Here is a 223283-nt window from a genome sequence, read left to right as displayed (position 1 = left end):
CTGGTGTCCCAGGTTGAGGCAGTGGCCAGAAGTGCCTTCTATCAGCTTCGGCTGATACGCCAGCTGCGTCCGTTTCTTGAGGTGAACGACCTCAAAACAGGTTAGGGGCGGGGGGGGGGGCGGATTTCTCAAGAGGTGATTGGTTGGCCGGGGAAAGGGTGAGGAAATGGCGGCTGCACTCCGCTCCACGAGCTGGGCTTGCAGGCAACTTGGCTTGTGCTTTTGCAACGGTGTGTTCTGGCAGCCCGTCCTCCCGGCTGGCTGAGTCCTCCTCCCCCCCCCGCCATGTTAAAGGGCTGGAAGGGCCCATTGAAATGCCCCCGCGGCTGTTGCCGCCAACCGGCAGCCCGCCCTCCCAGCTGAGGGCCCAAACGGCCCAGGAACATGCCCCCGCGGCTGCCGCTGGCAAACAACTGCCCGCCCTCCCAGCTGCCGAGACCTTTTCTGCCCGTGGCCACGTCCTTTGTTCGACTGCATGAGCAACGTAGAGGAGGAGAGAGGCGCTCGCTTGCAGAGCTGCTCACTCCTTAAAGCCTCTTTCTGTCCTGGCGCTTTGGCCGCAAAGGACGGCTATTGCGAGTCTATCTGCAAGCGAGCGCCTCTCTCCTTCTCTGCGTTGCTCATGCAATCGATTAACGGACGTGGCCTCGGGCACAAGTGATCTGGCATGGGTGAGGAGGTCTCGGCAGCTGGGGGGGCGGGCGGTTGGCGGCGGCAGCCGCGGGGGCATTTTCATGGGCCTTTTTGGCCCTTAAACGTGGGGCTTGGGGTTTCTTGTGCAAATTTCAGCTTGGAGGGCGGGCGGCCATTCGGCGGCGGTGGCCGAGGGGCCATTTAAATGAGCCGCTTTGGTCTGCCCTTACAATCAACACGGTCTGTCCTTAAATTTTGGTAAAGAGGGCCGCCCGTGTCTGGGCGGCCGTCTCTTTTTCGGCAGTACTGAGCATGCGCTCCGTGCATGCTCAGAACAGCCGGAAAAGACACGGGCGCACGGGATCACGCTGAAGCCTTTTATTATATAGGATATCCTGCTCTTCCTCCAAGGAGCCCAGAGCGGTGGACTACATACTTGAGTTTCTCTTTCACAACAACCCTGCAAGGTAGGTTAGGCTGAGAGAGAGAAGCGACTGGCCCAGAGTCACATCCAGCAAGTCTCATGGCTGAATGGGGATTCGAACTCGGGTCTCCCCGTCCCGAGTCCAGCACTCCAACCGCTACACCGTGCTGGCTCTTTTACCAATCAGCACCTGGGTTATGCACTGGGCAGCTAGAGGGGAAGGAAGCCCAGGTCAGTAGGCAGAGGGAAATTGGAGTGGGGCAGCCCAGGGAAATCCATGCGGGCCCAAGGCTGAGTGGTTCAGAGCCGCTTCCGGTCTGTGCCCCTTGGCAAGAAAGAAAGAACAGAGAGCAAAAGCCCGGTCAACTTCCCAGTGGCCCGTCAGCTGCCACTATCGAGGCTCAACTTTGCAAACCTTGGCGGAAAGAGAAGATCCGTGTGTGCCGCTGATCCTGGGTGTGTTGAAGCCGTGTCGGGTTCATGGTTCGAGATCAGCCTTCAACTGGTGGCAGCCTACCTTGCAGGAGTGGCGTGCTCCCCAAGTGGGATCAGAGCAATCTCTCGACTGAAGGTAGATCCCCGGGGAACATCATTATTAACGTCCCCCCACCTCTGGTCTGCCACAACCCGGAAAATGAGTAAATAAATGTATTCAAGACTGCTAAAAAGGGGAAGAACTGATATTGCAGTAATTCGAGGAAAGACGCAGGACAGCAGGGGAGGTGAAAGGGAGCAGGCCAAGAGACCCTGAAGGAATCAGGGAATCAGGGAATAAAGGAGTCTCCCCCAGCAAATTGGAGAACATGTAGAGCGGGAAGAGGGCACTGGCATTCAGGACCGGTGTCCACCCCAAGACAACACTTCCCCCCCAACAAGGGTGCAAAGAAACAGAATAGTTTAGAAGAGATGAGGAGAGGGAAAAAGAGAGAAAGGGGAGCCCCTGGTGGCAAAGAAGAAGTCACAGAACAGAACAGAACAGCCAAAGGAGTGCAAAAACCTCAATGGTTAGAAACTCATGTCATCCCTGGCCAAATACACTTGTAGCAGGGAAGTTAGGACCAGGAGAAGTGAGAGGAGCAGTTAGAAGGGGCACGGTTGGCAGAGCTGAGAGAGGGAGAAAGTGGAGTGCAGGGACCCTCTGCCCAGACCCACGGCCGCCTTCAAGACCCCAACACAGGGTCTGGCGAGCAGTGGTCTGGAGCACAGAGGGGCGCAGTTTGAGACACAGCTGGGACAGCAGAGAGGTCTTTGGGGACAGGGCTCGAGTGGCAGGAACACAGGAGCAGGAGCAGGAGCAGGAGCAGGAGGAGGACCCTCTGCCCAGACCCACGGCCGCCTCCAAGACCCCAACACAGGGTCTGGCGAGCAGTGGTCTGGAGCACAGAGGGGCGCAGTTTGAGACACAGCTGGGACAGCAGAGAGGTCTTTGAGGACAGGGCTCAAGTGGGAGGAACACAGGAGCAGGAGGAGGAGGAGGAGGACCCTCTGCCCAGACCCACGGCCGCCTCCAAGACCCCAACACAGGGTCTGGCGAGCAGTGGTCTGGAGCACAGAGGGGCGCAGTTTGAGACACAGGTGGGACAGCAGAGAGGTCTTTGAGGACAGGGCTCGAGTGGCAGGAACACAGGAGCAGGAGCAGGAGCAGGAGCAGGAGGAGGACCCTCTGCCCAGACCCACGGCCGCCTCCAAGACCCCAACACAGGGTCTGGCGAGCAGTGGTCTGGAGCACAGAGGGGCGCAGTTTGAGACACAGCTGGGACAGCAGAGAGGTCTTTGAGGACAGGGCTCAAGTGGGAGGAACACAGGAGCAGGAGGAGGAGGAGGAGGACCCTCTGCCCAGACCCACGGCCGCCTCCAAGACCCCAACACAGGGTCTGGCGAGCAGTGGTCTGGAGCACAGAGGGGCGCAGTTTGAGACACAGCTGGGACAGCAGAGAGGTCTTTGAGGACAGGGCTCGAGTGGCAGGAACACAGGAGCAGGAGGAGGAGGAGGAGGACCCTCTGCCCAGACCCACGGCCGCCTCCAAGACCCCAACACAGGGTCTGGCGAGCAGTGGTCTGGAGCACAGAGGGGCGCAGTTTGAGACACAGCTGGGACAGCAGAGAGGTCTTTGAGGACAGGGCTCAAGTGGGAGGAACACAGGAGCAGGAGGAGGAGGAGGAGGACCCTCTGCCCAGACCCACGGCCGCCTCCAAGACCCCAACACAGGGTCTGGCGAGCAGTGGTCTGGAGCACAGAGGGGCGCAGTTTGAGACACAGCTGGGACAGCAGAGAGGTCTTTGAGGACAGGGCTCAAGTGGGAGGAACACAGGAGCAGGAGGAGGAGGAGGAGGACCCTCTGCCCAGACCCACGGCCGCCTCCAAGACCCCAACACAGGGTCTGGCGAGCAGTGGTCTGGAGCACAGAGGGGCGCAGTTTGAGACACAGCTGGGAGAGCAGAGAGGTCTTTGAGGACAGGGCTCAAGTGGGAGGAACACAGGAGCAGGAGGAGGAGGAGGAGGACCCTCTGCCCAGACCCACGGCCGCCTCCAAGACCCCAACACAGGGTCTGGCGAGCAGTGGTCTGGAGCACAGAGGGGCGCAGTTTGAGACACAGCTGGGACAGCAGAGAGGTCTTTGGGGACAGGGCTCGAGTGGCAGGAACACAGGAGCAGGAGCAGGAGCAGGAGCAGGAGGAGGAGGAGGACCCTCTGCCCAGACCCACGGCCGCCTCCAAGACCCCAACACAGGGTCTGGCGAGCAGTGGTCTGGAGCACAGAGGGGCGCAGTTTGAGACACAGCTGGGACAGCAGAGAGGTCTTTGAGGACAGGGCTCAAGTGGGAGGAACACAGGAGCAGGAGGAGGAGGAGGAGGACCCTCTGCCCAGACCCACGGCCGCCTCCAAGACCCCAACACAGGGTCTGGCGAGCAGTGGTCTGGAGCACAGAGGGGCGCAGTTTGAGACACAGCTGGGACAGCAGAGAGGTCTTTGGGGACAGGGCTCGAGTGGCAGGAACACAGGAGCAGGAGCAGGAGCAGGAGCAGGAGCAGGAGGAGGACCCTCTGCCCAGACCCACGGCCGCCTCCAAGACCCCAACACAGGGTCTGGCGAGCAGTGGTCTGGAGCACAGAGGGGCGCAGTTTGAGACACAGCTGGGACAGCAGAGAGGTCTTTGGGGACAGGGCTCGAGTGGCAGGAACACAGGAGCAGGAGGAGGAGGAGGAGGACCCTCTGCCCAGACCCACAGCCGCCTCCAAGACCCCAACACAGGGTCTGGCGAGCAGTGGTCTGGAGCACAGAGGGGCGCAGTTTGAGACACAGCTGGGACAGCAGAGAGGTCTTTGAGGACAGGGCTCAAGTGGGAGGAACACAGGAGCAGGAGGAGGAGGAGGAGGACCCTCTGCCCAGACCCACGGCCGCCTCCAAGACCCCAACACAGGGTCTGGCGAGCAGTGGTCTGGAGCACAGAGGGGCGCAGTTTGAGACACAGCTGGGACAGCAGAGAGGTCTTTGAGGACAGGGCTCAAGTGGGAGGAACACAGGAGCAGGAGGAGGAGGAGGAGGACCCTCTGCCCAGACCCACGGCCGCCTCCAAGACCCCAACACAGGGTCTGGCGAGCAGTGGTCTGGAGCACAGAGGGGCGCAGTTTGAGACACAGCTGGGAGAGCAGAGAGGTCTTTGAGGACAGGGCTCAAGTGGGAGGAACACAGGAGCAGGAGGAGGAGGAGGAGGACCCTCTGCCCAGACCCACGGCCGCCTCCAAGACCCCAACACAGGGTCTGGCGAGCAGTGGTCTGGAGCACAGAGGGGCGCAGTTTGAGACACAGCTGGGAGAGCAGAGAGGTCTTTGAGGACAGGGCTCGAGTGGCAGGAACACAGGAGCAGGAGGAGGAGGAGGAGGACCCTCTGCCCAGACCCACGGCCGCCTCCAAGACCCCAACACAGGGTCTGGCGAGCAGTGGTCTGGAGCACAGAGGGGCGCAGTTTGAGACACAGCTGGGACAGCAGAGAGGTCTTTGAGGACAGGGCTCAAGTGGGAGGAACACAGGAGCAGGAGGAGGAGGAGGAGGACCCTCTGCCCAGACCCACGGCCGCCTCCAAGACCCCAACACAGGGTCTGGCGAGCAGTGGTCTGGAGCACAGAGGGGCGCAGTTTGAGACACAGCTGGGACAGCAGAGAGGTCTTTGGGGACAGGGCTCGAGTGGCAGGAACACAGGAGCAGGAGGAGGAGGAGGAGGACCCTCTGCCCAGACCCACGGCCGCCTCCAAGACCCCAACACAGGGTCTGGCGAGCAGTGGTCTGGAGCACAGAGGGGCGCAGTTTGAGACACAGCTGGGACAGCAGAGAGGTCTTTGAGGACAGGGCTCAAGTGGGAGGAACACAGGAGCAGGAGGAGGAGGAGGAGGACCCTCTGCCCAGACCCACGGCCGCCTCCAAGACCCCAACACAGGGTCTGGCGAGCAGTGGTCTGGAGCACAGAGGGGCGCAGTTTGAGACACAGCTGGGACAGCAGAGAGGTCTTTGAGGACAGGGCTCAAGTGGGAGGAACACAGGAGCAGGAGGAGGAGGAGGAGGACCCTCTGCCCAGACCCACGGCCGCCTCCAAGACCCCAACACAGGGTCTGGCGAGCAGTGGTCTGGAGCACAGAGGGGCGCAGTTTGAGACACAGCTGGGAGAGCAGAGAGGTCTTTGAGGACAGGGCTCAAGTGGGAGGAACACAGGAGCAGGAGGAGGAGGAGGAGGACCCTCTGCCCAGACCCACGGCCGCCTCCAAGACCCCAACACAGGGTCTGGCGAGCAGTGGTCTGGAGCACAGAGGGGCGCAGTTTGAGACACAGCTGGGACAGCAGAGAGGTCTTTGGGGACAGGGCTCGAGTGGCAGGAACACAGGAGCAGGAGCAGGAGCAGGAGCAGGAGCAGGAGGAGGACCCTCTGCCCAGACCCACGGCCGCCTCCAAGACCCCAACACAGGGTCTGGCGAGCAGTGGTCTGGAGCACAGAGGGGCGCAGTTTGAGACACAGCTGGGACAGCAGAGAGGTCTTTGAGGACAGGGCTCAAGTGGGAGGAACACAGGAGCAGGAGGAGGAGGAGGAGGACCCTCTGCCCAGACCCACGGCCGCCTCCAAGACCCCAACACAGGGTCTGGCGAGCAGTGGTCTGGAGCACAGAGGGGCGCAGTTTGAGACACAGCTGGGACAGCAGAGAGGTCTTTGGGGACAGGGCTCGAGTGGCAGGAACACAGGAGCAGGAGCAGGAGCAGGAGCAGGAGGAGGACCCTCTGCCCAGACCCACGGCCGCCTCCAAGACCCCAACACAGGGTCTGGCGAGCAGTGGTCTGGAGCACAGAGGGGCGCAGTTTGAGACACAGCTGGGACAGCAGAGAGGTCTTTGGGGACAGGGCTCGAGTGGCAGGAACACAGGAGCAGGAGGAGGAGGAGGAGGACCCTCTGCCCAGACCCACAGCCGCCTCCAAGACCCCAACACAGGGTCTGGCGAGCAGTGGTCTGGAGCACAGAGGGGCGCAGTTTGAGACACAGCTGGGACAGCAGAGAGGTCTTTGAGGACAGGGCTCAAGTGGGAGGAACACAGGAGCAGGAGGAGGAGGAGGAGGACCCTCTGCCCAGACCCACGGCCGCCTCCAAGACCCCAACACAGGGTCTGGCGAGCAGTGGTCTGGAGCACAGAGGGGCGCAGTTTGAGACACAGCTGGGACAGCAGAGAGGTCTTTGAGGACAGGGCTCAAGTGGGAGGAACACAGGAGCAGGAGGAGGAGGAGGAGGACCCTCTGCCCAGACCCACGGCCGCCTCCAAGACCCCAACACAGGGTCTGGCGAGCAGTGGTCTGGAGCACAGAGGGGCGCAGTTTGAGACACAGCTGGGACAGCAGAGAGGTCTTTGAGGACAGGGCTCAAGTGGGAGGAACACAGGAGCAGGAGGAGGAGGAGGAGGACCCTCTGCCCAGACCCACGGCCGCCTCCAAGACCCCAACACAGGGTCTGGCGAGCAGTGGTCTGGAGCATAGAGGGGCGCATTTTGTGACACAGCTGGGACAGCAGAGAGGTCTTTGAGGACAGGGCTCAAGTGGGAGGAACACAGGAGCAGGAGGAGGAGGAGGAGGACCCTCTGCCCAGACCCACGGCCGCCTCCAAGACCCCAACACAGGGTCTGGCAAGCAGTGGTCTGGAGCATAGAGGGGCGCATTTTGTGACACCGCTGAGACAGAAGAGAGGTCTTTGGGGACAGGGCTCGGGTGGCAGGGACACAAGAGAAGGAGCAGGAGGTGGAGGAGGAGCAGGAGGAGGACCCTCTGCCCAGACCCACGGCCGCCTCCAAGACCCCAACACAGGGTCTGGCGAGCAGTGGTCTGGAGCACAGAGGGGCGCAGTTTGAGGCACAGCTGGGACAGCAGAGAGGTCTTTGAGGACAGGGCTCAAGTGGGAGGAACACAGGAGCAGGAGGAGGAGGAGGAGGACCCTCTGCCCAGACCCACGGCCGCCTCCAAGACCCCAACACAGGGTCTGGCGAGCAGTGGTCTGGAGCACAGAGGGGCGCAGTTTGAGACACAGCTGGGACAGCAGAGAGGTCTTTGGGGACAGGGCTCGAGTGGCAGGAACACAGGAGCAGGAGCAGGAGCAGGAGCAGGAGGAGGACCCTCTGCCCAGACCCACGGCCGCCTCCAAGACCCCAACACAGGGTCTGGCGAGCAGTGGTCTGGAGCACAGAGGGGCGCAGTTTGAGACACAGCTGGGACAGCAGAGAGGTCTTTGGGGACAGGGCTCGAGTGGCAGGAACACAGGAGCAGGAGGAGGAGGAGGAGGACCCTCTGCCCAGACCCACAGCCGCCTCCAAGACCCCAACACAGGGTCTGGCGAGCAGTGGTCTGGAGCACAGAGGGGCGCAGTTTGAGACACAGCTGGGACAGCAGAGAGGTCTTTGAGGACAGGGCTCAAGTGGGAGGAACACAGGAGCAGGAGGAGGAGGAGGAGGACCCTCTGCCCAGACCCACGGCCGCCTCCAAGACCCCAACACAGGGTCTGGCGAGCAGTGGTCTGGAGCACAGAGGGGCGCAGTTTGAGACACAGCTGGGACAGCAGAGAGGTCTTTGAGGACAGGGCTCAAGTGGGAGGAACACAGGAGCAGGAGGAGGAGGAGGAGGACCCTCTGCCCAGACCCACGGCCGCCTCCAAGACCCCAACACAGGGTCTGGCGAGCAGTGGTCTGGAGCACAGAGGGGCGCAGTTTGAGACACAGCTGGGAGAGCAGAGAGGTCTTTGAGGACAGGGCTCGAGTGGCAGGAACACAGGAGCAGGAGGAGGAGGAGGAGGACCCTCTGCCCAGACCCACGGCCGCCTCCAAGACCCCAACACAGGGTCTGGCGAGCAGTGGTCTGGAGCACAGAGGGGCGCAGTTTGAGACACAGCTGGGACAGCAGAGAGGTCTTTGAGGACAGGGCTCAAGTGGGAGGAACACAGGAGCAGGAGGAGGAGGAGGAGGACCCTCTGCCCAGACCCACGGCCGCCTCCAAGACCCCAACACAGGGTCTGGCGAGCAGTGGTCTGGAGCACAGAGGGGCGCAGTTTGAGACACAGCTGGGAGAGCAGAGAGGTCTTTGAGGACAGGGCTCAAGTGGGAGGAACACAGGAGCAGGAGGAGGAGGAGGAGGACCCTCTGCCCAGACCCACGGCCGCCTCCAAGACCCCAACACAGGGTCTGGCAAGCAGTGGTCTGGAGCATAGAGGGGCGCATTTTGTGACACAGCTGGGACAGCAGAGAGGTCTTTGAGGACAGGGCTCAAGTGGGAGGAACACAGGAGCAGGAGGAGGAGGAGGAGGACCCTCTGCCCAGACCCACGGCCGCCTCCAAGACCCCAACACAGGGTCTGGCAAGCAGTGGTCTGGAGCATAGAGGGGCGCATTTTGTGACACCGCTGAGACAGAAGAGAGGTCTTTGGGGACAGGGCTCGGGTGGCAGGGACACAAGAGAAGGAGCAGGAGCAGGAGCAGGAGGAGGACCCTCTGCCCAGACCCACGGCCGCCTCCAAAACCCTAATACATCATATGGCAGGCAGTGGACAGGAGCACTGAGGAGGGAGAAGTGACAGGAGCAGTGACAGGAGCAGTGGAAAGGGGCGGTTTCAAAGACATGGTTGTACAGTTGACAGGAGGGGGGGAAGTTGCCTTGGGAAGGTGTCAAAGTATCGTGAAATATGTATGGTAAACAAACTCCACGTGCCCATCTCCCCTTTATTTAAGCCGGGGTACCTGGGCGTGGTAAGGTTTAATAAAAATATCGAATACAGGAAAAAAGAGTTTGTGTTTGCTGTTTGTGGATTCGCCGTGGGTGCAAAGAAATACAAGTAGGCTGTGTGAAAACACGGCTGGGGAAGGGGCGATCGACCCCACAACAGTTTCCAGACGGGGGCTGCATTGGCAACCCAGAGGGCAACAGCCATCACGCGCCAGATTCCCCAGGAGCCGGCGAGGAAGGCTTGGCCCCGGAAAGGAGACGTCTGTTGGGAAGGGGGGAAACCCTCAGCCCCCCGGGAGGCGAGTTTGGGGATCACAGGACGGTTCAAGGACGCTTCACGGTAACCCCAGGGACGCCCCGGTGGCTCCCGGAAGCTCCCAAGAGGGAGGAGCAGGGAAAGTGGCCTTGAGGCCCACAAGCAGTTGAGCCTCGGAGCCGCTGCCCGCGGGGAGGGAGTGTGGAGCGGGCAGAGAGGCTCGCCCGAGAAACAGTCGTGATAAGGGGCAGCCAGAGAGGTCAACACCACCTGCACTCTAAAAAAGAGGTGCACAAAAGAGAGGGGAGAAGGTCTTGGCGCTCGTGAGCACCCACGAAGCACCAGCAGTAGGACGAGTAGTAGAAACCCCACAGCACCCAGAGAGCACAAGGGAGCTTATGGGAAAAATAACCCCCTAAAGGGAAAGAAAGCATGAGAAAAAACACTGAGAGGGCGCACTTCCTGCGCCGAGGGGAGGTGAAGGGGAGCGGGCCAAGAGACCCCGAAGGAAACAGAGAATCAGGGAATCGGGGAATCGGGGAATCAGGGAATAAAGGAGTCTCCCCCAGCAAATTGGAGAACATGTAGAGCGGGAAGAGGGCACTGGCCTTCGGGACCGGTGTCCACCCCAAGACAACACCTCTCCCCCAACAAGGGTGCAAAGAAACAGAATAGTTTAGAAGAGATGAGGAGAGGAAAAGAGAGAGAAAGGGGAGCCCCTAGTGGCAAAGAAGAAGTCACAGAACAGAACAGCCAAAGGAGTGCAAAAACCTTAATGGTTAGAAACTCATGTCATCCCTGGCCAAATACACTTGTAGCAGGGAGGTTAGGACCAGGAGAAGTGAGAGGAGCAGTTAGAAGGGGCACGGTTGGCAGAGCTGAGAGAGGGAGAAAGTGGAGTGCAGGGACCCTCTGCCCAGACCCACGGCCGCCTTCAAGACCCCAACACAGGGTCTGGCGAGCAGTGGTCTGGAGCACAGAGGGGCGCAGTTTGAGACACAGCTGGGACAGCAGAGAGGTCTTTGGGGACAGGGCTCGAGTGGCAGGAACACAGGAGCAGGAGCAGGAGCAGGAGGAGGAGGAGGAGGAGGACCCTCTGCCCAGACCCACGGCCGCCTTCAAGACCCCAAAACAGGGTCTGGCGAGCAGTGGTCTGGAGCACAGAGGGGCGCAGTTTGAGACACAGCTGGGACAGCAGAGAGGTCTTTGAGGACAGGGCTCGAGTGGCAGGAACACAGGAGCAGGAGCAGGAGGAGGAGGACCCTCTGCCCAGACCCACGGCCGCCTTCAAGACCCCAAAACAGGGTCTGGCGAGCAGTGGTCTGGAGCACAGAGGGGCGCAGTTTGAGACACAGCTGGGACAGCAGAGAGGTCTTTGAGGACAGGGCTCGAGTGGCAGGAACACAGGAGCAGGAGCAGGAGGAGGAGGACCCTCTGCCCAGACCCACGGCCGCCTCCAAGACCCCAACACAGGGTCTGGCGGGCAGCGGTCTGGAGCACAGAGGGGCGCAGTTTGGGACACAGCCGGGACAGCAGAGAGGTCTTTGGGGACAGGGCTCGAATGGCAGGGACACAGGAGCAGGAGCACCCTAACCCTAATCGGACTAACGCCAAGTTAAGCTCGAGAGGGAGCTGTCCCATTGGGAAACGAAGTACACGCACCTGAAGACCGAGTACAGAGAGAGAGTCGGAGAGGCAGAGGGTCTCGCCATCCAGCGGGAAGAGCTCTCCGAGCAGATGGAATACGCAGAGTCACGAGAAGAATTGAAACAATTGCGTAAGAGAGATGAGGAAATGCACCGCCAGCAAGTGGAGTGGAGCAGGAAGCTTGAGCACCTCCGCAAACACAAGTCGATTGCGGAGCAAGTCCTCCGCTCCCGAAAGCAATGCCTCCATCACTACAAAGGGCTCGGAGAGCAGAGGCCGGCAACGGCGCTGAAAACAGCGCGGGCGAGAGTCGAGAAGGAGAAGGAGAAGGAGAAGGAGAAGGAGTTCGAGTGGGGAGCACCAGGAGTAGCGCCAGTGGCGCCAGTAGCCCAGAGCACCCCACGGCACGCCGCCCCGTTGTCGGCGGCGACGGTGGCGGCGGAGACGGCGGGGGCAGACGAAGGAGACACCGCCGCCGGCACGGCGGCGGCAGCGGTGATGGAGGCGATGGCGGAACTAAGTTCCGGCACAGAAGTGATCGCCGGACCGAAAGGAAGTGACAATGGAGGAGAATCGACCGTCAAGTCTCCCCCGCAGGCAGAGACGGTAGGAGACACGTCGGCAGATGGGACGGATCTAGCGACAAGTCCCGCTTCGTCGGCTTCCGTCCCAATCCCGCCGGGACAGCCGCAGCCCATCAGCGGGAGCACAGACCCGTCACAAGAGATGGGGGCGGCGCTGGATCAGGATCCCGACCCGGATCCCGGCCCCGGCCCGAGTTTTGAAAGCGGTCCCAGACCGGGATCTCACGCCGGGCCAGAGCCTGACCCGGGCCCCGATCTCGACCTGAGCATAAACCGAGATCCCCCCAATGATGCTGGCGGTGGTGGTGACGTCAGCGGAGGGGAATCGCCACGGGAGAATGAAAACGCTGCACCTCTGAGGTCGAATTTGGAGGGAGCAGAGAATGACTCGGCCGCAGCAGCCGAGGGGAGTCCGGGGAGCACCCCCTCGGACTCGCAGACTGAAGGAGCAGCTCTGCCACAAGAGAAGACTCCGACAGTGTCAATGGCAACGTTGTACACCTTGCGACACCCCTCGCTCTTCTCCACAGAGGAGGAGAAGGAGGCGGCGGCGGCGGCGGCGACAGAGGTGACGGCGGAATTGGCGACAATGGAAATAGCGGAGGCGGCAGCAGCAGTAGCAGAAGGAGAACTGTCGCAGCAACAACAGCAGCGGCAGCAGCCAACGCTGCCACAGTAAAGGACTCCATGGAAGAGAAGGAGGAACATGGGCGCCGAGACTCGAGCACTCTTCGAGTCTTCACACTCGCCACGTGGAATGTGGGAGACTTGAGCGAGACATTGCCCAGTCGGGAGCTCCTTTGGTCGGAACTGAGCACGGTCGTGAGTCGTTCGGGGCTGATCGCGATCCAGTTCGAGGGACTGGCCGCCAGTCGCCAGATGAGGCATCTTCGGAGCCGCTGGTCACCGATCGGCCCCTCTTACTGGTCGCTCGAGGCCCCGCCGCTGCCGCTGCGGCGGCACGGACCCGGAGAGAGCGCCGGGAAAAGGAGAGGAGTAGCCCTGCTCCTCAACGCCCGCGACGGGTGGAAAGTACACGGCCACTTAGAAGGCCGCCGTGGAGGGTCTGTGTCGTACGAGAAGCGCCGCAGGACCCTCGGAGCGACCCGGCAGAACAGCGGCGCCTGTGGACAGAGTTGAGAAAGTGCACGGCCTCGCTGAAGAGAGCCCCCGTCGTCCTGGGAAGCCTGGGTTTCCGGACGACCCCAGCGGACGAGCTGAGCCTCGAAGAAAGCGGCGGCGGCGGCGGTAGCACCGGCAGTGGCACCGGCAGGAACACAGCAGGCCGGGTGCGAGAGGGCGCGCGCGCGAGAGAGAGAGGGACTGAGAGACCGCTCACGCGGAAAGAGATGAGATCGCAAAGCCTCCTCACAAAAGCCAGCAGTCTCCAAGATGCAGCAGGCTCGTTGAGAGCGGAGCTGGATTTCCAGCCAGCACAGATGGCAGAGCCCCTGAAAAGACTGCTGGGAGTGGCGACCCGGGTGCCCTTCTACATGGAGGTCGACCCGGACCGACGCCAGTTGAGGCGATCAGACAGGCTATACGTACCAGCGGAGTGGACAGTCTTCAGCACCAAGATCACCTGGACGCCCCACTCGTTGCACGCCATCTCGGCCGCCAGCGTCTGTTGGCTCTGCCCACAGACACAGCGACGAGGGAGTTGGGAGGTGACGGGAAAAGCGGAGATGGCACAAAAGAACGCACCGCCAACACCGCTCGATGGAGGAGAAAGAGAAGCCCAGAGGGGCGAGCGAGCAGACAGAGAGGGCGCCCACGACTGGAAGCTGCACCCTCGCTGGCTTCAGAGGGACGACTGGAAGGCCAACCTGAAAAGAATCCTCGCCCCGAGGAAAGTCCTCCTTCTGGAGGCTCGAGACTAACACGACCGTCTTCACGGATCGGTCAGAAAACAGCTGCCCTTAGAAGAGAGACACCTCTCCCCAGTGGAAGACTGGTGGGAGGAGACGAAACAACAGATAGTTGGCCATGCCAAAGCATGGGCCAGCAGAGACAGGAAAGTAGCGGTGTCACAGATGAATCGAGGTGCGAACCGCACGAAGCAGGGGACGAGCGAGCCCCGGCTCCCGCCAGCGGACCGTCCTCACGAGCGAAGCCGAGACCCAGCAGGACCGACGGAAGAGATGGAGGGGGGAGACGAGCACAGAGCAGAGTGCAGCACGAATATTTGTGGACAGCATTAGAAGAGAGAGGGGTGCCATTAGCAACCGTAGAAGCAGTGAAGACCCTCTACCGAGGGGCAACCGTGACACCATACGTGAACGGCCGGTACGGCCGCCCAGTGCCGGTGACAGCCGGAGTACGACAAGGCTGTCCGTTGAGCCCGCTGTTGTACGTCTTGGCCCTAGACCCCGTACTTTGGAGAGTCATCACCGACGCGAAACTGCAGGGCTACACTCTGCCAGGCACGGCAGGAGTAGACCTGCGCGCGTTGGCCAACGCAGACGATGTGACGATCGTGGTGGCGGCCAGCGAAGCCGGGAGCGGAGTAGAGCCCGCCAGTGAGAGAGTCCTCGCCATCTGGAAGGATTTCGAGGAAGTCTCCGGCTCTCGAGTGAACCTGGAGAAGAGCAAGCGAGTAATACTGAAGAGAGGCCGCTTGAAAGTGACGGCAGTCCCCACGACGGAACAACAGGAGGAGGAAGAAGAAGAGACGATGGAAACAGAGGAGCCGAAGGGCTCGGAGAAAGAACCCGAGACAGCGTCACGGAAAGAAGAGACGATACGGATCCTGGGGATCCGCTACGGGCCCGAGCAGCATGCATGGCGCACCAACTGGAAGGAGTGGGCGGCAGAGACGGTGCAGAAGTTGGAGCGATGGAAAGACTGGGGCCTAGATGTTTACAAGAGGGCGCTCTTTATCACCACATATATACAACCAGCGGCAGAGAGCCTCGCAGAGATCTATCCGCCCCCGAGAGAGCTACTTCACACGATAGAAGAGCAGATACTACGGTTCGTTCTGACGGGCAGGGCGAGCGCCCCGCTGCCCCCGGGAGCTACAGAGCGCATCGCGACTCTCCCGAAACAACAAGGCGGACTGGCGATGCCCAAGCTGACCGTCATTTATGCGGTCAGCTTCATGGTCCATAACTGGGGCTCATGGCGCTGGGAGATGCAGCTAGAGGCCTTGGGAGTGACGAGTTGCCCAGAGGGCCTCCACTTGTGGGCCGCTCAAGTGTTCCAAGCAGCATGGAGAACAACAGAGTGGGGAGAGGCATGGATGGCAGGGGAATCCAGGATGGACGTTGCAGCTGCTGTTGTTGCAGCCGCCGTCGCCGAATGACCCGTTGATTCGTTTCTGACAGAGGCGACGAGAAGACTAGAGGAGTGGCGAATGGCCGTCGAGGATCTAGACTGCCCCGAGTGGCGACCAGGAGAAGGGAAGCCGTTGCCGGGGAGGACCTGGCTGAACGCACAACAAGTGAAGAACGGACTTCTGAGTGTATTGAGGAAGCGTCTGTGGCAAGCGATCATGGAGGAGTTCTATTGGAGAGGGGACTCCACAGAGGGACAGCAGACCACAGGGTCCAGCTTGACGGGAGAACGAGCCCGATCGTTGTTGCAACGGAGAGAAGAGAGGGTGAGAGACTTTCTGGAGAGAGAGGAAGTCCAGTTGCCGGCCCCGCGTCCGATCCCAGAGATGATCTTCAAAAAGTACCCGAGAAAAACACACCCGAACCTTCCCTACTGCCTCTGGGAGACCCGATGGAAGTTCTTCCACGGGTCAGCACTGCCCACAGAGAAGAAGCGGGAAATGGAGGTCGAGCAACAACATCCGAAAGCTCGAATAGAACATTGCAGACTATGCAACCAAAGGGTACAATATGGGAGACTACTGGAGAAACACGTCCTCGTGAAGTGTGCTGTATCTGTTAACATCAGAAATGAAGTAGCAGGAGCCCTACACTGGCTGCACTTGTGGGCAGATTCACCCAGAGCCCCGAACGAAGTAGAGTTGGCGGTCGGAGGCGTCGACAAAGAATCCAGAAAACAAGAGAGAGCATTCTTGGGACCTCTGCGACCTGTTCAAACAGAAGACGTTGCTCAAAGCAAAGACAAAGTACCTCAGCATTTTTTATTGACAGACCAAGTAGTCCAAGTAGTCTTCATGCAAATTCTGGACGTGCTGAGAAACTATTGGCAGTATGGGTTGCCACGACCAGCGAGTGACCCATATCTGAGCACAGAGACGGCAATGGAAGTGGTTGGACGTATTCAACAAATGGCAGCAAAAGAGAAACACTTTGTGAACGAGAAATCATGGAAAAAGAGAAGGGAATGGTTGGAAAGTCTCCAGAAAGTGAGCGATTATATGATCGAGACGGCAAGAAACTTTACCTGAACACGGATTATTGAGAAAAGCACAATAAGGTTTGAATTTTGCATCTCCTTTCTTAGAAAAGGGGGCTGACAGAAACAAGCGAATACCTGAAAGTGAGTCTGTGTTTATTGATTGTGAGTCAAATGAGAGTGAAAAGAACCTCAGGTGGGCTGTGTGAAGACACGGCTGGGGAAGGGGCGCTTCACCCCACACTGGTTTACAGACGGGGGCTGCATTGGTAACCCAAAGAGGTAACAATCGCGGTACACTAGGATCACAGGAGCTGACAAGGAGGGCTTGGCCCTCAAAGAGGGGACATTAGTTGATGTGGGGGGGAGAACCCCCGGCCCCCGGGAAGTGAATCCAGCGACTACAAGACAGCTCAAGGACGCGGGGAGGGAGTGCGGAGCGGGCAGGAAGGCCCGTCCGAGAAGCAGCCACGATAAGGGGCAGTCAAAAAGAGTAAACACCACCTGCACTCCGAAGAGGGGTGCTCAACAAGGTGGGGAGATGGTTCTGAGACTCGAGGGTATCCCCGAAACCCTGACAAAAGGGCGGGTGGTTGAGTCCCACGGCACCCGGGGTGCGCCTGGGAGCCCGCCTGGGAGCTCACCGGAGGAGCGTCTCCAGTGTGCAGGAGAGGAGAAGATACTAAAGAGGTGCACTAAAAACTTCTGAGGTGTGAATTCTCATTCTATCATAGCAAATGAGATTTTTTTCAATTAAACAACTCTCATGACCCCACTTTCACTTTTTCACACTTTCCTTTACTATGAATAATATGAGGAAGTAATCAATTTAGCACACTTCACCTTATGAAGACAAACCTCATACAAATAAATTCACCATAATTCACCCCTCTGCCCAATCACTCTTAAATTGGGGATGGGTGGTAGCCTCCAGCCATCAGGCACTATCTACCAGCCCACCCCACTCCTTTGGGGCAGATCCACTTTCTGCCCCCAATCTGCCCCAAAGACACCCAAACTTCAAAAATTCTCAAAAAATCAGCCCTCTGCCCAATCCCCCTGAAATTGGTGTGGTAGCCTCCACCCATGAGGCACTACCACCCCACCCCACAATTTTGGGGCAGATCCACTTTCTGCCCCCAAACTGCCCCAAAGTCACCAAAACTTCAAAAATTCTCAAAAAATCACCCCTTTGTCCAAACCCCCTGAAATTGGGGTGGTAGCCTGCACCCATTAGGCACTACCACCCTACCCCACTATTCTGCCCCAGCCCCCACTTTCTGCCCCAATATGCCCCAATCTGCCCCAAAGAGATGAAATTTTCAGAAATTTACCAAAAATCAGCCCTTTGCCCAATCCCCCTGAAATTGGGGTGGTAGCCTGCACCCATTAGGCACTACCACCCCACCCCACTCCTTTTGCCCAAATCCCATGCTATGCCCCTGAACTGCCCCAAAGTCACTAAAACTTTAAAAAATCGCCAAAAATCAACCATGAACCGAATCACCCGAATTTTTTGTGCCCGAAATTCGGGTGATTCGGCTCGTGCCCGAAAAAATTCGGGGGGCATCCGGGGTGATTCGGTTCGGCCCCGAATCACCCGAAATTGTTCATTTCGGGCACAGATCGTTCTGTGCCCGAAATTTTTTGCACATCCCTAGTGGGAACCCAACGTGGGAGGAGAGGGTGGAAAGAGAGTTTCCATTGGTTCCAGTTCATGCAGCCTTTCCAATATCAGAATCTAGTGCCAGTAATATATCCCGTCCCCTCCCCCTGTACCCTGGCTCTCCTACCGCACCATTGCCCAGAGAATCCGACCCACCTGATCCTGGTTTACCCCTCCCTCCCCTACCTGAGGCCGAGGCCAAAGGTATTGATAGTAGGACCACACTCCCCTTCACTTTAGACGGGAGAGGGGTGGAATGTAACACTTCCCTGTTGAGTGGAGGAGGGACGGTAGGTAGAAAACTGTGATGTGGTCCCCAAGAAACTCTTGGGCAATAGACTTTACTTTCGTTAGATTGTATTATCGATGCAATTATTCTGATGTTCATTGGTCTCTCTATTGTCTCTTGCGCACGACGCTATCACACAGGTGACTCTTGTTTAAAAGTTTGTTTCATTTTTGCTTGAATTTCCCCCCCATATTTTCTCGATTTCATTGATATCTAGAAAAGATTTTATACTGATAATATAGACATTTCCTTTTTCTAAACATACCTTTTTCTTTATGGCCGTCCCTTTCAATTTCCTTACTTGGAATGTTCGGGGGCTATGTACGCCCTCCAGGAGAAGGGAAATTCTTCATTTTTTGTCTTATTTACCTTATCATGTTTATGTGTTACAAGAAACGCACTTTAAGGACGAGAGTCACCGGTGTGCGGCACAGAGGCAATGGACTATGGGTCCATCCTTTTGGTCCCACGATGGGAGTGGAACTGCGGGTTTAGCTGTCCTTTTTAAAGATCGGCCGGACCTGAATATTGAAACTTTCGTGGAAATGGTGCAAGGTCGCTTGTTATATATTGATTTTACCCTCTCTGGCAATTTAGTTTTAGACTCCACAGCCCGGAAGCCCAGTCTCTCTTTTCGCCTGTGTGCGATTTATGCTCACGTTAACGTGACACAAAGGTAATCCCTCTGGGCTAAGCTCAAGGATATGACTAACACTAGAAGATACGTTATTGTGACGGGCGATTTCAATAACAGAGCCCGCCCGGACGACAGGAGACACTTTAGGCACGGGCGGCCGATTCTCAGCCCCAATACCGCCCTAACAACGGAGGAGAAATGTTTGCAATTATTTTTATCGGAAACTCTGGAGCTGCGTGATAAAGCACTAGAGGTTCCGAATTCCTTGGATTTTTTCCCCATCGCTCACAAATCAATTTTTGATGCTACCTACCATGACAGTTTCGATTTTGATACAAAATTCACGTATTTTCATCCATGGACGGCTAGCCGTCTTGACAGATTTTGGGTGCCGCCTTCCTTTAACGTGTATGGCTGCAGATTGACTTTGACCCCGTGGTCTGACCATGCTCTGGTGGGTTTTGTCTGTAATTATAATGATATCACGCCACGGGGAAGACCGTTATGGCGGTTGTGCCCAAAACAATTGAATGATGATCATCTGAGGAAAATACTGCTATTAGAGTTGAACCTGCAAGTCCAACTATTCATGTGCGATGATGGAGACGTTGTGGGGGCGTGGGAGCGACTGAAAAAAAGATTACGCTATAGAATGAGGATTTCCACACAGCGGGCGTATCGAAGAAATATCAAGGACTATCAGGCTGCTATAGCCCGCCTTCTGTATATAACGGACTCAATGAATAAGGGAGTTTCTTTTGATGTTGATCTGCGCAAGCGTTGTCTGGAGACTATTAAATGTTTCCAGAACAATCTGCGCCAACAACGTTTGGCAAATAAGACTTATAGGGCGAAGGGCCCCATAAACGAAAAGGAGGACTGGGCTCGGCAAAAGACACCCAGGTCGCATTTGTTCTTTCAGGGACTAAAGGAGAGGGAAGGCGGCGCCGTACATTCGAAACCTGAAGACATGTTGCGCATCATGACGGCTTTCTATAAAGACTTATACACCCAAAAAGACATCTCAGTAGCAGACATAAAGGTCTATCTCGGCAGTGTCGGTGGCCGGGAGTCCATGAGTACGCACTCCCCCTTGACGGGAGAAGAGCGACGGGCCCTGACGAGACCGTTAACCCCGGAGGAGGTGCAGAAAGTCATCGCCAATGGTAAGGGAATGTTGGCTCCGGGCCCAGATGGCCTGCCGTGGTGCTTTTATAAAGATTTTGCTGATTTAGTCGTACCGGTGTTGGTGAAACTTTTTAATTTTTGTTTGGAGGCCGGATGCCTGGGCCAATCCTTTGGAGACGGTCTTCTGATTTTCTTTCCGAAAAAAGGCGACACCACCATGCCGGCTAATTGGAGGCCCATCACGTTGACTAACGTCGATTATTGGATTTTGGCGAAGGTGCTGAACGACAGATTGGCATCAGTGGCGTACAAGCTGATTCATAGCTTTCAGACGAGTGCAGTGCCTGGACGAAAAATGATCGACTCCCTCTGTCTGTTGAGAGAATGTTTTAGTCTGTTACAGAAAGAAAGTTGGAGAGGCCACCTGTTAATGGTTGACCAAGTGAAAGCCTTTGACAGGATCCATCACGATTTTCTGTGGAATGTGTTGGAAGTCAAGGGCGTTCCTTCTAGGTTCATCGGCTGGATTCGGTTGCTGTACACTAGAGCGACGGCGACACTGCAGGTGAACGGGTGGAGGGGCCGCCCGATAGCTCTCCGATCGGGGGTGCAGCAGGGCTGCCCTCTCAGCCCTCTGCTTTATGTTTTCGGCCTGGACCCCGTCCTAGTCCGCATGCAGAGAGAACCAAGACTGAGAGGCCTCAATGTAGCGTTTTCTGCGCTGGAACGGCACGTCTCCGATGACACTACGCAAAAAACAACGCCTCCCGCCACGCTCCCCAAACAGAAAGTACGGAAGGTAAAATTCGTGGCCCATGCCGACGATGTGATGCTCTTGTTGTCCAGTGAAGAAGAAGCTGGTATTGCGATCAATCTCTTTACAGAGTACGGCAAGGTCTCTGGATCGGAGCTGAACTGGACCAAGAGCTACTTCGTCAGGATGGATCACGACACGCGACGCCTCTGTCGCTGCGCCATATCGACACGTGAGAACCCACCGCAGGGAGAAGGGGATGTACCTTGTGAATGGGAAGATGCCATCTGCATCCTGGGCGTAGAATTCGGTATCAAACGATTCGTCTGGGTTAAGAACTGGTCAAAGTGGGAGAACAACGTGGCAAAGAAAATCGCCCGCTGGAGAAATTGGAATCTTGATATGTATCAGAGGGCGCTGTATGTGAGGACGTATTTGATCCCTATGGTTGCTAACCTGGCGGTTGTGTATCCCCCACCTGAAGATCTGCTGAGGAGAGTGATGGGGCAGGTCTTTGGTCTGCTGTGGAGAGCTCGGTGCTTCCCGCTGCCCAGGGCAGAGGCCTATCGACCAATAGAGATGGGGGGAATGGCCCTACCGGCCCTACAGTCTCTTTTCTTGGCCAGATTCGTGTCCTACAATTTCGGCACTTGGGCCCAGTTCGCTGTCCATGGAAAAGGAAGCACTCTTCAGAAAACATGGACATCGCTTTTTGCCTCGGCATGGAGGGCGTCCACTTGGGGAACCGCCTGGTGGGAGAAGGGGAGTTTCGTTGGAAACGTGACCATGGCAATTAAAGCGGCTCTGCCCGGACTTTATGGAAAACCTCCCGGCGCAGATCAAGAGGGCCAAGGTAAAACCCACCGCTATTCAGGAACCCAGGTCGGTCAGGGAGTCGGCCAGGGCGATATATGAAGAGATTCTTCGAGAGGGGCCGTATAAACAGGCCGAGAAACGTCACAGGCAGAGAACTAGGGTTTCCCAGTACTTACAGTCCCGCGATGAACCCATTGAACTCTTTAAGGAGAAGGGGATCCCCTTTCGACTGTGGGAAACAAGATGGAGGGTGTACCATCAAGTGTTCCCTTTGAACGCAAGTAAATATTGGTTGTCACTTGATCAGAGGTACTGCCCACGAATCTCTTGCCAACAGGAAGCTTGTGCTTTAGGCGTTGAGTACCCTGAGACCCTGGCCCATTTTTTGACAGAATGTGTGGTGGCGAAGGGAGTATGGGCGGGGATGGGGCGTGCCCTGCAGTGGCCCAAACTGTGTGGTCAACACTGGGAAGAGATAGCATCGGGAGCGGCCGGAACCCCCCCTGTACCGGGTCCTCTTAGAAGGGAGACTAGGAAGCGTGACACCTCAGGTAATATCAATCGGCTGAGGTGGAGGGTTCCAAAATGTGTTTTGTGGATAGTGAACCTCTATGTGATATATGCTTTATTTGTACATAGAAATCTAGAGGGGAAGCGGGATAAGGAGATCCATGTACATAGGACTGTAACTTTTGCACTGTCACTGTTTCATGGGTTTGTTCGGAAGGAGAAGAGTATCTTGTCGAAAGGCAAGTGGGAGCAAAGGTGGAAATGGACCATAGAGGTGGACTCCCCAATTACATGAGAACTGTTCTCTTCTTCTTCAGGTTTATTCAGCTTTTGAGTCTGACATCTGTTATGCTTTACATTCAAAAAAATCTGTATCAATGTAAACCTGAATGGTATATTTGTACTTTGCAATTTTGAATCGTAATGTAATTTTGTAGTAGTTTGTAATTTTAATAAAGCAAAATCGTGTCTAGCAAAAAAATCCCTAGCCCTAGCCCTAGCCCTGACCCTGACCCTGACCCTGACCGTTCCTGCTGCTGCTGCGGGGGGCAGAAAATTGCCGCCAGGGTGTCCCGCCTGAGAGGTGCGAGCTTGTGTTTTGAGTCCTCTTGAAGGCCTCCCTAGCAGAAGCTTTGAACAGGAGTGTCAGGACGAGAGGCTTGAGTATAGCACGTCCCTCAGAGAGGAATGCGGAAACCGCCTGTGGTGGCAATGGTGGCGGTGTTTGAAGGTACTGGTACCCCGGCGGCGGGGGTGTGCGAGCCAGGTGCTTGTTCCCTGCAAGGGGGTCGGTGAGTTTTGGAGCTCGTTCCCCGCAAGGGGGTCCGCAAGTAACGGTGCTTGTTCCCCGCAAGGGGGTCTGCGAGTGTTTGAAGGTACTGGTACCCCGGCAGCAGGGGTGTGCGAGTATTGGTGCTCGTTCCCCGCAAGGGGGTGAAGGTGATCCGAGAGGGTTGCCGGCGAAGTCCGTTCCTGCTGCTGCTGCTGCTGCTGCTGCTGCTGCTGCTGGGGCAGAAAGCTGCCACCAGGGTGTCCCGCCCGAGGGGTGCGAGCTTGTGTTTTAAGTCCACTTGAAGGCCTCCCTTGCAAAAGCTTTGAATGGGATTCCCACTAGTGGGAGATTCCTCTTGCTCGTTCCAGTTCTCTGTACCTCGGAAAGAGGGTATGTTCTGTGTTCTTGAAGAGTGAGCGAGGTGGCGAAACCCAGGGGGTTCCACAGTTGTGGAAGATTGCTCTCCAATCGAGGAGGGGAAGAAACCCTAAGAGCAGTGGGGTCGAGGCCGGAGAGTTTGGACGAGAGGCTTGAGTGCAGCACGTCCCTCAGAGAGGAATGTGGCAACCGGAAACTGCCTGTGGTGAGCTCGTTCCCCACAAGGGGGTCCGCAAGTAACGGTGCTTGTTCCCCGCAAGGGGGTCTGCGAGTTTTGGAGTTCGTTCCCCTTTAAGGGGGCCTCAGCGATCCGAGCAGGATTGCTAACTACGCCTCTCGCAGGTGGAGGCGTGCTGAGCTGACGAACCTCATTCTACCAACAGCAGGTGGCTATGAAACACTTGAATACCTGGAACAGACGGCGTGTCTTTTGACTATTGGTTCTGTATTGGCGAAAAGGATCTCAAGCAGGCTGTGTGGAGACACGGCTGGGGAAGGGGCGCTTCGCCCCACACAGTTTCCAGACAGGGGCTGCACTTGCAACCCAAAGAGCACCAGTCACTGTGCGTCAGGCTCACAGGAGCTGGTGAGGAGGGCTTGGCCCTAGGGAGAGGGCGTTTGTTGGGGGGGGGACCCTCGACCCCCCGGGAGGTGAGTCTGGGGGCTACAGGGAAGCCCATAGGCATTTCACGGACGCCCCGGGGACGCCCTGGTGGCTCCCGGAGGCCCCCAAGAGAGAGGTGCAGAGAAGATGGCCTTGAGGCATGCAAGGAGCTGAGAATCGGAGCCGCTGCCCGCGGGGAGGGAGTGCGGAGCGGGCAGAGAAGCTCGAAGGTAAACACCACCTGCACTCCAAGGAGGGGCGCACAGCAGAGAAGAGAGATGGCTCTGGGACTCGAGGGCACCCCTGAACCCCTGGGAAAGGGGCAAACAGTTGAGCTCCACAGCACCCTGGGCATGCCCGGGAGCCCACTGGGAGATTGGTTTCACTGGATAACAGAGGAGGCAGCAATGATGGGGCACGGTCTCTGCGCTGGGGGCACGGCGGAGAGATGGAAGAACGCGAGTCACGTGCCCTCGAGGACCCTCGAGAGGCACGGAGAGGGCAGGGGCGGGAATTGGAGAGCCTCCCCTGAAACTGGCGGTCATGTAGAGTGGGAAGGGGGCACTGGCCTTCGGGACTGGTGTCCACCCCGAGCAACACCTCGCCCCTGACAAGGGTGAGAGGCTCAGGAAGGGAACAGAGAGGTCCAGAGGGGAGCCCCCGGCGGTGAAGAGGAGGCACTGTGCAAGGAAGAGACGTCCAAACCCACTGCCCAGGCCTCACGCCACTTCTGAACTAAAACACCTGTCACGAGGGGCAGGGGGCCAGGAGCAGTGAGGGGAGCAGTTGTAGGGGCACGGTTTCAGGGGACGGGAGAGAGAGGGAGTGGAAGGGAGAGCTTGAGCCCTCCGCCCAGACCCCCAGCCGCCTCACAACCCTAATGCATATCACGCTGGGCATCGGCCTGGAGCAGTGAGGGGCACAGTTTCAGAGACAGGAGCTGCAGAGGAGCAATCTTAGGGGCAGGGTTTGAGGCGCACAGTCACGGGGGGGGGGAATGAGTTGCCTTGGGAAGGTGTCAATGTGTTGTGTATAATGTTCAGTAAACTTTACCCCACGCGCCCATCTCCCCTTTATTTAAGACGGGGCACCTGGGCGCAGTAAGGATTAATAAAACAATTGAATACCAGAGAGAGAGGACGCGTCTCTCGGAGCTGCAGAGACGGACGGTACTCAGGAGCAAGTATGCTGGAATAGAGAAAGGACTTTCAGGATGGACTTCGCGGAACACGGACCACAGGACTCGGAATGCCAGACACCCATGGAGACAGATTTGCCCTGTAGAACGGACCCTTTGGACAGAAGATGGACCTCGGAGGACGGAATTTGGGACATGGATCATCGGAGTTTTGACCGGTTTCCTCGGCCCGCCCCGCCGGAGCAGTGGCCATGGAACCCCGGCCTCCGAGCAGGAGCGCCGGGGGAAGGAGAGTGGAGCCAGGAGCAGAAGGAGCAGCAGCAGCAGCAGCACCAGGAGCCAGACCAGGAGTCAGTACCCCACCGAGGAGTGGGGGGATCGGGCCAGGGCACAGCCTCCGCCGGCCCGTCCTGGGCGCCCCCGACCCTGGGGGAGCGCCAAGAGATCCGGGAGGCACTTGGGTCACGCGGTTTTGGAGCCGGCCCATATAGGGCAGCGAGGCGCTGTCCGCCCCCGAGGGTGGCATGGCGAGCAGGAGTGCGAGATGCAGAGTGGCGGATGAGGAGGAAGACGAGGACGAGTGTATGGAGCCCCCGCAGGCTTGGCGCAGCGAGCGAAGGCCGAGCCTTTCGGCTACAGCCACAGTGGCGCCTGCCGGCCATCCCGGAGTTGGCCGGCGGAGCGGCAGCCAGGGAAGGAGACGAGGAAGGAGTCACAGCGGCAACAGCAGCAGCAGCAGCAGCAGCAGCAGCCGAGTGCCTGCCACAGAGTTCCCGGGAGCCCCTTCGCCGCAGGAGCCGCTGCGGAGGGAAACAGTTTCGCCTAGTCGAGAGCCCGAGGCGCCCAGGGGCAGCGGGATCACCGGCCAGGGAGAGGGAGGACAGCGCCCTTCAGCGGCGTCGCGGACGTCCTCCCCGGAACAGTTCTGCCCAGCCCGAGACCGAATCCGGAAAGACGACTTTGACGAGTTGGTCTTCGTGGAGCTCTTCCAGCAACTGGAGGGCAACTGGAGGACCAAGATGGCACAGTACCAGCAGGAGGGTTTCCCGGTGAGCCAGCTCCAGACCCGTTTGACAGCCAGTCCGGTCCGGGTGGACGGAGGCATCCAGGCGACCTGGACAGCCGGCTTCTGGGTGGACTGGCTGCGAGACCAGCAGCGTTTCCTGCGGTTCCGATGGGAACTCAGGCAAGGAATGAGACCCGCGGCCGCCTCTTGGACAGTCATTGAGGATGGGACCACGAGAGCTTCGTGCGACAGTCACATGTGAGGAGAGTTGAGGAATCTGTCCCATGTTCACAGTTTCACCCTGTATTCTAGGGGGATGTATTTCGGAAGAAAGCTGTACAGTATGAGTATTTGAATGAGTTTGTGCACTGTCACAGGATTAGCTCACTGTTTTGTGCACCGTTGTTATGCCTTAGGAGTAGTTGGTGGCACTTTGCATTCACCGGGTGGAAGGGGGGTGAACACTAGTGATGTGCGGTTCGGTCCGGATCCGGACCGGTTCGTCCCGAACCGGTCCGGATCCGGCGGCTCGATCCCGGACCGAATCGGGCCCTTCCGGGACCGAGCCGGACCGAATTCGAGCCGGTTCGGGAATGAAATTGAGTCTCACTCAGTGCCTCTTTAAAGTTGCAAGTGTGTCCTCCATTTTGTGTCTCCTTCCCGAAACTTTTGCTCCTCCTTGCATCCGTTTTGTGATGCTATTTCCAGGCATTGTATTGGCTGCGCTATTGATCCTTGATTGGCCAGAATGAGTCCTTTGGTCTGGTAGGCTGCTTGGCTGTTGCACTGTTGAGAGCTGGCACCCTGTTGGCCGTGGGGGGAGTGCAAAGGTGGGGGCTCCCAAAGGAGGGAATTTCAAACCTATATAAACCCAAGCCTCTTCTCTGGAAACTTCTCTTGGCTGCAGTTGTGGGATCATCTCTGAGACCTGCTTGCCCTTTGCTGGCTGCTCTGGTGTCTCTGTGAGTCCTGACTGTGTCCTGTGTCTCTCTGTGTGTGCTCTGTCTAATCCTTTGTCCACCTGCCCTTTGTGACTCTCTGTGTGTCTCCTCTCTCTGTCTGTCTCTTGTCTGTATACTGTGTGTTACTTCACTTTACTTTCTTCTTAATTTCCCCCAATTTTCCCTGTTCCTTGTCTGTCTGCTTCCCCCCCCCCTTTCCCTTCTCATCCTTTGGGCCTACCCTCCCCCTCCCCCACTCCCACCCACTGCATCCTCATTGCTTTAAAACTTCTTCCATTAATTATTGCTCTTTGTCCTGCCTTGTTTTTGTCCAACTTTTTGATTTTCACATTGCATTGCATTGGTTTCATTTATATATTGCTTGCTGGTTTTGCTTAAATTGTACCATTTTGTTTGTTTCTGCTGACTGCTGCTGCCCTGCGAGTTGGTTCCCTGAATCCCTCCCCCCCACCCCCAGAGGATTCTGTTGTTGTTTCTTGTTGTCCCATATAATCAGTTTTGGTTCCCTGCTCCCAACTTGCCCCTCCAAGTCCAACCACACCCCACCCCAACCCCACCCCATCCAGCCTTCTCCCAAGTTTGCTGCTGCCAAACAGAGTCCAGTTTTCTTTGCTTGGTTCCACTTATTCATTTGCTATTATTAATTTGCAGCAATTGTGGTTTCATTGTCTCTGTTCACTTAGTGGCCCCCCTCAGAGTCTGTGTTTGGTTCCCCCTCCCCACACCCCCACCCCCAAGTTTTTTCTGCTGGTTAGAGTCTTTCTTTTCATTTTTTTTTTAAACTTCTGGCTTGTGTTCTCTTGATATATATTGCTTTATATATTTTGCTCCCCTCCTCCTCCTCCTCCCCCCCCCTGCCTGCCCCCCCTCCCTCCTCCCAGACCCTAGCCCAGGCCCAGCTCCTCCCCCAACCACCCCATCCAGCCTAATCGCTGCTGCTGCCCGAGTTGTTCCAGTTTCTCCTTTGCTGTTTGTTGTTGCCCCCTCCCCTTCCCCCCAACACCCCTCTGCCACACACTAGCCCCCAACCACACACACCCTCTCTGCTCCCCCCACCGCAACCCTTTTTTCTCCTTGCCCCTGACTCTCTCCACTTACCCCAGGCCCCCTGCCACACACTAGCCCCCAACCACACACACCCTCTCTGCTCCCCCCACCCCACCTCTTTTTCTCCTTGCCCCTGACTCTCTCCACTTACCCCAGGCCCCCTGCCACACACTAGCCCCCAACCACACACACCCTCTCTGCTCCCCCCACCCCACCTCTTTTTCTCCTTGCCCCCGACTCTCTCCACTTACCCCAGGCCCCCTGCCACACACTAGCCCCCAACCACACACACCCTCTCTGCTCCCCCCACCCCACCTCTTTTTATCCTTGCCCCTGACTCTCTCCACTTACACCAGGCCCCTGCCACACACTAGCCCCCAACCACACACACCCTCTCTGCTCCCCCCACCCCACCTCTTTTTCTCCTTGCCCCCGACTCTCTCCACTTACCCCAGGCCCCCTGCCACACACTAGCCCCCAACCACACACACCCTCTCTGCTCCCCCCACCCCACCTCTTTTTCTCCTTGCCCCCGACTCTCTCCACTTACCCCAGGCCCCCTGCCACACACTAGCCCCCAACCACACACACCCTCTCTGCTCCCCCCACCCCACCTCTTTTTCTCCTTGCCCCCGACTCTCTCCACTTACCCCAGGCCCCCTGCCACACACTAGCCCCCAACCACACACACCCTCTCTGCTCCCCCCACCCCACCTCTTTTTCTCCTTGCCCCCGACTCTCTCCACTTACCCCAGGCCCCCTGCCACACACTAGCCCCCAACCACACACACCCTCTCTGCTCCCCCCACCTCTTTGGACCGCTGCTACTGCTGTGTCCTCCCCCCACACCTGAATCCCCCCTCCCTGCTGTGCTGCACTTCTCCTCTCTCCTCTTTCTCTCTATCATCTCTCTTTCTCCTCTCTCTCTCTTTCTTTTCTCTCTCTCTCCTCTCTTTCTCTTTGTCCCTGCCCCCCCCTCTTTTCTCTCTCTCTTAGTCTTTTCTCTCTCTGCTCCCCTTCACTTTCCACCTCCTCTCCCACAGCTGCAGCCGCACACAGTAGCCTACCCACCTGGCGGCTGCCATCGGGGTTTTTTTGCTTTTTATAGTTTTTGGTTGATTTTGTCTCTGCTTGGGGGTGAGTTGAGCGACACAAATAGTGTTGTCTCCTCACTTCTGCCCCTCCATCGTTGTTGAACTACCCCGGTTGCCTGTGTGCCTCGTGCGGCCGCCCTGCTGTGTCTCAGCCCAGGGTGGCTGGCTGGCGGCGGCGAATCCGTGACCAGCAGTGAGCAGCAGGAGAAGGACCGGAAGAAGAGGGGTTAGTGCGTGTGCGATTGTGCACCTTTTGTTGCCCCTTTCTCTCCCTAGCTGGCGGTTTTAAATAGGGACACCCCTATTCTGAAATGCATTTGGGTGTGGGGAGGAGGGAGGGAACCTTGGAGAGGAGATGTACTGTTGTAAAACTTGTGTCTTCATGCCCATGCCCAATAAAGAAATTGCTGCTGTGTGTTGCGTTGCATTGCATGCGTCTTGCAGGTGGTTTTTGAACAGGTGCCTTCCAGAGTGCTTCCTTGCCTCTGGGGCAGTCTGAGTGGGGTCCAGGGTTCTGATGAGATGCTGCCACTACATGCTGGGCCCATGCCATGCCAGAGTGCTTCCTTGCCTCTGGGGCAGTCTGAGTGGGGTCCTGGCTGGGCTCTGATGCTGCCACTACATGCTGGGCCCATGCCATGCCAGAGTGCTTCCTTGCCTCTGGGGCAGTCTGAGTGGGGTCCTGGCTGGGCTCTGATGCTGCCACTACATGCTGGGCCAATACACACGTATGATGATGATCATGATGTTCAATCCATGAGGCTGCCATCAAGTGTTTGCTGCTGCTTGCTTGCCATGGCATTGGGCGGGCAGAGTCACAGAGTGGGTGGGTTCAACCTCTGTGTTGGTGTGACTGGGTTCTGGTTTTGGTTGTTTGCAATTTAGAGTCACTAAATAGGCTGCATTGAGTTTGATGCTCCCCCCACAGGAGCATTACTTGAGAACCACCCCCCAGAACCCACACTTTGTGTTCAAGTTCACTAAATAAGGGTTTCCTCCTTTGATCTGCAGGTTCCCAAGCGTTGACTGCATCCCTCCCCCACCCCCGGTAGGTGCTGTGCCCTCCCCCCATCCACTCTCCCCCCCCCAAAAAGTTAAAAACTTGCCACCCACACCACAACTACTCCACCCAACTGCCCGTGCCACCCTCCCACACCGGGGTTCCACCCTTTAACCCCCTATTTTTCTAAAAAAAACCCTCCCAGACCCATCTTCCCAATTGGCTTGGTGGTTGACTCCCAAATTCAAAAAGGACACCCTCCCCCTCACTTCGATTGGCTCCCCCCCCCATATCAAAAAGTCTTCCTTTCCCCCCAATTGGCTTCCTTTTTTGAAAACAAACTTCCCCCCCGCCTCCTCCAAATCAGCTGCCTTTTTTTTTTGGCCCCTAAGCCCCTCCAAATTATTTTTTTGACCCTGTCTGGCCTTCCTCCTAAAGTCTCCCTCCTTCTGACCTAGCAGCATGTCTGAGCGCCGTGTGGCGGGCAGGGCTCGCTCAAGGCTGGCAGGCAGAGGTGGGAGAGGCCAGGTGCGGGGTGCGCCTGCGGCACGGGGAGGGAGAGGACGCGGGGAGCCTGAGGACACCCCAGTTCTCCCCATTGGATAATTCTTTGCTCCGGCCCCATCTTTGGTGCGCAGGATTCAGTTCCCCACGCCTGCTGCCGCCAATCGCGGCAGAGGCAGAGGCACCGTTAGGGCTGTGGCGGGTCCCTCCTCGCCGGCGGCACCAGGTGCTGCTGAGCTACCGCCAGTTGTTGAGGTGGAGGAGACTGTGGAGTTGGAAGAGCAGGTAGAGGGCGGTGAGGACCGTGCGGCTGGCAGCGATGCAGCCAGGTTCTCCCTCCCTCTGGGGCCCCTTCCCCCTATCCTTTCGCCGCTCAGTGGGGCCCCCCCTCGTGAAGCCCGACACTCTGGTGGGGAGCGGTCTGGCGAGGTGGTGGAGGAGAGGCCTGCCTCTCCGATGCCAGTTGAGCCGGGCCCTTCCTCCGCTGTGGAGGGCGGAAGGGGCGGGTTGGGTGGCAGCAGTGGGCAGGCAGCGGCGGCCACCCCCCCCTAGGACTGCAGCCACCCTGCGAGAAACGGCCTAGGACGGCGCCCAGGGCGCAGGAGGCCAAGGGCAGTGGTGCATGGGTGCATTTTGAGGTCCCTCAAGATGACCCATTCCACGCCCGCTGTGTCCACTGCAGGATGCTTGTCAGCCGTGGAAGGGACCCTGCGCACCTGGGTACGACGCCTATGTGGAGACACCTAGAGCGTCACCACCCAGGTCTCAGGGGACAGGCTGGCAGCGCTAGTGCGCCTTGTGCATCTGCCACTAGGGCGGGCAGCGGCAGTGTGCCAGCCAGCAGGCAGGCTACACTGCCCGTCCAGCGGTGGACGCAGTCCTCGGGCAGCCAGCGTATTGTTCGCGTGGACCATCATCACCTCACCCGCCTCATAGGGGAGATGATTTCCACCGATGACCAGCCGTTTCAGGTGGTCGAGAACAACGGCTTCCGCCGGATTCTCCAATACCTGGCTCCCGAATATGTCATCCCCTCAAGGACCACGTTCAGCCGGAACGTGGTCCCCTCCCTGTACTGCCGGTGCAGGGAGCTCGTGTCGGCCGAGCTGCGTGCAGCTCCGGCCGGGACAAGCGTGCATTTCACGACTGACCTCTGGACCAGTGTCAGTGGGATGCACGCTTCTTTCCTGGCCCTCACTGCCCACTGGTGGGGACCGGAGAGTGAGGGGACCTCCGCGGGCGATGCTTCCGGGTCCGGCGCAGCTCCCGCTGCACTACGGCACAGGTGGGCTGTCCTGCACGTGGAGACGATGGACACGAGGCACACCGCGGAGGAGGTGGCGGCCGTACTCGACCGCCAGATAGAGGAGTGGATTGGCGGGTGTCCACACCTCTCCCGCGGCTTCATTGTCACCGACAATGGAGCCAACGTTACCGCCGCTGTCGAGACAGTCATGGACTGTGTGAACATACGGTGTATGGCACACACGCTCCATCTGACCATCAGGGACGCCCTTGGCCTTAAGGAGCTGAAGGCGTCCCAGGAGAAGGGGGCCCGCCCCATCCCAGCTGCTGTTGCTGCCACGGCCACGCTTGTGGATAAGTCCCGCAAGCTGGCCACCCACTTCCACTGCAGCGAGAAGTCCAGGAGACTGCTTCGCCAGAAGCAGGATGACCTTGGCCTTCCTCGCCATCTCATCCCTACGGATGTGGAGACGCGGTGGAACTCCACCTTCCTCCTGTTCCAGCGCCTGTTGGAGCAGGAGAGAGCCCTTGTCGCCCTGGCGAGGGACGAGTCCTTGGATGTCTGCGACTTCTCGAACGCAGAGTGGAAGCAGATGTCCGAGGCGGTGTCGGCACTCGGGCCCTTCCAGCTTGCCACGAAGGGCTTGTGTGGCGACACCACTCCCTTGAGCCAGGCGCTGCCCACAGCTGTTGGTCTCGAGAAGCTGATGGGTGGACTCCATATCTCTCTGACCACGCCAGAGGGTCGTGCTCTGGCTGGGAGGCTGAGGTCTGGGGTTGACAAGCGGCTCGTTGATGTGCTGGGAGACAGGGAGGAGTATGTCCTCGCTTGTCTCTGTCACCCAGCCCTCAAGGGCAATGCCGTGAGTGCCGACGACTTGCCCAGGTGGAAGGGCATCCTGGTCGAGAAGGTTAGGGAGGAGGAGGCCGCTAGGGCCCGCAGAGACCAGGGTGTTGGTAGTGGTGCGGGGGCAGCCCTCGCGGCCCAACCCGCACCCAGCAGCAGCATGGGTGGCCAGCCGGCGTCAGCTTCCCCTTCCCCTCCCTCTTCCCAGTCCAGCAGCGCGGCATCCCAGGCGGCGCCATCGCAGCAGCCATTTGCTACCGACTCGAGATCCGCCCAGTGGTTTCAGCGGTTCTGCTATGGTGCCATGCCTGGTATGCGGGAGGCTCGACCTGCCAGGCCCCCCTCCAGTGCTGAGCAATGCGTTGCGCAGTACTTGGAGGAGCCTGTGGAGGGAGACGGCGTGGACTGCGCACAGTTCTGGGCAAGCCGCCGCCAAGTCTGGCCGGACCTGGCGGTGGTGGCTGTGCGCCTCCTCTCCTGCCCCCCAACCAGTGTCCAGAGCGAGCGGGTGTTTTCACGTGCCGGGGACGTGGTGACACCCTCTCGCTCCCGCTTGGACCCTGGTCTGGTGGAGCAGCTGGTCTTCCTTAAGGTGAACCTCCCCCTGTTGGGCTACCCCAAGCTGGAGTTTGAGCCGGGCGAGTGATTACCGTGGGTTGCCCCATGGTTGGTCACCTGCCTGGCTCGACCTCTGTGCTTATCCCTACCCTCCCCCCTTCCACCTCTAGCTGAGCTGACGTGACAGATGCTGAGCCGTGCCAGCCAGTCGCAGCGTGTAGTGTGCCCACACAGAGATGCAGTTGTAGTAGTAGTTGTAGTGCTGCGACTGGCCAGATGTTTACAATGCCCACGCCCACCTAAAAAGAAACCCAATGCTGACCAGCACAGGCCCTTTATCTATCCACCTGTCAGCATTTGGGGACCTGGCGTGGGCACGGCACACACCCCCAAAGTAGCACAGCCCACGGAGTACTAGACTTAGCGGCAGCGGCGGGTATACGTTCTAAAATGCAGTGTAGATATGTAAATACTGTATGTAAATAAACATGTAAATAATTTTTTCTTTAAAAACCCCATGTCAAAATCAAGCCTCAAAATTATGCAAAAGAAAGAAAAAAAGGTGACAGAGGGAGAACAAAATGATGAATGCCAAATGAATTGATTTTATTGAAAATGTTACCAGAAATCATGTGTGGGGGGCTTGGTTTACATGGAGAAAATGATTGGGTGATTTTTTCAAATGAAACGAATGAATTATTATCATCTTATGTTCATCTTGATTGTGGTCACTGTTGATGTTGGCTGATGGCAAAAAACCCAAAACCATCAGAATAGCAATGAACTGGCTGCCAACACAACATATTGATTGATAACTGTGCAGGGGGGGAATTGGGTCTGTGTGTGTGTGTGTGTGGTGCAGGCGCAGTCTGTCTCTTCCTGTTGTGTGTCTGTCTGTCTGTCTGTCTGTCTGTGTGAATGGATGCCTAGCACTGTCTCTGTGTGTGGATGCTTTCTGTGTGTAGTGTGGTGTGTGTCTGTCTACATGTTTTTTTTCCTCCCCCCCCATGCCTCCCTCCATCCTTCCCCTCTCATCCTCTCCCCTTCCTCTTCACCACCTTCCATCCTCCCTCCCTTCCAGCCCACCACCGCCTCACCTGCCCCCAACCCCGGTCTGGCAGATGATGAGAGTCTGGTCTCTCCCACCGAAGCACACACGTGAGCACGTGTGTGCACAAATATGTGGCTGACCAACTCTGAGCTGGACCCTCCCCCCTTCAATCCCCTCTACATCCCTCTCCCCCTCCCCTTTCCTCCCCACTGCCTCCCTGCCTCCCTCCCTGCCTCCCTCCCCCCTCCTAGCTAGCAGCGCACACATACACACACAAAACACCTGTGGTGGCAAACACCACCAGCACACATGCACTCACACTGGTGCCACCACCTCTGCCTTGGGCCTCTGTGTCCTTGAGCAGATATGTGGTGGTGGACCAGAGAAGCATTTCTTTCCAGCAAGGCAAAAGGCATGCACTCACTGCACACACACACACACACACACGAAGAGGTGAAAAGACGAGAAGAGGCAACTTCTAGAACCAGCAGCAGCAGGTGAGTGTCGTGTAATTGTGTTGCTTCCCAAGGCCACTGCCCATGCTCAATGCTCAGTCTGCTGAAACTAAAGAACTAGCTACAATCACCCTTCCTCACACGCAGCTCAGCTCAGCTCAGCTGAGCTGCACAGCACACTGACTAACTAGACACTACAGCTGGTGGTAGAAAAAACAGAAGTCTAGATTCTAGAAGATGTCCTGGTGGATTTTAAACTTTCAAATCTGTGTTAGGATTGCCTCGCCTCCTCCTCCTCCTGCCTGTAATTGTGCCCTCTCCCCTTGCAGTTGCGCCGTCGTGATGGGTTGGTGATGTGCGTGCGCCGTCTACTTAGCTCTCTCCTCCTCATGTTGGCTGGGCTTGCCAGGCACTGGCTGGCAGCAGCTGTTGGCTGTGTGCTAGGCTCAGGCTGTGGCACGCGTGACTGGACTGGGAATGTTATTGTAGCGGCAACACTGGTTGTGGTGGTAGCAGTAGTAGCTGTTGCTGTTGCTGGGCTGGTGGCTGCTGGCCTGCGCTGACTCTGCGCACTTGGTCTGGTCTGGTAATTTGGATGCAGATGTAGGGTGTGTGTGCATCATCCATGGGGAGCAGCAGAGCAGAGCAGAGCAGGTTGGCTGGCTTCTGTCTGTCGGGCCTAGTCAGTGGCAGGCACTGAGTGAGGCGGTGGTTTCTTTGGGCGTCACATCACCCATCATGCAGAGCGGCAGGTCTGCTGCTCTGCTGCTCCGCCTCCTGCTTCTTCTCTGTGTGTGCTGCTCTTGTGCTTAGTGTGCTGCTCCGCTGCTGCTGCTGTGCTGGCAGGCAGCACAGCAGTGGCCTTTTTGTTAGATCAGAGAGTGGGTGTTGTCTCTCTGAGTGTCCTCCTCTTACTTGCTTGGATAGGAGTGGCGGTAGTAGGTAGGCATTAAGATGGACTGACTAGGTGTTACGTGTTAGGGCGCCCAGAGAGAGGGGCCAAAAAGATGGGGTGGCAATTGTTGGGTTGCTCCTAGTATTATTGGTGAATTTTTCAAGAAAATTTTTTTTCCATTGGCTAGAATGGGGGTTTGGGGCTGCCCCAGACCCGCCTCTGTGGGGTGGCAGCACCGCCAAAGTGCGTCCGGGGCCATGGCAAAAATGCCCTCAGTCCCTCCCAGCAATCCCCGTAGAGATAGGAGTGATGGTTCTGTTGTTTTTCTGAGGTGTTCTGAGTGAGTGTGGATTCTGTGATAGCAAATGAGAGTGGATTCATGGTGTCTCATTGGAAATCTCATTAGCTATCATAGAATCTACACTCAGAACACCTCATAAAAACAACAGAACCATCACTCCTATCTCTACGGGGATTGCAGGGAGGGACTGAGGGCATTTTTGCCATGGCCCCGGACCCACTTTGGGGGTGCTGCCACCCCACAGAGGCGGGTCTGGGACAGCCCCAAACCCCCATTCTAGCCAATGGAAAAAAATTTTTCTTCAAAAATTCACCAATAATACTAGGAGCAACCAATTGCCTTGGGATTTTTGGGGTGGAGGACACCCATGGGTGGCTACCACCCACCCCAGCTTTTTTGCCCCTAAGGGCTCCACATTGTGAGTTATGGGCAAGAATTAATTTTTTAAAAAAATTTGTAAAAAATCAGAGGAAGGTCCAATCGACTTGAAATTTGGGTGGCAGGTAGAACACAATGTCCCCTTCAAAACCAGCCACTTTTTGTGATCCGAACCGGTTCGGTTTGGATCCGAACCGGTTCGAAACCGAACCGGACCGGGGGGGTGGTCCGGCAAAACCAAAACCGAACCTCCCCGGTCCGGTCCGGACCCGATTCGGACCCGAACCGAACCGGGAGAACCGGTTTTATGCACATCCCTAGTGAACACTTGTGTCGAAGAGAAAAGGTATTCAGTACATTGTAGCAGTCAAGAGGTCTTTCATGTAAGAGACAAGTCGTGTTGTAGCAACAAAAAGTTGTGTTTGAAGAATACTTGTTTCCCCACAGAGGAGAGTTCAGTAAACTTTACCCCACGCGCCCATCTCCCCTTTGTCTGTAACGGGGCACCTGGGCGCGGTAAGGATTAAAAAGAACAATTGAATACCTGAAACAGACTGGGTGTCTTTTGACTGTTGGTTCTGTATTGGTGAAAAGGATCTCAAGTAGGCTGTGTGGAGACACGGCTGGGGAAGGGGCGCTCTGCCCCACACAGTTTCCAGACAGGGGCTGCACGTGCAACCCAAAGGGCACCAGTCACCGTGTGTGTCAGGCTCACAGGAGCCGGTGAGGAGGGCTTGGCCCTAGGGAGAGGGCGTTTGTTGGGGGGGGGAACCCTCGACCCCCCGGGAGGTGAGTCTGGGGGCTACAGGGAAGCCCATGGGCATTTCGTGGACACCCCGGGGACGCCCCGGCGACTCTCGGAAGATCCCAAGAGGGAGGTACAGGGAAGATGGCCTTGAGGCCCGCAAAGAGCTGAGAGTCGGAGCCGCTGCCCGCGGGGAGGGAGTGTGGAGCGGGCAGAGAAGCTCGTCCGTGAAACGGTTGTGATAAGGGGCGGTCGAAGGTAAACACCACCTGCACTCCAAGGAGGGGCGCACAGCAGAGAAGGGAGACGGCTCTAGGACTCGAGGGCACCCCTGAACCCCCGGGAAAGGGGCGAACAGTTGAGTCCCACAGCACCCCAGACATGCTCGGGAGCTCACTGGGAGATTGGTTTCACTGGGGAAAAAGTGGAAGCAACACTGATGGGGCGCAGTCTCTGCGCTGGGGACATGGAGGAGGGACAGGAGAACGCGAGTCACGTGACCTCGAGGACCCTCGAGGGGAGCGGAGAGGGCAGGGGCGGGAATTAGAGAGACTTTCCTGAACCTTGCACTCATGTAGGGCGAGAAGGGGGCACTGGCCTTCGGGACTGGCGTCCACCACTGGATAACAACTCGTCCCTGGCAAGGCTGAGGAGCTCAAGAAGGGAACAGAGATGTCCAGAAGGATGAGGATGAGGAGAGGAGACAGGGGACCCCCCGGCGGTGAAGAGGAGGCACTGTGTAGGGAAGAGACATCCAAACCCACTGCCCAGGCCTCACGCCACTTCTGAACTGAAACACCTGTCAAGAAGGGCAGGGGCCAGGAGCAGTGAGGGGAGCAGTTTTAGGGGCACGGCTTCAGGACACGAGAGAGAGAGAGAGAGAGAGAGAGAGAGTGGAAGGGAGAGCTTGAGCCCTCCGCCCAGACCCCCAGCCGCCTCCCAACCCTAATGCATATCACGCTGGGCATCGGCCTGGAGCAGTGAGGGGCACAGTTTCAGAGACAGGAGCTGCAGGGGAGCAGTCTTAGGGGCAGGGTTTGAGGCGCACAGTCACGGGGGGGGGGATGAGTTGCCGGGGGGGGTGTCGGTGTGTTGTGTGTAATGTTCAGTAAACGCACCCCTTTATTTAAGAAGGGGCACATGGGCACGGTAAGGATTAATAAAACACTTGAACCCTCTGCCCAGACCCCCAGCTGCCTCCCAACCCTGACCCTGACCCTGACCCTGACCCTGACCCTGACCCTGGCCCTAGCCCTAGCCCTGACCCTGACCCTGACCCTGACCCTAACCCTGACCCTGACCCTATCCCTATCCCTGGCCCTGGCCCTGGCCCTGACCCTTGCTCCTCCCTGAAGCAGCTGCGTTTGTTTAGAGCTCCTGGAGGAATTACCCCAAAATGACAGTGTTGCCCCTTTGGGGGGCCTTTCCGGACTTCTAATGGATCAGAAGTGAGAGGAGACGTCATCTAGAGTAGAAGGAGACCACCCCTGCGCCTCTAGCTCAAGGGGGGCACCTCCTTCAGAATCATCTTTGTTGGGGCCTACGCATGATGCTGAGAAAACAAGGCCTGTAAGTAATATGGAGCTAGATTTTCAGGGGACTGCCTCATCTTCGTTAAATAATTCAGAAACTGTTAGCCCTAGAACTTCAGGGGTGGCACCGATAGTTCTTCCAGAGCTTTGAGCACAAGATGTTCACCAAAGGATAGAGGGGACCCAGTGGGAAGAACCCCAAAACAGCAATGAAAGTGAAGCCCTTCTTTCCCCAAGATTCCCTGTGCAGCCCAGGATGGGAAAACAAACAAAAGAAAATCTGATGCAATCCGTAGTGGATGCTGCAAGTAAACTTTTTTTGATACTTGATGCTGTTCCCCCATCACCCAAGGGAGCTGCCAACATCGATATTGGGGGTGGATGCGACAAAATAACTGAGCCATCAAGGAAAATGTCTCTCAGGGGACCAAACCCACTTGTTAGGACTCAGAGTTTGGAATTATTCACAGAGGAAGGAAGGGACGGGTCCCCAATTAAGAGCCCAGGCCAAATGGCCCGTTACCAAGCCCAAGATTTGGGGGTGAAGAAGACCAGAGACCACAATTGTCAGGGAAAATGCTAAAGTCTCTATCTGTAGGCCACTTAAGTGATGATGCAATCATTGCTGCATTAAATCCAAGAGCCGGCCATTCCCTTCCTTTGCCAGTAGATGGCAGTACTTCACAAGCAGTAGAAGTGACTATTGAAACAACCAGCAATATCCAACTAGATGATGATGAATCTAGCTGGTCAGACATACGATCCCTAGAGGATGACAGTAACTCTGGCCTTTTCTCTTCGGATGAGGAGGAACTGGAAAGGGACGCTGAAAAGGAAAAAGTAGAATCAACACCATTACAGGAGGAACAGCATTCATTTACCAAAGATAAAGTCAGAGTGGAAGATTTTCTGAGTAACCCTGCCTATTTAGAATCAGAAGCTTTGCAAGTAATGAAGCAGGAAGGGAAGTACTCTACCTCTGAATGGCAGGAACGTCTACAAAAAGATGTCAAAGAGGTGGCAAATATCCTCTTAACAGCAGACTTGCGTCCAATAGAATTGTTTGAATTCTGGGCCTATTTGTTAGCCCATATAACTTTACCTAAGCTAAATATTGCTATGACTACCTGGAAAAAGAAAAGCACTGTTGAACAATGGAACAGGCTGGAAAAAGATCATGACCTGATTTTTCAATGGTTAATGGGAGCAGAAATCAAATCAGAGCACAAGGTAGCTGTGGCAGTAGCAACGAGCTCAATTATCTTGACCAAAATGATGACTTATAAAATCACCAACTTGCGGAAGTCTACTAAGAAACCCCTCCAATTTCCAGAGTGGCTAAATGAAATAAATCTATTGAAAAAGATTCAGGGACTAAATCATTTTTTACAAGAAAAATCTTCCTCTGGAATTGCAGGCAGCCTATGTGTGGCTCCTTTTTCTACTGGGATAGAAGGAAATGACCTCCCAATGTCAATTAACCAGTGTGTGGATTGGTTGTACACGATTACCACCTATTTAAAACAACGTTTAAGGAAAAAGAAGGAAGCTTTTTCACAACTCCGCGATGTCCATCTTAAAGAGAGACTTGAGGGGAGGAAAGTAACCAAAGAACCTACAGAGGGAGTGATTCCTGCTGTCCCACCCTCTCAAAGTGAGCCAACCACGACCCTCCAAGGGAACCAGAAGGAACTTAGCCACCATATAACAGCACATGATGGTGGGGAGTAACTTTATCCTGACCACAGAGGGAATACAGCCAAGAAGGCTCGGATAGAACCAACGCCTGAGCCTATAGAAGGATCAAAATCGGCGGCAGACACCAGCACAACCGAGCTGTTTTCCCCGAACCCCCTTCCAAGGGCTCTGGATCAGGAAGGAATAGACATTATTGTACCTGCTCACCAGCATCCCCAAAGTGCACCAGAGACCCCGACCGTAGCAACAGGAAGACAGGGGAATCAAGTACCACCAAAGAGATATGAAGTAGAAGGCGCAAGGCCTAAGACTCTCATAACAGCCACGAAACAGAGTGCAACCTCCGTGCCTCCTTCTGGGATTACATCAAAAAGGAAAATTGATTTAATGCCTTTACCCTCCACTCCTGAGCAAGGAGGGACTAACCGACAAGAGCAGCCCGTGATCCTACTGAATAAGGGTCAACAGGAAGAACCAACCATGGCAGTGAGGGAGACTTTGGCGCCTCGTTCCTTTGCCTCAGTAGCGAATCCAGACAAGAATAGACGCCCTAATGTGATGAGGAAAGGGAAAGGGACAATGGCGATGACAGGGGATGGACTTTCTGACCCACAGGTCCAGTTTGAAATTGAGGATGAGGTAATGGCAGCAATACCTGATGCCATTTCCGAGGAAGAAGATCCTAAGAAAAGGTTAGTCATCAGGATGAGATGTGTAGGAAATGACGAAAGTAAAGCGACTAGGGACTATGTAATTAAGAAAGTAATTTTGGAAGCCATGGATTTTCCAATCCCATGGTTGAGGGCAGTTATACAATTAGACACATCCAACGAAATCGATATCTGCCTGAAGCACCAAGTGGCATATCACCGTTACTGGTCCAATTGTAGAATTGTGGAGAAGACGATGCCAAACCTCTTATCGGGCTTCCAGCTTGTCCCGTTGTTTAAGGCCGATACACGGGTCTTAACTATCACCTTCAGAACAACTGTGGTCCCAGCGGAGGATGTCTCCCTCTGGCTGGGAAGACACGTGAAGGTCCTGATGGAACCACATGAAAGGAAGGACCAATACGGAATTTGGACTGGAGAGTATCGGAGCATTGTATCGCTTCGCACTGACCCTCAGACGGGAGCAATTCAACATCTCCCGAAGTATTTCTTCCTTGATTCTGATAGGGCTAGCCTGAGATATAGTGGTCAACCACCTGCCTGCTACCATTGTGGGGCGTATGACCATCTCAGAAGAAATTGCCACACCTCCCTTAGTTCTAAGTGTGGGGTACGTGGCCACAGTACGGTCAATTGCCATAAGAGCATCCGCTGCAATCTCTGCCTGGGGATAGGGCACACCTATTTTTGGTGTCCCGAAGCCCACTATAATAAAATAAATCAGGAAAGGGCAGCCAAAGCGGCGAAAGTGGCAGAAACAGGCAAGGTACGGGCACAGCGGCAGGAGCAGAAGCAAGAAATGCTGCACAACAGACAGAGGAGAAGGAGTGACGATTTGCACATGGAACAGACTACAGTACGTGCTTCATCACCAACCGCAGAACGACCGGTCACTAGTCCTGAAAGGAATGAGGCAGAGGATCCCGGTGAGACATCTTGGGTACAAGTGTCCTCCCGTAAGCACGGGAATAAAAAGCACTCGGGGGGAGGGAAGCAGGATTTGCTTATGACCCATTTACAAGGGAACCAACCGGGTTCCCTGGCAACCGCTGCAAAGGGATTAACAGATTTGAAATTTTAAACAATTTTCAGCAGCCTTTAGACGAAGAACTTGTTGAAATTACAAACGACCCAGCGGTGAAAGAGAACAGAGAACAGAGGATCTCTTCACCTCCTAAAGGACAAAGGAGGCAAAGGAAACGCGAAAAGCCACCCTTACGCGCAGATTCGCGGACACTGGAAGATCGGAGTATTCAGGAGGTTTTGGAAAAGGTAGAAGCTGACCTAATAGTAGAAAGAGACAGACAGGGGAAAATGTGGGGAATTCGTAACTATCATAAAGATAGAGTGGAGTATCTGGAAAAGGAAAAGGAAAAATTGTGTGATGTAATTCAGGAGAAGGGTCTGACACAGCGTGACAATGACAACGAGTCCCCTGAGGTAGGAGAACTAGATAAACTGATTGCAGAGCTCAGGGAGGCGATGAAAGAGTATAAATCTATAGATACTAAATACTGTCGCCAGCTGAGCATAGTCGCCAACCTCGTTGAGGATAGGGAGGGACTAAGAAAGGCCCTGGGCGAGCAAAATGCAGGTGATAGTTCTAACCATGTCACTATACTGGGGGATGATGAATGTAATGTACCACGGGCAAACCTCTCAGAAAAAGAAATTCCGGTCATAGATCTCTGCAAGGAAACCACTGAAAGTGAAATTCCCATGGAACCTATGGTAATAGTGGGTAAGGAAGTTTCAGACAAGTTTACAGTGGCAGTGCAGGACCAAATGGAAGTTGGGGTGTACCCAGCGTGGGGTGACCAGGTGGAGAAAGAACTCCCTTTGGTACCAGAACAGGCAGTTGACCAAGAATCAGAGCCTAGTTTAGACCAGGCCCCACCCTCCCTCATCCCGGCCTCCCCCACCCCGGTTCTCCCCGAGGAACCTCACCCACCTGATCCTACCCAGAAACAACCCCCCTTACTCGGGGCAGAGCCCGAAGGCTCAACTTGTAAGGCTACACTCCCCACCAACCTCGATGGGAGAGGGGTAGAAAGTACAACCTTCCCCTTAAAAGGAAGAGATGTAGAAAGTACCACTTAGGATATGTACATTCTTTTACACTTTGTGTATAATGTATAGTATCTACACTTTTTGTCTGATAATGAAGATTATGTGTTTCCTGTTACCACCCCTGCCGTTCTTTCCCGTCGACCTCCTATCGGTGGCACATTTGTAAAAACGTGGAATTTTTCATTACCTTTAAATTTGTATTTTCACTATTTTAGTTCCATAGAGAACAGTTGCTTTTTTCACATTTCGGCCCCTTTTTCTCTTATATTGACTCATAGCTTCACTTTTATCGGTTTTGTATATATACCCAACTTGATGTTCTCTTCTTTCATTAAAATTTATTTCTTTTATGGCTGCACCTTTTAATTTATTAACCTGGAACGTTCATGGCCTATGTATGGCCAGCAGGCATCGTGAAATTCTCCATTTTTTGTCCTATTCAAATTATCACGTATGTGTTTTACAAGAAACACATTTTGCAAATGAGAGTCACCGATGGGCGGCTCAAAGGCAGTGGACCATGGGCCCATCTTTCTGCTCCCATGATGGCAGTGGGAATGCGGGCCTGGCTGTTCTTTTTAAAGAGCGTTCTGACCTGAGAGTGGAGACAGTGGTTGAAATTGTACAGGGTCTCTTGATGTATGTAGACTTTACTTTCGCTTGTGAAAGGAGCATTGGCTCCAACACCCGTGCGTTAAATCTCTCCTTTCGTTTGTGTGCGATCTACGCCCCGGTTAAAGTTGCTCAAAGGAAGTCCCTTTGGGCTAAACTTAAAAATGTCACCAACACAAAACGTAACCTCTTGATAATTGGCGACTTTAACAATCGTGCGCAGCCAAACAATAGGAGACACTATACGCACGGGCAACCGATCTCTACACCTAGCTCGCCTCTGACGGAGGAGGAAAGCGACTTGCAGCGTTTCTTATCTGAAACTTTGGGCTTAAGGGATAAGGCCCTTGAGGCCCCGAATTCTCTAAATTTTTTCCCAATCTCGCACAAGGTTTTTTTTTATTCTACATATCAAACAAGATTCAATTCTGAGACGAAATTCACTTTTTACCATCCCAGAATAGTCAGTCGTCTGGATAGACTGTGGGCCCCGGCCTCTTTACAAGTATACGGCTGCAAGTTGACTCTCACCCCCTGGTCAGACCATGCAATGGTGGGCTTTGTTTGTAACTATGGAGACGTCCAACCACGCGGACGCCCCTTATGGAGGTTACATCGAAAACTTCTGAGCAACGAACAATTGAGGGATGTTCTGTTTTTGGAATTAGATTTGCAAGTAAAAATTTTCATGAGTGAGGATAGAGACGTGTTAGGGGGAAGGGAGAGATTGAAAAAAAGGATCCGCAACAGGATGCGGATTGTTATGCAACGAGCTCACAAGAAGGAAATAAGGGACTACCAAAAGGCAGTAGCCCGCCTGTTGTATATGAGGATTCTAGAATGTCAGGGGTGCAATCCTTGGTGGAAGATGACAACTCGGGGCTATTTACTACTGATGAAGAGGATGCCGAGGAAGAAAAGGAGGAATCTTTACCCCCACAAGAGATGCAACCTTCAACTGAGGAAGCTGCCATGAAAACTGATGACCTTACGCAGAACCTTGCATACTTACACTCAGAAGCTTTGGACGTTGTGAAACAAGGAGGTAGATATACTCTTTCTGAATGGCAAGGTTTTTTGAATACAGACATTAAAGCTGTATCAAGCATCTTATTAACAACTGAACTGAAGTCCATAGAATTATTTGAATTCTGGGCCTTCCTGTTAGCCCACATGACTGTACCAAAATTAAATGTAGCTTCCACAACATGGAAGAAAAAGGGACCTACTGAACAATGGAGGAGGTTAGGCAAAGACCACAACTTGATCCTTTGTTGGCTTCTGGGCAAGGAGGTCAAGTCGGAACATAAGGTGGCGGTAGCAGTGGCGACAAGCCTAACTATTTTGGATAAAATGATGACTGGGAAAGTACCACAGTTAAGGAAGACTGGAGAATCTCTCTTATTTCCAGAGTGGTTAAGTGAATCAAATTTGCTGAAGGAGATTCAAGAACTAACTCATCTTCTACAAACCAAATCTACTGAAGGTGACGCGGGCCAACAATGCATGGCACCTTTTTCAAATGGGATTAAAGAAAGTGACTCTCCCATGTCACTTATTCAATGTACGGACTGGCTTTACACAATTACTACCTTTTTGAAACAACGTATAAGGATGAAAAAGAATACAATTAAACATTTTAAAGATCTACAAGGAAAAGAAACAATAATGGGGTCGGAGGAAAGAAACTCTATGGAAGCAGCAACCTCTGTTGAAACCATCCCTAAAGCAAAGTTACATAAAGATCCTTTGGAAAACCAAAATGAGTCTTACCAACAGAATCCAGCACAGAGTTAGGGTTAGAGAAGAAATTGAACCTGATTCTACAGGAAATGTAGCAAAAAAGGCACGAAGAGGGTCAGCATCTGTATCTAGTGGATGTGAAAAGTCTAAGGAGGATTTTCGTGTACAAGTCAATGCATCTCAAACCTCCAAAGTGAGTGGGCGACATCTGGAGGAAATGCAAGCTCCTGAGGCATCTCGGAAACAACATGATATCATACCAGTAAGTAGGCATAACATAGAAGATGGACATGAGGAAGTTTCAGGGGTAGAAAGATATGAGGCAGAAGGTGCTAGACCTAAAAGCACCCCAACAATTAAGACGATCCCAAAGGCAACTTTGGCAGCTTCAAAGACATCAATAAAAAGGAGAGCTGTGTCGGCGACATCATCTTCTATTTCCAAACAAGCTGAAACCAGACAACTTGAGAAGGCCTTAACTGTGGAAAAGGCTACACTACAGGACAAGACAAATATCGTGGCAAAGGAGGCGGAAACTCCTCGCTCTTTTGCCTCTGTGGCAGATTAAAAAAAAAAAAGGGCGCTCTTATACGTCAAAAAAAGGAAAGGGTGTACCAGGAGTGCTGGGAGATGGCCTCTCTGATCCACAAGCTCAATTTGAAATAGAAGATGAGGTTATGGCCACAATACCTGATGCCATTACGGAAGATGAGGATCCAAAAAAGCATCTAGTAATCAGGATGCGCTATGTTGGAGGGGATGAGAATAAAGCGACTAGAGATTACATCATTAAAAAGGTAATCATGGAGGCTATGGACTTTCCAATCTCGTGGTTATGGGCCGTCATCCAACTTGACGTGTCCAACGAGATTGACGTGTGTTTGAGGCACCAAGTGGCCTATCATAGGTTTTGGTCAAATTGCAGGGTGGTTAATGAACTTTTCCCGAACCTTCTGACAGGGTTCCAACTGGTCCCCCTGTTTAAAGCAGACACATGTGTTCTGACTATTACCTTCAGGACAACGGTGGTACCGGTGGAGGATGTGGCTATCTGGCTTGAGAGACACGTGAAGGTCCTGATGGGGCCTCACGAGAGGAAGGATCCGTATGGCATTTGGACCGGCGAGTATAGGTGTATCGTATCGTTCCGTACAGACCCACAATCTGGACTGGTGCAACATCTGCCAAAATATTTTTTCCTTGGCTCAGACAGAGCAAGTTTGAAATACAGCGGGCAACCGCCAGCTTGTTACCACTGTGGGGCATACGATCACTTGAGAAGAAACTGTCACACGTCGCTCTGTTCAAAATGTGGAGTGCGAGGACACAGCACAGTGAATTGCCATAAGAGTATAAGGTGCAATTTGTGCCTGGGGATCGGCCACACATACTTTTGGTGTCCCGAGGCCCATTACAATAAAACTAATAAAGCAAGGGCGGCCAAAACAGCTAAGGTCGCAGAGTCGGGTAAGCTGCGGGCGCAAAGACAAGAACAAAGGCAAGATTTGTGACTGGAGAGGCAACGGAAGCTGACTGGAGAGACAGGTCTGGAGTCAGCAGGGAGAATATCTCCGGTACGCAAGGTGGAACAACAAGTAATGAGAGGCGGAGGTCATGATGGTGCAGACCCTGATGGCACGGCCTGGACAGAAGTACCTACCCGAAAGGTTGGGAATAAAAAGCACTCGGCGGGGTGGGAAGCAGGATTTACTTGTGCCTCGAGATCATGGGGGTCAATTGAAGACCCTGAGTCGTGATATGAATAGGTTTGATGTTTTGGAGCATATGCAACACCAGGCAAGTGAGGAGAGGGAAGGAATTATGGAAGAACCTGGACCTATGAGTTCGTCAGAGCCTGCATCTCCTAAAGAGCAAAGGAGCAATAAGAGACAGGTGAAGAGTAATTTTCGTGGAGATTTGTCACCACGAATGTCATCGGGCGAACATCAGCGCGACCGGGTGAGTGGACTACAGGCACCAGAGGATCAGAGTTTTCGTGAAGTTCTGAGAAAGGTGGAAGACCAACTGGTGGTGGAGAGTGATAGACAAGGTGAAATTTGGGGAGTTCGAAACTATCATAAAGATAGGTTAAAGTATTTGGAAAAGGAAAAACAAAAACTATGTGATGTGATCCAAACGAAGGGACTTTCCGAGGGTTTGTCTGATGGTAAAAGCTTTGAGGTGGAACAATTGGATAAGCTGCTGGAGGAGATTAGGAAGGAGGCAGCAGGTTTTAAGGCTGCTGATATTAAGTATTGCCGACAGTTAAGTATAGTGGCAAATCTAAGGGAGGACAGAGAAGGTCTGAGGACTCTTTTGGAAGGGGGGCTGACTGACAGTGAACTTGTAAAAGTTGTGGAACGTGTAGAAAGTGAGAGTACTTCTCTAAGGGGAAAAGAAACAGAAAAGGAGGTTATTGTGATAGATCTATCTGCTGAACAGATGATGCATGAAACCTCAAAAGAAACCATAGTATCAGAGGAAATAGTAGTAGTTGATCAGTTAAATACTTCAGTAATAGGATTGCAGGAAACGGCTAGAAGTCAAACCTGGGAAGAACGGGTAGAAAATGAATTCCCACTTGAATGTGCTCAAGATGCTGCAATGGCAGTAGAGCCTAGTGTCAGCAACCCATCCCACTCCACCTCCCCAAACCCTAGTTCTCCTATCCCATTTTTGCCCAAGGAACCCCACCCACCTGACCCTGACCCAACCCCACCACCCCATCCTGAGGCTGAGGCCGAAGGCTATAAATGTAGGACTACACTCCCTGTCGATATTGATAGGAGAGGGGTAGAAGGTAACACCATCCCACAGAGCGGGGGAGGAATAGAAGGTGGAAGTTCGAAATAGTGTATTAAATGCTGCTGTGGTTAAAATTGTTTTATTTTATGAAGCTTTGTATTGATATCAATGGGTCTTTGTTGCTTATCATGCTTTCTGTATTCTTATCTCTTGAAGGTGCCAAATTGATGGTTCTCGTTCACTCTATGCCCTGTTATTCAAGGTTGTTATGTTTCGGTTACAAAGAAGTGTTCTTTATTGACCTTATGTGTTATAACCCTTTATATCATTTTCTTTATGGCTGTCCCTTTTAATTTACTTACTTGGAATGTTCACGGTCTACGCACGGCATCCAGGAGACCTGACATTCTAGAATTTTTGTCAAATTTAAACTACCATGTTTGTGTTCTACAGGAGACGCATTTTGAGAACGAGAGCCACCGTTGGGCAGCCCAGAGACAATGGACTATGGGCCCGTCCTTTTGGTCCTATGACGGGAGCGGAAATGCTGGGTTGGCCGTCCTTTTTAAAGATCGGCCTGATATAAGAGTTGATACTGTTGTGGAGATGGTACAGGGCTGTCTGATGTATGTTGATTTTACTTTTCTTAATGATCATGTTTGTGGTGACAATGCCCGTGCGTTGAGTCTTTCCTTCCGTTTGTGTGCTATTTATGCCCCAATCAAAGTGGCCCAGAGGAAACCCCTCTGGGCAAAACTTAAAGACATCACTAATACTAGGCGGTATGTCATTGTGGCGGGTGACTTTAACAACAGGGCTCAACCAGACAACAGGAGATTTTTTACGCACGGGCGACCAATTTTTCAACCTACTCCTGCTTTGACTGGAGAGAAAAAGGATTTACAGAAATTCTTGTCAGAAACTTTAGGGTTGAGTGATAAAGCACTTGAGCTTTCAAATTCTTTAGATTTCTCCCCCATCTCATACAAATCAATCTTTGCGGCTACATTCCAGAATAAGTTCAGTTCTGGAACGAAATTTACATACTTCCATCCGAGGACGGTTAGCCGTCTGGACAGATTGTGGGCACCACCCTCCTTTAACGTGTATGGATGTAAATTGATGCTAACTCCGTGGTCCAACCCTGACCCTCACCCTGACCCTCACCCTCACCCTCACCCTCACCCTAAAATGGCTACACTTTGGTTTCTTAGCTAATTTGGGAGAGGTATATCACTATCTTGGCTTGGCTCCTTCATTTCAGTGATCTGGAGACAGTGAGGGGAACGGTGAGGGGAGAGCAATGGAAAACCTCATCGTATCTTGGTCAGTGCCTGTCCATTCCTAACACAAAGAGAAGGATGAGATTGGGTTAGCGGTACGGGCACATGATGTGGCAGTGGCTGTGCAGGAAGAGACCTTTGTGTCCTGAAGGCTCAAGGAAGGAGGGGGGGAGGATTCACACATCTGCGAGTACCGCCTACTCTTGCCAATTCTGTAGGTTTTGCGTTTCCTCCAAACTAATTTGAACCAAGCACCGTGTCGGCTTGAATTATTCATGAGCTCAAGAGCTTTGACAAGAGCTTTTCTGGGGAAGAGAGAGAGAGAGAGTTTGTGTGTTATTGTGAGAGAGAAAGAGTTGATGTAAGATGCCAGCCACAGAGCATCCAGAGTTTAACATTACTGGGATAAGCACTTGGTTAGGAAGGGGCAATACACTTGCCCACTCACCCAGTCACATTCTTGAGCTTCCCAAGACCTCTCAGGCCTTTCCTTAGTTCTCATAAGCTTTGTGGGGTCGGGCGGGGGGCAGGGGGAGATGGATAGCTGCTATAATTATAATGCAACACTGTTGCCTTAGATCTGCAAGCACAGGATGCAGTTCATTTGCTTAGGTTCAGTCAGTGCTTGAATACCTGCCAGCCATGTATCGTGCCCTGCATTTCAGGATGGAAGAAAGGTGGGAGACAACTGTAATTAAGATAGATAACACTCCTGTTATATTAAAAGGCAAGGCATGTCAGTAGTAGAATAACCATACTTTATTTCAAAAAAGATTAATGACCTAGGGTCAGGGGGGTCAGGCTTACGTCATAGGCGTAGGCCCCTAGACCCCGTGTTTCATCCGTGTGGTAGGCATTAGGGATGTGCAAAAAATTTCGGGCACAGAACGATCTGTGCCCGAAACGAACAATTTCGGGTGATTCGGGGCCAAACCGAATCACCCCCGATGTCCCCCGAATTTTTTCGGGCACGAGCCGAATCACCCGAATTTCAGGCACAAAAAATTCAGGTGATTCGGTTCATGGTTGATTTTTGGCGATTTTTTAAAGTTTTAGTGACTTTGGGGCAGTTCGGGGGCATAGCATGGGATCTGGGCAAAAGGAGTGGGGTGGGGTGGTAGTGCATAATGGGTGCAGACTACCACCCCAATTTCAGGGGGATTGGGCAAAGGGCTGATTTTTGGTAAATTTCTGAAAATTTCATGTCTTTGGGGCAGATTGGGGCATATTGGGGCAGAAAGTGGGGCCTGGGGCAGAATATTGGGGTGGGGTGGTAGTGCCTAATGGGTGCAGGCTACCACCCCAATTTCAGGGGGTTTGGACAAAGGGGTGATTTTTTGAGAATTTTTAAAGTTTTGGTGACTTTGGGGCAATTTGGGGAAAGAAAGTGGATCTGCCCCAAAAGAGTGGGGTGGAGTGGTAGTTCCTAATGGGTGGAGGCTACCACACCAATTTCAGGGGGATTGGGCAGAGGGCTGATTTTTTGAGAATTTTTGAAGTTTGGGTGTCTTTGGGGCAGATTGGGGGCAGAAAGTGGATCTGCCCCAAAGGAGTGGGGTGGGCTGGTAGATAGTGCCTAATGGCTGGAGGCTACCACCCATCCCCAATTTAAGAGTGATTGGGCAGAGGGGGGAATTTTGGTGAATTTATTTTTATGAGGTTTGTCTTCATAAGGTGAAGTGTGCTAAATTGATTACTTCCTCATATTATTCATAGTAAAGGAAAGTGTGAAAAAGTGAAAGTGGGGTCATGAGAGTTGTTTAATTGAAAAAAATCTCATTTGCTATGATAGAATGAGAATTCACACCTCAGAAGTTTTTCCTGAGGTTAGGGTTAACCTAACCCTAGGGTTAACCCCACATAACTTTGAATCATATATGTGAATGGTATGTGTTAAAAAATAATTAATTCTTCAATTAGCAGGTAGGCTTTATGTTTTTTATTTTAACATGGGAAAATCAGACGATTACAAGCCTGTAGATATTTGTAGATGGTCCAAGCCAATTTCTTAAAATAGTATAATCCCCAACATTCTTGATTCTGTAGAAATAAAAAGAAGAAGTCTTAGCTACTAGTATGCTAGTAATTCTAAAATAATAATGTATTAGTAATGTTAAGATAAGTCTCTCTTACATGGTCTTGTAGTAATTGAATGACGGCTTTGCAGACAAATTGAGACATCTCTGTCTTGCTCATCAATGGTATATGTTTTGTAAGAAGAGATCCGAAGATTATTAGGGTCAAAATTCTCCCTAAATTAATCTTATTATCTGCAAATTCTTCAGTCATCACGCTGATGAAAAATCTCTGGGCATCATGTATATTTTGCAAATCTATATTTTTCAGTGCCAGAGAAATATCATGTTCCAATTTTGACACAATCTCCTGTAGACTCAGAGGAATAATGCCATGTTCCATGTATTCTGTGATGATGCTGTAAATATGAGTTTCGGTTAGTTGCTCCATGAGCCAAAAATTTCAGAGTTCCTGATACGCTGGCAAGCAGGCCTCTGATATAATCTGTGCTTTCCTGCAGGCTTTGAGGATGCCGCAACCAACAGTTCTACACAGCCCCCAATGGCTGGTGATGAGGACTTCATTCCATTAATCACAAACGATGATCCAATTTTCAATCCTAATTTGGTCATTGTTAAAGCGGAAACATACACCCCCTCACCATGCCCTAGAAAGGCTACTGAGAGAAAAAAACCTTCATCTTCTGCTGCTGCAGCTACTGCTGCTACAGAGATAGGTACATTTTTAACCTTAAATACACAAAATGATATGTAATGCTGTGTTACACTGTGCAACACGGCTTTATTTTAATTTTTATTGTAGTGAACATTGATGATGATGGTGATGATGATGACATCTCTCCACCTCCAAAACGATTCAAGAGGGCAAAACCAGAGATCCAACCACCTATTCCACCCGTGATCATAAAACTTGGAAAGACAACACAAGAGATGCAACACTTTGGTACTAATTTAGGTAAAAATTCAATCATACATACATTGAACATATTATGTGTTGTTGTTGTGAGCTGTGTAACAAAGCAATGGTGTGTTTTAAATTGTAGTGAGGACTGTGGGCAGCACCCAAGCAGCTCCAAAACAAGCCAGGAAAGGTATTAGCCGTTATTTACCATGTGTACATATACAGACTTTTTAAAATGTTTTATGTTTTATTCAGGGGTCGGTGGGGGGGTTGATTTTAATAATATTTATTCTGTATGGTAGCTGATATATTGTCTCTAACATATGATAAAGAATTAGTAAGCAATTTTAATGAGTATTATACAGGGGTGTGTGGGGGTGTGTGTTGACCATTTGTATAGTCATTGCCTGTTTTTACTGATAGGTCAATCCTCACGGATGAAATCACTCCAAATGCATAACAATGATGATGATGATGATGATGATGATGATGGAACATCACCCCCACAACCAAAGCGGGGGAACACGTCAAAGCTCAAGGCTTCTGAACGTGTTGCAAGTCTGCGCGGCTATGCAGAGTGGGTCGCGATGATTGCAGATTGCTATGAGATGATGGATAATAAGCTCAAAGCTGTTGCTAAATGTAAAGTGGCGTTGGACAAATATTGTAATGGATTAGTGGGTGAGCTATCTGGATTGGGTGAACTGCAGGACATTAATTAAAAAGAGTGCAAGTATTCACGATGTGTTAATGTTATACAAACGGGTAGAGGTGGGGGCAGGAAACCAATACCCCCCAGGTTAAGAAGCCGATATCTATATAGACGCATTAAAATGATTAAAAAGTGGCAAAAGGCCATGTCTAAACACTCAAATAAAAGGGCAAATGTTTCACAACACCCTCCTGTACAAGCAGAAGCAGTAGAAGCTCCTGCTGATGCTGGTCTCCAACAACACCCTCCTGTACAAGCAGAAGCAGTAGAAGCTCCTGCTGATGCTGGTCTCCAACAACACCCTCCTGTACAAGCAGAAGCAGTAGAAGCTCCTGCTGATGCTGGTCTCCAACAACACCCTCCTGTATCACCCCGGGCCGAAAACCCCCCACATAATGCGTACGTGGAAAGTGTACGCAGGTTGGAAAGAAACATCCCTGAATGCAGAGCATTAATGATCGGTGAGGAGTTCAGGTTTGTGAATTTAGATCAAATACCATCCTACCAGGAGGCTGTGAGGGTTTTATTTGAGGGTATTCAACAAATCTTTGATGAAATTAACAGGCGGGTTAATCCAGAGGATTTTGTCCAGCTTCGCCTAGAAGGTGGGGAGTTAGCAAATGCACTGTACTCGGTTAGAAGAAATAGAGATGCTCTGAATGTTGAGGACTTTTTAACACACATAAGTAACTTACTGCAAAGCAATGCAGAAATATTAGGAGATGTTACTCTGTGCTTGGTGGTTTTAATAATTAGACCACCAGGAGGAGGAGTGGCCAGATCTATAAAGTCTATACCCTACAGTAAGATTATAGCCAAAAAACGGTGCCATCTGCTAGATATAAATATTTTGAATGCCAAGCTCTGTTTTGCGGGAGGGTTAATCGGTGTTTTGAAAGCAGGATCTCTCACAGATGCAGAAATACTGACTGAAGCCAGAAAGCTCCATCATGAATTAGGGTGGTCAGATCAGAAGGAGGTCTGCCTCTCTGACATATCAGCAGTAGAGGCACACCTAAAAATAAACATTCAAATTTTACAATGGAATAAAAAAAAATGGTTGGGATTTTTTTAAAACCCCTGAACAGAGCTACAGTGAAACACACTTCATGCTATTACACAATGAACATTTCTATGGTATAACATGTATAAAGGCTTTCTTGGGTGCTTAAAACTTTTGCGACTTGTGTCACATACCATTTTCTCACTCACACAACTGCATGAAATTATGTAGGTTCTGTCTGAGTGAAGATTGCAGACACCACATAGATAAAATTAATAGATGTCCTAACTGTAAGTTCCAGTGTAGATTTACAGCATGCTTAGATAGGCACAAAAGTTTGGCTCTGGAGGGGAGGGTAGAATGTACATTAAGAACATATTGTAAGAGGTGTCTACAGTTTGTCAAATCAGATCATGAAGATGAGAGGGACTGTCTGGGAAAACAATGCAGAGTGTGCTGGACATTTATGAAAGACTTAGAGGGCCACCAATGCTATCTCAGCCGGGTTAAAGATTTAACAGTATCAGATAAATATTTTTTTTTTTTTTGATATTGAGACTAATCAAGAATCTGGCACCCATAAGGCTGTTTACCTATACGCCCGTGCTTTCAAGGGTGAAACAGTCAAAGCGTTTACGGAAGACGAAGAGCGGACCCTGTGGAGATGGGAGGGTCATAGTTGGGAATTTAGGGGTGATTCATGCTTAGAAGAGTTTATAACAACGTTTATTGATACCCCCTTTGATGGAACAATCTTCTATGCCCACAACAGCTGTGGCTTCGACGGCTTCTTGATTCTGAGCGGGCTTATCAAAGAAAAAGTCGCTGTTTCTCTGATTACTCAAGGGGGAAAATTGTTGTCTATTGAGGTAAAATACTTAGATATAAAATTCATAGATTCTCTGAGCCATATGCCGATGGCTCTGGCAAAATTGCCTAAAGCCCTAGGATTTGAAGGGTCCAAAGGATATTTCCCCCACTACTTTAATACAGCAGAAAATGAGAATTATGTGGGGGAAATGCCAGAAATAAAATATTATGGGGTAGACTCTATGATGCCAAAGGAAAAAGCAGAGTTCCTGGCATGGTATGAAGAGAACAAGTCCAAAACATTTGACATGCAGAGGGACTTGGCCCATTACTGTCAACAGGATGTTAAAATCCTGATGAAAGCCTGCACAAAGTACCGGCATGAGATTGTAGAAATGACAGTGAAGGTAGAAGAGGTGTATCAGAATAAAAGGGGGTCTGTCTGTAAATTAGTGGAGGTGGACCCTCTACAATATTTGACACTAGCTTCTGTTTCTATGAAAATGTACCGCTTCTTGTTCATGCCTGAATGGGCCATTGCCCTCCCACCCCCAGACCATTATCATCATTGGACTAAAAGGTTCTCATCCCCGGCAATACAGTGGTTGTCATACATAGAGCACAGAGAAAAAATTCAGGTTCAGCATGCTTTGAAGGGTGGGGAATTCGAGGTTCAAGTTGTACCCCTCTATGAGGACGAGCGGTTAGAAGTAAAAACCTACTATCTTGATGGGTATTCAGTCATCGGGGGAAAGGAAACGGCCTTTGAATTTAATGGTTGTTTTTGGCACGGTTGCCTTCAGTGTTATCCTTCAGAGAATTACAATCCTCTGTTGGGGAGAACGTATGGATTTCTTCACAATGCCACACAAAGAAAGGCCACCGTACTTAAAAGAATGGGGTATGAGGTCAGGTCTATTTGGGAACATGAATGGATAAAAATGTTAAAAGCAGATCATGACCTCAAGAGTTTCCTAACTGAAGCCCAGTTTCCCGAGCCCTTGAACCCCAGAGACTCTTTATTTGGTGGTAGAACAAATGCAATTTCTCTATACCACAAGGCGACCGAGGGGCAGTCAATCTCTTACGTGGATTTTTCGAGCCTCTACCCTTTCTGTAACCGGACCAAGTTTTATCCGATACGACATCCTGAGATCATCTATGAGAACTTTGAACCTATGTCTAGTTACTTTGGTTTCGCTAAAGTTAAAGTGTACCCACCACGAGGACTCTTCTTTCTTGTGCTGCCTGTCAAAGTGGAGGGGAAACTCATGTTCCCTCTGTGCAGGACCTGTGCAGAAGCCTGACAGCTGGAAAAATGTACCCACACTGATCAGGAAAGAGCCCTGGATGGTACGTAGTGCACAGTGGAATTGAACGCGGCCCTAGACAGGGGTTACAAACTAGCCAAAATCTATGAAGTGTGGCACTTTGAAAAATCTTCTGACAGGTTGTTTTCAGAATACATCAAATTACACCTCCATCAAAAGCAGGAAGCATCGGGGTATCCACAATGGTGTGTTACGGCTGGTGATAAAATGAAATACATATATGAATATCAGAAAAGAGAAGGTGTGGCTTTGCGCCCTGAGCAAATAGCCGTCAACCCCGCAAAGCGTCAAATTGCAAAACTATTTCTAAATTCTCTGTGGGGTAAATTAGGTCAGAGATCCAACCTCCCTAACACCACCATTTTGAGAGATCCCGATCAGCTTTTTCAGTATTTGTTTTCAGACTCTTATGATGTTTCAGTGTGTGAATTTGTTGATGATGAGACGGCTTGTGTATCTTGGAAGCATGCTCAAGATCGGTTAACCACATCAGGTACCACAAATGTTTTTCTTGCCAGTTTTACAACGGCCTATGCCCGCTTAGAGTTATATAACCTCCTGGAGCGTCTACAAGAACGATGCCTGTACCATGACACAGATTCTGTGATATTTGTGAGTCAGCCGGGGGAGTGGAACCCTCCCCTAGATGATTATCTTGGAGGGCTCACAAGTGAACTCCCCCCCGGTGAATTTATTACAGAGTTTGTGTCAGCAGGTCCCAAAACATATGGGTACAAGCTGTCTGGAGGAGATGTGTGCATGAAGGTCAAAGTAATCACTCTGAACGCCAACAAGTATGAGAAGATTAACTTTGACAGTCTTAAAGATCTGGTTTTTGCTCATGTCTCAGATCACGAGCCAGCGAGTGAGATTGTGGTGGAAAATTCAGGTATCGTTAGAGATAAAAAGCGCTGGACCCTTGAAACAAAAACTCTCAGAAAAACCTTGAGGGTTGTGTATGACAAGAGGGTGATTACAGAAGGCTTTAAAACTCTACCTTATGGTTTTTGAATGGATACTTGCTGGCAACACCCCTTCTCTGCTATTCTAGCGGGGCCTAGTAATTGTGGCAAGAGTTTCTTCATTAAAAATATGCTGGATAATGCTCATACAGTTCTCTCTGTTGTACCTGAAAATGTTGTTTGGTGCTACAACTGTTGGCAGCCCTTGTATAGAGTGCTTCTCTGTAAATACCCGTTTATTAAATTTTTAGAAGGTTTGCCTGAGAAACTTAATGATGATGATTTGTTTCTGCCAAATAAAATAAACCTTCTTATATCTGATGATCTGATGCGTGATTCATGAGGAAACCTGGAGATAGAAAAAGCTTCCACACAATATGTTCACCATAGAAATCTGAGTATTATATTTATTACACAGAATATTTTCTGCCAAGGGAAAAGTAACCGGACCATTAGTCTTAACACCAAATATATGGTACTTTTTAAAAATCCCAGGGATAAATTACAGATCGGGATCCTGGCCCATCAAATGTTTGCTGGAGATGCACGGTATTTTATGGAGGCCTATCGAGATGCTACTCAGAATCCTTATGGCTATCTGATGGTGGATTTAAACCCTAACACACCAGAATCTTATAGGCTGAGAACGGGTCTCTTCCCACCTGATTGGCCAGTGGTGTACATTCTGAAAAAATCGCAAAGCGGTTACAAAAGGCATGGTCGCTAGCCTTCTACAAAATATTGATGCTGGACTTCTCAGGAAGGGAACATGTCTGGACACGTAAGGAGAAACCTACCCCTTTTAAAACTCCTTATTAAGGCAACGCCGCACCAGCGGAGGGCTATTCTATGTGCAGCATCGAATGATCTGATTGCCGCTATAGCAGAGATTGCCCTCAATACTTTAAAGGGTAACATACCCTTATCCCCTAAGCAACTCCACATATTAAGAAAAAAGAGAAACGTGATCAGAAATCTCAGCAGTAGGACCATCTCTCTCGGGAGAAAAAGACTGCTGATGAAACAATCCGGGGGTTTTCTTGCCCCGCTATTAAGCATTGCCATTCCTCTGATAACGGGTCTTCTGACCAGTCGATAATGGAGTATGCTGAAAAGATGTATTTGATCCCTAAACATCAGATGGAACAATTAAAAGGGACGCCCCCAAAAGAGGTAGACATACGAGCATCGGCTGTAAGTTCTCTAGATGCCGAGATGATGAGCATTCTTCAAAGACCGGGGTTAACAGAATATGAGAAAGCTAAGCTTTATGATGCACTGCTTCAAAAGTATCTAACTCATGTGAGACAGGGGGCCACCGAGAAAGAAAAACTAAACTTATTTTTACCATTTCCTGAGCAATCACCCGCTGAAACACCTCTAATTTCTGATAAACCTGATGCTGTCTACCATGAAGTTCTGGACAGTATGTCCGATATAAGTATCGGGCTAGGACCCTGTTGAATAAATTGAAGCAGAATGAGCGTGTTTCTTCGTGGGATAACAAGGGCACATTCATATACCGGGGTGAGGCCGTCAGCGGCTCTAACATGCTTGACCTAGTCAAGGGGGTCACTCAGAGCCATCTGCTGTCTGCTAAACACACACCTAGCGGTTGGGATATTTTTATGAAGGCCTTGGCCGAAGTAAATGTTCCATCTTCTATAGTGGGCATCCCCACCAACAGGTCAATTTTAGACACCCTGAAGAACCCGGACAGCCCTGCTGCAGTTACACCATCACCATCCGCTTCTAAACAAACAAACAAACAAACAATCCACACAGCGGCCATTTAACTGGCTAACCATGTAATTTAAAACAAAATAAAAATGTTGATTGCAATTTAAAACCGTATTACAGACTTCTGCCTGTTGATTTATGTGGTATGGCAATAACAGGCACACACACAAATTCTTTGAACCACACTGCAAGAGCAGGCTGTTTGATTGAGTAACAGCTTTATGGAAATCATTACATGATACACATATTTGGGTAGCCTGAAACATGCCAGGGACCCTTCTGTGCATGCATTTCTTCTTCTTCTTCTTCTTCTTCTTCTTCTTCTTCTTCTTCTTCTTCTTCTTCTTCTTCTTCTTCTTCTTCTTCTTCTTCACATATTGTTTAACCATACGATCATTTCTTTCTAAGTCATCAGAATACAACTCTTGAATCTGGTTTAAAGTCAGACCCCTGCCCCCTGCTCTAAATAAAATGCACAATGGTAACCGCATGAAACAGAATCAGGGGGCTGTAACTGATAAGGCTGAAATACACTCTCAACAGCATTTTTTCTTTAAAAAGTTATGAAAGTTTTTGGGAACAACAGGTGGTTCGGCGGGTGCCCGTAGGAATCAAAAAATTCTCCACGGTTGTCCTCTGTCAAGTAGATCGCCAGCCAATGTTCTCCCGGTAGGTCGTGCAGATGAGTGTTGACAATCAATCCTAGAGGCCTCCGAGACAGCTTCTCTCTAGGGAGCCAATCACTTGGAAACACACCAAAGAATGTCTTTCTGGTGCACGGGTTTGTCATTAACAGTCGTGTCAACTGATCAGTGTCCATGTTACATATAGTCAAGCAACACATTTCTCTGGCGATTTATCTCAATTACGCTGTCAAAAATGGCACACACGATCATATTGACAGTGTTTGGAAGAGCCGCTCCAAAACGTATTTCAGCCCTCAGATTCCCACTCTCGATCAGCGAGTAGTGATCTGCACATTCTTGATCGGGTGTCAGATCAAAGGCAAATAGAGTATAGCCACGGGGAAACTCCTCACGATTAATGAGCACACCTTTGTCTTTCATGTGCTTGCCAGAAGTCTGCACAAGATTCATATATTCTCTTACACAGTTCCCGGTTCCAAAATCAGGCTGGAAGGGCTTCAAGGGTATGGGGGTACCCAATGCATACAGACATATAAAATTAATGTTATAATGCTTAAAATTAAATGGGTGCCTAGCGTAGGCTCCACTGAAAGCATCATTATCAACAAATCCTAAAACGATCCGCTTAGGTAGTGGGCCGAGAAATAAATTTTCCTGATTGCTGACTCGAGTTCCTGCAGGAATGCTGAACACCTTCACACTCACACGGTCCACAGGATATTTGGCGGTGGATGTGAGTAGTGTTTCAGCAATGGCTAACCTAACTCCTGGAGCAAGAACAACTTTCTTCACAAAAAGGGAAGATGATAAAATTAGCACCACCAGCCATCAGACAGAAAGTGTCTTTGTTGCGTGTTAATTTAATTTTCACATCTACTCCATTTAACAGGAGTTTTTCTTGAAAAAAATAGTTCTGCATGGAGACGGCCCAGCAGCTCTACTCTCAGGCTTTCAGCCGTAAATCTTGCTCTCTTAACAAAGCCCTTATTATTGCCATCCAATGCCAGGGTTTCGAATTCTCCCACAGAATCTTTGTAGAATAATCCGGCGGAGAACTGTGTGGCCAGAGCATCTTCACCGTAGTTCAACACGGATTCAATATAGGCCCTATAGGGGTAGGTATTGCTGCTCTGACTCACCAGCTTGTCCTCTATGGTCACATCCATCTGGCTAAACAGAGATGCTATGGGGTAATTTGTCAAGGCCACCGGCGCAGCCTGTGCTAGGTTGGATCCATTTTCATTTACAGTTTTACAGCTTACATAAAGAAGTGTGTGGTTCCGATCCAAATATGTCTCACCTGCCCCCACTATGTAAAAATCCAGGGGGGCCGTGTCGGTCAGGGCTGTCAGAGGCGGAACTTCAATAAACATACTTCTCTCAATACTTGTCTGCGTAGGGCCTATATGGAATAGATCTAATTCAGATTTAGCACATTCTTCAGACCCTCCATGAATAAAAGCCATGAGTGCGTAAAAAAATTTCGTCCTGAGCCGGTGTATTCTTTCTCTTCCTCACACCCCGCTTCTTCTGAGATATCAAACCTCTCTGACATTTTCTTTTAAGGGGTCGTGGGGGTCCATGCATGCGCCTATCAGAAACCTTTCTTTTAACTCCACAGCGTCTCTTAATGTACATGAGACCCTCCCCCTCTTGAAGGGGATTAAATTTCTTCAAGACGGATATAGAAGCTTGTCCAACTACATCTTTAGCAATATTCCATGCTGCTAATTTCACATGTGGTTTAATGATCTGTAGCCCCCTCTTCAAAAGGGGCACAGCTTTCCGAAAAAGACTCCGAAATATACCACCAAGCCCCGCACCATACATGACCGGTGATCCACTGTAGCCAGGAAGAGCATTCCCCACTTGTGCTCTGTAATAATTTCTATAAATTGCAGGGTCACCATAACTTTTCAGAGCCCCCATTGTTTTGTTAAAACACTAGGGCTCTCTGTGGGCGAAAGTGTAGTTTCACTATCACCTTACCAAAACGAAATGGCACATTTCTATTCTGGTCTGTCTTTATCTCCACCGTAATGGTGTCTATATGGTCCTTATTCACAGGAATATAGTGTGGTTTGTCAAATGTAACAGTGACAAATTTGCTGGCCTCACCACAAACTAAAACACAGCGCAGTAGTGGTACGTGATGATCCCCCACCATCTGCTGCTCTACGATGTCTGTATAAATATACAGAGTATTAAACCCACCCGTAATATCAGCGGGATAAGGCATGTTTTTTACAGGTGTATCAGGAAGAAGGCCTAATATATGGGCTAGGTCTCCTCCAGCTGAAAAGAAGAATCCGCCAGAGCTCTTGAACACAACTTTTTTGTCAACTGGCTCATAATACATCTGTGCTTCTGCCGGTGCATCACCGTCCTTCATCTCCGCATTCATATGACCCAACAGTTCCATAATGCTGGCGTAATACCCTGTTCGTAAATGAAAGAACCATTTCTTCATACCCCTAACAATTTCAAATCTGGTATTCTGTGTAAGATTGTCCCAACTGTGAGGGTATTGTATTTCAACCAAACCGACTTCCCAATACCCCTGCAGATCCAGGGGTCGTGCTAAACGGATAGTGAAGGCTGAACTCGTGTTCTGTGGGAATGTTTTTGCACTTGCATTACTAGGAAGAGAAATAGAAAAACCCCTTTCCTCCATTCTACGTGGGGCTACAAAGATCAGAAGCAGACACCCAACTGTTGAACTTATCAGGCCACCCTTTCCAGCGCACTAAATGCTGCTTTGCTTTACCCCTGCCTTTTGTGGCTAGAATTTTTTCAATCCTATAGACCCTCTACCTTTTAGTACTAACTTTCTGTAGTTCTTCAGGATAGAAGCTCCCCTCAACAGAATCCCCCATGTAATCTTTCAACAGGAATACAGGTCTCTGTGCTCTTCTAATGACTTGATCTATTATAAAAATCTCAGCTGTGAAAGTCTGCTCATAACCTTTCTCAAAAATCCCCTTTATTTTAGAAACCCTAACATGATCTCCTTTATTGAGCTTTGAGGGTTCGGGTTTTCTATGAATAGTATCCCCGTAAACAGTTCTCCAGACGGCCAAATCATTGCCGCGATTGACATCCGCAGGTCTGGCCTTGATGGTTCTTAGAAAACTATGGTTATAACTTCGTAGAAGGTCTGGTAGCACATCAATATACTTGAAGGTGTTGTTAGCTGTGAAATAGTTCCACATTTTTGATTTTAAAGATCTGTTAAACCATTCAGAAATATCGGCTTTAACCTCATTATTCGTGACAAAATGTTGAACTCCATAGTGCTTCAATAGCCTACTCATAGTCTTATTTAGAAATTCCTTTCCCCTGTCAGTCTGGAGCTTGTTGGGTTTTCTCCCTAGACTGAAAATAGCTTTAAAAGCCCCGGATACTTCTCTTCTTGTCTTGTCTTTTAGAGCCACAGCCCAGGCATATTTAGACAGGACGTCCACCACCGTCAAAATGTACTTGTACCCATTATTGTATTTTGAAAAATGCTGCATATCCACCAAATCGGCCTGCCACTGTGCATCCACCTGTGAAACAATGATTCTGTTCCTTTTAAACCGGACTCTAGCGGGCCTGTGCATAGTATAAGCATCTTGCTCTGAAAGCCAGTTTACTACTTGATTTTTAGTGATCTTTTTGCTGTGTCGCCTGGCCTCCTGAAATAGCGGATTCACTCCCCCGAAACTCCCTACGTGGTCAGGGGTATAATATATTTTCTTTAGAATTTTTTCAGAGTCTGCCATATGACATGTTGACACACAAATGAAAACACAAGCTTAAAACAAAATGAATTTATTGACCTGATACATAGTAGCAGGCAAAATGGGGCGGGGGGGGGTTATATGTCATTTGACAATGTTATTAGTTTTCAGCAATCATACAACTCCACGGGGCGCATATAACATGAATATCACTGTGCTTTTTCATCATCGTCAATGTTCAGGTTCTCCATAGCCGGCTTGAGCTCTTCATCCACCTGAAGAAACAGACCAGAAAATAAATGAATACATCTATACTTTCAGTCCCTTTAGGATCACTTTCTCATTTTGCAATCAATACGCTGATTTACAATCACATCTAATAATAAAAACCTTATCAATGTAACAGTTCATCTACGTGCACATCACACATCCCCGGCCCCCCATCTCTGTTACAACATGTCACACACAAAATAAAAATAAAAAATGGTGCTCTTACCCTCTTATTTTCCTTGTCCTCCTCCTCTTCCTTGGGGTCTGTTTCCAATTCAAATCTTTTTATGAAATTTGTGACAGCCCCACCAACTGTACTGTCGTCCTCCAATGAGTGGTCATCACTCCAATCGCAGCACTTATCGAGGCAGTATCCTAGCCTTGGTCTTTCTGGAGAATGCCCGCAATCACATTCCAGCTGTGCAACTGTCGGATCAACTTTGCAACAGGGTTCCTGACAGTAAAATAGCCTAGGGCTTCTCTTTTTCTTAGCAGCCCTGGTCTGCCCTTTAGGGTTTCTATAGGCAGACCACTTCTCTTCTTCTGGGCAAAAATTCGCCGCCATTGGACTAAAGACCAGTCTCCTTGGCCGCAGTTGTCTGATCCGCTCCCTCCTAGGCTTCAATTTCGATGGAGCCATCGGTAGTGAGAGCTCCACAGGCTTCAGTGGTGTTTTAGATGCGCTAGGTAGTTCCATGTTTTCTCCCCACAGTGCTGACCCTCCAAAATTACCCCTATATAAGCAGCCACCTCTCACGTGCTCCTATTACCCAATTAAAAATCATCCCTCACACATCATACCTACCACACAGATGAAACACGGGGTCTAGGGGCCTACGCCTATGATGTAAGCCTGACCCCTGAACCTAGGTCATTAAACTTTTTTGAAATAAAGTATGGTTATTCTACTACTCATGTCGATGCAAACATGATATTCCTTCCATAAGAGTCAGCTTGCTGGATCAGATCAAGGGTTCATCTAATTCAGTATTATGTTTTTAGCATCATATATATCTGGGAACTCATCTCATATGGGGAGAGAAGAGACCATGAGGCTATTCACACATGTGTGCGGTCTTGTGGTAGCAAGCATGACTTGTCTCCTTAGCTAAGCAGGGTCTGCCCTGGTTGTATATGACCAGAAGTGTTTGCACTGTAGGATATTCCCCTCGGGGGATGGAGCCACTCTGGGAAGAGCAAAAGGTTCCAAGTTCCCTCTCTAGCAGCATCTCTAAGATCGGGCTGAGAGAGAGATTCCTGCCTGCAACCTTGGAGAAGCTGCTGCCAGTCTGTGTAGACAATACTGAGCGAGATGGACCTAAGGTCTGACTTGGTATATGGCAGCTTCATAGGTTCCGATGTTCCAGGCTAAGGGAGCCAAGCCTGGTTTTGCACACGCATGTGAAGTGCCAGGATAGGGCCCGAACCCAGCAGCACCATGGCTGCAGACCCGCCTAGGAAGCCCCCCTTCAAACTGGAGTTAGGAGAGCAAACACTACCCTAACCCCATGTTTTGTATTGTGTGTCAGCTGTAGCAGGCTGACGAGGGGAGGGGAGGGGGGTCCCCAAAATGCACCACACACTTGCACAGTGCATGATTGGAGCTCCAGGGGGCGGGGCGATGAGTTCCAACACCCTGAATTCCGGCACTGCCAGCAGCGGCCGGTGCTCCCAGGGACGTCAGATTGATCGTCTGTGGGGAGGGAAGCTCTTTAGGGCTTCCTTCCCGCAAACGGGATAGCCCTTTCTCACTGCTCATGAGAAAGGGCTCCATGTATGGCAACCTGAGGTTCTTAGAAGGAAAAAATAGGATTTAAATTATATATAATATTATAGGATATAAATTATATATATATATATTAAATTATATTATATTATATATAAATTATATAATCCATTAAGAGAGGAGACATGACTTGTTCCCTTAGCTAAGTAGGGTCCACCCTGGTTGCATTTGAATGGGAGACCACATGTGAGCACTGTAAGGTCTTCCCCTTAGGGGATGGAGCTGCTCCGGGAAGAGCAGAAGGTTCCAACTCCCGCCCCCTCCTGGCAGAATCTCCAAGATAGGGATGGTAAAAAAATTTCCTGCCAGCAACCTTGGAGGCAGTCTGGGTAGACAAGACTGATGATCTAGATAGACCAATGGCAGCATGTTCCTATAACCGGCTAGGAGCTGAAACTGTATGGGAGTCAAAAGGCTTCACTGGTTGCTTGTTTGCTCCCAGGCTAGATTCAAAGAGCTGTTTTTGACCTTTTAATCCCTACACGGCTCCAGCATGGGGTACTCGCCAGACCATGTTTACCCATATGAATCTGCCAAGACTCCCAGACCATCAAATCAAGCCCTTCTCTCAGCCCCTCCATTGACACAAATCTGGTTGGTGGGGACCAGGTATGGGTCTAGTGGCTACACTTGGGAATGCTGTCCCACAAGGGCTTCATCCGTCTCCTTCTTTGATTCGCACAAATTGCTCTCTTATGGACTTTCTCCTGATTTTCTACTCTCTCTGGACCATGGAAAGTCTGAACTGCAGAGTGATTTAAGTTTCCTACCTAGTTCCTATAGGTGGCCGAGGGAACTTTCTAGACCTGTGCCAGCATCCTATCTATTAATTCTCATCCACCCAAAATATCACTGGGCTTTTAAAGCCCACTTTAAGGCCGTACCCTCAGCATTATTAGAAGGTAGATTCCAGCCTATACCTGCATTGCAATGCCAATGTCCTCGGTGGCTCTGGTGAGACGGAGTCAACAACACATGTCCTCTGCTGTTGCTTTTATCATGATCCGAGGCATGTCTTGATTTTACCAATATTGGCAACATTTCCAGGTCACCTGGATGTCTTTTATGTTAATTTTCTTTTTGATGACAGAGACCTGTCTGTGACTTATGAAGTAGCTAAATGTTGCTTTTTAGCTTCTAGGGTTAGGGTTAGGGTTAGGGTTAGGGTGACCCCTCCCGGGCGCGGGCCAACGTTTCTTGAAGAGAAAGCTGCAAACAGGCTTCGCATCTGCCATGATGATCCTCAGAGTCGAGGCGGAACCGGAACAAGAGGAAAGGCTCCTTCCTCCATGGAGAAGCCACGATTGGTCACTCTGCTGCTTGTAACATAGAGTTCAAGGATAGACACACACGTGAGCGTTAGCTTCCGGGTTCACCTAGCATGTAGGGGTGTGCACGGAACTGCACAGCTGCGGACCGGCACTGTGGAGGGGGTTCCTTTAAGGGCGGGGAAGGTTTACTTACCCCTCCCGCCGCTTTGCCCCCTCCAGCGCCCGTATTTTCTGTAGAAATTGGGGCGGCAGTGATATACCGAAAACCGGTCCTTGGTCTGGGTGGTATTTGACGCCAAAAATAAATACCACACGGAAAAGTTTTGATAGTTTACTGCTAGCAGGAAAGGCAATAGGAGCTACAGTGCTCAGATCAATTGCAAATGAGTGAAAGCTTTAGACAACTATTTATACATTTCTAAGTTCTTTGTTCTACCCGTCCATGACATAGCAACACATTGAAAGAGGACACTTTAGCAATCACATACGTAGCTCAACCTCCAGTTGACATCAAACAACAAACTATTGGCATTTGGTGGTCCCAGATGTTGATCCACCCTTTTTAGTCACAGGTTCACTCTGATGGCCTTTGGCTATGCTTTTGTCCCCATTGTTCTATTGTATGGCTAGCACTTCCCTATCTCCAAGGCTAAGAGATGCGCAGAGGAGGCGTGAAGCTAGCCATTGCAATTTACATCCCAGAGGTTCAGAGCCAGCTCTGGTGTGAGGAAGGGAGGGGAGGGAGGGAGGGCCGGTGGGCCCCACGATAGTCTCAAGGTAACTCAAGAGTTTACTATTTGGTCACGAAAGGGTTGTGCTCAGGTCCAGGCTTTGGGGCCTGTAGGTCGTCTTGTTCTGTGTTAAATGTCGTTTGATGGGAATCGGGGTCCTGGGTTCTACCAGCAGGATACCTGCCCGCCGCCCCTTCTGCCTGCTCAATGCAAAAGGCTGCAAAAAGCCTTCTGCGCACACGGCGCGCGAGCCTCACGTCTCCCCCACGCGACGGGTCGGCCGCTTCTCGTTGGCCTTTTCTCCCCTCCTGTTCCGTCCCTTCCGCCAAGAGCCAGAAGTCGGACTCGTTTGTTTCCGGGTCGGTGCTCTCGGCCGGCTCCCTGAGCCTCTCTCCCTCCTGCGGCCCTGGGGGGCCGCTCAAGCCGGGCCCTCCGCTGCCTGCGCTCCGCGGGGCCGGGCAGTTCTGCGAGTGCCGCCTGCTCTTGCGGCAGCAGAAGCCGTGGTGGCAGTGACCGCCTCTGGCGGGGGGTGGGGGGGGCAAAGACCACACCCACTGCGCCCCCCCCGCCCCATGGAGGGAGAGGCTCCGGGCGGACGGAGGTTGTGGGACCAGAAGGATCCCACTCCCCGGGGGCTCCTCGCTCTGGAGGAGAAGGGCCCTGTGCGGCGAGGCTGCCGCTTCTGCAGCCAGCCCCCACCCCCCACCCCCCACCCACCCCCCAATCCCAGCTGGGAGGAGGTGGCGCAGCAGCAACAGTCTCCAAAAGTCCCCCAAGCAGGTGACGCAGAGAAATAGGAATCAAGAGAGATGGCTCCTCGTCTGAAAAGGGTTATGGCAACAGCCCCTGGGAGGATGGCACTGTGCTGGGGACGGAGAGGGCCAGTTGCTCTCCCTGCTGCTCAGTCAAGAGACTTGCCGCTTGGAAAAGGTGCCTCTTTGCTCGCTTAGCAGGAGGACTAACGGAGGGCACCAGTGTTTGCTGATGGATGAGGCCAGTGCACCAAAGGGCAGGCTGGAACTGGGCGCTGCTAGTCCAGCAGTAGCAGCCCTCCCCATCTGCTTCCTTACACACAGAGGGTGCTTCAGTACCATCCTCAGAGGTCCTCGGCGACCCAGCAACACTGGAGCAGCCAGCCCAAGGCACAGAGACAGAGCACTTGGGGGAAGAGGCAGTGAGAGGGCGGTGGGGTGCGTGTGGGGAGGGGGGCACTGGGTTTTGAGCAGAACGTGAGGTCCTTGAGGGTGGGAGCATTCACTGCTGCTGAGTGCGGCAGAACGCAGGGGCACCCCCCAGGTGGGGGGCACCGGGAATATGCCCGGTTGCCCTGTGGGCCAGTCCAAGCCTGGAAGAGGGAGGCACTTATATCTCTGGAGCAAGCTTTCCTTTCCTAGTAGCCACGGTCAGTGCATTCAGAAGGTTTCTAAGAGTAGACTCGTGCCTGTATTTAATCACATTTATTATCTTGCTTTTCTCCTGAAGAACCTAGAGGTCATGTGTATCCTACAACACCCCTGTGAGGTAGGTTCAATTGAGAGTGAAGTGACTGGCCCAGAGTCACCCAGCTAGTATCATGGCTGAATGGGGGATTTGAACTCGGGTCTATGTGGCAGCACACGGATTTGAGCTCAGGTCTCCCTGGACAGGCTCTCTGGTTCTTTGGTCCCTGTTGGGCCTCACTGTACCTCCTCGCTGCAGCCTGTCTGGCCTAGTGGTTAGAGCAGGGCTGGCCTTCCCTGAGATCCTGCAAGTGGTGCTGGATTGAAGATTGTGCCGTCAAGTTGGTGTTGACTCCTGGCAACCACAGAGCCCTGTGGTGGTTGTCTTTGGTAGAATACAGGAGGGGCTGGCCGTTGTCTTCCTACCGCCTAGTGTGAGATGAAGCCTTTACCCTTGTCACTGAAGTTTGCTGTGGCTATCTGCCACTCTGCATTTGGGAGCTGCCCCATAGGCCTTGCTCAAACATGGTGCCTGTCAGAGAAGCCGCAGTAGCCCTGTGGGATGCCTGCCTGCAGGGCTTTCTTCAGTACGTTGGAGGGTCAGTAGCAGAGCAGGAAGGCTGTGGAATGTCTGGAAGGCAGAAGTGGGGAGAGGCCAGGGGAAGAAGGGCTGGATGCGGCGGAGAAGGGCCCAAGGGGTGGCTCTGTGGACTGAGACATCCTTGCGGCCAGGGTGGAGGGAGGCTGTTTGGGAGGGATTCGGATGCCTGCCCTGCTCCAACTTGCCGCCTCTTCTGCCTTCACGCATGGAGCACCCAGTGCAGGGGGACTCTGGGCTGCCTGGTCGTGGCCTGCAGTTGCACCATGGGCCTCCTGTCATTTCGGGCTCCTCCTCCTCCTCCTCCTCCCCCTCCCTGAAGGCTGACCGAGGCTGACTGGGATGGGCCAGGGCTGGGTGCTTGGAAGTCCTGCCCAGATTTCAGCCCCGGCTAACGTTTCCCCCTTGGCTAAACCTCTCCTCATCGTGCAGCCACAGTATGGGGGCACTTCCTCCTCCTTGGCCTGCAGTCGGAGGAGCCTCCCTTAAGCCGTGGAGCCTCCATGTGCAGAGACAGTCTATCCCTGGCTTAGGAGCCCAGCTACTGCTGGATGAGGGAAGTCTGCCTTGTCCTGACCCTGCCAGGTGACTTCTCAGCTGAGCCTCCCTGCAGTCTGTCCCAGGCGGAGGGGCTCCGGCCTGAGAGGGAACTGCCGTGCCCCGATCCCGCAAAGCATCCCCTGCTAGCTGAGCGAAGAGGCACGTTTGGAAAAGTGGTGATTCTCTTTATTGAGCAGGGGGAGAGCACCTGGCCTTCTCCATCCCCAGCACAGTATCCCCCCTGTGGCTGTTGCTGGTGTCTGTCTTGTGTTTCTTTTTTAGACTGTGAGCCCTTTGGAGACAGGGAAGGAGCCATTTCATTTCTTTATGTCTTTGTAAACCGCTTTGGGCACTTTTGTTGAAAAGCGGCATATAAGTATTTGTTGTATTCTCTGTGTGCATTCAGTGTAGTAACCACTAGGAACCACCGCCAGGCATAGACTACCACTGCACATGGAGGCTCCTTCCATGGAGGAACAGCTCATGGCTTCTCAGGAGGGCTCATAGCTGAGCCTCCCTGTGCAGAGCCAGTCTCTCTGAATAGCCAGTTGCTTTCGGGATGGGGATGCCCAGCCGGAGGGCTGCAGCCTTCATGCCCTGCTTCTGTTTGGGCACTTGGAGGAGGTGGGGTGGGGGGGGCATTCTACCGATGTTCTAATCCTCAGGATCAGCTGCAGACAAGGCTAGTCAAGGCAACTCGTGGACTTGTTTGCTGGGTTCTGGATGTGTCTTGGAGTCAGCACAGAGCTCTTCTTCAGGCAAAAGCTCTGTGTAGCCCAAGCTTTTCAGCTCCTGCCTCTTGTATTTTTTATTTTTGTCCCTGTCAGGGAGGTGAAGATGTGCCAGTAGTAGAATAACCATACTTTATTTCAAAAATGATTAATGACCCTAGGGTCAGGGGGTCAGGCTTACGGCAACAATGAAAGATAAGCATGTTTATGGCAGATACTGTTTTAAGGAGGTACAAGCAGACAGCTATAACTCTATATAAAATGCAGCTGTTTTGAAAGTTGTATTTCCTTTTGGGGGAAGTAGAGCAGAATTCTGAAAAAAGCACTATAATGTATACATACATGTATAAATATATATAAATATAAATATAAATATATATATATATATATATATATATATATATATATATATATATAGGCGAATAGTACAGTTTTGATTATATGTATTTGTCCTTCAGTTTCTTTTGGATTAGCAAAATGCCCATAGCTTCTTCAGCTGCAGTCCCTTACCCCCACATTTCTTATTGTGTGTCTATGGCTGTACAGTATATGTATGCTGAATATGAATCTGAGAGTTCCAAGATAAGTCTTCTGGATCATGGTTCAAGCATCTTCATTTGTTTAGGGTTTGATTCCCCTGTATCACCTATTGGCTAAGTCTACCTGTGCAAGTCTGTGGTAGACGGTGAGAATTGAGTGCCCATGTAACATTACTCACACTGATCAACAAGATTTAAGGTCACAGCCAAACTCATGTGCATAGGCCTCTTGAGAAAGATTTGGAAGCATTAGACACAGTCTGCTATAGAAGTGAATAGTTTCTTAAAATAGCTTTGTGCCACAATCCTGTATCAACATTCTCTTGACATCAGAATTGGCAGCATGGAACTTTTGTGAATTCAGTCTCTATGTAAAACTATATATTACTTTATTTTTATTTTTTATAATTAAATTTTGAATTTTCATTACAAAAAGACTCAGTACAAAATACAAAAAACCCCTGAAACAACACATTTCCTAGCATGTCAACATAGCCATACAAAAATTTCAACATTCATAATACCGGCTTTGTATAAACATTAAAATCCATATCAAGTTTTATCTTCCAGAAACCCCAAAGTGGATCCCACTGAATTTTTTTTGTAAAAAGATGATCTTATTTGCCTCCCTTCTTCCTATCTTATGAATTCTGTTATTTTTATCATTTATCACTTCATCTGTAACAAAGTAAATGGCACAACATACATGTAAAATCATACACTTGGCAATCATTGCTAAAGTGTTTGAAATAAACTCGTATAAATTTGAACCACCTCCCAAACCCTTCTGCACCATTCAGTTACAGAGAGAGATTCATAGTCTTTCAAGTGTCTTTAAATTATCTTTTTAGCATCAGTCAGGCCCTATTGTCAGAGTTCCCAGTTTACAGGGGATATTTACAAACCATTCCATCAGAACCACTTATTTATTATTTTATTTTATTTTACATATTTTTATACCGCCCAAAACTTATGTCTCTGGGCAGTTTACAAGAAGATAAAAACCAAAGGTAAAACATTAGTAAAAAAACAAAAACAAGAAATTTAAAACACAACCATTTAATTTTTTTAAAAAAACAACAATATTCTAAAAACAATATTAAAACAACCAAAACAATATCAGTTAAAAGCCTGGGTGAACAGATGTGTCTTTAAAGACTTTTTAAAAATTGTCAGAGATGGGGAGGCTCTTATTTCACTAGGAAGCGCATTCCAAAGCAGCAGTGGAGAAGGCCCCATCCCTGAGTAGCCACCAGAACACTTAGATGTTCTTTCGATTATTATGTTTGTTATTCTTTCTAAATTACAGGTGAAACTCGAAAAATTAGAATATCGTGCAAAAGTTCATTAATTTCAATAATGCAAATTAAAAGGTGAAACTGATATATGAGATAGACGCATTACATGCAAAGCGAGATAAGTCAAGCCTTAATTTGTTATAATTGCGATGATCATGGCATACAGCTCATGAAAACCCCAAATCCACAATCCCAGAAAATTAGAATATTGTGAAAAGGTTCAACAGTCTAGGCTCCAGGTGTCCCACTCCAACCAGCTAATCAATCCATAAAACCTGCAAAGGGTTCCTGAGCCTTTAAATGGTCTCTCAGTCTGGTTCATTAGGAATCACAATCATGGGAAAGACTGCTGACCTGACAGTTGTGCAGAAAACCATCATTGACACCCTCCATAAGGAGGGAAAGCCTTAAAAGGTAATTGCAAAAGAAGTTGGATGTTCCCAAAGTGCTGTATCAAAGCACATTAAGAAGGAGGAAGAATGGAGAGGCACACAATGCAAGATGCTTGAAGTCCAGTGTGAAGTTTCCACAGTCTGTGTTGATTTGGGGAGCCATGTCATCTGCTGGTGTTGGTCCACTGTGCTTCATTAAGTCCAGGGTCAACGCAGCGTCTATCAGGAGATTTTGGAGCACTTCATGCTTCCTTCCGCAGACGAGCTGTATGGGGATGCTGACTTCATTTTCCAGCAGGACTTGGCACCTGCCCACACTGCCAAAAGTACCAAAACCTGGTTCAATGACCATGGGATTACTGTGCTTGATTGGCCAGCAAACTCGCCTGACCTGAACCCCATAGAGAATCTATGGGGCATTGCCGAGAGAAGGATGAGAGACATGAGACCAAACAATGCAGAACAGCTGAAGGCCGCTAATGAAGCATCCTGGTCTTCCATAACACCTCATCAGTGCCACAGGCTGATAACATCCATGCCACGCCGCATTGAGGCAGTAATTGCTGCAAAAGGGGCCCAAACCAAGTACTGAATACATATGCATGCTTATACTTTTCAGAGGTCCGATATTGTTCTATTCTACAATCCTTGTCTTCTTGGTTCCATGTAATAATCTAATTTTCTGGGATTGTGGATTTGGGGTTTTCATGAGCTGTACGCCATGATCATCACAATTATAACAAATTAAGGCTTGACTTATCTCGCTTTGCATGTAATGCGTCTGTCTCATATATCAGTTTCACCTTTTAATTTGCATTACTGAAATTAATGAACTTTTGCACGATATTTTAATTTTTTGAGTTTCACCTGTATCTAATACCGCCTTCCAAAATTTATGAACCACAAGGCAATTCCATAACATATGGGAAATTTCTGCATTTAAATCTCCACACTTCCAACACCTCACAGAGCTTTTGTATACCTTATTAAGTTGTTTAGGTGTCATATACCATTGATACAATACTTTAAGAAAATTTTCTTTCATATTAATACAAATCGCTTTCATTGCTTGGCTATTGAAAATATTATGGGATGCTTTTTAATTGGGTAATGGGGGGCACATGAGAGTAGGTTGCTTATTTAGGAGAAGGGGCAATTTTGGAGGGGCAGCACTGTTGGGGAGAAACAAAATGATTTCAAAAAGACCATATACATGAGAGTTATATATTATTACTGTTGTTTTCTAGATGTCATTGTGGTTTTGCACAATTCTTATCATTCCTGCTCCCTCTTGCACTGAGCCTGTTAGTACATTTGTACTACAGACCACCAGCGAGGGCATCAGCCCATTTAATGTCAGCTTGCCGGTCGCCTGCAGAAGTATGACTGCTAGCAGCAAAAGCAGTCAGCTAGGGAAATTCATTGTTACTGCCTGACTTGTCTGAGCCCCATTTCTTAAAGGGCAAATTCACACTTTATAGACCTCGATCATGTCTCCCCGCAGTCATCTTTTTTTCTAAACTAAGAAGCCCCCCCGTCCCCCCCGCCCCGCCCCCCGCCGTTGTAGCCCGGCCTCCTAAGGAAGGTGCTCCAGGCCCCTGAGCGTCTTGGCTGCCGCCTCCTGCAGCTTCTCCGGTTCTGCCGTGTCCTTCTTGGGATGGGGGGGGGGGGGCAGAATGGTAGGCAGCCGTCTAGCTGGGGCCGCCCCCAAGTTTGGGACAAGGGCATTGCACGACCAGCCGGTTTTGACCCTTCAAGCCCTGCCGAATCCCCCCCAGCATGGTGGGACCGGCCTTTGGGGCTCGTCGACCCTGGCCCGAGGGTCCCTCCCGGCCGCTCAGCCCCAGTGCGGGGGGGGGGGGGGCGGAGCGAGCCTCTCTCCTCCTCCTCCTCCTCCTCCTCCTCGGGGCAAAGTCCGCCCCCAGGACCCGGCGAGCAGCTCGCGCTCCGTCTCGGCGCCGAGGGAGGGAGACGCGGGGCCCGGAGCGGGGAGCCGCCTCCCAGTTCGGCCAGAGCCGAGGCCCAGCGCGCCCGCCGAGCTCGGTCCGGGGGGCAGGATCGCCGGCCGGGCCGAGCCTCCCCAGCTCCGCGGGGTCCCACCACGCCTCGCCCCGTCTTGGCCCGCCCCAGAACCGAGCGGGCAGCCCCTCCTTGCCGAGGTGAGCCGGGAGGACGGCCGAGCAGCGCCGCCGCCGCCCCCCCTCCCTGCCCCCCTCCGAGCGGAGCAGCGGCCGCGCAGCTGGGACTGGCCGCCCCTCCCCGACGGGGCAGCTGCGGCGGGTGCCCGGCCCGGAGGAGGGAGGGGGAGGGAGGGAGGGGGAGGGCACCCGCCCCCCGCGCGCCCCGACGCGCCTGCCCGGCGTTGGCGGAGGCAGGAAGCCGCTTCTCCACGGAGCTTCCGGGCCGGGGCGGCGGGAAGGGAGCCGCCTCTGCCTCGCCACGCTCCCTGGGGGGGGGGGGGGCTCTGTCCTGGCGGCGCGGCGGCGGCCGGGGGGGGGGGCGGGGGGAGGCGAAAGCGGCCCCGCGGAACTCCCGGCCGCTGCCCTCGCACGGAACGTGGCCGCGCACAGCGCTCGGGCGGGGGAGGGGGCGGGGCGGGGAGCAGGCCAGAGGGCTGCAGAGGGGCGCCCCGCGGCTGGGGTGAGGTGGGGGCGGCGAAACGGCCCGGCTCGGGGGCAAGTCTTGCGGTGCCAGCCGGCCCTGCGCGGTGGGGCGGAGGTCGGCGAGGGCTTCCTCCAGCCCCGCTGGGCGCCTGGACGGGGCGAGACGCAGCCACTTGCCCAGAGGGATCAATAGAGGACCCGGGGAGGCCAGTAGGGAACCAGAGGGACGCCACTCCTTGGCCAGCAGTGACCCCCCCGTTGTTGCCCGTGTGGGCGAGTGGTTCGTATCACCCCCGCTGGGCGTCGCGTTGACGAGGCCCCGGCGAGGGCAACTCCTCCTCCTCCTCCTCCCCCCTCCTCCAAGGAGAAGCCCCCCCACCCCACCCCGCCCCCCACCCTTTTGATGTCTGGGATTTCTGGTTCAGAAGGTGCTGGGGGAAGCCACGCGAAGACCCCACATGGTGCTTCCCGCCGCAGCACAAAGGCAGAAACCTCCGGGCCGTTGGCCGGGATGAGGCCCACCTCAGGTGCCTGCCTGCCCCCCTCTGGGCCCCAGATCCAGCCTCTGGGGCAGCCTGTGATGGGCCGCCGCTTCTGAGAATCCTGGCTCTCGGCCTAGTCCTGGCATGGGCCCAGTGGGGGGGGGCAGCAGGGGGGCCGGCCCGCTGCTCATGCTTCTCCCCTCTTGTCTCTTCCTCCCGTAGCCCCTCCTGTGAGATGGCGGCAGCCCCCAAGTGGCGGGTGGCCGTGATTGGGGCAGGGGCCGCGGGCCTGTGTGCTGCCCGGCACATCCTCGCCTCGCCTGACACGTTTTCCCCTCCGGTGGTGTTTGAAGCCTCCGCCCAGCTAGGAGGCACCTGGGTATACTCTGAGGAGAGCGAGGGAGACGCCGACGGGCGGCAGCAGCCGCAGCACCTCCACTCCAGCATGTACCGCGACCTCAGGTAGCCACGTGGCCCTCCGGGCTCGTGCATCGCCCCCCCGCCTCCCCCCCCCCAGCTCAAGCAGGCCTGAGTCTGTGGCTTGGACTGCCGAAGCCTCGGCTGCAGGGCACAGCGGAGCGGGGAAGGGCCGGCTGACGGGGCTGACGGGGCCCTGCGTCCTCTCCCTGTCCGCAGGACCAACCTGCCGAAGGAAGTTATGGCCTTCCCGGATTTCCCCTTTGACCCGTCGCTGCCATCCTTTCTGCATCACTCGGATGTCCTGGCCTATCTGCAGAGCTATGCGGAAGATTCTGGCGTCCAGCGCCATGTCCGGGTGAGAGCAGGAGGGTGGGGGCCACTGGGGGGCTGGGCAGAAAGAGGCCCACACTTCCGTGCGGACTGGGGCAGGGAGCCACTTGGGCCGGTTGCCCAGGCCGTGGACTTGGTTTCCAGTGCCGGGGGGCTCAGCTTGGTAACCTATGAAGTAGTCAAGAAGAGTGCTTTTGAGCATGTGCAGAGCCCCCTTGTCTCAGCACAGAAGAACAGCAGGCCCAGGGTGAAGGGCAGGGCTCCAAGGCAGGCGGAAGCCCATCTCCCTCTTCGGAAGAGCAGCCTGCTGCTCACACCGTCTGTGTCGGCCTCTCCCAAGAGCTACCGGCCAGATGCCTCTCCGGCTTCTCAGGGCCCCTTTGTCTGGGGTGGAGGTCGGTGCCTCCTGGCATGAGGGGCTTGCCCTCCCCATGGCTGGGTGGCCTCAGCTGCCCCACTCCGGCCTCCTGCGGCTCCTGGACCTGACCTGTTCCTCCCTCAAGTTCCAGAGCCAGGTGACCGATGTCAGGCCTGTGCCAGCAGCCGAGGGCCGCCCCAGCAGCGGCTGGGAGGTGACGGCCGCCTGGCAGGGCCCAGAGCCGACCCCGGGTGCCACGGAGCAGTTTGACGCCGTCCTGGTCTGCACTGGGTGAGTGCTGCGGGGTCGTCTGCTTCTTGGCAAGTCGCTGGCCAGAAGTGGGCTAGACGGAGTTCCTGTGGGCTGGCTGGGCTCCATGCTGAGTGCTGCTGTGGGACGGCCTTTGTCCTGGGCCCTGCTGGGCTGCGCAGACTTGGAGGAGGGGCGGGGGCTGGTCCACTTGGCAGGAGACGCGGAGCAGGAGGAGCAGGGGGAGCTGCTACCCCCTTAGGAGGCAGAGTCAAGATGCAAACTGATCTGGCTAGGTTTGGAGATCGGAGGGCCAAAACCCACAGGACAGAGTTCAACAGAGACAAACGAAAACTCCTGCATTTGGGTAGGAAAAATCCAGCTGCCGAGAGACAGGATGGGCAGGCCTGGCCTGGCAGCGGGGTGTGTGTGTGGGGGGTGTGTGTGTGTGGAAGGACCCTAAACTGGAGCCAGCCGTGCGATGCGGCTACTCAAGAAGCCAATGCCCTCGAAGGCCGCCTGTGTCCAGATCACGAGAAGCCGCCACTCCACTCTGCTCTGGGCTGGTGAGGCCTCCCCTGGAATCTGGTGTCCAGTTCTGGGCCCCACATTCTGCTGCTAACCTGAACGGGTTCCGAGGAGGTCAAGAAGGCCCAGGAAGGCTCAGGAACTCACCAGTCCCAGGAGGAACGGTTGAGGCAGCTGCTGGGGGTGTTGAGCCTGGAGAAGAGAAAGCTCAGAGGGGATCGGGGGCAGCAAGGGGGGGGGCTCTGCTGTGGCTGCTGAGGACGGCAGGACTAGAACCCAGAGGCTGACATTGCAAAGAACCCGATTCAAACTAGACATTAGGAAGAACGCCCTAATGGGAAGGGCTGTTCCGCAGGGGATCCGTCTGTCCAGAGAGGCCCCTTCAGCAATTTCCTGCACTGAGCAGGGAGTTGGACCAGAAGATCTCCAAGGTCCCTCCCCATTCTCAAGATCCAGAGCCTATGATCAAGCGTGGGGGTAGGGCAGGGGCTGGCGGGGGGGGGGGGGTAGTGGCCGGCCCTCTTCGGGCAGAGATGGTTGTGCCAAGGCCCCGAAAGCAGTGTCAAGGAGGCTGAAGCAGACTGAGGGGGGGCGGGGGGGGCTCCTCAAGATGCTTCCCCAGATTGCATCAGGGGAAAGGCAGGGCCCTGATTATTTGAGAGCCAATTGGGGAAAGGAGGGAGAACTGGCTCTGATTCCCCCCCCCACTCATGCCCCCTCCTCCATCTTGCTTCTGCAGGCACTATGCCCGGCCATTCATGCCACCCATCCCTGGCCTAGACAGCTTCCAAGGTAAGGGCTGGGACCTTCCTGCCCTCTCCCAGAGCATGCCAGGTTTCTGCTTTCTGTGACTTGGGGCTGTTACAGCGGCCAGCAATGGCGGAGTCTCCCAGTATAAGAAGCCAACAAACTGGCCCATGGATGTCCTCCCTCATGCTACATGGCCACTCAAGGGCTGCCTGTGCCCAAATCCCTGCTGGAGGCACTGTGGTCATTTCCCTGGGGGGCCCTTGTAATATCTCGTCTCACCCCCCCACACACACACACACCACTTTCCCTACAGCCCCGCCCCGCTGCCCTTGGATTCTGGGAGGCCACCTTTCAATTAGATTCACCCAATTTATTTTGAAGAAGAAGAAGAAAGCCCTCCACAGAGGGAGCTGCGGGTCATTGGGCAAGCAGGCTTCCTGGTTCCAGAGCTGGCTGTGCCTCTTCTGGGGGGCTGGGGCAGTGGGGAAGAGGAGTCTGCAACTAGGCTCCAGGGTCTGAAGGGTTTGGGGAACTGGAGAAGGAGAAGGGCCAGGAATGAGTCTCTCCTGCCGCCTGGCTGGCTGCTGGGTGAACCGCTGTTCCCCTCCTTGGTGGAGTTCACAAAGGGGAAGCCCTCAGCATGCCCCCCCCCACTGATTCACCTGACACCCCCAGAGCCTCTCCCTGCAGCCGGAACTGTGGCAGACATGCATGGTGGGCACCGAGAACGTGGCCGCTGAAGCCAGGGATTCAAGCCAGGGGGCCAAGCCAGGGGCCCAGGAGAGGTGTGCTGTGTTCCCAGGGGTGGGGTGGGGGCCACCCCTCTCTCCTGCCCTCGCAACAGCATCTGGTGGGGGGCACCGGGATGCTGGACTAGATGGGCCTGCTTGGGGGGCCGGACCCAGCAGCAGGGCTCCTCTTCTTCTGTGCTTCTGTCCTGCCTCTCCTCCCTTCTCCAGGCCGCCTGCTGCACAGTCACTCCTACCGCTACCCAGAGCCCTTTGCCAGCCTGTCGGTGCTGCTGGTGGGTGCTGGCCCCTCCGGGGTGGACCTGGCCCTGCAGCTGTGCCCTGTCGCCGCCTGTGTGCTGCTGAGCCATCCGGGCCTGCCTGTGTCCGGCCTGCCGGAGGCTGTGCTGCAGGTCCCTCCACTTGTGGAGGTGGCGAAGGAGGCGGTGGTGCTCGGGGACGGCTCGGTGCTGCGGCCCGATGTCTTGATCTTCTGCACTGGCTACCGGTACCACTTCCCCTTCTTGCCTTTGGCCCAGCTGGGCTTGCAGGAGACCGACTATGGGGTGGGCCCCCTGTACCGGCACTTGCTGCCCCCGCAGCACCCGTCGCTCTTCTTCATTGGCCTCTGCAAGCAGATCTGCCCCTTCCCACACTTCCACTGCCAGGTGCTGTTCGCGCTTGCCGTGCTGGGAGGCCGGTGCCAGCTGCCTCCTGCGGCCGAGATGGCGGCTGAGGCCCAGAGGCGGCTGGAGCAGCACCTGCAGGCCGGCGGCCTGGCCCGGCACTTCCTCACACTCAAGGCCCAGCAGTGGAGCTATGCCGAAGAGCTGGCCTGTGCAGCCGGCTTCCCACCCCTGCCGCCGGCTGTGCGGGAGATCTACGAGGCTGTGCGGGCCAGCCGGGCCGGTGACGTCAGCACCTACCGGGACACCAACTATCAGCTGTTGGGCCCCAGCACCTGGCGGTTGATGTCGGACTCTGACGGGGATCTGCCGCGCGACCGTTTCCCCCCCCAGGGCTTGGTGCTTCCCTGACAGAGGAGCACCCCTCTATGGTTTGCCCTTCATGGTCCAGCTCCCCCGGGGAGACCACCAGTCAAGCCCCCCTGCAGCAAAGACTGACCCACTCCCTACTACAGCAGGAGGTTTTGTGGAGAAGAACTGTTTGGATGCCAGTGTGCAAAGGCGTGGAGACCTCGCTGCATGGACCGCACAAGGGGGAACCGTGCCTTACTAGGAGGAATTTAATGACCAGGGAGCACGGAGCATATCCTGAAAGCAGGGGTGTTGACTGGCATCCCGACTAATGCTGTGCTCTTGCAGCCAAAGGAAACACACGTGCCCTGGATTTGTTCCAGGGTGGCGGGGATTGTCACTGATCTTCTCTTCCCCTGAGACTCACACAGCCCGCTGGGATATATTTGCAGGTTGCTTCCAGGGAAAGAGGGAGTCTGGTGAAAATCTCCTCCTCCTCCCCCCCCCCCCACCATGCGCCTATGCAGGCACCCATGCTGCTGAGGTGGGAATGCATCTGCTGCATATGTGCTCCATTGGTCTGCTGGCACCTGGCATTGGCTGGGGTGTCACCCGCTGTACCCCCACACAGCAGCCGAGTCAGGTTTCCAAGATCCCCTCCCCAAGGCCTTCTGACCAAGCTGGGCCCAGACACAAGCGACCCACACAGACCCACATGCAGCAAGCACCTGCCCTTGTGTCTGCTGTTCAAGGCCCTGGTGGCCCGATGCGTCCCTCCTCTGAGCCAGAAGGCCGCCTTGGACTAGAATAGCCAGTGACCACGGACAGGTCTCTCTTCTGCCAAGAGAGCATCTGAGCTGCTTTTTGAGCCATCCTTGTGGCAGCAAATTCCACAAATGAATTACACTCTGTGTGAAGAAACCACCACCAGCACCACCAGCACTCCTCCTGTCCTGAATCCGTTCGAGAAAAGTGTCTGGTTTTTGACTTCCAGTTTGTTCACTGGTGCAACTGGAGGGCTGCACGACGGATGCAGTAGCCAAAACAGGGGTGGCTACGGGCCTCACGGAGGGAGCATGCCACTCCAGCCTTTCCTTGGCCTGCTGGTGGGAGAGATTGTATCCCTTGAGGCTGCAGAGTGGGATCCCGTTTCTGAATGAATGAACCACTCTGTGGAAGCTCCCTGTTCCCTGCCGGCTGGGCCAAGAAGCCTCCTCCTGTTCAGCATGGGGAGGGCCACTGTAATTGTCACACCCCCACCCCTGCTCATCTCAGTGCCCCTCCTGGTGCCTGTTGCTGGTGTGCTGCTCTTCAGAGTATGAGTGAACCAATAGAGGGAAGTACATGACCCCCCACCCCCAGACATGTAGGAACATAGGAAGCTGCCAAATACTGAGTCAGACCCTTGGTCTATGTAGCTCAGAATTGTCTACACAGACTGGCAGCAGCTTCTCCAAGGTTGCAGGCAGGAATCTTGGAGAAGCCAGAGAGGGAACTTGAAACCACCTGCTCTTCCCAGAGTGGTTCCATCCCCTGAGGGGAATATCTTACAGTGCTTGCATGTGGTCTCCCATTCAAATGCAACTAGGGCAGACCCTGCTTAGCTAGGGGGACAAGTCATGCTGGCTACCACAAGACCAGCTCTCCTTGGACTGGGACCAGTGCTCTTTAGCTTGTTCAAAAATTATCTAGAAGTTGGGGTAAGCAGCGAAGTGGCCAAATTTGCAGAGGTTGCTAAACTATTTAGGGTAGTGAAATCCACAACAGAATGTGAGGAGCTCCAAAAAGATCTCTCCAAACTGGGTGAACGAGCAACAAAATGCGATTCAACATCAGCAAGTGTAAAGTGATGCATATTGGGACAAAAAAACCCCCAATTTCATATATATGCTGATAAGCTCTGAACTGTCAGTGACTGACTAGGAGAGAGATCTTGGGGTCGCGGTGGACAGCTCATTGAAAGTGTCAACTCAATGTGCGGCAGCTGTGAAGAAGGTCAGTTCCATACAAGGAATCATTAGGAAGAGAACTGGAAGTAAAAAATGCTAAAATTATAATGCCCATATACAAACAAATCGATGGAGCAGCCACATTTGGAGTACTGTGTGCAATTCTGGTCACCATATCTTAAGGAGAATATTGTAGAACTGGAGAAGGTGCAGAAGAGGGCAAGCAAAATGATCAGGGGCCTGGAGCATCTTCCTTATGAGGCTAGGTTACAGCATCTGGGGCTCTTTACCTCGGAAAAGAGGTGACTAAGAGGAGATACGTGCGAGGTGTATAGAATTATGCATGGAGTAGAGAAAGTGGACAGAGACATTTTTCTTCCTCTCTCACAACACTGGAAGCAGGGGTCATGCCATTAAACAGAAGTCTGGGAAATTAGGACCGACAAAAGGAAGCACTTTTTCATACAGCACAGAATGTGGTGGTTCTATGGAATTCTCTGCCATGGGATGTGGTGATGGCCACTAGCTTGGATAGCTTTAAGAGGGACTTGGACAAACGCATGGAGAACAGGTCTATCAATGAACAGGTCTATCTCAGAGGCAAGATGCCGCTAAATACCAGTTGCAAGGGAGCAACAGCAGGAGAGAGGGCAAGCCCTCACCCCCCTGCCTGTGGGTTTCTTGGATGCCTCTAGTGGGCCACTGTATGAAACAGGATGCTGGACTAGATATGCCTTCAGCCTGATCCAGCAAGGCTCTTCTTATGTTAACCATCTTCTCTGTCCTCTTCCTATGTAAACTGTTCTATGAACATTTTTGTTGAGAAGTGGTAAATAATTATTCTAGATAAGACATACTCTAAACTACCCCCACACAGCAGGATAGAGCCACCTAATGGTGCAGCGGGGAAATGACTTGACTATCAAACCAGAAGTTGCTGGTTTGAATCCCCGCTGGTGTGTTTCCCAGACTATGGGAAACACCTATATTGGGCAGCAGTGATATAGGAAGGTGTTGAAAGGCATCGTCTCATACTGCGCGGGAGGAGGCAATGGTAAACCCCTCCTGTATTCTACCAAAAACAACCACAGGGCTCTGTCATCACCAGGAGTTGGCACTGACACGACAGTACACTTTACACATCAGGATGCAAGTTTTCATCTATCCTTCTCATGAATGTGCTAATTCTTTGCTTTTGCTTTCGAGATGAGGTTTTGTTTTGTTCTGCATTTGGAAGCATCCCAAACTGGGCTCTCCACCTGCATTGATGCAGTCCAGAACGTTAGTGCCTCACTTTGGTTCGACTCCTTGGTGCTAAACTCATCTCTGCTGAGCCACGTATTGAAACCCTGACATGATAAACTAAAGCTTCTGGTTTTGTTGTACTGCAGAAATAAAGGCCGCAGGCCAGAGGCAAATGTTCTGTCTGTGTGCACTTTCATTTATCCTTCAATCTCCTCTGATCTCAAGAAGGTTTAGGCAGATGTAATGCTCTGAAGGGAAATGAAAAGGGGCCCTGGAAATGTTGGCAGCTGCAGGGGAATTCTGGGCTGTTTAATCAGGATCCTGACCACCAGCTAAGTAGGCTCCATTTCACTTCGCAGGGGTGGCAGAAATACAAGCAAGCAGCAGCCAAGAGGGCAATTTTAAATAGGAAACGGGGGTTGTGGAGTAAAGCAACTCATCCCCCAGCAATGATGCTCCCATCAGATTTATTTATTCATTGTATCATATTTTTATACTGCCTGATATGTGCATCTCTAGGCAGTGTACAGAGTTAAAACACAACAAATGTAAAACCGAGTAAAAACAGTTAAAATTTCACAAGATAAATAAAAACAATCTCATAAGATAAAAACAAATTAAATAGTTTAAAATTATTTCGTTAAAAGCCTGATAAAAAGGTGCATCTTGAGAGTCTTCCTAAATATAGAGAAGGAGATGCTCTTATTTCAACAGGGAGCATATTTCAAAGCCCCAGAGAAGGCCTGGTCCCAAGTTGCCACCAAGCAAGCCGACGGCCGCCAACCCTAACCAAACCTCTCCAGATGATCTTAATAGGCAACCAACAGGGTCCGTGACAAAGAAGGCGGTCTCCAAAGTACCCTGGACACAGCCCGCCCCCCCCCCGCCCCCCACTGCATTTGAGTAAAAGGAGCAGCCATCAGGAAATCCATGCACAGATTTGCCCCATGTTTGGCCCTAAAGCTCTGGAGTTTGTGGGGCAATTAGGTGCTAAAGTACTTTCCTGGCTAGGGCACCCATTTGGTTTCAAAAGGCAGAAAGCCGTCCCCGCTTCCCTTCTAAAACAAGAAGTGCTGGGGTTTGGGCTGCCTGCCTAGGCACCACAGCCCCGAGCAGGAGAGCCCTACCTCCAAGATCAGGTGTGTAGGAAGGACCGTTGCTCTGCATATGCTCAGAGGCATGAGGATGATAGCCAAGTATTCAACGGTACCAGTTGCAGGGGAGTCACAGCAAGAGAGGGGGCAGGCCCCTTTCAACACCTGCTGTACGCTTCCAGCAGCATCTGGTGGGCCACTGTGCGAAACAGGATGCTGGACTAGATGGACTTCCTTGGGCCTGATCCCAGCAGGGCTGTTCGGCTGTGCATGCTGAGGCTGGGCCTCCTGAGCCGTCCTTCTACTGGCTCACTGCAGAGGCTGCCTCCTCAACAAGGCCTTGACTGGAAGCAGCCTCACTGACTCAAGCATGACTTTGCAGGATAATATACAACCATATTTGGTATGAGCCCAGAAAACGAAACTTGTGGGGAGGAGGAGGTGAGAACCCTTTGAAGTCATTTCGATGTCCCTGGTATCGGCCGTGTGTTTCCTGTGGAGGCTTTTCGCCCGCCCCCCCCCCCCACTGCCGCAGCCCTGTGGGGCTCCCTGTTTCACCCAGAGTGTTTGTCCGCTTCCTTTGCCTTGAGAAGTGGGGGGGGGCACCCACCTGCGCAGGTGTGGGCACAGCCATGGCACGGCCTCAGGATTGCTTGCTGGGCGGTGACTCCCTGGCCCTATCCCAGGAGGGCGTCTCCGGATGGAAGGCAGCTGTGGGCAGGGCGGGGGCCTGGAGCGGGGCTTCCATGGGCAGGGAGAGCAGCTCCGCCCCTCCAGCCGCGTGGCTGTGAGAGCCCCAGCCCCGCAGGAAGTGCTCCCTGGTCACCAAGTGCCGAAAGGTCTCCGTGGTGAAATAGTAGGCCAGCGGGTCCAGGGCCGCATTGGCACAGGCCAGGAGCAGGGCAGACTGGTACACCAAGGCCAGGCCTTCCTTCAGCGCTTGCACCTGGTAGCAAAGCACAGCCACATGGTAGGGTAAGAAGCAGAGCAGGAAGATGGCAATGTTGGTCACCACCATTTGCCGGATCTTGGCCCCGCTGACCAGCTCCATGTGGGCCGCGGTGCTTCTGTGCACGGCCCGCAGCAGGCTGCACGAGCAGATCACCATGATGGCCAGTGGGAGGGCAAAGCACAGCACCATGGCACTGGAGACCCCCGGGGCCGTGATGTAGAGGGGCCGGCTGTCGAAGCAGCGCCTCCCGCCGCTGGCCCCGCCCCGGGTGCTGTTGGCCCCCAGGCCCTTCCCCCTGACCACAAAGTAGGAGGGGATCGTGCCCGCGACGCTCAGGGCCCACGCCCCGACACAGATGAGCTTGGCGTGCTGGCGCAGCGCCTGGGCCCGGCGGCTGAGCGGGAAGCAGATGGCCAGGCAGCGGTCCCAGCTGATGCAGGTCAGCAGGAAGATGCTGCCGTACATGTTGACCAGCAGCAGCAGCCCCGTCACCTCGCAGACCTTGTCTGGCAGCGGAGGCCGCCTGCTGTAGTAATAGGCCCTCAGGGGGAGCGAGGCCAGCAGCAGCAGGTCACAGGCGGCCAGGTTCTTCATGTAGAGGATGGTGGCGGATCTGCCTGCCCCGCCGGAGAAGAAGATGCACAGGGCGGCCACGTTCAGCGGGAGGCCCACCAGGAAGAGGGCCGAGTACATGCTGGCAAAAGCCAGGTCGGCTCCGCTGCTGCTGCTGCTGCTGCTGCTGCTGCAGTTGGTGCAAAGGGGGCTCATCGTGGCGGGGGGTCCAGCGGGGCCAAGAGCTCACCAAGCGGTGCTGGTGCTGCTGGAAACTTGCTGGGCCTTGCCAGGACCCACCTCCGTCTGGCACCTGCTCCTTGGAGAAAGAAGACAACCTATAGGTGGGTTGCTCTGCTGCTGCTCCTCTCTCGTGATGGCAGCCCTGGTGGGGAGCTCTCTCGGCTGTCCTGGAGCTCTTCACGCAGCTTGCCACGAGCAGACCTGCTGCTGCTGCTGCTGCTGCTGGGCTGCTCCAGAAGAGCCCGGGGGCCGCCCAGCCAGAGTGCCTGCCTCCCCAGCACCCTGCAACAAACAGGAAATTGTGGCATGGCACCGGGAACTGGCTAACCACCATTGGCTGCTGTGCTGGCAACCACAGCTGATTAGTGGTCGACTAAAACAGACGGCCTTCCATAGAGCTGCAGAGCAACCACACTTAACCCCCCGCCGCCGCCCCCAGTCTGAGGCAAGAGATTTGCAACACGTTAAGACCAACCGCTGGCAGCCAGCCAGCCGTCTCAGGCCCGCCTGCCCCACCCTCTGGGGGGCATGTCTGTGCCTGCTTTGCCCCTTGTCAAATGCCCAGCATAGCTGGCAGGGGCAAGGGGGCTGGGGAGAGGGAGAGGAGGAATCCTAACCGGCTGTGTGTGCCCCACGTCTGGCTGCACCCCACTCCTTGGCAGGCACTGCCCCCTTTTGGGGCCCATCTCAAGCAGCAGCGGCAGCTCGACCACGACTGCGGTTCCTGTCCAACCTCCTGGCTTTTCTGCCACGGTGTGGCGGTCAGGGATGGGACCTCTTGCAGGGGCCCAGAGGCAGGTTGGGGGGGAGGGGGAGGAGGAGAAGAGGCCAGAGCCTGGCGCTGCTCCCTGACTTCATAAGAACAGCCCTGCTGGATCAGGCCCAAGAAGGCCCATCTAGCCCAGCATCCTGTTTCGCACAGTGGCCCACCAGAGGCCGCTGGAAGCCACAGGCAGGAGTTGAAAGGGGCCTGCCCTCTCGCCTGCTGCTGTTGCTCCCCTGCAACTGGTACTCAGAGGCATCCTGCCTTGGAGGCTGGAGGTGGCCCTCCAACTAGCAGCCGTTGATAGACCTCTCCTCCATGAAGTTATCCAAACCCCTCTTGAAGCCATCCAGGTTGTTGGCTGTCACCACATCTTGTGGCAGAGAATTCCACAGGTTGATTGTGTGTTGTGTGAATAAGTACTCCCATTTGTTGGTCCTAAATTTCCCAGCAATCAGTTTCATGGGATGACCTCTGGTTCTGGTGTTTTGTGAGAGGGAGAATTTCTCTCTATCCACTTTCTCTACACCATGCATGATTTTATAGACCTCTATCATGTCTCCCCGCAGTCGTCTTTTTTCTAAACTAAAAAGCCCCAGGTGTTGTAGCCTTGCCTCATAAGAAAGGTGCTCCAGGCCCCTGATCATCTTGGGTGCCCTCTTCTGCACCTTTCCCAGTTCTACAATGTCCCTTTTTAGATGTGGTGACCAGAACTGTAAGCAGTACTCCAAATGCGGCCGCATCATAGATTTATATAGTGCAGCATGATATCAGCCGTTTTATTTGCCATCCCCTTCCTAATGATCCCTAGCATGGAACTGGCCTTTTTCACAGCTGCCGCACACTGAGTCCACCCTTTCAACCAGCTGTCCACCACCACCCCCAGATCCCTCTCCTGGTCAGTCACGGACAGCTCAGATCCCATCAGCGTAGACTTGAAGCTGGGGTTCATCGTCCCAGTGTGCATCATTTTACACTTGCCAGCCTTCAGAGTGGCTGGTGGCCCAGATGGGGGTCCAGCTTTGCTTCTCCCAAACCTGCAGGGGGTTAGGGGTTGGGGTGGTGGGAGGGGAAGGTCTGAGGTTCCCAGGGCGGAGGGGTGGCTGCATTGCCCCCTGACCGTGTGGCCGCCAGGGCTCCTTCAGTGTATTCAGCAGCTGCCTGCTCCAGGGCCTCAGGCAGAGAAAGCTCTTTCCCAGCCCGCCCCTCCAGCCTCCCCCCCCCACCCCGCAGGGCTGGCCTGGCCTGCAGGTCTCTCAGGTAGGCCTTGGGGGCCTAGGCTGGGAGGGACCCCCTCCCCCAGTTTGTCGCCCACCTGTGGCATGGCCAGGTGGAGATGGCCCCCGTGGTGCTCTGCGTGGGTTGCTCTTGAAGACGGTTGGAAGCCAGTGAGTGGCATACCTGCCGTCTCAGTGCTCTGGGGAGGGGACCCAAGGCAGCAACCCGATGACGTCCACATTGTGGCCCAGCAGAAGCCTTGGCCAGCCAGGCTGTGGGGCCAGCCCCACGCTGAGCACCTGCCAGCAACTGGACGGCCCTGGCTGCCACTTCAAGTTTGTGGCACAGCAGCATGATCTAAAGAGCTGCCTCCGATGCTGCTGTTGCTGCTGGGACTTCTCCGTCCTCCTCCATCAAACAAGAGCCCTAGACCTGGAGGGAGCGATTCCTATCACCTCTCTTGAAGGAGAGCTGAAGGATGTCTCTCTCTTTGGCATCCAGGCCTTGAGAGGGCTCCCTTCTCCTGCCGCCTGCAGGGGCCCGGCTGATGAGCTCGCCAGAGGGACAGCTCTGGTTCCGGCAGGCCAGGTGGTGGGGCAAAGCCTGAGCAGCAGGAGGGAGTGCGGGGGGGAGAGAAGCACCCCTGCCTGCCTGCCTGGGCAGCCCCTGCCGCCCTCTGCCACTGCCCCACCTCCTCCTCCTCCTCCCTCTCCCCACAGCACTTACCTCAGGGAAGAGCCTGGCATCCCAGAGGCCAGGCAGGCTCCAGGCACCCACCACCACCTGCGGCGGCTGCTGCTGCTGCGGCTCAGGGGCCCCTCCCTTCAGCACCTCAGTGCTGGGCTTCCTGCCATTCAAAATGTCAGCCCAGCAGCAGCAGCAGAAACCACATCCATGGGAAGTTGCCATCGCAAGACTTGTGCAGATGTCACTGAGGTGGGTGGTGGGTGGGGAGGGCCGCCTCTTCGAAGCATTTTCCGTAAACTGCACTGGGGGGGGAGGGAGGGGGGAGGGAGGGCTCCTGTGGCAGAGAGCTCAGCCAGAACGGAAGCGCAGCCGCGTGGCCCAGGCGAGAGGCCACAGCACCCTGAGGAGGCTGCGTCGTGGCCAGGAGCCCAGTGAGGGCACGCAGCCTGACCTGACGCAGCCCAGACGGGATGGGCTGCAGCAGCCCAAGTGCAGAAGACTCAGACTGAAGCCGTGGCTGGGCCCAGTGCGGAGGGGAGGGGAGGGGAGGGGAGGGGAGGGGGGAAGGATCCGCCTTTCGCTGCTGCACAAAGACTCACCCGGATGTGCCATTCCGCCCCGGCTGCCCTTTCTCCAGCCCACCCTCCTCTTTGCCCAGCAGCCCCAGAGTCCTAAGAGTCTCTCAATCCCTTTCCCAAGTGGGATGGGCCTGAGAGCCAGGATGCCAGGGCTTCCTCTTGTAGTGCCCGCCATGACCGACTGGCTGGCCATGCCCCTCCTCCGCCCACAAGTGCCACAGACCGGGGGGGGGGAGGCAGGGGCTGACTCCCTCAGCAGCCGGGCTCCCTCCAACGTCCCGGAGCAGGAGAGAGCGCAGCAGGGCCGGTTAGGGCTAGGGTGTTGGAAGTTAAAGGATTTTGCGCTGTCTCTTGTCTCAGACAGTGGAGGACAGACTAGTGAGTCAGAGGGCTAGAGGGTCAAGACATTGGTCATCCCTTCTCTACTGCTCTGACACTATCCCTTTGGATACAGAGCCCCTGGTGGCGCAATGGTAAAACTGCCGCCCTGTAACCAGAAGGTTACAAGTTCGATCCTGACCAGGGGCTCAAGGTTGACTCAGCCTTCCATCCTTCCGAGGTCGGTAAAATGAGTACCCAGAATGTTGGGGGCAATATGCTAAATCATTGTAAACCGCTTAGAGAGCTCCGGCTATAAAGCGGTATATAAATGTAAGTGCTATTGCTATTGCTATATGTAGATTGCTAACCTCAGGGACTAACTTCCTTCCTCTCTCTCACTTCCTACCTGGCCTCCTACCTTGCAACATGGCAAGCCTCTCTCCCTGCACCATATGTGCAGAGAGGATGCAGAATCCATCTGGATCCAGCTAGATAGATAGATTAGAGATCCTAACTCCTCACTTTCCTATCTAGAATGGAGTTCCTTAATAAATGCCTTATATATTGATTGGAAACTATGAACTGGCTCCAAGTTACTTTACTCTCCGCACATAAATCCGCTGTGTGGTGCCTCTGTGCACTCTGCTATATTGAGAAAGGGATTCTCTCACCACAGAGAACTTCCAACAGAGGGTCCTCTCTGCCTGCCTGCTCCCTCCCCACCCCCTGCTTTTTGAAGGCAGAGATGGTCATAAGAACATCCCTGCCCTGCTGGATCAGGCCCAAGGCCCATACAGGGGCCCACCAGATGCCGCTGGGAGCCTCCAGGCAGGAGCTGAAAGGGGCAGGCGGCAGGCCCTCCCTCCAGCTGTTGCTCCCCTGCAACTAGGACTCAGAGGCATCCTTCCTTTCAGGCTGGAGGTGGCCTATAGCCCCCTCCGACTAGTAGCTGTCGATAGCCCTCTCCTCCATGAAGTGATCCAAACCCCTCTTCAAGCCATCCAGGTGGTTGGCGGTCACCACATCTCATGGCTGAGAATTCCACAAGTGGATTATTCAAGTTGTGTGAAAAAGTATTTCCGTTTGTTGGTCCTTTCTCATTGTTGTACTGCAGCTCACAAATATAGGTGCTTTATCCATCATTGTTATGATTGCCGTCCTGGCGGTGCTGCTGCTGCTGCTGCTGCTGCTGCTGCTTCATGGTGATGAAGGAGAGGCCGGGGCGCCCCGGGTCATGGGCCGTCCCGCGCTGTGCCTGACTCCCCCTCCCTGCAGCTCAAGGCCCAGAACCCGGCCAAGCTGTGCCAAGGCGGCCTGCGTGCCCCAGTTCACGTGCCGGACCAGCTCCTTCTCAAAGAGCAGCGGGTGGTAGGCGCCCAGCGTGCAGGCCTCCTCCGAGAAGGCCTGGCACCAGCAGCACCGGTGGGACTGGCAGGAACTCTTGACCAGTGACATCATCAGCACCGTCCCTGGTGAGGTGGGGGGTGGGGGGGAGAAGGGCAGAGAGAGACTGCGAGTGTCACAGACAGCAGGAGGCTCGTGTGGGGCCTTCTGGGCCTGGAGGCTCCGGCTCCTGACCTTGGCAGGAAGCTTCCTCTGTCGGCCAGGGTTCCTGCTGGCATATTTGCAACCACAAGCAGAGGAGACTCCTCTGAGGGTGTGCAGAGTGCTTCTCAGGTGCCACCACCCCTTCTCCTCTCCAGCTGTGAGGGAAGAAAGGACGCCACAGCAGAGGTGCCTGCTACCCAGCTGTGTTGCACCCCAGCACCACAGGAGGCAGGATGGGGGCAGGTCTGAGCCAGGCACACAATGCAGCCTGCCCCGCCCCCTCCTCAAGCTCACCAGGCTCTGTCTGGAGGGGAGAACTCGCCGGCGCCCCCTTGAGGGCCATGACGGAAGGCAGGCAGGGCAGAAGTGCTGTCCAGACAGAGGCAGTCACGCCCACCAGCCTCTCCTGGCTTGCCTTGGTGGGGCAGGGGTGGAGGAGCAGTCACAGCAGCAGCAGGAGGGCTGGACAGTGGGTGTGTGGGCGGGCAATGTGGGGTGGGGCCAGGGCTGTCCTGAGGGCATGGCAAGCAGGGCGACCGCCCCGGGCCCCGCTCTGTTAACCCCCATTAGAATGAACTGGAAAGTCCCCCTCCACACACTGGCTGATTTGTCCCGGGCCTGACAGCCCTGGGTGGGGCAGGTGGCTGCCTGCTGGGTTGTGGGTTGAGGGGAGGGGGGTGCCTTTCTTTCTTACCAATAAGTGCTGAAGAGGGCGGGGGGGGGTTTCCTCTGCACAGGCTCGCCTGCCCCCTTCTTGCACCAGTTCCCAGAGCTGCCACTGCAGCCGCAGGTGCAAAAGGTGGAAGAGCTGCCCTGGCCGGCAGGAACGCAAAGCACAAAACGGGCCGAAGAAGGGGTGGTTGGGGGCCTTGAACCACTGAGGAGCAAGAGGAGGAGGGAGAGAGGAAAGAGAGTGGCGGAGGCCGCCGCGGCAGCCGCCACCAGGCCCAGAGCAGAGCCCCAGGCAACCCTCACCCAAGCACTGCCTCTTAGGCGGCGGCGGCGGCTGCTGCACACCTTACACCAGAGATTCCCGCACAGCCCCCTCCCCCCCCCGGGTGCAAATCAAGCCTCACATCCTCTGCTGATGCCTTCCCCACTGCATGAAGGGTGTGTGTGTGTGTGTGTGTGTGTGTGTGTGTGTGTGTGTGTGCTGCAGGATTTCTTGCACTCTCTGCTTCGTTGTTTGACTGCTGACTGTTTTAAGGGTATGAGACAGGCCCAAGCCTCTCTGTATCATTACCATGTGCAGCCAGGGGCGTAACTATCATAGGGCAAAGGGAGACAGTTGTCTGGGGGCCCACTGCCTTGGGCCCCCCGAGGCAAGTCACATGACTGACTCCCCCAGCCACCCACCCAGGCTTCCTTCAGTTGTCTGCGTCCTCCCAAATTGATGTGAGCGTGAAGACCTGGAGCGACCAGAACAGCAGGTCTTGCTCTAGTCCCATTCAATGACTTGCATGGTCCACAACTGACAAAACCTCTTTAAAAACAATGTCGGGTGATGTTCTATTGTGGCTTGTCTCTGGGCCCACTCCAGCCTTGCTACGCTCCTGCTACCAGGTGAGCGTGGCGGGCACCAAAAAGAAGAGCAGGAGCCGAATCTGGAGGAGGAGGAGGAGAGGAGGGACCAGCCTCGGGCGGGGGAGTTCCTCTGGCCGGGGCGCCCTCTCTGCCTACACAGCGCCATCTAGGGGCCAAAGGGAGCCGGTGCGTAAGCCGAGCAAAAAGCTGCGGGCGGGCTCCAGCCGGCTCCTCTTTCCAGCAGCTCCGCTTGGGACTTCCTGCTGCTGGGGGGGAGCTTTGCCCAGAGGAGCCCCCAGCCCGGGCTCGGTGCTCAGCCGCTCCACACAGCAAGGCTCCCCAGCGCCGCCACCAGAAATAAAAGGGGGGGAGGGGGGCCCAGAAGGAGCAAAGCACCTCTAGGGGTGGGCGAGCTGCAGGTCACACATGTGAGATTTCTGCAGCAGAGTGGGGGGGGGCAGGGCAACGACTTGCTACTCCTGCCAACGGAGCAAAGAGGCGCCTTTCAACGTGGTGATTCTCTTTACTGAGCAGGCGAAATACTTTGTTATAAATATTGGTCTATGTTTTCATTTCACCATTTCAGCCTGTACCAATGGGAAATTGCCTTTTTGGCGAAACAGCTCCTTATCCCGGGGTGGCTGTATGGTTTCCCCCCGGTGTCATTTGTTTTCTATCATCAGTCACTATCAGTCTCTACAGAGTATGTTGCTTGCTCTCTCTGAATGAAGGATTCACGATTTGAACTACAAGCATTTGCAACAGCTCCTTGAGTACATCGTTTCCTCCTTTTGGATCTGAGAATTTATCACTTGCGGACTTCCAGTTGGACTGCCAATGCAGCGGCTGACTCCCTGACAAGGGAGGACTGAGCAGGAGAAAAAAAGAGGATTTTGAGGCTTCAAAATCCTCCCTCCATCATCCTGGATCAAAGGATTCGATTCAAGATAACCCACATCTTCTCATATGCTGGTTATTTGATACAGGGACCGGGCTGAAGAGCGCGGTTTGTTGTCTCAAGTTGATCAGCAGGGAATGGGGCTCCATCTTTGCTAAACTCCTGCTCAGGAATTTTAAAGCTGCCAAGCAGACATTCTCTTTGGCTTGGATATAATTAATGTGTAAAGTTTAAAGAAGCTCACCTCTTCAGTGAACGAGGAATGATGATGACAAACGGTTGAAAATCCTCCTGCATTTCTGGGAAAGTCGTCACAGATAAGCCTGTAAGTTCTTTTTCGGATTACAATTAAAGAAAGGATTTTCTTTTTTCTTTTTCTTCTGTTTATTAACTATTAAGACTGGAGACTTAAGTTGCTGGTCACAATATCTGGAAAGAATTCTACTAGTGGGGTTTGTTATTTCTCAAGTTTAAAGAAGAGACGTTCTGCCGTTTTTTTATTTGATACTCCACACCACCGTGAGAAAATTTTCTGCCACTGATTAGGCATAGACGCTGCAGAATTGTTTATATTTGAGAACAAGCTCAGGTTTTTACTTTCTGTTTTGAGATCAAGGACAAACATACTTGGGCAAAGAATTTTCTTCTTTAACTCCTTCATGTCATTATGAGAGGAAGGGAGAAACCTCATCTAAGCCAGACACATATACAATCAAGAAAACTTTCACTTCCAGATACAGGTGCGGGGGAGGCTAAAGTAGCTGTAGCCATGGATCAAACGCTGACTGAGATGAAACAGATTTTGCAGTCAAATGCAGTTGCTTTGGCATCAAACGCCACTGCCCTTAAACAGGTCATTTCTGATGTAACCCAAATGAAGCAAAATATGGCGGAGATAAATGACAAAACTTCAAATATTGATGAGACTGTCAAAAAATTGGCACTGGACAATAAATAATTTAAATTAAGGGTTGAAGCTGTAGAAAAGGATGTGCAATCACTGAAAGATGACAGAGAAAAATTACTGGATCAAATGGCTCTGTTGGAATTAAGACAAAAAGAGAGATTTCTAAGGTTCAGAGGAATCCCTGAAACCCCTAATCAGAATATTAGGAAACTACTTGGAGAGGAACTTGCATCACTTTTGGGAATTACGGCTGATGAGATGGATGCCCAGATTGAGAGAGTCTTTCGTTTAAATTCAGATTTTGCAATAAGAAATAAATTAATTAAAGATTGCATAGTACGTTTTTCCACCAAATCAATAGTAGAGCAAATCATTCAGGCTCACTTTACTACAACCTTAACAATTCAAACTCATCAGATAAAAATTCTGAAAGAGATTCCAACCAGAATTTTAAGAAAGCGTAAGGATTACAAATTTTTGGCTGATGCATTAAATGCTAAAGGAATACGTTTTAGATGGGAATTACCAGAGAGAATCTCTTTCTTTTACAAGAGCAAGAGGAATAGATTCACTGAGCTCCTTAAAGCACAAGAATTCTGGCGGAAATACAAGAAAGACTTATCTTCTGAACATCCTGCTCCATAAATATATAACTTAAACCACTCTATATGGATTACAAACGATCTTACAGATTTTTATCTTGGAATGTAAATGGCCTGAATTCAAAAATTAAACAAAACAGGGTTTTTCATTTTCTTAAGAAACAAAATTTGGATATAGTGTGTTTACAAGAGACTCATATTAGAAAATGTGATCAAAAAGTTTTGGTAAATAAAGCCCTGGGACAAGAATTTGTTTTTTCAGATAAGGAAAAAAAAAGAGTAGTAGTATTTTATGTCAAACAACAATTTGAACCTAAATTGATCTGTAAAGATGAAGAAGGTAGGGTACTAGCACTAGAAGTTCTAATATCTGGAATTAAAACAGTGATAATTGGAATCTATGCCCCTAATGAAAGGAAAGTTGAATTTTATAATTATTTGGATCAAAAGATGGCAGATTTATCGAATGCTAATTTGCTTCTATTGGGAGATTTTAATGGAGTTGTTTCGACATCTCTGGATAGAAAATCTGATTTATCGGAAAAGAATTTACAAGGTAAACTTCCTAAAGCATTCTTTGAATTAGTAGATCATATGGATCTTTATGATTTATGGAGAATTAAAATTTTAAATGCAAAAGAATATACCTACTTTTCTGAAAGATATCAATCACACTCTAGGATAGATATGGTCTGGACATCCACAACTATTATAACTCATATGAAAACAATGGATACCCTACCTAGGACATTTTCAGATCATAATCCAATTTGTTTTGCATGGAAGAAGGAAGTAGTGACTTCATTTAGGTGGAGACTGAATGAATATCTTTTGAAAAAACCAGATGTGGTTGAGAAAGCCAAAAAGAAGTTAAAGGATTACTTTGAACTGAATTTAAATCAAGGATTGGATAAGAAAATTGTTTGGGATACAAGTAAAGCGGTCGTGAGAGGTTTTTTTATACAGCAAAATGCATATTTTAAAAAACAAAGAGGATTGAAAAAAGAGGTACTACTGATGCAGATTTCCAAAAAGGAAAGAGAATTGATATGGACTAAAGATAAGAAGAAGATCTCTCAAGCTTTTAAGATCTTACAACAACAACTCTCTATGTTAATAGCAAATGAACTTGAACAGAGTCTGAAGTATATCAAGCAAAGATCATTTGAACTTGCAAATAAACCAGGCAAGTTGCTGGCTTGGAAAATTAGACTTGAGAGGAAGAAAAACTTTATATCTAAAATATTTACTAAAAATGTGCTCTCTTATAATGGAAAGGAAATAAGGATGGAATTTTTTAAATATTACTCAGAATTATATAAAGGTAAAATAGTAGAAGATAAAAAAATCGAGCCGTTTCTTAGAACTAAAAACATTCCAAAACTTTCTCAACAACAAATAGAAATTATGAATGCTCCAATAACAATTATGGAAATAAAAGAAGCAATAAATCAAGCTAACCCTAATATACCCTAACCCTAACCCTAACAAGGCCCCTGGGCCAGATGGACTCTCAGCTTTGTATTACAAGTTACTCAAAGATCAAATTTTACAACCTCTTCAATGGACTATGAATGACATTTTACAAAAAGGGATTATGCCAGATTCGTGGAAATATTCAAATATTACAATAATCCCAAAGCCAGATCAAGACTTAACATTAGTCAAAAATTATAGGCCAATATCACTTTTAAATAATGATTATAAACTTTTTGCTGCAGTTTTGGCAAGAAGACTGAAAGTGGTACTACGAGACTTTATTCATGAGGATCAAGCTGGCTTTTTACCAAAGAGACAATTGAGAGACAATGTTAGAACAGTTTTGAATGTACTGGAGTATTATGAAAAACATAATGATAAACAGATGGCGATGATCTTTTTGGACGCAGAGAAAGCTTTTGACAATATTTTGTGGCAGTTCATGTGGGGACTATTAGAGGAAATAACTGCTGGTGAACATTTCATTAGAGCAATTAAAACCATTTACTCGGAACAATTTGCCAAGGTTATTGTAAATGGAGAACTATCAGACAATTGTGTAATACAAAAAGGGACTAGACAAGGTTGTCCACTTTCTCCATTGCTTTTTATATCGGTTTTAGAAGTGCTTTGTAGATCTATTAGAGAAGATGATGAATTACATGGTCCCAAAATCGGGAGACAAGAATATAAGTTGAGAGCCTTTGCAGACGGTGTTGTGTTATTTTTAGAGAATCCAATGGATAAGATTGAAAGACTTTTGGACAAGATACAGCAATTTGGCCAGTTAGCTGGATTTTATATAAATAAGACTAAAACTAAGGTTCTGACTAAAAATATAGATCAGAAAATTAAAGATAGATTTGGTGAAATAAGTGAGTTAAAAGTGGAGAAGAAAGTGAAATATCTGGGAGTTTGGTTAACAAATAATAACTCTGTGCTGTTTTCAAATAATTATGTTAAAACATGGAACTCAATGAAAAATGATTTGCAAAGATGGTCTAAAATGAATTTATCTTTGATGGGAAGAATCTCTGTGGTGAAGATGAATGTTTTGCCTAAAATGTTATTTCTTTTTCAGACTATTCCTATAATTAATAACTTGACTTGTTTTAGGCAGTGGCAGAAGGATATAACTAAATTTGTTTGGCAGGGGAAAAGACCAAGAATAAACTTTAAGAATCTAACAGATGCAAAGGAAAGGGGTGGTCTTACCTTGCCAGATTTAAGGTTGTATTTTGATGCTGTATGTTTGACATGGCTAAAGGAATGGATAACATTGAGAAACCCTAGAGTCCTTGATCTGGAGGGATTTGATAGAAGGTTTGGATGGCATGCCTATCTATGGTATGAAAAAACTAAAGTACATAAAGACTTTCTGAATCACTATGTAAGAAGGAGTTTAATGAGGGTATGGTTAAAATATAAAAATTGGTTGGAACCAAAAACTCTGTTATGGATATCCCCGATTGAAGCTTTATCACGTAAAGAAGTAAATATGCAGATGTCTGGGGGTACGTATAGAGATCTGTTGTATTTTCATGGAAAGGATTGTAAGTTAAAATCTTTAACTGAATTACAAAATGTGGTCAGAGATTGGTTTCAGTACTATCAATTAAATGAGATGTATAAGAAAGACCTTAAAGTTGGATTTGAAGATCAGGTTTCGAACTTTGAGAAGGAATTATGTCAAGATAATAATTTTTCATCATCTTTCCAAAATGTATAAATTATTACTCTTGGAGGAGACAAGAGAGGAATTGGTTAAAACAACTATGATAAAATGGGCTCAAGATGTTGGACATAATATAGAAATGGCAGCGTGGGAGAAGTTATGGAAAAGTGATTTAAAATTTACTGCTTGTTATGCTTTGAAGGAAAATTATTACAAAATGATGTATAGATGGTATTTAACGTCTAAAAAATTGGCATTAATGTATAAAAATGTTTCAAATGTTGGAAGTGTGGGCATATTGAAGGTACTTTTTTTCATATGTGGTGGACCTGTGGGAGGGCTAAGGCCTATTGGGACATGATATATAATGAATTGAAGAAGATATTTAAAGTGACATTTCCTAAGAAGCCAAAATCCTTCCTGCTAGGAATAACACAAGGAGCAATTTCTACAAATAATTTAACTTTTTTTATGTATGCTTCTATGGCGGCTAGAATATTATATGCACAGAAATGGAAGACTAATGAACTGCCTTCAAAAGAAGATTGGCTGATAAAAACTTTAGAATATGCAGAAATCGCAAAACTTACAACACTGATCAGAGACCAAAGTTTAGAACGTTTCAAGGAAGACTGGGAACCTTTTTTGGTTTACTTAAAGAATTATTTTCCTACTATGGATCTTACAGCAGGATTTGAAAATTGAAATGCAGGTTGGGCAGATTAATGGTGGTGGAAGGTTTAAATTTGTGTTTTTCTTTTTTAATTAATATTACAATAAGGGTAAAACTTATAGTTGGTATCATGAAGAGAGGTGTGCGGGAAGTCAACTTGTAATTGTGTTTACCATGATTGTTATGGTTATTATTATTATTATTAAAAGTTAATAAAAATTTGAAACTGAGAATTTATCACTTGCATGTATGTACTCTTCATATTCTCACATCTGAAAACATCTCGGACTTTGTTTGGATACCTGTATATACTGTTTTTTCATTTTTCAATTGCATATTGTAATTCCACCTCCTATTATGTTATTGTATGTCCATATGTGTTATACATATGCGTTTTACTGTTTTTATGAGTGTTGAGAGCTGGTTATTTATTCATTTAGCATTTATTCATTATTCTCCTTTATCCACGGGTTTTTGCATCCCCCCCCCGCCCATGCAAAGGGTGGGCACGCTGGGCCGGATTCCTGGGTCTGTCCTGAATCTGCTGCTGATCCGTTCCAACAGATGAGTTTCTGGTCCAGTACTACAAGTAAGACGCCTCCTCTCTGTCCACTTTTCCAACACGGTGCATCATGTTAAAAACCTCCACCATGCAGTATGCATCCCCACCCACCCAGCGCATTCCGCTCCCTCTCTTCCCCTGGGGAGGCCCAGGGGGTTGGGGCATCCCTTGCAGGAAGAGTGTTCCAGCCCCCGCCCGCTCCTGCTGCTCCTTCTGTCCCTTCTCCAAGCTCTGTGGCGTCCTCTTTGCGAGGGTGAACCTCAACAGTCCTGTGTTCTAGATGCAGCCACACCAAGGCTTGCTTCAAGGAGCCACGAGCAAGCAATGATGGCCCTCGGTCGGGCTCCTGGTCACCTCATCTCTCAGGGGCACCCATTTTCGCACAGCTGGCACGGAGCCTCTGTCCACCACAAGTCCAGGTCCTCCTTCCACAGTATGTGTGTGAACCTTGCGCCTCCTGCCCCACTGTGCATCACTTCACCCTCCCTGCCTCTAAACCCCATTGGCCACGGTGTTGCCCGCTCTCGCTTGGAGATGCCCTTTGGAGTCTTTTACAGCCTGCTTAGCTTTTCAACATTTGGGTGCCTGCTTCACATATGGCCTCTTCACACTGCCCACCCCCTCACTCCTGGCCATTTTCGAACAAGGCGTGAATGCAGAGTCTTGGGGCCCCCCACTTCTCACCCCACTTCCACTGCAAGAAGCACCTGCTTCTGCTTCCTGCTCTACCAGTGAACCAGAGGAGTCCTCTCCTCTCATGGGAGGGGCTTGGTCAAAAGTGTTCTGGAAACCTCAGATCATACCTGTCCACAGGCTTGTAGTTGGGGAAATGCACCTCCACCCTCCACTCCATAAAACCTTCCCTAAAATTCTGAGCACACACAACTTGGCCTTTGCCGTTGCAGTCCTCTGGTGTCAGCTGGGAGAAACAGGCAGCCACCAGCCATTAACAGCAAAATATACATTTCCAAATGTGAAGTGACAAAACGTTGCACAAGCAACTGGTGCCACCCAGGCAGGGAATGGGCAGCTCTCCAGCAGGGGTTCCGTTCCGGCCACAGCTCTGTCTGCAACCCTGTGGCCAGGGAAGGCTCTTCCGGTGGCCTCGCCCCCTGCGGACAGACCAGCTGCCCTCACCAGTCCCAAGGAAACCGGGGCTTCCAGACAGGAAAGCGAGTCCCAAGCCCAGGAGGAGTCCCACCCCTCACGAGGCGGGTGGCAGGCCGCACGGTCGAGCGCCCTCCTCTTCTTGCACATCTGCCCCCTGGGCCGCCCCAAGTCTCCTGCCCTAGTGGCTGCTTCTGGCTGGGTAGCGCAACTTGGCCTCCTGCAAGAAGTTCTGGAAGGCGGGTCCTTCGTGGCTTTCCTCGGTCACTGGAGCAGAAGGAGACAGCAGAAGGGAACTCCCGGTCAAGGGTGGGGGGCACCTCTGGGGCCCAGAGAACCCTCTCCGACTGGGGCTAGTGCCGTGGCAGGCGAGACCCCAACATCCCACACCTGGGCTGTCACGGCGGTGGTCAAGGGCAGGAGCCAGGAGAAGTCTCCTCCCTCGCCCAGAGCCTCCCTCACCTTGGTGGTCAATGTCCTCCGGATCGCTCTCTGGATCACCCTCCTCCTGCTCCTCTTCGTTCTGGGCGCCTCGTGTCAGGATCAGTGCCGAGGGGCCCAGCGGGGCGGAGTCTGCGGAAGAGCCTGGGGAGAAGCCAAGCAGCTGCCAAGCCCTGCCCATGTGGCCTGCCGGCCTGCCCCCCCCCACTGGACCCCTTGCTCAGGAGCCCCCACCTCTGCACAGGCAAGGATGGGGTGAGGGGTCTGCGGAGAGGCAGCCTGGCTGGGATCGCAGGGAAGCAGCACCAGCAGCAGCGTTCCCCTGCAGACACCACTGCCAGGAAGCAACCAGCTCGGGCACCCCCCACCCCGCCAGACCAGCACAGCCACCCCGCTGTGGGGTGCAGAGCAGGGGCGGGGAAGCAGCGGCCGCCCCCACCACCGCCCCCGGAGGAGAGCAGCCTCTGCCCTCCTGCCCCCAGCCTCATCCTGGCTTCCGCACTGGCCGCCGCCACCTCCTGGCAGTGAGGCCACCAAGGCCAGAGCGCGCCTCTCCCCAAGGGAGGCACTCCGCAGCGGCCTCCACCAAGCAGCTCCTTGCAGCCCTGACAGACCTGGCCCAGCCGGGCTGCTCTCCACAGCAAGGGGGCCCCAATCCCTCTGCAGACGCTCCAGCTGCTCTTGCTGCTGCTGCTGGCTCTGCACTCTTCCCTGCAAGCAAGGAAAGGCTATTATTGTGAGGCATACAAGACTCAGAGTCACACGTGACACTTTGGGAAACCACAGCTGGCGATGCCTTCCAGGCGGCAGAGCCCTGCCAAGTGTGGGAGGGAACAGGCAGCTGCCAGGACACTGGACACCCCTCCCACCCCTCCACAGGGTGCTGCCAGCCAGCCAGCCACGACAGGGCACAAGTCTGTGCATGCGAACGTGCGCACACGCATGTGTTCTGGTGCGCCCGAGCCAGCCCGCCTGCCCCGGCTGCTTCCCATTCTTCTGGCCCCAGAGCAGAAGGGCTCCCAGGACCACCTTCTCATCTTGCTCTGCAAACTGCACGTCAAGAATGCACTCAGGATCTCACAGAGCAGCCCCAGGAGTCTCTGCTTGATCTCCACCTTTCTCTTCCTGCAAGATCCTGGCCACTGCAGCCAGAGTCCCGGCCCCACATCCACAGCAAGGCCCAGGGAAAAGGAGATCGGAAGCTGGGCTTGCCACGAGGTTTCCTTCCACTCCACAGGCAGGCAAGCAGACAGCACAGAAAGGGAACGGACAGGAAGAGAACCCAAGATCGGCGTGGGGGGGGGGCAGGAAGGGCTTGGGGTTTCACCCCTGCCCAAGTGCTCTGTAGCTTCCCCCCCAATGGAGAACCCTGGCAGAACCAGCAGGGCTTCTGCAAGGGTGGTCTTGCCTCACTAGCCACCTAGACTTTTTTGAAAGTGTCCACAAGCTGGACACTGATAGTGGTGATAATGCAGATGTGATAATGCTTGAACTTTCAAAAAGCTTTTGGCAAAGTCCCTCACCAAAGGCTCCCGTGCAAACCTGATGGGATCGGAGGACAGGTCCTCTTATGGACTGGGAAGTGGTTGAAGACTAGAAAGCAGAGAGTAGGAAGCACTGTGCACAACACGCGGCTTCTCTCACCTCCACGCCCATCCCTGCTCTGCTCTCCTGCCTCCATTTCTCTCCGTCTCTCTCACTCCTCCACCTTTCCCTTCTCTCTCGCTCACAAAAACTGCACCTCTTGCAAACAAAATCCCACAAGAATCACGCATACTCAAGTCGCAGTCGACAAGACTGGTAGCAATTTCCCAGTCACGGATACTCAAAACTGTGGTTGGCGAGAGATTCCCCTAATGCCTTACAGAAATCTATGGTGTGGCCACATCTGGAATATTGTGCACAGTTCTGGTCACTGCACCTCAAAAAAAAAAGACTGTAAAGCTGGAAAAGATGCAGAAAATGATCAGGAGGCTGGAGTGACTCCCCTGTGAGGAGCGACTACAGCATCTGGGCCTCTTTAGTCCAGAAAGGCGGCAGGTAAGCGGGGGGCATGATAGAGATGCATAAAATTGTGCGTGGTATGGATAGAGTGGATCAAGAAGTTTTTCTCTCTCTCTCTCAGAATAGCAGAACCCTGGGTCATCCGTTGAAGCTCAGTACTGGGAAATTCCAGACAGACAAAACTCCTTTGCACAGTGTGTAGTTAAACGATGGAATTCCCTGCCACCAGATGTGGTGATGGCCACCAATCCAGACTGTTTTTAAAAGGGATTAGGCAAGTTCGTGGAGGATAGGGCTATCAAAGGCTACTAGTCTTGGCAATTGTATATTTCCATCAGGATCAGAGGGGGCAGTTGCCTCCTCCCCCCCCCCCCCGCTTGTGGGCTTCCCAGATGTGCCTGGCAGGCCACTGTGTGAAGCAAGACACCTTGGGCCTGATCCAGCAGATCGTTCCTCACACCTAGTCAGACCCCTGGACCCTATAGCTCAGGACTGTTTCTCACTGCCTAGCAAGCGGCTCTCCCGGGAGGCAGACAGAGAAGGGCCTCTCTCAGACATACCTGCAGGTGCCGCTGGGAGCGGAACCTGAGACCTTTGGCATGCCAAGCTGATGCTCCACCACTGAGCATAGTCTGGAGAAGAGCTGGTCTTGTGGCGGTAAATGGGGCACTGCTTCACTCACCGTGAAGGCTGCTTCTTGCTGCTGCAGCCAAGGACGTCTCCGTGCAGGGATGATGCTTCTCCACGTGGCTCTTTTAAGGCAGGACTTATGCCAACTAAGAGGAAGCCCTGAAGAGCCAGGGAGCAGCATGGCCCCCCCCCACCCAGTGCTTTTAGGCCAAGAGTACCTCAAAAATAAACACTGGCTAAAAAACATAAAGCACGCAGAGCCGCAAACCATGACAAAACACAAACCCCAGAGTGTCAGGAACAACTGGCGGACAGGCTGAAGAAATAACTCCCAAAGGTGCCCTAGATAAGAGGAGGTGCGGATGCTGAAGGGAGGGTCAAGATGTCCTTGGATGCAGCAGAAAGAAGCAGCCTTCACAGTGAGTGAACCAATGCTCCATTCTCGGCTGCTGCAATCCAAGGACGTCTCACAGTGTGGTGACATAGCACAGCCCTCAGCCCCACCGACTCCAGCGGGAGAACCAGCTGGAGAACCTGTCTCCCAAAAGCCACTTGGGTGGAGGTGAAGGAGTCCAATTCCTATTGTCTGGTGAACATAGAAAGAACCCTCCTCCTCCAGGTAGTTGCTCTACAAATATCCCGGACAGCAGTGTTAGTAGGGAAAACAGCCACGGTAGCTGCAGCCCTGATAGAAGGGGCACCTGCTTGAGTGGGAGTCCCAAGGTCCTGGGATTCATAAGCCGCAGCTATGCAAGCCCTTGACCACCAAGCTATGGTGGCAGGGGAAACAGCCTGACCCACCGTTCGAGGAAACAGAACGTGGTTCTGTGGTACGAATATGTTTTGCATGTTTTATGTATGTCTTTAGACATCTACAGACAGCCAATCAGCACCAGGCCTACTCTGTTGGGTAAGAACATAAGAACAGCCCTGCTGGATCAGGCCCAAGGAAGCCCATCTAGTCCAGCATCCTGTTTCGCACAGTGGCCCACCAGATACCACTGGAAGCCACAGGCAGGAGTTGAGGGCATGCCCTCTCTCCTGTCGTTGCTCCCCTGCAACTGGTGCTCAGAACCATCCTGCCTTTGAGGCTGGAGGTGGCCTGTAGCCCTCTGACTAGTAGCCGTTGTTAGACCTCTCCTCCATGAAGTTCTCCAAACCCCTCTTCAAGCCATCCAGGTGGTTGGCTGTCACCACATCTTGTGGCGGAGAATTCCACAAGTGGATTATGCGTTGTGTGAAAAAGTACTTCCGTTCGTTGGCCCTAAATTTCCCGGCAATCAATTTCATGGGATGACCTCTGGTTCTAGTGTTATGGGAGAGGGAGAAGAGTTTCTCTCTATCCACATTCTCCACACCATGCATGATTTTATAGACCTCTATCATGTCTCCCCTCAGTCACCTTTTTTCTAAACTAAAAAGCCCCAGGTGTTGTAGCCTAGCCTCATAAGAAAGGTGCTCCAGGCCCCTGGTCATCTTGGTTGCCCTCTTCTGCACCTTTTCCAGTTCTACAATGTCCTTTTTTAGATATGGTGACCAGAATTGTACGTAGTACTCCAAGTGTGGTCGCACCATAGATTTGTATAAGGGCATTATAATAGTAGCAACTTTATTTTCAACCCCTTTCCTAATGAACCCTAGCATGGAATTGGCCTTTTTCACAGCTGCCACACATTGAGTCGACACTTTCAACCAGCTGTCCACCACAACCCCAAGATCCCTCTCCTGGTCCGTCACCGACAGCTCAGATCCCATCAGCGTATACTTTGAAGTTGGGGTTTTTCGTCCCAATGTGCATCCTGTTTCCTGTCCTTCAACCAGTTACCAATCCACTGAGGAACATAGGAAGCTGCCATATACTGAGTCAGACCATTGGTCCATCTAGCTCATTATTGTCTTCATAGACTGGCAGCGGCTTCTCCAAGGTTACAGGCAGGAATCTCTCTCAGCCCTATCTTGGAGAAGCCAGGGAGGGAACTTGAAACCTTCTGCTCATCCCAGAGCAGCTTCATCCCCTGAGGGGAAGATCTTGCAGTGCTCACACATCAAGTCTCCCATTCAGATGCAACCAGGGCAGACCCTGCTTAGCTATAGGGACAAGTCATGCTTGCTACCACAAGACCAGCTCTCCTCTCCTCTCCTCTCCACACATGTACTTGTCCCCTTATCCCATGATCGCTAAGTTTCCTCAGAAGTCTTTGATGAGGAACTTTGTCAAAAGCTTTTTGGAAGTCCAGGTATACTATGTCAACTGGATCACCTTGATCCACACACTCGTTGACGCTCTCAAAGAACTCCAAAAGGTTGGTCAGGCAAGATTTACCTTTGCGGAAGCCAAGCTGGTTCACTCGCAGCAGGCCCTGTTCTTCTTTGTGCTTTACAATTCTATCCTTGAGGATGCTTTCCATCAATTTTCCTGGAACGGACATTAAGCTAACCGGCCTGTAATTTCCCGGATCGCCCCTGGGTCCCTTCTTGAAAATTGATGTTACATTTGCTACTCCTTTACATTGGTGTTACATTTGCTACTCTGTACCAGTCCTCTGTACCAGTCCAATTTTAGGGATAAGTTATAATATTTTAGCAAGGAGGTCAGCAATTTCACACTTGAGTTCTTTGAGGACTCTTGGATGGATGCCATCTGGCCCTGGTGATTTGTTAGTTTTCAGTTTTTCCAGACAGTTTAGAACATCATCCCTTGTCACTTCTATATGACTCAGTTATTTAGCCTCCATCCCTAAAAAGCCTGGTTCAAGAACAGGTATATGCTCAGTATACTCTGCCGTGAAGACAGACGCAAAAAACTCATTTAGCTTCTCTGCAACCTCCATATACTCCTTAATAATCCCTTTCACTCCCTCATTGTCTAATGGTCCAACCACCTCCCTGGCAGGTTTCTTGCTACTGATGTATTTAAAGAAATTTTTGTTATTCCCCTTGATACTTTTGGCTGAAGGTTCCTCAAACTCTCTCCTCATCTCATAAGAACGTAAGAACAGCCCTGCTGCATCAGGCCCAAGGTATATCTAGTCCAGCATCCCGTTTCGCACAGTGGCCCACCAGATGCCACTGGAAGCCACAGGCAGGAGTTGAGGGCATGCCCTCTCTCCTGCTGTTACTCCCCCACAACTGGTACCCAGAGGCACCCGGCCCCCAAGGCTGGAGGTGGCCTAGAGCCCTCCGACTAGTAGCCGTCAATAGACCTCTTCTCCATGAAATTATCCAAACCTGGTCTTGTGGTAGCAAGCATGACTTGTCCCCATAGCTAAGCAGGGTCTGCCCTGATTGCATCTGAATGGGAGACTTGATGTGTGAGCACTGCAAGATCTTCCCCTCAAGGGATGAAGCTGCTCTGGGATGAGCAGAAGGTTTCAAGTTCCCTCCCTGGCTTCTCCAAGATAGGGCTGAGAGAGATTCTCGCCTGCAACCTTGGAGAAGCCGCTGCCAGTCTGTGAAGACAATACTGAGCTAGATAGACCAATGGTCTGACTCAGTATATGGCAATTTCCTATGTTCCTATCCCTCTCCTGGTCAGTCACCGACAGCTCAGATCCCACCATCAGCGTATACTTGCAGTTGGGGTTCTTCGTCCCAATGTGCATCACTTTACACTTGCCAACACTGAACCGCATTTGCCACTTTGTCGCCCACTCCCCCAGTTTGCAGAGATCCTTTTGGAGCTCTCCCGTATTGTCACCTCCCTTATTGTCACCTTGCATTTCTTTTGCCAGAGTTTGTGTTCCTTTCTGTTCTCTTCATTTGGACAGGCCTTCCAATTTCTGAAGGAAGTCTTCCCTTTTATGGCTTCTTTGTACCCGTGAGCCATGCTAGCATCCTCCTGGACTTAGTGGTACCTTTCCTCCTTTTGGGTATACAATCTAAATGGGCTTCTAGTATTGTGGTTTTGAGTAAACTCCATGCACTCTGGAGTGAAGCGACTCTCCCCTGATTTTCCCTTTCAGCTTTCTTTTCACAATACTCATCTTGGAGAAGTTTCCTCTTCTGAAATTTAAAATGTCTGTGTTAGCCTTCCTTGGTGATTCTCTCCCCACATGTATGCTGAATTTGTATGCACTATGGTCACTGTTCCCTAAAGGGTTGATGTCACTAACATCGCGCACCAGGTCCTGGGTGCCACTCAGAATTAAGTCCAAGGTTGTCTCCTCTCTGGTTGGTTCCAAGACCAACTGTTCTAGGGCACAGTCATTTAGCGTATCTAGAAATTGGACCTCTTTGTCCTGACCTGACTGTGAATTTACCCAGTCTATGTGTGGGTAATTGAAGTCACCCATGATTATAGCCCTGCCTCTCCTTGACGCCTCCCTGATTTCCTGCTGCAACTCACAATCGCTGTCAGCGTTTTGATCCAGAGGGCGATAGCACCTCCCCAGTAGGGATCTAGAAATTTGACCTCTCTGTCATTAACTGACTGTCAGTTTACCGAGTCTGTGTGTGGGTAATTGAAGTCACCCATGATTATAGCCCTGCCTCTCCTTGACGCCTCCCTTATTTCCTGCTGCAACTCCCAGTCACTGTCGGCGTTTTGATCCGGAGGGCGATAGCACATCCCCAGTAGCATGTTCCCTTTCAGGCCTCGTATTGTCACCCACAGGGTTTCTGCAGAGGACTCCAGTCCACCCAGGTTTTCTAGCTTGTGAGATTCTATCCCTTCTCTAACATACAGTGCTACCCCTCCTCCAAGGTGCCCCTCCCTGTCCTTTCTATAGAGTTTATACCCAGGGAGAACAGCGTCCCACCGGTTCTCACTGTTCCACCATGTTTCTGTTATGCCCACTATATCTATTTCTGCATTAGCCACCAAGCACTCCAGCTCACCCATCTTGGCTCAGAGGCTTCTGGCATTGGCATATAAGCACCTATAAGCTGAATCTCTCACCTGATGTCTGCTCTCTTTCTTCTGACTCTTTGGCCAGCTGGCACAGGCTCCTGTCTGCTCTTATGTGGTTCTGCTCTGACCCCTTCTGTTTTATCTGAATCCTTTGCACCCTCACACTTTAAAGGATGGCTTCTGCTGAATGGGATACTCCCAAGCTCCCATCGGCTGTTCCCCAGGCGTCATTTTAAAAGCTGCTCTGCAACTGTTTTGATTTTAAGTGCCAGCAGTCTGGTTCCATCTTGGTTCAAGTGCAGCCCATCCCTTTTGTACAGGCCTTGCTTGCCCCAAAATGTGTCCCATTTCCTAACAAATCTAAACCTCTCCTCCCGGCACCAACGTCTCATCCACGCATTGAAACCCCTCAGCTCTGCCTGTCTCACTGTACCTGCGCGTGGAACAGGTAGCATTTCTGAGAATGCTACCTTGGGGGTCCTGGACTTCAATACACTACCTATCAGCCTAAATTTGGATTCCAGGACCTCCCGACTACATTTCCCCACGTCGTTGGTGCCGGTGTGCACCACAACAGCTGTCTCCTCCCCAGCACTGCCTAGGAGCCTGTCTAGACGCCGCGTGATGTCCGCAACCTTCGCACCAGGCAGGCAAGTCACCGTGCGGTCAACACGCGGGTCACAAACCCATCTCTCTATACCTCTAACGATCAAATTGCCCACCCACCCCCAGAGGAGTATCCCCCGTGCGAGAGGATCTGGGCTCATCATCCATGGAAGGGGTCCCTTCTAAAGGAGCATTTCCCTCTTCCTCAGACCGATGTCCTCGGTCTGAGGACATGTGAAAAGGGGAGGCCACCTTTGGGTGAAAAAGGGAGGCCGGAATTAGCCCAATGGAGACCTCAGAAAAGATGCACAAGTTCTTATGTGCTGACAGGGTGCGGAGTGCTGACCCCCTGCAGGCCGAAGTGACCTCTATGAGGAAGACAAGCTCTAAAGTTGTCTTTAGAGTAGTTGTCTTTAGAGTAGTGGAATGGACTTCACTGGTCCGAAAGGGGAACCCTGGAGAGCCTGAAGGACAGGATGCCACTGCCAGGTAGAGAGACGGGACCCAATGGGGAGAGAGCAGAGTTGCCCCTCTGAGGAAACCCTTTAAGTGAGGGTGCTGTTGCCGACAGTGTTTGGAAACCCCTGAGAGGAGTCCCACCAGAGAGGCAGCCTGGCATTTTAGCGTGTTTGCAGAGGGACCCCAGTCCGTCCTGGAGGAATTGGAGGAGGAGCCTCACAGTAGCTGATCCCTTGGGGATTGCATGCTGGATAGACCGTCTGAGGAAGACCCTCCAGGTACACTGCTAAATCCTATTTGCTGAAGGACACCTAGAGGCTAACCTTGTGCCGAGCACCTTGGATGAATAGCCATGCCGTTTTACAAAGCGCCGTTTGGTCTCCAGGTGGCTAGCTTTGACCAGCCTGGATCTGGAGGACACACTGAGCCCTGCTGTAGAAGGGGCTCCGTGACTGGAAGTATCAGGTGTTCTGCTGTGGCCAGCTTGATGCGTTCTGACAAACCAGGGTCTTTTGGGCCAGAACGGAGCCACAGGATGACTTGCCGCTTGACTTTTACTCTCTAAAGGCCCTGGGGAAGGAGCGGGGTCGGTGGGAAGGCACACAGGAGGCCCTCCAGCCAGTGAGCTGAGAGTGCATCCACTGCCTCTGCCTGAGGGCAGGGGAACCTGGGAAAAAACGCTGTAGCTTCACATTGGCTGGAGTCACTAAAAGGTCCACAGACGGCTGGCCGAAGTGCGTCATGATAAGGTGGAAGGTATTCGGGTCCATCTCCCTTTCCCCTGGGAGAAGTTCCTTCCGACTGATCCAGTCTGCCGCCACGTGGAGGTCATCCCTGTATATGGTGGTCAGTGTTCCCTGTAAGAGGAATTCCCAGATGTTGTTGACTACAGTACCCAGAATCCCCAGCTGCAATAACCTTTGGCCGGGGATTATGGGAGTGGTAGTCAACAACATCTGGAATCCCTCTTACAGGGAACACGGATGGTGGGCTGTCATGGCTGTCACCTGCTGCCAGGCCCCCTGGAACAGAAGGATCGCTTCCGCCTGCAGCCATCCCAACCTGGTCCCCACTGGCGATTCATGAGCGACTTGGCCGTGGTGTTGTCTGTGCATATCATCACATGTTGGTGGACTGGAACGCTCAGGGTGCCAGTTGATACCGTGCTGCTTTTCGTCTTTTGACCACTTTCCTTGAGCCGACTTGGGGAGGCAGTGGGCGCCCCACCCGTACTTGCTGGCGTCTGTGGCGATGATGATCCAGGGCAGATCCAGGAACTCATTTCCCACCAAGAGGTATGGAATAGTCATCCCTCAGTGCAGGGACCGAAGTGCCAGAGGCGTCAGGATGACCCATCTCTGTTGGATTTTACTGCAATCTCCAGATGGAATGGTAGAAGAAACCGCTGCAGGGGCCTCAGATGAAAGCATGCTCATGGCACTGCCTCCATGGCTACCACCATCAGCCCCAGGATTCTGGAAAGGGAGAGCAGCGGAAGAGATCTCCGTACTAGGGCTTGTCTCACTTCATTCTCCAGAGTGAATCTGTGCTCTGCGGGTAGGAACAGTTTGTCTCATTGCATGTCTATCAGAATGCCCAGATGGAGCAGTTGGTGAGATGGTGTGAGCTGGCTTTTCTCTCTGTTGATCAAGAAGCTGTGGTCCTGGAACACCTGAAGGGTGCGTTGTAGGTCCCTGTCCATCACTGTCTGAAGCGAAGGAGATTTTAGCAACAGTTCATGCAGATACTCAAATATCGCTACACCCAGGAGGCGGAGATGCGCTAGCACTGGTGACCAGATCATTGTAAATACGTGAGGTGCTGAAGAGATGCCAAGAGGGTGCGCCCTGTATTGGCAATGAGCACCGGAATAAAGGAAGCACAGCAGGTGGCGAATGTCCTGATGTATTGGGATGGCCAATAAGCCTCTTTGGGTCCACCGCCGTGAGACAATCGAAATGTTGGAGGGCCCCCTCGATTGACCTTAGAGACTCCAAGCGGAATTTCCACTTTTTGCACATAGTGGTTGAGAATTTTAAATCGAACATTGCCCGTAGGGAGCAGTTTTTCCCCTGGGACCGTGAAAATGATGGAGTAGATGCCTCTACCCTGTTGAACTGTTGGGACATGCTTTATTGACAAGAGTTGCTGAATTGCAGGAGGTTGGAGTGGGCAGAAAGTGTTGAGGGGGATTTGTGTCCCACTGTTATGAAGAAGCCTGCCTCAATGGAGGTGAGTACCCTGCCAGAGGCGATGCACTCTCAGGTGTGCAAGCGTGTGGAGAGGCGACCACCCAAGAGCACACACCCTCATGTCAGAATTGCTGTTTTTGGGGGTGGGGTTCATTGACGGCTGCCCTGTTGCCGAAGCCCTGTCTGGAAGGCTTGCATCTGTTCCAGGAGGAACGCTGTGACCTAAAACCTCGATCCCTACCACCAAGGAGGGACAAGGGAGCAAAAAAAGGGCTGAAACAGTTTCCGCCCCTACGTGCGCTCTGGTTTACATGTCGAGGAGAACATGATTGATTGACTGATTGATTAAGTGACATCAAGTCAGTGTCGACTCTTAGTGACCACATAGATTCTCTCCAGGATGATCTGGATGGTCTTCACCTTGGCCTTTAAGGTCTCTCAGTGGTGCATTCATTGCTGTCATAATTGAGTCCATCCACCTTGCTGCTGGTCATCCTCCTCTTTCCTTCAACTTTTCCCAGCATTGTAGACTTCTCAAGGGAGCTGGGTTTTGGCATAATGTGTCCAAAGTATGATAGTTTGAGCCTGGTCATTTGTGTCTCAAGTGAAAAGTCTGGATTGATTTGTTCTATGCAAGTAAGGAATATCTTCTAGATTATTTTGGGTGTTGGCATCTCTGCTGTACAGATTTTAACTCCTTTCATCTTTGTTTGATGTTCTCTGAATCAGTTACTATCTGTCCTTTGGCACCCCTTAACATACCAATTCAAGGCTGGCACCTCCTTCTGAGTTCAGAGATCTTTTGGAAAACTTTTTTCCAAAACTGGTTTTTCCAAGTCTATTTCCATCCTCAAAGTCTTTACAGATGTCATTGTAGTACTGCTCCTTGTCTCTTCTAACAGCTTTCTGAAATTCCCTATTAAGTTCCTTCCTGAGGTCTTTATCTTTTTTGACTTTGGCTTCTCTCCTCTTAATGGCAATTTCCACTGTCTGTTCTGACATCCATTTTGCTTTCTTCGGTTTCTTTGGCAGTCTCTTTTCACATTTGTCCTTAACTTTTTTGATTTCATTCCACAGTTCCTCTGGTTCCCTATCAATGAGGTTCAGAATTTCAAAGCAGTTCTTGATGTTCTCCTTGAAAATGGTGGGTACATTCTCAAGATCATATCGTGGAAACTGTAGAGCTTTGTTTTTCTGCTTTAGCTTGATTTAGAACTTGCACATGAGCAGTTCATGATCTGTTCCACAATCGGCCCCTGGCCACATCTTTGCTGTTATAACTGAGCTCTTCCACCTCCTTGCACCAGTAATGTAATCAATTTGATTTCTATGTACTCCATCTGGTGATGTCCATGTGTACAAGCACCGCTTTGGTTGTTTGAAGAAAGTGTTAGCAATGAAGAGATCATTGGCTTAGCAGAAACTAAGAGTCGCTCTCCTGCTTTATTTCTGTTTCCTAGGCCATCCATCCATCTTTCATCCATTTTTGCAAGGGCAGTACAGAAACTGAATAAATTAAAAAAATGCAGTCCAACTTTGTTTTCCTCCTTACCTTTTCCAGCTTTGGCATTCCAGTCTCCCACCACCAGCAGGACATCTTGCTTGCATGTTCTGTCAATTTCAGTCCGGACTTGAGCATAAAACTCATCAACTTCCTCTTCTTCTGCATCAGTCGTTGAGGCATAGACTTGAAGAATTGTCGTGTTAAAGGAAAGGATAGCTTTCTTTTCATCTTTTGACTCTATACGCATTTCCTTTAAGGCCTCATCCCCAAACAATTTTTTCCCCACTGAAGGCTACCGCTGTGAGGCTGCTTTTGGAGAAAGCACCAACCTGCCAATATTTCAACCATAAATTATAGCGGCCCACTACTGAAGCCACTGCTGTCTGTGGTGCAAGGCGAGTAGAGTCAAGAGTGGAAGCCAAGATAAAGGCCTGCGCCTCATGCAATTTTATGTTTGCCTCATGTGAGCGGTACCAAAGTTTGGTTCTTGTACTAAGCCATCTAGCCAGATGAGGGTTCTCTGGCTACTATAAAGGTAGCTGCAGAAGCTTAATTCATGGGTGAACCTCACGGCCTCTTCCATACGTTTATCAGGGGGGCTTTTAGGGCGGATTCCCCATCCCAGGGGAGGACCAATTTCAAATTGTCGCCGCCACGAGAGCATCTGTTGGGGTAGGGGGAGGAATAGAATTTGTTAGCCATTGCGGAGTTCTTTCGATTGGAGGTGAGACGTTTTCATTCCACCTTTTCTGCCTCCACAGAAACAACTTTGGAACTGGCCATATTATTTGCCCCTGGGCTCTCTAGGCAGTTGTGGTAAGGCGGCCCATGGGGCAGCTTACTGGCTACCTGAATGGCCTCTGGAAGGCCTTGATGGTGCTTCCCCTCATGTCAACTTTGCGTTTAGCTTGGTTCATGCAGCAAAGGGAAAGAAAGAAGACAAGAAAAAGCAATGGGGGGAGGGGAGCAACACTGAAAGTAAAACTAAAGCTAACCTCTCCCCTTTTTTGCTTTTTGAGTTTTAGAAGATCTCTGAACAAAGAAACAAGGCAGACAGTCAAGAAGAATAAATGGAAATAGAGGAGGGAGAAACAAGGAACCAATCAGAGAAACACTGAGAGAGAACCGCCTGGAGCCCAACGCAGGACTCAAAGCACTGGGTGGGGCCATGCTGCTCCCTGGCTCTTCAGGGCTTCCACTTAACTGGCATAAGTCCTGCCTTCGAGCCACATGGAGAAGCATAACCCACACAGAGACGTCCGTGGACTGCAGCAGCAAAGAAGCAAGCATGAATTGTCCCCTTTGCTAACCAGAGTCCACCCTGGCTTGCATTTGAACGGGAGACTACATGTGAGCACTGCAAGACATCCCCCTTAGGGGATAATGGGGCCATTCTGGGTCCCAAGTTCCCTCCCTGGCAGCATCTCCAAGATAGTGCTGAGAGAGACTCCTGCCTGCCACCTTGCAGAATAGGCTCTGCTAAGGGAGAACCAGCACGGCTTCTGCAAAAGTAAATCTTGCCTCCCCAACCTCTGGCAATTCTTTGAGAGTGTCAACAGGTGTAAAGGTAATCCAGTTGACATAGTATACCTGGACTATCAAAAAGCTTCCCACAAAGTTCCTCATCAAAGACTCTTGAGAAAGCTTAGCAGTCATGGAATAAGGAGACAAGTACATGTGTGAACTGCTAACTGGTTGAAGGACAGGAAACAGGGTAGGTATAAACAGAGAGTTTCACAGTGGGGGGCAAGTAAGAAGTGGGGTGCCCCAGGGATCTGTACTAGGACCGGTGCTTTTTAATTGATTCATAAATGATCTAGAAGCAGGGGTAAGCAGCGAGGTGGCCACATTTGCAGATGATACCAAACTACTTAGGGTAGTGAAATACCAAACAGACTGTGAGGTGCTCCAAAAGGATCTCTCCAAGTTGGGGGAGTGGGTGACAAAATGGCAAATGCAGTCCAATGTGAGCAAGTGTCAAGTGATGCATATTGGGGCAAAAAACCCCAACTTCAAGTATACGCTGATGGAGTCTGAACTGCTGGTGACTGACCAGGAGAGAGATCGTTGGGTCATGGTAGACAGCTCGTTGAAAGCCTTGTGCGGCATGCTGTGAAAAAGGCCAAGTCCATGCCAGGAAAGGCTCTTGCAGCCTTTCCTTCGCCCAGTCCTGCCTGGTCGGACCAGGGCCGCCAGACTGGTTCAGATGTCCAGCGTTCAAGACGCTGCAAGCAGGCATCCCCGCCCCCCATGGGAAAGCCCTTCCCCTCCTCTTACTGCTCCTCAACCCCCACCATCAGCTGAGGAGCAAGCTGAGCCTCTCCGGCCTCACAACAGCTTGCAGACGCTGCAGCAAGCCCTGGGCCCGGGTGGGTGAGGGAGGGGCCGATGCCGGCTCAGCCAGCAGCACGTTGGGCCGCACGCGCTTACCAGTTTTTTCCGTAGGCGCTCATACTCTGGGCGGTACTCTCTGGAAGAGGAGAGAAAGAAGCTGGTTTGGTACATGGACTCAGGGGTGCAGAGACTTCTTTCAGCCAAATGCCAGAACTGTCCCCTTTGGATCCTGATCCTCTCTTTCAAGCAGCTCCGACCACCACGCCCCAGCCTACCTGCTTACCAACACACGGGTAACACTATGCACTTCCTGCCTGCAGCAGGCCACCCCATGGTTTATGAAGGACAATAGTTTATGAAAGATGAGTTAGGGTTAGGGTGGCCCACAGCTCTGGCAGAGCTGTGGGCCACCACTAAAATAGCCTTTCTATGGCATGGGCAAGCTTGCCCACCAGAGTATAATAGTGAACTCTTTGTCTTCAAAAAGCCTAAACAATGTCCTCACATCTAGCCCAGATAATGGGGTAAAATGTTTCACTTACACTTAGCTCTGCATGCTCCAAGTTTCAGACAGGGAAGTCACAAATCCTCCCACGTAAGTGTTCAGGGAGGGGAGTGTGTGCGAGAAAGAGAGAGAGAGTGTGTGTGTGTACACATCTCTCTCTCAATCAAATTTGTACACCGCCCCAAACTTTCGTCTCTGGACGGTTAACAATAGCATAAAACAAGTTAAAAACATATACAAAAACTTAAAACAATTTAAAAATTTAAAAATAAACCAGAAATTAAAACCTAACATTTTTAAAAAGCTGAGAAAGCTTGGGTGAAGAGGTGGGTTTTCAAGTGCTTTTTTAAAATTGTCAGAGATGGGGAGGATTGTATCTCAGTAGGGTACAGCAGGGTTCTTGGGTGGGGACTCCCCCTGAGAAGGCCCCATAGTTCCGGAGACCGTGAAGAGTTCTTTGTTCCTCTGTGGGACGAAGACAGCTCCAAATATGCAGCCAGCTGTTCACTTATCAAAACCACAACCCTGCAACTAGAGACTGCCAGCTTCCCAACCCCACCAACATCACTGGCTTAGGATGAAGGTAGATTTGCTTGGGCTTTTGAATATTTGCCTTTTGCCTTTTTAATCACCTATAAACTGCTCCTTTACTCTTTTGAACACTTTTAAAATAGACCCTCAGTTCTAGTTTTATCGTAATGCTGACTGTACTGAGTTAAATAGTGCATTCTGCATACCGACACCATGATATAGTTTTTGAGGTCACCCCATTTTGGGCTAAAAATGGGAATTCCATAGTAACAGACTGGGCCGTCCCGTGTCAACATAGGAGGCCCACGAGGCTGGATGGTGGCAGCGAAAAACCCTATTCGGCAGAGGAATTTGCGGATGCCTAGCTGAGGTTTGACCAGACTTTCCCTGCCTCCTCTGCAAAAGGCTTACAACACCAGCGCCCTTTTGGGGACCAGAGGAGGGCTCCCGAGCGGAGGTCAGTGCACGGGCCTGGGGTCTGCATGTGGGGCACCAGACGGGGTCTGCCTCCAGCACCCCAGCCCAAGCAGCCCCCAGAGGGTGGGGCCGCGTGGCGTCGGGAGGCTCCGGCAAGGCACCCCTGCAGGAGCCGGCCTCTGCTGAGCCGCCAAAATGCTGCAGCTCCCGCCAAAGCCTAGATAAGCCAGGCAAGTCCAGGCAGCCGCCCATCCTGGATCTCAGCCAAGCCAGTGGCTGCCGGGCAGTCCTTTGGCCCAGCCGATTAAGCCCTCTCACCTCTCGTATTCTTCCACTGCTTTGGAGACCTGTTCAAAGAACTCCTCTAGTCCTGTGCCCTGGACAGCAGACACACCAACTACCTGCAAGGGAAGTGCTTTGATTGCAAGAGGGCCTGTGATCTGGGGCAGCAGGGGCAGAGACTGGGGGCCAAGAGCCAGGAGGGCTGCTCTCTCACGCCCCACGGCTGGAACACACACACACACACACCCCAACCTCCCTGGAGACCTCCACCAAGGAGGAGGATGGCCACACGCACGCAGGACACAAAGGCCAGCCTCTGGGGCTAGCAGTCCCCATCCAAAAGCTGAACAGGCCCATACGCACCCCCCACCCCCACCACCACACCCCCCCTCAGGAGGAACAGCCCCCACCTTGATTGAGTGGTAGAACTCATCCAGCACCAGGCTCATGGAGCGCGTCAGGTTGCTGGCGTAGGTGGCTTCCTGGCTGAGGGCCTCTTGGAAGACCTCAAAGTCCCGCATCCACTCCACTGCAAAGCTGTGGTCGATGATGTCTGTCTGAGGCAACGGAAAAGAGGAGGCGAAGGGGTGGCCCGATCACTCCCAGCTGGCCTCTCATCCAAGGATTAGCCAGGGCCGGCCCTGCTTTGCTTCCGAGATCAGGCACAGCCAGGGTGAGGCGGCCAGAGGCAAGGGGGGGCCCAGTGCAGCAGCAGTAGCTCTCAAGGGGCAGGGCTGAGGCGTGACTCCCAGCCAAGTGGTGGCGGCGGCGGCGGCAGCAGCACCACTTCCTGGCCCCGGGGCAAGCCCCGCCAGCCCCCCCGGCTCTCTTCACGGGCAGCAGGGCAGGCCAAGAGGCAGCTTCTCCTCCTCCTCCTCCTCTCGCTTGTGGGGCAGGGGCAAGCGGAATAATCCCAGCCCAGCAGAGTGTGAGGGAAACCCCAGACGCCCCCCTGGCCAAAGAGTAGGAAGTCGACCGAAGGGGAAAGTGTGCGCACACGCACACACGCACACACACACCCACCCCTGAGCAAGCCCCTTGTTTGCCTGCACATGCCGGACGTCTCCAGGAGCCTGCCTGAGAGATGCAAAGTACCCCTCCCCAGACCCCCCACTGGAGCAGGCAGTCCTGCCTCTGCCGGGGCTGATCACCCAACCACTCCCAAGGCCAAGAAGCGGGGGGGGGGAGCCTGTGCAGAACGGCCCCTCCGTGCCTTGCCTGGGTCTGCCGCAGAGGCATTTCTCCAGCAAACCGCCTTTGCTCTCTCCAGCTGCGAGGAGAGAGGGGGACACCCAGGCGCCCTTGGCCACCAGCCCGAGGGAAGGGAAGGGCTGGGCTGGCTGCAAGAGGCAAAGGGGCTCCGCCAGCCCCCCCCCACACACACACACACCCCTGTCCCTCTCCAGGCCACAGAGGTCCTCCTCCTCCTCCTCCTGGGCAGAGCCCTGACTGTCCGCTGATGGGCCAGGCTCAACAGACGGTGGGCCCACACCATGCGCTCTCTGCTGGGGGTGGCGACAGGACGGCCTGGCTGCAAGGCCGTCAAGTGGGCCTCCTCCTTTTGCAGACCGGGGGGTGGGGTGCCGAGTCCAAAACGGACAGAGGACTGGACTAGCCCAGCGCACTCACCTTATTCATGGCCACAATGAACGGGAGCTTTGTTTTGTACAGGATGCTGAAAAGAGAAGACCACAGCCGGGGATGCAGAGTCGTTCTGGGCCACGAGTCGCCTCACAGAGCCAGGCGGGGCATTTCTTGCGAGGGGGTCGCACAGTCAGTGGGGGAAGGGGAGCCACATCCCTGCAAGAGGCTGAGCTGGCTGCCGGCTCACAGCTCAGGAGCAGCCGCCAGGAAGAGGAGCGCCCGGAGCGCCCGTAAGGTGGCCGGCCCCTCACTGCCTGCTCCAAAGCGACCGGAGGCCCAGCATTCACCGAGGCCCACAAAGAGCCGCCTGGCTCACTGCCGCCCTCAAGACAGAGCCCAGGAGCAGTCAGCGGGGCCTCCCCCTGAATGCCCACCCAGGGGAAGAACCGCCCTGCTGCTGGACCAGACCCCCAAGGAGGCCCGTCCAGCCCCACACCTCCTTCCGCACAGCAGCCCACCCGATGCCTCTGGGAAGCCCACTGGCAAGAGAGATGGGCGTGCCCTCGTCTCTCCTACTGCTCTTGCCCCCCTTTCGGGATGCCTGGGCCTGCCAATGCTTAGGCGCCTCCGAGGCTCACAGCTGGGGGACGGCCACGAACGCCCCCCCATCCCTCCCTCCCCCCCCGCCATTCCAGTCCAGCCACTGGGGCAGAAAGCAGGCTGTAGCTATCCAGGAGACGCTGCCCGTATCGTGGCAAGACATTTCTTGGTGTGCATGGAGAGGAGTGAGCCTGTGGCAGGAGAGTGGAAGGAAGGGAGAGGGAGGGAGGGAGGGAAATGGGCAGGCAAAAGCCTACCGGCCCATCCAGCAGCAAGGCCTCCTACCTGCAGGCGTAGAGCATGTTGGACATGAAAGTCACAGGACTGGTACTGCGAGAGGTGTCCATCACATACGCCACCACTGAGGGGAATGAGGAAGCCTGGACAGGCACAAAACAAGCATGAGCAAGAGCTGGGGCGGGCGGGGTGGGTGGGAGGGAAGGCTGGCTGGGTAGGGATACGAATGGAACGGGCAGGGGCGGAACACAGTGCATTTCCCCCTCGCTCCGGCGCTCTGCTGGTAAAGATTTGGCCAGGGCGGCAGTGTGCCTCCCTGCTGCCCCGTTCCCTCCTCGGCCGGAAGGGCGGGAGCGTGTGTGCACCCAACAGGCACACGTGCGAGCGTGCATGTGCACCCGGCACTCCCCGCCACAGAGGGGACGGGGCAGCAGGGAGGGAGGCTGCTGTCCGATGGGAGTCTTTGCAAGCGGAGCGCTGTCGGCAGGGAAGCAGAGGGAGGGGTAAGTGCAACACCCCCCACCCCACCCCCGCCTTTGAGCCTCTGAACCGCCCAGTGTTCGAACCTGTTCGGAGGCCCAGAAAAGGTTCGTGCACATCCCTGGCACTCGGGGGGGGGGGCTTCTCCTTCCTCATGCCCCAAGCTGAATAAAGGACACTAACCAGGGCTTCAGTGATGATGGTGCCAGAGGCAGACCAGGTGAAGACCTCGATCTGCCCAGGAGTATCAATCAGGACATACCTACAAGAGAAAGAACACACACTCTCTCTCTCTCTCTCTCTCAAGCACTCAGGTTTAATTAGATATTTAGGAAAAAAATGCCTATCCTGCCCAAGACTCCCAAATACAGGCCTTACCCTTATTCAGCAATGAGGACAGCGTGTGGTGAGTTGGCGGGGGGGGGGGCACAGCCACCCCCAGCACACAGTAGGCCACAGCAGTTCCAAGGAACAGCCACCACACAGTGGGTGTCGCACCAGGCCCAGCCATAGCCGCCTCCCCAGCCCTCGGAAATCCAGAAGAACTCCCCCCTCAGTCCACGTCTGAAGCTGCCTCGTCCCGACAGAGCCGTGCTCAGCATTGCCCATGGACTGGCAGCGGCCCCCTCGAGGTCTCTCTTCCCCCACCCTGCCACTCAGCTGCAGCTCCAACGTATCCAGCCACCTGAAGGCCCAGCCAGCCCGCCGGTCTCTCTAATTCAGGACTGTCCGCAGCTCTCCAGGGCTCCAGACAGAGAAGAGTCTTTCCCGGCCAGGCCCTGAACCCGAGAGCCTCTGGGCACAAAACAGGTGCTTCACCACCACCACCCAGTCCCAGCTCCTCCTGCCCCACGACTCTGCCAGTGCTGAACCAGGCAGGCTGCAGTAGAACGAGGAGCTCCCTGGGAGTCAGCTACATCCTTGCTGGACATACGTTATTCCACCCCACACCCCAGGAACAGGGCAGGACCCCAAGGCACCAGCCGCCTCCTCAAGTCCTGCTATAGGAGGTGGCAGAAGACACACACACACACAGAGAGAGCAGCTGCCTTCTCCCCAGTCAGACCAGTGGCCTACTTAGCCCAGAGCAATCTGGGTATTCGGACAGGAAAGGCTGCCTGGGGACCCACCAGGGGGCCGTCTTCCCAGCCCTGAGGCCCCAGAGCCTTCTTTCAAGGGGCGATTTCCACGGGCAAAGCACGTGCTTCACAACAACTGAGCCCTTCCCAAAGGTGTGGAGTGTGTCTCCCTTCATGACAGGAGTATTCCACTCCAGAATGACGTTGGGTCTCTCGTTTACTCACGGGGATGTGCTCTGTCGCTTCTCAATAAACTGCATCACCTAAGCAGAATGACAAAGAAAAGCAGAGCCGTGAGCAGCGTACTGGAGGGGAAGCAGGGCAGATATTTTAAATAAACAAAAATGCTGCATAGTTCAGGGAGTGGACAATGTAACAGCCAGAGAACTGCAGCAGGACAGAATTATTTGTTTTTCTCTTTATTTATTTATTTATTCATTCATTCATTTTATCCACATGCCTGCTCAGCTTTACCAAAGAAGTGGCCCAAAATGTGAAAGCACCATCGCTAGTCAATCCTTGGTCACCCAGGAGAAAATATTCACTAGGTACAATCCAGCCAAGGCATTCATCTAAAGCAGCTCAAAACCATGTACCTGATCAAATCTTGTAGCAAAAAGGTTGAGGGAAGTCACAATGCCCCCATTTGGGCCCAGGCCATATCTGTTGTGTGTTCAGGAAAGCCCAATTCAGTATTTCGGGGCCTTCACAGAGCAGGGAAGTTCACAGAGTGCTCTCAAAAAGCCAGCAACGTCAGTGCACCCCTTCACTGAAGGGCAGAAAGGGAGGCATTTAAATCAAGGGTCCCTCCAGAACTTTCAACCAGCATAGGACCAGTTAAACCAAGACATCAAGCGTCTGAAGCTGGGAGTTCTATGCATCCACTGAGGGTCGTGCTTCACAGACTGTGCTGGCCCATGAAGTCTGGGACAAGAATTCAGGGGCTCCTGATGAAAGCTGCCAGCACCAGTAGGCTGGGGAGGGGGGAGAGCACCCTCCGGTGCTTCTGGCAACTATGAGGCTCATGGGGCAACGTCCTCTGATGCCCCTTCCCCTAGCAGCACTTCTCAAGCACTGCTTGGGGCAGCTGGCTAGCATCTACCAACTGCCTCCTGGCTACACACCACCTAGGCCAAGGGGCACGTAGCCCTCCAGGTTTGTAGCCACAGGAGACAGACAAGTGACCTTCAGGCTTCATGGCAAAGGGTTGGGAGAACCAGAAAGCCCTGCCCCAAAGCAGTACTGGCCAGCCATCAGCCCAAGTTCCTTTCAACCCAAGCCCCAGTTAGTACCCCCAATGCGCTTACTTCATGGCCCTCCCTCAGCTCCACCCCAAGGGCCCTGCAGAAATGCCCTGCTAAGGCAAGGATACTGCTTCATAACTTCTTTGTACTTCACAGTGTCACGGATATCTTAAAAAGAGAGAGAGAGAGAGAGAGAGAGAGAGAGAGAGAATCAAGTTACAGACACCCCCAGTGAATTAGACTTTTCGAAGGAAACACCAGCTGCCACCGCCACACAATAGCCTGGCTGGGGGCTGAGTCAGAGAGCTCAGAGGGACTGACCTTTGGCGAGAGCATTTCACTCCCTTGGCCTGTCAGTGCTGCAGAACACTTCTTCACATCCTTCACCCGAGCCTCTTATTTCTTCCCCCCTCCTATCCTGCAGTTGTATTTCTGTTACCAGTAATGCCTGGCTGATTTTGTACCAGCCAAACTTACAAAAAAATAGCCTCATGTATAGCAAACTACCCATCAACCTTTTCCACAAGTTTCCCCACCCACACATACCAAGGAACTGTTAACCAAAGGTAGACCATTAGATTATGGAATGTTACAAAATTCAGTGGTCTAAACTTATGATGATTATTATTATTCCACTATCTTATCACATTCAAGCAGCTTCGAACAAGAATACGGTATTGCCTCACTGTGGCTTTTAAACAGTATGGGCAGTTCTGGTCACCCAGAGCCCAAAAGACCCGCTTCACACCCATACAGATGAGGATGTTCCCCACCTGGTGCCACACGGACCTACAACAGCAGTGATCTCAATGACCCCAAGCAGAAGTGCCACATGTGTGTCCCTATCAGGCTTCTGTATACTTGGACCTGCAATAGGGTACCGTGGTGGGGGGTGTCAGCCTGCATGACAATGCGGTGATGGGGAAAGCTGCACCTGTTACCTGTCTGCCAACTAGTTTTCCAAGACACAGAGGCTCAGCATGAGCACAGAAACCCCACACCTCTCTGAGGCTGTCAGGACTCACAGTGCAGCTGAAACTATCCCCCAAAGCCCTTTGATTGTTTTAGCTGTGCACCTGCTCCTGGGACAAATATTTATATACCATTTTTCAAATCAAGTTCTCTTAAGTAGTTTCCATAGAAAAATAATAAATACACAAGCTGGTTTCTTGTCCCGACAAAGGCTTGCAGTATGAAAACAAGCACAAGGCAGACTCCAGCAACCACCACGGGAGAAATGTTGTGCTGGGACTGGAGAGGGACAATTGCTCTCCTGCTCAATATCCACGATCTCCAAAGGGCCTCTTTGCTCACTTGCCACTTCTCTCTTGTAAAGGCTGACAAGTGAGGCAGCTCCACCTCTTGCTGCTTAACCTTGGGTGTCTCCAGGAGGGCAGGGCAGGGCAGGGGCTTCTCCATCGCAGCAGCAGCGGCGCCTTGGCCTCGGTGCTGGGGGAACCTGCCGCGCCCCGCCCAACTCCAGGGTCCTCCTGGGCTTCCGTCTCGAGGGCGCTGCGGGCGGAGCAAGCTGGAGGGCTCCCGGGAGAGGGAGGAGGAGGAGGAGGAGGAGGAGGAGCCGAGCCGCCCCCGCCCGCTGCTACTCACCGATATTTGCTGGGAAGGGAAGCTCGTGCACGGCGGGGTCCAGGTTGATGACGTACGGGGGCGCACCCTGGCTGTGCAGGTAGGCGGTGAGCCTCTGGCGGGAGGAGAAGGAAGAGGCGGGAATCAGCCCCCGCGGGCGGGGAGGGAGAGAGGGAGGGAGGCGCGGGGGAGGAGGCTGCTCACCCGAGGACCCCTCCCTGGATCAGTCCGGGGCGAGGCGCACCGCCCGAGGCCGCCCCCCCCCCCGCGCGCTGGGGCCGCTCCCTGCCTGCTCACCTGCACCAGCGCCGTCTTGCCGGAGCCGGCCATGCCCAGCACCAGGACGCAGACCGGCGGCGGAGCAGCCCCCGCGGCAGCCCCACCAGCTCCAGCCGCCGCCATCTTGCCCCCGGCGGCTCCTCCTTCCGCTTCCGGGGCAGACCACGCCTTCGGCCGCAGAGACATCCGGTCTCAAGCCCCGTAGAGCGGCCCGCTCTGTAGCTGTTACCATAGAGTGGTGCCGCAGTGGAGGCGGAGGGAGTGGCCGGAAGCGCCTCCTCCTCCTCCCCCCCTCCTCGCCGCCTGCTGCTGCTCCTCCTCCTCGGTGAGGCTCGGGGTCCTGCGAGCGGCCCTGCGGCCGGGGAGGGGCCGGGCCGGGCCCCCCCCGCCTGACTCCCCCCGCTTCCTCCTCCGCCGCCGCTCCCCGCTCGGGGTCCCGGGCCGGAGCCCCGCCACAGGCCGCAGAGAGCCCGGCCGCCCCCGGCAGGCAAAGGGTCCGTCGAGAGGGCGGGGCTGCCCCGGCGCTGCCTGCCGGGCTGGGCGGGGCTGCCGGGGCCGGCTGGCCTCCCTCCCTCCCTCCCTGGCCGTCCTCTGCAGGCCGAAGACGCCCCCGCAGGAGGAGGCCGGAGCACCGCCCGCCAGTCCGAGCCGTGGCCGAGGGACCCCCCCCCCCCTCCGCCGGCAGCAGCACCCGCAGACCGGCCTCCTGGCGGGAGATGAGGGGCATCCCGCAGCCTCCCGGCCCTGCTGCTGCCGCCGGTGGTGGTGGTGATGGTGGGGCTGCTGGCCGGGCTGCGGAGAAGACAGGTACCCCGGCGGGGGGGGCGGGGGGGCCAGAGCGCGGCCTGTGTCTCCCTCCCCGGAGGAACCGCCACTGCACTCGGGCCCGGCCCTCCAGGGCCTCCTTGCCCTCCCCAGCGACCTCCGGCCAGTCTCCCGAGCCCCCTTGGGAGGCGGATCTCCAGACACCCCCCCCCCGCCCCGCCGCTCCACGAAGAGCTCCAGCCCGCGTGTGGTGGCTGCGGGGAAGGCAAAGCTCTGGCCGGGGTCATTGGGAGGGAGGGAGGGAGGGAGGGAGGCTCGCAATAAAGCTGCCGAGCTTGCACACACAAGCAGTCATGTTAGGGTCCTCCCACGTTGTGGAGTAGCCCTGGACCGCTCTAGTTGCTGTGTCTCCAAATTATTATTATTGTTGTTATTATTATTATTATTTCTTGTTTACACAGCCAGACAGGTGTTATTGACTGGTTTGTTTTATCCACACACAGCGTTCCCTGTAAGAGAGGTTCCCAGATGTTGATGACTACAGCTCCCATAATCCCCAGCCCAAGACCATTACAGCTGGGAATGCTGGGAGTTATAGTCAGCATCATCTGGGAATCGCTCTTTCAGGGAGCACAGCTCACACGTGTGGTCTCCCATTCAGATGCAAGCCAGGGCAGAGCCTGCTTAGCAAAGGGGTGGCTCGTGCTTGTTGCCACTAAACCTAAGCAACTTTGCAGTGGTGGCTGCTTCCGGGGGGGGCACAAACCTTTCTGACTACCAAATTAATTGGGCCCAACTGGAAATGATGGGCTTGAGTCGAAAGCATTTTAGCTACTTCTTATCTCAGTGGCTCTTCTGTGATGATCCCTCATCTAGCAAATGTCTAGGGATTCAGGGAACCTAGAAAGCCCCTTCTGTGTTGCCCAAGCTAATCCTGATCCTCACTGCGAAGGTGGCAGAGCTGAAATGTTTTCGAGGGGCTGAAGCAGCATTAGTACGGTGGACGCATTTCTTGGGCTAACGTACATTCTAAGGCGCCTTTCCCAGACCATGTTTTAATGCATCCTGGACACCTTCCTTGTTGATATGTTTTCTGTGTGGGGAAGCACACATGTGTCTCCACTGCAGTCGTCCCCCCCCCCCCCCGCCCCGCTCTTTGTAGTGAGCCCTCTGCTGCAAAAGGCAAGTTGGAACCATAGACAAGCTGCTTTGGATAGTAGCTGCTTCTCACGTGCCCATCCGAGCATGGTGGAGTTAAGACTAGGCCAGCATCCTGTTTCCCACAGGAGCCAGCTGGATGCCTCTGGGAAGCCCACAAGCAGGACACGTTGGCAAAGGGCCTCCCCAGCAACTGGCGTTCCAAGGGAAATGGTCTCGGGCATCTAGCCAGTGAGACTGGTTGGCAGCCATCTGTTGTTCTCCAGGACTTTGTTTCTGACTGTGACTCCGCCCCGGAGTCTTGCCACGCACCCTGGGTAGGACTGGTCTCGGCACCTGTGCTTCCTTGGGTACTCCTGGTTCCCCAGCAGCCTTGGCTTTGACTAGTCTCTCTTGTCTTTAGCTGAAAGCTCCCTCTTGAAGGCAAAGCACAGACTGGAACAGGAGAGTGAGGAAGACGTGGAGGAGTTTCCCAGGAAGAAACGGAAAAGAATTCCAGGTGAGTCCAGTACAGTGACTCTAGACTTGCTTTCCTGGGTCTGTGTGTGCTCTCCTTTTCTGCTGGGCGAGGGATGGGACAGGCCATGCCCACCTCTGCAGCTAGCTCACTCCCTCCTGATGAGAGGCTGCTTTGCCCTGTGTTCTGTGAGCTTTTCCAGTCCTGAATGGCTCTGAGCCTTCACAAATGAGCCCTCTTCTGGCGGCTGCTGATCCCACAGCGGGAAGCACTTGTGTGTCTTTCTTGGCTTTGGCCCTTCAGGACTACAGATCAATATATTCAGGGTAGTTTGAGGTTATCGCTCTGGACTGCCCGACCTCGTTTTAATAACTGTTGGTTGAACAGGCTTCTTAATGTGAGTAATGTTTGCCAGTGATGTAATACAGTGCATTTTATAGCTGTTCTTCTGGTTTCATTTTCATTACTTGTTTTATTATAAACTATGTTATACAAACTCTGAACAAACCTTAGTCTAAAAGCAGATTGTCAGATTCAAAGCCTGAACAGCCTCAACCCCAGGCCACCAACTGATCTGTAAGGTGTCAATCATTCTCACAGTTCCACTCTCCTTAATGTTGGGAGTCGGCCGTTCTGCTAAAGGGGAGTGTTCTGTAGGGGGCTGCTGGCTGCAGAATCAAGCTCTTACAGCTGCCTGTGTTTTGTGCCAGGAAAGCAACAGCAAGCAGGGAGACACCCTTGTCTCCAGCCCCAAAGCCGTCGGATACAGAGGGACCCCCCAGCATACACAGCAGGTAAGAAGTGGGGGCACACAAGGTCCTTCGGGACAAAGCCTGAGCTTTGGTTTTTAGTGTTGCTAGTAACCTCCTGGCCCTTGATGGCACTGAAGGAAATGAGATGTTTCAGAGGCTGGGAATCAGCATAGGCATGCAGCGCACCCTAACTTGCTGTTACTCCCCTGCAACTAGGATTCAAAGGCATCTTGCCTCTGAGGCTGGAGGTGGCCTGTACCTCTCGGACTATTAGCCGTTGATGGACCTGTCTTCCATGAATTTGTCTGAGCCCCTGTTAAAGTCATCCAAGCTGGTGGCCATCGCCACATTACGTGGCAGAGAATTCCGAAAACTAATTATGTGCTGTGTGAAATAGTGCTTCTTCTTGTCACTCCTAAATTTCCCAACCTTCTGTTTCATGGGGTGACTTCTGGTTCTAGTGTTGGGAGAGAGGAACAAAAATTTCTCTCTGCACACCATGCATGTTTTTATAGATCTTTATCATGTCTCTGTAGTCACCTCTTTTCCAAACTTAAAAGCCCCAGATGCTGTAGCCTTGCCTCCTAAGCTTTCGACAAAGTTCCTCATCAACGACTCCTGAGGAAACTTAGCAGTCATGGAATAAGGGGACAAGTGGATTGTGGATTGCTAACTGGCTGAAAGACAGGAAACAGAGGGTAGGTATAAATGGAGAGTTTTCACGATGGAGGGAAGTAAGAAGTGGGGTCCCCCAGAGATCTGTACTGGGACTGGTGCTTTTTAATCCTCTATAATAAAAGGCTTGAGCGTGATCCTGTGTCTTTCTTCGGCCCGTGTCTGTCTTGGCCATTCTGGGCATGCGCGGAGCGCATGCCCAGAACGGCTGAGAAAGATACAGCCGCAGGGACACGGGCGGCCATGTTGGCAAGAGCGGCGGCCTAAGAAGAAACTACGGGGAGAGAGACGCTGGGATCAGGGAGGGCAGAGGCGGCGGCGGCGGGTCTAGCCCGGCCGCCGCCGGACGGGAGGAGGCGGGGGAAGCCAGCCGAGGCGGCGGCTCTGCCACCGCCTCGGCCGGAGAACACAGTACGGCCAAGCGGCCGCGAGACTGGCCCCACTGGCGGCAGGGGAACTGAGCCCACCGGCGGGGAGACTGGCCCCGCTGGCGGCGGTGGCCGCTGCAGGGCGACTGGGGTCAATGGCGGCGGAGGCGGGGAGAGGACTGGGCCTGGCCTGCTGGCGGCAGCGGCCACACTCGGCCCCGCCAGAGACGGGGGGGGGGAACGCTAGCGCCCGTTATTTTAACGGGCTAAAAAACACTAGTTGATTCATACATGATCTAGAAGCAGGGGTAAGCAGCAAGGTGGCCAGATTTGCAGATGATACCAAACTCTTTCAGGTAGTGAAATCCAAAACTGATTGTGAGAAGCTTCAAAAGGATTTCTCCAAACTGGGTGAGCGGGCGACAAAGTGGCAAATGCGGTTCAATGTTGGCAAGTGTAAAGTGATGTACATTGGGACGAAAACCCCCCAACCTCAAGTATACACTGATGGGATCTGAGCTGGCGGTGACCAGGAGAGGGATCTTGGGGTGGCGGTGGACAGGTCGTTCAAAGTGTCGACTCAATGTGCGGCAGCTGTGAAAAAGGCCAATTCCATACTAGGGATCATTAGGAAGGAGAGAGGAATAAAATGGCTAATATTGTAATGCCCTTATACAAAACTATGGTGCAGCCACACCTGGAGTACTGCGTACAATTGTGGTCACCACATCTTAAAAAGGACATTGTAGAACTGGAAAAGGTGCAGAAGAGGGCAACCAAGATGATCAGGGGCCTGGAGCACCTTTCTTATGAGGCAAGACTACAACACCTGGGGCTTTTTAGTTTAGAAAAAAGATGACTGCGGGGAGACATGACAGAGGTCTATAAAATGATGCTTGGTGTGGAGAAAGTGGAGAGAGAGAGATTCTTCTCCCTCTCACATCACACTAGAACCAGGGGTCATCCCATGAAATTGATGGCCAGGAAATCTAGGACCAACAAACGGAAGTACTTTTTCACACAACACATAATCCACTTGTGGAACGCTGTGCCACGAGATATGGTGACAGCCAACAACCTTGTTTGCATAACTTCATGGAGGAGAGGTCTATCAAGGGTTACTAATCGGAGGGCTACAGGCCACCTCCAGCCTCAAAGGCAGGATGCCTCGGAGTACCAGTTGCAGGGGAGTAACAGCAGGAGAGAGGGCATGCCCTCAACTCCTGCCTGTTGGTTTCCAGGGGGAGTGCGTCCCTGTTGGTTCTGCTGGACCTCTCGGCGGCGTTCGATACCATCGACCATGGTATCCTTCTGGGCCGCCTCTCGAGTATGGGAATCGGAGGCACTGCGTTGCAGTGGTTCCGGTCCTTTCTTGAGGGGAGGGTTCAGAAGGTGGTGCTGGGGGACTACTGCTCGGCCCCGTGGCCGTTGGCCTGTGGGGTCCTGTCCCCCATGCTGTTTAACATCTACATGAAGCTGCTGGGAGAGGTCATCCGGGGACTTGGACTGAGTTGTCAGCAATATGCGGATGACACTCAGCTCTATCTCTCCTTGTCATCTGATCCTAGGGAGGCGGTGGATGTCCTGAATCGGGGGCTGGAGGCCGTGATGGGTTGGATGTGGGCTAATAAACTGAAATTGAATCCGGATAAGACGGAGGTACTGTTGGTCAGTAGGAGAGCCAATCGGGATGAGGAGATTTCACCAGTTCTGGATGGGGTTGCACTCCCCTTGAAGGAGCAAGTACGCAGCTTGGGGGTACTACTGGACCCGGTTAGGACTAGATGGGCCTCCTTGGGCCTGATCCAGTGGGGCGGTTCTTATGTTTTTAAGGAAGGTGCTCCAGGCCCAAATCTCCCCAAAGCCCAACTGCCACAGCCCTGGTATCTGATCCAAAGACTATTGCAGAAAGTCTAAACATCTGTCTACCAAGCCTTTGTGGCAGTTGTAGTAAAGAAACATCTGGCAGGGATTGGCTTTGGTGGCTTGATGGCACAGACCCCAGAGATGGGCTGTCCAAGTTTGAATGCCTGGGCAAGGAAGCAGCAAAGGCCCTTCTGGCCGGGGAGGGCAACCCAGCCATGCCTGAGAGCCCCACTCTCGAGGAAGGCAGGTGAGTGAGGGGGGAGGCAAGCCAGAGGGCCCGTTTCCTGCCCCTAGAAGTTTTTGTTGGGCTCCCTCAACATCCGTGAGAAACGCAGGGTGGGGGGGGAACCACCCCCTGACAAGTTGCAGCCATCCCAGTCGTAGGATCTGTGTGCTTCTTCGGCTGATGGAGCCCTGTGCAGGGAGAAGCAGCCTCTCTCGCTGCCAGCCCCAGCCCCACGGTTTTGGGCTGGGCACTGCCCGCTGTTGCCATGGCCTAGTGCGCACTGCTCATCCTCCAAGCCCATCGCTCCAGAGCCGCTAGGGTGGGAGAGCGCACCCCTACAGCAGCACGTCTCCTAGAAAGGAGGGGAGAGCTCCAGCCCAAGAGCCCCTCTGCCCCGCGAGAAGTCCAGGCGGCCGGCTGTCAGCGCCGAAGGCTCTGCGGCCGCAAGGGGCGCTCAGCCGCAACCGCTGCTGCTCTCCCCAATCAGGCCTTTGGTGTTGCCGGGTTCCCTGCGTTCCTGCACGGTGAGGACTGCGCCTCAGCCGAGCCTGGGGAGCTTGGCGCCGGGGAGGGGCTGGGACGAGCCCTCTCTTCACAGAACAGCCTCCATCCAGCCCGGCTTGACGAGCAGGTTGGAGCTCAGCCAGGGGATGGGAGGACGGCGTCAGAGCTGCCCTGCTGACTCCGGCCCCGGGCCTGGCGCAAGCTCGCCCTCCCTGGGTGTGGGGAGGCCGTCCCCAGAGCGGGCCCGCAAGCCCTGCCTGCCCCCGCCCCAGGCTGTCCGCACACCCAGTGTCTGAAGAGACCGGGCGGGTGAGGCTTGGGAGCGCGCCTGCCCTGGGGCCGGGCTTCGGGATGCTCTTGGGGCGCTGGGCTCACGGGCCATACCCCCCGCCGCCCCCCCCCGAACACCAGAAGAGAGCTGCTGGCCCTGAAGTCACTGCCACGGGGCTGGGGGCTGGGGGCCTGCCACGCGGGGGGCGCTGCCCGCACAGGGGACGTGCCCCAGGCTGCTGAGGAGGTCCTTGGGCTTGGCGTGGCAGAGCTCGGGCTGTGCCAGTGCTGGAGGCCGGCGGCTGCCGGGGTCTCTGTGGCCGGCGCTTGGAGACCCTGACTGGCTGCCTTGTGCCCGGCAGGCAGCCTGGAAGAGAAGTGGCACTTGGAGATCCTGGAGAAGGGGCGCATCACGTGCCCGACCTGCAGAGCGGTTGTGAGGAAGACGGTCGCAGGCCTGAAGAAGCACATGGCCGGTTGTCAGCAGGTGAGGGGGTGCAACGCCCAGCTCTGCTTGTGCTCCAGAGCACCCCAGAGGGGCTTCCGGGGAGGCCTGCTGGAGCAGACCAGCACCATGCTTCCAGGAAACCCCCAGGCAACTCCACCACCCCCCACCCTGGTCTGCTGCCTGTCCCCCACCTGGGTGGTGTTTGGAGATGCACTTTGTCTGAACACAGAGGTCCGATTTGGCCTTCTCAATGGCTGATAGCCACTTTGACTGTCTTTCTCCTTGTGTTGTCTAATTCTCCTCTCGATACATCACTAAACTTGTGGCAGAGAGTTCCACAGATTAATCATGCACTGTGTGAAAAAGTGCCTCCTTATGTCAGTCCTGAATTTCCTGGCCATCCAGCTCACGGGATGGCCTCGGGTGTTTGGAAAGAGGGAGAACGACTGGTCTCTGCCCACTCTCTCCACACCATCCCTGGCTGTGTAAACCTCTCTCCCGTCTCCCCTGAGTCACCTCTTCCCCTTGGCTACCAAGCCCCAAGTGCTGCCACCTTGCCTGATGAGGGTAGGACGGGGTGCCCAGCTCCCCCATGTCCTCAGGATGGAGTGACCAGGACCGGACACACATGTGGCGGCACCCTAGATTTGTAGAAGGACCCAATCAGATCTGGGGCTCTTGGTCACCTTGGAAGCTGCACAGGGTGCCGGACCAAGTGGCCTTTCGGGCCGCCTTTGCCCATCTGCACCTGCCTGCACCCTAAGATCGCCACCTCTGGTCCTTGGGCAGCACAGATCCCTGCAGAGAGGGATGCAGCTGCCCCCCGGCCGAGAGTCTTCAGTGGCCCCAAGACGGACTTGCTCAGGCTGGCCTTGGATGGGAAATGCTTTCACTGCTTCATGGTGTCGTCTCCTGCTGCCTTGTTTTGTTGGCTTTCTTTGTGATGGATGTCTTGTTTTACACTGGAAGTATTTTTAGGAGAGCAGTATCTAATCTCCTTTTAAATAAATTAGCAGATTTATTTTTGATCCCTTTTCTAGCGATCCCTAGCACGGAATTTGCCTTTCTCACAGTTGCCACACACTGACTTGACATTTTCTTTAAGCTGTGCATTTGAATCATGACCCACCTATCTCTTTCTGGTTTGCCACTGACAGGTGTGCACGTGTGAGAGAGAGAAAGAAGTTGGGGTGGTTTTTCTGGTGGTTCTTTGCCTCCATGTGCAGCTTCGCTTACTCTTTTGCCGCCCACTTTGAGAGATCCTTTTGGAGCGCAGTCCACTTCCGTTTTCTCTCTCCTGAGTGATTTGGTGTCCTCTGCAGGCCTGGCTGCCTGACTGCTTCCCCTGACTCTAGATCACTGATGGACAAAGAAGGACCCGTCTCGATACAGAGCCTTGCGGATGGGGGCCTTTGACGAAGCGAGGGTTGCTCTGTGCCGGGGATTCTCAGCGTTGGGTCCCCAGATGTTACTGGACTTCAGCTCCCATAATCCCCAGCCCCAGTGGCCTTTGCTTAGGGATTATGGGAGTTGAAGTCTGGGGACCCAGCGTTGAGAATCCCTGCTCTATGCTGTCCGGGGATCTACCCTCAGAGCAATCTCTCTACTGAGAGTAGATCCCCAGAAAGCAGAGACCCCTTTCTTCAGAGGGCCATTGCCCAGTGACTGGTCCGTGAGAGAGTCCCTCCTCTTAGCACTCCACGGCTGCTCTTTGGTGAAAGGCTGCCCCAAAGCTTTTTGAAAGCCCAAGTGCATGGTGTCCCCCGGGCCGCCTCGGCCCTCGTGGGCAGAGCAAAGCGGTGCTGCTGCTTCTGCAGCGAGGCACGTGCTCTAAGCACACTCTCCGCACACTTGCAGGAAGGGGCCGCTTGTTTCCGGGACCCCCTTTTCAAATCACTGTAGTGTTGCTGGCTACTTCCCCGTGTTTTGGGGCCGGGGTAGTGCTGCATCGGAGCTCTTCGCATGGCCTCTTCCTGGCAGTGGCAGGTAGATGCTGCCCAGACGTGGCAATTTGTCCATCTTTAATTTGTCAGTCAACCCTAGAGTTGCGTTCTCGTTGCCTCTGTTTGGCAGACCCCCTCCCTGGAAAAGGCTGTCCCAGCAGAGGGGTTGAAGCCTGGGGTGATGGTGCCATTCCGCTGCCCCTTCCTTCTTTGCAGGCTTGGCTGGACCCCAAGGGGTCCCCAGGCCTTGTGCATCCACACCCTTCATCTCAACACCTCCATCTGACCCGCGCATTGAGACCCCGCAGCTCTGCTCACTGGCCCTGTGTGTGGAGCAGGCAGAAGTTCTGAAAACACAGCTGAGGGGACCTCTGGCCACCTGCTGTCTACCGGCCTTGGGCAGGACAGGGTGGGTTGGCCACATGCCCCGTTGCCTGGGACTAGTTTGGGCTCTTGCCGCTTGGCACGTGCAGAATAGCCAGAAATGGCCTGGCTTCTTGCCCGCCTGCTGGGTGGGGGGCTATTTTGAGGCAGTTGCTCGAGTGTGTTGCCCCTCGGCTGGCCGGCCTGCCCACCTGAGAGAGACTGGGTGGTGAGGGAAGTGGCCCTGCTACCCGGAGCCATCCAGGAGCAGAGAGACACCCCCCCCCCCTTGGGAGAGCTCCCTGTGCCTTGGAGCAGGTCTTGACGTGCCTCTCTCTCGTCTCCCGAGGAGATGCTCACGTGCCCCCACTGTGGGAAACGGCTGCGCTCCCTGGCAGGAATGAAGTACCACGTCATGGCAGAACACAACAGCCTGGTAAGGCGGCTTCCAGGGCGCCCAAGGACATCCTCCTGAGGCCAAGGCTCCGTCGGGCACGGCACAGCCTGGCAGCAGTGGCGGCGGCGGCGGCTCTCCAGGGTCTTTCCGGGCCCTCCCTGGAGGGGCCTGGGCGTGCCAAGCAGGGGCTCTGCCGCTGAGCCACACCCTTCCCTTGCAGACAGATCGGCCTCCCTTCCGGGGTGGGTGGGTGGGTGGGGAATCCCTGGCAGGGATGGGCCTGGGTCAGCCGCTCCCTTCCCTTCTTTGCATGCAGCCGGTTGTGACGGAGGGCGGCCAGCTGGACGAGCCCAGCGAGAGAGACCGCCTGCGGAGAGTGCTGAAGCGGGTGGGGAAGCTGAGGTGCCCCCGGGAGGTGAGCTGGGGCAACTGCCCAGAGGTCCGTGCTCTGTCCGGGGCCAGCCGCTGCTAACATGGCCGGGGAAGCATCCCGCAGGCCCCCCCCCCCCCGCAGTGAAGGCTGCATCTGTCCTGTCCACCCTCCTTGCTCTCCACAGGACTGGGGTGGCGGGGGGGAGGGTTGCACCCCCTTGCCTTTCTGGGCTAGTGGTGGCCAGGCTGGCTTGGGGCCCCGGAGTTGACCTGGCTGCTTTGCCCGCCCCCCAGGGCTGCACAGGCAACTTCACCAGCATTGTGGGCTACCTCTACCACGCCCAGAAGTGTGGGAAGGCCGCTGCTGAGCTGGAGAAGATGGCCCTGAAGTGCCCCCACTGCAGCAAAACTTACCGCTCCAAGGCTGGCCTGGCCTACCACTTGAAGTCTGAACACGGACCGGTGAGCTCCTGGGGCTGGAGTGGGGGGTGCGGACGTCCTGGGGGGCCTTTTCTCCCCCCCCCATTCATGCACCGGAGGAGCCCCTTGGAGCAAGTGCCGGCTATGCAGACCACTCAGGTCGAGGGGTGGGCAGCTCAGTGCCTGCGTGGGCCACCGAGTGCCGGCCTCACGTGCCCCTGGAGATGGGCCAGGCCAGCTGCTCACCAGTGGCCCCTTCTGCGCCTGCAGGAGTCTTGCTCTTGGGGCGGTGGCAGGCGGGCAGAGGAGTGAAGCCTCTCTGGGGGCCCTTCTTGCCAGGTCCCTCTTCTGCAGGAAGACAGCCGGCACGGCCCCCTGCGAGAGGTCAGCGCAGAGCCCAGTGGCGGAGGAGGCAAAGTGCAGCGGGAGTCTGCCAAGGTGGCCACCTTCTACCTGCATGAGCTGGCCCATGAAGAGCTGGCCCGAGAGTGGCCCAAGCGGAAGGTTCTGCAGGATCTGGTTCCTGATGACCGGAAGGTGTGGGGATGGTTTGCTTTGGATAAGACCTCTGCCCACAGCAGCAGCGGCAGCAGCAGCTTCGCCTGCCCTCCCGAAAAGGCGCTCACTAGTTTGTAAGCTTACAAACAAAGTGTCCCCCAAAGAGGCAACAGTGGGGCAATGGGGCTGGACGGCCCCCGTGTTGCGTTGTGGCCCCTGACCAGGGAAGTGTGTGGGGCAGTGGCCAGGCTGGCTGGCAGGGGGCTCCGCTGCGGCCACCTCTTGGCTCCCAGCTGGGCTGGGCCCTGCGTGGCACTCCGGGAGCAACTGCCTTTCCTGCCGCTCCCAGAGCAATGGAGGCTGGTGGGGCAGGGTCTTCTGGGAAACCGGGGTCCTTCTCTCTGCAGCTCTAACTCGCCACCCGGGGCCAGAGCCGGCCAGGCTGCTCCTAGAGCAACCAGGGACACACACACACCCCGCTACAGAGCCTTCACGGTTCACAGGCAGCCATGCCAAAAGGTCCCTGCACCTGTGGCCGTCCTGGGGCATTTGGGAGGTGTGGGGCAGGCTCTGTGGTACCCCCCCCCCGGGGCAGCAGGAGGAGCCCCAGGAAGTAGCAGTGGCAGAGGCGTGGCAGCCACACACACACACCCCGAGCAGCAGGAGAGGCGTGGGCCGGTGGGTCTGCCAAGATCCTTCCAAGCTCTGCCTGGTCCAGCCAGCAGCACCTGCCCTCCTGCTGGAGGCTGCCCGGGTGGGTGGGCGGCCTGTAGGTTTTGGCTGTCTCACGGCAGGCCGGGCAGACAGCGAGGCCTTCGGAACAGCCCTGCTGGATCCGGACCCCCAAGGAAGCCCATCTAGTCCAGCCTCCCGTTTCACACAGTGGCCCACCAGCTGCCTCTGGGAAGCCACAGGCAGGACCTGAAAGGGGTAGGTCCTCCCTCCTGCTGCTGCTGCTGCTGCTCCCCTGCCACTGGGATTCAGAGGCATCCTGCCTCTGAGGCTGGAGGGGGCCTATATCCCTCCGGCTAGTAGCCCTTGATAGACCTCTCCTCTATGAAGTTATCCAAGCCCCTCTTCAAGCCATCCAGGCTGTTGTCTGTCACCACATCTTGTGGCAGAGATTCCACAAGTGGATTATGTGTTGTGTGAAAAAGTACTTCCTTTTGTCGTTCCTAAATTTCCTGGCAATTTCATGGGATGACCCCTGGTTCCAGTGTTATGGGAGAGGGAGAAGAATTTTCTCTCTCCACTTTCTCCACACCATGCATGATTGTATAGACCTCTATCATGTCTCCTCGCAGCCGCCTTTGTTCTAAACTGAAAACCCCCAGGTGTGTTGTAGCCTTGCCTCAGGCCCCTGATCCTTTAGGTTGTCCTCTAGTGTTCCCTCTGAGGCATGTGTGCGTACGCTCACACATTTTTCGATATCTGCTCAGTTGATTTTGGATACCACTCAGGTTTAATCAGGAAGGTCCCACTCTGAATATACATGCGCACACACTCTGCCTTGATACTGCCGCCCAGAAGAAAACTCATTCTGCACAGAGTTGAAAAACATGAGAGAGAACACTGTTGCCCTCTTCTGCACCTTTTCCAGTTCTACAATGTCCTCCTTTAGATGTGGTGACCAAAATTGTACGCAGCACTCCAGGTGTGGCCACACCCTGCTTTTGTATAAGGGCATTCTAATATGAGCTGTTTTATCTTCAAATTCTTTCCTAATGATCCCTAGCATGGAATTGGCCTTTTTCACAGCTGCCGCACATTGAGTCAACACTTTCAACGAGCTGTCCACCACCACCCCAAGATTCCTCTCCTGGTCAGTCACCGACAGCTCAGATCCCATCAGCATATATGTGAAGTGAAGTCCCAATGTGCATCACTTTACACTTGTCAATATTGAACAGCGTTTGCCATCTTGTTGCCCTCTCCCCCAGATTGGAGAGATCCTTTTGAGCTCCTCGCAATCTCTTTTGGATTTCACAACATCTGCAAATTTGGGTTCCTCTCTACTTATCTCAACTTTCTAGATTGTTTGTGAACAAGTTGAAGAGCACCAGTCCCAGTACAGATCCCTGAGGGACCCCACTTCTTACTTCCCTCTGTTTAAAGAACTGTCCGTTTATTCCTACCATGTTTCCTGTCCTTCAACCAGTTACCAGTCCACACATGAACCTGTCCCCTTATCCCACGACTGCTATGTTTTCTGGAGGCTCTTTGATGAGGAAATTTGTCAAAAGCTTTTTGAAAGCCCATTTATATTAGGTCAACTGGATCACCTTGATCCATACACCTATTGACACTCTCAAAGATCTCCAAAAGGTTGGTGAGGCAAGATTCACCTTTGCAGAAGCCATACTGGTTCTTCCCCAGCAAGGCCTGTTCTTCTATATCAGTGGCTCCCAAACTGGGTGCCTCCAGATGTTGCTGAGCTACAACTCCCATCAGCCTCATCAGTCCTCCAGTACAGAGCCTGACTGTAGGGATAAGTTACATATATTTGCAAGGAGGTTGGCAATCTCACATTTGAATTCTTTAAGGACTTTCAGATGGATGCCATCTGGCCCTGGAGATTTGTTTGTTTTCAATTTTTCCAGACAGTTTAGAACACTGTTTCTCACCTTTGTCTGACTCAGTTCTTTAGCCCCTGTCCCTGAAAAGCCTGGTTCCGGAACAGGTATATACTCGGTGTCCTCTGCTGTGAAGACGGGCGCAAAGAACTCATTTAACTTCTCTGCAATCTCCATATCATCCTTAACAATCCCTTTCACTCCCTCATCACTTAACAGTCCAACCACTTCCCTAGCAGGTTTCCTACTTCTGATGTATTTAAAGAAGTTTTTGTTATTCTCCTTGATGCTTTTAGCAAAACCCTCTTTTCACCTCCCTTGTTGTCTCCTTGCATTTTTTCTGCCAGAGTTTATGTTCCTTCCTGTTCTCTCCATTTGGGCAGGCCTTCCAGTTTCTGAAAGAAGTTGTCTTCCCCTTTATAACTTCCTTGACTTTACTTGATAGCCATGCTGGCATCCTCCTGGACTTGGTAGCACCTTTCCTCCTTTTTGGTATACATTCTAAATGGGCTTCTCGTATTGTGCTTTTAAATAAACTCCATACATTCTGGAATGAAGTGATGCTCCTGATTTTCCCTTTCAGTTTTCTTTTCACCATACTCCTCATTTTGGATAAGTTTCCTCTTCTGAAATTCAAAGTGTCTGTGTTAGACTTCCTTGGCAATTCTCTCCTCGCATGTATGCTGGATTTGATCACTCTATGGTCATTGGTTCCTAAGGGGTCCATGACACTGACATCTCACACCAGGTCCTGTGCACCACTCAGGATTATGTCCAAGGTTGTCTTCTCTCTGGTTGGTTCCATGACCAACTGTTCTAGGGCACAGTCATTCAGCTTGTCTAGAAATATGGCCTCTTTGTAATTACCTGACTGAATTTGCCCAATCAAGGTGTGTGCGTAATGGAAGTCATCCATTATCGCAGCTCCATTGCTCTTTGATGTCTCCCTGATATCCTTCTGCAACTCCCAGTCACTGTCAGCATTTTGATCTGGAGGGCAATAGCACGTCCCCAGTAGCAAGTTTCCTTTCAGGCCTTGTATTGTCACCCACAGACTCTGTGGAGTCTTCCTAGATTTTCTGTCTTGTTGGATTCTATCCCTTTTTTAACATACAGTCCTACTCCACTCCCAGTTCGGTCCTTTCTGTAGAGTTTATATCCAGGAATAACTGTCTCCCACTAGTTCTCACTGTTCCACCATGTTTCTGTTATGCCCACTATATCTATTTCTGCGTTAGTCACCAAGCACTCCAGCTCACCCATCTTGGCTCAGAGGCTTCTGACACTGGCGTATAATCACCTAGACGCTGAATCTTTCTTTTGGCCATTTGATCTCCTTGACCGACTAGCACATCCTTCTGTCTGCTTTTTATCTGGTTCTTCGCTGTCCCCTTCTGTTTTACACTCCCGCACATTAAGGGATGGCCTTTGCCGAAACGGATACTGCCCAGCTCCTGCTTCTTTCCCCCAGGCATCATTTCAGAAGGTGCTCTGCGAAGCAATCTGGTTCCGTCTTGATTCAGGTGGAGCCCATCCCCTTTGTACAGGCTCATCTTGTCCCAAATTGTATCCCAGTGCCTGTCAAATCTAAACTCCTGCTCCCGGCACCACTGTCTCATCCACGCATTGAGGCCCCTCAGCTCCGCCTCTGGTCCTCGCTTGGTCGGTCTGCCGCTGTTGATGGGAAGGGAGAATTTCCCCAGCTGCAGTTTCCCCATTGCGGGGTTTTTCCCTGGGAGGCATCGAAGCCTTTGACCATGGAGATTTTAAGTAATGAACTACGTATTCTGTTTGGCTATTTTTGTACTTCCTTTGGTGGGGAGTGGGGGCAAGATTTATAGATACATCTTCTTGGTAGGTACTATGAATCTTCAAGAAGAAGAGTATATAAAAGATAATTTCCGCTAATGTGAGCACTTTAGGAAACAGAGCCCTTAATAGAAAACCCTAGACTGGAAGATGCAAGATAAAAGCAGCAGAGGGGGATGAAGAATGCCAGCTCTAGAGAGGCATTGTACAAACAGCCGCCTCTGAATTATGGGATGGAAATAATCCCAAAGCAGGTATGAAGGCTGAACCATGTGCTAGTGAATGAAACGTACACGGGCTGTTAGGGCCGAACCACTGGCGCGAACCACAGGGAGATGCAGGAAGTGATCTGTCGCTCTGCCTTCTGCAGGAAGGCAGTATCGGGTAGGCTCCCAGCTGGCTTGAGAGCCCTTTGTGGGCACCTGCCTTCCTGTGTGTGTCTGCTGTTCATGAAACACCAAATTAACCGTCTTCATGAGTCTCGGCCATGACCCATGCATCCGACGGGGACGCTTATATGCAGAGGCCCTTGGATGCTGATGCAAGGAGGGGGCTTCTCATGAGAAGGAGTCAGGGCTGTGAACATAGAACAGCCCTGCTGGATCAGGCCCAAGGCAGTGCTCCAGGTAATATTTTTCATCTGGGTGCAGAATGAGTTTTGTTCTGGGCGGCAGTATCAAAGCAGTGTGCGCGCATGTGCTTTCAGAGTGGGAGCTAAAATTAACTGACTGGACATTAAAAAAAACAAAAACTTGTGGGCACACATGGACGCCATAAAGGAAACACTGGCCCCCAAAGGCCCATCTAGCCCAGCATCCTGTTTCACACAGTAGCTCACCAGATGCTGCCGAGAAGAAGCCCACAGGCAAGAGGGGAAGGCATTCCCTACAACTGGTATTTAGAGGCCTGTAGCCACCAGGCTAGTAGCCATTGATAGACCTGTCCTCCATGGTTTGGTCTAAACCTCTTTTTAAGCCATCACCACATCCCACAGCAGAGAACTCTATAGATTATTTGTGCGCTGTGTGAAGAAGTCCTTCCTTTTGTTGGTCCTAAATTTCCCAGACGGTAGGACGGTTCTGCTTCCATGTATTGACTCTGCCTTCTGGTCTTGCTCCCCCTTCTTTCCACGGCGACAGCTGAAGTACACGCGGCCAGGTCTCCCTACCGTTAGCCAGGAGGTTCTGTGCAAGTGGAGGTCGGAGATCAAGACGCACCAGCGTGTCCATTGCCCCAATCAGGTACCTGCCGTGCTGGGCTTGGCTGGGCCAGATGCTAAAGCAGCAGCAGCAGCAGCAGCAGCGCCTTCTGTGGGGGTTTGGTCACACCAGGGCCCCTTGCTTTGAGGGACCTTCCTGCTGACCAGGCAGTCGTGATGGGACCATTTTCTCTTGCTCCGAACCTGCAAGGCCAGCTGGGAGGAGGGCTCGGCCGTGAAGTTCCAGGCAGAAGTTCCTGAGTCCACCTTCCTCGGAGCTTGGTCCCAGAGCTTTAGCTTCCCAGGATAATGCCCCCCCCCGCCTTTGCTCCAGATTTCCTGGCCCAGAGGGGAGCCCCTTCTGGCCGTCTGTAGCTGCTGCCGGAGGGGGGCAGGCTTAGAGGTCTCCCTGCTTGGTAGCCACTTCAGGGGGGGCTTCTTGCCTCACTACAGGCTTTTCTCTCCTCCTCCTCCTCCTCCAGGGTTGTGGCTGTGCCTACAGCAGCATCTCTGGACTCAAGTCTCACCTGGGCAACTGCACCCTGGTATGTACTGGTTTTGCACTGAGCACCTGCTGGCGTCTCCTCATATAAAGCCAGCTTGATCAGGGCCCCGGCCTGGATGCAGCAGTGATGCCGGAGGAGACCCCGTTCAGCCCTTCCCCACCACCCACCCACCCTCACTGCCTCTTCACGTCATGCCTGCAGAAGGTTCCAGTGTCCTTCCCTGGCTGCCTCTCCAGGCCAAGCTGGGAAATACCCACCCGAAACCCTGGGGAACTGTTGCCTGTCGTTGTAGGCCATGCTGCTGAGCTCTATGGACCAAGGGTCGGCTGCAGGGGCAGCCCGCTGTTTCTGGTGTAACCTGTTTTACGCTGAAGTTGCTAGGAAGCTTGTGCAGTGGTGGGGGCTCCTTCCCTGAAGGCGTTCAGAGTGAGGCCAGATGGGCCATCTGTCAAGGGTGCCCTGAGCAGGAGGTGGACTAGAGGACCTCCAGGGACCCTTCCAGTACTAAAATTCTGTGGAAGGGCAGGAAGATCTGGCTAGGCTGGTGGTGCTGGTGCTGGTGCTGGTGGTGGGGTCTTTCTTCTGCTTTCTGATGGAGAGAGGGGTCCCAGCTGGGCTCCCTGAAGAGGTGGGCCTTGGAGTCTCTCTTCTCTCCTTCCCTCAATCTCTGTCTGTGTCGTCTGTGTGGCCCCCCCCCCACCCCCAACAGGGTGAGTTTGTGGCTGGGAAATACAAGTGCCTGCTGTGCGAGAAGGAGTTTGTGTCTGAGAGTGGAGTCAAATACCACATCAACACTGTGCATGCCGAGGTGAGGAGTGGGGTGTGGGCTGCCAGGCTCTTCTGCCGCCATGCTTGGCTTGGGGCTGGCCCTGGGGGGCTCCGCTCCTTCCCTCCCCTTGCATGGGTCGTGACCCCAAGCCTTGAGGCAGTCTCCGTCCTCCATGGGTGGCGCTGCTCTTCCCCTCAGGACTGGTTTGACGTCAGCGTGAACACCGCCAAGAGCTTTGGGAAGCTGAGGAAGCCGCAGCAGAAGGGAGCCGAGCAGAAGAGGCACCGGAAGAAGCCTCTCTGCGGCCGCAGCAAGAGGCAGCCGAGGACTAGGGTGGCTCCCCGGCCCGGCCCGGCCCGGCCCAGCCCGCGGCGGGCCAAGGTGGGCCGCTTGCCGCCACCAGCCGCAGACAGTGAGAGCAGGAGCAGCGAAGAGCAGGACCCCCAGCCACAGGCGGAGAAACTCAGCCACAGGCGGAGAAAGAAATAGCCCGGGGGGGGGGGAGAGGGGCAAAAAGGCTCTCTTGGCACGTGTGCCCCTCGGACCGCCTGCCACTTGCCCCCGGAGCGCCAGGCTGCCTCTGGGCTCCCTCCGTAGGCGGCGCTGCCTCCCGCACCTGCAGTGGCTCCGCAGACCCTGCCTGGAGGCCGGAGGGCTGGGCTTTCTGGCCGCGGCTTCTCTGGCAGAGCTGCGCAGAGAACGGCAGGGAGAACGAGAGGCTCTGCAGCAGCTTCTTCTGGCCCTGGACCACCCTCGCCTGGCTCCAGTCGGGTCTGCTCCTCAGACACACACACGTTGGGCAGGGGGCCAGTGGCTGGGGGCAAGCCTGGGTCCACCCCCTCCTGCACAGCTGCAGTCACTAGACCGCTGAGCTGGGTCAGCCAGCAGTGATGTGTCCACCTTCCGTGGAATAAATGACAGGGAGCTTCTTCTGTTCTGGCTGGTGCAGTTTGTGTGCAACATCAAAACGGCTCTGCTTGCAGGATCAGGCCAAGGAGGCCCATCGAGTCCAGCATCCGGTTTCACACAGTGTTCCACCAGGTGCCTCTGGGAAGCCCCCAGGCGGCAGGGCAGGGCAGGCCCCCTCCCCTGCCCTTGCTCCCCTGCAACTGGTATCGGGAGGCGTCTTGCTGCTGAGGCTGGAGGGGGCCCTCTGGCTAGGATCCCTTGTCAGACCTCTCTCTCCTCCATGAAGTGACCCAAAGCCCTCTTCAAGCTCTCCAGGCTGTTGGCTGTCACCACATCTCGTGGCAGAGAATTCCATAGGTTGATTATGTGATTTCATGGGATGACCCATTGAGTTTCATGGGATGACCATTGGTTCTAGCGTTATGTGAGCCATACATGATTCTACCTCTCTCATCTCTCCCCACCGTCGTCTTTTTTTCTAAAATAAACAGCCCCAGGTGTTGTAGCCTTGCCTCATAAGGAAGGTGCTCCAGGCCCCTGATCATCTGGGTTGCCCTCTTCTGCACCTTTTCTAGTTCAACAATGTCCTTTTTAAGATGGGGTGACCAGAATTGTATGCAGTACTCCAGGTGTGGCCGCACACCTAGTCAGCATTATAATATTAACCGTTTTATTTTTAATCCCTAATGATCCCTAGCATGGAATTGGCCTCTTTCACAGCTGCCGCACATTGAGTCGACACTTTCAACAAGCTTCCCACCACGATTCCAAGATCCCAGTCCTGGTTAGTCACTGGCAGCTCAGATCCCACCATCAGCATATACTTGAAGTTGGGGTATATAAATAAACAAACAAATAAAATATTAGGATTTGGGGTCATCCATTGAAGCTAACCGCTGGGAGATTCAAGATCGGCAAAAGGAAAGCGTTCTTTACACAAGGTGTAGCTCACTTCACGTGCATCCACACAGTTTGGAGAGACCCTTTTGGAGCTCTTCACAATCATAACAGCTCTGCTGGATCAGGCCCAAGGTCTATCTAGAACATAAGAACAGCCCTGCTGGATCAGGCCCAAGGCCCATCTAGTCCAGCATCCCGTTTCGCACAGTGGCCCACCAGGTACTGCTGGAAGCCTACAGGCAGGAGTTGAGGGCATGCCCTCTCTCCTGCTGTTACTCCCTCACAACTGGTACCCAGGGGCCCCTGCCTCCGAGGCTGGAGGTGGCCTACAGCCCTCCAACTAGTAGCCGTCAATAGACCTTTCCATGAAGCTATCCAAACCCTTCTTAAAGCCATCCAGGTTGTTGGCTGTCACCACATCTCGTGGCAGAGAATTCCACAAGTTGATTATGCATTGTGTGAAAAAGTACTTCCGTTTGCTGGTCCTAGATTTCCTGGCCATCAATTTCATGGGATGACCCCCTGATTCTAGTGTTATGGGAGAGGGAGAAGAATTTCTCTCTATCCACTTTCTCCACACCATGCATGATTTTATAGACCTCTATCATGTCTTCCCGCAGTCTTTTTTCTAAACTAAAAAGCCCCAGGTGTTGTAGCCTTGCCTCATAAGGAAGGTGCTCCAGGCCCCTGATCATCTGGGTTGCCCTCTTCTGCACCTTTTCCAGTTCTACGATGTCCTTTTTAAGATGTGGTGACCAGAATTGTACACAGTACTCCAGGTGTGGCCACACCATCGTTTTGTATAAGGGCATTAGACTATTAGCAGTTTTATTTTCAATCCCCTTCCTAATGATCCCTTGCATGGAACTGGCCTTTTTCGCAGTGGCCGCACACTAACTCGACTCTTTCAACGGGTTCTTGTTCACCACAACCCCAAGATCCCTCTTGCAGGGAGGCAGCAGTTAGCAGGGATGTCTCCCCGCATCAGCAGCGTGTCTGACTGTGCCCATCCTGGGAAACAACGTACTTGGCTCTCCCAACGGTGGCTCTGTCATGAGGCAGAGAGCCTGGGGCAGTGGGTGCGCTCACTGCCCTGCCTGGCCGCCTGCTCTCCACTGCCCCTGCTTTGGGCATCAGCAGCCCTCGCCAACATGCCCCTGGCGCCTTGTCTGCCGGCCTCTGCCTCTCCGTCTGTGCACAAGGACCGGTTCGCTCTCCCTCTGTCTCAGCCCTCCAAGCACAGTGCTTGGCTGGAGTAGAGATGTAAAACTGGGAATTTCAAAGCCGTGGGGGAAACCAGGTGGTTTCCTTGGGGGGGGGGTTGTTTGTGGGGGGGGGTTGAAATATGTGCGGTACTTCCTTGTAGCAACCTATACAAATCTAAAGTCACATGGTTTCTTTCGGAAGATAAAACTTGTATATAAGCTGGTTTGCTGATAACACTGATAATGTTTGGTGTAATTCATTCAGACAAGAAGTGCAAATATACGAACTGAATTTCTTTTTTAAAAGTTTTTTTTGTTACAAATGGACTACAAGCTGCTGCATGCCAAGGAATCCGGCAGCTTAGTTTTAGCAGAAAGTTAAAACATGAAAGCAGACACACACACACACACACCCCCAGCAGGGTGTCTGCCTTTGCACCATGCACCCCAAGCTGCGTCCTGACAGTGGCGCTTTTTCTAGTAAGGACTCTCTCATCGCCACAGTGGCCAGCCAAGCCTCCCGTCACTCCCAAGGGGCGGCTCCTCGCCAGTGGTGGCTGGTGGTGGTTCCTGCCAGCGGGGTGGGGCGCTGGCAGGGCAAGTGTTTGGGGGAGCCAACTGAGCACCTGCAGTGGTGCAGCCTGGACTAGGCGGACGCGTTAGCAATAACTGGCAACGTGTAGATTTGTAGCTAATGGGTAGGATCAAAACACAAGCACACAAATCTCAATTGCTCATCAGCAGACCTAGAGACATATGGAAAACATATCAGTTGCTTTATAGTGCTTAAGAGGACTATAGTAGTGTGTAAATTTGTAGCTAACATGGCAGGATCAAAACACAAGCGCACACAGAGAAATGTGCAAGCCACAATGAAAACAGACCAGCTACAAAAGGCTGCTTTTGTAAGTCACCAGGGCAGCTCTGTCTGCATGGTTATTTAGAAAACGAATACTACTAGTAATAACAAGGAAGACCCAAGCCAGAGTAGTACTGGGATTAGCATGCTGGACTAGATGGGAAATCCGAGTCCAGATCCCCATCCAGCCATGAAGCCCACTGGGTGACGCTGGGCCAGTCACTTCTCTCTCTCAGCAGAACCTGCCTCACGGGGCTGTTGGGAGGAGAAATGGAACCATGAGCACAACCCTGGAGGCCAACACCATCCATTCTTTCTCTGCATACACCACATGGAAAGCCACTCTGCAAGTATTTGAAAAGCAGTTTGGACTCAGAAATCCATGCATATGACTAGTTTCTAATTGCTGTTCCTCCAATGTTTAATGTAATCTCGTTTGGGGAATGGGCCACAATGCTTTGCATACTGATCAGATCAGAGAGCAAGGGAGAGAAAGCAGAGGCTGCATTCCTCCTCTCCAAACAAACCCAAATGAAGAAGCCAGCAAAAGTCCAGAGTTACTGACGGCCGGCCGGCCTGCCTGCTTGCTCTCTACCAAAATGGTGACTGGAGTATTCCAAGTAGCTAAAAGTAGTGGTGTGCCTGGACTGGTCCGGAGCCATGGAAAAGGCCTCCGGACCAGTCCGGAATTTGGCCGGTCCGGTGGTCCGGCACTGGGGGGGGGAGTGTCACTTTAAGGGCGGGGGAGTAGTACTTACCCCTCCCGCCGTTCTTACCCCTCCGGCGCTCGTCTTTGAACAAGCGTTTTGGGGGCGGCAGGGTTCCTCCCTGCTGCCCCTGCCCCCATCGTTGGCTGCAAAGCTCTACAGTAAGTAGAAGTTGGCGCTACGCATGCGCCCGGCGTGGCGTGCACACACCCGTTGTCGCTGCCAGCGTGTGTGCGTGACGTATGTGGCACGTGCACGCCGGCGGTGACAACGGGTGTGCGCACGACGCACCAGGCGCATGCGTAGCGCCAACTTCTACTTACTTTAGAGCTTTGCAGCCAACGATGGGGGCAGGGGCAGCAGGGTTCAAAAACCGTTGTTTAAAGACGAGTGCCGGAGGGGTAAGAGCGGCAGGAGGGGTAAGAGCGGCGGGAGGGGTAAGTACTACCCCCCCTTAAAGTGACACTCGCCCCCCCAGTGCCGGACCACGCCTCCATGGTTCCGTGCACATCCCTAGCTGAAAGGAAAAAGACTTCCCCGCCCTCTGAGCACTCTGATTGGCTGCCTGAGAAGTCAATCAGCCTAGTCCCTCTCTGATTGGCTTATAGAGTGGTTCTAGGACTGCACTATTTGCAAAAAGAAAAGTGAACATGCTTGTTGGCTCCTGCCTTATTAATATTCATATATTTTAAATGATCTGGGGCTTTTCCATGTGGTCTGTGCTGCCCTTGCCACTCTCACGGCTGTTAAATCCTGCAGGCAAGAGCAGCAGGGAATCAGTAGGCACACGAAATAGAGGCAGAGACAACATGACTGGCTGAGAAATTTAAGGTGAGCGCTGCCCACTTTACCCATAGATATGATCTGCCCCTGCTCCATGCTGCAGCGGTGATGCGACTGTTCGGAGTCATGGAACTCTGCAAATTCCATAGAGTCAAGGCTGAGGTTTGGAGGTGCACCCCTGCTCACTGGGCAAAGAGGCACCTTTTACCGTGGTGATTCTCTTTATTTAGCAAGGGGAGAGTAACTGGCCCTCTCCACCCCAGCACAGGACCTCCAGTGACTGTTGCTGGTGTCTATCTTGTGTTTCTTTTTAGATTGTGAGCCCTTTGGGGACAGGGTTCCATCTTATTTGTTTCTTATTTCTCTGTGTAAACCACCCTGAGCCATTTTTGGAAGGGCGGTATAGAAATCAAATTATTATTATTATTATTTCTTCTTTGCACAGCCAGACAGGTGTTATTGACTGGTTTGTTTTATCCAGACATTGAGTCCTTCCCAAGGACCTGGGATGCCAGAATTTTATTGTCAGTTGTTATAGATATCGTCACAGAATATAGGCTGTTCCCAGTAAAGCTGCTTTTTGTAATTGGCTGATGGCGATTTCTGTGGCCCCGATGGTGTTGAGGTGCTCTTCAAGGTCTTTTGGAACTGCACCCAGGGCGCCAATTACCACTGGGATTATTTGGGTCTTTTTCTGCCACAGCCTTTCAATTTCAATTTGTAGATCTTTGTATTTGGTGATTTTTTCTATTTCTTTTTCTTCTAGTCTGCTATCCCCTGGTATTGCTATGTCGATTATTTTAACTTGTTTTTCTTTCTTCTCGACTAAAGGGATATCTGGTGTATTGTGTGGCAGATGTTTGTCTGTTTGTAATCAGAAGTCCCATAATATTTTTACATCTTCATTTTCTTCAACTTTTTCAAGTTTATGGTCCCGCCAATTTTTGGCTACAGGTAGCTTGTATTTTTTGCAGATGTTCCAGTGTATCATCCCTGCTACCTTGTCATGCCTTTGTTTGTAGTCAGTCTGTGCGATCTTTTTACAACAGCTGATTAGGTGGTCCACTGTTTCATCTGCTTCTTTACAAAGGCGGCACTTGCTGTTTGTTGTTGATTTTTCTACTTTTGCTCTTATTGCATTTGTTCTTAGTGCCTGTTCTTGCGCAGCCAGTATTAAACCCTCTGTTTCTTTCTTCAAGTTGCCATTCTTAAGCCATTGCCAGGTCTTGGTGATGTCTGATTTTCCACTTATATTGTGCAAATATTGACCATGCAGGGGCTTATTTCTCCATTTTTCTGCTCGGTTCTTGATTTGTTCTTTCTTGTAGGCCTGCTTTCTTTCATTGGTGTTGAATAGTTTCTCGTTCTTGACCATTTGAAGTGCATCTTCTTCACTGTCCTTGATATATTCTTCAAGGCCTCTTTTCTCCTCCTCTACTGTTTGATGGACTTGCAACATTCCTCTTCCACCTGAGCTGCAAGGGAGGTAGAGCCTATCTACATCACTGCGGGGGTGCAGAGCATGATTGATGGTCATGATTTTCCTGGTCTTACGATCTAGCGTCTCTAGCTCTGCCTGGGTCCATTCTATTATTCCTGCACTGTATCTGATGACAGGTATAGCCCAGGTGTTTATGGCTTGTATGGTGTTCCCGCCATTGAGTTTGGACTTGAGCATTTTTCTAACTCTCCTGATGTATTCACTTCCAATTTTTCTTTTAACTTTCTTTGTGTGCGATGTTAATCAGCCTGGAGAATGCCCAAGTATTTGTAAGGTTTTTTCTCTTCCAGGTTCTTGATCTTGCTTCCATTGGGCAGTTCTATTCCTTCTGTTTTTCTTATTTTCCCTCTGTTCATTATTAATGCAGCACACTTGTCTAGTCCAAACTCCATTGCTATATCGCTACTGAATATACGGACAGTGTTTAGCAGTGATTCGATTTCTGACTGGGACTTTCCGTACAACTTTAGATCGTCCATGTACAGCAGATGGTTGATTTGACTTGATGTTTTAGATGTTTGGTATCCGAGGCCTGTTTTGTTTAGTATTTGTGAAAGTGGGGTCATGGCGATTACAAACAATAGAGGGGATAGTGAGTCCCCTTGGAAAATGCCTCTTCTAATGCTAACCTGTCCAAGTGTCTCGCCATTGATTGTTAGCTGTGTACTCCACATGCTCATTGCTTTCTTTATAAATATCTGAATGTTTTTGCTGACACCAGTTGTTTCTAAACATTTTAGTTTCCATGTGTGAGGCAATGAATCGAAGGCTTTCTTGTAGTCAATCCATGCAACATTTAGATTTGTTTTTCTTCTCTTGCAGTTTTCTAAAATCATTTTGTCAATCAGCAGCTGGTCTTTTGTGCCTCTGGTGTTTGGGCAATTTCCTTTCTGTTCAACTGGAAGCTGTTTGTTAGTTAATAAGTGTTGCATCACTTCATCTGCTATTATTCCAGTTAATAATTTGAACATGGTTGGCAGGCAGGATATCGGTCTATAATTACTTGGAACTGCACCTTTTGCTGGGTCTTTCATGATGAGATGAGTTTTCCCAGTTGTTAGCCATTGTTCAATATCACCTCCTTGCAAAATGTGATTGAACTGTTTTGATAGTTGTTTATGAAGGCTTGTTAGGTGTTTAAGCCAAAAGCCATGCAGTTCAGCGTCGCCTGGCGCAGTCCAGTTTTTAATTTTCTTTGTTCTTTCACTTATTAATTCTGGTGTTATTATTAGATCTTGCATTTGTTGATTACATTTTTTGAGCTCTTTCATCCAGCCTGCTTTTTTATTATAATCTATTGGATTGTCCCATAATTTCCCCCAGAATTGCACTGTTTCTTCTTTATTTGGTGTTTCTACATTTCTTGCAGTTTCTCCTTCTATGCTTTGGTAGAAATGTCTCTGATTCGACTGGAATTGGAGATTCTGCCTGTGTTGTGTAGTTCTGGCTTCATACCTGCTAATCTTCTTTGACACTGCTGTTATTTGCTGCTTTATTATTTCCAGGACTTCTCTAATTTTCCTTGAATCTAGGTGGTGTTTTTGGATCAGATACTGTTTGGTGTTTTCATTCTTCAGCTTTTTCATATCTTTCAATTTACTAGCATCTGATCTAAGCCTGGAGATTTTATTTTCTAATCTAATCTTCCATTTAGGTGATGTACTGCTTTCTTTTTTTACAGGTCCGCTGATCTTATATCCGAGCTCTTGTGTTGTTGTTGTTGTTGTTGCTGCACTGTACATTAGTTGGTTTGTTTCTTTCAAATTCTTGGTTGTTATTTCTGCAAGTGCAGCACTGACATCTTTTAATGCCTGAGCGAGTTGTTTTTTGGCAACTGTTTTTAGAGCTGGAAGTCAAACCCTGGTGGTTGTTTGGTTCATGTGCTCAGTTATTTTTTGCTTTCGTTCTTGTTGCTTTTCTGTTAAACGGCATTTGGGTTTTTGAGGTGAAGGCAAAGGGGTGGTTGCCTGGTTTTGATTTTGAAACAGTTCAGCAACAGTGGCATCCTCGATTTCCAACACCTCCTCCATCTGCGCCTGAGCAACTTCTTCAATTGGTGGTAATTCTTCTTCCATATCTTGAGCCTGTGTTGCTCTTTGCAGTTCTTCCAGCTCAACTCCTGTGAATACTTTCTTATTATGTTTCTTCTCTGGTCTGCTAGCCTTTGTTCTGTTATTTCTGTTGTTGTTTGTGTTGTGGTGGTGGTGGTGTGAGTGCCCATGCCCTGCTTTGGGATCTGTGGGATTCTGCGTGCTATGAAGGCACTACCAGCAACATCATCGTAAAAGCAGGTTCTGTGTTCTGGACTTCCACCTCCTCCAGTGTCAAGCAAACACAGAAATCCGCATGCGGGATGGGGGGGGGGAGAGCAGGAGGGAGCTGAGCAGGTTGGAGGAGGACCAGGAGCAGGAGAACAAGGCCCTGGTTGGAAAGCGGCTGCAACTGGATCCTGTCCTCACACTGATCTGCATCCGGCGGTCTGGTGTGGCGTGGTGTGTGTGTGGTGTGGACAGAGCAGGCCACTGGGTTGATGGCAAGGTTTGCTCTAGATGCAGCATATAACTAGGCAAGGAAACTTGTGGCTCCTTCCAGGGGCGTAACGAGGCTGGAGTGGGCCCAGAGACAAAATTTTAAAATGGGCCCCTCGCTCATACACACGCACTCACTTCACATTTGACTTGCCTTTGGGGGCCCCCTCGAGGCGTGGGGGCCCCCAGGCAGCCGCCTCCCCTTGCCTAATGGTAGTTACGCCCCTGGCCCCTTCCTAGTGCTGGTAATGAGCCCTGCTCTTTTTTTAAGAGCGCCGGGCCTGGAAGTGTCCCGTGGCCTTGTAGTCCCACCGCCTACCCTGCCCGCTCCTTGGCCAGGCGTGCCTGGAGGGTGTGTGTGTCCTCCTCCTCCTCCTCCTCCTCGGCTGGCACCCAGTCAGGGTGGGGCTGGAGAAGGCGCCTGCCTGGACATCTGGGGAGCTGTTGACAGTCGGGCTGATGCGGCAGCCCAGCCAAAGGCGCCTTCCCATGTTCTGCATATGGCAAGAGCTTGTGCTCCCCCTTGAGTACCGACTGGTTTGTTGCTGCAGAAGCACCGGCACTTGGGCCGACCCCGATGGCCCCAACTCTGGGAGGGCTGCCTGGGAGGAGGCCTCCCGTGCTGTGCTGACTTCACAAGGGGTCTGCTTAGCAACCAGGGAAACAGAACGGCGGCTGCAGAGGTCAGTGCCTGTTGGGTGGGTTGCGAGAGCAGGAGGGCCCTGCTGCCGGGCTGTGAGTCAGAGGAGGACCGAGTGGCCCCTGGTCGGTCCTCCACGGCCTTCTGAAGGCGGGCCAGCAACCCTCTTCGGTGTGGGCCCCATGCATGCACAGAACCCTCCTCTCGCTCATGGGCCACATCCCACTGAAACCAGCCTCGCTGCGCTGAGCTTTCCTGCCCCTGGCTAAGGCCTCGGCCGTGCCTCCTTGGAAGCCCTGCCTAGCTGGCTGTGGCCAGAAGGACCTTTCTGCAGCCCCCCCCCTCCCGCCCGGCCTCTTGGTGGGGATGCAGCCCCCCTGCTGCGTTGCAGGCCAGGGGCCTCCTTGGGAGGAGTGGCAAACCACAGAGGTGCCCAACCTCTACCCACCCCCCTTAAGCCGGGGCAGCGGAGTAGTCGTGGCCTCCCCACTGCTGGCCCCCCTGCACCTGAGCCAGGAAGCCAGAGAGCCACTGGAGGCCCACGTCCGCAGGAAGAGGCTGCAGCTGCTGTGGGGCTTGCCGCGTCTCGTCCAGAGCTCGCTGCAGAGCGCCGTGCCCGCCCTCCCGGGCTTCCTGGCTTGCACTGCCCTGCAGGAGTCGGCGGGCGGCCACCAGCGGCCCCTCTTCGAGGCGGAAAGGCGGCAGCGTCTGGAGCAGCACCTGCGGGAGCAGCTGGTGCACCGCAAGTGGGGCCTTCCGCGGCGCATCCAGAAGTCCCTCTGCTGGCTCCTCCCTTCTGGACCCGCCGCCCCGGAGTGCCGGCCTTGGACGGAGGCTCCCGTCTCAGCCGCTGGCCTGCGCGAAGCCGCCTCACCTGCGGATGAGGGCAGTCGGCCCCCCAGGCAACGGAGCACCGCTGCCGCCCTGACCGGGGCTGGCCTGGCTGAAGGCCGAAGGCGCTGGCCAAGGACACCTCCCGAGGAGCCGCCGCCGCCGCCGCCGCCGCCCCTGGGCACCCGCCTCCCCCGGCACACGCTGCGGGCAGCCCAGAAAGGGCCACTGGCGCCCCGTGGGGGGGGGGCCGCGGGGGGGGGCCTGGCCCCCGAGCAGCCCGGCAGGGTGGGAGCTTCTGGGGCCGGCTGCTCCCCTCGCCAGGGCTGGCCCAGAAGGGCCTGGCGGAAGAAGAGCCCGGCCAGCGCTCTGGGGCGGCTGGGGGCAGCAGCAGCAGCAGGAGCGTCTCCAGCAGGGGCCCCGCCTCAGCCAGGATGCGCCGCCGCCGCCGCCGCCGCCTTCCTCGCCCCTCGCACGAGCCGCCGCCCGGGTGGAGGTGAGGCCAGAGGCGGCTGCCAGGAGCCCCCTCCCCGGGCCGGGGGAGTCTCCGCCGGGCACCTCTCCAGCCACAGACTCTCCCGCTCTGCCGCCGCCGCCGCCGCCGCCTAGCCAAGATGACCCCCCGAGGCCGGCCCTGGTCTCGGGAGAAAGGCAGGCCAGCGGGGGAGCCGCCCAGCCGGCCTTCCTGCTTCGCTCTCTTCGGCCAGCGCCCGCCAACCGCGCGGCTTCTCCTTCCCACCCCGACCCGAAGCAGCATCCCGAGGAGCGCACGGACTGGGCGGCGCTGCTCCCTCCGGAGGCCCCGCGCCAGTGGCGGGGCGGGGGGGCTCCAAGCCCAGGGAGAGTCAGACCAGGAGCCAGCCCCAGTGCAGTGGGGAGGGGCAGCCCGCCGTGCTCCTCTGGAGCCAGCAGCTCAGCGAGCCCAGGGCCCAAAGCGACTCTTGCAGGGGCCGAAGAGCAGGGCTTGGGGCGCCACCGGCAGCAGCAGCAGCAGCCGTGGTGGGTTGGGGGGCCATGAAAGGCGCAGGAGTCCCTGGCCAGGTCTGCACACTGCAGGCCGCAATCCGGCCCTGGCCCCCGCCTGCCTGCCTGCCTTCCGCGAGGGCCTGTGTTGTGTTCCCAGCAGGCAGCCCTGGCTGGGCGGGGGGAGGCGCTCTGCCAGGCAGCCCACCCAGCAGCACCGAGTCCAATGGCTGCCCAGAGAGAGAGAGGCCAGGAACACCCCCCTGATGCCCACCCAAAGCAGGTGCCAGCCAGGGTGAGTCCCCCCTTGTGGCTGGGCTGGAGACTTCCCTAACCCTGGAGGGTCCTCGTCAGTGCTTGGCACTAGCCCTGTGCACTCTGAGGTCGCTGCCTCCCCATTCCCCCCCCCCCGAATCCCCTGAACTTCTTACAAGATGCTGCAAGCATTGGATGCTGGGGCAGGCCACGGGACTGGGTCTGCTGGGGATTCCGGGGGCTGCCAAGGTGAGCCCCCCCAACACCAAGACCACTGGGGGCCACAGTGCCCACCCCTCACTGTGAACTGTCCTGGGACCAGCTATGCCCCTCACTGTGAACTAAACAGAGATACAGGGGCCAAAAGCATGTGGACACAGCTGTGTCTACATCACTTTCAGCTTGGAAATTTAAAACGCATACCAGTGGCTCTGGGGGATCAGTGTGCAGGTGGGGCAGGACCCCAGAGAGCCTCTGGCAACCAGAAAAGGGGGTCCCAGGGCTAGTGGGCAGACCCCCACCCGAGCAGCTGCTCTTTACCCGCATCAGAGTTTAAATTGGGGGGGGGGTTGTACCAGATGGGAGGGCTGCAGTGTAGGTCCCCTCCCCACAAATAGTTCATTATGGGCCCACCCACCCACCCACCGACACTCTCCTCCCTGCTGCCACACCTCCTGTCCTTCAGTTTGGGATAACAGGGTAGAGGCCCCAGACAGAGGCGCACACACAACCTGCCCTGCACAAATGGACACCCTCCTCTTGCATTCCAGACGGGAACGAAACTTTTTGATAGCACCAAGGAGGAGGCGGCAGCAGGAACACGGTGGTGGTGCCTGAAGTGTGGCAGATGCCTCCTGCTGCTTCGTGGAACTGCCAGCCCAGACTCAGAGGCCCATGGCAGAGGCAGAAGGTTTGGGTGGAGGGGAGGGAGAAGTCAAGAGGCCAGCCTGCAACCCACCCTCTGGAGGCCGGTGGGTCGAAAGGGGTCCGTCCAGCCAAGCAACCGGCTGATGCTGCCAGAGAGGCCTGCCCAGGCTGGTGGCTCTGCAGCCTCCTCTGGAGGGGTGGGCTCAGCCCTCCCCCCACCAGCTAAGTGCCACCCTCCGTCCCTGAGAGAGGCTGCATGGCCAGAGCCCCCCTCCATGAAGGCCCATGCCGGGAGCTGCTTCCAGCCCACTGGGGCCTCTCTTCTGCTTCCTGGGCACGCTCTGCCGTGCAAGGTGGGAAACTGGCTCTTTGGGTGCTGCTTTAGCCTTGTTTGTATGGCCAACTCCAAACTCAGCCACCACACCAATAAAGGTTACGAGGTTTATTCAAAGACTTAAGGCTTGCGAATGGTAAATGTGTGGCAAAGGAGACCTCCAAATTATCAGCTTCTCAGATGCATAAAGTATGTGTGGCAGCTTCTATTCAGGGGGCTATTAGGAGGAGGAGAAGGAGAAGGAGAAGGAGAAAGGGTTTTTTCTGCACTCCACACAGCTACGTCCTTCACCTATAGCCCTAAAGCAAACCTCATCTTTGCCCTTCTGGCAGCTGGGGGCACTTTCTGGCTTCCCCCAAACCTGAGATTCCATAAAACCAACTGTTTAGTAAAATCACTAGGTAAAGAGCAGCTGCTCCATGGATAAGTGAGCATACAGTAATATCACAAGCTGGAGAAGACACTAGAATGCTTGAAACCTGAAAGAGAGAAGGAGGGGAGAGTTTCTAAGTGGGAGGCTCTTTGGGGTGAAACTCTTGGTCCAAGAGGAGAGCAACAAACAGAGGAGAGACGGGCAAGAGGGCCAAGGGCAATGCCGCGGATGGGGGCCGGAGGGAGGACAATCTGCTGCTTTCCTGCTGCCTTTACATTGTATACCTTCTCCCCTGCTTGGTCTTATCTGGCCCTGATTGGTTTCCTCCTGTTGCACCCAATGATCCTCATTGGCTCTTTGGGTTCCCTATTTCCATAGATCTTAAAACCTAGTCCTGTATTCTGTTTTGATCAGGGCCACCAGACTCCATCAATCATTCACACACACCCCACCACCACCACCACCCCACTTTTGACAGGACTTGCCAATGCTTAATCTCCCAGTTCGCTGCCTCCTTCCAGCCTCTTGGTTCTCCATTTTCACCACTCCAGAGAAAGCACTGGATGCAGATAAATTCCAGTCGGCTCCCTACAGGCATATCCCAAGGCGCTGCAACCCCCAGATTCACTAGCGGCCTTATCTTCAAGGACTCTCTGGCCAAGTGGCACCCTTGCTTGGAGGCCCCATCGCAGGGGTTTGATTTTCCCAGCACAAGTCTTTTCATAGCAAACCACAGCACATCATCGGTTTCTCTTCATTTGGTTCAGGTTCTAGTCCCATTGTCCCTTTTCAGTATCAGCCTCCACAGTCTAGCATAGTCTAGAGAACAGGGTCCTCATCAGCACAAGGCCTCCTGTCTCTGGCCTCTCACAAATAATCAGACCTCCCCAATCTTGCCTGCTGCAACCTACCACCTCCTCTTTTATGCAGTCTCCCATTAGAACAACCGGGTGGAGGAGGCACTCTGTTGCCTCCAGAGGTGCTCCTCGGTCATTTTGGAGCCTGGACCTAAAGGCCTGTGGAGCCCCTCCCCCACTGCAAGAGCCCCTGGTGGCGCAGTGGTAAAACTGCCGCCCTGTAACCAGAAGGTTGCAAGTTCGATCCTGACCAGGGGCTCAAGGTTGACTCAGCCTTCCATCCTTCCAAGGTCGGTAAAATGAGTACCCAGAATGTTAGGGGGGCAATATGCTAAATCATTGTAAACCGCTTAGAGAGCTCCAGCCATAGAGCGGTATATAAATGTAAGTGCTATTGCTATTGCTAAGTTAAGCATCACCCTCCCCCATTCTTATCCCAAATGTTTCTTTCCCCACCAACCCCTCTGACTCGAACCCTTGCCCCCACCCCCGGTCAGATCATAATCACACTCCGCCGCCTGGTGCAGTGCGGGCTGGCAGCCACCATCCCATCAGGACAGACTAAAAAGGATTTGGGGGGCCCCAGGGGGTGTGGAGGCCCTGGACTTCAGCCCCAAAGTCTGGGGGTAAGAGCGCCACTGATTGCCCCCTTTGGTGGTGGGAGATAATATATTTCTGGATTGTTCTCTCTGTACTTTGCATCTTTTTCTTTCCTTCCTTCCTTCCTTCTTTTTATATCTTTCAGCAACAATAACATAACTACTCCTCTCATATTGTCACATGACCCCCCAATATTTGCCTTTAAATATATCAGCTGTGTCTGGACTCCTGTCTTTGATCCGCTCGCTGATCTGTTGAGAGAGTTCCTGTTCCTGTTCCAATAACTCAATACCTTTCTCATCCATTGTCATTTTTGTTGACATTTGTTGTATCTTTTCCTCTGTGTTCTGCAGCATTTGCTGTAGGCATTTGTTCAGTTTCCCTGTGTGTTGTTAACTGTGGTTCTTATACATACTGCCATATTTCCATCCCATACTGCCTATATTTCTATAGGCGTGTGTACATTTATATTCCAAGGAAGAGCCCAGAGTGGTATGCATGCTTAGGTTTATCCTCACAACAACCCTATAAGGTAGGTTCAGCTGAGAGAGAAGGCACTGTCCCAGAACCACACCCACAAGCTTCATGGCTGAAGCGGGATTCAAACTCAGGTCCTCCCAGCCCTAGTCCAACACTCTAACCACTACACCACACTGCATGGTGTTCCTTGTTCTGTTCTCTTCCCACATGCCTCGGATGTCTCCTCTTCCACTGTTAATGGTTCTTTAGCATTCCGGAAGGCTTTGGTTTCCCACAGTACTTGATGTGTACTTTTGGGCCGGCCTCCCTTTATCATCCTAGGCAACTTTTACAGAGTTGTCTTTTTCCATGTCATGTCTTGTTTTCTGCAGTTTCTCCTCAGTTGCTGAAAATCCCTGGAGTATCATATGCCCTGATTGCTCTCAAGCGTCTCCCTCTTTGGTACTCCTTCCTGGTAGAAATGTTTGGGATCATGAGTCTGCTACTGGTATTTCTTTCCCTGGTTTGTCGGTGATTCTTGAGTCCTATCTCTGTCGTCATAAAAATGTTACTTGCCATCTGGCTGATGCTTCTTTTAGAGGCTTCTTCGTTATATGTCCTGCTGGTGACTTGTGGTCCACATTACAATTTTGACATGGATATGCTGATGGGATTTCTCGCACCCAGCCATGAGTGCAAACATGGCACTCTCATTTTGTGAGTAATTGTGCTGTGCTGGAGCCATTGAGCATGATTCATATGCAACCAGTTTTCTTCCCTGCAGTAATCCTGCTCCAGCTCCAGCTCCAGCCCATGATCCGCTTCCTCCATCACTTCTTTTGGGACACCAGCATACTGAAGGGCTGGAGTCCTCCTCCTTGTCACCTTTGAAGGTTTTGTCATAGGATCCATTCGACATTTTTCTCCTTTGTTGTGTCACCCGCTCCCCCCCGCCACACACACACACAGAGCTTTTACAGGGGTTTTCTGCTGAGGCCTCTTCCTGCCTGCCATGTCTGTGACTTGCCCCTTGCTTGTTAGTCTCACGGGTTCTTGGGATGTCTTCTGCATTTTCATCTGTGCTCAGGACAGGTTGCATGCTCTTGCTCTTCTCCACGTGTGTGTTTCCCCACCTTGAGATAGGCCCCCCTGCTGTGACCATTGCTCTTGGGTCTCTCTCGAACTGCGCCCCATCAATATCCTCTCCGCCCTCATATCCCTGCCATGAAGAGCACAGTCTTGAGAGGTAGACTAGTCTTCAGACTGGATTGTGTCACCCACGGCTTCTGGGATCCCTTCCGGTCTTACAGAGAACAGTTTGCGTTGTATGGCGGCGTTCTCCCCTTTGCGTGCAGGACGTGGCAAACAATGCAGACCGCACTGTGGGCGTCTCTCTCGCCTCGGCAGATGGTTTGCCACTAGCTTCTTCCTGGGCCCAGCGGATCTCTCTGGCTCTCTGCCCAGAGCTGACTGAGCCCTGCATGCAGCCCTGTCTTCTTCTTCAAATCACTGGCCTGCTTCCAAGCAAGCCTGCCAAAAGGAGTTCTGGGCACTCCCTCCCTTGGGCCCCACCTTCAGCAAGACTGACACTGTGCAGAGGGGACCCCCCCCCCGCGCAGCCGTGCCCTTTGCCAAGCAGCAGTGTGTGTGTGTGGGGGGGTGCCCTTAAGAGAAGCAGAGCCCTCTTGCAAGGCACACAGGGGGCGCTGAGGTCCTGCCCTCCAACGCCCACCCCACAGACCTCTACTGCAGGGAAAGGGTGGGGTGGGGGGGACGACTATGCTTCCCAGAGCACCCCCACCCCCACGCAGGCCGTCCCCGCTGAGTCTCCACGGGCCCCCATGTCTTTAAAAGCCCCCCCCCAGCTCCGAGGGAAGTGCAGCTCTGCGAGGAGGCCAGTGCAGGGGGAAGGGCTCTCACGCCGAAGGGTCTTGGGGCCAAGGGCCCCACTGGGGGAAAGAGAGAGGAGCACTGCATCACATGCTGCTCCTCCACAGCATCGGGGGGGGCCCTCTCTTGCCCCCGCCGGCTGCATTTCTGACTGGTTCTGGGCCAGACCTTGCCCCAGCAGTGGGGGTCAGGCGGGGGCTCCCAGCAAGACTGGCTGCTGCCCAGCTTGGCCGCCCCCAGGGTGGCCGTCCTCCTGCCCCCGCCCCGTGGCGGCGCAAGAGGGCCAGGTCCCGCAGATGGTCTTGCTCTTGCTGCAGGCGCCAGGCCTGCCGCTGCAGCTGCTCCTTGTGTGCCCGCAGCTCCTGAGCCCGGCAGACCAGCTGCCGCAGCTCTTGCCGCAGCTCCAGGGTCTGCTGGCGCATGGCCCGGCTCTGCTCCTGCAGGCCCCGCGTGGCCACCTCCTGGGCCTGCTGGGCCAGCCGCCTGGCCTGCTGCTGGGCCGCCGCTTCTGCAGCGCCCTGGGCCCGCAGCAAGGTGAGCCGGGCCTCCTGCAGGCGCCGCGCCTGCTCTTCCCTGGCAGCCGCCAGCTCCCCTTCCAGCTGGGCGATGCGGGCCACCTGCTCCCGCCGCAGCTCCCGCAGCCCCCGCAGCCCCTCCAGCTGCGTGCCCAGGCGGCCCAGCTCGGCTTCCTGCTGCAGCAGCTGCTCCCGCAGGGCTGCCTCCTGGGCCCGGCAGCAGGCGAGGGCCTCCCGGTGCTGCCGCCGGGTCTCTGCCTGCAGCCGGCCCCTCTCCGCGTCCAGGGAGACGGCCGCCCCCTGGCACTGCTGGGCCCGCTTGGCCAGGTAGCCGGTGAAGGCCAGACTCCCCGCGCGCAGCTGCTGGGCCTCCTGCAGCAGGGCCTCGTGCTGGGCGCGCAGCTGCGCCCGGCGCCTGCGAAGACTCTCCAGCTCCTGGCAGATGCGCTCGTACTCTTGCGGCTGCAGGCGCACGGCGGCTTCCTCCTCCTCCTCCTCCTCTTTGGCGGCCTTGGCTGGCTGCGCCCGCTTTCCTTTCTGGGGGGGCATCACAAGGCCTGTGGGGCAGAAAGCAGAGCGGCCTTGGGTGAAGAAGGCCAAGAGCAGGTCCAATGGGCTGCCATTTGTTGCTCCTAAGGATGAGCCCTGGTCCCAGTGTTGCCTGAGAGGGAGGAGAATTTCTTTCCCCACACCAGGCAAGATTGTAGAGACCTCTCTTCCGCCGCCCAGTCCTCTTTTTTCTGAACTAAAGAGCCCCGGCCTCCTCCTCCCAGACTGCAGACCTGCAAGGGTGTCGACAGAGCCAAGGCTTGAGAAGCAGCTCCTCGCTCACTCTGGTGGGTAGGAGAGGTGGGGGGGGGAGGGAGGGAGATAGTGTTGGGGGGAGTTCTTAAAATGAGGGGCGAACTCCTCCAGTGCTTGTGGAGGGACCCCTGGCACTCTGGAGCAATCCAGCTGGCGGGGGGGGGCAGAGACCCACGTGGGGGGCTATCTTCTCTCCAGCCCCACTTGCGAGGCTGGAGTGGGGGCGGGCAGAAGAAGGGGGCCTGCTTGTGCTGCAGCGACCTTAGGGACGAGGCCGAGCTGGATGCGCAGATTGCCGAAGCTCCCCAGCGGCCGGCCGTGCCCTCCCCGCGAGACGCCGAGGGCGGGGAGGCGGCCGCGGAGGACGTGGTTGCTGACAAGCCTGACCTGCGGCAGGATTCCCGGTCTGGATGGCGAACGAGGCCCTGCGCGGGCGCGGACGGGGCTCCTCTGCGTGCGCACAAGGCCCCTTCTAGGCCACCTGGGGTCGCTGGGCGGGCTTGAGGGAGGGGGCGCAGCGGGCGCAGCGGGCGAGGGAGAGCCGGCGGGCCGGCCAGGAGATCCCCTGCACTGCGCGCCCGCCCCCGGGGCTTTCCCGCAGCGCCTCCCGCGCGCACCGCGTCCTCCTCTCTGTCGCCTGGCGACCGGCAGCAGGGGGAGGGGTCGGGCGGGGGCGGGGCTGCTTGCAAAGGAGTTTTCGGGGGGGGGGAAGCAAGAGAAAGAGCCGCGGGCGGGGGGGGGAGAATGGGGGCGCAGGCAGCAGCCGCCCGACTCCCCAGCCCCGGCCTCGGCTTGGCCTCTCCTCCTGCCCGCCCGGTCTCAGCGGCTGCCTCTGCTTTTCACCCGCCGCCCCTTCCGTCCGGCGAGGCTCCGGCCGCGAAAGGTGGCGCATCGTGGCAGGAAGAGGACTGGCCGTGGCCGGGGAAGCCTCAGACCGAGGGAGGCCGGGCTGGATCAGGGAGAAGGTGGCGCCGGGCGGGAAGGGCTGGAGGACCCCCGGTTGGGGCGGCTTCCTCCGTGTCAGGCAGCCTGTGGAAGAGGGAGGTGCCCGCCCCAAGGACCGGAGGGGCTCCCCGCTGGTGGGGCTCTGCCTCGGGGGCCTGTGGCGCTGGTGGTTAACAGAGCAGCAGCTCTACCTGACGAATGACCAGCCTGCAGCCAGCGCTGCTCTCATTAGCCGGGACGGCGGGAAGAGAGGCATAAGAACATAAGAAGAGCCCTGCTGGATCAGGCCCAAGGAGGGCCATCGAGTCCAGCATCCTGTTTCGCACAGTGGCCCACCAGATGCCGCTGGAAGCCTACAGGCAGGAGTTGAAGGCATGCCCTCTCTCCTGCCATTACTCTCCTGCAACTGGTACTCAGAAGCAACCTGCCCTTGAGGCTGGAGGTGGCCCACAGCCCTCCGACTAGTAGCCATTGATAGACCTCTCCTGTGCAACTGTGCCTCCTTCCCCCCACCCCAGCCCTCCTTGGGAGCCGCCCCTCTGGGGCCCACCGAATAGGCGGTTCCAACTTCCAGGTCAGGGTGTAGCTATAATGGCGCAGATGGGTTGCAAGAACCGCCCCCCCCAGCTCCCCCGTCCCTTCTTCCTTCATCACCTCCCTCACGCAGAGGGGCCACGAGTGGGCACAGCCCGCGAGACCAGATGGCCGTGGCCCAGCCGGGGGGGGGGGGGCGGTCAAGAGATGTCCGGGACGGGGGCCTCTCCCAAGGGCCTTGCTCGTGGCCCAGGCGGAAGCAAGGGAGCCCAGGCCCCGCGCTCGCTGGCCGGGCGGGCGCCCTCTCCAGAAGAAGCAGCCGCCTCGAGGGACCACCTGCGCTTGGGCTTTGCGGGGCCGCGGGACGGATGGGGCCCGGAGGCTGGGCTCAGCCCGGAGGAGAGGAAAGCAGCCGCCTCCGCCTCACCCCACCTCCAGGCCGCCTCGAGAGGTTCCCCCTTCCCGGACCGCCCCCCCCCGCCCTTCCCGGGATTCCTCTGGCCGGGCCTGACGACCTGTCGCTCCCTGCAGAGGATGCTGGGCGGTTAGGGCGGGGGAGCCGTGGCAGGTGACCCGCCCCCAGCGAGGTGGGTGAACCAGGCAGCGGCCCATAGACCAGCGCGGAGCGAGAGACCCAGGCGGAGTGGTGGGAGAGCCGAGCCGAGGCGCCCGGCCTCTTTCCTCGGCATCATCAGCCCCAAGCGGGACGCCTCCTCCGGGGGGGAGGGAGCCTGGGAGCCTCCCCCCTCCCCGCCAAGGGAAGCCACAACCCCGCAAGTGCGCTCCGGGCTGCTTTCCTCTCCTCCGGGCTGAGCCCAGCCTGCTGCCGCCGTGCAGCTGTTAAGGCGCGCCGGGGGGGCCCATCCGTCCCGCCGCCCCGCAAAGCCCAAGCGCAGGCGGCCCCTCGCGGCGGCGGCTGCTTCTTCTCGGAGAGGGCGCCCGCCCGGGGCTCCCTGCCTTCCGCCCGGGCCACGACCAGCAAAGCGGCAGCAGACAGCCCCGGCGGAGGGAGGCCGGGAGAGCGCAGCCTCCTCGGCCCCCGGGTCTGCCTTGATGCCGCGGTTGCGTCGCCGCCCTCCACGCGGCGGGGAGGAGTCCGTGGCAGCGGCCAGAGCCCTGCGGGTGGAGGGCGTCGGGGGGCCGAGTGTGGCGCAGGCGCAGCTGCAGGAAGCCGAGGAGCTCCCCCCCCCGAACACCCCCCGCCCGCTGCCGGAGGGGCTCCTCGGCGGCGCTGCTCTGCTGCAGGAAGGGAGGGCGGTGCCCACCCCGCCCGGCAAGGACCGGAGCCCGAGGAGGAGGGCACGTTGCCCGCCTCCTCTGACCTGGGCAGCCGACGTGGCCCTGGGCCTGCCTGCCTGCCTCCCTCCTTCGCCCCGCCCCGGGCAAGGAGCCGACACGGGTGGCCAAGGCTGGCGGCTGCTGGGCCCAGAACAAAGCGAGGCGGCACCCGTGGCCAGGTGGGCGACTCCCTGTCCTCTTACTTTATCAGGCGGAGAGCAACTGGCCCTCTCCACCCCCAGCACAGCATCCCTCCAGTGGCTGCTGCAGGTGTCGATCTTAAGCATATGTTTAGATTGTGAGCCCTTTCGGGACAGGGAGGAGCCATCTCGACTGTCTGCTGTCTGTCTGTAAACCACTTTGGGAACTTCTTCTTCTTCTTCTTCTTCTTCTTTAAGTGGGATATAAATATTCGTTGTAGTAGTGCAGAGTTGCTGGTCTTGTGTGAGCAAGCATGACTTGTTCTCTTTGCTAAGCAGGCTCCACCCTGGTTTTCATTTGAATGAGAGCCTATATGTGCAAGCACTGTAAAATATTCCCCTTAGGGGTTGGGGCCACTCTGGGAAGAGTAGAAGAGTAGATGCTGCCCTCCCTGGCAGCGTCTCCAAGACAGGCTGAGACTCCTGCCTGCAACTGTGGAGAAGCCGCTGCCAGCCTGGGCAGACGATGCTGGGCTAGGCGGAGCAAGGGGCTGACTCGGTAGCAGGCAGCTTCCTCTGTTCCCATGAAACTCGGGGTGCTCGCCCCCCCCCCGTTTTGCTCCCTCCTTCAAAGCCCAGCGAGGACAGGCGGCACCAGCAGGGTGTGGGGGGCACATGCTTTATTACAAAAAGTGAGGGCACTTTGGCCACCCCCTCCGCCCACCCCACTCCAAGAAGCGGGGGCCGCAGGGAGAGCCATCCAGCCTCCGAGGAAGAGGAGGAGGAGGAGGAGGAGGGCAGCCGGGAGGAATCCCGCCCCCGCCCCTCCCTGCACAGGCGGCAGCAGCAGCAGCAGCAGAGAGCCTCGTGGGGCCGATCCGCAGGGCCACGGCCGGGTGCGCCGCGTGGAACCCCTTGGCCCAGCAGCAGCACAGAGCGAGGGCCCCCTGCGGCCACTCGGGCCCGGCGCCCCAGCCGGACCCCTGCGGGGGTGGGGGAGGGAGGAGGGAGCCGCGGGGGCTGCTGCCTGCCCGCGTGGCCCGCGTGCGCGCTTCTGGCTGGAAGACCCGGTGCAGGCGGCCAGGGGCCCACCGCTGCTGCTACGTGCTCGGCTCGTCGCCGGGCTCTGCGGTGGGCTTGTCCGCCGCCGCTCGCTTCCGCCCCGGGGCGTGCAGGGCAGCGTCCAGGGCGGCGCGGAGAGAAGGCGCGGCCTCCAGGCGGGCGCTGGCCTCTGGCACCGGGCAGCTGCGCAGCAGGCAGAGCAACGCTGTGGGCACCACCTGGGCGAGAGAGGAGGCGGAGGTGGGCGGCAGGCAGGCAGGCAGGCAGGGGCGGGCTCCACGCTGCTGCCGCTGCTGCTGGAGAAGAGGCTGGCCTGGAGGAGGAGGAGGAGGAGGAGGCCCCGCAGCCGGCGGCAGCAGCAGCAGCAGCAGGAGGAGTGGGCATCGTCGCCAGCGGGCAGGGGCGACTGACTCTCTGTGCCCGCCCCCGCCAGGGGCCCGGGGGGGGGTCCGAGAAGGCAGCTGGCTGCGGGGCCCCGCCGAGTGCTGGAGGCAGCCCGCCCTGTGGCCAGCCGCCTTGCTCCTCCCCGGGAGGGAGGGCGTACCTTGCTCTTGTCGGTGGCCACAGCGATGTGCTTGGAGACCTCAGCCCCGCGGATCTCCTCGGAGAGCGGCTCCGGGTGGTAGATGACCTGCAGCAGCGCCTCCAGGCACCTGGCCTGCGGATGCCCCGTGAACCTCTGCGGGGGGGGGAGGCAGGAGGGGCGGGGGGGCAATTCCCTGAGACCCCAGTGCCGGAGAGCCCCGCCCTTTCCAGCTCCTGCTCTGCTCAGCGGGTTGGTCACTCACACAGTCGTGCCATGTGCGAATAAACCAGGGGAGCTGCATGTCTGCCACCTCGATTTCCTTGGAGAAAGCGGGGAGACAGACCTGCCAGAAGCGGGATCCCCACAGCCAGCCAGGATCTTGGAGGCCCCATGAGGGAGGGGAGGGGAGGGGAGGGCCCAGGTGTTGACTCTGAGGGCCAGGGCCTGGGGCGTGGCTAGGGGGGGGGCTCGTGTTCACCCCTCTCTCTGTGGCCCCTCAGAGTGAGGGAGGTAATGAAGGAAATGGGGGAGGGCTGCAGCTGGGGGGGGGGCCTGGTTTCTTTGAACCCCTGCGCTCCATTCTAGTGCCGCCCCTGGGACCAGGGCACACGAGGCCCAAGCCAGACCCCTCTGGACCCCAGCTGGTACCTGCAGGATTGTGACCGCCCTCCAGAAGAGTTTGGAGTTGCTCACTCTCAAATCCACCATGTAATTGCGCAGGATCTTGCCTTTGAGCACGTGGGCCCCGGTGCTGACTGTGTTCAGGATCCACTTGGTGCTCAGCTCCCTCTGGAACCTCTGCACAGAGCAAAGGGGTGGCCGTGTGAGCCCCAGGGAGGGGCCAGGAAGCAGCAGTCAAGGCAGGAGCCCTTCCCCAAAGTGGGAGGGGCGAAGGAGCCAACAGGAGGGCCCCACAAGTGATGCCCCCCCCTCCCGTCTCCTTGCTGGGAGTGCCTCCTTCCGTCCCCCCTGAGTATGCCTACCTGGATGAAGTTGCCTTCATACTCCAGAAACAAGATGGGCCACATGATGCTGATGATGGAGGGGAAGAGCTTCTTGAGAGAGGCCTGTGGGGGTGGAGGGGGGGGTCAGCTTCACTTGGGCCCTCTCTGGCTTGGCTCCCTTCCTCAAGTGATCTCCCTTCTGTCTGCTCAACCTAATTTCTGCACCTGTCTCTGAAGACGGATCAGGGGGGCAAACCCTCCTCGTCTGTGGGCTGGAAAGGGCAGAGGGCAGCAGCAAGAGGGGACCTGGCCGCATCCAGGGCAGGGTGGGCCCAGCATGCAGCAGCCGCCCCCGCCCCGAAGGGAGCCTCCAGGGGCCCCCCAAGCCGGCCTGTGCTGCTCAGCGAACCTACCGGCAGGTATTGCCCCACAGTGGCATGAGAAAGGGCCTGGACGTTGGCGGTCCTCTCCTTCACCTGCAGCGCCAGCTTCTCCACTTCAGCCAGGTCATCTGCAGGCGGGAGACAGGAGAGGGGGCTGGGCGTCCCTTCCCACCCCCCCTGCTGGCCATGCCCATTTGGCCAAGGGAGCAGCCAAGGGTGCCTGGCATAGGCTCCCTGCCAAAATAAGAGCATCTCCTTCCCTGCTTACTGTTGGGGAGACCCTCAAGACACACCGGTTTTCTCAGGCTTTTAACTGAAATTGATTTTAAACTCTTTTTATCCTATTAGATTGTTTCAATGGTTTATTCTGTCAAATTGTCTTTGCTCTCTTGTATATTTCTTGGGTTTTAAATTGTGTACACTGCCTAGAGATGCACTGATCAGGTGCTCTGTCGATCGGATCCATCCATCCATCCACCCCAGGTCAGACCCCAGAGGGTCCATCCAGCCCAGCCCTCCCCACGCGGGCACCGAAAGGCCTTGGCGTTTGGGGTCCTCTTGTGCTGGAGCGGGTGGGGGGCTCGGTGACCTGACCTCCTGCCCAGGAAGCTTTTCATACCTGCTTTTTAGTTCACATCTCCTCCGGAATGGAGGGAGTGCATTGGCAATCGGCCAAATTGACCCCAAAGTCCCTGGGAGCTCTTGGGGAGGACTTCACAATTGGGATTTTTTTAAATTGTGCAAGAGTGTAGCCCCATTTATATCCGGGGTTTTTGCATCAGTTTTTGGGAGCGACTTTGAACTCTCAGTAAAGTCTCTCAGTAAATCCTCCGGGTCTAGTGCCAGCCCCCAGTCCTGCGAAAGCAGAGAGAGAGTCCCTCATGCTCCCCCCCCCCCGCCACCGTCCTCCGCGTGACCCCATCTGCCCTCACCATCCACGGTGAAGAGGAAGAGGACAGTATCCAGCTCCGTCAGCGAGGGGAGGATTGTTTTCACAAAATCCTCTTCTGAGAATGCAAACTTTGGGCCCTGCCAGGGAAAGACCAGAGGGAGGGAGGGAGGGAGGGGTCAAGGCCCGGCAAGCCCAGAGGCCGCCAAGTGGGGCACCGGCTTTGGCCTTGCAGCTGGTGAGCAGGAGTGGGGGCTGGGCTCCCTCCCAGGAGAGGCCCTTTGGCAACTGGGCCCAGAAGCCCCTCCCCGATGGCCCCCTCCGCCTCTGGCCACTCACCTGGGCTATCAGATCAGCCTCTCTGTTAAACATCTCACTGTGGTCCCCAATGAGGAAGCCTCGGATGTCGTTGATGTCTGTGCCATAAATGGACAAACGGGATTGAGTGCATGTCTCAGGGAGGGAGGGGTGCCCTCCATGGCCGGGGGGGGCTCTCACCAACCACCACAGCCCCCGCCACTAGGCCTGGGGGATGAAGGCCGGGGCCAGCCTTGCCCCCCCCAGCCCCCAGCCAAGCTGGTTCTTCCTCACCTGCTCCAAAGGTAGGGATGCACTCAGCCCCATCCATGATGGCGATGATGCCCAGTGTGTGCCAGCCCACCATGTACACGTAGGCCTTCTTCTGTAGGCTGGGCAGAGGAACGAGCAGAAGGGGGGTGAGGTCCTGATGGGCCAGGGCCCCCAGGAGTGAGCTGCACAGGTCTGTGGGGCCGTTCCGTTCACCGATGGCCTTTCCACCCTGCCCTTCCTCCGAGGGGCTCAGGAGGGACGCAAGGGGTCTCCTCCCCTCAAGCCCCACAATAACGCGATGAGGTGGGTTAAGCAGAGGGCTGCCTCCAGCCACTACACACACACACACACACACACACACACACACACAGCCGGCTGTGCCCCACCTCCTTGCCTCCCCCTCCCCGGCTCACCTGGTGCCTGCCTGCTTCACTAGGGCAGCGATCTTCTTGCTCTGGCTGTAGGTGACTTTGTGGGCGCGTTCGTAAGTGCGCAGAATCTCCAGGAGACACCTGGGGGGGAGGGGTCAGCTGGGCTGGGGGGGCTGAGCAGGCCTCAAGAAGAAGGCTGGGAACACCCCCCCCATCCTGGGGTCACCCCCCCCACCGCCCAGCCCAGCCTGGCCTGGAGTCTCCGGGGTCAGGCCACTAGTGAGCACCGCCCTGGAGACTGCCTGGCTTCATATTTTGGGGGGTGATGGGATGGGAGGACCCCCCCCCAGGGATGGCTTCAGTCGGAGTTTGCCCCCCCCCCCCCCAGCATACTTCTCTGAGATCTCCCTGTCCTTGGAAACCGTCTTGTGAGCTGCCAGGAGCAGCGTTTCCAGGAGGACCTTTGTGGCGCTGCCCCCCTTCATCCGCGAGGAGCCGGCGATGCCTTCGGGCTGAGGAGGAGGAGGAGGAGGAGAGAAGAGCCCGAGGCAGAGCACAGGTGGTGAGGACAGGCCTGGCCGGCTTCCTGGAGCAGAGCCCGCCAGGGCAAGGGGGCAAGGGCAGACCCCACGGAGCCAGCCCCGGCAGCACCTCTCCAGGGGGCCCCCCTGGCAAGCAAGGAAGGGGACCCCCGGGCCAGGCGGGCCAGCGGAAGGAGCCTCACTGCCTGCCCCACAGCGGCGGTGAGGTGGGTGTTCCTGGGCAAGCGGCTGCTGCTGGCTGGTGTCTCCCTCCCTGAGAAGAAGCTCCTTCCCAACACGGCCAGGGGGGCTCCTGGTCTGACAGACTCCCTGGAAGGAAGCCTTGGGGCAAGCGGCTCCACCCTCTCTCCAGCAGCAACTGCATCCCAGGGAAATGGCCATTTTTCTCCAGCAAAGCTGAGCAAGAAGGGAAAAGGCTGAGCAGGCAACCGGCCAGCATTCGGTTTGGGGACCGGCTGTCTGTCTTTGTTCTCTCTCCTTCTCCCTCCGGAAAGTGCATTCCCATTGTCTGCCGTGCCCCTCCGAAAATGTTTGATTAATCCAGATATTGACAGAAATGACCAGCCCAGCCTCCAGCCCCACATACCGAAGGAAGAAGGTGTCAGGGTCCCCCCCCCGGCACGTACCCCCACTGCAGGATTCAGGACAAAGGCCCGGTGGGACTCCTGCAGCTTCTCCATCCGCTCAGCCACCTGCCGGAAGGTGCAATGGAAGCCCTCGATCTTCTCGTTCCTGGGGGGAGGCGTGACGTGAGGGGCAGGCAGAGCCCTCTGGCCTCCTGCCCCACTGGCCTCACGGTCCTCTGCAGGCCTGGAGGGTTGCCGCCTGACCTGACCAACCACAATCTCAACCAGACCCCCCTCCCCGCCTCCCACCTTCTCCCCATACCTGGCCCTCCTTCTCTGCCCCACAGGGGCTGCCACAGAGACCATTTTGAAGAGGCCACTTGTGTCTGAAAATGGCACGTGAATGAATGTTTTATGATACCCCCGAGAGACTTTTAAAGCAGCAAGCTAGCTGAAAGAAGACCATTTCCATCCTGGGCCCCAGGATCCTAGGGGATGGGGAGAAAGGCTGAGGGAAATGAGGTTCCCAGCTGGGAGGGCCTTCAGTTTACGGCAGAAGGCCCCAGACTGGAGCTCAGCAATGTGGAGGGAGGGGGGCAGAGGGGCTGCTGGCTCCCCCCCCAAAAAAAACCTGCCTTCAGAAATGCCCAATAGGCAGCAGTGGGAGGAAGAAGACCGCCCCCCCCCCCCGCCGGATTCTTGCTTTGCCCACAGACAGCATTAGGGGCCAGCCAGGTTGGGCACTGGCTGCCCCCACCCCTCAGAAGGCCCACCTGGCCCAGAACGCCCCCCAGTCCTGGAGGCAGGACTGAGCTGTGCAGAGCCCCCCCTGGGGCTGCACCACCCAGAACCTCATAAGAACATAGAACATAAGAACCACCCTGCTGGATCAGGCCCGAGGCCTATCTAGTCCTGAGGAAGCAAGCATGAATTGTCCCCTTGCGAAGCAGGGTCTGCCCTGGTTGGCATTCAAATGGGAGATCACCTGTGTGCACACCGTAAGGTATTCCTCTTTGGGGATGAGGCCATTGGGGGCAGAGTAACCGCCTGCTTGCATGCAGAAAGTCCCATGTTCCCTCCCTGGCATCTCCAAGATAAGGCTGAGAAAGACTCCTCCCTGAAACCCTGGAGACAATACTGAGCGAGCTGCACTCAGCAGGAGTCCTATCCTGTTTTACACAGCAGCCCACCAGACGCCCCTGAAAAGCCCACAGGCACGAGCTCAGCGCATGGCCTCGCTCCGGCTGCCTTTGCTCCCCTGCCGCTGGGACTGAGAGGCATCCTCTTGCCTCTGAGGCTGGAGGTGGCCTGTAGCCACCAGACTAGTCGCCATGGATAGACCTGCCCTCCATGCGTTTGTCTCAGCCCCTTTTAAAGCCATCCAAGCTAGTGGCCATCACCACATCCCAGAGCAGAGAATTTCATGGATTAATTACACGCTGTGTGAAAAAGCACTTCCTTTTGTCGGTCCTAAATTTCCTGGCCTTCAGTTTCATGGGATGACGCCTGGTTCTAGCTTTGTGAGAGAGGGAGAAAAATTCCTCTCTGTCCACTGTCTACTCCATGCATAATTTTATAGTCCTCAATCATGTCTCCCCATAGTTGCCTCTTTTCCAAACAAAAGAGCCCCAGACGCTGCAGCCTTGCTTCACAAGGAAGGTGCTCCAGCCCCCTGATCATCTTGGTTGCCCTCTTCTGCAACTTTTCCAGGTCTACAATGTCCTTTTTCAGATAAGGTGATGAAAACTGTACGCAGTACTCCAGATGTGGCCACGCCATCGATCGGCATAAGGGTCTTCTAAAATTAGCCGTTTTATTTCCAATCCCCTTCCTAATGATCCCTAGCATGGAATTGGCCTTTTTCGCAGCTGCTGTGCACTTTCAACCAGCTGTCTGCCACAACCCCAAGATCTCTCTTCTGGGTGCTTTCCAGACAAGCTCCAGACCCCCACCCCCCAAACAGCAACTTTTTCATGCCGGATATACGACCTCCTAGCTCTCTATCACAGCAATTAAATTCAAAATAAGGCATTGGAAATGTAACCAGTACCCTGCTGCCTGCGTAGGGACTGCAGTGTCACAATGCAGGAAGTGTGAAAGCACACTTCCAAGATAGGTCCGAGATACGTCCGTTGTAGGGTCTAATGCAGGCATCCCCAAACTGTGGCCCTCCAGATGTTGCTGAACTGCAACTTCCAGCATACCCAGCCACACAAAATTGTGTCTAGGGATGCTGGGAGTTGTAGTTCAGCAACATCTGGAGGGCCGCAGTTTGGAGATGCCTGGTCTAATGGAAAGCGCCTGGGTCGGTCACTGAGAGTTCAGATCCCATCAGCATATATGTGAAGCTGGGGGTTTTCTCCCCACTATGCATCACTCTACACTTGTTCACATTGAACCTCATTCGCCATTTTGTCACCCACTCACCTAGTCTGGAGAGATCCTTTTGGAGCTCCTCACAATCCGTTTTGGATGTCACTACCCAAAAGAGTTTGGTGTCATCTGCAAATTTGGCCACTTTGCTGCTTATCCCTACTTCCAGATCATTTATGAACAAGTTAAAGAGCACCGATCCCAGTACAGATCCCTGGGGTCCCACCTCTTGCTTCCCTTCATTTAGAGAACTATCCATTTATTCCTACTCTCTGTTTCCTGTCCTTCAATCAGTTACCAATCCACACATGGACTTGTCCCCTTTTTGGAAGTCCAAGTATACTATGTCAACCGGATCTCCTTTGTCCACATCCCTATTGACGTTCTCAAAGAACTCCAAAAGGTGAGTGAGGCAAGACCGGCCCTTGCAGAAGCCCGGCTGGTTCTCCTTCAGCAAGGCTTGTTCTTCTGTTTAACATTTTTGTCTGAGGATGCTTTCCAACAATTTACCTGGCACAGAAGTTAAGCTGAATATTCTGTAATTTCCCGGCTCCCCCGGAGATCCCTTTTTGAAAATCAGAGTTCCACTAGCTACTTTATGGTCCTCTGGTACAGAGCTTGATCGTAGAGACAAGTTACATCTTTTTGCTAGGAGACCAGCAATTTCACATCTGAGTTCCTTCAGAACTCTTGGGGGGATGCCCTCTGGCCCGGTCAATGGGTTCATTTTCAGCGGTTTTTCCAATGGGAGTCCTCCTCCCTCTCCCCCCCCCCCACCCGCTCCTGCCAAGTCCCCTGAAGCATCACTGGGTCTCTTGGAAACACTCCTGTTGGCTTACTATGGGGAGGCTGGGAGGAGGGGCACTCCACCCGCCCTTTATTTCCACTAAGCCAATAAGAAATGATAATAACAATCCAGATAGATAATTACATAATTAAATGAAGAAAGAAAAAATGCTAACAAAAAAGAAAAGGGCAGGGGACCCTCCACCATTTACACTGCATTTGCATCACGCTAAAGGCACTCCTGCCAAGGGGCTGCCCCTCCAGTCCTCCTCGTTCTGCCCCCCCATCTGCTTTCTCCCACACGCCCTGAGAGGATGACGCTCCTCTTCTACCCATCTTCACCTCCAAGGGGGGGGAGCAGTAGCCTGACCTTCTGGGGGAGGGGCTCCTGCAATAGGGAGGATGGGAGGCGCTTGGGTGGGTGGGAGGACCCATCACACCCCAGGGGGGGCCCAGTGTAGGACTTTACCCAGAGCCCCCTGGCCCCAACCCTCCAGGTAGCAGAGCCCCCCCCCCAACCGCTGCATTGTCCAAGGCCCCCAGAATCCCAAACCAGCCTCTGGTCTCAGGGGTGAGGAAGGCCCCCTCAGGGAGGAGGGACTTAAGCGGCGAGCCCTGTGATCACTTAAGCGGCGAGCCCTGCCCGAGTCACTACCTGGCCATCGTGACGGGGTTAAATCCCACCAGGACCGGAACAAAGATGTCCAGGTTGTTCATGCAGAAGTCCAACTGTCCAGCCACGTAGGGGGCCTGTGGCGAGCAGAGCAAGTGGGGCGTCAGCCTCCCCTTCTCCTCCTTCTCCTTCTTCCCAACCCCACCCCCCACCCCGCCCAGCCCAGCCCAGCCAGTCCCTGCTGCACTGGAGCGCTCTTCCCAAGCAGGAATCCTGCTCTTTGGAAGGAAGGCAGCCGGGGGCACTGAGCCCCTGGAAGGAGTGGGAGGGCAGGGCAGCTGGGCCGCAGAGGGCCAGGAGGAGAGAGGGCCGAGGCGGGGGTGTTGAGCAGCGCCTGCCTCTGTGGCAGTGGGGGGGGGCGCCTCCCGGTCTCTGCTGCCCAGGCCCCCCCAAGTCTTCCCTCCCTCCCCCCCCCCACTAAAGTCGCTGTTCATGATGGAAAGAGGTCTCTCACACCCCCTGGCTTCCTCTGGGGTTGCGTGTGTGTGTGGGGGGGGTGTCTTTCATTCCTTCCTCCTCTAATTAGGAACCCTTTGTTGGAGATGGAGTTCCAGTGCATCGACCTTTTGCACCAACTGTCCCAAAGACCACTAGGGGCATTGGGAGTAGAGACAGTGAGTCCGGGTCTCCCTCTCTGCCCCTGCTCTACTGACTCTTCTGCATGTCCTGGGCTGAGTCGCAATCCTTCCTTTCCTCTTAGAGATTAGATGGAAACCTCTCTCTCCCTCCTTACGTATTCATTATGTAGTCCTTAGATTAGGATTAGGTCTTTCCTATCCAAGCGTACTTCACCAAAAAATACTTCATGTTTAATTCTACAAGAATCTCCATGTGTTTTCTCTAAATAGCTGCAACTACTAAACCATCCTCTGCTACCTACTCTGTGATTGGAGTGGGTGCTCTCTTCCTTAGTGCTCTGCTGTTTTACCTACTGAGGGTGAAATTAACAGCCCCCAACACCTTTGAACAACACTCCCCACCCCAAGCTCTGAAAGAGATACTTACAGACAAGCCACAGGAGATCCCAAAGAAAATGACCCTCTTCTTCCCTACGCAGACCTGGGGGGGGGAGAAGGGGGGGTCAGTGTGTGCCCTGCAGCAGCAGCAGCCAGGGCCAGAGCAGGGGCGTAGCTATAATTGAGAGGATGGGTTCAAAGAACACGGGCCCCCAGCTCCTGAGGGCCCTCCAGCTCCACCCTCCCTATTTTCTTCATTGTCTCCCTCACTCTGGGGGCCGCCCGAGAGAGGGATGAACACGGGCCCCCTTTCCCCTGGCTACACCCCTGGGCCAGAGGGTGCTGCAAGCCCTCTCACCCTCAGCCTTCCTCTCGCCCAGGAAGGAAGAGGCCTTTGTGCTTGTAAGTCCCACTGTGCCAGGACCCCTCGCCGGCTGGAGCCAGGGACAGCCTCCCCCCTCAGTCTGTCCAGCATAGCAACAGCTGCAGCAGGGAGTTTCCCAGACATGGCTTCATGCTGCGGGGTATCCAAAGAGCGAATCTGCTTCGCAGGAGATTCGCAGCTGTTTAATTCGGGGGATTAGATGGGCCATTCACACAGGCTCGGCTCCTCTCCGCACACCCTGCCGATCTTTTTCCTGTGTGTGTTCCCACAGCTTGCTCCGGGTTTTTTCTCCAACCAGTCACATCCCAGGAGGAGGCAAGAGATGCTTCCCTTCATTCGTACTTTTTTTTTTTTTTAGTGATTGTCTAGTCAAAACAACAGAACGTTTAACCCTAACCTGCCGGATCTGACCCAAATCTATGCTGATTTTTATAATGAACTTGCCTTTGTGACTGCCTTTATCACCTTCATCACCTTGACCCTGACCCTGACCCTAACCCCACTCCAGACCATTCAAGAGGCCATGGAAGTTTAAAGTAGAAATCGTTGCTTTCTCTCTGTGATGAAGAAAAATGCAGCCTCCTGGAATCAGCTCAGCCATAAAGGGCTCAGGTGACATCGAACCTGCAGTCTCCCTTGTTAAGCTTCCAGGCTTCCTCTGACAACATCTGCATATGTAAAGCCTGCCTATCTGCTTGATTTGCAGCGTCTGTGTTCCTATGGTGACCACCAGGCTTCAATAAGACGAAGCCAGAGACTCATATATGAATTAAAAGTCGCCCAAAGACTGGTGTGCCCCTAGCAAGGATCTTGTACATGTTGAAAGCATTGGAAGACCCTCTACGTTACGTCCCAATAAAGCCTTTGAGATGGACCCATCGGTCTTAGTTACAGGGACAGAAAGAGAAGCAGCCGCCCACCAGGAATTTCTCCCTCCCCCTCCCCTTCTGGGCTCCCTCCACAGCATTTCACCAACCGGCCACAACCCCTCCCCTGCCCACCCCCAGTGCTCGCAATTGAAAACCACTCAAAGAGCAGAGCAGACCAAACACAACTGTCAAATCCCCCTTCATTTAGCCTTGCGGAAGGTCAGAGAGGCAAGTGGACAAGCCGCGCTTTCTGCTGACACTTGGCCTTCTGCTCGTTCACCCAAGTCTCCAGTGCCTTGCAAACTGCAGGACTCTCCCCTTGCTTTCAAATATTCTTGGAAATCAACCTGGCAAGGAGTGACCTGCTCAATAATTCAGCAAGGGGGGGGCGGGGGGGAGAGAGAGAGAAGCAGCATTTATTGGTTGGAGACAGTCACTCCTGTTGCCAGTGCCCTCCCACCTGCAGGCCCGGCATAGGGCAGGTGTCAGGAGTCAGGAGGCATTAGGACAGTCTTGCTGGACTGATCAGACCTGCCTTGGCAGCAGAGGCGAGAAAGCAGAGTGGGGAGCTTGCAACAGCTGGGTTTGGGGGCAGGCAGGCAGGCAGGCAGGCAGGGCTTCACGCCTCCTCTTCAGATGCTCAGAGAAAGGCCCCTCTTCAGCTGCTGGCTCTTTCTGAAGCTAATCGGTGCCACTTGAAGTTATTTTTTAAAAAACTCACGAAAATGCAAGTTTTTTGGGGGGGAAAGCTGAATTATTGGCAGTGGCCCTTCTACATATCGCAGGAGAAGTGGCGGGGCATACCAGAAAACTCCCCCCCCCCGAAAAAAGTTGCCACGAATAGAGGTTTTTTTTTTAAACCCCGGACATAATTTGGGCTAACCTAGAATGCACTAGAATCCAGGGAGAAGCAGAATCGTGTGTGAACTGGTCCCTGATAGCCCACTGCAACTTTGGGGTAAATCCCGCTGCTATGTGGACTTGCACCCTAACCCTTCCGGAGGAGATGCAAACTCAAAGCCATGTGTGTAGACGCCCCTGCTGCCTGCCTGAGCCCGCTCAGCTGAGCCCTTGGTTCCGCCAGCCCCGTGCTGCCAGCACTCTCGGGCAATGGCTTTCCAGGGGCCCAGCCCCTCCCCCTTCCCCCGCTGGCCCTGGGACCCCTCTGGCATGCACTTGTGGCTGCAGGAGCCCAAGGCCTCGGGGCTCTGGACACTCCCAGAGGTGCAACAATAAGGGGGCATCACAGCTGGCGTGGCGGGTCATCCCAGCCCATCCCAGGGGCAGCCGGGTCCCCGGGAAGGGGTGTGGACTGGCCCTCCGTCAAGCACCGCTACCGCGGCCCCGCCTTGCTCCGCTGCTGCCTGGGCAGCCTCCGCCCCTCACTGTCCCTCTGCCCCCCCTGCTCCACCCCCTTCCTCTGCACAGGCTCAGACTGGCCCACAGGGCACGTTCCCGGCGCACCCCCCACTCCCACCCTGGAGCACCCGCCATTCTGCCCAAAGCCCAGCGCCCTCCCCACAGACGTGCCACCGCCCTCTCAGCGCCCCGGCCCGGCCCTGCTCCGCAAATGTGTGGGGCGCTTGCCTCTTCCACGGGGTGCGCCTCACAGGCCAGCGAGCTCTCCGCTCAGGCCGCCTCCGAGGCCCAGCGGGGGAAACTGGCTGCAGCTGGCTCAGGGACCTCGGCACTGCCGGTGAGGCCGAGGCCGAGGGTGGGAGGAGGTGCCACTTTGCAGCAGGGGTGCGTGTGGGTGTTGAAGGGCTGCGTGGGCTCTGGGTGCTCTCGTGCTCGCTCTCACACAGACACGTCACCCGCCCCGCGCCCAGGACGGGAGCCTCACCTTGTTTAGGTCCTCCATGCCTAGAAGTGCACTGTCTTCCGGCCCCTCCTGGGACGCCACAAGAGACCTATGAAGAGAAGCGGAGCTGCAGGGCTTGCCCCCTAGAACTGGAGCCCCACAGCAGAACCAGCCTCCCCCCAAGACACAGTGGGCTCCCCCCAGCAGCAGCTCCCCCCAAGGGGCCCCGCCCACATCCATGCCCAGAGGGGCCACCCAGAGCCCCAAAGGTGAGGGCTCCTCCTCACGGCCCCTCCCGGGTCACCCCCTTATCTGTCTCCCCCTGCAATGATGTAGGTGTATTGTGGCAGATGCCCCAGCCCCTTGAGCAGCTTGTTAAAGGACACCTGGGGAAGGCAGAGACCTTCAGTGGGCTGGATGGGCCCCCTCCCCACCAAGACCATTCAGAAGGTCTCACCAGGTTGTGGGCCAGGTGAGCACAGCATCCCCTTTGCAGCCCTCCGCCAGGTGGGGCCCTGAGCCCCATCAACGCACCTCCCAAGAATGGGGGCCGAGGGCCCAGCAACACCCCCCCCCACTGCGGCTGACTGGCATCAGCGACCCACAGGCAGGAGGAGACAAGAGTGACTCACGGCCATGAGGAAGGCGAGGCGGCCAGAGGCTCCCCCCCCACTCAGCACGATCAGGGTGTTGTCTGGATCCTGGGGGAAGAGGAGGAGGTGAAGAAGGCACCGCCAGCCCCCAGCCCAGCAGGGCATGGCTCTCCCTGCACACCCCTTTGCAGAAAGGACCACTCCGGTGGTGGGAAGCCCCACCCCACCCCCCACACCCCTTGCACGGCCCCCCTGAGCCTTCTGGCAAGGAGGCCGCAGCCTTTCCTGAGCCATCCTGCCGGCCTGCCTCCCACCTTCCTCTCCGCCACCCCACCAGTCGCTGAGTCCAGTCACAAGAGTCATCGAGTGATAAATGTGCAGCAGCAGCAGCAGCAGCAGGTGCCCAACTATTGGGGCAGGGCAGACCCCCCCCTCCCCCCCCGTCAACACAGAGACCTCTGATGGAAGTGGGAGCAGGAGGACCATCCCAGCCCCCCCCCCCCCGCCCGCCCCCGCAGGTTCTCCGTGCCGGAGACCATCCTGGACCCAGATGCCTCCTCAGAGCATGGGCTGGACGCCTCTCTCCCTGCCCTGCAGGCCTTCCAGTGTAGTCCACAGGCAGCCCACAGGCAGCCCTCTCTCTTCAGAAGCTGCCCAGCTCCTGCAGGTATTGCTCAGCAGCCCCCTGGGAGCCCCGCCCGGATCCGGTGAACAGTCTGCTCCTACACGGAGGCAGAAGGGAGGGTCTCCTGCTGCTGCCAGGGCCAGCCAGGACCCACATGCCTGCCGAGCAGCTGCCCCCTCTTTGCAGTGGACCTGCCTGTGCCTCAGCCCCTCTGCTGCCCCACAACTGCACAGCACCCCCCACCCCCGCCACTGTATCACGGAGGAGCTGAGTAGGGGGCTCTTATCAGCTCCAACCTGTTAAGGTCTGGGGTGGATGGCGTGGACCCAAGGAGGGGATCTATCCTCCGCGTAGAGATAGCCTAGACAGAGTGGCCCCCATCGAAGGATACAGACGTTTTCCTTCTTCCCCCAGGGCAGAGAATAAGCACAGGCTGGAATGCCCTGGCAAACCATGGGGCTGCTTTCCCTTCAAGTGACCCCCATGACGACCCTGGCAGGGACCAGTCCTCCCGCCCACGGAGAACCCCCTTCCATCCATACCTTCAGCACCTCCTGCACTTTCCCAATGACGTCCACCATGGTCTTCAGCACCAAGTCACTATACAGCCTCTGTACAGGGAGGAGACACACAGCAGGTGCTCAGGCATGCTGGCATCCCGGCTGGGGCCAAAGAGGGCTGAGGAAGCAGCTGGGCACTGCACAGACCCCTGGGCTGGGCTGCCGGGGGGTGGGGGGGACAGCAAGGGCAGGGCTGCACCCCACCCCACCAGGGAAGGGCCCCCACACTGGCCTGCTATGGCAAATGTGGACAGACAAAGCTTCTTGACAAAGGTTCTCAAAGCAGTTGACATAGGGAAATAAATAAATAAATAAATAAATAAATAAAGATGTGAAACAAAGAAATAAGAACATAAGAAAAACCCTGTTGGATCAGCCCCAAAGCCAATCTCGTCCAGCATCCTGTTTCCCACATTGGCCCAACAGATGATTCTGGGAAGCCCACAGGCAAGAGCCATCCAGGCTGTAGGCTGTCACCACATCTTGTGGCAGAGGATTCCATAGGTTGTGTGAAAACGTACTACCTTTTGTTGGTCCTAAATTTCTTGGCAATCAGTTTCACGGGAAGACTCCTGGTTCTAGCGTTATGCGAGAAGGAGAAAATGCATGCTTTTATAGACCTCTATCATGTCTCCCCTCAGTCATCTTTTTTTCCTAAACTAAGCAGCCCCTTTAATTTAAGGTGCTGTAGCCTTGCCTCGTAAGGAAGGTGCTCCAGGCCCCTGATCATCTTGGTTGCCCTCTTCTGCCCCTTTTCCAGGTCTACAATGTCCTTCTTAAGATACAGTGTCCAGAACTGCATGCAGCACTCCAGGTGTGGCCACACCATAGTTTTGTATAAGGGCATTCTAATATTAGCATTTTTAATTTCAACCCCCTTCCTAATGATCCCTAGCATGGAATTGGCCTTTTTCACAGTTGCCACACACTGAGTTGACACTTTCAATGAGCTGTCTGCCACAACCCCAAGATCCTCTCTCTGACAGCTCAGACTCCATCAGCATATATGTGAAGTTGGGGTTTTTTGCCCCAATATGCATCACTTTACACTTGCTTACATTAAACCGCATTTGCCATTTTGTCGCCCACTCCCCCAGTTTGGAGAGATCTTTTTGGAGCTCCTCACAGTCCGTTGTGGATTTCACTACTCTAAATAGTTTGGTGTCATCTGCAAATCTGGCCACCTTGCTGATTACTCAAACTTCTAGATCATTTATGAACAAGTTAAAGAGCACTGGTCCCAGTACCATCCCTGGGGCGGGCCCTCTTCTTACTTCCCTCCATTTAGAGAACTGCCCGTTTATTCCCACCCTCTGTTTCCTGTCCCTCAACCAGTTACCAATCCATACATGGACCTGTTCCTTATCCCATGACTGCTAAGTTTTCTCAAGTGTCTTGGATGAGGAACTTTATCAAAAGTTTTTTGAAAGTCCAGGTATACTATGTCAACTGGATCACCTTGATCCACAAACTTTATCCAGGAAACGATATTGATCTGCCTGTTCTGGAAGGGGTCACACTTCCTCAGAAGGAACAGGTACGCAGTCTGGGAGTGCTTCTGGATGCACGCCTCTCCTGGTTTCTCAGGTTGAGGCAGTGGCCAGGGGTGCTTTTTATCAAGTTCAGTGGATACGCCAGCTGCGTCCCTTTCTCGAGATTGATGACCTCAGAACAGTAGTACATTTGCTGGTCACTTCCAGACTGGATTACTCCAATGTGCTCTATGTGGGGCTGCCTTTGTACGTAGTCTGGAAACTACAATTAGTACAGAACGCGGCGGCCAGGTTGGTCTCCGGGTCATCTCAAAGAGACCATATTACTCCTATATTACAGGAGTTACACTGGCTGCCAATAGGTTTCTGGGCAAAATACAAAGTGCTGGTTATATAACCTAGAAAGCCCTAAACAGCTCAGGCCCACGGTATTTAAGAGAGCATCTTCTTCTGCACGATCCCCATCGTCCACTGCGTTCATCAGGGGAGGCCCGTCTCTGGCTACCTTCAAGTCATTTGGTGGCCACTCAGGGACGAGCCTTCTCAGTTGTTTTATTATTTATTATTTATTTATTATTAAAACTTTTATACCGCCCTTCCAAAAGGCTCAGGACGGTTTACATTAAAACACCATTAAAATCAATTAATAATTAAACAAAAATTATAGAGCAATTATAGAGCAATGACTAACAATTAAAAACATCATAAAACAACAATTAAATAATCAAAACAATGTAAAAACAAGTTTTAAAAAGCTGAGAAAGCCTGGTTGAAGAGATGTGTTTTCAGGTGTTTTCTGAAGATTGCCAGAGATGGGGAGGATCGTATCTCAGCAGGGAGCACATTCCACAATCTTGGGGCAGCAACCGAGAAGGCCTGTCTCTGTGTAGCCACCAAACGAGTTGGCGGCAACTGGAGACGGACCTCCTCAAGTGACCTCAGCGGCCGGTGGGGCTCATAGCGAAGAAGACACTCTCTTAAATACCCAGGGCCTAAGCCGTTTAGGGCTTTATAAGTTACTAGTATTTTTAAGCCCGTTATGATAACGGGCGCTAGCTTTCTCTCCCGCCTTTAAATGGTTTTTTTAAAGTGTTTTTTTTTTCTTTGTCTCTCTCTCTGGTGTTTTTTTTTTTTTCCCATTATCCCCTCCTCCCTCTGTCCTCCTGCCGCCCGCTCACCCGCCCTCCCAGCTTTCCAAAATCCCCTTCCCTGCTCCTCCCCCCAATTGATTACGGGCCAAAAGGGCCCATGAGAAGGCCGTCGCCCCCGCCTATCGCCCACCAGCCAACCCAGCTGCCCGAGCCCACGTTACCCGCTCCAGCCCGCGATAGTCGGGCGAAGAAGAAAAAAATTATTTGCACAGTGGAAGTGAGGAGCCCTCTGTGCTATGCTGCTGCCCAAACTGCCACTATGGACGCAAAGGACGTTGCGTCCTTTCGTCCATAGCGTCAGTTTGGGCAGCAGCATAGCACAGAGAGGAGCTCTGTTCCTGAGCTCCTCACTTCTACTGTGCAAATAATTTTTTTTTCTTCGCCCGACTGTCGCGGGCTGGAGCGGGTAAGGTGGGCTCGGGCAGCTGGGTGGGCGATAGGCGGGGGCGACGGCCTTCTCATGGGCCCTTTTGGCCCGTAATCAATTGGGGGAGGAGCGGGGAAGGGGATTTTGGAAAGCTGGGAGGGCGGGTGGCGGGAGGACAGGCTTCCCCTGCCGCCTCTTCCCCCCTCAATCACCGGCCGGGCGGTCTCTGGAGGCGCCGCTGCCATCCTCCGCGGCCGGCCCGGGCCCTTCACAGTCAGCTCTGTCCCGCCGGCCTCCGTTGGCCTCCATTCCGTCCCCTGTCTCCCCAGCTTGGTTGCTGTCTCTTCTGGGCGAGGCGGCGGCTCTGCCGCCGCCTCGGCCAGTTTCCCCTGCCGGCGCTTCTCCGGCTTCTTCAGGGTGGCTGCTTGTGGCCGTCCAAGATGTCCGCCGGGTGCTGGCGGTCGTGTCTCCCTTGCCCTGTTCTGGGCCTGCGCTTCTCGCAGGCGCAGAACAGGGCAGGGAGGCACGAACACACGCTTGGTGCCCGTCCACGAACGGACACCAAGCGTTTTATTAGAGAGGATAACTAGCACTTTGTATTTTGCCCGGAAACCTATTGGCAGCCAGGGTAACTCCATCAACAAAGGAGTAATGTGGTCTCTCCGAGATGACCCAGAGACCAACCTGGCTGCCGCATTCTGAACCAACTGAAGTTTCCGGACTACGTACAAAGGCAGCCCCATGTAGAGCGCATTACAGAAGTCCAGTCTGGAGGTTACCAACAGATGTACCACTGTTTCGATCTCGAGAAACGGGCGCAGCTGGCGTATCAGCCAGAGCTGATAGAAAGCACCCCTGGCCACCGCCTCAACCTGAGAAACCAAGGAGAGATGTTGATCCAGAAGTACTCCCAGAATGCGAACCTGTTCCTTTTGGTGAAGTGTGACCCCGTCTAGAACAGGCAGAAACTGTCTCTAGAGTTCCGACCCCACACAATAAGTACCTCCGTCTTATCTGGATTCAGCTTCAGTTTATTCTCCCTCATCCAGCCCATTACTGCTTCCAGACAGGCATTTAGGGAGGATATGCCAACTCCTGAAGAAGCTGACATGGAGATGTAGATCTGGGTGTCATCAGCATACTGGTAACACCCAGCTCCAAATCCCCTGATGATCTCTCCCAGCGGTTTCATGTAGATGTTAAAAAGCATTGGAGAGAGTATGGAGCCTTGAGGAACACCATACTTAAGCTCAGATTTTGAAGAGCAACAATCTCCAATCGACACCATCTGGAATCTGTCCGAGAGGTAGGAGCGGAACCACTGTAAAACAGTACCTCCCACCCCCAACCCCCTCAGACATTCCAGAAGGATACTATGGTCGATAGTATTGAAAGCCGCCGAGAGATCCAAGAGGACCAACAGAATCACACTGCCTCTTTCCATTGCCATTTGGATATCATCAATCAGGCCGACCAAGGCAGTCTCCACCCCATAGCCCACCCGAAAACCAGTTTGAAATGGGTCTAGATAATCAGTTTCCTCCAAGACCGCCTGGAGCTGAGAGGCCACCACCCTCTCAATTACCTTGCCCAGCCAGGGGAGGTTGGAGACAGGCCTATAATTGCTCAACTCTGAGGGATCTAATGCAGGCTTCTTTAGGAGAGGTCTAATAATTGCCTCAAGACAATAATTGCCTCAAGACAAGGAGGCATCCTGCCCTTCCTCAGAGAAGCATTTATGATTTCTACCAGGCCGCCTACAACAGCCTCCCTGCTAGATAGAACAAGCCATGTTGGACAAGGATCAAGAGGACAGGTGGTAGGCCTCACCGCTCCAAGCAGCTTGTCCACATCATCAGGAGTCACAAACTGAAATTGATCCAGTCGAATCGTACAAGAGGAGTTGTTGGGCACCTCCAGCTCAGACATCAAATTAATTGTGGAGTCCCCATCTAGGTCGGCCCGAATCCGAGAGATTTTGTCTGCGAAAAATTCATTAAACACACCACAGCGGGTAACTGATGCCTCCAAATTCTGGTTCAAGGGAGAGGGAGCAGATACTAGTCCCCTGACAACCCTGAACAACTCCGCCGGACGTGAACTGGCAGAGCCAATACGGGCAGAAAAGAACCGCTTCTTTGCCGCACGTATCTCCTGAGCATAGATCTTTAAATGTGCTCCATGTCGTAATCTGTCGGATTCGAGTCGAGTTTTTCTCCACTTGTGCTCCAGTCACCTACCTTGCCGCTTCAACCCCCATAGATCTTCCGTATACCAAGGGGCCAATTTTGAAGCAGGTCGGAGGGGACGCTTAGGAGCAATCGTGTCTACTGCCCTGGTGAGCAAGTTGTTCCAGTTCTCAACCAGGGCATCAACAGGATCACCAGCAGAGCCAACATTAAATCCCTCCAAGGCTTCTTGGAATCTTACCGGATCCAGTAACCTCTTCGGGCGGACCATTCTAATAGGCCCCTGGCCCCTGCGAAAGTGGAAAGCGGTTGTAAGTCCAACCTTAACCAGATGGTGGTCCGTCCATGACAACGGGGAGATCGTAGGAGTCCCCACCCACGGAACACCACCATGATCAGAATAAAAGACCAAATCAAGCGTGTGACCTGCAATATGCATCGATCCAGAGACCGCTTGGGATAGGCCCATAGGCCGCTATGAACTCCTGAGCTGCCCCGGACAAATTGGTCCCAAAATGAACATTGAAGTCCCCCAGCACCAAAAGTCTGGGAGACTCCAACGCAAGTTCTGCAACCAAGTCCGTGAGCTCAGTAAGGGATTCCGTTGGGCAGCGGGGCAATCGGTACACCAACAGAAGTCCCAATCTATCCCTGGTCCCCAAACTCAAGTACACACATTTGATATGGTCCGATACCCTAACAGGGACCCTGGTAAGGGAGATGTTATCCTTATAGACCACAGCCACTCCACCTCCCCGCCCACGTCCCCTCACCTGCTCCTCTACAGAATATCCTGGTGGGAGAAGCTGGGACCAGACTGGACCACTAGCCTCCCCCAACCAAGTCTCAGTAATACACATCAGGTCAGCCCCTTCATCCATGATCAAATCATGGATGAGTTCTGATTTATTTTGGACCGACCTGGCATTGCAGAAGACCAAGGTAAGGTTATGTGGGATGTTGGCAGTGCTCCCCGAGGTCAAGTAGCTGGCAGGACAGCTGGAAAGGGGGACAGCTATTAGATTTCTGACCATCCTTCCCCTGAAATAGCTTGCTGACCTGCCAGCGTTTCTTCTTCTATTCCCCAACACCACCGGAATAGCTGTCCCACCTTCAACGAAGGCACTCCCTGACTCCCCATCTCCAGACAAACCCACACACATTACAACTTCAACCCAACCTCAGCACCACTTAAAACTGATTAAACAGAAGCCCCACTATTGAATGCCTCCCTCTATACAAATGGTTGGACAAAGTGTCCAGCCCTCGCCCTCGTTTCTCCCCCAAGGGGGCAACCCCCTTCGGTGGCGACCCCACCGCCACTGGCAGTCTTCCTATATAGGCTGAGCAGTAAGCTCAGCAGGTGGAACCAGGAAAAACTGCCCAGGCACCCTTACAGCCCCAGTCCTGCAAAGCCTCTCCGCAAGCAGTCCTGGGGGGAGGCAGATGGCAACTAGTGATCTGCCTCCGGACCGGCACGGCGGGGCGTCTATCTTTAAGGGCGGGGGGTAGAACTTACCCTTCCCGCCGCTCTTCCCCCTCCGGCGCTGCGGTAATATCCGCAGTTTTCGGGGTGGCAGGGTCCTTCCCTGCCGCCCCGGTGCCCGTTGTTGCCCGGAAAAAGCTTTATGTGTACCAAGCATGCACGCGCATGGCGGCGCCAGGCGCATGCGCGCCACGCGCATGCGGCGGGAGGGGTAAGTTCTACCCCCCAGCCCTTAAAGATAGACACACACCCCCACCGGACCAGTCCCTTCCCAAACCGGTTCGGAGGCCTCCAACATGGCCTCCGGACCGGTTCGGGCACACCACTAATGGCAACCAGGGAGGGCAGAAGAGAAGAGGCAGGCACCCCAGTCTCACACCCTGGGGGAGATGGTATCCTCTTCTCCAGCAGGCTTCTCTGTTGTTGCTCCGAGACTTTGGAATGCACTTCCCGTTGACATAAGACTCTCCCCATCTCTAGCAGTTTTTAAAAGAGCTTTGAAGACTCATCTTTTTAACCAGGCCTTTTAACTTTTAACTTTTGTAATTTTAAATACTGTAAATTGTTTTTGTTTTTAGGCAGCTTTTTGGCATTTTAATTGATTTTAATGTTTTGTGCTTTTGCATTGTTTTATTATTGTGAATCGCCCCGAGACTTTGGTTTAGGGCGGTATAGAAATGTATCAAACAAACAAACAAACAAACAAACAAACAAACTTGTTGACCCTCTCAGAGAACTCCAGAAGGTGAGTGAGGCAAGACTTTCCCTTGCAGAAGCCATGCTGGTTCTCCTTCAGCAGGGCCTGTTCTTTTATATATACTTAACCATTTTATCCTTGAGAATGCTTTCCATCAATTTGCCTGCAACAGACATTAAGCTAACCGGCCTGTTGTTTCCCGGATCCCCCCAGATCCTGTTTTGAAAACCGGAGTTACATTGGCTACTTTCCAGTCCTCCAGTACAGACCTGATATGTAGGGATAAACTATATATATTTGCAAGTAGTTTGGCTATCTCACATTTTATTTTTTTAAGGACTCTTGGGTGGATGACATTTGGCCCTGGCAATTTGTTAATTTTTAATTTTTTCAGATAGTTTGAATGTTGTCCCTCATCACCTCTATCTGACTCGGTTCTTTAGCCTCTGTCCCCGAGAAGCTCAGTTTAAGCACAGGTATACGCTCAGTATGTTTTGCTGTGAAGACAGATGCAAAGAATGGGTTTAGCTTCTCTGCAATCTCCATATCTAGACCCATTTCAAACTGGCTTTCCTGTGGGCTGTGGGGTTGAGACTGTCTTGGTCGGCCTGATGGATGATCTCCAACCGACTATCGACAGAGGGAGTGTGACTCTGCTCATCCTTTCGGATCTCTCTGCAGCTTTTGATACCATTGACTATGGTACCCTTCTGGACCGCCTGAGGGAGGTGGGATTGGGTGGCATTCTTTTACAGTGATTCCACTCCTACCTCTCTGGTAGATTCCAGATGGTGTCGCTTGGAGACCGTTGTTCTGCTAAGTGAGAACTAAAGTGTGGTGTTCCACAAGGCTCCATACGGTCTCCAATGCTCTTTAACATCTACATGAAACTGCTGGGAGTGATAATCAGGAGGTTTGGTGCAGGGTGTTATCAGTATGCTGGTGACACCCAGATCTGCTTCTCCATGCTGACCTCATCAGGAAATGGCATATCTTCCCTAAATGCCTGCTTGGAAGCAGCAATGGGCTGGGTGAGGGATAACAAACAGAAGTTGAATCCAAATAAGACAAAGGTACTGACTGTGGGGGGGCCAGGACCCAAGAGATGGTTTAGATCTGCCTGTTCTGTATGGGGTTACGCTTTCCCTGAGAGATCAGTTACGTAGCTTGGGAGTGCTCCTGGACCCAAAGGCCCAAGCTCTCCCTGGTTTCTCAGGTTGAGGCAGTGGCCAGGAGCGCTTTTTATCAGCGTTGGCTGATGCGTCAGCTACATCCATTTCTAGATGTGAATGACCTTAAAACAGTGGTACATATGCTAGTAACCCCCCAGACTTGACTACTGTAATGCACTCTACATGGGGCTGCCTTTGTACAGAAACGACAATTGGTACAGAATGCGGCAGCCAGATTGGTCCCTGGGACAACATGAAGGGACCACTTAACACCGGTTTTAATAGAACTGCACTGGCTGCCGATATGTTTCTGGGTGAAATACAAAGTGCTGGTTCTTACCTATCAAGCCTTAACAGCTTAGGTTCAGGCTATTTGAGAGAGCGCCTCCTTTCCCATGAACCCTCCCGTCTGTTACAGTCTCAAGGAGAGGTCCGGTTCTGGATGCCACCGGCTTGTTTGGCGGCAACCCAGGACGGGGCTTTCTCTTTGGAATAAGCTCCCTGATGAAATAAGAGCATCTCCTTCTCTGCCTGTTTTCAGGAAGAACCTCTCCTCTTTTGGCAGGCTTTTAATTAGAATTAATTTTAAAAACATGTTTTAATAACTATTTTTTAATATGTTTTTTGTTGCCATGTATTTTAATCTGTAACTTTTAAATATTTTAAATTTTGTACAATACCTAGAGATGTACATATCAGGCAGTATAGAAAGATGATAAACAAACAAACAAACAAATGTCCTCTGTAATAATCCATTTCAGTCCCTTGTCATCTAAGGGTCCAACCACCTCCCTGGCAGGTTTCCTGCTTCTGATGTATTTAAAGAAGTTTGTTATTCCCTTTGATGTTTATAGCTAAATGTTCCTCAAACTTTCTTTCCGCCTTATAGCTATAGCAATAGCACTTACATTTATATACCGCTCTATAGCCGAAGCTCTCTAAGCGGTTTACAATGATTTAGCATATTGCCCCCAACATTCTGGGTACTCATTTTATTTTCTCCTTGCATTTCTTTTGCCAAAGTGTGTGTTCCTTTCTGTTCTCTTCATTTGGGCAGGCCTTCCAATTTCTGAAGGAAGTCTTCTTCCCGTTTATAGCTTCCTTTACTTTACCTCTTAGCCATGCTGGCATCCTCCCGGACTTGGTGGTACCTTTCCTCCTTTTTGTTATACATTCTAACTGGGCTTCTGGTATTGTAGTTTAAATTAAACTCCATTTTAATTTGAAACTTTAAAAATTGTAATTTTAAATGTGGTTCCAGCCTCATCTTTTAACTTGTTTAACTTTGTTAATCTTTTTAAAAATATTGTATCTATTTTATTAATGTTGTGGGCCACCCCAAGCAGTCGTGTACTGGAGGCGTGGGGTATAAATATTTTGATTTTTTTTTTTTAAAGACCAGCTCTCCTCCCACTTAATGTATAAATGAATATTCATTTATTCATTAAATATGAATAAAGAATATAGGTCTCTGCCCCTCAACAGAAAAATAATAAATAAATAAATAAATATTAATACTACAACTAATACTACTACTACTAATAAATTAAGATGGATTAATAAAGAGCACGCAGTTCCTCTGTAGCCCACCACAGCAAGGTGCTTGACCAGTACTGCCCTCATCGCCCTGGAGGAAGACTCTGCCCTGTGCTGGACTGTGAAAATTAAAATTAAGTGTTTTCATAAATGACTTGGTGGAAGGGATGCTTATCAAATCTGCAAGTGACATGAAACTGGTGAGGACAGCTATGAACTTTGAAGGCAGAGGCCGCACCTGCACATAATGTGAATCCGAAGGTTGCCAAACCCATGTTTAATTTTTCTAACCCTGAACCGCATTGCAGACGTTTCTCCAGTCACAGCCTGGCAACCTGGTTCACCCAGGCTTTTAATTAGACATTGTTTTATCTGTGTTTTAATATTAACATTTTAAATTTTAATGTGTTAATCTTTTTATTGGTTTTTATTGTCTTCTAAACCGCCCAGAGAACTCGCGTTTTGGACGGTATAAAAATGTGATTAATAACAACAACAACAAAACACCATAGGGGCCACAGAAATCACCATCAGCCACTTACAAAAAGCAACTTTACTGGGAACAGCCTATATTCTGCAACGATATCTATAACAACAGCAACAACATTGACAATACAATTCAGCCATCCCAGGTCCTTAGGAAGGGCTCAATGTCTGAATAAAACAAACCAGTCAATAACACCTGTCTGACTGTGTAAATAAATAAATAAATAAATAATTGCAAGAGAAGAAAAACCAAGAGAAGAACCGAGCAGAAAAATGGAGAAATAAGCCCCTGCATGGTCAATATTTGCACAATATAAGTGGAAAATCAGACATCACCAAGACCTGGCAATGGCTTAAGAATGGCAACTTGAAGAAAGAAACAGAGGGTTTAATACTGGCTGCACAAGAACAAGCACTAAGAACAAATGCAATAAGAGCAAAAGTAGAAAAGTCAACCACAAACAGCAAGTGCCGCCTTTGTAAAGAAGCAGATGAAACAGTGGACCACCTCATCAGCTGTTGTAAAAAGATCGCACAGACTGACTACAAACAAAGGCATGACAAGGAGAGGAGAGCTGGTCAGGAGAGGAGACAGGGGCGTAACTATAATAGGGCAAGAGGAGACAGTTGTCTGGGGGCCCACTGCCTTGGGCCCCCCCCGAGGCAAGTCACATGACTGGCTCCCCCAGCCGCGCACCCGCCTGGGCTTCCTTCAGTGGTATTCATCCTCCGAAATTGATGTGAGTGTTAAGAACTGGAGCTACCAGAACAGCATGTCTTTCTCTAGTACCATTAAATGACTTGCATCATCCACAATTTACAAAACCTTCAAAAAAAAGTTTAGGATGATGTTCAGTTGTGGTGCACACACACTCACGTGTGAGTGTGTGTGTGTAAATTTTACTACGCTTTTTGTTACCACTTTTCAGCCTCATTTAAGATTTCTTTACTTCATGAGCTGAGCTTCGGTGGGGGAGCATCCTCTATAATAAAACCCTTGGTGTCCGTCCGTGGACGGACACCAAGCGTGTGTCCGTGCCTCCCTGGCCTGTTCTGCGCATGTGCGGAGCGCATGCGCAGAACAGAGCGAGGGAGACACGACCACCGGCACCCGGTGGCCATCTTGGGCGGCCAGAAGCGGCCTCCCCGAAGAAGCCGGGTGAGCGGCGCTGGGGGACACTGGCCGCCGCCTTGGCCAGAGGACACGCCGCGGCGACAAGGGAGAGGCCCCGGGCAGCGGAGGGCCCGGCCGGAGCCACGGGCAGCAGCAGTGGTCCTGCTGGAGCCGCGGCGGCGGTGGGTGGCGGGCCCGTCGGAGCCCTGGGTGGCCGGCCCGGCCGGAGACACGGGCCGCAGTGGGTGGCGGCCGAAGAAAAGTAAAAGTAAAAAAGCTGCCGCCGCCGCTGCTGCCGAAGTCCCACCCTCCCTCCCTCCCAACTTCCGAAATCACCTTACCCCGCCCGTGAAAGTTGAGAAAAGAAAGACCTAAATTGAAGAGGGAGAGAGGAGCTCGCAAGCAGTGCTCCTCCCTCTGCAAAGGCTCTGCCCGAACTGGCGCTTGGGGCCGAAAGGACGCAAGAGGCGTCCTTTCCGCCCCAAGCGCCAGTTCGGAAAGAGGCTTTGCAGAGGGAGAAGCACTGCTTGCGAGCTCCTCTCTCCCTCTTCAATTTAGGTCATCCTTTGCTCAACTGTCACGGGCGGGGTAAGGTGGTTTCGGAAGTTGGGAGGGAGGGAGGGTGGGACTTCGGCGGCAGCGTCGTCATCAGTATTTAAAAAAAAAAAACAGTAAAGGGGAGAGGAAAAGGCTAGCGCCCGTTATTATAACGGGCTTCAAAATACTAGTTTTAAAATATTGTCTCTGGGCCCACTCCAACCTTGCTACGCCCCTGAGAGGAGAGCTGGCCTTGTGGTAGCAAGCATGACTTGTCCCCTTAGCTAAGCAGGGTCTGCCCTGGTTGCATATGAAAGGGAGACTTGATGTGTGAGCACTGCAAGATCTTCCTAGGGGATGAAGCCGCTCTGGGAAGAGCAGAAGGTTCCAAGTTCCCTTCCTGGCAGCATCTCCAAGAGAGGGCTGAGAGAGATTCCTGCCTGCAACCTTGGAGAACCCGCTGCCAGTCTGTGAAGACAATACTGAGCTAGATAGACCAGTGGTCTGACTCAGTATATGGCAGTTTCCTATGTTCCTAAGGTAGCAGGGATGACACACTGGAACATCTGCAAAAAATACAAGCTACCTGTAGCCAAACATTGGTGGGACCATAAAATTGAAAAAGTTGAAGAAAACGAAGATGCAAAAATATTATGGGACTTCCGACTACAAACAGACAAACATCTGCCACACAATACACCAGATATCACTGTAGTCGAGAAGAAAGAAAAACAAGTCAAAATAATCGACATAGCAATACGAGGGGATAGCAGAATAGAAGAAAAAGAAATAGAAAAAACCACCAAATACAAAGATCTACAAATGGAAATTGAAAGGCTGTGGCAGAAAAAGACCCAAATAATCCCCGTGGTCATTGGCGCCCTGGGTGCAGTTCCAAAAGACCTTGAAGAGCACCTCCACACCAGAGGGGCCACAGAAATCACCTCCAGCCAATTACAAAAAGCAGCTTTACTGGGAACAGCCTATATTCTGCGACGATATCTATAACAACAACATTGACAATAAAATTCTGGCATCCCAGGTCCTTGGGAAGGACTCGATGTCTGGATAAAACAAACCAGTGAATAACACCTGTCTGGCTGTGTAAATAAATAATAATAATAAATGATAAATAATAACCTGCTTTTTCAGGGCAGGATAGGCCACATCCCAGCATGCTCTGTAGCCCTCGCATCACCAGACTGTGGGCAAGGTGTCAGTATGACGCCAGGAGAGAGCCAGAGTGGCGTAGTGATTAGAATGCTGGACTAGGACCGGGGAGACCCGAGTTCAAATCCCCATTCAGCCATGAGACTTGCTGGGTGACTCTGGGCCTGTCACTCCTCGCTCAGCCTAACCTACTTCACAGGGTTGTTGTGAGGAGAAACCTAAGTATGTAGTATACCACTCTGGGCTCCTTGGCAGAAGAGCGGGATATAAAATGTAAGATTAATTCATTCATTCATTAAAGTCTCCAGGGTGCCAGCTCTTGGCCATGATCTTTAAGGGGGTGTGCCAAGTGCGATCGTGGCTTTTGGGAATGGTCGGCCGGCCCTCAGCAGGGAAAGGACCTGGAACTCCCTTTAACGGCCAGACCAGACCAGCCCTCCTTCTGAAGGTGGCTGCACTGCTGTCCTCGGAAGGGGCCCACCACAAAACAGTCTTGCACAAGCACAATTCCTGGCGGGGGGGGGAGGATGCCGGGAGGGGCAGTATTTTGCTGCTACTCAGGAAAGGGAAGGAAACATGGTGCCCTCCTAGGAGGGGATATATGTGTGTGTGAGGGAGGGCCGAGGAGTCTGGGCTCTGGCCCGCTGGGGCCCAGGATGCTCTCGCGAGGGCTCACCCCGGCCAAACAGACCCTGGGGACCCAACTGCACTCATGCTGCTGCCCCTGTCGCGGCCTGCCCCCAAGGGACTAGTGCTCTCACAAGAGGGCCGTCTCCTGGGGAGTTGCTCCGCTCAGCAGCCTTCGCTCTTCCGTCAGATTGTGTGCTCATGAGTTGAGCTCTCCCCAAAAATGAAGAATTACCAAACCGCAGAGACCAGGCTAGGCAGCTCAGCACGTATATGCAGAAAGAATCCAGCTGCCTTTGTGGCCCACAAGTTGGTTTATTTATTGTGATGTGATGTTTGTACACCATCCCAAACTTATGTCACTGGGTGGTTTACAACAACATAAAACAGATTAAAACAAAGTTAAAACACGGAAACATTTTAAAACCACAGTCCTAGATAGAAACCTTGAGTGAATAAATGCATCTTGAGAGACTTTTAAAAATCTGGCAGAGGAGGCTCTTCTTTCAGCAGAGAGTGCATTCCAAAGCCTTGGGGTTGCCACAGAGAAAGTCAATCCCTGCGTAGCTGTCAGATGAGCTGGTAGCAACCTGTGTTGAACACAAGCCAGCTGAACATGAACCAGCGGTGCAACCAGGCGCGTAACAACGATCGGGCAAGGGGAGGCAGTTGTCTGGGGGCCCCACTGCCTGGAGGGGCCCCCCAGGGGCACCTCACGTGACTCCCCATTGCCCCCTGCCCAGCCCCATAGCCTCTCAGCCACTTGCCCTCTTCGCCGTCTCTCCTGCTTGTTCTGCTGGCCCGCAATCGAAGCAGCAGCCCAGCTGCCAAGAGCTCCTTTTCTCCCGCCTCTCAGCTGGTCGGCGGGTGGGCAGTGGGGCTTCCAGGGAGGTCTGGTGTAGGCCTCTGTGAAGCCTGAACTCGAGTAGGGCCCAAGCCAGCAAGGAGGAGGCAGCTAGAGTGGCCTCCACTGTTCTTTGCAGCAGAAGACCCCCTGCTGCCAGGTAGAGTGTGAACTCCCTTTTGTGGTTACCTTCCCCACCCCCCCCCCACCCGGATATATAGGGATCTGCTTGCCATAGGGCTTTGATATGGGGTGGGGGAAGGACTGAGAAGTCTCTGAATATTTATTTTTAAACAGCTTGGAAAATTTGCTGGCTTAAAAAAAACTATCTAAAAAGTCCTATAAGTGGCTTGTTTCATGGCAGAAAATTGCAAAAACTTCTGGAAGAAACATTATTTTATTAATTTTATTCATTCATTCATTCATTCATAAATGCACTTATGTTCAAGTTGTTTTGCAACCCAGAAGGTCTGAGTGAGAACTGTGAAGCATGGCTTGTGCTTTTATTTTATTTTATTTTTCTTGTGTGTGAACTGCTCCCCAATAACTTGCAGGGACTTCAGGGTAAATCTGGCCAACATGTGAATGCAGCACCTCCATTCCAGAGGAGATGTGTGTTAAAGGGCTTTAAAAGCCTCCTGTGAAAAACCTCCTGGAATCAAACTTGACTGAATTTGTTCAGAATTCTGAGAAAACAAACAGAGGCTCACCCTGCATGGTTGAAAGTCTCCTTGGCTAATCTGCAGCGAGGGGCCCATTTTAATAATTAGTGTTGCTAGTGTGTTCTAGGCATTAAAAGTAGCACAAATATATAGTACTCAATGTATATCACTATATACTGTGAAGTGTGCGTGTGTGTATTCAGTGAAATGTATTTCCAGGCAGCATACTTATTTTGAAATATCAGACTTAAATCCTTGGGGGCCTGGGGTGTGCGGAGGCCCTGGACTTTGAGTGGGGGGGCCCCATTTTAAAATCTTGTCTCTGGGCCCACTCCAACCTTGCTACGCCCCTGGGTGCAACACAGTTGCTAAGAGCATAAGAAGAGCCCTGCTGGATCAGGCCCAAGGAAGCCCATCTAGTCGAGCATCCTGTTCCCCACAGTGGCCCATCGAATGCCTCTGGGGATCCCCCAGGCAAGAGGTGGGGGCAGGCCCCCTCTCCTGCCGCTGCTCCCCTGCAATTGGTATCTTGAGGCATCCTGCCTCTGAGGCTGGAGGTGGCCCACGGCCACCAGACTAGAAGCCATTGACAGACCTGTCCTCCATGAGTTTGTCTAAGCCCCTTATAAAGCCATCCAAGCTAGTGGTCATCACCACATCCCGTGGCAGAGATTTCCGTAGATTAATTATGCACTGTATGAAAAAGTACTCCCTTTTGTTGGTCCTAAATTTCCTGGCCTTCACTTTCATGGGGTGACCCCTGGCTCTAGTGTTGTGAGAGAGGGAGAAAATGTTCTCTCAGTCTACCCTCCCCACTCCATGCATAACTTCGTACACCTCTATCATGTCTCCTCTTAGACACCTCTTTTCCATACTAAAAAGCCCCAGATGCTGAGGAGAGCTGGTCTTGTGGTAGCAAGCATGACGTCCCCTTAGTTAAGCAGGATCTGCCCTGGTTGCATATGAATGGGAGACTTGATGTGTGAGCACTGGAAGAGATTGGGACGGTGTACAAATTTGATAAATAAATAAATAAATAAATAAATAAATATTTCTCTTAGGGGATGGAGTTGCTCTGGTTCCAAGCTCCCTCCCTGGCAGCATCTCCAAGTTAGGGCTGAGAGAGATTCCTGCCTGTAACCTTGGAGAAGCTGCTGCCAGTCTGTGAAGACAATACTGAGCAAGATAGACCAAAGGTCTGATTCAGTATATGGCAGCTTCCTGTGTTCTTATCTCGGTTGCCCTTTTCTGCACCTTTTCCAGTTCTACAATATCCTTCTTAAGATATGGTGACCAGAACTGTAGCCAGATGTACTCCAAATGTAGCCAGAGCATAGATAAAGATCATTTATCTATGTATCTATGCTCATGTACCCTTTATCTATGCTCTGTAGCCAGAGCATATGCTCATGCTATGCTATGCTATGCTCATATATCCTTTAGCTATGCTCTGTAGCCAGAGCATAGATAAAGGCATTATAATATTAGCCATTTTATTTCCAATCCCCTTCCTAATGATCCCTAGCATGGAATTGGCCTTTTTCACAGCTGCTGCACATTGAGACGACACTTTCAACCAGCTGTCCACCACGACCCCAAGACATAGGCGTAACTATAGGGGGCAGGGGGGCACGTGCCCCGGACGCCACTTGGCAGGGGGCGCCAAAAAGTGCCCCCACCGATTTGCCGGGAAAAAAATTATTTATTTATTTATTTATTTATTTTTATTTTTTTGCAGAGCAGTCCCCCTCCCCCGGTCCCGGCGCCGCCGCCCCCTCATTGGCATTGCTCATCCAGCACTGGGTGCCGCGGCGTCTTCATAGTCCAAGTCTCTGACTCTCACTCCCCGGCGCGCCCCGCCGCCAGTCGCGCATGCGTCAAGAGGAGGACACGCACCAGAGCAAACTTCTTGAACAACTCCCTCTTCTGAACAACTTCCTGAACGCCCGAACCAGTTCCCCTTTTTGCTCATTCAAGTCCTTCCTCCCGTATAATCTAACCACGTTTTAACTGAAAAGGTTCAGGGAGGGAGAGATGGGGGGATGTGGAATCTTGGCTTCCACATCCCCCCATCTCTCCCTTCCTGGACTTTTTCATTATGTAATGCAAGCTAATTTAATTATATGTCATCATCAAAATGGATTAGCTGTTTCAGCCCATCAGGAAAGTCTAAACCTCCACCGATTTAATTAACCAGACTGAAAATCAGATGAACAGAGAATGTTTTAATGAAAGGTGGTATATAAATTTAACAATAAGTAAAACTATCATTCTCGGCTGGTGTAGGAGGTCACCCAAGCTTGGGATTACATCCCCCCCACATGCTCCAAAAGGCAGGAAGTAGTCATACTTGAAGATCCTTAACCCAGTGCATGTGGGCGGATCTCCTCAGTTCTACTTCCTGCCTTTGCTCCAGAAGGCTCGCATTACAGCTCGCTGGCTTTGGCCTAGTTAACTAGGCCTCTTCTTTTCTTCTGCTTATATTCCTATTGTTTTTGACTATTTCCAATCTATTCTTCACCTGGTATTCTACTACTATTAGTTCTCTCTAGTTACTAAAGAAAATAATAATAATAATAATTTTAAATTAAAAAAAAAAATTCATATCTGTTCTTCTACTGTCCTTTCTGTTATTCGTTACCTCTCCTCACCTCTTGCCGACCTTTTGGCCGATGTCCGCTAAGAAGACCTTCGGACTCCTGGCTATTAGGGAGAGATCCGCCCATCAGCGCCTGTTCCCGCCAAAAACTCGGGACTGCGCAAATCCTGTAAGGAAAATGGCAGATGTATCAGATGACCTTGCTGGCGCCTGTAGGCCACAGTGGTCCTCTCTGTTGCCAGATACCGGTGAGGAGACTGGGCGCAATCCATGCCACCAGCAATCCACCGAAGCAGGACGCAGGTGGCGGCACCAGAATCGGAGGCTTCCTGACAAGGAGGCCCCGTTGGTGGCCAGATACCGGTGAGGAGACTGGGCGCAATCCATGCCACCAGCAATCCACCGAAGCAGGACGCAGGTGGCGGCACCAGAATCGGAGGCTTCCCTACAAGGAGGCCCCGTTGGTGGCCAGATACCGGTGAGGAGACTGGGCGCAATCCATGCCACCAGCAATCCACCGAAGCAGGACGCAGGTGGCGGCACCAGAATCGGAGGCTTCCTGACAAGGAGGCCCCGTTGGTGGCCAGATACCGGTGAGGAGACTGGGCGCAATCCATGCCACCAGCAATCCACCGAAGCAGGACGCAGGTGGCGGCACCAGAATCGGAGGCTTCCCTACAAGGAGGCCCCGTTGGTGGCCAGATACCGGTGAGGAGACTGGGCGCAATCCATGCCACCAGCAATCCACCGAAGCAGGACGCAGGTGGCGGCACCAGAATCGGAGGCTTCCTGACAAGGAGGCCCCGTTGGTGGCCAGATACCGGTGAGGAGACTGGGCGCAATCCATGCCACCAGCAATCCACCGTAGCAGGACACAAGTGGTGGCACCAGAATCGGAGGCTTCCTGACAAGGAGGCCCCGTTGGTGAGAGAGCTTTCGCCCGGCAGCGCGAGCAAGGTAAGCCTGTGATGTTTGGCCTCGCCCCCCCCCCCCAACTCCTTTCCCTAGCAGTTGGGCGTGCAGGAGGAGGACTGCCTCAGCGAGTATTGGGGCCACGCTGAAAGGAACGTCAGCAGGAGTGGCCGCCCCAGAGCCTGTCGGAATCAGACGGGGAAGACGTGCAGGATGATGAGGCAGGCGGTGCTGAGCCCGTGGATGGGGCGTCGGAGCACCCAGAAGGCCATGAACAGCTCCCCCCGGTAAGATCGGGACTTGCTCGGGGGGGGAGGAGGTGAGTGCAGATGCCCCCTATGTGGCCCCTCCCTCAGGGCCTACTCCTACAGGGAATGTGGGGGTTCCCCCTGATGCTGCCACTGCAAAGGGCTGGATTCAGGAGGCCGTTCAGGTCTCACTGGCAGCGGCGCTTAAAGCGCGGAAGCCTGCAAGGCAGGCTGTGATCCATGTGTCGCCCTCAGACTCTCAGGAGGAGATGGTGCCCGCTAAGCAGCCCAGGGTGGCTATACGCCAGGACTCTGTGCCCTTGCGTAGAGGGAGGTCTTCAGATGAGTCTGGAGAGGACTCCCCAGATCTATTGTGACCCAGGGTCAGTGGGTCAGAGACATTGCTGGGCAACCCAGACAAGGGGCCCTCCTCCTCGGAAGAGGGGGAGATGATTGACGACTTTGCTGCAAACTTACACAGTCAGAGGCTCTCTCTTATGGTGGATTTTCAGCCACTAATTAATCAGGCTATTGCTGCGCTTGATCTGTAGCCAGTTACAGAGGAACAGATCTCTCCTGTGTCCAAGGGCTCCTTGGTGCTGCCTAAGGCTAAGGTACCGCAGATTAAATCAGTGATACCTGAGGGCTTTACTAAGACCATCAAGGAGGAATGGGCAGCTATTGCGACTCCCAAAGCGTATGTTGACATTGGCTAGCAAATTGTACAACTTTGAGGAGGAGACTCTGGACTTGCTGAAGGTGCCACTTACGGTTGCTCACTTCGGGGCCCTACTTAGTAGCACAGTGGTACCCAAGGATGGGGACTCCTCTTCTAAGGAGCCAGAAAACAGAAAAGCAGAATCTGCACTGCGCAGTGCCCACGAGGCTTGAGCAGTGGCCATCAGAGCTGACACCACTGTGTCCTTGGTGTCTAGAGCATCAGTCTTGTGGGTTGGCGAGTTACCCAATGACCCTCCCACTAATCAGTCTAAGATGTGGCATAAGCTACTTCGTCTGCAGAGGGTGGCTGCCTTTTCAGCGGATGCTACTCTGGACAGTGTTCAGTTCTCGGCACGTGCGGTCAGTGCAGGTGTCCTGGCAAGACGCAACATATGGCTAAAATTTTGGAAGTTGATAATACGTCTAGGGCTAAATTAGCTGCTGTTCCCTATGCTGGGGGGAAAGCTAATTGGGAATGAGGCCCTGAAAGAGGTCCTCATTGAAACTAAGGATAACCGCAGGGCTCTGCCATCAGCTCCTAGGAAGAAGGACAAGAGTTTTAATCATAGACCGATGCAAACCTTCAGGGCGTTTAGACCTCAGTTTGTCAGAGGGAGCCTTTTAGGCCTTTTTGATCGCAGTGGAACAGATCCAGAGGCCAAGGCAGGCAAGGGTGCACTCAGGGTGCAAGGGTGCACCATCAGTCTCTCGGAAACCAGCAGCGGGGCCCCAAAGCAGCAGTTCTGACTCCCACTCAGGCAAAGTGGGGGTCTGCCATTTGGACTGTTTTGGAAAGAATCCATCGACAGGTGGGTTCTTTCCATTAGCCTACACGGGTACGAAGTGGAGCTGGCCAGCCCCCCAGGAAACAGATTCCTCCTTACCCCTAGATCTGGGAAACCGGAAAAGCACAAGGGGTTGTCCATGGCCATTCAGTATCTGGTGGCTATAGGGGCCATAGAGGAGGTCCCACCTCTTCAGAGAGGCAAGGGCATCTATTCTGTGATTTTACGGTGCCAAAAAAGGACGGATCGGCCAGGGCAGTTCTCAACCTACGCCCAGTCAACCATTTTGTGATAAAAAGGAGGTTCAGGATGGAAACCCTTTGTACCATCTCAGAGGCATTGCAGATGGGGGACTACATGACTTCAATAGATCTCCAGGAGGCGTATTTACACATCCCCATTCATCCACGCAGTCGACATATACTCCACTTCTGCTACATGGGGAGGCATTATCAGTACAGAGCCCTTCCTTTTGGTCTCTCATCAGCCACCCAAGTTTTTATGAAGGTTCTAGTCTGCTAGTGGCCACTTTATGCACTGAGGGGGTCCACCTGTATTGTTACCTCGACAACTTGCTCAAGAAGGGGCAGTTCAGTCGGCTCTGTCCAGAACAATGTCTGTGTTACGTGCGCATGGGTTTCTGATAAATGTGGGCAAGAGTCACCTGATGCCCACACAGAGCCTTCGTCATTTGGGCATGGTAATGGACACCTCAGTAGGCAAACTGTTTCTGCCACAGGATCGGATGGAGGTCTTAACGTCACTGGCTCGTGTGATTGCTTCGAGACTGTGGGCCAGCCTTCTCAATCTAGCAAGTTTGTTGGGTCTCATGGTGGCGGCTATGGACTCGGTGCCTTGGGCGAGGTTTTCATCTACGCCAGTTACAGTGGGGTTTCCTCCTTTACCAGCACAGGATTGCCCTCAAACGTGACAAGAACATTCCTCTCTAGGTGTCTCTTCGCGAGTCGATTCGTTGGACGGCCCGGGGAACCTAGACAAGGGCAAGCTGTTCATAGAATCCGAGAGGGTGATGGTCACGACGGACACCAGTCTATCGGGCTGGGGGGCTCACTGTTGGAACAGTTCTGCCCAGGGGCTTTGGTCGGTGGAAGAGTTGCTCCATAGCATAAACTGGCTCGAGCTGTGGGCTGTCTTTCTGGCCCTAAGAGCCTTCACGCCCTTGGTGAAGGGAAGGAATATCTTAATGTGTACAGAACAACTTAATATCCATTCTGGACCATCATGTAAACAGAATTTCCAATGTTCGGGCAGATTGGCTAAGACGGCAGGAGATCCAGCCGGCAGAATGGGGCCTGCACCCTCAAGTATTTAGGTGGCTGACAGAGCAGCTGGGATGTCCCCAGATAGACTTGTTTGCATATCCTCAGAATGCTAAGATTCAGAGGTTTTACTCACGTTGCCCGATGTTGGGGGCAGAAGAGACGGATACGCTATCGGTGCCATGGCGTCCGTGTCTGCTGAATGCATTTCCTCCAGTGCCGCTGCTCTCCCGTTGCCTCAGGAAGCTGCGGGGTTTCCGGGCATCCCTGATATTGATTGCGTCTTTTTGGCCCAGAGGGCCTTGGTTTTCTGAGATCGTCGACTTGACCGTAGGTCATCCACTCAGTTTGCCAGACCATCCAGTTCTGCTGTGTCAAGGTCCGATTTACCATCCTTGCATCTAGAAAGTGTTCAGCCAACAAGATTTACCAATCGACTTGGCGTAGTTTTCTGCGCTGGACAGCAAAGCTCTCCCTGCAGCTGGACAAGTGCAGGTCGAGGGGATTACTAGGTTTTTCTTCAGGATGGCCTTGCGCTTGGTCTGAAACCCAACACGCTTAAACACCAGGCGGCGTGCTTGATCCAGATGTTGTTTCCTCATCAGCGTTTGTTCAGGCGTGGCACCCTCTTCTACGCAAGTTCTTGAGGGGGGCAGCTTTGTTGTCTCCTCTGGTCTGCCATCGTTTTCCGTCATGGGATTTGCATATTGTGTTGTGGGGTCTGCAGTTTCCGCCATTTGAACCACTTTGATCTGTATCATTGCAGATGCTGTCCTGGAAGGTGGCCTTTTTAGTAGCTGTAACATCAGCCAGGAGGGTTTCTGAATCGCAGGCTCTGTCAGTTGAGAGTAATTTGTGTAATTTCTCTAAGGACTCTGTGAGACTTATCCCGGATCCTTCGTTTATCCCTAAGGTAAAGTCTCAGTTTAATCGTGAGGCGGTCATTTAATTACCTTCTTTTTGTCCGGATGCTCGTCACCCTGCAGAGAAGGAGTGCAACCGGATGCAGGCTTTTCGTAAGTCAGATGCTCTTTTTGTGGCCTTTAAGGCTTCTAAGATGGGATGCAAGGTCTCTTCAGCCATTATTGCTCGATGGGTTCATTCATGCATTACGATGTTGTATGAAGCCCAGAAACTTTCGGTGCCTGGTCAGATTACGGCACACTCAACTACATCGGCAGCCACTTCCACTGTGTTATCTTCACCGGTGTCCCATGAAGAGATTTGCAAGGCGGCTACTTGGTCGTTGCCTTTTACATTTTCAAGGCATTACAAGTTGGATGAACATGAAGCTGCCAGAGCAGCATTTGGTCGGAGGGTCCTGCAACAGGTCCTTCCGGGTCAGTAGCTCCAGCTTGGGTATTTTCCCTCCCGTGGTTGGTGCTGTGGTATGTCCCAAGCTTGGGTGACCTCCTACACCAGCCGAGAAAGGTACATTGGTACTCACCGTGAAGGTGTCTTCTGGCTGGTGTAGAAGAGGTCACCCAAGGCCCGCCCGGGTTGTGTTAGGCTGGAGCTGATGATCTGGTTGTAGGGGGACAGTTTTTCTGTCTTTCTCCGCATTATTGTTTGTATATTGTTGTATATTCTCTGTTGTGTTCTGTGGTTTTCATTCCGTAGCTTGAGCTGTTTTAAGCACTGAGGAGATCCGCCCACATGCACTGGGTTAAGGATCTTCAAGTATGACTACTTCCTGCCTTTTGGAGCATGTGGGGGGGATGTAATCCCAAGCTTGGGTGACCTCTTCTACACCAGCCAGAAGACACCTTCACGGTGAGTACCAATGTACCTTTAGGAGCAATTAGCGATTACTTAAACATTGGTGCTGCCAAGCAATTTGTAAATAAAACTTGAAGCCCTTTGAAAATAAGCTGGAATTAATTGTAGGTTGGGCAGGGGGTGAAAGTATATACTTCTAAACATTTATTGTTAAATTTATATACCACCTTTCATTAAAAACAACCCCAAAGTGGTTTGGTTTTAGTCATGGATTTTAATTTTAATTGCTCTTTTTGTCAATGTGATGAAGATTAGTTAAATGTGAGTGGTCTTAGGCAACCAATGTTGCATCTGAAATGCCATTTCATTTTTTATTGTCATAAATACTCTCCAACCAATTTAAATAGCAAAGGTGTATATTATCGCTTTATTCAATTGCAGGGAATCTCAAAAAAGCAGGATTTGCAACTAAGGCAGTGAATATCTTCTCTAAAATGGCCCTTTTATAGTGTTTCTAACTTTGAAATCATAACATAAAACAAAGCATTAAATGCATAAATGCTTCCCCCTCCATTTGAAACCTTTTCTGGTGTAAATAGCGCGCGGTTTTGGAAAAGGGGAGTCTTTCTTTAACAGCGGGAGAATAAGGAGTCTTTAGCACTATCACCCTAGTCCCTTGAATTACTTGGGAGTCCTTGGTTTTCATTTTGTTAAAATACAGTCACTCACAAGGGAAAGTCAGGAACAGAACCAGGGCGTGAGGGAGGGGCATCATAATCATAATCATCATCATTGCATCATAATTCTGATTTTTGAGATACAAGCCAACTTCACAGGGTTGTTGTGAGGAAAAACCTAACTATGTAGTGCATTTTGAAATTTTTGGTAATTTTTGTAATTTTTAAAATTTTTTAAATAAAAGTTTTCTGAAACATGTGTGTCAGTCAGATGTATGTTGGGGGGGCGGTGGGGGGGACGCTGAGGGGGGGCGCAATTTCAGTGCTTGCCCCGGGCGCAGTTTTCCCTAGTTACGCCTCTGCCCCAAGATCCCTCTCCTGGTCAGTCACCGACAGCTCAGATCCCATCAGCGTAGACTTGAAGTTTGGGTTCTTTGTCCCAATGTGCATCACTTGACACTTGCTAACATTGAAGCGCATTTGCCATATTGTCGCTCACTCCCCCAGTTTGAAGAGATACTTTTGGAGCTGCTCACAATCCATTTTGGATTTCACTACCCGAAAGAGTTTGGTATCATCTGCAAATGTGGCCACCTTGCTGCTTACCCCTGCTTCTAGATCACTTATGAACAAATTAAAAAGCACCAGTCCCAGTACAGATCCCTGGGGGACCCCACTTCTTACTTCCCTCCATTGGGAAAACTCTCTATTTCTTGTCTTTTCAACCAGTTAGCAATCCACATACTTGTCCCCTTATCCCATGACCGTTAAGTTTCCTCAGGAGTCTTTGATGAGGAACTTTGTCAAATGCTTTTTGGAAGTCCAGGTAGACTATGTCAACTGGATCACCTTGATCCACACACTTGTTTGCATTCTCAAAGAACTCCAAAAGACTGGTCAGGCAAGATCACCAAACACTAATCACTTTGATCCACACACTTGTTGACATTCTAATGGTCCAACCGCCTCCCTGGCAGGTTTCCTGCTTCTGATGTATTTAAAGAAGTTTTTGTGGTGACATGTTTATTTTCAGTCCTCCTATTAACACCCATAGTGATTCTGTGGAGAACATAAGAACAGCCCTGCTGGATCAGGCCCAAGGAAGCCCATCTAGTCCATCATCCTGTTTCGCACAGTGGCCCACCAGATGCCGCTGGAAGCCACAGGCAAGAGTTGAGGGCAAGCCCTTTCTCCTGCTGTTACTCCCCTGCAACTGGTACTAAGAGGCATCCTGCCTTTGAGGCTGGATGTGGCCCACAGCCCTCCGACTAGTAGCCGTTGATAGACCTCTCCTCCATGAAGTCATCCAAACCCTTCTTAAAGCCATCCAGGCTGTTGGCTGTCACCACATCTTGTGGCAGAGAATTCCACAAGTGGATTTTATGTTGGGTGGAAAAGTACAGCTGCCTGAGATCATTGGAAGTCCAATAATTAATTGAACTTAGGGGGACTGTTCTGTAAGAGTTTTAAATTCTATTTTCTCTGATGATTAGATGTATAGTCAAGCCTATAGACACTAAAATGTTTTTTCTGTATTGCTGTTTGAACCTCCCATGGATTTTTTAGGAGGTAGCTGAATTGTCTTTGGAGAAGAGTGCCAATCTGAAGGGATTGTTGCGATTTCGGGTGTGATTTGAACACAGAGACATGCATAACTAATTTATGTCTTGCCTGAGAGATCTTTCCCCTTTATGGCATTGATATTATAATATTATAAACGGTATTGAAGCACATTTAATATTGCATATCAGGACAGATTTGAGACATACATTTGAGGTACATCTAAAATTACATATCTGTTTTTGAGCTCTTACTAGCAGGATTGAATTCACTAATTCTATTTAGATTCCTTCATCTGTTATTTATAACATTGAAACTCAAGTGGAAGAGAACTGTATAGTACTTGGCTGGTGAAGTCTGCTGCTGAGGTTCTTGTTGTAAACTGGTTATCTGATCTGATAGAAAAAGGAATTTAAAATTCTCTGAATTCATTTTTGGTTTGGTTAGAATCATGGATGTTCTTTGATTATTTTAGATTTTCTCAGTCCATCAGCTTAACATATAAGATAATATACTATATCTCTCATTTAATGCAGCTGGGACAGAAAAGACTAGAAGATCCAAAAAAAATTAGAAATTTCCTTTTTGTATAGTATTGGAGAATAATACATAACAAAACATTTTTTATTAAACATACACATTATAAGATTCAGTTAACCCACTTAATGAAAGTTTTCAAATAAATTTCTTTTAAAATTATTATTTGTACAGCTCTCAAATCAGATGCAGGATAAAATTAGAGCAAGGGAACTTATACTCTCTCTCCTATAGAATACAAAACCTAATCATTAATACTTAACCACTTTTTTGAGCTTGTGGTGCTCAAACCACAGAGCATTGGGGATGTTTTGCTCTGCGTTCGAATTACTCGTACTATTTCTATTTTATATGTCATAGTTGGGTTGGTTCTCTCCTCTTTAGACTGCCTGTCAGTAGGAGGATCAATCATGCTGGGGCAGACGTCTTCTTTTTTAGTTTTCCCTGGAGGGGTTCAAGACTCTTTATTGATGGCTACTGATGCCTAGTTAAGGACTTTCTAGATTCAACTAATACTATTGTATTTTTCTTATGTTTTGGTTTTGATGGATAAGACCTTGTATGTAAACTTGTTTGGTTTTGTTGGATTCTCAGAGATGTAACCTTTCTGTTTATACCTATAATACTAATAAAAGCATTTTTTTTAAAAGGAAGTGCCTGCAGATTTCTCGCAGGGTATACAAAAGCTTTGCTATGGGAGCAACCCTAACCCTAACTCCTTCAATACCTGTTTGCAAACTCCTGTTCACAAACTTCCAGGGAGCAAAACTCCCCTGGTCTGAGCTAAATATTCTCAATAAAGGTAAAGTGTGCCATCGAGTCTCAATAGCTGGTTTCAAATTGAACCACCTCAGGAATGAGGCCCCACCCACAAGCTGTGTGACCCACCTGCCCCCTAGTGCCCCACCCACTGTCTCCAGGCACAACAGAAAGAAACTGTCCTATCAAAAACAAACTCCTAGCCAGCCATAAGTCAAACCCTAGAAAAAGATTAGTCCTAACAAACTTAGCTTGTCCTTTCCCTATCTATCTATCTATCTATCTATCTAATTTTATTTATTTAGCACATTTATATATCACACCATACAAAAAAGTCCCTGGACAGTTCACAGTATATTTATTAGTTAGTTAGTTAGTTAGTTATTTTATATTGATATTATATTTAATATACAATTTATGTATATATTTGCTTGCTTGCTTGCTTGTTGTCTTCTTTAGGAAAGAAAACAAAACAAAGGAGAGACTTATTCTCGGTTGAGCCTCGGGGCAGGACTAGAATCCAGGAAATGGATTCTATGAAGGGCAAGGAAGCCGACAGAGGCGAGAGATGCAGCAGCAGTGGACATGCGGAACAGCCAGAGTGGGCTCCTCTCCTCCCCCCCACAGTCGTGGCTCTCATTCTTCACGGGGCATTCTCAAGCAGAAGCCTGCGCTGAGAAGGGGGCTGGACGGGAAGATCGCGATGGCCCCTTCCTGCTCGAGCACGTTCTGTGATTCTAGGGGTCTGTGAGCTACAGATTTGCTGCACAATGTGTGTCAGATGAGCTGTTTGGGTGCCTCCTAGGACTCAGTCCAGACTAGATCCGGAGGGGCGGGAAACCAAGTGTATCAGCAGCGCCACTGCACACCTCTGAAGGATCAGTCCCTTCTGCACGTGGCTCACTAAAGCATGGGCATCCAGGCTAGGGGGCAAGAGCAGGCAATTGCCCCCTCTCCTGAGCCAGTTCCCACTGAATTCAGTGGGGCAGCCTCCCAGGGAGCAGGGTGTTGGACTACTGGTTTTGCCCCCACTCCACCCAGAAAAAGCCCTCTGGACGCCCATGCCCTGAAGGGTCTGAAGCCAAGGGTACTCCGTCCTGGCCCATATTCCGAGCAGTGGGGGCGGCAGAGTCACCTTGTAGTTGACAAAGGCTCCATCCTCTTCCTGGAAGATCTCAGCATCACAGTCCTTAAGAAGCTGGACGATCTGTGCAGGGTCAGCCTTGTCTAGCTCCCGGGTGATGGGGTTTGACTTCTCCGTGATGGGCAGGGCTGCCTCGTACCCAGCCAGCTAGAAAACAAAAGCATGAAGGGCATGTTGGGGAAGGGGCTCACTATGGGATGACGGGCAGGAGGATGGGGGGGGAGGCCAGAAGGGCTTGGGAAGCCCACCGCAGCAGAGGCCTCTGGAGAGGGGCTGAAAATGACCCCACAGCGACTGCTGCTGGGCAGGCACACCAGGCCCAGAAGTCTTTGTCCGCACATGGCAACAGGTTCCTCTTCTCCACCCCAAAAAAGGAGTCCTCGCTGAGGAACCCTGTGCACAGAAACAGTCTTATTCTCACATGGTGGCGATCCAGATTCCAGCACACTTGGAGCAAGAGAAGCCCTTCTCCGGGGCTTAGCTCAGACTCATCTAAGCGGCCACATCAGCTTTGAATTAGGAGGCTCATGCAGGCATGTTGTAAGTAGAGGGCACACACACACACACACACACACCCAGTCTGAAAAAATTCCATGAGGAACTTCTGGCCACTGCTGGACCCCTCAAATTCCAAGGTTGCTGAACACAAGCATAGCCCTGCTGGATCCGGCCCAAGGCCTATCTAGTCCAGCAACCTGTTATGACAAATGAGGAGAAATATACAACTATTATATTTCACAAAGTGACCCACCAGATGCCTCTGAGAAGCCCACAGGCAAGAGGCAAGGGCATGCCCTCTCTGCTGTGTGAAAAAGTACTTCCTTTTGTCGGTTCTAATTTCCCCAGCCTTCAGTATCATGAGATGACTCCTGGTTCTTTGAGGCTGGAGGTGGCCTATATATATTATTTTTATTTATTTAACATATTTTTTATACTGCCCAGAACTTACTTCTCTGGGTGGTTTACAACAAAATAAAAAACAGAAAGTAAAACATTAGTTAAAACAAAAACAAAAAGTTTAAAACATTACAATTTAAAATTTTTAAAACAATATTTTAAAACAGCATTAAAACCATTAAAACAATATTAATAAAAAGCCTGGGTGAACATCTGCGTCTTTAAATACTTTTTTTAAGCTGTCAGACGGTGAAGAAGGACCCCTCCATTTCAGAATGGAGGAGCGGCCTGGAGCCAAGGTGCTATCGCCATGGTTGTTTCGGTAATGGCGGCCACAGCTGTGGCCGCCCAGCTAGCTGCCACACTGTAGAGGGAAAAGCCAATCCCAGGGAAATATGCCTGTATGTGCAATACAGCTAAACCTCAATAAAGAACTGGCTGATTACACCAGATGAGGAGGTTCTTATTTCACTAGGGAGTGCATTCCAAAGCCCTCCAACTAGTAGCCGTTGATCGACCTCTCCTCCATGAAGTTATCCAATCTCCTCTTAAAGCCATCCAGGTTGTTGGCTGTCACCACATCTTGTGGCATCAGGTGGATTATGCATTGTGTGAAAAAGTACCTCTGTCTGTTTGCTGGTTCAAAATATCCCAGCAATCAATATCATGGGATGACCCCTGGTTCTAGTGTTATGTGAGAGGAAGAAGGATTTCTCTCTCTCCACTTTCTCCACACCATGCATGATTTTATAGACCTCTATCATGTCTCCCCACAGTCGTCTTTTTTCTAAACTAAAAAGCCCCAGGTGTTGTAGTCTTGCCTCATAAGAAAGTGCTCTAGGCCCCTGGTCATCTTGGTTGCCCTCTTCTGCACCTTTTCCGGTTCTACAATGTCCTTTTTGAGATGTGGTGACCAGAATTGTACGCAGTACTCCAGGTGTGGCCGCACCATAGTTTTGTATGAGGGGATTATAATATGAGCAGTTTTATTTCCAATCCCCTTCCTAATGATCCCTAGCATGGAATCAGCCTCTTTCACAGCTGCCGCACATTGAGTTAACACTTTCAACCAGCTGTCCACCACCACCACCCCAAGATCCCTCTCCTGATCAGCCACCAACAGCTCAGATCCCACCAACGCTGGAGAGCCAGCGTGGTGTAGTGGTTAGAGTGCTGGACTAGGACTGGGGAGACCTGAGTTCAAATCCCCATTCAGCCATGAGACTTGCTAGGTGACTCTGGGCCAGTCACTTCTCTCTCAGCCTAACCTACATCACAGGGTTGTTGCGAAAGAGAAACCCAAGTATGTAGTACACCGCTCTGGGCTCCTTGGAGGAAGAGCGGGATATAAAATGTAATTTAAAAAACAACAACAACGTATACTTGAAGTTGGGGTTTTTCATCCCAATGTGCATCACTTTACACTTGCCAACACTGAACCACATTTGCCACTTTGTCGCCCACTCCCCCAGTTTGGAGAGATCCTTTTGGAACTCCTCACAATCCGTTTTGGATTTCACTACCCAAAAGAGTTTGGTATCATCTGCAAATGTGGCCACCTCGCTGCTTACCCCTGCTTCTAGATCATTTATGAATAAATTAAAAAGCACCGGTCCCAGTACAGATCCCTGGGGGACCCCACTTCTTACTTCCCTCCGTTGGGAAAACTCTCCATTTATCCCTACCCTCTGTTTCCTGTCTTTCAACCAGTTAGCAATCCACACATGTACTTGTCCCCTTATCCCATGACTGCTAAGTTTCCTCAGGAGTCTTTGATGAGGAACTTTGTTGAAAGCTTTTTGGAAGTCCAGGTATACTATGTCAACTGGATCACCTTGATCCACACACTTGTTGACACTCTCAAAGAACTCCAAAAGGTTGGTGAGGCAAGATTTCCCTTTGCAGAAGCCATGCTGGCTCACTCCCAGCAGGGCCTGTTCTTCTATGTGCTTTACAATTTTATCCTTGAGGATGCTTTCCATCAATTTGCCTGGAACAGACATTAAGCTGATCAGCCTGTAATTTCCCGGATCTCCCCTGGATCCCTTTTTGAAAATCAGTGTTACATTTGCTACTTTCCAGTCCTCTGGTACAGAGCCTGATTGTAGGGATAAGTTATATATTTTAGCAAGGAAGTCAGCAATTTCACATTTGAGTTCTCTGAGGACTCTAGAATGGATGTCATCTGGCCCTGGCGATTTGCTAGTTTTCAGTTTTTCCTCTCCAGGTCAGTCAGTGACATCTCAAATCCCATCAGTATCTCTGTGAAGTCGGGGTTTTTTGGCCCAATGTGCAGCACTTTACAGGGAAGAAGAGAGGGGAAGGGAGTGTTCCATTTGCCCCAAAGTGTCATCTTGCCTAGGAAGGTAATGACTAGAGCCTGTGGCCAGTGCCATCAGCTGACCTCCTTGTTTTCCTGAGGCGCTCTCTCTCTCGCTCGCTCGCTCGCTCTCTCTCTCTCTCTCTCTCTCTCTCGCTCTCTCAGCAACCTTACTGCAGCTCTCTGTGGGTGGTGGAGCTGCAGTTCCCAGGAGAAGGGCCCCGCGTGCTGACTCAGCTGTCTGCTGGGGCCTGGGCGCTTCCCAGATGGCGCGCTCACTGTCACTACAGTGTCATGACGTATCCCACCCTGAAGTGTCCTTCCATACTGCCTGTGGTTTGCCATTGCAGTCCCTAGACTGTCAGCGGGGTGCCGTTCACATTTTTGATGCCTTCTTTCAGATTTTATTGTTGTGTTACAACCCTATAATGTTGCATCTGCGTTGCAAAAAAAAAAAAAAATAGCTGCATTTGCCTCTTGTAGGAGGCAACGGATTTCAACTGCAGTTTTAAATTGGCACCACAAAACGTCAGAGTTTACACCACTTTTTGCGGTGTAAAGATCACCGTCAGGAAACCACCCTGCTTCATTTCCAGGGCTGGCAGTTCCTGCCCTGGGTGGTGGGCTCCCCACTGGAGGGCAACACCAAAGGGGGTTGCCCCACTGAGAACTACAAAGAGCAAGGGCTGCACCCTGCTGGCCAGAAGCAGTTCTAGCAGCTGCGAGTATGTTCCTGAGTGAGGATAGAGCTGGGGTGCTTCCATTGGAGTGGTCACGGGTGCTGGGGCTGGTATGGCGGCAGGGGGCCTCGTTTACATCAGAGGAGGGGAAGAGTGGCTCAAGATTCCTCTCCCTTCTTCTGATGGTTCTCCTAATGGGAGGGTCCCTGAATGCTTTACCAGCCTGTCCTTTGGCCTGCTGGTGCTGCTGTTTAATGCTAGGTCAGTTCAGAAGAAGGTCACTATCATCCATGTTTTAATTCTGGAGGAAGTAGTACAGAGACTGGGGTGGGGGAGCTGGGAGGGGCTGGCCTTTCCCTGCTGTGTCCATCTGGATATTTTGTGCAGCATCAGCATAGGTTGTGGGGAAGAGCTGCTGTAATGTATAAAACCTCGAACTCACTGAGGTGGTCTCAGATTGGGTGTTGAGGACTCCCAGAAGGAACGTTCTGGGAGACGTCAACATCCATGTCTTGTCTGGCGCAGCTCAGGACTTTATGGCAGCCGCCATGACAACCACGGGGCTGTCCTAACACGTTATTGGCCCAACACATGAACTGGAGCACACTCTGGATCTGTTTTCTTCGACTGGTCAGGAGGTTGGCGTTTTGGAAGTGGGGTGTGTGTCATCTGTGCCCTTGTCATGGTCAGATCACTTCCTTCTGGGTTTTAGAGTCTTAGCAGCGACACCTATACAAATAGTCCACCCCTGGAGACTGATAGACTCCGATCGATTCTCGAGGCCTCTGCGGGGTTTTCCAGCTGGCATGGCAGGCGCTCCGGTTGAGAGGAGAGGTGGCTCGGGGGTGGTTGATACTATCGCTCCCAAGTGCCCTCTTCCGCAAAGCAGAGCCCCTGCAGCACCTGAGTGGAGGGCGATGAAGCAAGCTGGGAGGCAGCTGGAACACCAGTGGAGGAAAACTTGGGGGTGAGTCCGGGAGAACGCAGGTGAGAGCTCATGCTCGAGCCTATTCTGTGGCAGGGATGGAACAGAAGAAATGCTTATTTCCATCCACCGCTGCATCCTCTCAGTGTCATCCAGTGGGACTTTTCCAGGTGGTGTGGGGCCTTTTGAAATCTGGTCCTAGGCAGGATGCCTTAGAACCCTTGGTAGCACACTGTGATGCATTGGCACAGCACTTTGAGGGTAAAGTCACTTGCATTCACCATGAGCTGGACACTATGGCTGATGCGGGATGATTGGGAGAGGTGCCCAGGGTAAAACCTGGCCGAGTTTTGCTAGAGGAGTTTCAATTATTGGTCCCTGATTGTGTGGACAAGGTGTTTAGTCGAGTTCATGAATCCGGGAGGGAGGGAATTTTTAGCTGGGCCCAGCAGGTTCTGGACCCAGCAGATTCCCTCACTGAGAGAGGGAGTGATCCCAGCTCCATTGAAGGAAGCTATTACTCGACCACTCCTAAAGAAACCCCGTCTGGACCCAGAGGATGTCAACAACTATAGGCCTGTGTGGCCAATATTCCCTTTCTGGGCAAGGTGCTTGAGCATGTAGTGGCTGACCAGCTCCAGACACTCTTGGAGGAAACAGACTATCTAGATCCTTTTCAATAAGGCTTTAGGCCCAGCTTTGGAACAAAAACTGCTTTGGTTGCCCTGTGGGATGACCTATGCAGAGAGAGAGAGGGAGGGAGGGAGGGAGGGGTGCAACCCTGCTCCTTCTCTTGGATCTCTCAGCGGCTTGCGATCCCATTGACCACGGCATCCTTTTGGACAGGCTGGCCAAGTTGGGTGGGGGGGGGCACTGCTTGGAGGTGGTTCCATTCCCACCTCGAGGCCCGTCCCCAAAAGGCGGTGCTGGGGGACGACTGCTCAGCCCCTTGGCAGTTACGCTGTGGGGTTCCGCAGGGCTCCGTTCTTCCCCCAGTGCTGCTTAACACCTACATGAAGCCCCTGGGAGAGGCCCTCAGGAGATCTGGGCTGAGGGGTCACCAGAAAGCGGATGGCGCTCAGCCGTCTCTCTCTTTCTCATCAGATGCGGGTGAAGCGCCTGGCATTGGCTTCGGCCGATATGCCAACGGCAACCTTCCCTGGGCACCTCGGCCACAGTGACTCGCCTAGATGACTCAGTTAGATTACTAACCCCTCGCTTAGATTACTGCAATGTGTTGTACGTGGGGCTGCCTTTGAAAAAGGTCCGGGAACTGAAGCTGGTACAAAATAGGGCGGCAAGATTATTAACTGGGACTGGACATCTTGAGCCTATTAAGCCAGAGCACTGGCTCCCAGTCCATTTCCGGGCCCAATTCCAAGTGCTGGTTTTAACTTGTCCAGCCCTAAATGGCTTGGGACCGGGTTAGCTGAGAGAGCGCCTTGCCCCGTATGTCCCCACCTGGTCCTATGGATCGTCTTTGGAGGCCCTCCTCCAGGTGCCCCTGCCAAAGGAGGTGAGACGGGTGGCTACCAGGGAGAGGGCCTTTTCGGTGGCTGCACCTCGTTTATGGAATAGCCTCCCCAGTGAGGTTCACCTGGCTTCATCCTTTTAGATACCAGGTGAAGACCTTTCTGTTCACTCGGGCTTTTTAAATATTAAATTTTGATCTGATTTTAAGTGATTTTTTAAAAATGTCTTTGGAATATTGTTTGGTATTGTATTTTGTATTCCCTCCCCTCCCCTTTTGTTTGTTTGTTTGTTATGATTTAATGTGTTGTGTGTTTTTATTTCATGTTTTATGTGTGTTGTGAGCCAACCAGAGAACAATTTGTTAACAAATAAAGTGTGTCATCGTCATCATCATCATCATCATCATCATCATCTATATATTTAAGTCTCTTAGCCGCCGATGTGTGGGGATGCGTGGGGATGTTTGGCTGCAACCAATGAAAAGGCGGAGGCGGAGCTGCTGGACGAAGAAGAAAATGGAGGAGGAAGGGAGAAGCCGGCGGGGAGAGAGGAGGCTGGCCCGGGCACGGCAATGGAGCCGGGGAGGAGGCTAGCCTGGGCACGGCAATGGAGCCGGGGAGGAGGCTGGCCCAGCCTGGGCCGGCCACAGTGAGGGGAGGGATATGTGAGAGGAGCCTGGCTGGGGGCAGATGCTGTGTGCCGGGTCTGTGGGCAGAAGGTGAGACTGGGGGGAGGTGGGGGGAGAGCAGGAGAGACTGGGGCAGAAGATGGGGGGGAGGGAGGAACCGCCAGCCCCAAAGAGTGCACAGATGCTCTGTGCAGGTTCGGCTAATTACTACTACTACTACTACCACCACTTATTTCTACTGAAGCACAGTGGCCATCTTGCTGCCCACTCTGAAGGCGCCTGGTGGTGCTGGGACCCCCAGAGGCTGCGGCCTGGTCTTCCAGGGGCTGCATTTTCTGTGGGCCTTGGCCATTGATTTATTTTGTTTATTTATTTAATACATTTATATACCGCCCAAAATGCAAGTTCTCTGGGCGGTTTACAGGACAATAAAAAACAGCCAATAAAAGATTAAAACATTTCAACAATTACATTTGAAAGGTTAAAACTATTAAAACAGTATCTAATTAAAAGTCTGGGTGAACAAATGCGTCTTGACTGCCCTTTTAAAAGTTGTAAGCCATTTGATGGCTGAGTGTGATTGTTTTATGATAGGGTTATTTATTTTATGAGTTGTTGATGAGGATTTGTTTCAGTTGGTGGCCTCTTACTTTGTTCACATTTAGATGTGAGATGAAAGGAAAGTATCTAACACAATGTGAGCACAGTAAGAGGCCACCAGCTGAAACAAATCTGCACAAAACGCATAAAATAAATAGCCCGATCATAAAACAATCAGACTCGGCCATCAAATGGCCAAGGTCCCTGTGCAGCATTAGACACCTGTTGAGCTTGCTCTCTCACCCAAAGGGGAAGCGCTGAGCAGAAGCAGCTCTGGACTCGCGGGGGGGGGTCCCCTCGCCCTCCCCGCCAGGCCTGTGTGTGGCGGCCGGTCCCAGGGCTTTGCCCTCCTCACCCCAGACCCCTCCTAGCAGTGGCCAGAGGCTCCCTCTCGCTCTCTCTCGCTCCGACAGCCCGAGTTCCAGCCCAGGCAGGCATCATCTCCTGGCCTCCTGTGCATCTCCTGGCCCTGCCACGAAGCAGGCATGGCCGCGGCCAGGGCCCCCGAGGCAGCCCACCCGAACCCTTTCCCCTTTCCCGGAGGAAGGGTCCTCCTCAGGGCAGCCCACGAGCTCCCCACCCCCCATCACCCGGCTCTGCGGAAAGGAGCAGGACCAAGCTCTCCCCGGCTTGCCCGCCCCCACTGCATGTCCCACTGGCCGGGAAAGCTGCCCTTGAGCTCTCGTGCACTCTGGACTCTCTGCAGTGAAGCGAGTGGCGTCATCACAGTCTGGGGGAGCAGCCTGCCTGCGGCAGGGGAAGGAGAAGGAGGGACGCTTTGGGGAGCCCGAGGCCTAGAATTGGCTGGCCAGGGTGTCCCCCCTTCTGCATGCTGCGAACGCAGCGCCAGCCTGACTCCCAGCTCCCGTTCGGAAGCTAGACACAGGAGGAGGGGTGAGCGGGGCTGCCGCCACAGCCGCACACATAGGAACAGAGGAAGCGGCCATAGACTGAGTCAGACCCTTGGTCTATCCAGCTCAGCATTGTCTACCCAGACTGGCAGCGGCTTCTCCGAGGCTGCGGGCAGGAGTCTCTCTCAGCCCAATCTTGGAGATGCTGCTGCCAGGGAGGGAACTTGGGACCTTCTGATGCTCTTCCCAGAGCGGCGGCTCCATCCCCTGCGGAGGGGAATCTCTTGCAGGGCTCACACATCGTCTCCCATCCATATGCAGCCGGGGCAGACCCTGCTTAGCTACAAGGGGGCAAGTCATGCTTGCGACCACCAGGCCAGTGGTCAGGCTCCACACCTGAGCCTCCAGGCAGGAGTGGAAAGGGGCAGGCAGAAGCATCCTGCCTTGGAGGCTGGAGGAGGTGCCCTAGAGCCCTCCCACTTGCAGCCACTGACCTTTTTACAAGCTCTTTCTCTAAGGCATCACATCCTTTGAAGAACTGATTTCCTTTAAAGCCATTTACAAGATTGCTTTACAAGCCAAGAGGCCCCTGTGTAGCAAGAAAACGGCTTGCTAAAAGGGTCAGGAGAGGGAGAGAGAGGGAGAGATCTCCTTGGTGATTACATTTATGGAAAGAAAGACACTTCTGGTGGGGCTTCCTAAACTGGAGCTGCTTTTGCCACCCAAAGTGACCCTGATTCTTTAAGACCGTTGGCTTTTGACTGCCTCTCCTCTCCTCTCCTCTCCTCTCCACCAGCGGCAGCTGAATGAAAGGAGCATCTTCTGGGTCCTCCTTCTCCAGAATGCAGTTCTGCTAACTGAGCCAAGAGGCATCTTTTTATGGTGGTGGTGTTCTTGACTGAGCAGGGGGAGAGCAGCTGGCCCTACCCAGCCCCAGCACAGCACCCCTCCAGTGGCTGGTGTACACCTTCTGTTTCTTTTTAGATGGTGAGCTCTCTGGAGACCGGAGGGGGGTGGGCATCTTTATTTATTTATTTTAATTTCTGTATGTAAAGCGGTATATAAATATTTGTGGTGGTTGTGGTAGTAGAGTGTTCCAGGCACTTGGACAGGCTTTATCCTCATGTGCTTTCCAAACCTTTCTCCACCTCTGCGAATAAAATGGGCATATCTAGAGGAAGCCAAGCCCTTATGGAGTCTAAGCTACTTTAACTATCATGGCTTCCTCTTCCTGCCAAGAATTCTGGGGACGGAGTCTGTTGGGGTGCTGGAAAGTCTTGTCAGAGCTCTCTAGCTCCTCTCCGGGGAGGCCGGGCCGGGCCGGGGGCACTGAGAGGGGGGCGGGGGCATGTCTGTGGGGAGGGCGTCGAGTTTTGAGCAGAATAACGGGTGCTTCAGGGTGGGAGTGGGGGCACGGGGGGGCGCCGTGCGGGTGGGGTGCACCGGGAATATGCCCTGTTGCCCTGTGGGCCAGTCGGAGCCTGCAGAGAGATCATGTCGATGGACCCCTCACAGGCCTGAGGACAGGATCACGAATGAAATTATTGCACAGCCTACCAGGATGGTTCAGGTTTTTGTATGCTAGTTCAGAAGTGCGTGTGTGAAGTACAGGACCCTCAAAGAGCAACCCCACAAAACTGGAGCCCCTCTTCTCAGCAGCAGTCAAAGCAAGTCGGAGCAAAAGGCCTGGAAGAATGCTGAGGCCCCATTTCAAGGGGGCTGAGGGGCAAGGAAGGGATTCTGCAGCCTCTGCAGGAGGGCTCTGTAGGCACACAGCTGGCTGCGGGGCCGGGGGTGGGCGGGATGCCTCCTTCTGAGGGAGACCCACCCCGGGCCTCCCTGGCCCAGCCCTCTCTCTGAGGACTCCCCGAGGGCTCAGGCAGGGAATCCTCTCCAGGCAAAGCAGGCGCAGGCGGGGGGGGGGGGGGGCCTCCTTGAAAGGCAAAGTGGCCTTGATCCAGAGGGTGACCGCCATCCTCTGTGCATTGCTTTGCAAGTGCCCTTGAAATAAATGGGACTAAATGGACACAGTTCTGAGCATGAGGTGCGTTTCCTCTGTGTGGAGGGAACAGCAGTGAACGGCTCCCTCCCTCCCCACCTGCAGAGTCAAAGACGCGCCCCCCCCCAGGGGCGTAGCAAGGTTGGAGGGGGCCCAGAGACAAGATTTTAAAATGGGCCCCTCCTGATATACACAAACACACTTCACAATATATTGTGCATTCACACTCACATCCCCATTATGAATACGGTGAATATCTAGTTCACATTGAATCTAGTTTTTGTACTCTCTGCTCCTGCCAGTCTCCAAGAGACTCAACCTAAGTCATAGGTGGTGCAACATGGGTTAGGGTGGGGAGTCATGTGATGTACCTCTGGGGGGAGCCCTCGAGGCTGGGGGCCCCCAAGACGACTGCCTCCCCTTGCCTAACGGTAGTTACGCCCCTGGCCCCCCTGGCCCCCCCGCCCGGCCACGGCTCCCCCGGTTCCACCCTCTCACGGGCACGCATCTTTCCCTCTGAGCTGCTCCCTCCATCTGCGGCTTTTCCTCTCCAGCTCTGCTCTCTCTTGCTTAAGTCGCCGCAAAGCGGACCTTCTCGTCTGGGGACCCTCCTTACCTCCCATTTTCCGGGGTCTGGTGTGTCAATGACATGAGGGTATTTCTTGGTGCCCCTCATGGTCGTTGGTGCCCAAGAAGAGGCTCTCAGCTCCCACGAGCTGGCTCTGCCCTGCAGCCTTATCAGCTCCCCTGCTGCAATCATTAATCCGGGCAGTTAAATTTCAAGCGGCTCTATCTCTCTTTCTGTGTGTGTGTGTGTGTGTGTGTGTCCCACCAGTGGACAAAATGCACCCGCTTATCTCCAGAGGGCCCCCAAACTCTGCCCCTGCCAGCTCCCAGGGGGCATGGCTGGACACCTGCGTCACTCCTGGCTCACGTGGAGGAAGCGAGCAGTTTGCGGCTGCGCAGCAGGGCCGGGGCGGGGGGGGGGGGGCGCACAAAGTCCAGAAATGTGTGTGGGAGGGCTGGGAGGGGAGGACGGGTCTCTGCTTCCCCCCTCTGGGGTCTCTGGGCCCAAAGCACCCACTGCCAAAGAAGGGGAATCCCGGCGGGAGGACTCCGAGGCCCAGAGCGAGGAGGAGCCAGGCATGGGAAGCAGCTCCTCAGCAGCACCTAGGAGCAGCCCTGCTGCTGCTGCTGCTGCTGCTGCTGCTGCAGGATCAGGCCCCGCAAGGCAGCCCATCTAGCCCAGCCTCCTGCTCCCCACAGTGGCCCACCCAGTGGTGCCGCCGGACACCGACAGGCAGGAGTAGAAAGGGGCAGGCCCCCTCTCTGCGGTTACTCCCCTCCTGCCACTGGGATCCAGCAGCTGGTCTCTCTGGTGGGGCTGAGGCCCAAAGGCAGCCGAGGGGCACACGAGGGACCGCACCAGTTGGCTCCTGGGCGGCGGCGGCGGCAGCAGGTCAGCCGGGGGCCGTTCTGGGGCTCCCCAGTCCCCCTCCTGGCAGCAGGGCAGCCTGGGCTCAGCGCCGTGGGAGCCCTGTCTGCCTCGGCTCGTCCTCTGCCAAAGGCAGGCAGCCAGGAGCCGCGGGCACAGGGCCTGCTCTCCTCCCCGGGCATTGGCCCCGGCATGCCTGCGACATGCAGCCACACATGTTTGCTCGCCAGGGTCAAAGGCCCTCCATGGGGGCCCCACGTGGGCCCTCCCCTCGTGCCAGCCCAGGCTGCCCTGGAGTCAAGGACAAGGGCTTGGCCGGGAGTCCTGGCAGCGGCCTGGCACTCTCGGAACAGCTCCCAGCCCCGGGGAAGAGGGCGGCTTCTTCCTAGGCGAAGGGTCCTTCGGCACATGCCTCTGAGCCGCCCCCTTCTCTTCGGGCTTCCCTGATTGCCCACTTACATGTATTCTGCTGCACTGACTCCCCATCCACTCCCAGGCCCAATTCCACATGCTGGTTTTAACCTTTGATTCCCCAAATGGCGTGGAAGCCAGTGACCTGAGAGCGCGCCTTGCCCTATATGCCCCGACCCAGACCTTAGTACCTTCTTTGGAGGCCCTGATCCGAGGGCCCTTGCCAAACAGCAGGTGGCTACTAGGGGGAGGGTCTTTTCAGTGGTGGCACCCCATCTATGGAACAGCGTCCCCAGTGCCGCTTGCCTGGCATTGTCACTTAGTTCTTTTAGATGCCAAATGAAGACCTTTCTGTTCACTTAGGCTTTTTAAATTGATTTTTTTTTTAAGTTTTAAAAATATTTTTAATTGAATTTTGTATTTTATTTTATTTTATTTTATTTTATTTTATTTTATTTTATTCTGTGTAGTAATTTGTTTGTTATGTTTTATGTGTTTTTATTGGATGTTTTTTAATGTGTTGTTATGAGCTTCCCAGAGACCAATTTCTTATGGGGCGGACAACAAATAAAGATTATTATTGTTGTTATTGTTGTTGCCACATTCCTGTTTCAGTTTGAAGCCTACTCTGGGAAGAGCACAGGCAGATTCGGGGAGGTAAGCAAGCTTTTCTACACAAAACAAAACCCTTTTTTCTTCAAACAAACTAACAGGGGGAGGGGAGATTTTGAGGGGCTGGTTTCTCTTTAAGGGAGAAGTCCCAGTGTGTGTGTCTGTGTTTTTTGCCATGGCTAGCATTTGCCAGGGCTTGCTTTGGGGGGCTCTGTGGCATTTAGTTGTTGTTTCTCCCTGCTAGAGGGGGACAAAGGGAGGAATCAGCTAGGGCTCCAATGAGTCACACCTGGTGGGAGGAGCCACAGTTTGAAGCCTACTCTCTATATAAGAAGTGAAGACCCAAGAACTTAGCAAACAGGGCATTGGGGTTTTGCATGGAGTTTAGTGGGGAAGTGTGTGGGGGAGTCTGAAACGAGTCCCCTTGATCACATGGAACCCAGTGGGAAGAGAAGGTAAGTACTACTCCCTCTTTCATATTCTCAGGAAAGAAAGTTTAAACTAACAGCTGACCAATACAACTAAGACTGAACTTCTAATAAACAATCTCCAAATACTCTAAACAGCCAACCAAACCAGTTATGAAGTTAGAAAGTCAGCAGGGGAGGGGGCACTTCCCAGTGTATTGCACAGAGTGCCACATGTATGACTATTTGCCCCATGGGCAGAAGTCATGGGTGTGTGCTTGGTGCAAGGAGTTCCTGGCCCTCAGGGAACAAATCTGTTCCCTTGAGACCAAGGTGGTGGATCTGGAGAAGCTCAGAGAGGCATGTGGACGAGACCTTCAGGGATGTGATAGAGGCATCCCACTCCAGGGCTGATAGCTCCTCTGCTGTGAGGGAGAATGAAGGTCTTGGGCAAGGAGGATATCAGTCTGAGGAAGAGGGAAATGCTCCTTTAGAAGGGACCCCTTCTGTGTAAGATGAGCCCATATCCTCTCTCACAGGGGATACTCCTCTGGTGGGTAGTGGGCAATTTAATCATTAGAGGTATAGAGAGATGGGTCTGTGATCCGTGTGTTGACCACATGGTGATATGCCTGCCTGGTGCGAAGGTTGCGGACATCATGCAGTGTCTAGATAGGCTGTTAGCCTGGGGACTGTGGAGCACATCGGCACCAACGATGTGGGGAAATGTGGCCAGGAGGTCCTGGAAGCCAAATTTAGACTGATAGGTAGTGTATTGAAGTCCAGAACTCCCAATGTAGCATTCTCAGAAATGCTGCCTGTTCCACATGCAGGGTCAGTGAGACAGGAAGAGCTGAGGGGGTCTCAATGTGTAGATGAGACGTTGATGCAGGGAGGAGGGGTTTAGATTTGTTAGGCTCTTGGGGCAAGAAAAGCCTGTACAAAAGGGACAGGCTGCACTTGAACCAAGATGGAACCAGACTGCTAGTGCTTAAAATCAAAAAGGTTGCAGAGCAGCTTTTCAAATGACACCTGGAGAATAGCCAACAGGAGCTGAGCAGTATCCAGTTCAGCAAATGACATCCCTTAAGGTGCAAGGGTGTAAAAGTTTCAGATAAACAGGGGCTGCCTTTGTACGTAGTCCGGAAACTTCAGTTGGTTCAGAATGCGGCAGCCAGGTTGGTCTCTGGGTCATCTCGGAGAGACCACATTACTCCTTTGTTGATGGAGTTACCCTGGCTGCCAATAGGTTTCCGGGCAAAATACAAAGTGCTAGTCATAACTTATAAAGCCCTAAACGGCTTAGGCCCTGGGTATTTAAGAGAGCGTCTTCTTCGCTATGAGCCCCACCAGCCGCTGAAGTCACTTGAGGTCCATCTCCAGTTGCCACCAACTCGTTTGGTGGCTACACAGAGACAGGCCTTCTCGGCTGCTGCCCCGAGTTTGTGGAATGCGCTCCCTGCTGAGATACGATCCTCCCCATCTCTGGCAATTTTCAGAAAACACCTGAAAACACATCTCTTCAACCAGGCTTTCTCAGCTTTTTAAAACTTTTTTAAA

At 53.2% G+C, this 223283-nt stretch overlaps 6 protein-coding genes across 12 annotated transcripts; 2 read left to right on the top strand and 4 right to left on the bottom strand.

Annotated features, from left to right (window-relative positions):
* The first annotated feature begins 74447 nt into the window (after window positions 1-74447).
* Window positions 74448-83479, top strand: LOC128325710 (uncharacterized). 3 transcript variants are annotated; one of them, XM_053251379.1, is made up of 6 exons: window positions 74448-74842; window positions 75991-76230; window positions 76405-76543; window positions 77022-77167; window positions 78393-78445; window positions 79363-83479. In XM_053251379.1, the coding sequence occupies exons 1-6, from the start codon at window positions 74463-74465 to the stop codon at window positions 80166-80168; spliced, it is 1764 nt and encodes a 587-aa protein (XP_053107354.1). In that variant the 5' UTR covers window positions 74448-74462; the 3' UTR covers window positions 80169-83479. The 3 variants fall into 3 exon arrangements, with proteins under 3 accessions (XP_053107354.1, XP_053107369.1, XP_053107363.1); XM_053251394.1 differs by lacking the exon at window positions 74448-74842 and adding an exon at window positions 75269-75566; XM_053251388.1 differs by lacking the exon at window positions 74448-74842 and adding an exon at window positions 75269-75813.
* Window positions 83480-85039: 1560 nt separating this feature from the next.
* LOC128339542 (lysophosphatidic acid receptor 6-like) lies at window positions 85040-86116 on the bottom strand. The gene has a single exon (XM_053283664.1). The coding sequence runs from the start codon at window positions 86114-86116 to the stop codon at window positions 85040-85042; it is 1077 nt and encodes a 358-aa protein (XP_053139639.1).
* Window positions 86117-100524: 14408 nt separating this feature from the next.
* GPN1 (GPN-loop GTPase 1) lies at window positions 100525-124820 on the bottom strand. Its single transcript, XM_053251373.1, has 14 exons — window positions 124545-124820; window positions 124269-124362; window positions 122792-122831; window positions 122016-122082; window positions 121645-121682; window positions 120524-120602; window positions 119909-120003; window positions 119069-119114; window positions 117850-117996; window positions 117476-117558; window positions 115801-115840; window positions 101741-101837; window positions 101148-101270; window positions 100525-100952 (listed from the first exon to the last, which is right to left on the bottom strand). Exons 1-14 carry the CDS (start codon window positions 124710-124712, stop codon window positions 100867-100869), a joined length of 1203 nt encoding a protein of 400 aa, XP_053107348.1. The 5' UTR covers window positions 124713-124820; the 3' UTR covers window positions 100525-100866.
* A 37-nt stretch (window positions 124821-124857) lies between these two features.
* ZNF512 (zinc finger protein 512) lies at window positions 124858-143799 on the top strand. 2 transcript variants are annotated; one of them, XM_053251364.1, is made up of 12 exons: window positions 124858-125333; window positions 126853-126948; window positions 127617-127700; window positions 131930-132054; window positions 134674-134757; window positions 135035-135133; window positions 135385-135552; window positions 135850-136047; window positions 141530-141631; window positions 142071-142133; window positions 142804-142902; window positions 143062-143799. In XM_053251364.1, the coding sequence occupies exons 1-12, from the start codon at window positions 125243-125245 to the stop codon at window positions 143350-143352; spliced, it is 1500 nt and encodes a 499-aa protein (XP_053107339.1). In that variant the 5' UTR covers window positions 124858-125242; the 3' UTR covers window positions 143353-143799. The 2 variants fall into 2 exon arrangements, with proteins under 2 accessions (XP_053107339.1, XP_053107330.1); XM_053251355.1 differs by having other exon boundaries at window positions 134671-134757.
* Window positions 143800-156238: 12439 nt separating this feature from the next.
* LOC128325686 (coiled-coil domain-containing protein 166-like) lies at window positions 156239-163582 on the bottom strand. Its single transcript, XM_053251343.1, has 2 exons — window positions 163555-163582; window positions 156239-161396 (listed from the first exon to the last, which is right to left on the bottom strand). The coding sequence occupies exon 2, from the start codon at window positions 161386-161388 to the stop codon at window positions 160411-160413; it is 978 nt and encodes a 325-aa protein (XP_053107318.1). The 5' UTR covers window positions 161389-161396; window positions 163555-163582; the 3' UTR covers window positions 156239-160410.
* A 1621-nt stretch (window positions 163583-165203) lies between these two features.
* Window positions 165204-219626, bottom strand: GCKR (glucokinase regulator). Of its 4 annotated transcripts, none has more exons than XM_053251212.1 (19): window positions 219475-219626; window positions 208477-208632; window positions 179997-180065; window positions 178869-178937; window positions 178551-178622; window positions 178279-178347; window positions 175231-175284; window positions 174208-174302; window positions 170454-170559; window positions 169679-169797; window positions 169328-169426; window positions 168936-169033; window positions 168684-168760; window positions 168388-168484; window positions 167486-167583; window positions 167112-167195; window positions 166777-166926; window positions 166147-166281; window positions 165204-165820 (listed from the first exon to the last, which is right to left on the bottom strand). In XM_053251212.1, the coding sequence occupies exons 1-19, from the start codon at window positions 219616-219618 to the stop codon at window positions 165641-165643; spliced, it is 1971 nt and encodes a 656-aa protein (XP_053107187.1). In that variant the 5' UTR covers window positions 219619-219626; the 3' UTR covers window positions 165204-165640. The 4 variants fall into 4 exon arrangements, with proteins under 4 accessions (XP_053107187.1, XP_053107194.1, XP_053107180.1 ...); XM_053251219.1 differs by lacking the exons at window positions 208477-208632; window positions 219475-219626 and adding exons at window positions 180539-180592; window positions 194807-194879; XM_053251205.1 differs by lacking the exons at window positions 208477-208632; window positions 219475-219626 and adding an exon at window positions 183238-183723 and having other exon boundaries at window positions 166822-166926.
* Window positions 219627-223283: the final 3657 nt, after the last annotated feature.

This window comes from Hemicordylus capensis, chromosome 1, assembly GCF_027244095.1.
Source record: "Hemicordylus capensis ecotype Gifberg chromosome 1, rHemCap1.1.pri, whole genome shotgun sequence".
In the NCBI taxonomy this organism is placed as follows: domain Eukaryota; kingdom Metazoa; phylum Chordata; class Lepidosauria; order Squamata; family Cordylidae; genus Hemicordylus; species Hemicordylus capensis.
Note: the sequence above shows the minus strand (reverse complement) of the source record. Positions and strands in the feature narration are given on the sequence as shown.

Bases quoted from the DNA above. Each gene is read 5' to 3' on its own strand.
- LOC128325710 (XM_053251379.1), top strand. From the start codon at position 74,463: ATGGTGGGACCGGCCTTTGGGGCTCGTCGACCCTGGCCCGAGGGTCCC. The intron at 76,544-77,021 runs GTGAGAGCAGGA...TCCTCCCTCAAG, and splicing joins GCGTCCAGCGCCATGTCCGG to TTCCAGAGCCAGGTGACCGA. The intron at 77,168-78,392 runs GTGAGTGCTGCG...TTGCTTCTGCAG, and splicing joins GCCGTCCTGGTCTGCACTGG to GCACTATGCCCGGCCATTCA.
- LOC128339542 (XM_053283664.1), bottom strand. From the start codon at position 86,116: ATGAGCCCCCTTTGCACCAACTGCAGCAGCAGCAGCAGCAGCAGCAGC.
- GPN1 (XM_053251373.1), bottom strand. From the start codon at position 124,712: ATGTCTCTGCGGCCGAAGGCGTGGTCTGCCCCGGAAGCGGAAGGAGGA. The intron at 120,004-120,523 runs GTTAGTGTCCTT...GTGCCTGTCCAG, and splicing joins CCATCATCACTGAAGCCCTG to GCTTCCTCATTCCCCTCAGT. The intron at 117,559-117,849 runs GTGGGGGCTGTT...CTTCCCTTGCAG, and splicing joins AGTTCTACCACTCAATCAAG to GTAGTTGGTGTGTCTGCTGT.
- ZNF512 (XM_053251355.1), top strand. From the start codon at position 125,243: ATGAGGGGCATCCCGCAGCCTCCCGGCCCTGCTGCTGCCGCCGGTGGT. The intron at 135,134-135,384 runs GTGAGCTGGGGC...CCCGCCCCCCAG, and splicing joins AGCTGAGGTGCCCCCGGGAG to GGCTGCACAGGCAACTTCAC. The intron at 142,903-143,061 runs GTGAGGAGTGGG...TCTTCCCCTCAG, and splicing joins TCAACACTGTGCATGCCGAG to GACTGGTTTGACGTCAGCGT.
- LOC128325686 (XM_053251343.1), bottom strand. From the start codon at position 161,388: ATGCCCCCCCAGAAAGGAAAGCGGGCGCAGCCAGCCAAGGCCGCCAAA.
- GCKR (XM_053251204.1), bottom strand. From the start codon at position 183,663: ATGGAGTTACCCTGGCTGCCAATAGGTTTCCGGGCAAAATACAAAGTG. The intron at 169,427-169,678 runs GTATGCTGGGGG...CCTCCCCCCCAG, and splicing joins GACAGGGAGATCTCAGAGAA to GTGTCTCCTGGAGATTCTGC. The intron at 165,821-166,146 runs GTACGCCCTCCC...TCTCTCGCCCAG, and splicing joins TGGCCACCGACAAGAGCAAG to GTGGTGCCCACAGCGTTGCT.